The 288358-nt window shown below is 41.4% G+C and overlaps 2 protein-coding genes, 2 long non-coding RNA genes and 1 pseudogene across 16 annotated transcripts; 3 read left to right on the top strand and 2 right to left on the bottom strand.

The window, feature by feature from the left end:
- Window positions 1-46286: 46286 nt before the first annotated feature.
- Window positions 46287-151374, top strand: TMPRSS15 (transmembrane serine protease 15). 10 transcript variants are annotated; one of them, XM_061627897.1, is made up of 28 exons: window positions 46287-46530; window positions 52233-52421; window positions 53348-53410; window positions 54214-54335; window positions 59100-59167; window positions 66420-66571; window positions 69476-69517; window positions 69713-69754; window positions 73094-73213; window positions 79411-79519; window positions 87320-87429; window positions 88962-89099; window positions 92765-92914; window positions 95680-95785; window positions 96693-96843; window positions 99469-99610; window positions 113905-113994; window positions 116471-116596; window positions 117487-117627; window positions 119048-119158; window positions 121182-121314; window positions 124458-124553; window positions 128601-128650; window positions 129164-129338; window positions 131619-131800; window positions 132045-132140; window positions 149543-149682; window positions 150280-151374. In XM_061627897.1, the coding sequence occupies exons 1-28, from the start codon at window positions 46374-46376 to the stop codon at window positions 150433-150435; spliced, it is 3357 nt and encodes a 1118-aa protein (XP_061483881.1). In that variant the 5' UTR covers window positions 46287-46373; the 3' UTR covers window positions 150436-151374. The 10 variants fall into 10 exon arrangements, with proteins under 10 accessions (XP_061483881.1, XP_061483882.1, XP_061483883.1 ...); XM_061627898.1 differs by having other exon boundaries at window positions 53348-53386; XM_061627904.1 differs by having other exon boundaries at window positions 46504-46526.
- A 2803-nt stretch (window positions 151375-154177) lies between these two features.
- Window positions 154178-154367, top strand: LOC133386380 (U1 spliceosomal RNA; annotated as a pseudogene).
- Window positions 154368-156260: 1893 nt separating this feature from the next.
- On the bottom strand, window positions 156261-200455 carry CHODL (chondrolectin). 4 transcript variants are annotated; one of them, XM_061629489.1, is made up of 8 exons: window positions 199981-200455; window positions 169101-169413; window positions 168260-168417; window positions 164481-164528; window positions 164017-164100; window positions 159923-160025; window positions 157978-158056; window positions 156643-156728 (listed from the first exon to the last, which is right to left on the bottom strand). In XM_061629489.1, exons 1-8 carry the CDS (start codon window positions 200069-200071, stop codon window positions 156726-156728), a joined length of 879 nt encoding a protein of 292 aa, XP_061485473.1. In that variant the 5' UTR covers window positions 200072-200455; the 3' UTR covers window positions 156643-156725. The 4 variants fall into 4 exon arrangements, with proteins under 4 accessions (XP_061485470.1, XP_061485472.1, XP_061485473.1 ...); XM_061629487.1 differs by having other exon boundaries at window positions 156645-156728; window positions 157943-158056; XM_061629488.1 differs by lacking the exon at window positions 157978-158056 and having other exon boundaries at window positions 156559-156728.
- Window positions 200456-278159: 77704 nt separating this feature from the next.
- LOC133385901 (uncharacterized) lies at window positions 278160-278694 on the bottom strand. Its single transcript, XR_009762998.1, has 2 exons — window positions 278625-278694; window positions 278160-278244 (listed from the first exon to the last, which is right to left on the bottom strand). It is a non-coding gene; the product is annotated as an uncharacterized LOC133385901 (long non-coding RNA).
- Window positions 278695-279171: 477 nt separating this feature from the next.
- LOC133385902 (uncharacterized) lies at window positions 279172-280680 on the top strand. The gene is made up of 3 exons (XR_009762999.1): window positions 279172-279365; window positions 279711-279794; window positions 280629-280680. It is a non-coding gene; the product is annotated as an uncharacterized LOC133385902 (long non-coding RNA).
- Window positions 280681-288358: the final 7678 nt, after the last annotated feature.

The raw sequence follows: 288358 nt of genomic DNA on the forward strand, positions 1-288358 counted from the left end.
TTAGATTCCTAAAAAAGGCTATTTGTTTGAGAATAGCTTGCTTCAAAATGAAGTGCCTAACTGTATCTCCTATTTTAGGAAGCATTGATTTTAATCAAAGCTCTTAATCCTCAGCCGTGCTGAAGCTCAGGCACAATTTTTCTCAACCTGAACATTTGGAAATAATGAGCTCATCTGAAAATTTGACAGTATAGTCCTTTATACAATTCTTGCTAACAATATTTCTCTATGTACAGTGAGAACATAAGAACATAAGAACATAAGAAGAGCCTGCTGGATCAGGCCAGTGGCCCATCTAGTCCAGCATCCTGTTCTCACAGTGGCCAACCACGTGCCTGGGGGAAGCCTGCAAGCAGGACCCGAGTGCAAGAACACTCTCCCCTCCTGAGGCTTCCGGCAACTGGTTTTCAGAAGCATGCTGCCTCTGACTAGGGTGGCAGAGCACAGCCATCACGGCTAGTAGCCATTGATAGCCCTGTCCTCCAGGAATTTGTCTAATCTTCTTTTAAAGCCATCCAAGCTGGTGGCCATTACTGCATCTTGTGGGAGCAAATTCCATAGTTTAACTATGCGCTGAGTAAAGAAGTACTTCCTTTTGTCTGTCCTGAATCTTCCAACATTCAGCTTCTTTGAATGTCCACAAGTTCTAGTATTATGAGAGAGGGAGAAGAACTTTTCTCTATCCACTTTCTCAATGCCATGCATAATTTTATACACTTCTATCATGTCTCCTCTGACCCGCCTTTTCTCTAAACTAAAAAGCCCCAAATGCTGCAACCTTTCCTCATAAGGGAGTCGCTCCATCCCCTTGATCATTCTGGTTGCCCTCTTCTGAACCTTTTCCAACTCTATAATATCCTTTCTGAGATGAGGCGACCAGAACTGTACACAGTATTCCAAATGCGGTCGCACCATAGATTTATACAACGGCATTATGATATCAGCTGTTTTATTTTCAATACCTTTCCTAATTATCGCTAGCATGGAATTTGCCTTTTTCACAGCTGCCGCACACTGGGTCGACATTTTCATCGTGCTGTCCACCACAACCCCGAGGTCTCTCTCCTGGTCGGTCACCGCCAGTTCAGACCCCATGAGCGTATATGTGAAATTCAGATTTTTTGCTCCAATATGCATAATTTTACACTTGTTTATATGGAATTGCATTTGCCATTTTTCCGCCCATTCACTCAGTTTGGAGAGGTCTTTTTGGAGCTCTTCACAATCCCTTTTTGTTTTAACAACCCTGAACAATTTAGTGTCGTCAGCAAACTTGGCCACTTCACTGCTCACTCCTAATTCTAGGTCATTAATGAACAAGTTGAAAAGTACAGGTCCCAATACCGATCCTTGAGGAACTCCACTTTCTACAGCCCTCCATTGGGAGAACTGTCCATTTATTCCTACTCTCTGCTTTCTGCTTCTTAACCAATTCCTTATCCACAAGAGGACCTCTCCTCTTATTCCATGACTGCTAAGCTTCCTCAGAAGCCTTTAGTGAGGTACCTTGTCAAACGCTTTTTGAAAGTCTAAGTACACTATGTCCACTGGATCACCTCTATCTATATGCTTGTTGACACTCTCAAAGAATTCTAATAGGTTACTGAGACAGGACTTTCCCTTGCAGAAGCCATGCTGGCTCTGCTTCAGCAAGGCTTGTTCTTCTATGTGCTTAGTTAATCTAGCTTTAATCATACTTTCTACCAGTTTTCCAGGGACAGAAGTTAAGCTAACTGGCCTGTAATTTCCGGGATCCCCCCTGTATCCCTTTTTGAAGATTGGCGTTACATTTGCCACTTTCCAGTCCTCAGGCACGGAGGAGGACCCGAGGGACAAGTTACATATTTTAGTTAGCAGATCAGCAATTTCACCTTTGAGTTCTTTGAGAACTCTCGGGTGGATGCCATCCGGGCCCGGTGATTTGTCAGTTTTTATATTATCCATTAACCTTAGAACTTCCTCTCTCGTTACCACTATTTGTCTTAGTTCCTCAGAATCCCTTCCTGCAAATGTTAGTTCAGGTTCAGGGATCTGCCCTATATCTTCCACTGTGAAGACAGATGCAAAGAATTCATTTAGCTTCTCTGCAATCTCCTTATCGTTCTTTAGTACACCTTTGACTCCCTTATCATCCAAGGGTCCAATTGTCTCCCTAGATGGTCTCCTGCTTTGAATGTATTTATAGAATTTTTTGTTGTTGGTTTTTATGTTCTTAGCAATGTGCTCCTCAAATTCTTTTTTAGCATCCCTTATTGTCTTCTTGCATTTCTTTTGCCAGAGTTTGTGTTCTTTTTTATTTTCTTCATTTGGACAAGACTTCCATTTTCTGAAGGAAGACTTTTTGCCTCTAAGAGCTTCCTTGACTTTGCTCGTTAACCATGCTGGTATCTTCTTGGCCCTGGCGGTACCTTTTCTGATCTGCGGTATGCACTCCAGTTGAGCTTCTAATATAGTGTTTTTAAACAACTTCCAAGCATTTTCGAGTGATGTGACCCTCTGGACTTTGTTTTTCAGCTTTCTTTTTACCAATCCCCTCATTTTTGTGAAGTTTCCTCTTTTGAAGTCAAATGTGACCGTGTTGGATTTTCTTGGCAATTGGCCAGTTACATGTATGTTTAATTTAATAGCACTGTGGTCACTGCTCCCAATCGGTTCAACAACACTTACATCTCGCACCAGGTTCCGGTCCCCACTGAGGATTAAGTCCAGGGTTGCCGTCCCTCTGGTCGGTTCCATGACCAACTGATCTAGGGAATAGTCATTTAGAATATCTAGAAACTTTGCTTCTTTGTAATGACTGGAACACATATGCAGCCAGTCTATGTCTGGGTAGTTGAAATCACCCATTACTACCACATTTCCTAGTTTGGATGCTTCCTCAATTTCATATCTCATCTCAAGGTCTCCCTGAGCATTTTGATCAGGGGGACGATAGATCGTTCCCAGTATTGAGTCCCTCCTGGGGCACGGTATCACCACCCACAACGATTCTGTGGAGGAGTCTGCCTCTTTTGGGGTTTCGAGCTTGCTGGATTCAATGCCTTCTTTCACATATAGAGCGACTCCGCCACCAATACGTCCTTCCCTGTCCTTCCGATATAGTTTATATCCAGGGATAACTGTATCCCACTGGTTTTCTCCATTCCACCAGGTCTCCGTTATGCTCACTATATCAATGCTCTTCTCTAAGACCAAGCACTCCAGTTCTCCCATCTTGGTTCGGAGGCTCCTAGCATTAGCGTACAGGCACTTGTAAGCAGTGTCTCTCTTCAAGTGTCTTTGGCACTTGTGGTTAGGCCTGTGGTAATTTTGCTCTTCTGAATTTATATCCTGTGCCCCTGCACTCACAATGCCTACTTCTAGGCCTACCCCTTTTAAAATGTCATCATTTCTTTGGTTTTTATCCCAGGGGGGAGGTTTATTCCGAACCGGACCTTTCTCAGCTCCTGTCGGGTTTCCCCCCTCAGTCAGTTTAAAAGCTGCTCTGCTACCTTTTTAATTTTAAGTGCCAGCAGTCTGGTTCCATTCTGGTTCAAGTGGAGCCCGTCCCTTTTGTACAGGCCCGGCTTGTCCCAAAATGTTCCCCAGTGCCTAACAAATCCGAACCCTTCCACCCGACACCATCGTCTCATCCACGCATTGAGACTGCGAAGCTGGGCCTGTCTGGCTGGTCCTGCGCGTGGAACCGGTAGCATTTCAGAGAAAGCCACCTTGGAGGTCCTGGCTTTCAGCATCCTACCTAGCAACCTAAATTTTGCTTCCAGGACCTCACGGCTGCATTTCCCCATGTCGTTGGTGCCAACGTGCCCCACGACCACTGACTCCTTCCCAGCACTGTCTACCAAACTATCTAAACGATGGGCGATATCCGCAACCTTCGCACCAGGCAGGCAAAACACCTTGCGGTCTACATGCCCATCACACACCCCACTGTCTATGTTCCTAATGATCGAATCACCCACTACAAGGATCCCTCCACCCCCTGGAGATATATCCTCGGCACGAGAGGATAGCTGCTCATCCCCCAAGGAATGGGTCCCTTCTAAGGGATCGTTTCCCTCTTCCTCAGCTGGATGCTCTCCTTCCCCGAGACCATCGTTCTCCATGATAGCAGGAGAGCTATCATTGTTGGAGTGGGACACAGCTATAACGTTCCTGAAGGCCTCCTCCACACACCTCTCTGCCTCTCTCAGCTTTTCCAGGTCCGCCACCTTGGCCTCAAGGAAATGAAGTCGTTCTCGGAGAGCCAGGAGCTCATTGCACCGAGAGCACACCCACGACTTCTGTCCAACAGGCAGATAGTCGTACATGCTGCAGGCGGTGCAAAACACTGGAAAGCCCCCACACCCCTGCTGGCTTCTTACCTGCATAGTTTTGTTTAAGGTTTATTACGTCAATGGGTTGGAGACTGCGGTTTAGTTGAGGTCAGGGAACAGACGGGCAGAGTGGGGGGCCCTGGCCTCCTCGCCCTGCTGCCGAACTCACTCTGCTGCTTAACTCGCCTTGATGCTTTGTCAGCTGGGGCCTTGACTCCTCATCAGCTGGGGCTCCCTCTAGCTCATGGAGCAGGCTCCCTCGCTAGGGTACTCTGACTTTATATGTGTGGCTGGTTCCTCCCAGCTACTGCTGCCAGCCAATGATGTGTTACTTGAGGCTGATGGCTATCAGCTGGGGCTTAACTCTTTAGTATTCTCTCAGGCTTCCTTCCTTCCTGAGCGAGGGGCGGGGCTGTTTAAGCTTTTGGCTGCTTTTAATCTAATCAAGGGGCTGCACCTTCCAGGCAAGTCTTTTGTGTTTGTTGTTTTCCCACCTAGAACAGCCTGACCTTTCTTTAACCTAGGGAAACAGAGCTTGTGGTTGTGTTTCAGGAAGGCTGAAGCTGCTCTTTTTAGCAAGGACTGAGCTGACCCTCTCCCTGTATGTGTCGGTGGAGTTTCCTTTCCCCCCTTCTCTCCAACTGGAATTTAGCCTTGTTTACAGTGTCCCCTGAAGCTTTCCTGCTAGGGTGGTGTTGAAAACTAGCTTTCTATAGGCTTCCTTCTCCTAGGATCTGTCTCCTAAGATATAGGTTCTTTCAGGATTTGGCTCCTAGCTCAGGGTGACCTTGGGCTGCCCTTATTACTTATTGCTCTGAGCTGTTTTACTTCAATTAAATAATGGAATAAATGGGAGCTACTTACCCTCTTTTCGCTCTGCTGCTTCACTCGCCTTGACGCTTTGTCAGCTGGGGCCTTGACGCTTCGTCAGCTGGGGCTCCCTCTAGCTCGTGGAGCACACACAAATCAGTTGGCATGAGGTGAAATATGAGTGGGTGGGCAGAAATTACCTTTTTATAATATTGCAGGATAAGCACTTTTGGTAAATAATTTTGTTTTCTTTTAAATTAGTATGTTTTTTACAAGTGTAAGTCACTTTGAGACACATGTGTAAATGATGAATAACTAATATATAATAATAAAATAATAATTTTGTATTGGTGTGTGTGTGTGCATGTGTGTGTGTGTGAGAGAGAGAGAGAGAAGTACAACAATCAGTTGAAAAGGAAGTGTGCTGATCTTGCATATGATGGTTCTCTCCACCATGATATGTCATGGTCTAGTACAGCCTTTGCCAGCCTGGTGTCCTCCAGATGTTTTGGACTACAAGTCCCATTAGACCCAGCTAGCACAACTGCAAGTTACAGTTGTAGTTAAAAACATCTGGAGAGCACCAAGCTGGCAAAGGCTAGTCTAGTGTCTTTCTCTTGACATTTGCTAAAATATACAGGATGGTTCTTTCAGGATTTGGCTCCTAGCTCAGGGTGACCTTGGGCTGCCCTTATTACTTATTGCTCTGAGCTGTTTTACTTCAATTAAATAATGGAATAAATGGGAGCTACTTACCCTCTTTTCACTCTGCTGCTTAACTCGCCTTGACGCTTGTCAGCTCGGGCCTTGATGCTTCGTCAGCTGGGGCTCCCTCTAGCTCGTGGAGCAGGCTCTGGAGCAGTGCAGCATTTGCTAGTTGTTAAGTGTAAGTGCTGGTCTCAGCTTTTCTAAATTGTGAATTGTCTAAGAAATAATATTACTAGCAATGTATATTATCTTTCTTCAGAAAGAAACAGAAACCTAAAATCCAAGCACAGAGAATTTGAAGTTTCTTCTTGGTAGGAAGACAGCTAGCGAGAAGGTGCTGAGAAAGAGCACCAGTGTCCCCTAGTGGTGATATGCATTTTTTATGGTAGGAATTTTGCATTTCCTTTCATTTATTTATTTTAATGGCTGTTTTTTTTAAAAAAAAAACATACATAACCTAATCATTCAACGTATAGGACAATGATCTGTAGCTTTTCTTCTACAAAGGTACAAGATATTTCCATACCAATGGCAAATGATAATAATCTTTCTGATAATGTATCAATGTCATAATGAAACTTTATATCAAAATTGACACTTACATCAAAAAGAGTCCTTCTGGCACCCGTAAGTGCTTTTGTATATATACCATGGGGTTTTTGTGTGTGTTTCTTTTAGTACCAACTGCTCTCAATGAATTGGAGGCCACCCAACTTTTCCCCAAGAATCATACAATTTCCTCCTATGAAAATGGAAATAGTCTGCCTTCAAGTTGATTCTGACTTATGGCGACCCTATTAATAGGGTCTTCATGGTAAGCAGTATTCAGAGGTGGTTTACCATTGCCTTTCTCTGAGGCTGAGAAGCAGTGATTGGCCCAAGGTCACCCAGTGAGCTTCATAACTATGTGGAGATTCGAACTCTGGTCTCTCAGGTCGTAGTCCAACACTCCACAATGAAGCTATACATGTAGACATGTATAGTTCCACTTCCTATACATGTATACATCCTATACAGAAGTAACTCCCATAGTGTTCAGTGGAACGTAGCAGGCATGAAGACTGTAGTCTCAAGGGATCACTTATTTCAACCTCTTAAACTAGACATTCTTTCTCTAACATATCCCCAACATATACCTGCTCAAACTTTATATTAAACATATCCAAGAAAATATGAATGAATGAATGAATGAATGAATATTTATTACGGTGCATAGACCAGCAGAGATCCAAGAAAATACATTTACAAGTATTATGAAAGCTGCTATTTGTATTGATACAGGAATCATTTACAGGGAACACCAAGAAGCTGTTTTTTGCAGATTCAGTCCATCTAGCTCAGTATTGCCTACACTGCTGGGAACTAAACCTGGGACCTTTTGCATGCAAAACACATGCTTGACCACTAACCTACAGCCCTTCCCTTTTGCAAGTCTAGATATGTGTGTATTGTATTGGCTTCCTACAAGCTTCTGGGGGAAAAAATCAGTGATCTCTCTCTCTCTCTCTCTCTGTCTCTCTCTCTGTCTCTCTGTCTCTCTCTCTCTCTCTCTCTCTGTCTCTCTCTCTCTCTCTGTCTCTCTCTGTCTCTCTCTCTCTCTCTCTGTCTCTCTCTCTCTCTCTCTCTCTCTGTCTCTCTCTGTCTCTCTCTGTCTCTCTCTCTGTCTCTCTCTCTCTCTGTCTCTCTCTCTGGATCCTACTGGATCCTACTGGATCCTACTGGATCCGGCCACTGGCCCATCTAGACCAGCATCCTGTTCTCACAGTGGCCAACCAAGTGCCTTCCATCTTCCAACATTCTGTCTCCTACTGCTGGGCTTAATGTACAACAGAATGAGGTTTAAAGGAGGTGTCAGAATGTTGGTTTGTATCACTTCAATCGGGACACAACTGGGGCATACCATTTTTGATTGTTCCCCTATGTTAAAACAACAACCACCAAGAAATAGAAAATTAGCACACCAATTGGAGAGGTTATAGCCCAGTGCTTAAGATAACTAGTGATCTTGGTCTTTTTGTTTTGCTCTGTTTTTTTTATGGCTGTTGAAGGCTGTTAATGTGGGGCTTCACCTCTTTTCACTTAAAAAAATGGAAATGGACTGCCTTCAAGTCGATTCCAACTTATGGCAACCCTATGAATAGGGTTTTCATGGTAAGCAGTATTCAGAGGTGGTCTTACCATTGCCTTCCTCTGAGGCTGAGAGGCAGTGACTGGCCCAAGATCCACCCAGTGAGCTTCATGGCTGTGTGGGGATTCGAACCCTGGTCTCCCAGGCCATAGTCCAACACTCTAACCACTACACCACACTGTCTTATTAAATCAAAGATGTCTTATTAAATCAAATTACAACAAAGTCCCACATCCATAGCTCCTTCTAAACCACCAGGCAGACCTAAGAAACTAGATATTGTGGGGTAATAGAGTAGCCCAATTAAATCACCAAGTCCACAGCAGGAATAATGCAAAAGAGCCTTTTTTTAAAAGAATATGAATCCTATTACAGAAGACCAAAAAGCTATAGCATAGAAATACACAATATCAACTGACTGCCATTTCAAAGTGGGAATTCTTATCAGGGTTGGCACCTAAAGAGAAGACACCAGTTCAAATCCAACCCTTTTATTTTATTCTATTTTCAGTCCCATAAGCCACCTCCATGCTAGCATGCCCACTATATATGGTAATACCAAGCATTCTGTTATTACGATAGGTCAATACCTGCCCCTGTTGATGTGTTTGCCTATATCTGCCAAGGCATCAAAACTATTACATTTCCTAACTCTTTCTTTCTTTCTTTCTTTCTTTCTTTCTTTCTTTCTTTCTTTCTTTCTTTCTTTCTTTCTTTCTTTCTTTCTTTCTTTCTTTCTTTCTTTCTTTCTTTCTTTCTTTCTTTCTTTCTTTCTTTCTTTCTTTCTTTCTTTCTTTCTTTCTTTCTTTCTTTCTTTCTTTCATATCCTACCTTTCCTCCAAAGGTACCCAGGGGGGCAAACATAAATAAAACCACTTAACAAAAAGAAAAAAATACATTATTAAAAACATTTAAAACATTCCAAAGCACAATTAAAATAGTCACAAGTGATGTACACTGAAACCACATGTTGTGTCATGCTGGCTTCATACTTCCCCTTTTCTTCTTACTCGTACTTCTTGTACCCACTAAATATAATAGCTGATTTGGTCATTCATAATTCAGAGCTCTTTACACTGTCAGACGTTTCAGACCAAACATGCTCATATGTGAAAATAAGCCCCACTTGTTGCAATAGGACCAGTAGGGTAGTGGCATATTCACAAGTGCAAGGTCCCTTCATGACAGTCACACCCCCTCGCTTGCTTGCTCACTCTCCGTCGTCATCTCTACACTTCTCAGTCCTTCTCATGCATGCCTTCTCCCACAACAACAGACATCCATAGGAGCCAATCAGCACAAAGGCAAGTGTGTTAGCTACTGTGAAGAGCTTTCTCAGTAGCTAACTCACCTCCTTTCATTCTCGTTGGCTCCAATCAGCAGGAAAGAACAAGGAAGCACATTAGAAGACTCCTCTCAGTGGCTAACACACTTCTCTTTCATGCTGATTGGCTTGTAGGATGCTGGAGACATAGGGACCCTGCTGGGACCATGCTTCCCCCAAAAGTAAGGGGTCTAAGATTCCCCGAGACCCCAAATGACTACACCCTTGAATAGGACTGTTACATAATGTGTGTAGGATTGGAATTTATTTATTTATTTATTTAATTAAGCTTATATACCGCCCGACTAGCAACAGCTCTCTGGGCGGTGTTATTGCCAGGGGCATCACTACCGGGGTGTGGAGGGTGCAGCCCGCACCCGGAGTCACCATGAGGGTGGTGACACCCACAACCACCCCGCCCCACGCCGTTGCCCAGCAAGGCTACTCCAACTCCTCGGAGGCAGTGGGTGGGCTGGCGGGTGAGTGCGGGAGCAGCGTCGGCGGGGCGAGGGAGGCGTGCTGGCATTCCCAGGCCTTCTCCAGCTGGTTGCCCTTCTGGTGCGTGCCTTCCCAGGGGCATGGATGGGGTGGCTGGCCCCAAGTGTGCACGTTCATGTGCGTGCATGCAAGCCCAGCCACCTCATCCATGCCCCTGGGAGGGCACGCACCGGAGGTCCACACCCCCCTGCACTCCCGCTAGTGATGCCGCTGGTTATTGCCAGTGTTGAGAAGAGAAAAATTATGAAGCTGTCACCAGTACCAGTTTGAATAGGGCCTCCTTTCCAAAATGACAGGAGGCCCTAATCAAACTGGGAAATAGACTTGCTGTATATTCCCTTATAACTCCATTTCAAAGCAAAACGCTTTCCATCTCCATTAGTATCTGTGTTCATTGCTCCCAAGCTAATTTTACTTCAGGGACCAGAGTAGCAGTTCTCTGCTTTTAAGGATTGTTTCTGGAAAAGGTAGCAGCTTTTAAATCCTTCCCCACCCACTACCATTTAAAGGGTATGTGGGAATGAGCAAATAGATAAAATGAACACATCAATATTTTTGGCTCTTGGGAATGAGGATGTAGACTGTAAAATTTGATACATTAGCCTGGTAAAGGACTGACATTAGAAACTGACAATCAGAAAAATCTACACATCTGTGAAATGAAGTATCTAAGACACAGTTGCCCTGATACAACACCCTTTATTGACTGGGATGTAGGCCATTGGGATTCATTTCAGTAGAGCAGACAATTGTGTAGAGGAAAATAATCTCTAAGAGTTGTATCCGGTGTTGTCTGTACGCAAGCAGAGTGGACTTCAGATGGGGGGGAGCTGCAGGGAGGGGAGAGGAAGGTGAAGTCCCATGCATGAGCTGAAGCCCATTCACACAAAGTTGGAATCCTCCCAAAGAAACACATATTAATTTTTTATCATTATTAATCCTTTATATAATGCTTTAAGGTAAAAACAGTCATAACATTTCCATTTTAAGTATGGTAGAAGTGTTTTCAACAGACATTTGCTGCATTCCACACCATTTATCATCAGCAGTAAAGATGTGTGTTCAAGCCAATTTTAGCACACTTAGAATGTCTAGCTCCTGTTGATCACCCCACGGCCCAAGGAACTGTAGAGTAGAACATAAACTGGTTTGAAAACCCATAACTACTTATTCTACATTTCTGTAGGAAAAATGTGCAAGTATGGGAAATATTTGTCATTGGCAACAGCAACTCTGATTACCCATCAATTAAGGGTGCGCAGCAGATTCAGATGAATCCATTCTGCCATTTGCCAATCTGAAATTGTACTGGGAACTGTGAGAAATAGAGTATGTTTGTAATCCTTAATGCTTGTCAATAAAATTGCATATTACAATGTAGTAAGATAGATAAGAGTCCCATTTTCATGTAGGAGGAAATCAATTCTGCACAAAGTCCACAAACATATTCCTTAAAAAGCAAACAGTTAGTAGGAAGAATAATTGTTTTTATTTAAGTTTATGATATGTGGATTTTATCTGATTAATCTGTTAGTTTACCGAAAATAAATGAGACATGGTCATTAAGCCTGTAATTCAAAACAGAAATTATGTGCACTGAATACAGCAAGATACAAAATGAGGTACCTAACAGTCACACAGACTGTACGAATTTCCTCCTGAACCTGTATGGTTAAATGAGCCCTGCTATGTAATGTGTATCAATTAGCTAACACCGCTAAAGCATGGTTTCTTTCAAGGGTCTTATCAACATCAATCTGCAGTCCCACTTAATTTAAAATCAGTTTGAATTCCCTCAAATTTCTTTGCACAAATTCAGATGCAGATTCTCTTACATTTTTTCAACATTCTCAATTATGGTTTATGATTAAAGTGAAGAAAAATTGACATGAAAGTACTGAATTTGACAAGTCAAGCCTCAAGCCTTGGCATAGGGCACTACCTGTGGTGTGGAGTGCGCCCCAGGCAGCGATGGGAGAGAGGAGTTAGTATCCTCCCATCCGTGCCCCAGCTCTTGCAAGTTCACCCACAATCCTGAGCAGTCTCACAAAAGCAGCCAAAGGGTGGAGCCAGACCCGGGCCTTTAAATTCCCCAGTCTGCTGAGAGTCAGTCTCTTTCTTTGTGTGCCGGCATTCCCACCCACCGTCCCTCAGTCTTAGGGGTCACTGAGTGATGTTTAACTGGGTGGCTGGTTGACAGGGACGGATAGGAATTTTTCAACGAATGTGGCCCCATTGTTGAGCAAGGTTTTTCACCTATCCCTCAGTGGTTTGCTGTGCAGTTGTTAGGCGTTCATTCCCGTCACAACTTTACGCAGAAATGGCATTGGGCAAGATCAATCATAAGGGTGACTTCCATAAGGAGTCCTGGTTGGGAGGAACATTGCCTCATCCAGCTCACAACCCCTCCCACTGGTTGGTCAGTGGGACCACAGGTGCCTTGGGTTCATACCCCACTTGGGTCTAAAGTGGGCCAACTCCCAAGAGTAGTTCTGAACAGCTTGTTGGTTGACTCAGCATTCCTCCAGCATAGGCTGCCAGAATAAAGCGGATCCTGGCCCTACTGCTATGCCAACCCCGCTTTACTTGTTCTAATCAATAAAGTTGAGCCCTACTTCACCCAAAAACCTGTATCTGGCTGTGTTATTCCCTTTGCTAAAGGTGGTGCAACATGCTCCTAGCACAGATGTTACTACCTAGCATTATTGACTTTATGAACAAGTTATAAGGTTTAGGTTTCCAAAAAAATCTCTCAAACTCAAATTCAAAAAGATAATTTTGGAATTTGGCTTTTATTGAAGTAGAAAATATGTTCTTTTTACATTCAAAATTAAGCAAAATGGTTGGACTTAAACTGATTTACAGTGTCATCTTATGCATGTTTTCTTGGAAGTAAGGGTGCAATCCAACTGCTGTTTATGCCAGGCTGAGGGGAGTTGGATATGGTTAACCTCTAGCTGAGCTGGCTGGGTTCCAGTTCAGCCAGGCTATGCTGGGCTACACCGTCATAAGTCCCTCATCCCAGCTCATCCCAGCTCAGCCAGAGGTCCTCCAGAGAAGCTCAGCCTGGAGTAAAGGGTGGGGGGCGATGAAAGCCAGCAGAAGGCCTGCAAAAGGGGTGTTGGAGGAGGGGTAAGAGGGAGACTTATGCAATATCCAGGTCCCATTCAGCTCCCTTCTATGGCCCTCCATCCTGACAGGCAGTACGCTGGGGAAAGGGGCGGTAGACGGAAACATGTATTTTGTTTCCTTCCACCTCGCCTTGCCGACACAGCCAGCATTCTCCTCTCCATGAAGCCTCTGAGCAGCAGCTGGATGTGGCAGCCCCTTCTGCCAGCTCTGCCTCCACCGGCTTTGTTCCCGCCAGCCTCCAGAAAGTTGGATTGCTCTGTAAGTCCCATTGTGTTCAGTGGGGCTTACTCCCAGGCAAATGTGCATAGGATTGCAGCCTAATTGACTTCATTGGTTGATATATAAATCAAGGAGTCAGTCCAAGAAAGGTTGGAGTATAGATTCTCCATGAATGATAAAAAATGATAGCTGGAACAGTAGGCAGACATTAAGATGCCAGAAGGACTAGATATTGTATAGGATTGTCTGTTGTAAACCTGGCTTGTCTGTATTTTTCCCCCTTGGAGCCAATTGCCATAGTGTGAGTTTTTCTCCTTTTTTAGGCTCATAGCTTGGGTAAATTGTCAACTTGATTACCTTGGCTCCACTTTGGAACCATCAAAGCCTGCTGGAATCTCCCCACATAAACATCAAAAATGAGTGAGCTCCAGCCCTGGCTCCATCTTTGCACCTCTTTTGGGCTCTGTACAGGAATACCTTCATTTCAAGGATTTGCACTTTATATGCTTGGAGATCAAGAGAGTAGGCAAGCAGGCAAGCAGGCAGGCAGGTAGGTAGGTAGGTATAGAGAAAGGCTAGAGAGTCATAGCAATAAGACTAGTGTGGCCCAAGACATGATCCAGAAACATTTACAGCCAAGCAAAGCCATTGAGGAACAGTGACTTTCTGGGGGAATGGAATCACACTGGAACTCTGGGGAAAGGAACATTTTCATTTTCCTTTCTGAATGCTGGAGTGGCACCACCAGAGGTTACATGTTAGCATATAATTTCAGCTGATTCTGACATAAAGGAACCCTGAGATGCTTTTTAAGTAGAAGGATTGGCCTATATAGGAAAAAAATAATCCTTTTATTTCTTGCAGCAAGAATACTGGGATTTTGATTGTTTTAGACACAATGATATGACTCCACATTATTTAGAAGTAAAAATTGGTGCCAGACCCAAGCCTCAATAAGCCAGAATGCCTCAATAAGGTCATAGTAATAAGCATGTCTTATTAATCTTATGAACAATTCCAATCCCTATGAGTCCATATTCAATTTCTTGCAAATTGGAAACTATGTAAGGCTCATATATCATATTCGACTTGGACCACATATCTTCTAATTTTGCTGTTCAAACTCTACATTCATAATGTGATAAGCATTAGTAGCTATAAGACCACAATATGAAGACTGATACAGGCACATTGCAACAGAAAATATACGGAATTCCTATTGCATCAGAAAATCCATGCAATTTTTTATTATTATTATGTCCTCACTGCCATTTGTCCTATTTTTTGTGCATGATCACAAGGTTTTAGTGACCTTGTGGAAGACACTCATGGGAACTGCTTAATGTTAAATTATTCTGCATTCAGACCTAGAGATATCCCATATGAATTGATCAAGCCCAGGACTATTTCAAATAATTGTTTTGAGACTATGGAATCTATGGATTTTAGTCAGAATGAAAATTATTTGTCTCATCTTACCATGAGCTAAGATCATTTTTGTGAAACTGAGAACCACCAACCAGGAGCTAAGTGGAAATAATCTTTCACTGCATGCCATCACACCTGTAGTTTTCAGAGTGCATGGCAACAACAAAAATCTGAGCTTAGCACATACCAAGTGATAGCCAATGACTTTCATAAAACCAACTTAGTCGTGGGGCAATAAGGGGTAAAACTAAGCATAAGACAAACTAAATGTTGGTTTTGCCAATTCCTTATAAAGTAATGTGAATGAGCTTGGGTTTTGCTTTTTGCTTGTTAGACTTCAGTTATGTGCATTGTATCTTCAGGAGAGATGACTGCAGAAAACCAGTGTATTGGAAGAGTTAGCCAGGTGAAACCATAGCTCATCATGAACAGAGGTGAGTCTGGAAAATACAGAGATGTGTACTGCAGAAAACCTCACATCAGGGCCACACTGGGAAAAAATGCTGTGATTGTGATAAAAGGATACACATTCATTAAAAAATATAAATTATTAAAGGGAAAATAAATGACATGGAACTTTGACCTTTCAACAAATTAGCTTCTCTGCTTACAGAAACAAATCAAGATGGTCTGAGCAGTGTTCCTACCCTAGACAAATCAAAGGAAAATGGACAGAAAAAGTTTTGTGCAGTCCAAAACATCGACATGTTTCTTCTCTAAATAAATTGAAATGATTGTTCTCATTTCCCCAAAGGACACTGCAGTGGAATACAGCATATTCATTTGTATGCAACTGAGCTTCGCCACCCAGGAATTCCAGCAAAAGAGTAGGCCACAAGAGCAAAGACTTTCAAACAGAACAGCTGCAATTGCTTTTATCTTCTGCTTTTTCATTAAATGAGCTTAGGGATGTGATTCTTCCCTAGGTGCATGCACATAATTCTCATTAGAACTAATGGGAATTTTGCATTCAAAGGAGAATATAACTCTAAATTGAGAGTTTATAATGCAACTGCTTTTTCCCCATTATATTTGAAAATGAGCCATAAAACTAGGGCAGCCACAATGAAACAATGCTGGAAATCAAAACTGAAAATGAAAACTTTCTCTCTAAAGGGGAAGTTCATTGTTCTACTGCTATTGCTGCTACTACATGCTTGTTTATAGCCCGCAGTGTGCTAAGTGCCATTCCATTTGCTGTTCTGCTTCATTTTTATCTGGTCAAATTACCTATGGCTGTGATTTTCGAACTCTATTCTGTGGTACGTTAGGGTTTCTCAGAAGCTTATTATTGAATCACCAGCACACATGATGGCAGACAAATTTCCCTAAAAGACAGCTTGCTCAACATTGTTGGTCTTCTGGAATATACAGCCACAGATGAGTGTTGGGCATGTTCCCAGTTAGAAATTTGCCAATAATATTAGTTATGTCAAATAAATGTGTTGTATTGGTTCCAGCACAAACCTTAGACTTTTTCAAAATTTTAATTGGGGGAAAAAAAGTCAAACTTTCGCAAGTATCCAAAAGACAAGTACTTACAGACTGCAAAGGATTGTTTGATCTGAGACTTTGAAGGTGCCCAGGGGTATAGAAGTGAAATGGCCAGTAAAATATTTATAGAACTCTGTGGATTGTAGGTTTTTATTTTCTAGGATATTTCCCAGTGCAGCAGCAGCAATTTTCTGTGTGCTAAAATGAAACAAGAGCAGTTGACTTATATCTTCTACTGAACAAATAATCAAGCATAGTGTATATGCAGAATTATTGACCATAATTTATTATAATAAAAAGTATCAATATCATTTCAAAACAAATCAGTTACATACATAACACATGACTTCAGTGTTGTTGCTTAAAAATATCCTCATTTTATTAAAGGAAGCTGTGGCTAAGTGAGAACTTAAGCTCGTACCCTTTTTATATTGTGATTGTATAGGCTTGTGACTAATATGTGCAGATAAAACTATTATTAACTGTTTAAGAAGTCATGTTGGACCGGTTGGACTTCTATTCTCTTAGAAGGAAAGAATCTGGATTCCTTTAATGGTTTAGCATTGCATGTATGAGTTACAGCAAGTCTTGGACTTGTATCCTCTCCACCCCTCTCCTATGGTCCACACTAGAGGAGGAGATTAGAAGCATCTGCTTTTGGTTTTAATAAAGAGTTATCTGTTGCATCCAAACTAACTTAGGAAACTCTCTCATTAGTTTAAACTCTAGGAGATCAGAAGCAACCACTTCTGGTTTAAAACCAGAGCTTGGAAAAGTTGCTTTTTTGAACTACAACTCCCATCAGCCCAATCCAGTGGCTATGCTAGCTGGGGCTGATGGGAGTTGTAGTTCAAAAAAGTAACTTTTCCAAGCTCTGTTTAAAACTAACCAGAGTTCTCAATTACATCTAAACATAGAGAACTCTGGTTAGTTTAAACTCTAATTAGTGAACGAGTCATGATAAAAAAGCACAGTTTGATCCTGGCTTGTTTGGATTAATTACAGCATAAGCTAACCATAGTTCTCAAAGTTTAGCCATAACAGAGAACTCTTGTTAGTTTAAAATTGAAGACCAAAGTTTTCAATGTCTTCCTCTTGCACACAAAAAAGAAAGAGGGGAGGAGGTGCCCAAGAGCCTAAGGCTCACTATGGCTCATGCACCTAACACTAAACTGTGGCCCAAACTGGCCCATAGTGCTGAAGAGACTTCTACTATAAGAACCGGGATTCCTTTTACAGGACATAAATCAGTCTAATATGGGAAGAACTATGGGCCAGTTTTATGCACGAGAACTCTGATAAATCAGGTAACCTCAACTGGATTTTCACGGGAGTTTTCAGGGAAGCACATATCCATCTATTCACTTACCCAATACTAAGTGAAGGGCAACAATAGCAGCACATTATTATTATATTGTTGTCAGAGTTGATGGGCCAGGAGAAAAGCAACTTAGCAAAGAAGAGAGTCTTTAGTGTAATGTGAGAATGGGCTCCATGCACATACAATTGTATGTATGTAGGATCTATTCTTGTGATGTGGACCCCACTGCTGAACCTCCCAGCAGTGTTTAATACCATTGATCATGGTGTCCTTTTGGATCATCTCCCTGGGTTAGGCACTGGAGACACCGTTTTGTGGTGCTGACTTTTGTTGAACCCCATGGCCTTTGACCTGTGGAGTTCTGTCTGACCCCTGTCGCATCTACATGAAACCATAGGTCTTATGGAGTGTTGCTGTTACAGTGTCATCAATATGCTGATAATACTCAGCTGTATCTCTCCCTATCTAGTGAATCTAAGGGGGCAGATGTTCTAGACCTTGATGATGGACTGAATGAGGGCTAACGTACTGCAACTAAATCTGGATAAGACAGAGTATATTTCAATCAGTAGGAAGCATTTCACTTTGGATGTTAAAACAGTGTTAGAAGGGGATGTACCCCCTCTGAAAACTCAGGACCACAGTTTGGTGGTGCTCTTGAACCTGGCCTTAGATCTGGATTGTCAAGCCTCAGTTACAGCCAGGAGCACCTTTGCACAAAAAATTGGTGCACTTACTGCATTCCTTTCTGGAACTTTCTAATCAAGTTACAGTGATCTATATCTTCATCCTGATTATGTTAACACACTCTACATGGGACTGCCTTTGAAGACTGTTCAGAAACTTCAGTTGGTTCAGAGAATTGTAGCCAGGCTTCTTTCACAGGTGGGATATCGGGCTCATGTTACCACCACCCCTTTAGTAGCAACTTTATTGGCTGCCTATTTGCTTGACCTATAAAGCCCTAACAGCTTGGGACCAGAATAGCTGAAGGACCACCTTCCTCCATATAGGGATGAGGGAGAAACTTGGTTCAGTTCACATTTTAATGTGAACTTAACTAATTCACACTTCCCAAAACATTATGTGAACTTAAATGCAGCTATACTTCAAAATTTGCAATTTTTGTCATGCAGTTCTCCAGCCAAAAAAAATATGTATATTGGGGGATATATATTGAGGGAAATATATATATAGGGGGAAATACATTATTTTAGGGGAAATTGCTTTTTAAAAGTGTATATTAGGAGAAATGTGCACCAAAATTCTGATTAATTTTCACAAAGACGTTGCAATCTGATACAGAAAAATGGCAAGCTGAATTTAGGCTTGCAGAAATGAGAAACTGAGAGAAACTGGAATTGATAGTATTGTTTTAAATAAATAAACAATGCCAGTTCCAGTCCTGTCACCATCGCACCCACCAGATCCATGTTCTACATGTGTGAGAAGGGTCCTAGGAATGTACTAACTTATGTGCTTAGCACTCTTCCATGCAAGAGGGTATGTTGTCTCTGTGTACATATGTCAGTATATGGGTAGAGCCCTTTCTCTTATATGCAGAACCCACAGGTAGTGATGTAGGGGTATGACCAGCAGGCATGGCAGGAGGTGAGGCCATCACGTGTGTCCCAACACACCGGAAAAGAGTTAATGAAAGCTGAAATCCCTAGTGAACCTCTCCTGAATCCCGGCCTGCAGCCTCAGGAAAGATGGCCACACAGCCAGGTCGGTGCATAAGGCAGCCCTAACCCCGAACCTGTAGTAAGGCTGTGAAAGCCCTGCCACGGCATCATAACCCACTGTAAAAGATCCCTAACACCTGGACTGCAGAAAGGAAAACACTTTCATGGCCCCTGAAAACTCCAGGATCCAATTAATAATTGAAACACTTTGGAGACAGACCATCTGGCTTTTTCAAAGACAGTTTTGAGCTCCAGATAAGCACAAATTGCTGCAAATCAAATGTAGTAAATTGAATTTAATGATAAAAAAATGAGAAATTGGGAAAAATAGAAATAGAACTAAACTTTACAAGAAACATGGGTTCTTGGGTTCTGAACTTGGCCTCTTCATAACAGCTAGTACAACTTATTCAACAGCCTAGCATGGTGTTTTCCTATCCTAGCTCAGCATCATTGGCTGCTGCTGGCAAAATCAGGGAAACACAGAGGTTAATATCAGTTTTACTAGACATTACTGAGAGAGAACAGGGAACTTGTGATTTTCAGTGCCAGCCTTGGGTTTCCTGCATGATTACTGTTCCATCATATCATCTTCAAAAGAGATAAAATATCTGGGTCTAATAAAAAGCTTTATAAAACCTTTGACAAATATATAATAAGAGAAATAATGCCTGTACATTTCCACATAATCTGACCAAAAGATAATAAAAAATCCCACCACGTAAATTCTGCCATCATTTTATTTCTCAAGCATCTTGTCAAGCATCCACTGCAACGTACTAATTAGGAGCAAGGAGTTAATTGGATTACCACAGAGGTCTAACCTGAATGTCTTTCCTCATGAGATGCTTAAAAGTGCATAAATTGTCTCTCATTCAGCATTCGGTTCCCCTGTTGACAGTGGATCCTGCAAGAAACAGAAAGTGATTGAGCAGCTTGATGATTCAGAAATTTACCTCTGTAATCTTATTCCCACAATTATCAGGGGATGGTTTAAAGATCCCTCAAGCTTCCCTGTCCTTGTCCATCTTTTAGGGATAAAATGAAGATATATGAAGATGACACACAACAGACACATTAACAAAATATTCAAGAACATAGTATGATGGTTTGATTTGAGCTTTTTTCTTTCTTGTTGCTTGTCAAAACATGGAATTGTTATTTTTCATTATTGACTCAAGTGATAATGCTGTTTTATGACTTACAAATTCTAATGCTGTTAGTTAGCATACTTCCAGTATTAAATCATGTGAACATTATGTATCTCAGGAAGCATCAGAACAGATTTTGATTTCAATAATAACTGTTCATGTGCACGATAAAGTTTCATAAACAAAGGTTCATATGTCTATGCAAAAGAAATTGTGAGATAAATTCTTTTCCTGGACATATTGTGCTGGATCGAGACTAAATTTTAATCCCACTAAACTCAATGGGACAAGTTAGTCATTACTTAACTTAAATCCCATTGATTTCAAATACAAATTAGGTGCAACTGACATAGTCTACATCCAATCCATTATTTATTACTTTATTAAAAGCAGTTTTATCTTACCTGTTTATCACAAAATTTGACACCTTCCCTCCACTCAAGTAGCTAACAAATTGTATAACTTTCATGTGAGGCTCATCATCATCATCATCATTTTTATTTCCTGCCCTTCCTCCCAAAGGAACCCAGGGTGGAAATCACATTTACAACAAAATATTTTAGCAACAGCAAGCATACTAAAAACAAAACAGTCTAAGAATAGTTACAGTTAAAACATTCTAAAAACAGTTGCAGATAAAACCATTCTTCCATCTAGTGATCTCCAGGTTGCCAGGAACAGTCTTTATCAAATGCCTGGGTAAACAGGAATGTTCAGTGATTGGCAACTAAAGAGATCCAGTAGAAAGCAAGAGTCAGGTTCAGGAGAAGTGACATGCATTGTTCCAGCAACCAGCAAGCTCCAACTGAAGCCTGATATTGTCTGGCCTCCCAGACCAGCTGCAGATGTTTCAGTCCTAAGAGCCTAAGAACCTATTCTCTTGAGGAATGTCGTTACTCTCAAGGAGCCCTTCAGTCTAGATTTGTGCAGTGACGTGAGGCTCTCAGGCATGCACTCCTTCATTGATGAGCTGCCAGGGTTTGGATCTTCAGGTGGCAATGCTGAAGGGCTGGAGGATGACTTGGCCTTCCCCTCTAACTTGGCTAAGAACTCCTCTGCGAGACATGTGTCAGGAACCCACCCCAAGGGTCCCTCCAAGGTGTCCTATAGAGATAGGCCTGAGGAGATCCTCCTGGTATACCAGGGTCTTCAGTGCTGGTGTCAAGAGGCAGTGTTTGCTGACCCCAGTTTTTGATCATCAGGAGGTCTGGGTCTTTACTGGAGGATTTGTCATCTACAATCAGAAGGTGAGGTCTTGGTGGTGCTGCCACCCATGGCGGCCTGGTTGGTGATGACCCATGACAGGCCTTTTCAGTGGTGACTTCCCATTTCTGGAATGCCTTTCTTAGTGAGGTGTGTCTGTCTCCATCATTTTTAACATTTAGGAGGACTTTGAAAACATTTATGTTTACCCAGGAATCCCAGCTGGTTTGGGAGGCCAGACAATATCAGGCTTCAATTGGAGCCTGCCAGATGCTGGTACAATGCATGCCACTTCTCCTGAACCTGACTCTTGTTTTTTACGGATCTCTTTATTTGCTGACCCCTGAACTGTTGCTTATTAACACTGATCCTGAATTACTTGGATCCCTTCTGCCTGACCTTGACTTTGCTTTCTGCACTTCTCTTGCTAAGGTTTAGTGGTATTGTGTGTGGGCCTAAGTCTGCAGTGGGTTCTGTTGCTCTTGCCTAGTTTGCTGACCTGGCCAGAGCAGAACTATAGCACAACAAAATATCGTACTATCCTCTTGGATAGGCTGCCTTGTTTGCTTGTATTTCAGTGTATCTGCTCCTAGCTGAATGGGCCCTACCTGAATGGGTCCTTCTACCCTATGGCATTTATCTTTTGGCATCTCACACGGTTTTAACATCTACATCTTCACTGTTCAGTAAAGTCATCAGCATGATGATGACATCTACCTCAACTTCTTTTCAGGTGAAACTGTGGAGGCCCTGAACCAATGTTTGAAATTAGTGTTGCATGGGATGAGGGCCAAAAAAACCCTGAAGTTCAATCTAGGCCATACAGAGATTCAGATGATAGGAGGTTTATCTGAACAGGAATCACATTTTTGCCAACTACACTGGCTGCTATTTCTGGTTCTGGGCACAATTCAAAGTGCTGCTGGTAAACTATAAAGCCTGAAATGGCTTGGAATCTAGGTATCTGAAGGACTACCTTCTGCCACATGTTGCTTCCTGAATTCTGTGAACACCATCTGATGTTTTCTTCTGTATGTCCCTACAATGCTACAGCCAATTTGCTGATGGGAGTGGGACCCTGTTGGCATATAACACCTCTGCTCACAGATGTACACTGGTTGCCAATTTGTTACCGGGCCAAGTTCAAGGTGTTATTACTGGTATATAAAGCCTTTAACAGCTCAGGACCGGTTTATTTGCAAGACCACCTTATTCCATATGTGCCCACTCGAGCACTTAACTCTGCAGAACAGGCACTGTTACAGGTGCTGCATAACATTCATTCTGCACTTGTAAGAAATTCTTTAAGTGCGGCTATTCATTGGAACTCCCTGCCTTTTGACACCAGGCAGGAGCCTTCACTGATTCCTTTCAGTGCATGCTTAAAACTTTTTTGTTTAGGCAAGCTGCCGTACCTCCACCAGATGAGTCCTCAGAGGAGGATGAAGAGCAATGGATTGTCACAGCAGACCCAGGAGAGGGAACAAGCAGAATCTCCTAAGATGCAGCTCCAGACCTCCCACCACTGGAAAATGTTCAGGATATAGCTGGAACCCCTCAGACTTAGGGAGTGAACAGGAGGCCCCTCACAGGTGCAACGCAGGTGTTCTGGCCATTTACGGTTGCAAGCTCCCAGTAGTCAGAGGGCAGATTGCTACCACCTGAACCCGGGAGGAGCGTTGAAAACACAATGAGAGGCCTTTTGCCATACGCTGGAAATAATATCAGATGCCAGCATCAGACTCTTTCCAGCTGTGCCCAAACCCTTTTGAGTCTTGATACCTGGATTGCTTTACCGAAATACTGAAGCCTTCATTTGCTACTGACCTTGTTTTTGGAAACTAAACTGGTATGCGGTGCTCGAACGAATCCCTAAGACCCTTCTTTGCTTATCCTCATTACCCTCAAGGCTTGGTGGATTTACGACCCAGCCACTGTCTGGCCAGCTGCCAGCTAATTGTTTTACAGAGCCATTAATCACCCTGGTGCAGCCAGCAAAGACTGACAGAAGCCTATCCAGACACATAGATGTTGATCTGTTTTAATGTTGTTTAGTTAGCAGCTGTTTAAATTGTTTTAATGTTTTAATTACTTGATTTTAACTGTTTTATTGGTAATTATAATGCTTTTTTGTAAACCGCTTAGAGGTCTTGACATACAAGTGGTATATAAATTTTATTACATAAAAAAAAAAATAAACTTAGAGGCAAGATTAGGTGGGTGGTGACCAAGGACAAGACCATTTTGGCTGTCATGCCCTGTCTATGGAATACCCTCCTCAGAGACCCTTACTGGCCATTTCAGATGTCAGCAGCAAGTGGCACTTTTGTATGGCATGCAATTTGCTATGGTTATGTCTTTGTGACTGGTGCTTCTGCTCTTTTATTCTTCTAGCACTTTTCTTGTGTTTTATTATTGTTGTTGTTGTATGCCATCCTGAGACTTTTTAGGCAGCATAGAAATCTTCAAAATAAATAAATAAAAGCAGCAAAAAAAGAGGGAAAGAGGGATGTGTCTGGTAGTTCAAATCCATGCCAAAGGCCTGACATAGCATAGTTTTATTACTGGCACATTTTGGCACTATTTCTACTAGTATGCTACACTATTTCTATTATAAGTTACCATCTTAGTCAGGTCCACAAATGAAAAGAGAGTGAATGGTCTGGAATGAAAGTAGGGTTTGTTGAGACTGGGAGGGGAGCAAAATCCTTGGGCACTGCATATTGCAATCAGTAAGTATTCACATACACTAAATAGCTTTGGGATATAACAAGTTACTTACTGATATGTGTTTTAAGTGTGTTTTATGGGCATGTAATTGTGTTAAAAGATTTTCCAAGTTGCAATATTTATTTAAGGGATTGATTAGCCACTGTTGAAAATAAAATCTCCCTACAGCAGGTTACAATCCTTAAAAACAATTTAAAACTATAAAATATAATGCAATATCATCATAATAGCAACTAAAAAATGACAAATGTGTCTCTGCAATCACACCCCGATGTTCCAAAATATGACTACCAAACAGAGGTTACAGCTAATTAAACCTATCTCACCTAATGCAGTCCTAAACAGAAATGTTTTAGAGCCCACCTAAAAATACCCAAGAAGAGAGATGATCATATATGTCTGGTGAGAGAAAGCCCTGCTTCTCATATCATCTAGCCTCACTTCCCTTCCTGTTAGTCATACAGGCAAGGCCTCTGTAGTTGATTTCAAATCTCTGGCAGGTTCACATGTGTATAGGTGATCCTTTAAATAACTTGGTCCCCAAACTATTAACTTCTAATATACTGCAAGTGGATGAGGATTGCCTTCCGAAGCACCAAACCTTTATATATTCAGGTTCCCAGGTTTTAGCAATGGGCTTCCACCAACTTTGAATAGAACCTGACCTTCGTTGCTGCCTCAGATATTGACAAAAAGGTAATATATGTTAAAATATGCTTTTCTTCATGTTATCTCCTGTTGATAGCTGAACTAGAACTTTGCCCGTCACCAAGTTGTTATTAACTTATTGTTCTTCCCACCATAATAAAATCATTTTGGCACCAATGCTGCTATAGCTCCTTTTTGACCTTCCTGCTGTGCCTGTCTCTTCTGCTATTAGCATTATCAGTGGAGATAAAAAAACTGGTTCTCTCCTATTTATGTCACACTGACTGCTGCCCTTACCTTTGGCAGAGAGGACTTTGGTTCATCTGAATGTATATTCACATACCTTTTAAACACATTTCTTGTACAATTTTTTTCTGCATCTTTTCAGTGCTTTATTTTTCAGGAAGGTGCTAGCACTCAAATGAGAAATCTGTGACCTGGATGATTATGCTTAGTGTGTGATTGACCACATATGCTGCTAGTAATGTATTGCTTTGCATAATTGTTGAGTCCTAGTGAACCTAAATCTTTCTTCTGCTTTGTGTAATTCTTTCACTATAAAATAATTATTTTTCCATAAGGCATGAGAAAACAAATCAGCCTTATAGTGGCCTGGTTCACATAACACAGTAAACCAAAATATGGCTTACTTGGACAGCACGAACATGAGAGCTCCCAGAAAAAAGCTTGCTGATCCTCACTGATCCTTTTTACTGCTGTGCTATGCTGAGCTAAGCCAAGGTTTCATCTGAACCGAGATCATGGTGAAGCTCTCTCCTCTCTAGCTATGAGCTACAGCTAAGATTTTCCCCAGGGGAGAAGAAAGTAGCTGTGCAATCCTTTCCAGGACCTCCTGCAGTCCTGGTAAGCCATAGTTGGCTTACCATGCTGAGCAAACCAGCCCAATGTCACGTAAATGTGATATCTTGTAACACCTTTTGGGCCAGAGGGGTAGGGCCATAGCTGGTATTGTAGACAATGCTGAACTAGATAGACCAGTAATCTGACTTGGTATAAACCAGCTTCCTATGTTAAAAGTGGGAATTGTCAAACCCTCATTTTTATTTAAATTCTTCAACGAGATTGAACTCTTAGCACTGCTGCTAAGGAATATTTATTATTTATTTATTTAAAATATTTCTATCCCGCCCTTCTACCCTATAATAGGGCACTCAAGGTGACTTACAAAAATAAAATCAAACACATACATAATAAAATTGTAAACAATAAAATCACAAAAACATTAAAATAAATTAAAATACAATTAAAATACAATACAATACTGTCAGCTCTGCACTGAGACAGCAGTGCAGGCGGGGCTGGAAATTCCTGGGTATTTACAAGGGCAGGAAAGTCCTTAGCTGGCAGTCTGGTCGTAAATCTGCCAGGCTAACAAGGATGAAGTGTGATAAGGGCAAGGCCCATCCTAAGCTTACGTGCCAAGCCAGAAGTCCAGAAGCGAGGTCAGTAGAGGTCCAGGTTCAATTACCAAGGGATCAGTCCGAGATAAGGTTCAGGAAATCTGGAAACACACGAAGCCACACCTGACATTGTAGTCAGCAACAAGCTGAAGCCAAGGTTTGACTTTTAAGGAGCAGGTTTGTCAGCAGGTGTGAGCCCTCAGCGTTTTGGCCTGCCCCTCTTCTGCCTGACCTTCTGCTGTCTACGTTCTGCAGGTGAGGGGGGAGTATCCTGTTCACTGTCTGCGTCTGGCTGAAGGGCTTCAGCTGTGTCTGGGGTGCTCTGCAGCTGAGGGGGAGAAGGAGCTGGGTTCTCAGGAGTTTCCTCCGTTTCTCCTTCTGGGTCTGCTGCTGTTACTCCTGAGTTATCCTCGTCTGATGAGTCCTCCGAAGGGGCCATGACATATACACACACACATATATATACAGATATATAAAGAGTGGTACTAAAGGGGACTACAAGGGTAAAATTTAACGTAGAAGGCATAAAATCAGTGTCAGGCTCTACCTTCAGTCCCTCCCAAAGGCTCTCCGGAACAAGATCATTTTTAGAAGTCTCCGGAAAACCATCAGGGAGGGAGCAAAGCAGACTTCTTGGAGTAGGGTGTTCCAAAGCTTGGGGGCCACAGCTGAAAAATCTCTCTCCCATGTGCCTGTCAGTCTAATGTCTTTAACTCCAGGCACGCAGAGGAGACCAGAGGCAGATGATCTTAAATCCCAGGCAGGTACATATGGGCGTAAGCAGTCCCTCCATGAGAACACCAAGTGTGTAAAATTACACCAGAGTCCAATCATTTTATTTTATTTATTGGGTGTCTGCTGCTGCTATTGTTATTTGTAATTGAATTCTGCATTTTGTTTTATACTGTTTCAGTTTTATTGTTTCATTTTTGGCTTGGACTGTGTATGCTTTTGCCTTGGGACTTTCAAATGAAGGGCAAATTATAGCTACTTTTAATAAATAAATAAATGTTCCAAAAAAACAAAATCTCCACAAATGACCCATTCCTTCTGCCATTTCATACTTCACAAACCAGTAAGGTATTGTGATGTTCCTGTGTCTCTGGGCTTACCATCTTCTGATTCCCAAATGCCTGGATCAGGAAATCCCCAGGAACTCTGCCCCAGCCTGGGTCAGATATGCCCTTTGAACCACCAGCTTCAGCCCCCCACCATTTCCCAAAAGGTTACCACTGGTGCAGAGCTTGGAAAAGTTACTTTTTTTGAACTACAACTCCCATCAGCCCCAGCCAGCATGGCCACTGGATTGGGCTGATGGGAGTTGTAGTTCAAAAAAGTAACTTTTCCAAGTTCTGCACTGGTGTAATCTGTCTGTAAAACCGGTATAGTTATAGGTACAGAATAGGACCTTAGTACACTTGACCAAGCTGACATGTGGAATTTTGAATCAAACAAATAGACCTTGTTATATACAAGATGTTAAATGTGATAGTAAATGAATAAGTTGTCATTGTCCCTTTCCTACGTCCCTATCCTACCTCACTAATTCCAATGAAATCCTCCTCCAAACCCACAGCGCTTCTAACTAGATGCTCTCTTCTTGATCCTATCCTATCTAACTCTGTCAGACCCCACTCACAAACATGTTCCCACCTGTCAGTTATACCTCATCTACACCAGCTAACACCCTATTAACACTTTCTTACTGGAACACAATTTCAAAACAGTTTTAAACATATAAATAAATTCTGATTTTGTTACAGTCAAAACAGTCTCATGAACATCACATTGTAACAATTAATTTCCATTTTAGCTATCTTCACAGATGCTGTTTCGAAACCTTCTTATACTTTATATTGTCTACAGGGTTCTAAAATTTTACTTTTCTTCCTGACTTATTGAATTTTAATGACTGTCCAAAATATCTCAGAAATGGGCCTATTTGCCGTTTGACCTGTTGAAGCTATTGTTCCAAAGCAGGGTTTGAAACAATCCTAAATTTGGAAGCTATTGTTCCAAAGCAGAGTTTGGAACAGGTTTTGGAACCAGTTCTAAAACTTGGACCCACAAATTAGGGAAGTTGCCATATGCATGTGAATGGATCACCTATCTCCACAGTTGCCTCTTCTATGGCATTCATCATTCTTAACATTCATTACCTATGTCTTATGATCCAACCACAAGATTCTTACAATGATTGACTCAGCATATTGCAATATGTGATGAGCTTCTATGTACACAATTTCTCATATAATGTTCAACATAATCTTTTCCCCTTCTCTCAGTGCATACTTCCTGTTAATTTACATGTATGGTTAAGCCCACAATTCTCATGTACCTGCCACTCTGAATTAGGATAAAAGTTGGAAACACTTTCTGAAGCAATAAGTCATGTTTCATTGAAAATATTATCTCAGTCTAATAATCAGACTGCCCCAGAGAAAAGAGAAGGGAGAATGGAGAAACTGGTGTGCTTATATTTAGCACAACACATCTTGTTGTGCCTCAAAGATGCAGACATTATTTTATATTATTTATTTATTATTCAGACCTTTTATATTCTACTCTTTGTCACAGGTGACCTCAAAGCAGTTTATATACTGCAATAAAACAATGTACAAACATAAAATACAAATAGAACAGCAACCAAAGGGAGAACAAAGGCTAAAATGATCTGTGTATGGCATTGTACCTCAATCCCTACTTTATAAGTTAAACAATTTTGAAAATCGAACTGGCAGTAACAGTTTTGTGGATCACCCCATGAAACTATTCATGAAGGGGAGAGGCTTACCATGTAGACAATTGTTGGATGCCCATGAGCTGTCTACGCTAATATATATTTTCCCCAGAGGAACTTTTTTTCAAAAAGTGTATCATGTCACTACCCATTTTCTAATTCTTCTGTTGTAGCATTTTATGTTATGCAAATAGTGATGAATATAGTCAGGTAAAATCCCACTGGTCTCATCTTACTTGCTACTCTGTTGCCATCTGGAAGTCCCAGCTAGGGATGGGATCTGTTGGCCAGTGCCACTTTGAACTAACAGGTGGTCATTTCGAGTTCATCCTTTGTCTACTATCCATTGCTTTTACCAGTTTGATTTCTTTCCCTCCCCATAATATCAATATTAATATCCATGTTTTGCAAGGAAATATCAATAAATGAAATGAAATATCAATATTTTGAAAGGAAAGTGACTTTGCTGCCTCCTCCTCCTTTGTCATTGATGCTGGTCAGTTTTCACATTAGCAAGCAGAGTTTGTCTGTTTTTCTTTGGGAAAAGAAAGGAGGTAAGCAGCTTTTAGTGCCCCCATCCCCCCCATCCTGTCTGGCCATTGGTCTATCCATCCAACCATAGCATTCCTCTTCTCTCCTCTCCCCACCCATTCTGCTTCTCCATCCCCTTTCCTCCATTGCTGGTCCCGGCTGGTCAGTATGCTGCCTAGGGTGTGTGCCTTGACTACATGCAATGCAGCTACTCACTGCTGCCAGCAGTTTGCCCTGCCTCTTCCCTGCCAAATGCAGTTCACACACATACTCTCAGACACACAGAGCACTGGGAGGGAGGGAATAAGTAAAAAAAGAAAGGCTTATCAGTTTCAGGCATGTTCTCCCTCCCTTCTGCTAGTCAATTTCAGTTAGCAAGCAAAGCAAGCTGATCAATTTAACTTGCATTTGATGCGGTAAAAATCTTGTGTTGGGAAAAGCAGTGGAAGTTTGCAGGTTTCAGGATTGATCCACAAAGATAGTGGGCCTGCAAATTATCAGGGAGTCTGATGCCAATTCTGATTTCATGGAAATCCTCGCCCATCCCTGTCAAAGACTTGTCCCCCTGGGGTCCCTTGTCCTTAGTTCTCCAAGGGGGGGGTCTTTGCTTCTGAGAACAGCCCCACCCCTCTGAGCCACTGCTTCCCAGGTAAACTCTCCCTCTTTCAGGAGTAATAACTCACAATAGTACTGCCACCACCCTTCCTCCCGGTTCCTTTCTCTGAGGGAAGGACTAGATTTAGAATTCTCAGTTCCAAGCCAACACACAACACTTATAAAAGAGAATTTATTTAAACATAAATGAGTTGGTATTTACAAAAGACAGCAGCGGTTTGTTTCCTTAAAGATAATCACCCACAGGTTTGGTTACACGAGGCACATTGGCATGACAAAGGGGGAGAGGCTCAATACAGACAAAAGGGTAAAATAAAGAACTTACTAGCTAGGTCCTATACTTACATAGATCAGCCCGGTTCCTGCAAAAGGCTTTTTCTGTCGTGTTTCAGGCAGGTCGAGTAGATGGAAAATAAGGAACTCACTTTGGAAGTTTATCCTTCCTTTTTTATGGAGTTTAACAACCACCAAAGAGGGGGGAAAGCAAACAGTGATCTCCTGCCTCTGCAGGGGTCTACTCCTTTGAAGCCTTTGAAGATAAGGGAACTAGCCGGCCTCACCCAGGGGTTCTGATCTACACACCCCTTCTTCCTGACTTCTAATCCCAGGAAGCTGATAAGGAATAATAGCTAGGGATCAGTTACATCCCCTTGCCCAGGTTGCAAATTGCCTGCCTGACACTGAGCTGCGGATCTCCCCCAGTCCTAGGTAATCATGGGCTCCCAGAATCCTCTTTGGTGCCCATTTCAGCTTGACCAAAGTTAGCTATTCTTGACAATCCCTAGTCCCATCCCATTGTTTATATCATATCCCTAATTTCTCCCTAAATTATATCCTGTACATCTTCTACAGATGGCAATGTTCCCATCTGTGTTTTCTGCAAGGTTTGACACATTGTGGGTTAAATATGCAGCTGTACCACTGAACTCCTACCAATAGTATCTGCAAGAGGAGTTACACCATGTCAGTTAGACAGTGCAATGCAAGACAGAGATTGGTTACTCAAGACCTTGGGTGGCAAGTTTATGCAGTAAGAAAGGCATCTTAGGCACCAGCTAATTTTTGTAATAACAATAGTGGTAGCATGAGCTTTTGTAAGGAGGAGGCTAGTTCAGATGCACAAATGCATATTTTGTTGTAACACAGCCACTCCAGGAGTTACATAAGGAAACCAGATATGTCTAAATGTTTAGCAGAAGTCATAAAAATCACATTGTTGTAGAACTGTCATGTGTTAATACTCTTCTATAACACGACAGTTTAACAAGCCATTGTGCTAATTTGGATTTGTGTCAAATGCCAAGCCTGCTTATATTTTAAAATTGTTCCATTTCCCCAGCAGGCAAGGATATCCACCTAAGTGTTCTTTTAATATGGATAGTCTCTAAGTGTCAGCAAAAATAAGCAGTCTTTTCCTTGATTTTCATCACAGATCCCTTGATGCAGTTTATCCAAATTTTTTTACAGCAACCAGCACTGCAAAATGGATCAAATCATTTAACACACCTGCCACAAGAAAGCTGAGTCTGACTTCATCTTGCTAATGGAGGACAATCCTGTGCATGTAACCAAATCATTTTCCCATAGATGGATTAACAAAATGTCAGGCACTGGCTTCTTTTCTCATAGATCGGGAATTATAGGTATTGTTTTTTAACATGATGCTTTCTCATTCTGTGTCAGCAACCTCTGTTGCTTGTGTAGTTGTGATTAAAAGGAGAGAAGAAAAACACCACAATGAGACTGTAAATCTCACAGGAGCTGCAGATACTGCTGACCTAACATAAACTTCATTGCAATATGAATCTGCAGGGATTCCAATATGTAGAACATTTCTTAGAAAAGAGATAAACAAGACTTCTTGCCAGGTTGACATTGACAAGGTTTATGAAAGGCACTTAACTAAACAGTGGTTAAGGTGTGCATAGCCCTTCTGTCTGTGACGCCATTTTATAGAAGCTGGTACAGATGCTAGTTGTTTCCTATGAAGCTCAACCATTGTTTTTAACAAAAAGCACATATTGCAATATTGCAGATCAGAAATTATTGGAGTATATGCCAGTGGTTTTCAAACTCTGTCTTCCAGGGACCCCTGGGATTCCCTGGAACCTTATCAGGAAAGGTAAGGATAGACAAACTTCTCTGAAAGAAAGTGCCATCCATTCCTGAACCTCCTGTGTGGTCTGAGACTGTTGGGTGGGTTTAAAGGTACACTTTAAAATCTATTCATAAAGGAGAAGGAAGAAGCTTAACACATCTGACCTGTTACTAGCATAAACTGATGCCCCAGGACTTTCTGTAAAATGTTGGATCTCCATATCCAAATGTGCAAGGGTTTCCATGATATGAAAAGAATTACCTGAAGGCAAGAAGTTTAAAAGTCCCAAATAACCTTTTTCAAAGAAAAATGGCATCATTTAATTATTCTGACTTTTTTCTGGTGAACAATAGTCACTTTTAGAGCACTCTGTGTTGGCCAGCTATGTGGATTATTGAATTTAAGGGCATTAGGGAGGATTCCCTTTCAAAGCTATGAAGCAAAGGGGGAAAATATACTATGCTGTATGAATATACATCATTTATTTGCATTGCTAGGTGGAGTTCACATGAATGAATGCAAAAATTAAGATGTACAGTAAAGGTAATGCATCATTCCCAGTACTTGGTCTCTATGTGTGGAGATCCTGCAGGCTTAATGGGAAAACAGTGGGGTGGGAGAGAATATTTTTTCATGATACAGACCCCTTCTTTTCTTTGGACAAAAATAGTAGCTCACCCCAAAAAATCTCTCAAAATGGCAGGGCAAAGCTTGTGCACACAATAAGACACCCACTTATCCACTGCCAAAAGAAGTGCCAGTTGAAGTTTAACATAAGAACATAAGAAGAACCTGCTGGATCAGGCCAGTGGCCCATCTAGTCCAGCATCCTGTTCTCACAGTGGCCAACCACGTGCCTGGGGGAAGCCCGCAAGCAGGACCCGAGTGCAAGAACACACTCCCCTCCTGAGGCTTCCGGCAACTGGTTTTCAGAAGCATGCTGCCTCTGACTAGGGTGGCAGAGCACAGCCATCATGGCTAGTAGCCATTGATAGCCCTGTCCTCCATGAATTTGTCTAATCTTCTTTTAAAGCCATCCAAGCTGGTGGCCATTACTGCATCTTGTGGGAGCAAATTCCATAGTTTAACTATGCGCTGAGTAAAGAAGTACTTCCTTTTGTCTGTCCTGAATCTTTCAACATTCAGCTTCTTTGAATGTCCACGAGTTCTAGTATTATGAGAGAGGGAGAAGAACTTTTCTCTATCCACTTTCTCAATGCCATGCATAATTTTATACACTTCTATCATGTCTCCTCTGACCCGCCTTTTCTCTAAACTAAAAAGCCCCAAATGCTGCAACCTTTCCTCGTAAGGGAGTCGCTCCATCCCCTTGATCATTCTGGTTGCCCTCTTCTGAACCTTTTCCAACTCTATAATATCCTTTTTGAGATGAGGCGACCAGAACTGTACACAGTATTCCAAATGCGGCCGCACCATAGATTTATACAACGGCATTATGATATCGGCTGTTTTATTTTCAATACCTTTCCTAATTATCGCTAGCATGGAATTTGCCTTTTTCACAGCTGCCACACACTGGGTCGACATTTTCATTGTGCTGTCCACTACAACCCCGAGGTCTCTCTCCTGGTCGGTCACCGCCAGTTCAGACCCCATGAGCGTATATGTGAAATTCAGATTTTTTGCTCCAATATGCATAATTTTACACTTGTTTATATTGAATTGCATTTGCCATTTTTCTGCCCATTCACTCAGTTTGGAGAGGTCTTTTTGGAGCTCTTCGCAATCCCTTTTTGTTTTAACAACCCTGAACAATTTAGTGTCGTCAGCAAACTTGGCCACTTCACTGCTCACTCCTAATTCTAGGTCATTAATGAACAAGTTGAAAAGTACAGGTCCCAATACCGATCCTTGAGGGACTCCACTTTCTACAGCCCTCCATTGGGAGAACTGTCCGTTTATTCCTACTCTCTGCTTTCTGCTTCTTAACCAATTTCTTATCCACAAGAGGACCTCTCCTCTTATTCCATGACTGCTAAGCTTCCTCAGAAGTCTTTGGTGAGGTACCTTGTCAAACGCTTTTTGAAAGTCTAAGTACACTATGTCCACTGGATCACCTCTATCTATATGCTTGTTGACACTCTCAAAGAATTCTAATAGGTTACTGAGACAGGACTTTCCCTTGCAGAAGCCATGCTGGCTCTGCTTCAACAAGGCTTGTTCTTCTATGTGCTTAGTTAATCTAGCTTTAATCATACTTTCTACCAGTTTTCCAGGGACAGAAGTTAAGCTAACTGGCCTGTAATTTCCAGGATCCCCTCTGGATCCCTTTTTGAAGATTGGCGTTACATTTGCCACTTTCCAGTCCTCAGGCACGGAGGAGGACCCAAGGGACAAGTTACATATTTTAGTTAGCAGATCAGCAATTTCACCTTTGAGTTCTTTGAGAACTCTCGGGTGGATGCCATCCGGGCCCAGTGATTTGTCAGTTTTTATATTGTCCATTCAGCTTAGAACTTCCTCTCTCGTTACCACTATTTGTCTCAGTTCCTCAGTTTGCTGGGGCTAAGTTTTACATTTGGGTCACAGATCTTAGGTCCTAGTGACCCCAGGTTATTATATCCCTGCATGTATTTTACTTATAATGTGTGTGGTATTATCAATTATATCTGCATGTCCAGACAAAAAGTCTACCTGTTCTCCAGTATCTCAGTAAACACCAAAGAAAATAGCAGAGCTTGGAAAAGTTACTTTTTTGAACTACAACTCCCATCAGCCCCAGCCAGCATGGCCACTAGATTGGGCTGATGACAGTTGTAGTTCAAAAAAGTAACTTTTCCAAGCTCTGGAAAATAGCGATCATCAACCTATTTCAGTATACTTAACTCTAGGATCTAGGGTTGCCTGGTTCCTGGCCTGAGACTGATCCTGTATCTTTAGGAGAAGAGAAAGTCAGCCAAGTGCAGGTGTTCTTGTGGTTTTTCTCATGACAGTGTTGCAAGAACACCTGCACTTGGCTGACTTTCTCTTCTCCTAAAGATACGGGATCAGTCTCAGGCCAGGAACCTGGCAACCCTACCAGGATCTGATCTAATACCAGTGACACAGGTTTATAAGCAGGCGATACAGAGTTTGGACATAGTGCAAGAGAAAAGATTAAGATGGCAGCACGTAGATATGATGCATCGTTTTTGAAAAATAATTCAAATGGGCCAGACACCAGAGACCGTGTTCCTGGTTGCTAGTCTCTTTCCACCTGGCCTGGAAGGGTGGGGCCCTGATTGACTGTAGCTATGAAAGCTGCTGTTTAAAAATTAAAGAGACCATCTTGATTGTGGAATGTTGTTTAGGGTCTTTAGGGGCCAAAATTCTAGAGATAGTTATTTTTGCTGCCATTACAATTTGTATTTTATTGTTGGACCTCTTTATGAATTGTAAGTGTATTGTTTCAATTTATTGTATATATCTTAAAGAGAAGTTTCTTTAACTTACTGGCTGACTATTTTGAATTTGTTTTGTAACAGTGAATTATGTCACTTTTTCATGTTGTGAGCCACCTTGAGCATAGATTACTATGGAAAATAAACCACCACCATCATCATGTGGGAAGATCTTTGGGGAGTATTGTTTGTTCTTCAGCGGAGAATATTGTTTCCGTCCTGTATGTATATTAGGCCGTTTGTTCTCAAATTAGACCTTGGTTACTAACTCAGATTACATCAAATAGATCAAGGAGCATAAAATCTCCATAGTTTGATGTAAAACGCAAAGCACTGCAGAAGTGCTTGAGAAAACAATTGAGAAAAGATAGCTCGTATTGTAGATTTGCAGAAAAATTGCCTATGTTGATTTATGTGTATAGGTTCAATTTTAGAAATTCTTACTATAGAAATACAACACACCCTATCATAGTGGGGAAGACATGAACAGGTGACCTCTGAGTCTGCTGTACATGTGATACCTGTTGGGGGGCATGTTCAAGACCTTTGCTGTCCCTTTTTATGGTTCTTTATCATTAGAACTGGACTTGGACTGGACAGCACTTCAAATAGAGGACTGTCCTCTTTGTACACATGGCCACCCTTGCATGCACAGTGCCTTTGTATTGCCAGGAAATCCCTTTAGCAGCAGAGAGCAGTGCACAGGCCCAAGGCCTCTTGATGCCCAAGGTGTGGGTAGAATCGTGGTATAGAATAGTAGAGTTGGAAGGGGCTTATAAGGCCATCAGGTCCAAGTCCCTGCTCACTGTAGGAATCTAAGTTAAAGCATATGGTATGGGTGACTGAAGAAAGAAAGCTTGTATCCCCATTTATTTTTTCCAAGAATGAGGAGGTTCTTCCTTTGTCTTTTAAAATAATGTGGATGATAGAAGTTGAGTGTGGAAGGTGTGTTTCTCTCCACCACTTAAAGGCTTTCAGTTGAGAATTTGGTGCAGAGGGCATATTTGCCCAAGGCCCAAATCCACCCCCTTTCACGTGGCTCACCACCTCCTGTGAATTCTCTGTAGGCCCTAACTTGTATATCTTTTCATCGTGTAATGGTTCTGACAGCCTTATTAGCTGCTTAGTGCTGAATTTTCCTAATAAAAAATAACAGCAACTCTTGCCAATATAATTCTGCAGAGGGCAGCATCCTTTTGCATACAAAATCTTGCCATTTGAGCAGTTTTCTAAAGCAAGAGAATTTTGGCCTCCCAGCTTCCCTTAAAAGATTAATTTATGTACCTGGCAAAGCTCCCTCTGATTTCTAACTTGGCTGTTTGTTTGATTGCAAGAGCTCAAGAGTTTCAGAAAGAAAAAATGCTGATGCAGTAGCTACTACTCTTTCTTTCGTGGGGGAAAGACCATGCACTGGGCTTTGGTTATGAAAGATAACAGTATAGAATATTCACTAACAGGCAAAAACAAGGCTTGCGGTTTATGAATGTACCTATAGCCAACAGATACATCTATCAAACTTTAAAAATCAGGGAAATTGGGCAGCTATAGTGAATGCACCAGGGGAGCAGGAGACCTGACCTCCTCTCTGAGATATTGTACTGCCCTACAAATTTGTAAAAATGCAAACACAATTTGGGTTGATCTTTCACAGTCCAATCCACTTCCTGTGCAGCTTGGAAGAATTTGGTAACATGTGGGTGTGACCCCTGATTAGCCTAGCCCAGCCTTTCCCAACCAGTGTGCCTCCAGATGTTGTTGGACCACAATTCCCATCTTTCCTGACCATTGGCAATGCTAGCTGAGGCTGATGGGAGTTGTGGTCCAACAACATCTGGAGGCACACTGATTGGGAAAGGCTGGCCTAGCCAAGCAGCTATTAGTTTGGCTTTTAGAACTCTGGCAGTTTGCTCTTACTGAGCATGCCCTGGCTTATCATTGCCTTTAATCTTCAATTTCTTAAATTAATTAAAAATCAGCTAGGCATTTTTTTAACTTTTAAACTGCAGAAGATGAAGGTCAGAGTATGGGGCAAGGTCAGTAACAGGATTACAGGTACTCTGTGAACATGGCTGATCTTTAATTAATTTCAACAAATTAGCAGAAGACTGACAGAAAAAAGTCCAACATGGTCTGTTTTTTTCTCTTTCTTTTTACACTTTGAATTCTTGATTCTCTGACTGTGTATCACCATGAAAATTTAGAGGGTTGTTAAGCAAGCATTTCTGAGTTCTGGATTATAAATTTTGTAAGGTTTTGTTTTGAAATGAGGTTATGAAAGCATCAGAATGGCATGGGGGGTATTTTCAATTTAACATTGAGGAATGCGGAAAATCCATGTTGACTATAGCATACAGCCACTCTCGCGGCTGTTTTATGAGCTTTCCCTTTTAAAAGTTATCTCTCTATAGCAGCCTTCTCCAGTCTCTAGTGTTTTGGAGACTGATATGGCTGATGGGAGTTGTAGTCCAAAACATCTGGTTGGCACCAGGTTGGCAAAGGCTGCTCCACAGGATGAGCATATAACTTAGGCCTGGTTCACACAGAGGAGAGGCTCTCATTTTCTTTTCAAACTAGATATGCTTTATTGTGAGCTGGCTACAGAAACAGAGGCATCCACCACCATCCATCCACTATTTATTTATTGGAAATTTTGGATCTGGCCACAGTGACACATGCTTTAGTTATCTCATTTGAATTTGGGTTTTAAAAGAGAATTAGACAAATTCCTGGAGGATAAGGGCATAAGAGGCTACAAGCCATGACGTCTAGGCTCTGCCTCCACTGTTGGAGGCAATACTCTGGAAACCGTAGGAGGGGAGAGTGCTCTTGTGCTGAGGTCCTGCTTGTGGGTTTCACACAGGCATCTGGTTGGCCACTATGAGAACAGAATGTTGGACTAGATGGGCCATTGGCCTGATCCAGCAGGTGCTTATTTTATTTTATTTATTTATTTATTTATTTATTTCTTAGATTTTTATACCGCCCGACTAGCATAGCTCTCTGGGCGGTGTACAACAGAAAATACAAATACATCTCATAAAATCCCATATTAAATACAACAAAAACATGTAAAAAGGAAAACAATCTAAAATCAATTACTTCTTATGAGCTACTGCAATGCTCGTCACACTGGGCTACCTTTGAAGAGTGTTCAGAAACTTTAGCTGGTTCAGAAGCCAAACAATGAACCTGAGCTGGTTATAGGGAGCATGTGACTGCTATATTATAACAGCTTCCCTGGCTACCGGTCTATTTCCTGGTACAATGCAAACTTCTGGTTATGACTTACCAACTCTACGTGACTTGGGACCAGGTTATCTAAAAGAACCAGAGCTTGGAAAAGTTACTTTTTTGAACTACAACTCCCATCAGCCCAATCCAGTGGCCATGCTGGCTGGGGCTGATGGGGGTTGTAGTTCAAAAAAGTAACTTTTCCAAGCTCTGAAAAGAACACATTCTCCCATAGCAAGACATTAGGATGATTGGGAGAGGCCCTTCTGTCTACCCTGCTAACATCTGAAGAACATTTGGTAGAAACTCATGAGAGAGCCTTCTTGGCGGCTTCTCCTAAGGCTCTGGAACTCCATACCAAGTAAGGCTCAGTTAGGCCCAGCAGGCAGAGACAATTTTATTTAAACAGGGCTTCAGCTCATAAGCTGACTCGCAAATATGTTTTAATTGGTTTTAACTGCTTGTTTTACTGGTTTTATTGATATTTTTGTCTGCCTTGTTTTTCCATTTTTTATTTCATATTTTTGCTGTTTTTATTTTATTGTATTTTTACTGTATTTGTGTTATTTCTATTAGCCACTGAGTACTGTTTAGTGGAAAGATGTGGTACAGATTTATAAAATAAATGGGTAGTATTCAACTAAGTCCTACTCAGACTCATTGAGATTAATGAACCTAAATTAGTCATATGTATTAACTTCAATGGATCTATTCTGAGTAAGACTAGCACTGAATACCACTAAATGAATTTATGCACTTTATAAATTTAGATCCCCTCCTTTCAATGCAAGTGTTTCCAAGGTAGCTTTCAAAGTAATAGGCACTGAAATCTAAAATAAGACAATGATAGGTCAGTCCATAATAAGTCAATCCTCATCCACAACTTGACGAGAAGATAGATAGAGCTGGCCAAATACTTCATACTAACACTTCAGAGAGTTAGTTCACCCAATCAGTATTCCTTACAGACAAGCAGTTATGAAAGCTCTCTTCAGCCACACACGTCTCCAGCCTTCCAGGGAAATGTTAGCTTGAATGAGGCTATAATAGGACTGCCTCCAAACCTTACTAAGACTAGCACTCATTAGTAGTTTCCTGGTTCCATCTTGACAGACTCCTGGGTCAACTGGAAAAATGTGCTTACCAGCATGTAGTGTGACATTTCCTTACATGACAGCCTGGCTTTCTAGTGGTCACATTTCCTTGCCTGACAGTTTACTGTGTGAACCAGCTCACTAACAAGATCCACAGGATGTGTGGCTTAAGGGAAGGTAGTTTCCAGCCAAGCCAGAGTGTACCTCTCTGATTGTCTCCAATTACCAATAAACTCTTGCTGCCACTAGGTGAAAGAATTTATTTTACCCTAGCTACCCTCCACCATATAGCCTACCTCGTGTCTCCTTAAGAATATCTCAAAGTAGCGTGGAACCTGGCTTAGGTGTAAGGTGGTTCATTAACACAAACATTTTATGAAACAAAATTAAAAGTTTACTAGAAAGGATTTAAAAAATAGTTCTTAAGAAAAGGTTTAACATGGGAACAGTTACAAGCCTATGAACAGTTACAAGGAACAAAGGTACAGTCAAATAAACATGGGTTTTAAATGCAATCCAGCTCTCCCTGACTCTAGACACTGTCCCTAAATTTAGCACAGTCTTGCACTTTTATTTAGAATGTTAGCATAGCACTTCTCGACACCGTTCTCCTTGGCATGTGTTTCCTTTCTGTGAGACCCCCCCCTTAATCTGAACACCAAAACAAGTCACTGGGTAAGATAGAGCTTGGAGTTATGTGACTCCCCCTCCTTGTTTTGCAATCAACAAGCTCAAGAAAGTTAGAGGATCTTAATTACCAACTATTGTAACTATGGACTATGCCCACATGCCATCCATCCCATTTTCAGTGAATTTACCACTTTCCATTTTGAGTCCTAGTCAGGTCAAAGTTAACAAATTAACCCCCAAATGAACCTACATCCCAGATTTAATATTTTTATATGACAGAACATTTCCTTTACACACCCCAAATTTGTCAATCATTTACCATTTATACCCAAAATCTCAAGGGCCCACTGTGTGAGCTTAAAGGGCTTCCATGCACACATGGCTATTTTGCCAACACACCAAGGAAGACTCGTGACACATGTATGGTTGAAATGTTATATTTATTAAAATATAACACATAATCAATCAAATTCCAATCCGCCAATTAATAATCTCAAATCCTTCGGGCAGGTGAGGCTCAACCTATCTATGAGGGTCTAGACCCTCCAAACCAGGAGGCAAATCAGTCACATCGTACTGCAACTCCCCAGACAAGGATGTGGGAAAACTTCTCCCTCTTTGCAATCGGAGTCAGGTTTGTGGTTCCAATCTCCGCATCCTGGCCCCACCGTACAGGCGTTCACCATGATGCGCAAGCCGGTCCCACGTGGACACCCCCCGGATCCACACCAGGCATTACGCCTTGATGTTTCACCAGGGAGTGCCCTTTACCCAAATGCCTCATCCACCTCCAATTTTAACCCCAATTACCTCACCTGCCCGAATCCAACGCCACAAGAGGGGATCAGCTGAAGCTTGGTCCCCTCAACCCAAAGAAAACAAAGCCCCCAAACCTAACCTAAAATCCTCCAATAGCAAATCACACCCAATATCCGAAAGATGGACACCATCATCTCGAAACAGATGCGGTGCATGAAAACGGATTCTGTCATGAGGAATATATGCCCCACCCAATGACAAAACTAAACTCCTAACTTTCCTATTCACCCACTTTCTGGATCTGTCGATCCTGTTGGGGTGCATTGCACCCCTCCAAACACGTCGCACCAGCATGTCGGACCACACTATAACAAGGTCCGGGTATGACTGGATGAGAGCATTAAAATCCCGGGTGATCCTAAGCAGCAGATCCATACCTGGCTGCTGCACCAAGTCGTTTTCCCCTAAATGAACCACCAACACATGTGGCTGGTTAAACGATGCCATAAGGCGACACACCAAAGGCATCCCAAAGCATGCCCCTCTGAGCCTCCCAGCCAACCGTTGCTCTAGCAGAAAGCTGCAGCTGTGTCCCGGCAAGCGTAGAGAAGGCTCTCCGATGTGCCCAAAATAAAATAGAGTGGCCACACATGATGACCCTCGCAGGCACAGGAAGGCTCAGCACACCTAAGAAAAGAAAAAACAATACATCAGAATCAATACCTGACATAAGACTTGAAAGCGGAAGAACGCCACCTTCCAATCGCCTGAATGTCCTGAACGCTCATGCCCACGAGGGCGGCGGCCGTAGCCGCCCCAATCCGAAAGGAATGCAGCCCATAGACTCCAGCATCGTGACCACTGGCCAACAAGGCCCGCCGAACAACGGCCCAAAATTGAAATTGAGTCAGGGCAGAACCATCCGCATGTATAAAGAGGTAACGCTGGCCCGCTGGCCTCATTGACAGAAATAAACGCACTGCAGCCACTGGGCACAATTCAGGGACCTGGCAAACTCTCAATGAAATAATACTGCCACGGCCCTTTTGATCAGTCTTAGAGACTCGAAGGGAAAGCCTAACTATCTCTGCACCTAGCGTGCGATTGCCAAAGCAAAAGGCTCGGTAGGACACATCGCGCTTTGAGGAAGCCAATACTTCGCTAGGGCGAAAAGCACCATAGAACATCGTCAGTGTTACTGCGGCGAACAGGTGCGACTCATACTGAGATGAGCACAGAGACCTAAATAAAGGCAGGATCTGAAGGAGTACATCGGGCGTGATTGGCCTCCTTCGGTCAGCGGGCCTGTGAGCGGAACGCGACCAACCCTGAAGGACCTTTCTGACCCTAAAATCTACAGAATGATCCTGCAATCCTCTTGCCTTGGAAATAAAGGCCAGCGCAGAGAGGTGTCCGGCGATGGTAGAAACAGAATGAGATTGCCCTTTCAGATGTAACTAAAACTGCAGCAAATGTGAAACAGGGATAGGCCATACAGGAGGCAAAGCACTACTGGCATGGAATGCCTGAACGTTCCCAAGGCACGCTGGTATGCCCTCTGAGAGCTGGGAGCAAGGGCAGAAGTTATAGCTGAAGAACGCCACCTGCCAATCGTCTGGACGTCCTCAATGCTCGTGCCCACGAGGGCAGCGGCCGTAGCTACTCCAATGTGAAAGGAATGCAGCCCAAAGACTCCAGCATCGCAACCACTGGCCAACAAGGCCCGCCGAACAACGGCCCAAAATTGAAACTGAGTCAGGGCAGAACTATCTGCATGTATAAGAGATAACGCTGGCCCGCTGGCCTGAAACACACACACACACACACAAAATTGCCGCATAGCGGAAACTGGGCATAATTCAGGTACCTGGCAACTAAATAAAGATATAGAACTGCCACGGCCCCATTGATCAGTCTTAAAGACATTTAAGGAAAACCTCATTAAATCTGCACCTAACGTGCAATAGCCAGCATAAAGCACTACAGGACACATCGCGCTTTGAGGAAACCAATACTTCACTAGGGCGAAAAGCACCATAGAACATCGTCAGAGTTACTGCGGCGAACAGGTGCGACTCATACAGAGATGAGCACATTGACCTAAATAAAGGCAGGATCTGAAGGAGGACATCGGGTGTGATTAGCCTCCTCTGGTCAGTGGCCTTGGGAGCGGAACACAACCAACCCTCAAGGACCTTTCTGACCCTAAATCTACAGAATGATCCTGCATTCCTCTTGCCTTGGATTAAAGGCCAGCGCAGAGAGTGTCAAGCGATAATTATGACAGAATTAATTTTGCCCTTTTGAATATAGCATAAATATCAGAATACTTCCAGAACGCATGCCCGCTAGGGCAGTTGTCGCAGCCACTCCTGTATGAAAGAAATGCAACCTCTAAACATAATGGCCATACGAACAACATAGCAATAATCAAAATTAAATCAATACGTAGCCATTAATGAATATGAAAAGATAGTACTGGCCCACTGGCCTAACAGAGAAAAAGCTCTATCCGAGGGAAACCAGAGACTGAGTGACCACTCAGTCACTAGCCCACTGGTCCATATTAAGCGTATGCGCTAAAAAAAAAAAACAGCACAGCAATATAAGCGCAGGGCTCAAATTTTACAATGACTTGCCCAGAAAGCTAATTTTTCCAGGGCAAAAGGCTCACTGAAAATATTATTAAGGCCACTGCCCAGGACAACTGTCCTGTAAGGGGGGGGAAACTAAGAATCATCGAAGGCAGGAGTATCGATAGCACATCCGGGGCAAATGGCCACATAGGACCAGGCGGTCTCAGGGTGGAATGCAACTAACACCCTTTGGTTTTCATGAAATGGGTTCCCTAATACACTTGGCCAGAAAATTAATGACAAAGGCAGAAAGGAGGCAAGATATATTCCCAATGGTAACGTCCTGCCCTCTTTAGTAGATAATAAACTGCAACAAGGTGTACATCATTCGTTCATTGGGGTGGGGGAATGGCCTCATAAGATCAGGTGGCATTAGAGTGAAATGTAACCAACCCCTTTATGATATTCATAAAATGGGTTCCTGACTGCACGTAAACCCAGACATACCAAGTGATGAATAGATATTGTATTATACTTTGCAGAATAAACGCATGCACAAAGCGCATAGCTCAAATAGCGTTGAGGGTCTGGGGATTTACCCCATAACCATAGCCAAGTGCTGCACTGAACGTATCATGCAGATCTGAAGGGCAGAAGGCCACATATGTACCGCTGGCACTGTAGGAAGATAATCCAAGAAAATAAATTCTATAGTGAGCCCCCAGGCACCTAAAGGCAGCCAGCCATTATTTGGCACGCCCAAGCTCCTGAATTGACACCAAATTATCAACTACAGCCTGTATCAAAACTTACCTGCAGTTCAGGCTACAGGAGGAAGTCCTCTGTTCTTTGAAGAAAGAACGGCCGCTGAAGAAAATTGGTAGCAGCGCCCAGTGTACACGAGACTGCCATGAAATAGATGCGATTGAAGAGGGTACCTGCATCTTGTGAAACAAGCAGTATACAATTCATATTTGTGGAATAAAGTTAAATTGATTTAAAAATTCCGTGGAAAAGCATCATAATAAAGATTTACCTAATGCTAGAGGAGCACTTTAATCAAGGACCAATAAACTGTCAATCTCAAATTAAGCATAATGCTTCATTTTAGATATTTCAGGGATAAAACAGAGCATTTAAAACTACAGGAAAGATATATATTAACCTTAAATATATTGGCTCCCAGAAAGCCACAACTATGAGTTTACCTGGCTGTAGGGCATTTCCTTTCTGCTTGGCTCAGAACGCCACAACAATGAGTTCACCTGGCTGCAGAGCATTTCCTATAAGCTTACATAGCATAGATTACCTTTCTCGGAATCACACCTATTCACATATTTTAAAAACCGTAAAAGAAATATGAGATGTGGGATTTTTCTATACTCACCTTAAAATAAACTATTGCCCTTTAGAGACGCTATTGTAGAAGCATCTATACTTTTCCTCCATGCATAAGAAATGCAACAAATTATGAAGCTACATGATCGAGAACATCATTTTAAAATACAAAACATGCATGCAGGAATACAAACAGAACTAAGTATATAAAATAAATGATATGGGGATAAGCAACAACGAAGATCAATCTAAAACCTACATCCGCAATGCTACCCGCCAGAATAAGCTTCATATATCTATATATGATTATCCATATATCTATAAAGATTTTAAAATTAATTTATATATTATCAAAGTATTTATTCATATAATAATGATAAAATCATTCCATATATAATAAAGAATTTAAGAAATTAAAACAAGCAGACACCCCCCCTTCCAAGCTACTCACCCCTCCTACGCGAAAAGAGCAAAAGGAATGGGGGGAATCTAAATACATATCTATAAATATTAAAATGGATTCATGTATTTATTTATTTAATAATAATAAAATCATATTATATATCTAGAAATATCTGAAAATTAATTCATGTACGTATCTATTTATTTATATATTTAATAATAAAATAATATTATATTAATTAATTAATTAATAAGACAAAACAAGCAGACACCCCCCCACCCTTGTGAGCAACTCACACCTCCCCCATGAAAGAGGCAAAAGGAACAAGGGAGGGGGCTAAGGGGAGGGGTAAACAACCCAACTCCTCACAATCCAAAAAGGGGTGGAAGAATTATGTAGCAGGCTAAATGGAGGTGGGGGGTTAATGAAGGTTACCATCCACAAAGGGGGATTGCTTGTGCAAAGCACTTGCTTAAAACCCACTCTAGCAAGGCCCCAATAGGGTGCAAGGAAGGCCCCTGAAATAAATGGGGTGGGATTGTTGCTGGAACGCACCTGCAAACAGCCAGCTCCAGGAAGAGCTGACAAATGGAAAGGGGCCAACAACAGAAGGCAAAGTGTGAGAAGTCCTATAGAAAGCCACGTGCAGGCTCAGCGCAGCAGCAGTAGAGCTAGCAAGCAACACTGCAACCGCTGCATAGCTGACGCGCGGGAAAAGGGGGATCCAACAAAAGGAAAGCGATGAGGGAGAACTCCAGGAAGCAGCCACGTGCAGGCTCGGCGCTGCAGCGCCAGAGCCAGCCGGCAAGCCGAGGCAGCCGGTCAAACACCGCTGCCCAGCTGACGCGCGGGAAAAAGAGGAACGCTGCAACGAACAGGAAGAACGCCCGGGAAGTAGGTAAGACGAGGCACTAACGCCAATAGGCAAGCCCCACACCCACCTCTCAGCTGATGAGAAAGCACCCCCCCAATAGCCCTCCCCTGCACCTGGCCAAAGTTAAAGAAGGCGCGAGGGTACCGGCGGTAGAAAGCAGGAAACCTCTACAAGGAAAATTCACCAAAGACGGTCAGCAGCAGGACACCCAAGGAGCCTTTTCTTAACTTGCCACAAGGCAAAAAAGGCGCGCTCTTAAAGCGGAGCAGGCTATATATAGCCGCTCAAAACCCTTACCCCATTGGTCAAGATACCCCACCTGACCTCTTACACAATTTCTGGAACCTTCCCGAGCCTTCCTAGAAATAGGGTGTAGGCAAACCCGCCCCTACCAAATGGGCAGGACCGTCATTCTTTTATGTCCATAGCTTTTCACGTGATATTAAATACTGGATCCTTCAGGGATAGCTGGGTGGGGAGAGTGAATGTCTGTGGCACAAAGGATGTCTGAAAAGCCTTTGTGCATGTATGGAAGCATGTGGGATTTACCTAGGGATACTCGAACAATTCGGTTTTTGTAAACCCCAAAATGAACAGCCCTGGTCTCTACCTCCTAGAATAATGAGCAGATCAAAGTTTAGTTCTCAGATTTTTTAAAAAATGTCAAGATACATTTTAACAGTATTTTGAGAGAAAATGCATTTTAACATTTATATTCAAATATGTACTTAATCCATATATCATATATCACTCTTTGACAGTGGAGAGGGAAATGACCTGGCAAGTCTTCTCCATGAAGCTATGGAAAGGTCTATAGCCGATGCTTCTCTGATGTCAGAGAAAGAACAGGAAGCATGGCAGAAGAGGCTGTGAATCTGTAGGATCCAAAGCCATTCCTCCAAGATGGCACAAAACAGGGAACAAACTTCACCAATTCTGGAAATGGAATAGATTATTTCCCTCCGATTGGAATAAATGGGAGGGAAACTGTTGTTAAACTCAGAGAATGGAAGGGGGATTTTCATCACCACATACTCAGTAGGGTTTGGCTATGGTGCCTCTTCTGCTTTCATTTCTCCCTCCACACCTCTCTTTGGATTTTTCTGTCCCATGACGTTTCACACTAATCTTATTTTTTGGGTGGGAGGAGGACTAGATGTTGTATGAGTGAACACAGGTAAAAGAAATACAGACAAGAAAAACAGATGGATTGACCCATCCCGATCTTTATCCAGGAGTGGGGGGACATTTAAAATGGCTGTCTTAGGTGAGTGAGAGTATCTCTTCATCTCAGCCTGAGCAACTATAGAAAAGTTTATTTATTTACTTATTTAATTTGTATCCCGCCCTTCCTCCCAGCAGGAGCCCAGGGTGGCAAACAAAGCACTAAAACACTATAAAACATCATAAAAACAGATCTTAAAATACATTAAAACAAAACAGCATTAAAAACATTTTAAAAAAAACAACTTTAAAAAAGGGTTAAAAATATTATTAAAAACATATTAAACAATTCTGACACAGATGCAGACTGGGATAGGTCTCAACTTAAAAGGCTTGTTGAAAGAGGAAAGTCTTCAAAAGGCGCTGAAAAGATAGCATAGGGAAGGAATTCCACAGGGTAGGCGCTGCCACACTAAAGGTCCGTTTTCTATATTGTCCAGAATGAACCTCCTGATAAGATGGTATCTGCAGGAGGCCCTCACCTGCAGAGCACAGTCATCAACTGGGTATATAAGGGGTAAGACAGTATTTCAGGTATCCTGGTCCCAAGCTGTATAGGGCTTTGTACACCAAAACTAGAACCATGAACTTGGCCTGGTAGCAAATGGGCAGCCAGTGCAATTCTTTCAGCAGCGGGGTGAAATGTTGGTGATACCCTGCTCCAGTGGGCAGTCTCACCACCACATTTTGCACCAGCTGCAGCTTCCGAACCAACCTCAAGGGCAGCCCCACATAGAGCGCATTACAGTAATCCAACCTAGAGGTTACCAGTGCGTGGACAACAGTGGTCAGGCTATCCCGGTCCAGAATGCCCGCAGCTGTCTCACCAGCCAAAGCTGGTAAAAGGCACTCCTAGACACAGAGGTCACCTGAGCCTCTAGAGACAAAGATGGATCGGACTTCCGGGAAGGGTGACTTCGCTTGTGCCTGCTTTTGAGACGGGCTCCCGCCTCAAAAGAAGCTTATTCAGATATAAATCAGTCAGAACATTTTTTTTTGACTGATGAAATTTCTCCCGGGCAGGGAGAAACATAGAGATCAACCTCAAAAGCCTGTTTTTGTTGGGAGGACTGGATTTCATTAATTTATGAGAAAAGGTCCAGCCAGCAATGCCAGACGGACTTCCGAACAAGCTCTATCTGATTAATGCGATACGTTTATCTTTTCTTCAAAGAGAAAATGGACTAACAGGCAAGCACCCTTCTTTCTATTATTTTTTTTACTTGGTTTAAATTGTTGCAGCAAAAAGAGATTTGTCAAATGAATCCGCTTTAAAGAACTTCTGGGTGAGCTATAACTCTTCTCTGTTATTCACGAAATTAACAGCTTATCTCTGTTTCTATTGCAAAAAGCTGTCCTGGAAGTGCATTCTAAAGATATAAACAGAAGAGGGATTTCTATTCCGAGGAACATTATATTGTCTGGGACTATTCTCTTTTTGGTCTATTTTATTTTGACGAATCTGCTTCTTCACGACGCCACTAACTGTTTTGATGCTGGGAACTAAATTTGTTTTGTATTCTTGAACATAGAGAGAGAAGGCAGGCTGCTCTGTTTATACTGTGATGTCATCAAGCCTGGAATATTAACCCAATTGTTGCTGAAATAAGAAGTGGTTCTTCTTTATTTTTGTTTTGTTTTGTTTTTGTGGTTTTAAAAATGGCAATCAAGAAAGTGGCTGAGAATCTGGAAGTAATTATGTTTCAGAAAATAATGGATGAGATTGAGATAACGAAACAAACCCTGCGACAGGGCAGTAAGGAGCTGAAAATTGAACTGAGCAAAATGACGCAGGAGCTTAAAGAAATAGGGGATCCTGTGAGAGAGGAGAATGAGATCAGAGATGAGAAAAGAAAAAATAAAGGGAAGATACAAGCCCTGGAGATTGGAACAAATGTGGAATTGGAAAAAGATCTGGAGTTTATGGATATTAGAAATAAAATCTACTGTTTGGAATTTAACGTTATCTCTGAAGAAATTAATGAAGATATTAGAGATAAAGTTATCAATGGCTTGGATAATCTTGTGGACTGGAATGACGTGATGGAGCTTGATATAGAGAAAATCTATGGAATTAACTGCAGCCATGTGACAATGGAAAAACTCTCAAGAGATGAGCCAGTGCATTTTGTAAAAAAGAAGAACAGAGATATGACTTTACAACAATATTTCAGCAACTTATTCAGAATTGATGGCAAGAAAATATTTGGGATAGAGGAAATTCCCATCAGACTCTTATTATATGACTATGGCTATGACAGCAAGATTATTATGGAATACTGATAATGGAAGATTGGACACTGAAATTACTGGACTTAACAGGACTATTGAAGATGGAAGATGGAATTAATATGGATAATGGAATAATGGCTATTGAAATTATTGGACCTAACAGATTTTGATGAGATGGATTAATCGATATGTTTATTTGGACTATGGTTATGACAATAAGATTATTCTTATTATTAACGAGATGGATTAATCGACATGTTTATTTGGAGAAAAATTAATAGATATATTTCTTAAAGAATTGAAACCTCTCTTTGACTTTTTGTGGAAAGAATAAAGTAATGTTTATGAGATTTGATGATTAATTAAGATAACTACTGGAGGAAAGTGATTTTATAATATAATTTAAGAGACAGGATTGTTATATATTGTAGACCTATAACTGATTTGATCTGCGACAAATGGGAAGTCAACATTTTATTTTTTTGTTTAATCATTTTTGTTTTGTTTTGTTTTTTGTCTTTGAATGTTTTATGATTTTGTTTTGTATGTTTTATGAAAATTTGAATAAAAATTAATGTTAAAAAAATAAAATAGAGACAAAGATGGATCCAGGAGCACCACTAGGCTACGGACCTGCTCTTTCAGAGAGAGTACGACTCCATCCAAAGCAGGCAATTGACCAATTATCCAAATGCAGGAACCACCAACCCACAGCACCTCCATCTTGCTAGGATTCCGACTCAGTTTATTGGCCCTCATCCAGCCCACCACCGAGTCCAGGCAGCGGTCCAGGGCTTGCACGGCCTCTCCCAATTCAGATGTTACGGAGAAATAGAGCTGGGTATCATCAGCATACTGCTGACACCTCGCTCCAAAGCTCCTGATGACTGCTCCCAGTGGCTTCATATAGATGTTAGGATCAGAGACATAAGTCTAAACTTCACCAGGAAGTTATCTGACCATAACAATGGGGTGACATCCACCCCCGCTATCTCCAGACCACCCGTCCCTCCATCTGGAGCAAAAACAAGTCTAGGGTGCTCTGCCCTATGTGTTGGGCCAGTAACAACTTGAGACAGTCCCATGGTTGTCATGGAGGCCATGAAGTCCCAAGCCGGAACACTAGAGGCAGCCTCAGCATGGACATTGAAATTACCCAGCACTATCATTCTGGGTTCCTCCAACACCACAGCCAAGATGACCTCCACCAGCTCGGTCAGAGAAGCTGCCGGGCAGCAGGGTGGATGGTACACCAGCAGCATCCCTAGTTTACTGTCTGCTCAACACCAGGTGCAGACCCTCACAGCCAGCTCCAAGACAGAGTGGTTTTCTGGTGACAGAGATGGAAGTTCTGTAGACCACAGCAACTCCTCCCCCTGTCCCTGCAGCCTGTGCTGGTGCTGCAGCAAGTATCCAGGTGGGTAAAGCTGGGTCAGATCAACCCGTCCAAGCTCACCCACCCAGGTCTCGGTAATACACACCAAAAAGGCACCTTCATCCACAATCAAGTCATGGATGAGAGTGGTCTTATTATGTACCAATCTGGCATTAGAACAACAACACACACAGGCCAGTGGGCACAGCAGATGAGCAACGAGGAACCAATCCATGAGAGGAGTGGCAGCAAGGAACAAAAGGTACAGGCAGCAAGGAACAAGGCGCAGATAGCCTTGCCTTTGTCTTTTCAGGTAATTCACCACCTCCCCATGGCTATATGTCCCTCTGCCCGTAATCACTGAAATTGGGGTGGCATCACCCATGTTCCTCCGTACTAAGACTCCTCCAAAACACCTAATATGGGCCCAACACAAGCCCACCAACAAAGCCTGCCGGAGCAAATTATCCCAGTAGGCCCAAAACTGTGGAAACTGACTGCCACTATTTCCAGCAGTTTGGAACTTTGATTTCATATCTTGTTCATGCAAAGGCAAATTGACACAAGGCTACCTCCAGGAGACTGTAAGTAGCAATGTGGTCAGTTTAATTTCACTGGTGGCAGATAAATGGAATAATGATGATGGTGATGCAAAGTTGACAATTAACTTTACAACCTTGGGTGTTTTGTGTACATATGTTATCTTGAAAGCTATTATCTTTTTATATTTTCATACTATGAACAGTCTGTCAGACATATCATTATACCAGATGGCAGAGAAACTGCAGCTGAAATGATTAAGTGTAAATGAAGATTAAAGTTGTAATTAGTTTCTAATCATCATCAGTATATATATATCTGCCCAAGCAGATCATTGTTCTTGTCATTCTTACAGGCACCTGGTGGCAATTCTTAATTAGTTACAGTTTTCCAGCTGAAATGAACCCGAGGAAAACATCAAAGAAGAAATACATCACTCTTACCAACTATGAAATTTTGTTTGCTGCTCTCTTTACAGTATCAATATGTGTCTGCATTGGATTATTAACACTTTTGTGGCTCGTAAACAAGCCAGCTAAACAAGGTAAGGAGATAGGACTCAACCTTGCACCTGTGCTCTGCAGTGAATCTCTGAAGTCAGCTGCTCATGTTACTTTAATTATTTGTCATGTTTAGTGCTAAGCTGAGACACTGCTGCTTTGAAAAAGAATCACTACACAAAAAAGTACTGAACCCCTGGAGCATAATTTAAATAGTGAAGCATATGTTCACTGAGTTAATGACAGAATAGAACAGGGTAACTTTAAAGTTGATATGAAAGCTGCTTTTGTACTTGCCCTTTTGTGTGAATTCCTTTAATTTACAAGTTTGAGAACTGATTGTATGAGCTATAGGGCACTCGATTAAATCAGTGAAATGTTATAGTTGCACAGTACGAAAAGACAGAGATGAAAGAAACATAACTCCCGTTGTTGAAGCATATTTAACACTGCATCCTGCAAAGTGATAAGTGTTTCTAGTGTTGTGGTATCCCGGTGGATTGAAAGGTCTTACATTCTAATAGGAAGCAATTCAAGCCCTGGACATCAGAATACAACTGGGTCCTAACCACATGATACATTTGGAGCACATGTTATATCTGCCATAGGTCACTCACAAAAAATAATATTTTCATGGTGCTGGATCCCTGTCGTCGTCATCATAATCATTTATTTGTATGCTGCCTTTCCATAGTAAACCATGCGTAAGGCAGCTCACAACATCAAAATGTTTACATAATTCACTAATGGTGTCCTGATCACTCTCTCTATACCTTTGTCAGTGACCACCAGGAAAATATTAACCTGCATTTAGAGGGACAACACAAGGTACAAGTGCTTGATTTGGAAGATTGCTTTTCGAATTTGCTGTTTTTCAGAAGTGAAAAAAATAATTTTATACTGGATTAAGTAATTTGAGTATTTGATGCTATTTTTAGATCAGAAATGACTGAAACAAACTTTATTTTAGAAGATCACCAAACTGACAAATCAAAATGGCTGTCAGAAGGTATTCTCTACAATCACCAAAGTGGTAAATGAGTTCAGACAGAAAAGGTCAGACATATCTGTGTCAAATCAAAGCAGTCTGTTTCAAAGCTGTACATCAGAGAATTGTATCTATTTCATGCTCAGAGGAAATAGCATTAATCCTTAGTTCTTATAAGTATTCAATTTCCTAGCATGTTTGCTTGTGTTGGATAAAACTGGCAGCCTCACTATTATCCCTTTCTGGTCAATCCTTAGGCAGAAGTGACACAACAAGTAACTTCTGTGGCTGAGGCCAATTACCTCTGCCCAGTTTCCCATATATATTGCTTGCTACAAGAAATTGTCAGCATTTGGTTCCTGTGAGACAAACATGCCTATCAGCTATTGTGCAAGGAAGCATGAAAAATTCTCCTGTGTTACTTAGAAACATGCCAAAAGAAGCACATTGTCCAGGTCAAGGGTGTGTATTAACACCAGATCAATTGTCAGTTATATACTGACAATAAGACTTTCCTCTTTTCCCAGGCATTTTAGCATGTGTTTTTAAATTGCTTTTAAAAATGTGTTTTTAAAATTTGTATATTTGTTTTTAGTGTTTTTAATTGCTGTAAACTGCCCAGAGAGCTTCAGCTATGGGGCGGTTAATAATAATAATAATAATAATAATATACCTGAAAATTGTGATGAGAGATAAATAATTATAAGTAAAATGTATAAGATTTATCTCTCATTCTTCTTGTGGATCCATTTTCAAAGCCAGTTAAAATGGAAAGGACAGCTTTAAATAAACAGTAAAATGAGAAAAAAAGCATCCTTGCTAGCATATATCCCCTTTAATTATATCAGGTGCAAACAGTCATACAGCCCAGGGCACATTCACAGTGCTGTCAGGAGCATCTTTCAGCCCAGCTTTGCAAGAGAAATCATCAACAGTCTTCAAAGCTCTTGCCTTTGATGTTCAACAAATGGTAAGAATCAACCAATATATGTTTACCATATTTAACAGCATTCAGGGTTTTCTCTATATTGACTTTTAATTTTAAGTTCATCCAAGTTCTCTATCATTTCAAGACAGATATAGTGTTGGGGAGGGCGGGGACATCCAATTGTAGAAATGGAATGTACCTTCCTTCCCTCCTCCTGCAGATCCCCATGCACCACCACAATCTGCTCCACAGATTTGGAAACCTTCCACATTTGGGATTGGGGGGCTGCAGGAAGGGAGGAAGAAAATCTAAGATGTCATCAATATATGAGAAAGTGTGTAGATTGTTCATTATAATTCAAAAAATGATATATATGAGAATAGTGTTGTATGATTGTTCATTATAATTCAAGTAGCAGCTATGGACAAGGGGCAATTAGGATCAGAACTATGGCATGCAGGGAGGGAGTTAATGCTTTCCTCCTGAGATAGTCCTGACAAAAACCACTCCATGCACTCCGAAATCCACTATTGAGCACAGAAAGAAACCTGCCATCAGCACAATGTCAGCTTCCTTCCCATGCCAAATAGCAGTTTCAGGAGTGATTCTTATCAAAAACACGCTTTCTTTGCAAATAGTTGGCGCTCCTTGGGGCTGGCTGTACTTCAAGGTAATCACTCAAAGTTTTGGAGTTTGGTTCAAGGTGGTCTTACACAGAATTTCTCCATCCAAGTTCCCCCCGTTTTACTGGAATCTTGGGTCTCGCATTTTCGTTCTATTTTTGAGACCTCAAGTTCCACACCCCCATTCATTAGTGATTCTCCCTCTTCCCTCCCTCCTTGGCCACCAGTTAATAGTTCAGACATAGGGGAATTAATATCCACTCTCCGCCCCGGTAAAGCTCCTGGGAAAGATATGTTGCCCCCTGAATTGTTTCTTTCTGATCTTTCCTGGTGGTGTCCAATTCTAGCAATACTCTTTTCCAATATAAATGCCACTGGTAAAATTCCCCCGGGCTGGCGCACAAGTATAGTGGTGCCCATTTATAAGAAAGGCGATCCTTCTGATCCATCCAACTACAGGCCTATTAGCCTGTTAGATGTAGCATCTAAACTCTATGGACGCTTTCTCCTAAACAAATTGTTAGACTGGGACCTTAAACATTCCCTTATTCATGTGGAGCAAGCAGGATTTAGAAAAGGCAGAAGCACTCTAGACCATGCCTTTGTCTTATACCATCTCATAAAGAAGACTAAATCCGGGGTGTATAAATCCCTTTATTTAGCATTCATTTTGACTTCTCCTCAGCTTTCGATCTAATTGATAGGGACTTACTGTGGCACAAATTACACCAGGCAGGAATTGACAAGAGACTGTTGTGGCTGATCCAGTCTCTCCACCAAGACAACCGGCTAAGGGTCTGCCTTGGTTTGAATGGAGCTCTCTCCTGTGAAATCCCAGTTAGAAGAGGTGTGAAACAAGGATGCCTATTGATTGGCTCCTTTCTTGTTTAATTTTTTTATTAATGACTTTATCCCCTCAATGGCCTCCCCTAATTTCTTTCCCCCTTCAGTGGGTACCAGGAAGATAGCCTCCCTACTTTATGCAGATGACCTGGTTCTGCTGTCCTTAAACTATATCGGGTTGAAAAGAATGTTGGTACGGTTAGAAGAATATTGTGAGGCCCAACATCTACATGTCAATTATTCAAAAACTAAAATAATGATATGCGGGAAATATAGTAGATCAAAATCTACTTGGTCCTTAAATGGTCAACCAATTGCACAGGTCAACACCTTTAAGTATCTGGGTATATGTTTTAACAATCAGCTTCGTTGGAGTCCACATTTGGAGATGACTAAGCTGATGGCCGCAAGATCCAGTGGCCAATTAAGGAAATTTTTTTATTCCCGTGGAGGCCAACTCATTAATCCAATGTTAAAAATCTATGTGGCCAAACTTCTTCCCAAAATTTTATATGGTTCAGCGCTTTGGGGACTTTCAGAAAAAGTCAGAATTGAAGTCCTCCAAAATTTATTTATGAAACGGATAACTGGTCTCCCCAAAGGTACTCCTTCAGCCCATCTAAGAGCGGAACTTGGTTTACCCTCCCTGGCAGCCAGGATTGATTTAGCCTTCCTGCATTATTGGAAAAGGGTATCTCTTACAGAGGGACCCTCCCTCGTAAAATGTTGCTGGCAAGACCATCTGAGGGCGGATGATTGGGCCTCAAAATGTACAGAGCTAGTAACAACCTATGATCTCTCCCTAAGCAAACTACTGAATCTTAATCCCTCTGATTTACGAAAATGGATTTTCAATCATGATGCATACCAAGACAGAGCATCAATTGTTGCGGCCTCCTTTTTCCCATGGTTCCCAAAATTTAAACTTAACCATGCCCTGGCTGCATATTTTACTAGTTTGACCTGTGCCCCGTTGCGCAGAGCTTTTACAGAATTGCGGTTTCAATCCATGCCCACAGCCAATTTAGAGGGCAGATACAAGGGCATCCCGTTTGCAGAACGTCTCTGCATTTTTGGTTGTAAAATGCCTGAAGACCTAGTACATTATATGTTTCTATGTCCCTTATACCAACATCCCAGAGAAAAGTTTCTAGCCCCTTTTCTGCGTTCTACCAGGGAACTCTCCCACAAAAAACTAGCAATCGAGTTATTAATGGATAATAACATACAGACTACAACCGCTGTGGCTAACTTCGCCCTTGCCGCTAAAAAGCTTAGAGCAATCTATGTAAATTCTCTATGTCTCCAAACTGGAAATGTTTCTTAATTTTAAGTTTCCTGGTTTTAAAAATTATTCCCTGTATTATTATAGAACTAAATCATGTTTGTCAGTTTTTAAAATGGTTATATGTATATTTTATGGTGCAACGGCCTATGGCCACATGCAAATAAACATTGATTGATTGTGTGATTCTTATCAGTAGCACACCACAATCCTGATCCTGATCCAAGCAGGGGTAGTGAACCTCAGGCCCAGACAAATGCAGCCCTCCATGCCTTCCTATCTGGCCCTCAGGAGTTTTCCCAGGCCACACCACTCACTGGCCCTGCTTCACACCCTCCTTGACTGTTTTCACCTGGCTGGAAAGTGCCCTTGAACTCTGATAATGCTTCTTGTTTACATGGATGGAGGATAGAGATGTGTGTATGTGTGTAGTGCATAGAAACTAGCCTACAAAGTCAAAATGTATATTTATTGCTCCACCCACTTTTCCCTCTGGCCCCATCCACCATTGCCACGTGGCCCCCATAAGGTTATGTGGCCCTCTGGCTACAAAAGTTCCCCACCCGTGTTACAACACGTGTCCTTGGGAACCTGAGTGTGTGAACCTGCCACCTACGTGTCCCATAAAACACACCTCCTTGAGAGGAGGGGGATCTTTTGCTATGGATAAAACAATCGCTTTGCCCTGAAATGTGCCTAAATGATGCATGTATAACCCAAGAAATGCAGGTCCAAACCACACTAAAGCAAAGCTTTCTTTTATTGAGAGAAAAGAGAAGAATAGCATTACAAAATTACTGGGTGCGTGGCAGCATTAGTCAGTAACACTTGGTTTAAAGGTAAAGACAATCATGGTATCCCAAATTCTTTAACATGTAGTTTGGCCAAACAGTTTTTCACAGCACAACATTGTTAAGATGAAGTATTTGGATTCAAGAAGGTGTCATATCCACTGGATTTCTGTGAGATTAACTCCGCTTATGATGGTAGTTGAGATGGGAAAAGAAATAAATAGATGCAGCTTCACAATTAGCACAGTTCGACTGCATGGCTTTCTTTTCAATTGCTTTCAATCTGTTGTGAAAGTCAGGATGTCAAAGCAGTTGTTCCATTAACCACAGAGTTACCATTTAGATGTTTTATAATCTGCTAGGATTTACTCTGCAACATTCCCAACAGGTACAGAAATATGGTAAAATATCTTAATAAGGAAATTCAAAGGAAAAACTCGGCTGATTTTTGATACTCATTGGTTACCAGACCTGAGGTTATTTCTACTATTATAGGGCATTCAAACACAAGCATAATTTTAAAGTGTTTATAGTGTGAGAACTGCAGGAAGGGGGAAATATTAGTTACATAGGGTGATTCCATATGAGCATTTTATTGTGGGATTGATGCTCCTCACGTGATGTTATTGCCATCAAAATGCCAGTCTGTACTCCCCCCCATTAATTTAGATTTACCTTTTCCATGGAAAATCTAATGCTAAATGCTAAAACAATGCTAAATAATGCTAAAACAACTGTTGCCAATGACCCATGTGCAACATTAGAACAATCCAGTTGCAATATTAAGTCCCTGTCTAGAAGCACCCATGCATACACACATGCAATTGTCTTATTTATTTATTATTTGATTTATATCCCGCCCTTCCTCCCAGCAGGAGTCTTGCAACACAACCTTTGAAAACTGAGAGGTCTGATGTCTAATCAAGAACAATATTCTTTCCTGGTCCTGTACAGTCTTGCTGTAGTTTGATTGTTTGTGTTATTGTCTTATAATGGTTTGTGGTTTGTAATGGTTTGTGTTATTGTCTTATTCTCAATCTACTTTTTTCTCTCTGTGACCTCTCTTTTCTCTCATTGACCTTTCCAGAACTATTTTTATAGAGCTATTTAGGGCCAATACCTTTCTGGAAAGTTCATATTTGTGCATACAGGCACTGACTGACAGTCACAGGAAATGTTTTGTCATACATATCTCTGTCATTTCCCCCTCCCACCCCCGGACCTAGAACCTAGGTAGATAATACCTTTTCTGTCTTCCATCTAGGTAGATGATATATTTCAGTCAAGTGAACTTCAAAATGAGTACAAGAACTGTAAAGTATTGCAATTCAGGTGAGGTAGTTTTTTTTTAAAAAAAATTGGGGTTACAGTTATGTACAGGTGCGACTGAAATCATAGGAATTGAAACATATTCAAATGTGTGCAGGAATGGAGGCTCAATTACTGTGATAACAGTATCATAATATATTATGTTACCATTCATGTCTATCTTTGTCTCTGTTTAGGTACTGGGATCCAGTGTTAAACAAACATGTGAGATGAGGGAACGCAGCAGACACAAGTGTGCAAGCTCCACCCCATCTCTGTGTAGTTTCCATCACTCTCAACTTGTGGAGATTGCTTCTGTGAAGCTAGAAGTTTCCTATACCCATAGAGGCCCCTCATGTGGTTTAGAACCCTGATTTTCAAAGGATTCTATAATGTGCATGGAACCTCCATGGATACAGGAGACTGCCTACTTCACACAAGCACCCTCTACAAGGTGAGGGTGATGGAAATTTTGGAAGATGGTAGAGCTAGTATGCTCTTACCCATGATTCCTCCTAAGTGTAATAGCCGGAAGAAGTGTTACTTTATTTTTTCATCTACAACTTGTGTAACAAATGGCAGGATAACACTTCCAGTAAGGCATAGACAACTCTGCTGCCATAGAATGTCTGTTGCCTATTTCTTTCGATAATTTGATTTTCCCAAGTTTTTTGCAGGTCTGAATGCATTTCCCGTATAACATATCTGATTGTTATTCTAATCAGTTCTCAAATGGATCCGTCAAGACATAAAATGCATTTTCTCATTGCTAACTACAACAGCTGGTTGATGCCTTTGATAATGTTAATGAAGCACAGGATCATCATTCCTAATTTTAATAACATTTGCTGTCAAGTTATACTGAATGTACTGTAAATGAAATAAAACCAGACCCCTTTAGCTTGAATTCTGAGAAATAAAATGAAACAAAACACAACATAAATGCTTTAAGTAAGCATATCAATATCAGTTAAGATCTTCTGAGAATCTAGTCCACTGTAATTCAGACTCACTGTAGCTTTAGGCAGGATGAACACCTCCACATATCTATTACATTTGATAAAATGCAAACCTGTGAACCCGTATTCTTGCCTTAGATAGGCAATGGTTGCCCAAACCCACACTGGAAAATGATCCCTAAGCAGCACTTCCTGAATGCTGATGAACTCCTCTCTACTTGGCCTGAAAGCCTTAGTTTTCACTGAGGAACTGGGGTTCAGTTTATCTGCCCCCCTCTTTGTTTGTGTGCCCTTCTTCCAAGAGTCCCAGGGCAACTTACATAAAAAGATAAAATAGTATACCTTAAAATCACAGTAAATATACAATAAAAGCAGCAAGCAGCACATCAACACAGCAGAAAGAGGAATCAGCTAAAAGCATCACCTCAGCCCACCCCTCCAAAAGCCTAGGCCAAAAGGTGCCCCTTGATCTGCTCATGAAAGCTGTACAAAATGGTGGAAGATGCACTTTGAGGATGCCATTCCACAACCTGGAGGCTACCACTGAGGGCTTATCCAAACGGAGCGGGATAATCCACCGTTTCCATATCCGGTTTGTCAGCTGATAGTCCTCACTTTTCGCCTTTTTGTTCACTGTTTCCCAATGAAAAAAAATGTCCCAATGAAATTCCCAATTTCAAACAGCAAATCGCATTTTTGCCGGTATTGGAAGGAGCAGATTTAACCTGCGAAAATGCGTGACACTGCACAATGTCATTTGGACGACCGAAAAATAATAAGCACACATAGCACGCGTGTCACACATTTTGCAGTCGTCTGGATGAGCCCTGAGATGGCCTTTCTGCATGCTATTACCCTTTGGATTTTATTTGGCAGTGAGAGCCTCTCTCACTTTCCTTAACAATTGGACAGGTCAATATGGGAGGAGGCGATCCTTCAGAAACTTGGGACACAAGTTGTTTTAACTTTTTTTCCCTATAAGGCTAGGATGCTTCCAGCATTGTTTGCATGTAGACTGAATTATATTACTGGTTGGTTCAAACAACATATTCTTGTGCTGCTTTCATCAGAAAAGTGTTTGAACTTTTTTTTTTTTTAACAGTCCTTCAGGGCAATCTGATTTCTTATTTCGTTCTTGGAACTCAGCTGAGTCACAAAGATAGCATTGAAAGCTTTTGTGACTTCAGCATGGCCTAGAAGTTATCAGAATCATTTAAGAAATTAAAGGGAAGACACTCTCAATATATTCCAGTAGCCTGTGCTTTGAGTATTGATCGGATTAATCACCTCTTATCCAAGAGCACAGCTGTATCAGTGACAGTTTGCCGGCAGGAATTCTTTGAAATAAGAAAAGTCACTGCTGATTTTAACCAGGAGGAAATGTTCTTAACTTCAGAAAGCATTATTACAGAGTCACAGACCATCGTCATTCCAGATCTTGCTAGAAGGGGAGAAATCAATACTGAGAGTAACTAAAATTGAGGAAACCAAGCAGATATTCCCACAGGGTTAAAAAAATATTGAAAATCCCCATACTCAGATTGAAAGACAAAGGATGGAAGATCTTAGGTCATGTTCACATTTGCTACTAAATTCTAAACTATACCATTAGTTGCTTTTTAGTTTATTTAGACTGCTTATTCACCACCTTCATTAGGAGACCTCTTTTCATCTTTCTTGTCCCTTTTTGCTTTCAGAGCTCACACCCATCTATTTTGCAGTCTTTTACAAAATATATATTTTTCCAAGATTTCTTCAGATCTTACATCTTATTTCAATTATAACAGTATCAACAATGCACATCCAAGGCTATGTGCAAAATTGATGTCATTTTTTTTTTAAAAATGGGGGAAGCCATTCAAAAGCTTTCCTAGCATAGGTACAGAGAGAGAACTTCAGAAAGTATATGAGATTGATTAATGATTGATTGATAGTTTTATTACGGTCAGGGACCTGCAGATATCACCGTAAAAATATAAACATGATAAAAAAGAGTTAACAATGCAATACTTGTGAGCCAATAAGCATATACACGCAGTTTAAACACATTCTGCAGAATGCAGCGGTCCTTGGCTTATCAGCACTTATGCAGAGATTAATCACTGCAGCAAAGAAACTTGCTACCTTAGATGTTATTTGGGGGTCTTTATCTGCAAAAAAGTATTGCGCATAAAAAGCAGCGTCCCTGCCCGGGAGCTTCTGGAGAATAGGGATAATAAACCAACTACGGAGGTCGTTATAAAAGGCACATTCTAGTAAAACATGACTTACAGTCTCAATAGCACCAGTATCACATGGGCAATAGCGTTCAGCAAGAGGGATTTTTTGAAACCTGCCCTCTAAAAGAGCAGATGGCAGAATGTTATATTTGGCCAGTGTAAATGCTTTTCTGAGCCTAGGAATGTGGAGAAAGGCTTGATAATGTGCCGGGGTAAAAACCTTAGGGTAAGGATTAAAATCAAAGTTAAAACCAGTAAGGGACAGGAGGTTTTGGAAATCCACATCAAGGATTCTCTGTGTGATAGCCGCCTGTGCCTTAGAAAGGCCTAACGCTAAAATATTGGGGGGAGAGAAGCCTAAATTAGCGAGTTTAATGGATAAGGATTTCTTCCATTTAGATTGATAATTATCTGATAACACAAGGGGAGCCAGACCAACTGGGACAAAGATCAAATTTGAGCACCCATATGCGGGTCTCAATAGTAGGCAGGCCGGCTTCAAGGCGAAGTTTTGCGTTCAAAACACAGGAGGGGGTGCCTAGGATGTTTCTTAGGAACTTAGATTGAAGTGTTTCAAAAGGAGTGTGGCTACCATAGACACTTATCTGGGCACCATATAACAATTGCGAGATGACTTTGGCAGAAAATACCTGTATATGAGAATTTTGCATACATGGATTGCAGCCAAAATGTCTCTTATCTTAATTTTGTTAACTAAGTCTGCAGTCCTAAGTATGCTTTCATGAGAGTTAGTCCGATTGAACTCCGTGGGAATTACTTCTGAGTACACTTACATAGGATTAGGGATGACCAGATCAAGCTTGTTCCAATCCATGTTTGCATATCAGTAGACTGGTAAGTCTTTTCTGTCCCAAGTCCATGCACTAAAACATACTTTCAACAGATTTAAATTGTTTTGAAGAACTTATAAGGTGGACAGAAGGTTTCCTTGGTTCATTCTTTCTTTGAAACAATCACTTCTAGCTACTTGTTGCAACTAGAATATATGGTGCTTGCCATGCTAATTGAAAATGTGATTAATGACCTGTTGCCCTTTCCTGGGTAATTGTGCCAAGAAAAGAAAGGATGAACCAGGGAAGCCGTTGGACTGCCAATAGAAGTTGCAATGAACTGTGCTCTGAAAAGGTTCATAAACATGTGATCTAATCTGCATGTCTGCACTCCAATTTGAGCATGATCTGAGAAGTGCAGAATGAGGAGGTTTGCTCCAAAATACATAGTGAACCAAAATCTTTCTCTGTCTCCACACAGGATTAATCTGAATGGCTGTAATCCTATACACACTTACCACTGGTCCCTGCAGAAAGTAGTTTTGCCAGCTTTGTAATCCCTTCAGACAACAGCTGGCAGTTGAGCACTTGGGAAGGACTACACAACAGACTTTGACAGGTGTGCAGGACAACCCACCTGTCAATTGTTTGATACCATAATGGCATTAGGTGTCTGACAGGTGGGTTGTGTTGCTCACCTGTCAAAGTTGGCCTGCAGGAGTGGGGACAGACAGTGATCTGGTCCACAAAGTCAGAAATGTTCCCCACCCCTGCAGTAATGTAAATGGTGAACCAAATAGAATAGGGAAAAGAAACTCTCAGTAAGAGCCACCACCTGAGAATTAAGGGATAATCCAGGAACATACCCATGCTATAAATCTGCCTCATAAGGGAAACTGTGATCCCAGCAACGATAAGCATTTCTCCAACTAGCCGGTTCACTGAATGTCCCACCAGCATCAGTTCCATCATCTTATCTGAACTGAGCTTTGTTCACCTTCATCCAGTCCGTCACTGATCTCAGAGCAGGCAGTGATATTTGACCAACAGCCACAGAAAGAGCTGTAGCTATATATGGACCTGTTATTAAAATATTTTGTTGCAAATGTGTTTGCTGCCCTGGGCTCCTTCAAGGGGAAGGGTGGGATATAAATTTAAAATAACAGCAACACCAAAAGCAACAATACTATACTGCACATGGGTCGAAGTGTAATGATGTCATGTTAACAATGCCAGACCTCTTAAACTTTCAGACATACATTAATATATGCTTTCATGAACAGCAATGGGGTAGTGATTGAAGCAAACAAACAAAGACACAAACAAACCCATTAACAACAGCCTATTTGGTAGTTTGATGATATAACCATTACAATTCTAATTTGTGGATTTTGCCAATGAAAAGAAGATTGCAGTACTAGTGAATTAGTAACACCTAGGTGAGGACATCCCATATTAAAAGGATGCCCCTCAAAACTGGTAATTATGGCAGTCTTTGTCCAGCTAAGTGAAACAGTATTTAATTTGATGTTCAAATTTTTAATTGGAATGCTCTTTCTTGTTAAATTAGTTTCATCCACTACACTCCCACTCTGATTGCTCTTATAGTCTTTGTAGTCTTGTATCTTTTCCTTATTTTGGTTTTTAAGCTTATTTCCTCATTTTGAATTAACATAGTCATTTTCTGTATTCATCTAGGTTTGGTTACCTTCTGTAAGTTGAATCATATTGCAACCTTTTCCTATTAGAAATTATCCTATCATTCATTAACATCATAGACTTGTTACCGGTAAACTTGGCAACATCAGTAAATTCTAAATTAAAACAAGTCTGTGTGGTTTTTTTTAAAAAAAACCCAACAACATTAAGCACATAGGAAGCAGAGCACTATCCAACTTGCCTTTAAGCTGAGCTGAGAGGAGTTGGATGTGATGGATCTTCAGCTCAGCTGGGCTATGCTGGCGAGATCCATTCGGCTCAGCTGAGACCGGCACAAATGGAACTGGCATAAAGCAGCATAAGACCTGAAAAAGGGGCATGTCTCAGGGGAGGAGCTGAGGTGAGGGGACTTAGGCAGCATCCAACTCATATTCAGAGCACTCCTGCAGGTTCCAATTCAGGCAAATGTTACACTAGGAAAAAGGTCAATCTAAAAAGTTAATTAATTAAAATAATAATGCCGGCTTTTCTTGCTCCAGCACAACTTATGCTGGCTTCCCCTGCGTTGGATTGCTCTGTTATATAGTCAGACCATTGTACCATCTAGATTGGCCAATCTACCTCAATATTGTTTGCACTTACCATCAGCAACACACTGTGGTTTCAGTTTCAGACAAGGGGTCTGTCTGAAGAGGCTGGGGATTAAACCTGGATATTTTCCATGAAAAACATGTGTTCTACCACTGAGCTATGGCCAAGAGCCAAACACTCAGTGAAACTGGGCCACCTTATTTTTGGGAGACACTTTAATTTGAGAAACAGAGCTCCTAAGCACCCACTCAACACCCTCTATTGTCACCCTGAGCTCCTTCTGGAGGAAGGGTGGGATATAAATAAATAAATAATATTCATCCCTCCCCTTCAGACTTGATGGTCCTTTAGAGAGTTCCCAGAGAGGTAGCCATGTGAGTTTGTTGCAGCAAAACCAACAACGAGTTGTGGCAACTTAGAGACTAACACACTTATTTTAGCATAGGTTTTCATAGACTAGAGGCTACAGGAACATGAACTGTTATCTTATGTTGGCAGGTATATATACATAAGAGGTAATGTTGTTAACGTGCATAATAATGACCATGGTACACATTCTCCAGGCCTCATGGAGAATGTGCCCATAATCTGTCCATGAAGTGGGACTTGTGCACATTTCCCAGTCTATATACATAATCTCTTACAAAACTTTGAGGAATTTGCATATCTTGACTGCATTTTGGTCAATATACATCGCCTCCAAGAAACACGCCCTTGTTTTCTATCTCTTGTTCAGAAGTATACAATCTGCACCCCCAATCAGGTTGCTTCTGGCCCACTTCCTAATCTTACATCGTCCCACAAAACACCCTTCCAGTGATCATTCAATCAGCAGGAAGGGGTGGGACTCCACATAAAGATTAACTGCAGTCCATCCTTCTTTTCACCACTCTCAGCTGTTCCCTAGTGAAAAGAGTAGACAATAAAATTATCAACATAGAGATTAAATCAATCATTTTTGAAAGAAATGTACTCATTACAATTACATGTCTGGGTAGGTCTACCTAAGAAAAAATGTGTTTAGCAGACATTTTAAATGTTTCTTGCTCTTTGGCAGAAATGGCAGCATCATTGTACTATTCAATCTTTTCTTTGTACAATGGGTGCCTGTTGGAAAAATAAAGAATGAACTGGCTTTTGGCATTGAAGGAAATAAAAGTGATCTTCTGCAGACTTTGAGCATTGATGTGAACAGCATAGAAATAACAGGTAATCATTATTTCCCTTTAAAACATTGTCTTGTGCTGTTCTTTTAACTACTGTCCACTGGTTCTTGATTCAACAATGGTGTTTTCTCTGAAGTGCCTGTACTCCTGCCAACAAGTCTTTCTATAGCTGTCAAAACCAGCAGCACTTCTCATCCTGAAGTATTGACCTACAGCCACAACAAAACTGACTTAAAATAAGGCAGTGGATAAATTTGTGATATGTGGAAGAGTCAAATGTGAAATTTGGGCACTGTGTAAATTGAAAATGGCACAGAGGATAGGAAAGGTTTCAAGCAGGGATGAACATCAACAGTATACTATAGGAACATTTGGTTTCCAAATTTTTTGCCTCCCCATCCCAGAGTAATCGCCCCAAAATCCACCTCTGCAGCACCAGAGCTAGATAACTGTTTAATATTCAATATATTTAATCATAGAATAGTAGAGTTGGAAGGGGCCTATAAGGCCATTGAGTCCAACCCCTTGCTCAATGCAGGAATCCAACTTAAAGCATACCCGACAGATGGCTGTCCAGCTGCCTCACCACCTCCCTAGGTCATTAGTTCTTCATTGGCGATCACTCGTGGCCGAGTAAGATTGTCTTCCAAGATAAGGTCTTTGTTTGGAAGATGCCTGTGCGTGAATTTGTTTTATGTGGGGAGATCGGCGCGCGATGATCAACACACAGTCTTGACAGAAAAAGGCTTTGATCCAATGGCATGGCACTCTAACAGTTAGGAATTTTTTCCTGATGTTCACTTGAAATCTGGGTTCCTGTAACTTGAGCCCATTATTCCGTGCCCTGCACTCTGGGATGATCATGAAGAGATCCTGGCCTTCCTTTGTGTGGCAACCTTTCAAGTACTTGAAGAGTGTTCTCATATTTCCCCTCAATCTTCTCTTCTCAAGGCTAAACATGCCCAGTTCTTTCAGTCATTTGTTATTTTCAGTGGCATTTGTTATTTTATACTCAGCATTTGATATTCTTTCAACATTTAATAATCTGCATCTAATAGTGAAAAAATTATTTATATAATGCTTAACTACAGTCACCTGTAGGTGGTGTACAATACAAAGGAAGTTAAAATCGGTTAAAACTATAAAATCAGTACATAGTACATTATATATATACACAATATGGTCAAATACTTTTTACTGTGAATTTGATACTTAGTAAAACTATAGTTTAAAAACAGCTTGCATTTGAGTTGTTATATTCTGTATGGCAATTTCATAACTATTATTTATTTATTAAATTTATATCCCACTCTTCCCCCCAGAAGGAGCCTAGGGCAGCAAACAAAAAACACTAAAATCACTTTAAAACATCATAAAAACAAAAGACTTTAACACATATTAAAACAAAACATCTTAAAAAATATTTAAAAGCAATTCCAGGCCCAGCACAGACACAGACTGGGATACAGTCTCTACTTAAAAGCCTTGTTGAAAGAGGAAGGTCTTCAGTAGGTGCTGAAAAGATAACAAAGATGGTGACTGTTTAATATTTAAGGGAAGGAAATTCCAAAGTGTTGGTGCTACAACACTAAAGGTCTGCTTTTATGTGGTGCGGAACAGACTTCCTGATAAGATAGTATCTGCGGGAGGCCCTCACCTGCAGAGCGCAGTGATCGACTGGGTAAGTAAGGTATAAGATGATCTTTCAGGTATCCTGATCCCAAGCTGCACAGGGCTTTGTACACCAAAACTAGAACCTTGAACTTGGCCTTAGTGAAATTGAAGTCCAAACTGGAATTGGTTGTTATGGAAACCACTAGTTGAAAATGCAGATGTTTGTAGTACAGTCATCTAATTAGCATCAGCCTTATTGCTTAGACTTTGTTTAATTGGTAGGGGTGTGCATCAGCTCTGTGCATATCCTGAATAATGAGGCGAATTGAGGTAATTCAGGGAAACCTCTCACAAGTCTGACTACACAATTAACAAGGGATGTCAAAGAGGATCCAGGAAGAGTGGGATATAAATTTAATAAATAAATAATAGTTATGAAATTGCCATACAGAATATAACAACTCAAATGCAAGCTGTTTTTAAACTATAGTTTTACTAAGTATTAAATTCACAGTAAAAAGTGTATGACCATATTGTGTATATATATAATGTACTATGTACTGATTTTATAGTTTTAACCGATTTTAACTTCCTTTGTATTTTCCTTGGTTTTTCCAAAAAGTTAAATTCATATTCTTATTCTTTTTCCTTTTCTTTTGTGAGAAATTAAACCACTCTAACTGGAGAAACAGCCAGATCCTGAGAGGGGACAGAGAGGAGAGGGGAAGGGTGGAGAGGTGAGGGTATCTTTATTTTAATGGTCAGGCCTAGTGTTTAATCATAATGAATTATTTTCCAAGGTCACTCCAACCAGTGATTTGGGGTAGGGATGTTGACATAGGGCTTTTGGATTTAACAGAACAGATCCAGACATGAATAATGCATTGAATCAGAATGGCACAGAGATGATCTGAAACAAATTGGGCTACTTACAAATGCTCTAGATACAAGGCAAGATTTGTAGTTATTGATTTGTGCTCGTCACAGCTTTTACAGGAGACCTAAACATCTGACCATCATGAATGTACCACTAAATCTATCTAATCTCAAGCATCATGCATTTCCCCTCTTGCTTAGTTTCCATAATGTCAGACAAGAGGACTACCAATGAAAAACATGAACATAATTCCAATTCCAATTAATTTGGTTAATACATTTTAAAGATTACACCCGCTAATTATAAAGAAAACCTGGGCAAAATAATTGATGATCTCCAACAGTCAAACACTATACTCACAAACTTTCCCATATCATTGCATTAGGCTTCAAATAGGAATAGAAGGAGCTTTGCTTTGGAAATAATTTTCAGTTTTGTTTTGTTTTTGGTTTGCAGATTTAGGAGCATTTAGCACAAGCAGTCCTTTGACAACATCAGGTTGGTAAATACAAATCATATAAGGAAAATTTAGAGAAAACCAATTAATGATCCCTGACAGCCAATACAATATACTGCTCATATCATTTGCAATTGCACTGACATACCTAGAAAACAAATAGAAGAAACCCTTGCTTAAGAAATAAGTTTCAGGGTTTTTTTCCTTGTTGTTGATTTTTTTGTTTTGTTTTGCAGGCTTTGAAACATTTAGTACAAGCAGTCCTTTGACATCATCAGGTTAGTAAGCAGAATTTGGCATGATAAAGTGCATTTTTGTATCAAAGATTCTAGGTATATTGGCAATCAAGTAAATTACATGCTGGGTTCAAGTTGTGAACAGTCCTTTCCGAAACAACATTACACAAAGATCCATCTATCTCAGTGACCAGTGTCTGTACCAGTTGGTGAATGTTAAGAGACACAAACAAGTTTTTTAAACATTTATGCTTCAAAAAGGTTGATGATTAGGTATATTTCTCTTATTCTGTCTTTGAAAGAGAAGCAGTAAGGAAAGGAAGCATTTTAAGATGGACTCATTTTCTTTCTCCAGTAGATGGCATTGTGGTTTAGCTTTCTGAAATATGGTTTTAAAAATGACTGTTTTTCATATCAATAAAACTATTGCTCCTTGAGTTTTTGGTAGTCCACTAATGGATTTTATCAGTGGATTTAATATACCCTTACTTAATGTGTTTCAGAATGTGTGATCACTCTCCAGCTGTGTACACACTATACATTTAAGGCACACACACACACCCAAATCCTGGGAAGTGTAGTTTGTTAAGGGCACTGGGAATTGTAGCTCTGTGAGGGGTAAACTACAGTTCCCAGGATTTTTTGGGATGGAAATGTGCTTTAAATACATGGTGTGTATGCAGTTTAAATTGCTGTTGGCAACACTGTGCTCACAGAGTAGCAAGAGGATGCATGGTTCTGTTAAGTTGGTGGGCTGTAGCTCAGGGACAGAACATATATAGTCCTTGGTTCAATCCCCTATAGCTAAATAATTTAGTCTGTTAGTTGCTGCACCCCAAACTGCTGTTAAAGGGCCAATTAACAACCCCAATGAAAGACTGGACTAGCACACCAGGAAATGAATCTATGCCTGTCTCCTACTTCCAATTTGTGCTTTGTACAGTTTGTACTGGAAGTATGGATGAAGAACACAGCATCAGTACTGTACTTTGGATTGTTTGGATAGGGCATCTCTCTCCAGTCTGCAGCCAGGTGATCATAGAGTTTTTGAGTTGAGAGGAATCTTGGAGATCATCTAGTCAAGTCCCTTGCTCCATGGTGTATCTATAATGCAAGGTACAGCTATAACATTCCTGACAGAGAGCCTCTGCTTAATTTTTTCCAGTGAAGGAGAATCCACAAACTCCGAGGCAAACTGTTCCATTGTCAAACAGCTCTTGCCTTTAGAAAGCTTTCTTTTTCCTTATGTAGGCAAAATCTATTTTCCTACAACTTCCGCCCATTTGTTCTAACTTCTGGAGAAAGAAGGAATTCCTGCTTCATCTTCTGCATGATAGCCTTTTAGATATTTGAAGACAGTAGTCATGTCTCTCCTTAATCTCCTCTTCTCAAAGAGTGATGAGCTAGCACTGGATAAACTTTTGGTATTTATGACAGTTGTGAATAGCTGCCCAACACATGAATGGCACACTGAAATGTAAGTTACTCCTGCTCCTTCTCTCTAAATTGTAATTGCAAGCTCTTTGAGGCAAAAGTCTAACTTTCACTCATGTTACTCTGTAAAGCAGGAATGGGGAATCTCAGACGTGAGGAGCGAAATGTGGCTCTCCAGATGTCTCTGTCTAGTTCTAGGGATTCTCCCTAGACCATACCCCTCAGAGACCTTGCTTTGCACACTCCTTGAACTGTGATAATTATCTCTTGTTTGGCTGAATGGAGATGTGTGTGTAGATACCTTTGACTTTTGTATGGCTGGAATGTAGCCTGCTTACACACATCCATTGCTCCATCCACCATAGCCTCTGTCAAGAATTCTCACCAGGGGGGTTAACTCCCAAGCCCAGAGCAATTGATTCCAGCCAGGCACAACCTGTGCCATACAACGGCTGAGTTTAACCAACACCAACCCTGCAAGGTAGGTAGACTGCCACCACCCCTTAAACCTGGTCATCCACTCTGGGCCAAGGGGAAACCCAAAGTGCCAGTAATAGACCTACCCAGGATTCCAAAAGGCAAGAGCCAAGGATGAGCTCGTTTTGGAGACTTAAGGCAAAATACCCAACTATATGGTAATCTGTGGCTAATTCTCCAAGGTGCTAGATTCAAAGCCAAATTTCCCCTGAAACAAACACACACTGGTAAATAAGAGGTAGCTTTATTAGAATAAAATATAAGTGCAAAAATGTAGCAGCAAAATAATTCCTTAAACCAAACACCCCTAGGATTAGGTAAAATACAAAATGTACAGAGTTCAAATCACAAGCAAAAATAACATATCTGCCTACCCTATTCTATACTCACACATTATAGGAAGATGGGCAGAGTAATTTCATGGTTCCACTTGTCCCCAGAGTATAGCCTAGATAACAGATGGAACCCCAACATCAGGTAGTACCAAGGAACACTGGGGAACAAAGATCCAAAGTCCTAGTTCTACTTTTAAGAGATCTTCCAGAGCTTTCGCACCTAAAGGTCATGCGTTTCTCTACCCTTCCCAGGCCTATGCCCTTGAGGTACCAGTCTCAGGCTGATAAGCAGGTGTTCTTACTCACTGCCTAATTAACTGAGTTTAGCTGTGAGAACAGACAGTGTCATGGCCTTCTAGAGGCCCTAACTCAGGAAAGATGTTTTCCCCATAATTTCTTACCAGACAATCATTTTATTTGTTTGTTTGTTTACTTTTGATTTATATTCCACCCTCCTCCCAGCAGGAGCCCAGGGCAGCATTTTAGTTAACAACCTTAACAAACCAGGCATTCTTGACAGCCTCTGACCCCACCCATCTCTGGCATGTGGGCCCCATAACATTGTTCAAGAGACAATGAGGCCATTGGGCTGAAAAAGGTTCCCCACCTCCACTGTGAAGTGTCATAAAGAGTAGAGACACACTCACCATTCTGCTGGTTCCAGTGCGTCTCCACCTCTCTCTTCTGAAAACAGGGACACACAATGCTAATCAAACCTTGCCCCCTTTTACTGTAAAACCTGGTGGGAGCAGCTTGTGTGTGTGCATGTTTTAAAAAAATCAGCTTCAAAGAGATTTCACAACTGATTGGCAAACCAACCCATTCCCCCTCCAGGTGTGGCTAATGGAAACGCTTTGATCTGGCAACTAGTGTGTTTACAGCTATACACTGATGAAGCTTTATAAATACTGCAACTTCAAATTTTATCCATTCTCTGACATAAGAAAACTTAAAAACAAACAGGTGCAAACTGAGATGCCTCCAGACCTTGCAAAGTGTGGAATCTGGCTTGTACTCTGTAGGAACAGTTATGTCATCTTTCATAGTGTGCAGGGTCACTACTCTGAAGTTTTAGAAAGGACAAATAACCAACTTTCTATATAATGCCATTTTCTTTTTTAAATATGTTTTTCAGTGAAATGTTTATCTCCTGATGGACCTTGTGCTGATGGTGTAAGCTGCATAAGAAAGGAATTATTTTGTGATGGAATATCAAACTGCCCAGATGGTTCTGATGAATATGAAAAAACATGCAGTAAGAGTTGAAGTTTCTGAAATTAACCTTTGAACCTTTCTGAATTTCTCAACATCATATAGTATTAAAAACATTCTTGCAACATGAGTTACCAATACTTCTCCTTATAAATATAATGATAAATAAATTATAGATTATGTACTATGGAAAAAGTAATATTCTGTCTATACATCTTTATCAATTAATCACAAATATCCTTTTAATGTTATTTAAAAGGCTCAGATGTAGTGATGCTTTGACATAGAGAACCAGCTTCTATTTCTCTAAATTAATTAATTATGTATATTTGCCACCTGCCAATTAATGATATGCTGGGGTAGTTCCTCTATGTAAAGCAAGTGAATTTAGAGCTGGTGTCCTCAGTGTAGCAGGTGCAGGTGCAAATGGCAACCATGAAGGTCTCCCCAGCACATGTGGGTCCTCTATATTTGTCCCACTGCCCATTTACCAGGAGGTAACCCTCCTTTTTTCTGGCAGTGGGAGAGATGTTGCTCCTTCCCCTTCCTCTTTCAGTTTTGAGGTGGACATTGACACCTGAGCAGAAAGTAAAGAAATTGAGAGGGCAGGTAGGAAAATGTTTAAAAAGCAAGTGAAAAAGAAAGAAAAGGTAACTTGTGAAATAGGAACCTGACAAGGGGATAAGGGAATGGAAAGGAGGAGAGGGCTTGTTTTTCCTCTTCCCTGGGAGGCCTCTGTTTGATTTGTGAGGGTTTTTTTTCCTCCTTGGGGTCTGAATTGTTTTTTTCCTTCTTCTCTGGGGCACCGTCTGTGTTTGTTTTTTCTCTTCTGTGTTTTGTGGGTATGTTTTATCTTTGTTTTTGTGCCCCTCCTCTCTGCATGTGCCTGTTTTCTTGTTTTCCTGTGTTGGTTTTTTCCCCATCTCCTTCTGTAGGCAAAGTATTTTGAGGTGTGTTGCCTTCCTCCACTCTGGAGGTTTGTCTGTGTGTTTCACCCCACTTCTTCCTTTTTCTCTCTTAAGGGTTTCCCCTTCTGTTCTTGTGTTCTCTTTGTTTGTATCCTCCCATCTTGGGAGAGGTGAGATTTTGTTTTTCTCTTCTTCCAAGCCTACCACCCTGTCTGTCTTTGCCCAGGACACAGGAACAGTGTGGGCACATCCAGTCATTAGTGACTGGGTGTGCCTGCCATGGCACCCAGCAGATGTTTTCTGACAAATCCTCCCACCCCCTCATCAAATGTCACTTTGGGGCACACTTTTCCATGGGTCCAGAAAAGGTGGTGAGTCCTGATTTAGAGCTTGGTTTGGGGCTCCAGCCTCGTAGCCTTGCTGCAGAGATACATTTGGGAGCTGCAAAAACCTAGACTTGCTAGCCCAGTAATTTCAGAGCTTCAGAGACTATGAACTCTAAAGGCCAAATGATGTATTACATTCAATGTGTAATTTGATGGTCCACTTTATTTTACCTACTTCTAATAGTTGTGTCAATGTTAGTTTTTCTCCCAGTGCAAATGAAATTTTGGGGAGAAAGCATTTTTCTTAGGACTGTGGGTTGCTGTTGTTTTTAAAAAACACTCCATCTTGGTCCTGATCTGGTTGCCTTTATACAGCTGCTAAAAATAAAAATAAATAGAAATGAAAGGCCGCCCTATACATTTAAGATGCAATCCTATGGTCTGGCACTAAGGGGGTATTTGGGGAGGCAGATCAGAGGTGGTTTGGGATCTGCCAGATCCAAATCTCTCCTGTACCCTTGACACCTCTCCAAAACAGAGGGGAAAGTACTCCGGCCTTGGAGTTGGTGTATTTATTTTCCCTCCCACTAGACCAAAAATCAAACGCATCAGGGTGAACGGTTCTAGGGTTCTGAAACTGTTCTCACCCAGTTCACCCACTCCTGTGTTAATTTTCTATTTTCAGGGAGATTTTTATAGGAAACTGTAAAAAATGTGATTCTTCAACGTATAGTCTGATACAGTCTGTTCTGCTATATGACAGTGCTATCTTCAAGTGTAGAACAGGCCTAAAATGGATGACTGGGTGGGTTTTTAAAACTGTATGATGGGTACTGCTGGTGAGTTAATAAGATTAGGAGACGAACATACAGCATCGGAATGAGTTAGGAAAGTAAATCACATGCCAAACTAAATAAGACATAGGAGACATAGGAACAGTCTTAAAGTGGTGGTGTTAGTTGTTACTGAAATATTTATTTGCTGAAATGAAGCAAGGAAATTTAGAAATTTAAACAGGACAGTAGTAGAAAAGTGCCTCACTTTTTTGCTGTAACCCATTTCCCCAGTCAAAATCCTTCATCCAATAGTTGCTTTCCTCTTCCAAAGGAAATGACAGAGGATCTCTTTTCCCCTGGAAAAAGAAAAGCAGCTGAGTGAGATGACTTAATCAGAAGATGGTCCAGTGGGAAAGAGAATTATCATCATCATCATCAGTAGTAGTAGTAATAGTAGTGACAGTACCTTTACAACTACTAGTAGTAGTATTTCTGTCTCATTCTTCCGTATTTGTACCTAAAGCAGCTGGTTAAGCACACTTTCACTTTCTACCATGATCTCTATTCTGATCAAATTCACAAGCCTCAAAGTTGCATTTCACTTTTTTAAAGAGGGTTATAAATTTGTTCACTTACATCCCACAACTCATTTGATGTCTCTGAGGGGAAAGCCTTTCAGGAAGCCCTGCAGGAAATATTCTAGTTACACATTATCAACTATTCAGATATCAAATAATATTTCCCAAGTTCTTCTGCGAATGGTTCTCATCAATATTTATATTTGTTTTGCTCTTTCAAATGTCAGAATTCTTAAGCTGATGTAAGTACAGCAAAAGCACTGTTATGTTTGTTAAGATTAAATCTGATCATGTCCACAAATTATATTCATGTAACCCCTTTCTTCTCCTGACATTCAAAACCATTCCATTAAAAATAAAAATAAAAACTTCACAAACCATCAAGGGAGCACCTATGCATACAGTCCCTTTGCCTTATGTCAAGAATGGAGATGCAAGAGTCACAGCCTCAAGCACAGAAACACTGAAAAAGACTAAACCAATATGCAACAGTATAACTTTTCAAGTCCTAGCTATAAAATGCTTTTCAATTTAATGGGACTCTCTAAAAATCCCACATGCATAAAATTGAAAAAGTAAGCTTAGCTTCATATCCCCATGGTATGCTTAGCATGTATGAGGTTCAGTGATAAATCTCTGACTTTTCTAGTTGAAATAACCCAATAGCCCTGAGCCAGAGGGCCACTGCCAGTTGCTAGGAGTGGACTATTGGTATTACTCGGTGTACAAAAGCTTTTTATGTCCTCCTTTTATTTCTTGAGGTTACACAGCATTACATATATAGACAATTTCATTACTTCCCCAAAAGAGCCAGTGTGCTGTTGTGGTTAGAATATTCAGCTAGGACCTGGGAGAACAGGGTTCAAATTCTCACTCGCCCATGAAGCCCCCTGGGTTGCTGTGAGGTTAAAATGGAGAGGGAGAGAAGCATGTACATGACCTTTAGCTTCCTGGAGGAAAGGTGAGATATAAATGTAGTGCTGCTAATAATATAAGTAAATAGAACCTGCTCTCTACAAACTTTAGGAGAGTAGCGGGATAACAATGTAACAATTTGGACCATTATTCCTAAGTACTTATAGGTGGAGGGAGGGAGAGTTCTGCCAGACCTAGTTCTTTTAGCAGAGTTAACAGAAACAACATCAAGAAACTCTTTCACTGTTAGAATGTATGTCAAGTTTTCCCAGCCGGTGATTTTTTCACTCATTTCCTGTTGCAAAAGTGACAATTCCTCTTGCTTTGGTGCCTTTGAAGTTCAGATTTTACAACAGTCATTTTATAACCACTCTTGCCCACAAAAGAATATTTCCTTTAAAAAAAATCTATGCCCAGCATAGTTGTTTTATCTGGTCCCCATTATGATTCCATCTAGTGCTACCGAGTTCAGCATATGCTAGAGGTATAATGCTGCAGCAAAGGAAGGGTGTAATTCTAACAGTTTTTTCCTGACACTGTCAGAGTTCAGTGAAATCAATTAACTTCTCAGCTGAAATGCAGATAACAGGTGATATAGCAAACCTCCATTTCCTAGTTTTAATGATGAAATCCCCATGAAATGAAGTGAGTCCATCACTGCCCCATTCCTTAAATCAGCTTTAAAAAACATGGCCTGTACTGAAATTCAATTAGCAGCAGCAGCAGCAATAGTAGTAAAAGAGTTTTTTTTTAAGAAAGAGCACGGAGGAATGGGGAAAAGTTGAACTGTTTTTATTAAGCTGTACTTTATTTAAAAGACAAGGTGGAGTCTATAACTGTGAGAGAGATGTTAGCTCTGCCTAAACAGAGCAAATTATAACAACTCTATACTGTTTATAACAATGGCTGTCTTCGGGCGTTACTAAACAGCAACAGTAGACACGTGTGCATTTTCAAATCCTACCTGATAAGGGTTCTAAAATGCAGAGGAAGTCTCCATGGATACAAAAGGTTCTGCACTTCAGACTGTCCCCTTCCATGAAGGCACCCTTCCTCATTCCATGTACAAAAGTCAACCAGACTGACAGTTGAGTCTTACTTCAACACTGGTGATGGAACAGCGTTCTTTACTGCATTTGAGAACAGAAAGGTAGAGCAGGGCAGGTCAAATCGAACACATTACTTTTTCTTCCAACATATCACCACTTCCCAGCATCTGCTGTCTGAGGGGACTGGTGTGAGGATCCCACCTCAGACCACCACCTGTCATGTCCCTCCAGTCAGGATCCTGGGTTTTATTTGTTCTCTCACTGGCTCTAGCACAGATCTCGCAAGATCCTACTGCTAGGCAGCAGCACCAGCCACTCCCTGTAAATACTGCTTTAGGACTTTGCCTTAGTCCCCTTCTGGCTTATTGTTACTTTGTGTCTGGGTGCACTTGCAGGCCACAACCCCTCTGTATCTTTGTGCCAATAAAGCATACAGCCCTGGGTTGCCCTGGATACTTGATGATACACTATCTCTTCACCGCTGCCACCATTTGATACTGTTTCTCCACCTTGGTAAATACCCTGCCCACCCTTCTGGTCTGTGCAAGCCCCAGCCAAGGATCAGGCTTTTGGTAAACCAAGAATAATATTTTTTTATAAACACCAGGAAATAACAAGATTACTTATAGTATATTTAACAAGCGTATGGTTTCATATATTGTGTAACTCTTTTATGTTTCTAGTCATACATAATCTGCCTCAATACCAGACCAATACAATCCAGCCCACACTCCACAACAAAAACCAGCCGACCAACTGTCTTCCTCTCATTTATACCTTCAGCCACTCAAACACTCAGCCAATCATCATACAGCATTCTCCAGCATTCTAGCCCATGTACTCCCCCTCTCACTCAATCCACTTAACTCATTTACTCTAATAAACCCGCACTTACCATATTTACAGTAATATCTATATACAGGGACATCACACTGGCTCACTGTGCCTAATGGTATGATTGGCCCTGCATAGGCCTGAGCTCCTTGTCTCTTGTATACAGAGTTCTATCCAGATTTCTACCTAAAGAGACCTTTTAAAGCACTTCAAGATATTATATTTATTTATTTGTTTGTTTATTTATTTATTCAATTTATATACCACCCCATAGCCGAAGCTCCCTGGGCGGTTCACAACAAGTAAAACATCTGCTATACAATTAAAACCACATATCAAGCAATTTAAACATACATTAATGATATCAAAAATTAAAGCATATGTATACACATACAAATGCATATTAAATATTAAAAGCTGAAATACTAAAATGCTAAAAAAATCTTATATCTAGCAGTAATGATAGAAGTGAGTTAAAGCACATCCAGAAAGAAGGTTCTAACTGTTGCTGTGGCTAGAATTACCACTGCTGTGTTAGGATATTGGTTGCAGTTGGTCTGCGAGACAATTTTCATGCTACAGAAATCAATTTAAAGTAAAAGAGGGACTCCTGGAAACAAGAAATTTGGCTCCCTCCCTCCAAACAGTAAAAATAAAATGAAGAATACTGAATCTGTTTCTGTCTCCTAATACAACAAAGCTTATCCCTAAACTGGAAACCCCCCCCCCATAATGTGTTACTGAGACAAAATAGTTTGAAACACAATAAAACTGTTACTGTTTTTAATCAGGGATTGGAATGATCTCTTTCTGAGCCTGAATTTGTTGAAAAAGTAATGATTATTTATTTACAGCTACATCCTGTGATGGAAAATTTATTCTAAGTGGCTCTTCAGGATCTTTCCACTCTATTAATTATCCAGAACCTTATATTTCAAACATTGCTTGCCGATGGATTATACAGTAAGTCACTTCACAACATTCTATGTTATCTAGACTGTATTTGCAGATAAAATGTAGGCACTTTTTCTATACTAAAATCTCGACATTTGTTTATGCACTCCTGTCAATGTCTGACATATTATGCATCATAAGTAATTTCCATGCTTTCCAAATAGTGTAGTGCCTTTTAGGACTTGGGACACACAGCACCACTATATGGACACTTTAAAACAGCTACCCTGGTAACTCTTTCCTTTCAGCAAGCCATTCACAAGTACCAGTTCACCATAAAACTGAGCTATTTTCTCCTTGTCATAAACTTCTGGAGTAGAGAAAAATCATTTGATCCACAAAATGGATTTATAGAGACTTTTGTTTTACATCTTTTACACTCAAGGGATTGTATAGCCAATAGTTGTGCAAGTGGAAGACAGCTTGCACACCAATTATTCCTTCCGCCTCCTCCTCCCTGCAACACCTGATTCCTCTGAAAATCTTCTCCAGAGGGTAAGGGGGTCTCCTGGGCTATGTCACACAGAACTGTAGTATTAGGGGGGGAAATGACCAAGATTGGGATCTCCTGCCAGCAGTGCTCTGCTCTGTGCCAAGCTCCTTCTTCTACTTTCAGGCAATTCCACCTCACACTGCAGTCCAATGTGACGCAGCATACAAGATGGCCCCCAAATTTTTGGAGAGGCTTTTTTTGGAGAGGGTTTATAGAGGAATGCAAGGGTAGAGAGGAAGGAAGGGACTGGATGTGTGCAAACTTCCTTCTGCTTGTGCAACCAATGGATACAAACCACATATGTAAACTTAATTGTGTAGAATGAATACAATTGGCTGTACCAAACCAGTTCCATTTCCAGAAACAGTGACAGTTTTGAAGGGGTGTGTGAGATATTTGTGGAAGCATTCAACAAATTACTCAGTCTGACACTTCCTGCCCTTGCATGCGGCTCTGCCTGGATGCTATTCTGTGGCCTTGTGTTGCCGTCGTTTGCTGTCTCCTGCCCGTTTGGGCGAGGGCATTGCCTGACGCGGCTGCCGTTGTGGATTGAGGACTATTCCCTGGCTTTGCATCGTCGACGTTGTTGCCTGCCCGCTTGTGTGTGAGTGTGACCATTGTTACTACCTGGTGCTGTCGTTGTGGCCTTGCTATCGTCATCGTGCAAGAGAGGAGGAAGCTGGTGTGCTGCTGTTTGCCTGTCTGTGCCCTGGTTCGGACGTTGTTGGGGCACCCAGTACGCCTGTTGCTGCTATTGCAGCACTTTGCTACGCTGCTTGCCCTGGCTGGAGAGGAACAATTTCATCGCTGACTGCTGTTTTTTGTGTGTATGGATTAGTGTGGTGTGAATGACTGTATGATTGTTGCTGTTATTGCGTCCTTTTAAGAACGGCCGGTGTTGTTAATATAGTTGCAGCTCTGAGATTGCAACATTTTAACTCATTGCTGCCACCTGGATGTAATAAATAGCTTTGAATGTGTTTATGTTTTGTGAATGATTGAATTGTTACTATATGTGAGTCTTTAGTTGGAATTGTGTTGTAGTTTAATATTGTTTGAGTGTATTGAGTGTATGTTTATTGTATTGTATTATTGATTAAGTGTGTGTGTACGTGTGTGAATTTTTGTGTATTTTGATATAAATTTTTGGTATTATTTGTTATTATTTGGTATGAATGTGATTAGGTGTGTGTGTATTGGTGCTTTTATCTGTTTTAATATGTGCCTGGGAGAGTGTATTATACATCAGCCAGGGAGACCTTCGGGGGCCCCAATTAGCGTAGTGACGGGTAATGGGAGGTATGGTGTTGTGAGGAGAACTTGCCAGGTAAGGGGAACTCGTCCCAGACAAGTAGTGTCTGTGACCTGTTCCGGTTCTCCTCACATCCCCAGGACTGCTGGTTGTCCTATCAGTCAGCCTTCGGATCTCCATATGCTGTTGTTAAACGCCAGGTCGGTACAACATAAGATCTCCCTTGTTTATGATTTAATTGTGGAGGAGGCGGCTGACCTGGTGTGTATAACCAAGACCTGGGTGGGTGATATGGGAGGAGTTGCTCTTTCCCAGCTTTGCCCACCTGGGTACATGGTTCAGCATTATGGTAGAGCCGAAGGTCGGGGAGGTGGGGTTGCCGTGGTCTATAGGAGTTCTTTCTCACTCTCCAAGCACCCTGTACAGGTGACGACTGGTCTGGAGTGTCTCCACCTTGCGCTGGGCCAGAGAGACAGGTTGGGAATTTTGTTGGTGTACCGCCCGCCCTGCTGCTCAACAAATTCCCTAACTGAGCTGACAGAGGTAGTGTCGGAGATATTGTTGCAGTCCCCTAGACTGTTGGTACTGGGGGACTTCAACGTTCATGCCGAGACTGCTTTATCTGGGGCGGCTCAGGACTTCATGGCGTCCATGAAAACCATGGGGCTGTCTCAGTTTGTTACTGGCCCGACGCATGTGTCGGGACATACCCTTGATTTGATCTTTGCCACTGGGCAGGGAGATGGTGATCTGGAGGTTGGGGATTTTTCATCTACCCCATTGTCATGGACAGATCACTGCTTGCTGAGGTTTAGGCTTACGGCGACCCTTTCCCTCTGCAAGGGTGGGGGACCTATTAAATTGGTCCGCCCCCGGAGACTAATGGATCCTGAGGGTTTCCAAAGGGCTCTAGGGGATTTTCCGACTGAGAAGACTGGCGCTCCTGTTGAAGCCCTGGTTGAACTGTGGAATACGGAGCTGACCCGGGCGGTTGACACGATCGCTCCCATGTGCCCCCTCCTATGTAGAGCTCATATAGCCCCATGGTATACCCTGGAGCTGAGAGCGATGAAGCAAGAGAGAAGGAGGCTTGAGTGCAGATGGAGGCGGACTCCTGACAAATGCAATTATGCCTTGGTAAGTGCCTGCTCTAAGCGATATACAGCAGCGGTGAGGGCAGCAAAAAAGAGTTATTTTGCTGTCAGTATTAAGGCATCACTCTCCCGCCCAGCGGAGCTTTTTAAAACTGTACGAGGGCTTTTACATCTTGGCCCTCGGGATACTATAGATTCATCTGTAGCCCGTTGTGATGAGTTCGCTGGACACTTCCAAACTAAGATTGCTTGCATTCGTCGGGACTTAGACTCCAATATTATAGCAGTTGGATTCAATGAAGCATCCAGACCACGGTCTTGTCCTCATTTATTGGATGAGTTTCAGTTGGTGCAGCTTGAGGATGTTGACAAGATCCTTGGACTGGTGCGGGCGACCACGTCTGTGCTGGATCCTTGCCCCTCTTGGCTGGTGAAAGCTGGCAGGACCGGAACCGCCGGCTGGGCCAAGGAGGTAATCAGTGCCTCTTTGCGAGAGGGTGTGGTCCCTGACTGCCTAAAAGCGGCGGTAGTGAGACCGCTCCTGAACAAACCCTCCTTGGACCCAGATAACTTGAATAACTATAGACCTGTGGCGAATGTTCCGTTCCTGGGCAAGGTTCTGGAACGGGTGGTGGCCGGCCAGCTCCAGGGACTCTTGGATGACACTGATTATCTTGATCCGTTTCAATCCGGTTTTAGGCCTGGGTTTGGTACCAAAACAGCCTTGGTCACCCTGTATGATGACCTTTGTTGGGAGAGGGACAGGGGGAGTGTGACCCTGTTGATTCTCCTTGATCTCTCAGCTGCTTTTGATACCATCGACCATGGTATCCTTCTGGGAAGGCTCACGGAGTTGGGAGTTGGGAGTATTGCTTGGCAGTGGCTCCGCTTCTACTTGGTGGGTCGTCAACAGAAGGTAGTGCTTGGGGAACACTGCTCGACACCCTGGACTCTCCATTGTGGAGTCCCACAGGGATCGGTACTGTCCCCCGTGCTTTTCAACATCTATATGAAGCCGCTGGGTGAGGTCATCAGGAGTTTTGGAGTGCGTTGTCACCAGTACGCTGATGACACACAACTCTATTTCTCCTTTGCATCTTCCTCAGGTGAGGCTGTTAACGTACTAAACCGTTGCCTGGCCGCGATAATGGATTGGATGGGAGCTAACAGACTGAAGCTTAATCCAGACAAGACCGAGACGCTGTTAGTGAGTGCCTTCTCTGCCCAGATGGTGGATGTTCACCCTGCTCTGGATGGGGTTACACTCCCCTTGAAAGAACAGGTTCATAGCTTGGGAGTTCTTTTCGACCCTTCCCTGTCTCTTGAGGCTCAGGTAGCCTCGGTGGCACGGAATGCTTTCTACCATCTCCGATTGGTAGCCCAGCTACGTCCCTATCTGGACAGTGACGACCTCGCCTCAGTCGTTCATGCTCTGGTAACTTCTAGATTGGACTACTGCAATGCGCTCTACGTTGGGCTGCCCTTGAAGATAGTTTGGAAACTACAGTTAGTCCAGAATGCAGCGGCCAGATTGTTGACGTGGACCAGAAGGTCCGCTCATATAACACCTGTTTTGGCCCGTCTGCACTGGCTTCCTATTTGTTTCTGGGCTAAATTCAAAGTGCTGGTTTTGACCTATAAAGCCTTACACGGCATGGGACCGCAATACCTGGTGGAGCGCCTCTCCCAATATGAAACTACCCGTACACTGCGCTCAACATCTAAGGCCCTCCTCCGAGTACCATCCCATCAAGAAGCTCGGAGGATGGTGACTAGAAATAGGGCCTTTTCGGTTGTGGCTCCCGAATTGTGGAATGGTGTTCTCGATGAGGTGCGCCTGGCGCCGACGCTGCTATCTTTTTGGCGCCAGGTGAAAACCTTTTTATACTCCCAGGCATTTTAAAGTGTATTTTTACAGTATTTTATTACTATGTTGTATTCTGGATGTTGTTTGGTTTTTGTATTGTTTGTGTGTTTTTGTTTCTTGAGTTATTGTATTTATTGTATTTATATATTGTGCTTGCTTTTACCTTTTATGTACACCGCCCAGAGAGCCTTCGGGCTTAGGGAGGTATATAAATTAAATTAAATAAATAAATAAATAAAAATGTTGAGCACCTGCACATGCTGTTGTCATTTTCTAGTTATGGAAGAATTTATCAGAGACAGATGAAGCATTTTAAAATTAAATCTGAAGCAGGATTAAGATTATCTGTTGGGGTTTTCTTCATTCCTCCAATTTATGCTTTTATGAAAAATTTTCCATTTCCTCATCCAATTTTGTGCTTGTTTCCTGAATACAAAGATATAACATCATTATTCTTTTTAACAAATGTAGAAAAATAACTGGGTTGTGGTCAAATTACCACATCATATTAAATTAGCCAAATGTGTCTTACTGAGTTACTTTTCCCAGCATTTTCCTTGAGTTCCTTTTATTATCAGATATAATTTTCCATGTTTTTTCTATATAAAGAATAAATAGAAAGGATTACAGGTTGCATTAAAAATGTACTCTATCACATGTTCCGAATTGAATCTGATAAGCATGTTGAAATGGTTGACGTCAAATATTTCAATTACTTTTGGGAACTTCATCCGGAAAGGAAAAGTAAGTTAGTGAATGCAAAAGAGTTTGCTGGTTTGAAGATCATATTCTCTTCCTGAGTATTCCAGATTTTCATCGAAGCAGGAGAAGGACATTACAATGAAAATGAGAACTGTTTCTGAGATTATGCTAATTAATTGAATAATTGCTCTGGATCCTATGCTGCTGGTCTGCTTGCACAATAGATTTTATTTATTTATTTATTATATTTATATCTTTCCCTTTCTTCCAAAGGAGGTCAGGGTGGCACAATGGACCTTACCTCCTCTTATCTCCCCTGCAGTCCCCCAAACACCCTCAAAATCTTCTTTAGGTGGTTTGGGGACCCTGTGGAGAAGAATTTGGGAGAGGGGGTTCAAACAGCAGAGGAAGGGCAAGTCCCACTGTGGGAGTGAACACCTGTCATGCTTCATTGGATTTATAACCCTATGCAGGCATCACTTCTAGATGTTTGATTTAGGTTGATTTTATTTATGCTTTACACCTGACACCCATGGTTATTATCTTCCATCATTTCCTGAATGTGCATGTCTCTAGACTAATCTATATATTTTTTTAAAATCCTGACATGAAGGGCTGTTTCATGTTACATAATCAATGTAGTTCAAGTTCCTAGTGTAACCATAAAATCTATCATCTTTTAAGAACTTTGTATACACTGCATTTACTCTGTGTGGGAACTTAGCAAAAATGAGCTCCATGCAGTGTATATATGTGCTACTCAAATAAAGTTGCAATCCCGTTTTACAGGATACACTCTTGACACATAATGATGATGATGATTTGCCTGCCTTTCACCAATAGGTCCCAGGGCAGGTTACAAAATCTAACATACAATATTAAAAATAACTAAAACACATTTCAGTTACAAGAATAGGGTGGGTTCTGAAAGCATACATCTCCGGAGCCAAAAGCCAAGCTAAAGAAGTGTGTCTTTAGCATTCACTGAAGACTGTATAGTGAAGGTGCCAGACCTTTGTAGGGAGGGAATTCCACAACTAGAGGTTGCCACAGAGAAAGCTCTCTCCTGGGCCACCATCCCCCAAACTTCTGAGGGTGGAGGAACTACCAAGAAGGCCCCTTTTGCTGGGGCCTAAGTCACTGTAGTCATGTATGTAGAACACTTGCTGACTTGATAATATGTGAAGTGGCCATGAAATTAACACTGATCTTAAATTCATAATCTTAAATTCCAAGTTGGCTAAATGTAATCTAAAAACATAGGCTTCAACAAATAAAAAAAATCCATTGAACTGCCAGGGCAGATTGTGCATAATTAATGCTTATGAGTATTTGTTATCATTAATTTTGCACTGATTCGAGAAAACCAGAAAGTTAAGCATAGTTAAACTGGATTCAGGCTGCAATCCTAAAATGGGAGTCTCGTGGAACACTCTTCCAGCAGAGACTTTCAGGCATCTCTTAAAGACTTGTTAATGCCTCCAGGCCCATGCAGTTGTTTAACATTTTCATGAGTAGCTGGGCATTTTAATGGTTATTTTGTACTGCTTATAATCTTTTCTTTACCTTTTTATATTGCTGTATACTGCCCTGATATTTTATGAGATGGGTATATAAATATTTTTCTAAGTATAAATAAATAAATAAATAAACTGTATAATTTATGAAAGATAACTATCTTTGGATTTTTCCCTTTTGGACACGATTCAGTGAACACTCTGATGGGCTCCTTTGGGAGGAAGGGTGGAACAGAAATAAATTCACTAATAGGCAAAAATCCTTGCGGTTTAAGAATGTACCTATAGCCCACAGATATTTCTACCAAACTTTAAAAAGCAGGGAAATTGGGCAGCTATAGTGAATGCACCAGGGGACCAGGAGACCTGACCTCCTCTCTGATATATTGTACTGCCCTACAAATTTGTCAAAATGCAAACACCATTCGGGCTGGTCTTTCACAGTCCAATCCACTTGCTGTGTAGCTTGGAAGAATTTGGTAACATGTGCCTCTGAGCATATGGTGAGTGGTGGCAACACCTGCCATCTCCAAAGATGGAGAATTATATTTTTGTATGTTTGTTGGTGTTCTTCTTACTTTGCTTCTTTCCTGTGTTACTAATGTTTCTACAGAGAATCTAAACCAGAAAATTTCCCCTCTCGTGGCTGTATAATAAAATAAATACATAGAAATATGCAAACAACCATATGAACACATGGAGGGAGCTCCAATATCCTTTATATGAGTAACATCTCCCCTACATTTGGTTGTTAACCAGAAGCAAAAGAGCTTCTGGCTGGGTAGGGGGGACTTGTCCCAAGATCTGTCTTCATGCTTCTTTGTATCATGCCTATATCATACAGCTATCGCATAGCTATTAATAGAGCATTTCATCCTTTGTAGAGTAAATCAAGGACTGTCTATTAAACTGAACTTCAGTGCTTTTAATACACAGCAGTATGCAGACACTCTAAGCATTTACAAAGGTGTGGGCCCAGAAAAGATTTTAAGAGGTAAGACATCTTTTTAATATTGTTTTAAATCAGTAACAGCAACTAGGCATCCCTTTTTTACAAGACAATGTTGTATACTGCCATTTGGTGAGCATGATGTTCTTCATCCAGAGTTTTGTATGTGTTCCAAGGTACACATGGAGTTCCTACATGAACCAGCTTTCCCGTTCAGCTTATTGGAGAAGATAGCACCTTTTGTGCATTCCTTTCAATATTTTCATGTTTTATTGCACCATGTGGCAATTGAAAGTGTACTAGTCAGTTCCATAGGCTCTTACTTGATCACACCTTTATTAATTGGTCTATCTGCATTTTCCAAACATTCCTAGAGAAATAAGAATTATTATTATAATTAATGAAATGTATAGCTAGGGACATGAGAAGACATTGTTTTCTGTTCCACCCCATATTTGACACATGCAGCACCATTTCCATTTTGCTGCAGTTCATCTTCCACTGAAAACTGTTATTTTTCTTGCTGTCTGCTATGGCAGTATTACATCTTATGTAATTTATGTAATTAATTACATAGATTACATTGTTATTATTATTATCTTTATTTATACCCCTTCCTATTTCCAAAACTGGAACTCAGGGCGGCTTACAACTAAAAATGGGTACATATAATTTGGACATTGTTATCACATTATTCCACCCCATTCATTTCAATACAAAGGAAACACATGCAAAAGAGGCAAAAAATGTCATCAATTACATACCACTTGTGGACTGAAAGCAACAACACTGAGTACGATTATATTCACTGGATTGATTTGTGGACCAGAGATTGGACAATAAGTAATCATTGGCAATTTCTGCTCCCATTTCTGTTCTCGTCAGAATTCTCTGACATTCCTATATACAGCTTTTTTCTTTTTTCTATATCTTTTTTCTGTGGATGAAAACACACAACCACTTGTTGCAGGATCTCTTCTTAAAAGCATCAGATTGTACTTCTAGCCACATGGAAAGCTAGAGACGTAAGAAGTCATTGTTTTTAGTTCCACCCTGTATTTGTCACATGCAGGATTGTCTCCATTCCACTGCAGTTCTGTCTGTTGGGGTTCTGATTATGCACAAACCAACCACTACTATATTCCCAGAGCCATTGGAAACCAGTGGCCATAATAATGCTGGGATCTTCATGTATCAGTGTCATATAAATTATTGTTTTTTCCCATGAAGTTAGAGTCAACAATATGGTGTTTTTTAAGCAGAAACCTAATTAGAAGTTCCTGTGTATTTTCATCATGAGATTCTAAACAATAATCCAACGCATTCTAGGATATCATTTGGAACTCTTCTGACAGAGGAAACAATTTCAGTGGCAAATTGTTGTGGCTATAATTTTGCTCACAGCTTGCTTAAATATCAGCAACTTCAACTGGTTTTAAGCATACAAATGGATGAAAATAGTAGAATAACTAGGAGTTTTGACTGATTTTCCCACAAAGTAAAGCCTGTTGATTTTGATTATTTGAATGTATGTTGCATTATCCCCTCTGATATCTTTTATGTCTCTTTATTTGTAGCTTTCCTCTGGGGTTCTAATCCTGGTACGATTCACATTTTTTCTAACAAAGCCACTGTAGAATTTGTTACAGACTATACTGAAAACCATAATGGCTTTAACGCAACATACAGTGCATTTAACACAAGTGAACTAACAAGTAAGTATTTTTTCTAGCTTCTGTTTAAATATTGTATTATTATTAACTTTATTTATACCCCGCCATTTTTCCAAATTGGAACTCACGGCGGCTTCCAGATAAAAAACAGATACAATTAAAACCTACCAAAGTTAAAAGCATATAATACATAAATAAATAAATATAGACAGATATAATTAAAAAATGAACTCTAATTTAAAATAGCATTAAACTGTTTCTGATAATTAAAAACTATACTCATAAAATCAGAATAATTAAAAAATAAAAAGCAAGAACAATATAACCTCCTTTTGGGCCTATCCTTAGCCGCCTTCGGAATCAAAGTCTTGTTGAAATAAGAAAGTTTTTACCTGTTGACGAAAGGACTGCAGGGAAGAGGCCATTCTTATCTCCTTAGGGAGGGAATTCCAAAGCCTAGGGGCAGCCACCAAGAAGGCCCTATCTCGTATCCTCACTAGTTGTACTTGTGCTGATGAAGGTATTGAAAGAAGGGCCTCTCCTGAGGATCTCAGGGCCCGGGCAGGCACATAGAGGGCGATGCGGTCTGACAAATAGCCTGGACCCAAGCCGTGTAGGGCTTTATAGGTCAGCACCAGCACTTTGAATTGTGTCTGGAAACAAACTGGCAGCCAGTGGAGCTTTTTTAACAGGAGAGTTGTATGGACCCTGTAATCAGACCCAGTTAACATTCTAACATTGTATTAGTGCTAGTGGTGTGATCCATTGGCTGGTGCTGCTTCAAAAGCACTCCAAATTGGACTGATTAGTACACATTGTGGGCGGAGGTCTAGCCACTGCTACTATAGCAAAACTGTGACATTGCTGTGATACAGAGACAAATACAGATTTCAGTGGAATCTGCCTTTTCATAAAATGTGTTTTGCCTCTGGGTGGTTTTGCTCCTGGCCTAAAGACATTTACTTTGAATATTGGACCATTCTTTTCAGTGGAATTTACTTCAAAGTGCTTTTAAAAGTGGGGAAGGGCTGTACAGTGGTGTAATTACTAGAAAGCAGAGCATGAATTGATAAATCACTCCGATTAACCTCAGTTCAACAGATGATTGTTTTTGAAATCTGTAATTTTAATTGAAACAAATTAGAGCTGACATATTTAAAAGATCAGTGCTGGTGGAACTGCAGAATATGCATACATACTTTGATTGATCCTCAAAACATGCTTTCATGTATTGCTTACTGTAACTGGTTAAAAAAACAACCATGACAAATTAGGTTGATGTGGTAATGCAAATGTTTAGAATATTGTAACTCTATAAACTATTACAATGGATGTGTTCTATCAACTCCAGTAGATGCTCATCTTACATTGTGTCTGTAGCTTTATGGCTTCAGTCTACTGTATTATTTTATCAAATCTATTCTGCAGTGCTGATGCAGCTATGTGTTGTTATGCACTTATCTTGTCCAAACACCTCATGATTAATTATCCCTTTCTGTGTAGGTCAGGCCTGATGTCATCACCCTTCCTGCTTATAGCTACCAGAAATGCTCAAGTCTACTTGCTTGCATTTCAGCAAGTCCATATTTAGGGTTATTACCCAGCAAGATTCACAAGTAACAGGATTTAAAATATTTTTCTTCATCAGCTAATTCCCATCTAACAATAATCCATATCATCATAATTACTATATCGCCTTGCACCTCTTTTAATCAGTAATGTAGTGGCAAATTCAGAAGTGCAGGATCCTTTCATGTTAGTCACAGCCAAGCCCCCCCTTTATTGCTGCTGGATTAAGAATGAGATTCTTTTTAAACTTTCTCTCACAACAACAGATATCCCCTAGGAGCCAATAAGCATGAAACGGGAGGTTGCTAGCTGCTGAGAAGAGTCTTCTCAGTGGCTGACTCACCACCTTTCACTCTGTTTAACTTAAAATCAGCAGGAAAGAACAAGGAAGCCTGTTAGAAGACTCTTCTCAGTGGCTAACACACTCCCCTTTCATGCTGATTGTCTCATAGGATGCTGGAAACTTAGGGATCCTGCTGGGACCCTGCTCTGAAAAAAGTAAGGGGTCTCAGACCCCCCAAGACCCTGGATGACTTCACTCCTGCTTTTAATGCTTTTTTTTCTTTACAGAAAGTTCTCCATAGTCTCCAATGCCCCCTAACTTCAAAACATATTTTAATGGATTAAAATGTTTGCCTGATGGCATGCAGGGCTTTATTTACTTATTTAAGAAACTTTTATACTACTTTTTAGACCATCACCCCACAAAGTGGTTTACAATCAGTTAAAAACATCAAAATACCAAAACAACTCCGCCCATTATATTTCAACAATAACAATTGACTAAGAATAGCACTAGATAAATGACCCAGTTAATTCAAACCAATGTCCACCATCAAACTTTATTCTCCAAATGCTATAGGAATGAGAAGAGCAGGGGATGCTCTTTTTCTTGTGCCCACCAGCCAAATAGATTTTAACAGCAGACATTATAACAGAGCCTCTGACACAGATCTTAGGGAATGGGTAGACTGATATTCATGCAAGTCATCCCTAAAGTCAAGTAGCAGCCAGTGGGGTGGGGTGGGCTGGGGTGGGCTGTGTTGCTCTTCCAGCTTCCCAACACTGTGGGTCACTGCCCCTTAGTGGGAGGGGGGAGGGTTGGGGAGCTTGGCACAGTAGGGTGTGCAGAATCAGCAGCATCTGATTGGGTCCACTGCACCCACCTCCCTCCTCCTCATCCCTCTTGGTAAGTGGCAGTGACCAGCAGTGTTGGGAAGCCAAAAGAGCAAACCAGTCCCACCCATGCTACACCACCAACTGCTACTGCCTAAGGTTATTAATTGTTTAGGGCTTTAAAGTCAACACCAGGACTCTGAATTGAGGATGGGACAGAGGAGATCTCTTTTAATTATTTATTGTGCGGATATTCACAAACTTTGCAGTCAAAGAAGAGACATGTTGGTGTGCAAGTCTAGAAGAGAGGAAGAGTTGCCCAATTGTCTAGATAATCCTATCTTCCTTTGCTGTACTGTGGTGGCTGACAGGCTGCATCACAGCACTAAAGAGAGCATGAGTTGCCCAGTTACCCATTGCATAGTGCTATCTATTCTACTGCTGCTGTGCTGCAACTTGCAGCACAATGCAAGAAGGGAGAAGGCCAGGGATGGGCTCCTTCTCCCCAACATAATGGGCAAATTTCAACCATCTTCAAAATCTCCGCTGTAAGTAGAAGGTGGCATCTTTAGGATCTAGGCATTTTATTTTGCTCAGCCCTAACGATGATCCCACATGGGAATTGAGATCAAGACACATTTAATCAGTCAGCATCGGCATTGGCATTATAGGCTGCTTGTATATTCAGAATGTTCTTGCTGGTTCAAGGCAATAGTGTTTAGCTTCATGCTTTGAGAATGGGAGAAACTACTACAGAGAATAAGTCTGTGTGGATTATGTGTGACATAATGTGACACAATGTGACATAATATATCCAGAGAGTCATGTCTCTTCTGAGACTCATAGAAGCTAACTTCTGAATAGTGTCTTTTGGGTTTGGGTAGGAAGCACTTTACTTTCACTTTGCTTATGATACAAAAAGGATTATAATAAATCAGTACATTGTAGTGTTTCATTGTTTATAGACTTTGACGTTAATTTATTACATTAATTTTGTTTCATTAATTTATTCAAATTTCAAGACAGTCAAAAAATTAACTGCACTTTTGAAGATGGTTTTTGTTACTGGATTCAAGATCTAGATGATGATGATGAATGGGCAAGAGTTAGTGGCCCCAGCTTCCCTATTACATCTGGCCCTGACTTTGATCATACATTTGGAAATTTATCAGGTAAGATTGAAGATATGAGCAAAATGAACATTCCCGGTTGATCTGGAAGGAAATAGAAATTTCCAAGTCAGGACTGATGGATTATTTTTATTGTTAATGTAAACTGACAAAGTTTCCTTTTCCCCCTTTTTGTTATTATATATTCATCCCTTCCCACAGCTAAAGAAAGAAACTATGTGCTGATCTTAAAACCAAGAGTTTTAGCTTTAGCTTGTTGGGCCTGCAGCTACAGAACATGAGCTCCTAGGATCTCCCCTCTCAGCCCAATGATCTCTCATGTGTAGCCATTTGTATGAGATCCTGTTCTGTATTATATGTCAAGGTCTGCTGTGGGTACTCATGTTCCTTGGGTTTTTCATCTGTTTGTTTTTGTTCAAGAAGTGAGACTACTGTCTCAATAATGAAAAAGAACGCTGCTGCAATATGTTCATATACAGCTTTTCCATTACTTTATTTGCTTTGACAGAATTTAATTAATTATTTAAAAGATTTATTAGCTGCCTTTTAGGGTCACTTCCAAGGCAGCTTCCATACAATATTAAAAAACAACATGTGTCTGTATATGTGTGTGTGTGTGTGCGCATGCACGCACACATACACAAAATATATGTGCAAAACCAGCCTTAGCAGGGAACCTTATCAGAACAACAACAATTTAAAACCAGCTAAAATCTTAAAAACCCTCTACCCAGCTAAAATCCTGCAGGTCCATGGTAGCTTTGCTCCAAGTTCATCTGAAACAAATGAATTTTCAGTGCCCATTTAAAGGTCTGCAACAAGGAACTATCTGCACACACCTGAAAAGGCTATCTCTCTCATGTCTACAAACATGTACAGAAGCAGCTGCCTTGGAGCTCTTGGCCATTGCCTACAGCAGGGGTCACCACCCTGTCTCCTATGGGGGCCTTCAGTGGCATCCCTAACAGTACAGAAAGCAAAGCTCCAGGGGCTACCAGATAAGTTCAATACATCCTGAAGGTACAAAATGTGAAGAGCACAACTGTTGCTGTTCAGGGGGACCACCCATGCTGAGAACAAGACTTCCTTTTTAAGATGAGCTGCCTGGACTTGGGCTTGATTGTGGAAGTGTGAAATAAAGGGCTGATCTGGGACACCATGGTTGGGACAGCATGGATTGAGTTGAAGGCCATCAGGCAGTCAGATGAGGAAGGCCCTGGGAGTGGGCTACACTGGAAGGAGAGGTCTTGATGAACAGCCATGAGGTCTGTGGCACCAAAAATCCAACACCTCATAAGATTTTGCTGGATACAGGATTTGAGTTACCTTTTGGTGAGTGTAACCAGCCAGTTGCAGCGCCCCTGAATCCTCTGTGAAGGTCAAAGACTCATCTTTTTTCTTTATTCTCCAATGCTAGTGTCCACTGTATGGGTCCATTTTTAGTAGTGGTTCCTTTCAATAGTTAATTCCCATTAAAACAGGCTTAAGATATTGCATACATGCTTTTATTGTAATGTTCATGTGAATTTTTAGATATATTTTATAACTGTTACTTAATGTTACTTAAAATGTTACTTAAAATGTGAATTATTCTTTTTCTTATTATTAGCAACTGTATTGAATGCAGGATTTATATTGATTTTTGTTGAAATGTAAACCACTTTGAGATTTTTTAAAATATAAAGTGGTATACAAGTGAAATAAATAAATAAAATAAATAAAAACATCTGTCATTGCAGGCTAGGCCAGTGTTCTTCAACCTTATGCCCCCATATTTTATTGGATTACAACTCCCATCATTCCTGACCATTGGGAAAACTGCTGAGGATTATGAGAGTTGCAGTCCAAAAACATCTGAGGACCCAAACTTGGAGAACACTGGAACAGGTAAACATACTTACAATGAAATCCTATGCATGTCTGTACAGACATAATCCCTTTACATTCAGTGGGACTTATTCCCAGGTAAGTGTGCATGTGACTTCAGATTAACTGACCTTGCCAGAGTAACTCATAACTCCTTTTGGTGGAATTTCAGTCTAGCCAATTTTAAAACATACCTGACTAGATTCTGTCCACCCCGCTCAAACTTTTAAACTGAGCCAATATTTTTTTAGGTTCAGTCTGTACTAAACTAGATCCACTCTAATTCATGCCCATTCAAAATATTTGTGATCAGCTCTCTATGAGAGTTAGCAAGGGTGCTTTCCATCAGCATATTGCTGAGATGTAAAAACAAACATCCTAACAAACATTATATTGCAGGTATATTTGTACATCCTGCTATGAATCCATCTTTCCTGCCTGCTATCTGTGTCAGTGGGCAGTGGGGGGGGGGAGAGAGAGAGATTTGTTTACACAACTACAGAAATAAAGGCTGTGAGCACACTAGTTGCCTATAGCAAAATGTTTCCATTGGCCACACCTGGAGGGGAACTGGTTGATCTGCCAATCAGTTGCAAAATCTGTTTGAAGCTGATTTTTTAAAAAAACCCACTCAAGCTGATCTCACCAGGTTTACAGAACAAGGGATGGGGTTTGCCTAGCGTCATGTGCCCCCATTTTCAGAAGAGAGAGATGGAGACACACTGGAACTGGCAGAACAGTGAGTGTGTCTCTACCCAAAATGTCCCATTGAAGCCTGTGATATAAATTATTTTATTATTATTGATTCTACTTATATCCCACCCTTCCTCCCAAAGGAGCCCGGGGTAGAAAACTGGCAAGTGGGTCTCCTTAAGTAGTGTTAATACTTAACACTTTACTACTAACAAATATATATCTATTGTTGATTGTTTGTTTTGCAGGCTATTATATTTCCACACCAATGAGGTCTGGAGGCAGACCTGTGAGAGTTCGACTTTTAAGCTTATCCTTAGTCCCCACTTCAGATGTCTTCTGCCTAAGTTTCTGGTAGTGTGAACATACCATATATGCTAACAGCAAAGTCAGTTCTCTGAGTGTGTCAATCCTTATGCATTCAAAATTACTCCAACCACAGATGTTTAGCAGGCTTGGGGGAACTCAAAATGTTGTATCCAACACTGTGGGTGTAGAGTTATGCTCGTGTACCTGGACTTTCCCTTTCTCTCCTGTCTTTGTGCACCCTCAAAATCTGCTCCAGAGGGTCCTCCAACCTGGGTCCTCCAACCCTTTGGAGCAGATTTTGAGGGTATTTGGGGTGCTGCAAAGGAGAGGAGGAGAACTTTCCATTTCACAAGCAGAAGTCTGCTGTGCTGTCAGAACCAGCAATGTTAAATATAATCCCAAAGTTTTCAGAAATACGAAAAAAGAGGGGAGCCAAATGAGGAGAACCCAAAACAGCCTAATGAGGACTGAGCATGTTCAGTGGCCACAGACTGCTGAGTGACTGTTGGACAGGAGGGAATAGAAAACTATGGAGAAGGGGGACTGAAATAGAATATTCTGGAAGAAAACATGCTGGGTTGCTGAAACCTAGAACAGGAGCACTTCACACTCAGCATTTCATTGAAGGCCCCATGTGCTCTCTGAAAACATATCCCTAAATTTATTACATGAACTTCATTTTTTGTCATGGAATTTAGATCGATGTAGTGACCACAGTCCAAATCTCTGAGGGGCTTGGAAGTGCACATGAAGATTTATAGCATAGGGTCAGCCCTACTGGGAATGCTGTAGAGAAATGTTGGGTTGCCTAAGAGACTGTATGTGACACTGCAGCTGTGTGTAATAAAAGACCCAACAGCCACCTTAGAAGTAAAATGTACAGGATAATGTGATAAGTCAGGTGAATTTCAATTTGATATGATTTAATAATTGCTTCTCGTTTTCCATTCAGGTATCACATGTATGGCATTAATGTGTATTGCTTGAGCATTAAAATCACATATGATCATAACACTGAAAAAACAGTTTTCCAAAAAGAAGGAAATTATGGAAACAACTGGAACTATGGACAAATAACACTAAATGAAACATTTTATTTTAAAGTACGTCAAGCTATTTATCATCAGTAGAGATTCTAGTCAAGTCACTTAGTTCAGTGGGTCTTTCTGACTATTTCTGGTCTTCTATCCCAATATTCACATCTTCAGAAATAATACTTTTTATCATTACAGTCTATCAAAAGTGATGAGAGCACACAAGACTAGTTTCTATGAGCAACTATATGATTTTGGCAGCTGAAATTATTATGATTACATTGAAACACTGAAACTTCTCTTTGTCTGGGGCTAGCCAGCTTGTCACCAGTTAAAGCCCTTGGCTAGAGTGATGAAATATATCTATAACTAAAATTAATTAGAAGCGCTTCAGATAGAAATGCAATAGGAAGCCTCTTCCCCCCTCCTGCCACCACCACCACCACTTTGGGACTCACACCAGGGACCGTTCAATTCCAAAGCAGCAATTCTAGCACTTGGTCATGCACTTACACTGTTGAACTTGGCTTCCAAAGGGAACATGCTTAGATCTGGTTTATAAATTTACTGGGCAAGCCTGTCTGATAAATCAACAGAAACTTCCTATTGGAGAATTGTTCTTTCAGCTTTTTCCTGTAGTGAAAAACTGATTTGGTCCGTAAGTTTTACAGAACCCATATATCATCTTCCCATCTACAAACAATGTCTAGAGCAAAAAAACACTAAAGATGTATTGAGAATCTGAGTATGTAGTAATTATACAGCCATGAGAGTGGCTGTGTATTATAGTCAGTATGGATATTTCACATTCCACCATGTTAAATTGAAAATACTCCCATGCCATTCTGCTGCTTCCCATAAGCTCATCTCAAAATAAAATCTTACAAAATCTATACTCTTGAACTCAGAAACGCTTGCTTAACAACTCCCTAAATTTTCATGGTGATACACAAAACACTCAGAGAATTGAGAGTTCAAAGTCTTATACAAGAGGAAAAAAATCCAGATCCTTGTTGGACTTTTTTCTGTCAGTGGTCTCATAATTTGTTGAAATTCATTAAAAAATCAGCCATGTTCACAGAGTACCTGTAATCCTATTACTGACCTGGCCTCATACTCTGACCTTCATCTTCTGCAATTTAAAAGTTAAAAAAAATACAGGGCTGATTTTTAATTAATTTAAGTAATTTAACATTGAAGTCTATGATAGTGCAGGGCATGCTCAGTAAAAACAAACTGTCAGGGTTCTAAAAGCCAGACTAACGGCTGTTTGGTTTGGCTAATCAGGAGGCCACACCCACGCCAGATATTGATTCCACTTTAAACAGTCATGGCTTCCCTCAAAGAATCCTGAGAAGTGTAGTTTGTGAAGGGTGCTGAGAGTTGTTGGGAGACTCCTATGGCCCTGACAGAGTCCAGTGGTCAGAGTAGTTGAACAGTCAGCCCCTCTGTTTGAAGCTCTGTGAGGGGAATATTTCCTAGCAACTGTCAACACCCTTCACAAACTACACTTCCTAGGATTGTTTGAGGGAAGCCATGACTGTTTAAAGTGGAATCAATGTCTGCTATGGATTGGCTAGGGGCAGCTTTGGTTTAAATTTGGGAGTCATGACTATGAAGTCAAAACAATGACAGCATATGTTTTGGCACATTGGCAAGCTAAAGTGTGTGAAAGGACACTTGTCTGGAAATCACTAAAGAAGCAAGGGTCCACTTACTCATTATTTTCCCCTCTCAGGAAGATTATAGTAATTCATAGACTATGTATGATTTCACATTATGGGGGTCCATCCTCACTCAATAAAATTCATGTAGAATTTATTGGAAAATGCCAAACTCCTGGTCCAGATTGCTGATCAATATTAGAGGTGTATTCAATCTTTTGGCTAGTTAGATCTGCTTGGGAGGGGAGGGCGGACTTGTCTTCTGGATTACTTTTCCTTCTTTCTTGCAGGACTCCACCTGCCTTGCTTCCTGCTTCGCCGAAGCTGAAGGCCACAAGGCTTGAGCATCTGCCTTGGATAGATTAACTATGATTTTTCTTGATTCAATATGCTAGGGAATTTAAAGCTAAAGTACACAACTAGTGGGATTAGAGGAAATCAAGTGGAAAATATAATCATTTTTCTAGAATGCCTTGTCAAAGCTATCTTTAATCATAATCATAATTATAACTATAAACATGTCAATGTTATCATTTCATCTTTTTATCCTGTTATTATTGGTTCATCTCATCATTAACCATTGGCTGACTCAAGCATATATATCTGATCTAATGATATATTTTACTAAGCCATCACACCATCGTGTAGCATCATGTGGGGGTGGGGCGCAGCACAGCAGCAGTGCAGCATGCAAGGCAAGGGTGTGAGGGAAGAAAGGGTGGTGAGGGGACAGGTGTGGAATGAGCAGGCAACACTGGTTTAGCAATGTTCACTGCTTAGAAAATATTTACTGATAGAAAATAAAACAAAGACAATTTAAAACTATAGCAATTTAAATCAACTTTGAAAATATCTTAAAGCAATGTAATATATATTTGCATAAGCTTAATGGTGTTATAGGAATGATATTATGAAACAATGGAAAATATGTTCCTTTCCCCCCCCCTCCATCCTCCCTAAGTGGCATGACTGTCTCTACCAGTAAATCCAAAATGAAAGGGTGCATGTAACATTTCCCGTGATATTCCAGGTTGCTTTTGATGCTTTTAAAAGACCCGGATGGGATGGCATTGCCATTGATGATATTGGACTGACAAATGGGGGCTGCACTGAAAGTATTTATCCAGAACCTACTTTGGTGCCCACAGTCGCTACAACCCCTCAGCTACCCAGTAAGTATGACCAGTTTCTATGGTCACAAAAGTATTTTGCTTCCTGTTGGAATACCGCTGAAGTATTCTTGGAGGGGACTATGTGTAGCAAATAGGACAGCCAATGGCAGAAAAACAAAGAAAAGCTAGAAGCATCATTTCAGAAGGAGGAATGGCATTCCATTACTTGTCATTCCTATATTGTACCAGTTTTTCCCACTGACTGTTTTGGTTGCTGCAGCCAACCATGATGGAGAATCTGAAGATTAAACACCATCAGGGCAGGACTCTGCTGTCCTATAGCTCTCCCCTCATCTCTGTCCTGATCTGTACAGTTATACTGTGCAAAAGGTTAAAATGCTATAACCTTTTTAAAGTTTAAATGGCACGTCTGCCAAAGACCTAGGTTAGGAACTGGTTCTCTTTTTGGTACCCAAAGCACTCACTTTTTCTCCATAGACCCCTTGAAAATTGCAAGGGTCTTGGCACACCACTTAATTATTTTCTTTTGCCAGTTGTAGCAGTTGTAATGTGGTGTGCTAGATCATCTATGATTGTTAATTGTATTTTATTGCTTTGTATTTCTTACATTGTATTTTATTGTATTACAATTTGTATTCCTTACAATTCTACAAAATGCATATTGTAAGTATTGTCTACAGACATGCCATGGACCACCTGAATGGAGCTCATAGTCCATGGATCAGTTTGGGAACCCCTGGTCTACACAGCTTTCACCAACCTTCAGATGTTTTGGATTATAACTCACATCAGCTTCAGCCATCAAAGCCCATGATGTCTGGGGCTGATGAGTATTGTAGTCTAAAACATCTGGAAGGCACCAGGTTGGTGAAGCCTGGTGTACACTGACTAGCTCTCCAGAGTTTCAGAATGGAGTCTTTTCCAGTCCTGCATGAAGACACCAGGGATTAAACCTAGGACTTTCTGTATGCAAAGCATATGCTGTACCACTGAACTACCATGCTTCCCCACGTCATAAAAAGCCATTGATATAACTGCTCCTGTTGTAAGTGGACATGAAATCCACAGGGTAATCAGTAGCAAAAGGCACCATGAGTATATATATTGCTAATTGCCCTTACCATAGTAGTTCAAGTAAAGACCTCACCTTCTCAAATAGGCAAATGCTAATTTTAGTCCAATTCAGCCCAGACATGGTCCTAGCCATACTATTTTCATGTGCTCAAGTGTTTGCATGAATTAGTGATAATGAGGGGGGGGAAATCTAGAGATACCATATCAAATGCTATCAAAAACATTTTTCCTTTGATGTATTTTCTACACACACACACACACACACACACACACCCATTTAGGGTGTCCTTCATGTAAGCACTTCATCCTGGGAAAATGACATAATAAAAATCACCATGCGACTTAATCAGTCTCTTCACATAAATGTTTGGCTGCCAAACAGAAGGTACTGAGCAATATTACTAAAGAATGTAGATATTCATGGCAGTTTGGCAATGTGGCTACTGCATGAGATGCACAAAACATGAGAGGGTTGCTCCACATGACAAGTTGTTATGATATGAACCAGCTCTTTTTGTAGTTTTACTATGCCAATGAAATATCTCTGCTGACATGGTTAACATAGTCTTCATTGCGAAAAGAACTGCTTCATATAACAGTTGTCTGTGCTTTTTGGATTTTAGGTGGCAACCACTCCATTTTATGCTTGTGTGAGTCAGATCTGTTTATTCCTAGAGAGTGCACCCCCCCCCCAGTATTTTATTTGAAATGAGTGTGTGATCCATTGTTGCATAGACACACATTTAACCATATTTGATATATTTAAAACAATGGATCAGACACTCATTTCACTCATATGCAACAAAACACTGACAGACCACTTTTTGTGGTAATTCAACTGATTAATTATGGATATTGTGAGGAAGTGCTTTCTTTTGTCTATCTTGAATTAATCACAAGTCCATTTCAATGAGTGACACTGAACTCTAATCATATGAGGGTGAGATGTAAAAAAGGCAGTGACTCACCAAAAGCTTCCAGTCTCCCCAGCAGCTTCTGTTCCCCCCGCTTAATCCCAGAGCTTGAGCCTTTTCCCCCTGTTATAATATCTCAGGGCCCATTCACATGGGAGCTGAAAGACATAGTAAAGATGCAGCTTTTGCCATTGTGATAGATTTGCAAGGATCACATTCTACATTCAGATCCGCTGTTTTCTGTTCACACTAGTCGGTGTTCCTCTGGGAAGGATTCATGTCGCTGTTTCGTGTCCCCACCCCCTATTTTGCATGTTTACTGCATCCGTCTGGAGTATTGATATTGCTAATAGAGAAGGGGATGCTTTTGGGGGGCAGTTTCATTGTTTCTTGTCAATTGCACGTCTCTCCCAGCTGAACATCTTCCCCACCTCCCGCTTTAGTTATTACAGAGTAAATGAGTTCTGTCCCCTTCGCTTTCTTGGGCATTGAGGGGGCACCCCTTCCCCTTCAAAGTCCTTATCTTCTTCATGTGTGTGTATGTGAGGGACAAAGAGGGAGGACTGGCACTCCCCGGCTCTCTTTTGCCCCGGAGTAGTGCATTGACTTAAGGAGCCAAATTCCTCTATTGCAGCCTCCTTTTTTTCATCCTTGCTCTTGTGTTCCCCAGACTGGTTACTCGCCCAGTATCCACCCACTCAATCCCCCCTTCACCACCTCCTCTTCCTGAATCATATTGGATCCCCCACCCAAGCTGTGGGAGAAAGTGAGACATCACCTGCCTGGTCAGTTTCATGTTAGCAAAGCAAATACTTCTCCTTGTCTGATGCATCCTGTGCCCATCACAATGAAGCCCTGACCCTTCTGTTAAACTTATAGTGGAATAACAACAAAGGAAGGAAGATGAGTGTTTCTTCTCTGCCCTGCCCTGTTGTCCTTCCTTGCTGGGATAAATCTGCACCCACATAGGGAAGTGTGTGAAACTTGAACCGCTTCGTCCACTCCTCCTTGTGGGTTCTTGTGTTTGACAATCAGCAAGAGCAGTTAGATTCCTGGGCCTCAGATTGAAACCCCACCCCACACCTTCTGCGGCTGACCAAACTTTTGCAGAAAGGGCAGAAAAACAATGGTCCATTTTCTTACAAAAACATTGTTTCCTGATTTCCTTTGGTCTACAACTATCCCCCCCCAGCTGTTTTAGAACAATCAGAATTTTGTTGACTTTTGTCTCTCCCTTTCTCTGTCCTTTCCTTCTACCCCTTTTCCAGCATCCTTTCCTTAGAGATTGCTGTCCTCTCCCTTTCTCCTAAATGAATTCTGTTTAGGATGCTTTCAGCCAATCCCATTGCTGCTGCTGCTGCAGTTCTTTTCTGAGAAAGAGAAATTTAGGCAACACACTATGGAAACTGGGGAGGAAGCAGCAGAAGGAGCAAGCAGGTTGTGTTGCTTTGGATTAAAGCATGCCCGTGGTACCATGTCAAGATCATCTGGCTTCAGAGCTGTACTGGGAGAAAAAAATACTTCCTTCCATGCAACACAACACAGAAAAGTTCCCTCTTCATCCCTGAACCTTTTTACCTCCCCCCACCCAACCTTGCTCTTTCTTCCCCCTCCCATCTATTAGGGCTTATCCAAATGGAGCGGGATAATCCACAGTTTCCATATTCGGTTTGTCATCTGATAGTCCTCACTTTGCCTTTTAGTTCACTCTTTCCCAATTAAAAAAAAACACTTTTTTGCACCCGCACACGCAGCGGTAAGACCCCTACATTCTTTTTACTTCTTCCAAGCTCCGCCTCTAAAACCTCCCCCTATCAACCAATTGGTCAGCAAAAAAATTACATATGCTCCTCTCCCCCTTTGCAAGGAAGCACAATATGGCTGTAAAGGAGGCCTGGGAAGGAAAGGCTGCTGGTCGGTTTCATGCCTGCCTTCCCATGGAGAATGAAATTGACACCCTTTTCTTGTTTGCATTTGCGATATTACACTTAAACAAATGTATGCTTTTCTGCCTTTATTGATATTTAAGGAGATACACATGCTGGCAATGCACTTATTTCTCCAAAAAAGCAAGAAACGTGTCACCCCCCCTCCTTCTCCCTTTCCTTCCCACAGAGAATGAAATTGACAAAGCTTTCCAGAGCAGGCTTGAAACCAACCAGAAGCTCTTTTCTTGTTTGCATTTGCAATATTACACTTAAACTAATGTATGCTTTTCTGATTTGAAGAAAAAGCCCCAGCAAGTAGAATGAAATTGACAAGGCTTTCGGAGGCAAGCTGAAACTGACTACCCCCCCTTTCTTGCTTGCTGTGCATTGCAGATCTCACCCAGAGCGGCCGCCCAGTTTGCAGGCTGGCAAAAAATAAAATGCATCTGCGCAGTAGTTGCAGACCCCCCCCAACACCCCACCATTGCGATGATTGGTTCAATTTTCCCGGGCTTATTCTCGCACATGCGCAAAAGTGCAGATAAGTGATTGGCTGGAATGAGGAGAAGGGGCAAGTGGAACCGCCCAAGAACCGCCCATCAGCTGTAAAGTCTGCGGTATTGCATCCTAACTCCTGAAGGCACAGCGGATGATTCCCGATTTTAAACAGCAAATCACATTTTTGCCGGTATTGCAAGGAGCGGATTTAACCCGCGAAAATGTGTAACAGCGCCAGACGTCATTTGGACGACCGAAAAATAATGAACACACATAGCGGGCGTGTCACACATTTTGCAGTCGTCTGGATGAGCCCTTAGTCTTGTTATTTCTCTTCTGTCCCATCCCTTTTCTTTGCTCTTTCTTTCTCCTCCCACAATTTAAACTCTCTGTGTGTGCCTGTGTGTGTGTGTGTGTGTGTGTCAAGTGTGCTCTCCCTGTTGTCACCTGTGGCTCTGCCTACCTTTGGTCCACCTAGTCTTAGATGCCTTGTCATTGTCCTGTCCTTTACCCTGCCAGCCCCAGTGAGCAGCAGCTGTCACTGATCTCTGCATTCACTCCTCACTTTCCATAATTCTATAAACCTCTGTCATGTCCCTTCTTCATCTTTTTCTCCAGACTAAACATCCTTAAGTGTGTTAGCCTTTCCTTGTAAAGAAGCTGTTGCAGCTCCTTGATCATTCTAATTGCCCTTTCCCATGTATTTTCCAACTCGATGAAACCCATTTTAAGATAGGCCAAACAGAATTGTACATGGTGTTCCAAACGGGAGTGTATGGTATCGTTATCCTTGCAGTTCTCTTTTCAGTATCTTTCATAATAACTCTTAACACTGAAGTGAGTTGACATATTCAGTGAGGTTTTGTCTATAAATCCAAGATGTCTTTTCTGGGTGGTCACAGACAATGAAGACCCGTGCAGCTTGCATCTGGTTAGGAATTTATTACTGGCCCAATGTACATTACTGTGCACGTACAAACTTACCTGCCATTTTCTTACCCCTTTGTTTAGTTTTGGATCCCTCCCTTGACTGCTTTCAATTTCAATATAAACATATAAAAACGATGTGTCTTGCAGTCTGATGGCTTGGAAGAAACTGTGAGCCAACTTGAAAGTATATTTCAAGATACAAGCAAAATAGCTTTTCTACATTATTTTTTGCCAATGGAACTATTAATGGTCCATGAATAGGAAATCTTGTGTATAGGAATCATACACAATCAAATCTTGGCTGAATGCCTCAGGTTTTCACTTTATTTCTATGATTCTGTTTAAATCATCAGATCACACACAGCGAGGCACTTTTTTTTCCTATCTAGTCCCCCAGTCTTAAAAAGTTGCTCCAAAACAAAATGCCACTAATTTATTATACAGCCACAAGACTGGCTGTATACTATAGCCAGGATGGATTTTTCACATTCTGCAATGTTAAATTGAAATACCCCCATGCCATTCTGATGCTTCCCATAAGCTCATGTCAAAGCAAAACCTTACAAAACTTATAGTCCTGAACTCAGAAACGCTTGCTTAACAATCCTCTAAATCTTCATGGCGATACACAAAACAGTCAGAGAGAATTGAGAGTTCAAAGTGTAAAAAGAGAGAGAGAAAAACCAGATTCCTTTTGGACTTTTTCTGTCACAGTTCTCATAATTTGTTGAAATTAATTAAAAATCAGCCATGGTCACAGAGTACCTATAATCCTATTACTGACCTTTCCCCATACTCTGACCTTCATCTTCTGCAGTTTAAAGGTTTTTTTAAAAAAAGCCTGGCTGATTTTTAATTAATTTAAGAAATTTTGCATTGAACTGAATGATAGTATCAGGCATGCTCAGTTAGAACCAACTGTCAGTGTGTTCTAAAAGCCAGACTCACAGCTGCTTCACTTGGCTAATCAGGAGGCCACACCCGCACCAGACCTTTATTTCACTTTAGACAGTCGGGCTTCCCCCAAAGAATCCTGGGAAGTGTAGTTTGTGAAGGGTGCTGAGAGGAAACTCCTGTTCCACTGAGAGAGCTCTAGTAGCCAGAATAGTTTAACAGTCAGCCGCTCTGACTGAAGCTCTGTGAGTGGAACAGGGCGTCTCCTAGCAACTCTCAACACCCTTCACTAACTGCACTTCCCAGGATTCTTTGAGAGAAGCCATGACTGTCTAAAATGAAATAAAGGTCTGGTGTGGATGTGGCCAGGGACAGCTTTGGTTTAAATGTGGGTGGGAGGCTATGTGTGCCTGCTGTAGAATAAAAAGGTGGGGGAAACTCTGAAAGGCAATGATACTGTTCACAATGTTTTCCTTTTGGAAAGGAAAGGGGCTTCCCTCTGCCCAGTGCCCTCCCACCCAATCTCCTCCCTTCCTCCTCCCCTCCCTGCCCCTCCCCCAGGTCAGTTTCACCTATCCTAAACATGATTGCACAGAAATAAATCCTATTGAATTCAAAAAGTATGAAAATGATCAAACCCTCCCTCTCCTCCCTCATATCCCCTCCCTCTTGCCCCTTTCCTCCCCTCCCTTTGCCCCTCCCTCCCCTCCCCTTCGAATCCCCTCCTTCCACCTCCCCTGCCCCTTCTGCCCCTCCTCCCCATGGTCAGTTTTACCTATCTTAAGCATGATTGCATGGGAGTAAATCCCTTTGAACTCAATAAGCAAGCAAATAATCAAACCTGCCCTCTCCTCCTGCTCCCTCCTATCCCCTCCTCTTGCCCCTTTCCCACCCCTTCCTTTGCCCTTCCCTCCCCCTCCCACATCCCCTTCCAATCCCCTCCTTCCCCTTCCTTGTCCTTCCCCTCCTCTCTCTCCCCTCCCCATCCTCCTCCAAGATAGTTTTACCTATCTTAAGCATGATTGCATGGGAGTAAACCCCATTGAACTTAATAAGCATGCAAATGATCAAACCTGCCCTCCCCTTCTCCTGCCTCCCATCACCTCCCCTTCCAAAACCCTCTTTCCCCCTCCCCCTCCACTCTCCCCTCCCTTCCTCCTTTCCTCTCCTTTTCCCTCCCCCATGGTCAGTTTTACCTATCCTAACCATGACTGCACAAGAAGAAATCCCATTGAACTGAATAAGCATGCAAATGATCAGACCTGCCTTTCCTTTCTTTCGCCTCTCCTCTTCCTTCTTCCTCCTCTCCTGCCCACTCCAGCCCTCCCTCCCTTCCCCCCCCACTGGTCAGTTTTACCTATCCTAAGCATGATTGCACGGGAGTAAATCCCACTGAACTCAATAAACATGCAAATGATCAATCCATTCTCTGCAAACTTGCACAGGATCCCATTTCTTACATCCCAGATTAAAAAGCAGAGAAATTCACTAATAGGCAAAAAACCTTGCCTATTATAGACAAAATCCTATACCAAATTCTTCCAAGCTACAAAGCAAGTAGATTGGACTGTGAAAGACCAACCCTAATTGTGTTTGCATTTTGACAAATTTGTAGGGCTGTACAATATCTCAGACAGGAAGTCAGGTCTACTGCTCCCCTGGTGCATTCACTATAGCTGCCCAATTTCCCTGCTTTTTAAAGTTTGATAGAAATATCTGTGGCCTATAGGTATGTTCGTAAACCTCAAGGCTTTTTTGCCTATTAGTGAATATTTACCAAAAATGAACTTCACTGTAGGTTTTCCCTTGACTCTAACTCTATCAATGTCTTTACTAAGTTTATGTAACTTGATGTGGAGGGTTTTTTTTCTATTGCACGTTTTTTGATATCTCTGGAAATGACAATTCAGTCAACTAGAAAACTGTGCAGAATGTGAAAATCGATCCATTCTCTATTGCAGCACCTAGCAGTTCATAGTAGAAAAGAACTGACAATTGAGGCATAGTCATCCACTGGTCCATGCTCCAAATTTCTCTAAAAGTTCAGTAAATGCAGGAAAGCATTCTGTTTGTGGCTGTTTACATGACTATAGTTAACACCATTTTGTCTCCATACAGGGAGAGCAATCCTTATGTAAACAGTTCCATTAACTTTGGTCTCTATAGTCCTAGCCATGGTGGACTCTGACCAAGAGCTCTTTAAATTATGCTTGATGACAGGTTTCTTGAAGATTTCTCCTGTAGTCTACATTTCCAGTGATTGCACCAAACTAACATGCGTGCAAATAGAATTTACATTCACAGCAAATCAAAGATAGATTCCATGGGGCTGATGGAGTCTGATACTGATAAGTGAATGGTGAGCATCATGGGTAAATGATTGAATATGCCACTATGGAGTTGTAGTTATTCTGTTTAATGTAGTGGACAAGGGTATGATCTTCTGCTTATGGCATTAGACGTGCATGTTGCTCTTCTCCCAGTCTTTCACACACTGAGCATGAAGGTCTGCAGAGAGAGTCTGTGTTCAGCTGAACATGGTGAGAGCCCTCTCAATGAATGAAGAGAGTTGTAGTGAAAGAGGTATGTGTAGTTCAATGTTCTACTTTGCTTTCCTAGGCTATGCAAAGCAGAGTATTGCTTTGTAAAGTGAAAGGAGTTCTTTTGTCAATAGCAGTGACTGCCTAATATCTTCCTCAAATGTAGAAGTATTCCAAAGGTCTAAGTATAAATTTTTATACCTTCAATTAGCATTTTTCTCCTAAAGAACACAGCAGTTAAAAATAGTCAATGGGAAAATTTAAACAAAGCAAATGCAAAGGAAGTAATATATCTGCAACTCTGAAAAATATATTCAAAAACTTTAAAAAAATAAAGCTTCAGACTGAGAGTACATGGGAATTACAACTGTTAGAAAGAGAGTACTCTATCAATGAAAAAACGTGCATGAAATATCTTGGAATGGACATTCTTGGCTGACCTATACATGTTTTTTTCCTGTATCGAGTAATGAAAAAAACAATCTTTTTAAAAAAGTAGGTTCAAGCCAAACATTACACTCTTTTGCTTTAGTTTAGGTTATTTTGTTTATTTATTTATTTATTTATTTATTTATTAAATTTATATACCGCCCGACTAGCGATAGCTCTCTGGGCGGTGAACATAAAATAGTATAAAAATACAATGAATAACAAAATAATATTAAAATACAATCAACAATACAATAAACATTTTTAAAATTAGATCAATGTAACTTAAAATGCTTCAGAGAATAGGAAGGTTTTGACCTGGCGCCGGAAGGAGAGCAGAGTCGGGGCCAGGCGTACTTCCTCAGGGAGACTGTTCCATAGTTCGGGGGCCACCACTGAGAAGGCCCTAGATCTTGTCATCACCCTCCGGGCCTCCCTGTGAGTTGGAACCCGGAGGAGGGCCTTCGTAGCAGAACTGTTAACAGTAATATATTTTATTAAACATGATCTGCTATTGGTTATTTCAAAAAGGTCAAAATATATAAAATAAATATAGTATAGGGGGGCGGGAAGCTAGAACATATATCCTGCTCTGTCCTGGAAAATGCAGGGGGGAAACTCAGTACACTCTGAGAGCAATCTTCTGCTCTCTGAGAAGTTGGCTGATGGTGCTGCTGGCCTCTCTCCAGTGGCACAGAGGGGGTTCCATCACCAGAGGTCCCCCAGTGTGGCAGTAGAAAGCTCTACCACTCTCACTGACCCGCTGGTCATCTTCCATGGTAAGTGGGAAGCCCAAACAGGGCATTCCAGGGTGGGGGGGTGAAGTGGATCTGCTGGATCTTAAGCCCCCCTCATCCCTCCCCCATTATGCCCTCAGAGAGGCCTCATACTATAACAGCCTTGGAGCAGGCATAGTTAATTCCCTTCTGTTGTGAAGAATTCGGGGTGGTGAAACCAGAGAAGGGAAAAGAATGTTTCCTCTTATCCCAGCTGCAGCAAGCCAGCAGGGCGTAGAAAGTAATGACAACTCTGCTACTCACAGATTGTCCTGCTCTGGCCATACATATCCATAGTACTGCACTGTGTGTGTGGCAGAAGGTTTCCTAAGAACCAAGGTGATTGGATGTTCTTTGATACCCCTTAAAGTTCACTAATTAGTAACATAAAATATTGAACCAAGTTTCTTTCTCTCTTTATTTTTCCTGCCAAAGCCAAAACTTAAAGGTCTATTATTTGTGTGCTTGGCAATTTTGGAATATCTGTACATATAAATTCATCTGTACTATGAATTCAGCTTCTCTTAAAGCACATTATTTTGAAACACAGAGGTACACAAGCTGTCTGTTGTGCAGCTGAGCATGCTGGTCTTCAGCAGCAACCCCTGAACAGGGGTGTAGTCATCCTGGGTCTCAGCGGTCTTACACTATATTTTTTTGGGATCAGAGTCCCAGCAGGGTCCCTATGTCTTCAGCATCCTATCAGACAATCGGCATGAAAGGGGAGCGTGTTAGCCACTGAGAAGAATCTTCTAACATGCTTCCTTGACTTTCCTGCTGCTTAGAGCCAATCAGAGTGAAAAGAAGTGAATTGGTTACTGAGAAGACTCTTCTCAACAGCTAACTCTCCCTTTTCATTGTTATTGACTCCTAGGAATATCTGTTGTTGTGGGAGAAGGCATTAACAAAGATCTCATTCTCAACCCAGCAGCAAAATAAGGGTGTGTGTGGCTGTGACTAACCTGAAGGGACCCTACACTTCTGAATTTGCCACTATATTGCCTCTGAAGCACTGAAAAGTGCGGCTTGCCCCCCCACCTTGTGGCTTGACCCTTTATACTTGCTATTGGGGCAGACACTCCAGACAGAGTTAGGGTTTTTTTCTGTAAATGAGTAAGTAGCTCTCAGACTTTCTCCATTGTATGCATGTTCTGCAGCTGTGCCTAGTATATCTAACAACAGAGCATAAGCGGATGTATGAAGCAATATTATAGTGGAAGATCGTTTCCACCAGTGAAATCAAATTATCATTAGATTTAATGGTATCATTATCATCATAATGACAAATCCTGTAAACTATCTGTACCTAGACAGCTGCTAATATATCTTGTTAGACAAACAATAAAAGATATTTTGCCTCATAAGCTGTTCAGAGTAAAATTATATTTTAAATTATTCTAAAACTTAGGTCTTCATTATTTAAGAATAGGTCTTCTAATTAGCATTCATTACAGATGTTAGGGGGGCTTAGTAGTTTTACCAGGTTCATTAATGTCCACGATACTGGTTTCCTTCTCCACATTTTTTCTTTAGGACCATAGAAACCCTCTTAAAATAGACTACTTTTTGAGCTTCCTAAATTCTGTTTGTTTTTTTAAGTATTTTTAAATGTCTCCTTTTTGCAGACTAGGAAAAAGTATTCATATTGAAAATATTCATGCTGAGGTTCCCTTGACTGAACCGACTTAGCTCCATGGTTGTCATGGAAGCTGAGGTCTATCTCAATACATCATTGGCCCTCCACATGTTTCAGGGCACGTCCTACTTCTATTTTTTGTGACAGAACATGCTGGGAATGGTTCCAAGGTTGGGTGTGTGTGTTAAACTTACCCTTTTGACCATTTTCTGGTGACATTTGATTTGCTGGTGGCTATTCCTCCCAAATGTGGAATTCCTTCCCCTTGGAAACATGGATGGTCATGTCACTAATGGCCTTCTACCACTTAAAAAAATGCATCTAGGCTTTTTGAGGGCTTAGTTGAGTTTGCGTTTCTAGTTTTACTATAATTCAATGCATATTGTTACACTTCTGCTGGCTTCAGTGTTGAACTGTTCTTTTGTTTCATTGTTTTGTTATTTATTTTTGTTATAAACTGCTTTGGGACCAGTGGTAAAAAGTGGTCTATAAATTTCATAAGTAAATACAATGAAAGAGATACTAGAAATGCTAATCATCAGTTTTAAGCTTTTATAAATAGTAGCAGTTATATCATTAGTTGATTCAGTCTCTTCTGTTCTTTAAACATCACTGAAGTTATATCTATGTTCCACAAGCCTTCTCTTGTTTGCTAAGATCTTAACTTAGTGTCTCTCTTTTTCTGTTGTCTTCCTTTACCCCCTCTTCTTTCCTGTTCTCATGGGGCAGCATTCACCCTTGGCCCCAACCCTCAGGGCCACATGGCATCAGTGGGTGTATCCACCTTATACTCTTACACACATGCACACGCACATGACACACAATGGCACATAACTCCCCCTCCTAAATTGATCCACGCATGATGATGACATATGAGAGGACAAATTTCATCCCAATCAGGCCCCTGCCCATTCCAGCTTTGTGTGTGCTTTCAATTTTCTTTTTGCCACTGCCACTACCAAAATCAGTGGGTTCTTGTGAGGCCAGGACAATTTGTATGAAGGTCTAAAGCAGTTTCCAGGCAAGAAGGGAACCACCCCTCATTTAGATTATAAACCTTCAGGCAGGATTTTGGCATTGTTAATTTTATTATAAATATAATGTCTTGTTTCTTAGTCCTGTAAGAATTTATGGGTGGTATTCAATGCTTGCCCTACTCAGAGTAGACCCATTAAAGTTAATAGACATGGCCAACTTAGGTTCATTAATTTTAATAGGTCTACTCTGAGTATGACTTAGTTGAATAAAATCCTATTATTTTTATTTACTAGTATTGTCTTATTTTGCCAAATGGGCTTCTTGAGAACAAAAAATCTCTTACTTCCTCAGGCACACATCTCTAGACAAATCTGAAACTACTTTTTGTGTTCAGAAATAAGCTCTTCTGAAACACAAGTTCTAGTGCTAGGTAGACCTCTTTCTACCATAACCCTGGTTCTGTTCGGCTGTGGCTCCTATCTGTCAGGCACAGCTGGGTTCAGAAACTAGTGCATTTGCCAAAACATACAGTGTGTGTAAATTTAGGAATGTCTAGATACTAGAATGCCCTTGTAAGTTACTTGGGTACCTTTGTAAGGTTCTTGAGTGTGTAAACTGTATATTTGCCCAAACATACAGTGTGTGTAAATTTAGGAATTAGTCTAGATTCTAGAGTGCCCTTGTAAGGTACTTGGGTGGGCATAACAGGAGATCAGGGCTTTTCTGGAAAATCAGCTTTTATTGAGGAAGGAAAACTAAAAGACAGTCTGTGGGTTACTTATTGACCACTGTCTCAGAAAAGGAAAGGTAGAGGATGGATGAGGATTGAGATGGCTGCAAGCCTAAGCAAAGTGTGATGCTTCAAAGTTCAAGGGAAAGGAGGCGAACAGAAGTAGAAAGCTTGACAAGAAAGAAAGAAGGAGGGAGAGAATTATATTGACTGAGAACCATGTCAAAGGGAGGAGAGCAAGGTTCCTGAGTATCAAGGAGAATTCAAAAGAAAAGTAGAAAGAGCTGGCTTTCCTCAGACAAGACTTTACCAGACAAGGATCAATAGACGAGGGAGAGCAAAGAGAGGCAAACAAAGTGGCAGTTCCCAAGTCAGTAAGGCTATATTTATTCCAGCATGATGTGTCATGGAATGTCCCATTGGGATTTTGTGGACACTTAGAAGGCAGCCAGGGCAGCACTTTCCAAAATTGCTTTGAGTCAATGGTTCAGAAGTGCAAAAATAGCCAGCAAACCAGGAGTTCCGAACTCCAAAACTCTAAAAGCCAGTTAGGCAGAGTCTCCGTCAGCATCACTGCTCTTGAAATCTCATGGGCTTTGAGTATTTTTTGAAACTACAAAAGAATGGGGCTTCTGACATTTGAATGAGCACATACATCTAAGCATGTGTGAGTACACACAGATAGATATAGTCTGAGCTTGGAAAAGTTACTTTTTTGAACTACAACCCCCATCAGCCCCAGCCAGCATGGCCACTGGATTGGGCTGATGGGAGTTGTAGTTCAAAAAAGTAACTTTTCCAAGCTCTGGATATGGTATACAATGATATAAGGTACATATGCTCCTTCTATGGGAGAGATAAGGATATTTCCAAAAGGCTTTACGATGAGGGAGGGGTAGGGTTGAAAAACTGCTTCTAAATTTTCAACCCAAATAAGCAACTGTGCTGATGTACATTTTCAACGAATAAGTGGATTGTCATTTATTTATAATTGTTCTACTTTCAGCTGACTGTGGAGGGCCATTTGATCTTTGGGAACCAAATACTACATTTAGTTCAATGAACTATCCCAACAATTACCCCAATCAAGCCACTTGTAAGTAATAAGTCTTAAGTTTTGAAGAAAACTTTATTTTTTTCTTTGTTTGACAAGGTTTGCAGCTTCATCAACAAAAAAAAGCTAATCACTTTACATAAAATATCTAAGCGCCTTATGTAATAAGCTATTATTGGACTGGAAATATTGCATATGTACTCATGACCAGTGCTAATAAATGAGGACCATGCTGTGAATCTACCAGGAGCCTATAAAGCTATACAATGCTTAAATACTGCACAAAAAATATCGCATTCCCTCTTTTATTTGGCATTACCATGGTTTTTTATTTATAGATCACTATCCCCACATACAGCTAGCAATAAAACTAGTAATTTCTACTGCTAATATTAATACTAATATTAGTAGTAGTAGTAGTAGTTCTTGTTGTTGTAATTTATATCTTGCCCTTCCTCCCAGTAGGAGCTCACGGTGGCAAACAAAAATGCTAAAAACACTATAAAACATCATAAAAGCAAATGTTAAAATATATTAAAACAAAACATCTTTAAAAAATATTAAAACAAAACATATCTTAAAACATCTTTTTAAAACTACATGATTAATTTCCTCCGGGCCTTGAAGACCTGGCTCTTCAGGCAGGCCTTTGGGGTGGGCTAGATTTTATCTTCATTGTTTTTAGATTTTTAATGTCTAGGTATTGTATGCCTATTTTGTATGTTGCCCAGAGTGGCTGGACAGCCAGCCAGATGGGCGACTAATAAATTCAATAAATAAATAAATAAATAAATCTTTTGTTTGGCCTTCCTCTTTTTCTACTCCCTTCTGTTTTTCCCAGCATTATTATATTTTCTAATGAATCATGTCTTCTCATTATGTGTCCAAAGTATGAGCTTTTGGACCAACCTCAACAGTCCACATAGAGCACATTATAGTAATCTGCATGGACAACAATGGTCAGGATATCCAGGTCCAGAAATGTCCACAGCTATCTTACCAGCCGAAGTTGGTAAAAGGCACTCCTAGCCACGGAGGTCACCTGGGCCTCTAGTGACAAAGATGGATCCAGCAGCAACCCCAGACTACGGACTTGCTCTTTCAGAGGGAGTATGATGCCATCCAAAGCAGGCAACTGACCAGTTATGCGAACTCGGGAACCACCAATCCACAGTGTGTCCTCTTGCTAGGATTCAGACTCAGTGTATTGGTCCTCATCCAGCCCACCACAGAGTCCAGACACTAGTCCAAGGCTTGCACAGCCTCTCCCAATTCAGATATTACAGAGAAATAGAGCTGGGTATCAGCGTACTGCTGATGCCCCCAAATCTCCTGATGACTGCTCCCAAGATGTTAAACAGCATGGGGGACAAGATGGTTCTCTGTGGCACCTCAGAGCACAACTGCCAAGGGGTCAAAAGACAATCACCCAATGCTATTCTTTGAAAACAACCCTGAAGGTAGTATCAGAACCACTGTAAAACAGTACTTCTGGTACCCATCTCACCAAGTTGGCTCAGAAGAATACCATGGTCAATAGTATCAAAAGCCAAGAGATCAAGTAAGAATAACAGGGTCACACTCCCCTTGTCCTTCTCCCAATAAAGGTCATCCATCAGGGCAACCAAGGCCGATTCAGTCCCATAACCAGGCCTGAACCCAGATTGGAATGGGTCAAGATAATCTGTTTCATTCAAAAGTACTTGCAATTGCTGCACGACAACCCTCTCAATCACTATCCCTCAGAAGGGGGTATTTGCAACTGGTTGGTAGTAGTCACAAACCAATGAGTCCAGGGTGAGGTTTTTTAGGAGCAGTCAGATCACTGCCTCTTTCAGGGCGGCTGGAACCACTTTCTCCTCAACAACACATTGACCACTCCCTGGTTCCACACAGTCAAACCCCCTTGGCAAGCTGTAATAAGCCAAGGAGGGCAAGGGTCGAGAGGACACGTTGTTGGCAGCATTGTTGCAAGCACCTTGTCCATGTCATCAGGCCACATCACCTGAATTCAATCCCAAGAAGTTGCAACAGACATTGCACTGGACAGCTCACGTGGGGACTACACTAGATGTGGGTGGGGCATCAGGATTGCTACAGAGGTGAGAAACTTTACCCCCAAAGTGCCTTACAAACAATTCACAGTGGGCCTCTGAAGGGTCTAAAACTCCATTTCCTGGAGTTTTGATTTGAATACAGTTTTGATTGTGTCTCTGCGCATTACATATAACACTGTCAAATCTCCAAGGAAATGACTGTAGGATGTATTGATGTTGAAAGAGCCCCACACTGAAAAGTAGATCATAAGTGGGAGAACTGACATGCAAGAGAGACTTCACTTGAGACAGGAAAAATACAATTGAATGTATTTATTCATTCTTAGACTAGAAGAAAATGTTGTTATGGCTGCCTCTTTGTGTAAGCTGCTACTCCCATCTCTTTATGTGTTCTTTATGAGAACTCTAGTATATCTACAAAAGGAATGAGCTGTTTGTCTTTTTTGAATCTTGTTTTCTAGGTGTGTGGTATTTAAATGCAGAGAAAGGGGAAAATATTCAACTTCATTTCCAGTACTTTGACCTGGAAAACATTAATGATGTTGTAGAAATCAGAGATGGTAGAGGAGCTGGGTCTTTATTTTTGGGCAAGTATAACCTACTGATTTTATGTGATGAATCATGTAGAATTGAATGTTGTGTGTTGTTGAGCAATGTTCCATCTTCTCTAGAAAGCACAAGCCTTCATTTAAAAAAACCCCACACATTGAAAGATGCCCACAGTACATTTGTGATCATGCCAGTGAAATCTCAGTGAGCTGAGCATAAGAGTATACTTTGGGGATTTATCTTTGCCAGACTAAATAATACAATATCAGCATAATATAATATCAGTAACACTAGCTTCAACAAAACAGGTGAAACTAGAGATGGGAGATGGGCAGTTTCCACTCTAGAAACATTATAGTGGACTTTTCACACAGATTTTACTAAGACTTCCAAATTGATTGGTGTAATTTAAAGGGATTTCAGAGAGGCCATTATGGACTCTGAAATGTCATTTATCCCACAATGCTCCAAAGGAGTCTGTGTATGTGTAGTAAGGCCTTTGGTGTGTCAGCCATTGTTGTAGTATCATTGTGCCACATTGCTGTGTGATGTGGCAGAGATGTCCACATCTATGTGGCAAATCCTAGTAGTGAACCCACAACTTGCTGTTGATAGATTATAAATCTTGGCTCTGTTCAGGCAAATTTTATCACAAATTCTAGTTTGTGTAGCATTCAACAATATTGGTATATGAAACATATTTGAAGTCATATCAGAATATTTCAAGAATTCAGAATTGTGTTTCAAGACTAATCTTGAAAAAACATGTTCACTAGGTGTGGATGAAGCACAGTAGGTCTTTTTTTTAGTCATAAAGACTTTTTTTCATATTTATTTTGATATGTAGCAATACTTTACCCATTTTCTAAGCAGAAAACATTTGTCCTATATCTAAAATGTGGTATCCTTCTGTTTTTCCTATGAGTAGCTGTATATACAGGAAAATCCCCAATACCAGATATATTCTCTACGACTCATCAGATGACTGTGCTCTTCATTACTGACAAATCTGTAACTAAAAAAGGATTTGTAGCCAATTTCACTACAGGCTACCATTTGGGCATACCAGGTGAGTTTCACACTTGCAATTTTTTTTTTATTAAGTAAAACAAAGACATATGCAACTGTGAAGAAATATTTCTTTCTGTGCAATCCTATGCATGTCTACTCAGAAGTAAGCCCCATTGGGTTTAATGTACCTTACTCACAGGCAAGCATGTGTAGAGGTACAGCCTTTAAATGTAATTCACAATTCTCAGGATCTCTTTGGAGTTAATCTACATTTTACACTCTAGCTTTCAATTATTCTGTGTAGCATTAGCTCAATGGTTAGTTCTCTGCTCCAAAGCAGCCTTGGGAGAGACACAGTGGAGATACTTCCCCTCCTGTTGTATTGCCCCTGACCCTCCAGCCAACTCCATATTCTTCTACTCCCTGGGGGATGCCAGGCTGTGTTTTCCTTTAAAACATAGGGTCTCAAATCCCAAAGGTGAAAAGCACCTGGAAGCAGCTTTCATAGAGGAAATAACATGAGGAAAAGTGTTAAGCATTATTTATTTATTTATTTATTACATTCATATCGCACCCTTTCTCCTAGAAGGAGCAAACAAAAATACTAAAAACACTCTAAAACATCTTAAAAACAAAAGACTTTAAAACATATTAAAACAAAGCGTCTTTAAAAACCACTAAAAATGTAATTCCAGCACAGAAGCAGACTGGGATAAGGTCTCTACTTAAAAGGCTTGTTGAAAGAGGAAGGTCTTTGGTAGGAGAAAAGATAACAAGATGGTGCCTATCTAATATTTAAGGAGAGGGAATTCCAAAGGGTGGGTACTACAACATAAAGGTCCGCTTCCTATGTTGTGCCGAATAGACCTCCTGATAAAATGGTATCTGATCGAGGCCCTCACCAGCAGTATGCAGTGATTGACTGGGTATATCTTTCAGGAATCCTGGTCCCAAGCTGCATAGGGCCTTGTATACCAAAATCAGAAACTTGAACTTGGCCTGATAGCTAATGGGCAGTCAGTGCAATTCTTTCAGCAGTGGGGTGACATGTTGGCAATGTCCTGCCCCCGTGAGAAGTCAAGCTGCTGCATTTTGCACTAGCTGCAGCTTCTGGACCAAGCTCAAGGGCAGCATCACATAAGCATCCTCCCTGCTCTTTCTTCACTGCAAATTGCCTCCTCCTGAGGACAGGCAGAGGAACAAAGAAGTGGCTGTTGGGCTAATATTGGTCCTCAGGATAACCTAGTGCCTGTTCACAAGAATGCACCATTCATTGTATCCAATTTTTAATTTTTTAAGTCCTTATCAGATGAGATTACACAAATGCCCTTACACATTAGACAGCAGTAAATTGAAACCAGTTACTAAACAAATTTGATTCAGATTGTGTTTATTAATAATATGTAAAATTTGAGTCCAGTACAATAATTAAAATGCTACATCTTTTATAGCCAATGATATATATTTTCATTTTACAGATCCCTGTGGATCCAATTATTATCAGTGTGCAAGTGGAGAATGCATACCACTGGCTTACCTTTGTGACCAATCACAGAACTGTAAAGATAATTCTGATGAATCAGACTGTGGTAAATATTTTCTTCATAAACCAAAAACAAGCCACCTACTTTTAATACCTGTGACATTTTTGAATAACCAAAAAAATAATTAAGAAATGGCGACATATAGAATATATCAGGGAGGAACATGGGAAGAACTAAGAAACCTGTTTATACAGATCACCATTTAGAAAACCAAGTCTCATCATATTCCTTTATTGAAGTTCAGATTTGTCTGGCCGAATGCTATAACTCCTGAGCCCGTAGAGCATGATATACGATTAGACAAAGACATTATACAAACATCCAAGCTTGATGACACATGTAGGCAAGGATGCATTTTCAGGATGCATTGTTCCACAGTGGCTCTGCCCAGCTTTTCAGTTATAGGCCTCATTTCATTAACAGAACGGAAACTTTTACACAACCTGAAAGGCTAGACCAAAACACATGCAATGTTAAATATCTGGATATATTTAAAGCAGACTGGAGCCAAGGAGTGAAGATCAAAATGTACTGCATGATCAGTATATATGCACATATGCTGACTGGAATTTTATACCCTTGATCCAAAGAGCGCACATGATCTTTTGTGCAGAGCCTGCTCTATTCATTCCAATGGTAAGGGAGATCTGCACTTGTTTTCTCTTAGAATGCTTGTGAAGCTCTGTTTCCATTGAAATGAAAGAAGAAACTACTGAGGACTGAGACTTGCAGCCTAAACTCCTGACCCTGAACGTATTCATTCCTCTCTGGGGCCTTCTCATGCACATGGGAGTGATGGAATTACTGTCTCTGCAAAGTCCTATTTATTAACTTCAATGTATGTTCAAAAAGCATGCTTAGGACTACATTCTTAAGCTTACTTTCAGTGAAATGAGTTTAGGATCAAGTGTAAGCCTGATAAAAGTGTTTGACAGAAGCATAAAACAGCTTTGGGGGAGCAGCATTTCAACTCTTTCATAATACATATGTGGGTTACTTTGACACAATGACAGCTGTTGCCACAGTACCATCTGTGGATGTTGTTATTTCCAAAACTAAATGTTCCACACATTGTGCTGTTTCACACGAAACAGAAATGATGGTCTCTGTCCACCAATTTATATGCAGAACCGATGTTAAAATGATGTTGGGGTCTGTTTAAAAAATGAAATTGCTCTCACAGACAAAGAAGTGCCTGACACAATTGTTTCTGTGGGTGGATGTTTAGATTTGAGACTCGTATTTCCTTGGCTTACGTTAGATAAATCATAACTGTTAGTACTGAAACTCTTAGACATCTGTTGGCAACTATCTTGAACTACATCATTAGTGGTATATGTGTCCAGAGGCAAAATACAGCTCCTAATACATCTTATCCTGCTATCTTTAATGGAGGAAAATATTTTCTTTCTGTACTGATTTTTGTAGCAAAGCTAAATCACAACCAACCCCCTCCCCAAAAGCATACACTTTATTATCTTAAAAAATAAGAACCTGTAAATGTTTCACAATAATTTTCATGGAATGTTTAAAATCTGAATCAGAGAGGTATTTTATTTGCTAATGTTGTGATTGGTGCCAGTCACTGTAACACCTAGACCTAAACTGCAGAAAGAGAGATGTCCTTTACATGTCCTTTGGCTGGTATAGTGGTCTTTCTTGTTGCTCCTTTATTGGTCAAGACTTGTGTTACGCTTCTGTCCATACGGTTTCTCTAACAGTGTACTTATCCTACTGTGCATGTGTGGACTTTCTACGAGATGCTAAACAACATACTGTTACAGGAACCTCATAGACAGAAGCAGCCATGAAGCAGTGGCAGCCACTCTCTTGGAGGTACAGATAAGGGTTCATAACGGCAATGGTGCTGATGTCAGAACCCAAACTTCTATATATAAAAAAAGAGTCTGGCTTCAGAGATTAGGGAGAAGCATGGGTCCTACATTCCCTTTTCCCATTCTTGGTAATTTTACCTGAATCTGAGCCCATGCATCTTCATGAGTAGAAATAACCCAAAGTCTATATTGTAATTCGCTTTTTTCTTCTGAATCTATTACTTTGCCAACAGTTCGCTTGGTCAATGGTTCTCTCAGCTTCAAGGGATTGGTCCAGTTCAAGATTGAAAATGAGTGGTACACAGCTTGTGCAGATGAGTGGACTGAACAATTGTCAAGCAATATCTGCCACTGGTTGGGACTAGGGTAAGCAAGGCTGTTTAATTAGTTTTGTTTCAGACCTAAACTGTATATTGTTGTATACACTGCAGCTATATATAGCTGAAGATTGGCCAGCTTTGCAAAGGGTAGTATGCTCACGTGTGTGGTTATAAAATGTGCACATTTGAAAGTATAGATCAAGGAAAGGCACCTTTGGCCCTCCAGACGTTGTTCAGCTCCAGTTCCCATCATCCCCTAGCTAGCACGGTCAGTGCTCAGGGATAATGACTGTTGTAGTCCAGTAATATCTGGAGGACCACAGATTCTGCATCCCTGATATAGAGCATCATTTTTAGTGGATAAGTATCATGAGGTTATATTTTTATTTTTTTCACTAAGGCACTGGTTTAAGAGAAAGAGCAGGAATGCAGAAGGGACACTAAGACTGGCACTGTCATGCTGGTGTGTTGTGGTGCAGAGGAGATCAAGTTCCCAAAAGTTTATTACAAATAAATGAAACTCGCATAACAAATGCCGAATATTTCAGAAAATCTGTCTTGGCAAATGCACTCTTGTTTTCTTCCTTCTTCCTAATAAGTTCCTAAAAGGAATATTACCAGACTCTACTGGTAATACTTTTGTTAAAGAACACTACAGAATGATACTGCAGAGAAATAATAATAATAATAATAAATAAATAAATAAATAATAATAAAAAATAAAACAAGAACAACACTCTTAATGTTCCCAGGATTACATGAGCATGAGCAAAGGGAGTTGTCTTTTCATGTTGGTGATGTTCTAGACATTACACAGTAGATTTAGGCACATGCTAACTCTCTTATTGAAACCAATGAGACTGGGAAGTGTTGCAAAGTGTTGCATTTTGGCTTTATTCCATCCTATGTCAGTAGCACTGAACTGGAGATAGCACTGAATTGAGCAGCAGTGGCTTTGGGAGCAGGCAGTTCTTTTAAAGGAGTTCACTTTTTCAGCTGAGATTGATGGAGGAATTTGCTTTTTATTTAGTCTTTTTCCTCAGGAAAAGGCTAACCGCTGATCAAATTGGAAATGACTGGTCTTTCCATGGTGACATGGAGACATAAATCAGTGAGGCTGTGTATGCACTCAGCATCATCCTTCTTGATAATGACTTGAAGAACAGTTTGTAAAACTGACCAGCTTAAAAGAAAGGCCATCTTTAGCACAGTGTGTGGGCTTCTGCTGTTTACAGGATCCCCGTTGCGTGAAATGTTGGGGGAAGATGACTACATTGTATTCTTATATTAATGGTTTGTTGTGTTCTGCCAGACCCTCAAATCTCAGTGCAGATCCTGCTGCTTCCAAGCACTTTGATAAAGTGGCAGGAGCAAAGTCAATCATAAAATCAAAGAAACTGCAGATAGAAAAGATCTGTTAGGTCATTTAGTCCATCTTCCTGCCAAGTGTTGGATTGTTCTCCAACAGTATTTCCACACTTGCTTTACCTAGACTAGTTTTTAGCCTCCAGGATATTCTGCCAATTGCTCAATGAGTCCTGTATTTTTTATTACTACTTGGAGTCTGGAGTTCTGTTGATATTTGGCTTATATTTTCATTTCCTCAATATTTTATCATAATGGGTGTGAAGTGTCCTGCTGCATAATGCCACCACAATATGCAAGAGCAGATCATGTCTGAACCTTCATACAGAACTTCTAAAAAATTAAATTTAATATAAATGTAATAAATATAAAATATAATATAAATATAAATTTTACTTAAGTTAATAGTCAGTCCTAAAGGATAGATGTTTCCATTCCCCCAAATTAAAATATGTAGGATTTATAAACTGGAATGAAATTAGGAGATAATTCCTGGTTTCATGGGGAACTACACACTATATGTTTTTGCCTTGGTCCAAAAAGCCTTATCTATGTATAGAAGCATAGGATTTAAATAACAATGTCATATGTAGCCCTTACATGCACAGTTCATGTGATTGAAGCAGCTGGCTTCAGTTTTAAAAAAAATCATGTCACATTGTAGGATTGAAGTCAGTGAATGCATTGGTCTATATTTTCCGTAGAGCACTGTCTCCTACTTAATATTTCAAAAAACATAACAAATGTCACCCCCTTTACTGATTGCTAATGAAAACAGTATAATTTAGTACTATCAGTATTGGCGCCACTAATCACTCATTTGGGAGAGGGAGAGGAAAAAGGTAACTGGATTTATTCCCTTTCTCCTGGCTCACCATCCCAAAGCATCACGACAAAGGCTCTTACTTCCAAGTAACAAAGAGCTTTATTCAAGAGGGCTCAATGCAGGTTCAGTGGTAGTCTCGGGTTACAGGGGATCACAATGTAAGAGTCTAAGAGCAAGGCCCGGAGTTCAAGACTGGGTGGTAGCAACGAAGATGTCCCAACAAGTCACTATGCCCTTTCTGCCTAGCTTTAAAGAGCAAGACATGGCAAGCTCACTTATGGATCAGGGTGGAGGCTACAACTGTTCACACCAACAAAGGCAGTGCCGAGTCCTTGGCAAGGGAACAGTGACATGCCCCTCTGTCTTCTCCTGCTGCTCTGGTGCCCCCTCCTGAATGGTCAACAACTTCCCCAGTTGCTCTGGGGGCAGGGCAGGGACAAGGTCCGGAGACTCTGCTGCTCCTTCCCTAACATTCAGAGTCAGGGGCTGGATTCTCATCCTCCCTCCCGGTTTGTCCCAGCTCAGTTGCACCCTCTGCTTTCTCCTTCTCCTTGTCTGTCAAACTCTGCCACCCCAGCCTAGACGCTGTCAGAAACATGGGGTTCATGACACCCACCCCTCCAAACCGATTATGTCTGGCAAGTTCATTTGTGGCCCATTCCAGAAATGGTACCCCACCGTGGTAGATAGAGCATTTTTCTCCTTTTCTGTCTAGGCAAAGTGACATTGTGATATCAGGAATTGTTGGCAACCATATGCTGATTGCTCAGCATACAGGCCACATTCCTCCATACATCACAGATGTTGTGTGGCATGTATTTATACAGAGAGGATTCTTTGATGAAGAGGTAGCAAGAAACCCATCAGTGCATCTGGAAAAAAAGACAAGTTCTTAAAGCTACAGTTATATTACAGTTTGATAATTTATATCTTTGGCATAATTGATTCTAGAAGCTTTTATTATTATTTTATATTCCATGCATTCTTTTCCCTTGTAGAAGTGCAAATAGATCATCTCCTATGTTGTTTGATCAGGCTGGTCCTTTTGTAGAAGTTACAAAAGCAGTCAACAGCAGCTTAATACTAACACCAAAGTAAGTAATCCAAAATTATGATGATGAACAACTGAAGTAATGCTTATTATATATTTACATTTTTCTTTAAATTCAGTTTACCATCTGATCCTTTCATCTTTTATACAAAGGGATCATGCTGGTGGCATTAGGAGAGGGTTTCCAATTGTTTGTTCTTATTTTTTGCATCTCTTATTGTCGGCTTGCATTTATTTTGCCAAAGTGTGTGTTCCTTTATGTTCTTATTTGGACAAGATGTCCATTTTCTGAAGGAAGCCTTCTTGTCTGTAATAACTTTTTTTACTCTGCTTGTTAACCATGCTGGTATCCCTTGGCCCTGGTGGTACTTTTTCTGATCTGTGGTATACATTCCAGCTGAGTTCCAATACTGTGGGTTTGAACAACTCCCAACCATTCTGGAGAGATTTGACCTTCTTGACGTCACCTTTCAGCTTCCTTTTTTAACCAGTCTCCTCATGTGTGTGTGTGGGGATTTCTCTTTATCTTATATGCTACCCTTTTTTACCTGAAAGAATTTAACCCATTTAACCAAAAAAAACAAACCTGAAGTTGACACTGAGCTTGATCTGAAATCTAATCCTACCTTTTTTTTTATTCTAAGCTGATTCTACCACTAACTATATCTGGTTTCTAGTTTCTAGCTTACTGAAAATAGTTTACTAGGTTTCTAGTTTACAGTGGTACTTAAAAACTTCTGCTTGGGTAGAGGTGAAAACTGGTTTCTACAGGCTAATCACCCTTAGGATTTAACTCCTGAGCTCTATGTTTTTACAATTTAGTTCCTAGTACAATGTGCCATTATTACAGTTTAAGTAAATGCTTTAAATAAGTTAGTGGTACTTATCCTCTAGTTTCCCTGCTGCTTAACTCACTTGCTTTCTTGATGCTTTGTCACTCGAGCTGAGACACTTTTTCAGCTGACACTCCCCTCTTCCTTGTGTAGCTTAAACATCATGGAGAAGAATTAATCAGTGGGATCTTCTCTCCACTATTAGATACTTATGTGAGTGACTGATATGAGATGCTTACCTATTCCCAGTAGCAATCGGCAGGACAGGGAACTTACCTGACTCCCTTCATCAGCATCACTGTAGCTTGGGGGGGGGGAGCAAGGCAGTGCACAGTGAAAACACACTGGCAGAGCTAATCTGGAGCTACCACTTGTGCATTTGCCTCAACCCTCCCAGTAAGATGCAGCAACACTGGTGACGGGAGATCAGGTAAGGGCCCCTGCGCTGTCATCTGCTACTACCTATTCTACTGCTCATAAGATGGGGAAAAAAATCTTTATGGCATGCCCATGGTGCTTCATTGTTTTGAAAGTTGCTTAGACACTTTTTTCTTTTGTTTTAAGTCACTAACAAGTTAAATAAATAAATAAATATTCCATGGTGTGGATGCAATAGAATGTTCAGTTAGGCCTTCAATCAGCCTCAACCAGAGGGATGCCAAGTCAAACAAACTCCGAGGAGCTCATAATATTCAACTTTCTAACAGCCACTGGTGAAGCATCTGAAGTAGATATGAGGATAAGGTCATAAAATTCTGATACCATTATGAATTTCCGGAAAATAAAAATGTATGCTATCAATTAATAAAAAAGTAACAAATTGTTTTTGTGTGACATATATATTCACTTGTGGCTTAAGAATGAACTTATAGCCATCAGATATTTCTATCAAACTTTAAAAAGCGGGGAAATTGGGCAGCTATAGTGAATGCACCAGGGGAACAGAAGACCTAACTTCCTCTCTGAGGTATTGTACTGCTCTACAAATTTGTCAAAATGCAAACACAATTTGGGTTGGTCTTTCACAGTCCAATCCACTTGCTGTGTAGCTTGAAAGAATTTGGTAACATGTGCCTCTGAGCATATGGTGAGTGGTGGCAACACCTGCCATCAGGACAACATGTCCAAAGATGGAAAATTACATTTTTGTATGTTTGTTGGTGTTCTTCTTTCTTTGCTTCTTTCCTGTTACTAGTGTTATACAGAGTATCTAACCTAGAAAATTATATTTCTCTCATGATTCATCCTAGAAATCTCAATTTTATTTTTATTCATATCAAAGCCTTTTTATTGGTCAATGTCATATGATGGTGAAGGCAGCCTTTTGTGTTTCAAACTGGAGATTATATTCTGTTTCTATTCTGGGTGCATTAACAGTTGAATCTGAAACTGCAGTTGATGTAAAATCAAACTGATTACAATATGTTGCTACTTAAGCAGTGACTCTAGCTGTTGGGGAAAAAATGTGGCCTGCCAAACATGCATGCGTTCAGCCTGCTATGCTTAAACCCAGGGCCGATGGGGGGGGGGGGAAGCCGGTACAAATTACCAGGGCCTGGTGGTCTGGAAGGGGTCCAGGGCCCAACTATGTTGAATAAACTGAAAGGGGGTTTTGCCTATTAGTGAATTTCTCTGCTTTTTAATCTGGGAGGTAAGAAATGGGATCCTGTGCAAGTTTGCTGAAAATGGATTATTTGCATACTTATTGAGTTCAATGGGATTTACTACCCTGCAATCATGCTTAGGATAGGTGAAACTGGCCATGGGGGAGAAGGAGAAGAAGGGGAGGGAGAGCAGGGGGTGGGGAGGAGGAGAGCTGGTTTGATCATTGCATGCTTATTAAGTTAAGTGGGATTTACTCTCGTGCAATCTTGCTTAGGATAGTTGAAACTGATCACTAGGGAGGAAGGGAGGGAGGGCTGTAGTAGGCAGGTGAGAAGGAAGAGGGGAAGGAGAGGAAGAAGGGAGAAGGAGAGAAGAGTGGGAGGGGAAGGAGAGAGGCGGAAGGGGGAGACAAGGGGACAGGAGAGAGGAGGGGAGGAGAGAGGGGAGGGGAGGGGAGGGGAGGGGAGAGGCAGGGGAGAGGCAGGTCTGATCATTTGCATGTTTATTGAGTTCAATGGGATTTAGTTCGATGGGATTTACTCCCATGCGATCATGCTTAGGATAGGTGAAACTGACCATGGGGGAAGAGGAAAAGGGGAGGGAGGAGGAGGGATAGGAGAGGGGATGAGGAAGGGAGGAGAGAGGGGAAGTAGGGATGGGATAGGAGAGAGGGGAGAGAAGGGTAGGTTTAATCATTTGCATGCTTATTGAGTTTAATGGGATTTACCTCTATGCAATCATGTTTAGGATAGGTGAAACTGACCTGGGAAAGGGGCAGGGAGGGGTGAGGAGGGAGAAGGGGAGGAAGGGGAGGAAGGGGAGGGATAGGGAGGAAGATGGAGGGAACAAGGGGAGGGGAAGTGGAGGGGGAGGAAGGGGAGGAGATTGGGTGGGTGAGCACTGGGCAGGGGGAAAGCCCCTTTCCTTTCCAAAAGGAAAACATTGTTAACAGTATCATTATTTTTCAGTGTTTCCCCCACCTTTTAATTCTGCAGCTGACATTTCTAGTCTCCCACTTTTAAACCAAAGCTGTCCTTGGCCAAATCCATACCAGACATTTATTCCACTCTAAACAGTCATGACTTACCCCAAAGAATCCTGGAAAGTGCAGTTTGTGAAGAGTGCTTGAAGAGTTGTTATTCTTCAAACCACTGGATCACAGAAATACTAGAGTCATTTTGATCTGTGGTCTTTTACTGTTCTGGAATCTACCTTCTTTTTTCTTGGCAAAATATTTCTGAGAGCAGCTAATAATATTTCTGAGAGCAGAGTTATATTTATGTAAGTATTACTTTCTATCAAGCTAACATTTTTAAAACTTTGGTCACACTAATCTCTAGTGGCAAATCACTGTGTAAACATATAAGAAAGCAATACTGTTGTCTTACTAGAGTATAGAGAAACTACAGACTATTCTAAAATGTGCATACTCCCTAATGATTAAGGAAGTATGGGGTTTGAAGTGGCATTTTTGGAGATTATCCAGCAATGTAGAAGTTAGATAATCATTAAAGATATATGCATATTTTAAATAAAATATTAAGTGCATCTAGTGGGAAACACTGTATTACTAATGGTATACTGTTCCAACAGGTAAGGATGATCTGTTTTCAATAAACACCTTAAATACAATAACTGTGCTCTCATTCTAGGGTAAGGTGTCTCAATAATTTGGTGATTCACCTGCAATGCAACAATAAACGTAAGTGTGTAAAAATGCGAAGGTTCTGCACAAAAAGCCTGCCCACATATGGTTTGTCTGACTGCAGTATGTAACAGTGTTTTTTATATTAAACAAGAATAAAATTGATTTAACAGAAGTTCAATGTCTTGTCCATTTGTCTTAAATTAAGGCATCAAAAGTAAGCCAAAACAAAATAATCTTTCAATTTTTCCAGAAAGTCTCCAAGAGAAAGGACTTCCACTATGTGCAGTTACCCAAAATATCTGTCTCTGACATCTGTACATATAGTAAACTCAAAGAACCTTGCTCTTTGTGATCCTAGAGATCATAATTAACCATAGAGATGGTAATCTTATACACTGAGCCTTAGTCAGTAAAACAATTCCTATGTAAAATAAAATCATAAAAATTCAATGAGTAGAACTCAAATGAAATTCCAATATTGAGGCAGGTCATCATACCTCATTCTAGATATGGCGCTTCTAAATGGCATGTTTTTAATTTTAACAATTTCTTTTCTTTTAACTGTAGCATGTGGGAAAAGATTGATTACTCAGGACCATGGAACAAAAATTATAGGTGGTTCTGATGCTCAAGAAGGTGCTTGGCCTTGGGTGGTCTCATTACATTTCAATTCCAGACCAGTTTGTGGAGCTTCTCTTGTCAACAATGAATGGCTGGTCTCAGCTGCACATTGTGTATATGGGTAACTTTCAGTCTTTCCTTCATCCTGTATATGTGTCTTGTTCTTTGTTATCATAATTTTTATTTCCATTATTTAGACATTTAGTGAGATATAAATGCAGTAGTGCAGGTAGTTTTATTTCCTTAAATAGAAGCTTGGCAGGATGTTGGGTGGGACTGTGGGAGGTAGGTTGATAGCAAAATTAGAAGGTTGCGCAGAAGGTCAATTGGAATTTACTGGCAGATCACAGGATACTTTGAAATAGATCATAGAGGATTTCCAGCTCCCGCTTGCTTAATCCTTAAATTAGATTGTTAAAATCTGTGTTCTGTCAGAATTCAGGTGCAGATCTCTCAAGCCAGTATCTTCTCGATCATCATAGAGTGCAGGACATAGAATAATGGGCTCAAGTTAGAGGAAGCCAGATTTGATCTGAACATTAGGAAAAAATTTAAGAGCAGTATGACAATGGAACCAATTACCTACGGACGTGATGGGTTTTCCGACACTGGAGGCATTCAAGAGGCAGGACAGCCACCTGCTGGGTGTGTTTTAAGTTGGATTCCTGCAATGAACAGAGGGTTGGACTCGATGGCCTTATAGGCTTCTTCCAACTCTACTGTTCTATGATTCTTTGATTCTGTTTGTATATGCAGGAGGTCCTAGTGGATCGCTCATGGGGTTCATAGGCAACTGGTTCCACCTTCAAGCCACCATTTTAAATCTGATTTAACACCTTGAGCCAAGCCACCGTTTTGCGCCTGGCTGTAGTTTCTGAATCTTGCAAGATCCTGCAAGTCTGAATATGCCCAGGCCTGTTTTAGTAGATAAAAACTTGCTCTGTTCAGTCATTTTTCCCATCCAAAAGATATCTAGATTAGACAAGTTTGGCGTTATTCCCTAGGTGCATCCGCATTTGAGGCTGCCCATCTCCAGTTTCTGCTTTTAAGGCACAACCAAATGTGTGAAAAGCGGTGTTGCTAGGAAAAGATCATGCAGAGTCTATTTGTAGCCAACATTGCCCTGTAGCTGCCTCATGGACAGGAGAGTGACATGTAGACGGATGCAGAGTTGTCTATGGGTCTTACTGAGTGTGCTTGATCAAGATTCATTAATCTTCCATACAGAATTATACAATCACCTGAATTTTATATATGCACATATATATAAATTATTAAAATATATCTGAACTATTGCTATAAAACTGTTAGTTGGGGGGTTGCATCAGCGTTGATCAGATTATGTATTGCTAAAGCCTTCTATAGAATATGAAAATGTGAACTTACTTCTCGTAATGTATATAATATATTCAGATTAATTCACTACTAAAAGTGGAATCCAACTTGATGATTCTTCAATTTACTTGAAGCTTTATATCTCATAACTTACAATAAGGGATGTAAGCAAGTAATGAGTGATTAATGTAAAGTTATCTGTATTAAATATGCTATACCAGACTAAGTGTTCCCACTTTATCTAGAATCCATTGAGTATCTACATTATTCATCCACTATATTGCCAGTGGTGTCATTAAGGAATGACCTCATAAAGGTAGATTCAGTTTAACAGCCCAGTCCACAACCCAACCACTTAAATAAAAATGAGCCAAGGTATTCCTGTCTGATCACTTTAGCTATGTCTTGCACTCTGTAGTTAAAGTGATGTCCTGCTGTTGGCAAGGACTTCATTTGTTCTTGACCAACTTTGATTTCCCTTTTTTCATAAAAATACAATAATATGTTCCTGCCCCCTCTTCCTGTGACTGGTTTGGAAAGGTCCCTCTCTCCTCAGAGCTACATAATGGCTACTGCAGTGCTGGAGCAGGATCATGTATCTGCAGGCGTGAGTGCATCACTTATATTCTTACCCCACTGCTGATATCCTGCTGCATAGTTCTGTGAGTCAAAATGTCCTGACAATGTCCTGAAATTCAAGTACTTTGGCTAAACAGGATTGTTGAGAAGTCTGTAACCTTTCAATGTGTCTTTTTTATCCATGAAAATGTAAGTTCACTTGAAAAATATAAAACCATTGCATAAACATTTGGTGTATTCCATAACTGTGTAGCTAGACGCCATAGTATTCTTTGGGGCAAACAAGTATGATGTCAAAAATTAAGCTGCCATATTAGATCATCCATCATTCTGTGGCTACACTGAAATGAATGAGCTGTGCATTAGTACATTGTGCCAATGTCATTTAGAAAGTAAAAAGTACTAGAAATCACATATCACAAATTGTTCAGATCTGTTATTTAATCACAGGTGATTCTGACATAAAATATTCCTTGTAATTCCCCAGGAGGAATTTAAAACCAGCTCAGTGGAAAGCAGTACTTGGTTTGCACACCAATCTGAATCTGTCATATCCTCAAACAGTCATCCAAGAAATCAATCAAATCATCATAAATCCCCATTACAATAAGCGAACAAAAGATAGTGACATTGCTTTGATGCATCTTCAATTCCAAGTGAATTACACAGGTAGGATCATTTTCTTCTACAAGCTTTCTTGCAGATGATGAGCTGATTTAGATTCAAATCTGGAAGAACTTTATAAAATTAAGGTACTGCATGTTTCCAATAAAAGGATAATAAACTAGTCCTTGATAAGTGACATGTTCTGGGCTCACTACTACAGAGGGACTTTGGAGGAACTGCTGGAGTAATGACATCATAAAAGACTGGACAATGGAACTCAACCTGATTGATCATTTCTTTTTCACAGATTACATTCAGCCCATTTGCTTCCCAGAAAAAAATAAACAATTTTTGCCAGGAACTAATTGCTCCATTGCTGGCTGGGGAACAACCACAAATCAAGGTATGTCATCACACTGTTAAAAAGCTGTACTGAAATCAAGTAGAACTTTCTATTTTGGTATTTTCCTGATGCAATCTATACAAGAAACTTTGAGTAAATGCATGTTTTTATTTAGAAAAAATTTTTTTTTCTTACAGCTATTATAGCATGAGCTACATTGGAACAACTTACATTTTATTTAGGGGAGCTGTTAGAGTGGGTGGGGGGCAGGCATAAGAATATAAGAAGGGCACTTCTTGATCAAACCTTTGGATCAACTTAGTCCAGCATTCTTTTCCTGCTTTGCCAATGCAGGTATTTATGGGAAGCCCACATCCGTGGTGTTAAATCTGTTTTTCTCCGTGGGGCAAACAACAGATGAGCTGCAGAGATACTTCATCTGGAAAATGGTGGAAGAGGAATTGGGAATTTAGGCACCTGCTCCAATCAGATTGGCAGCTCAGTGACTGTTTTTCAATAATGCTTGGCATATACTTTGAACCTGAATATGATAGTGAGGTTTACGACCAACATGCAGAGATTTGCACAACTTGAGAAAGGACAGAAAGCAGACAAAGCCAGGATTAAAGAGATCAGGAAACAAGAAATGGTGCAAATACTTAACACGTCACTTCTCATTGGTTCCTACCAATTCCATCAAGTTGATCCATTGAACAAAAAGCTCTTTTTCCATTATGACACTTTATATTTTGTACGCTAACCTCCACTTCTAGACCAGGGGTCACCAGCACAGTGCTGCCAGGTGAATGTGGGCCCAGAGAGGCCTTCTGGCACATCCTTAAGGCCCCCTTTCTATCTCCCCACTGATGTTTGGCTTGAAATAAACATTCTTGCTGCTTTCACACATGGGGCTTGTTGCATTAGTTTAACAGATTAAAATGGTAGCACTTTTGTCTCGATTTCTAAAATTCCTTTCACACTGCAGTACCTGTTGCGTTAAGGAACAGCAGCTTTTTCAGCTGATATACTGGAATTTTGTGCAACTGTCTTTCACATGTCTTGTTTTCGTACCTCATCCATGCACACTGTTCCTCACTGTGTAGGAGGTCTAAGATCTCATCCCATCATCATGGAAGCCCTCTCCCTTTAGGATCTGACTTTTTAAATTGTTTTAGTTGTATCAACACAGGGGTGTGTGGGGAAAATGCTGCTATCTGTACCGATGCCAGAATACCAGTACAACACTCATCAGGCAAAAAAAACCAAAACCCATGCAACTAAAGGGCGGGAACACACTGCATGCTGGGATGCCTGTCACATGAGTGGCTGCAGCTAGCAATAAACTCCTGCAATCTTCCGGGTTCCCAGCCTTGCTAACGGATTGTTTCTGGTATCATTTATCACGGAAATTAGCGTTAAACTTCTACTACATTCCACTAGAATTCTGGAGCTAGCTTGTGCATTGTGTGAAAGATAAAATATAATGCACAAATTACCAGGTAAGAAATTGTCAGAATAACAGAACAAAGTGCAGTGTGAAAGCAGCCTTTGTTGTATGAACATGTGGTGTGTGTTTGGTTGCCCAAAACAGTTTCTTTGGTTTGCAAATGTGCCCACAGGCCCAACATGTTTGGTGACCTTTCTTCTATATCAACCTGTCCCAACCTTTCATCCCCAGATGTTGTTGGACTACATCTCCCATCAGCCCCAGCCAGCATGGCCAATGGTCAGAAATGATGGGAATTGTAGTCCAGCAACATCTGGGGACCCAAAGGTTGGAAAGTCTGTTCTAGACTATACTTTTTTTTTTTAACTAGGAACAATGTTTAAAGATACCAATAAATAAAAAAACCACAAAGAATTTTCTGGCACTTTATAAAGACTGACAGACTTAATGTTGCATTAGCTTTCATGGACCAGAGCCTATTTCATCAGATGCAAGAAGCATTATCCTCAGTTGGCAGACACATGCACGTGTACAAATAAAAATTGTAAATAGAGAGCAGCTCTAGTCCATAAAACCTAATGCCACAATAAATCTGTTTTGAAGGTGCCACAGCACACTTAAGTGTTTGCACCTCAAACAGAAACTCAGTTACCCTTCTGAAATTTGTTATTAGCTTCCAAGAAGTTAAAGATGTTCTTCATTATCCTACAGATAAATATTTTCTCTGAATTTCTGTGCAGGATTATATGGAATGATTTTTGACAAACTATGTTTTCTCCTATGCATCCATGATAAATGTGTCACTTTAAAGACAGTCTTGTTTCCAGTAACAGCATAGAAACAAATGTGATTTTTCCCCTTCAGAATTTTATCAATTTTCATGGAGAAGATTCAATTAGGTTTAGTGTTAGCATTTTATTCTTATGGTTTGATACCTTTTAAGATCTTATTTATTACTTATTTATATAGTACATTTGTCTTCCATTTGCCTTCATGGAACTCAAGAAATAGGGATGGAAGGATCTCTCAATTTTGGTTCTCTCAATTTCTCATTTTCCCACTCTTAAATTCAATTGAATTACACAGGTAGGATAATTTTTTTTAAAATCCTCATGAAAATTCTTTAGCATTTTAGTTCATATTCCTCCAAATAAACACATTTTGTATGCAGTTTTGACTAATATACACATTTTTTCAATTTCTCATTATAATGCATTTTGTATATTATTTTCACATATATATTCATTTTTATGAATATATATATATATGCATTTTTGTAATATATGCATTTTTGTAAACATTGTTTGGTTGGATGACAGCATCACAACTAGGGTTGCCAGATGTCCAGTTTTCACCCAGAGACTCCAGACTTTGGGGGTCTATTCTGGGTCTCTGGGTGAGTCACCTTAATCTTCGGACTCTCACCTTTCATTTTTAAAAAATATTAAGTTTCTAGGTGATCTGGTTCATGAGATATATACCAAAACATCAGCTGCCGCCCCCCACAACTTCTGTTAAATCAGCTTGTATCAGGCAGCTCTAACCCTGCCCTTTCAGGTTTGTAGCCAATAAGTGAAGTCAGGGTTGTGATTTGTTGACCTCCAGGCAGTGCCTAGATCCCACTGCAATGCAAGAAAATGGTTGTTTTTTTCCTGTTTATCAAAAAATCTAATAAATTGAGTAAGTATATAGCTTTCCGTTTTTCTCTCTCTTGTGTGCAGGAGACAAACAAGTTTAAATTTTCCTGGGCTGTTGAAGAGAGGCAGTGTTTTGAAATCCTTCCCAATATAATCCAGTACTTACTTTTGTTACAATAAAGCTGCAATACTAATCCCACATACCTAGAGTAAACCCCATTGAATAAAATAGGACTTACTTTTAAATGTTAGGAGTAACATGGTTAGAAGTGTGCTGTAAATTAATGGGACTTTTGAGTGAACATAGCAAAGAATTGTGTTTATGTTGTAAACCTTTCTCACCCCCTCCAAACCTATTTTTAAAGCAATTAGGCAGGGCTTACTTAGGTATCACAGTTTTATTTATTATGTAGGAAACTACATAAAGACTTCTGCAAAGACCAAGTGGTTTGACAATAAAGATATGGGGTGTATCTATTTTTATATCTCCAGTGTGTGTGTGTATGGAGTCTTTCCAACAACCCTGTGAGGTAGGGTTGCTGACTGGAAACCAAGGCATAGGATTGCACTATAAATAACTTTACAGGTTGTCTAAATAATAAACATCTTTGATAGTCATGCTTATATAAATATTTCTTCATACTGTGTCCCAATAAGTATTTGATTTCACACTATGGTTGTAGATTATTATTTCCTCTACATTTTAAGTGTGCCCTTCTTCCTTGGGGTGGTCATGGTTCCCCTCTGTTGTTTTCATCCTGAGGGGCAGATAGGCTGAGAGATAGTGAGTAGCCCATTGTCACCCAGTACACTTTATAGCTCATTTCCATTTTGAAAAATTAATTAAAACAATTTACATGTAGGCAAAGATTATTAAGTAGATCCGCAAAACACTTTTAAACCAAATCCAACTTATTTAAAGCTCATAACTTCTCCAAGAATCCTGGGAAGTGTAATGTCCCCCTCACAGTTATTATTTATTTATTTATTGCATTTGTATACCGCCCCATAACAGAAGCAATCTGGGCGGTTTACAACAATTAAAAACATATAAAAACAAATATACAAATTTAAAAATACATTTTTTAAAAAGCAATTTAAAAATGCTAAAATGCCTGGAAGAAGAGGAAAGTCTTGACCTGGTGCTGAAAATATAACAGTGTTGGCGCCAGGTGCACCTCATCAAAAAGATCATTCCATAATTTGGGGGCCACCACTGAGAAGGCCCTCTCCCTTGTTGCCACACTCCCAGCTTCCTGCGGAGTAGACACCCAGAGGAGGCCTTTGATGTTGAGCATAGTATTCGGGTGGGTTCATGTTGGGAGAGGCGTTCCATCAGGTATTGTGGTCCCAAGCCATGTAAGGCTTTATAGGTTAAAACCAGCACCTTGAATCGATCTCGGAAACATACAGGCAGCCAATGCAAGCAGGCCAGAATCGGTTTTATATGTTTGGACCGTCTGGTCCCTGTTACCAATCTGGCCACTGCATTTTGCACAAGCTGCAGTTTCCAAACTGTCTTCAAAGGCAGCCCCACGTAGAGTGCATTGCAGTAATCTAATCTGGAGGTTGCCAGAGCTTGGACAACTGAAGCCAGGTTATCCCTGTCCAGATAGGGGCGTAGCTGGGCCACCAACCGAAGTTGGTAGAAGGTACTCTGTGCCACCGAGGCTACCTGAGCCTCAAATGACAGAGATGGTTCTAGGAGAACCCCCAAGCTATGAACCTGCTCCTTCAGGGGGAGTGCAACCCCATCTAGGACAGGTTGGACATCCACCATCTGGTCAGAAGAACCACCCACTAGCAGCATCTCAGTCTTGTCTGGATTGAGCCTCAGTTTATTAGCCCTCATTCAGTCCATGGTCACAGCCAGGCACCAGTTCAGCACATTGACAACCTCGCCTGAAGAAGATGAAAAGGAAAAATAGAGGTGCGTGTCATCAGCATACTGATGTCAATGCACTCCAAAGCTCCGGATGACCCCACCCAATGGTTTCATGTAGATGTTGAACAGCATGGGGGACAGAACTGACCCCTGTGGAACCCCATACTGGAGAGTCCAGGGTGCCGAGCAATGTTCCCCAAGCACCACCTTCTGGAGCCGACCTGTCAAGTAGGAGCAGAACCACTGCCATGCAGTCCCTCCCACTCCCAATTCAGCCAGTCTTCCCAGAAGGATATCATGGTTGATGGTATCGAAAGCTGCTGAGAGATCAAGGAGAATCAACAGAGTCACACTTCCCCTGTCTCTCTCCCAACAGAGGACATCATACAGGGCGACCAAGGCTGTTTCCATGCCAAAACCAGGCCTGAAACCCGACTGAAATGGATCCAGATAATCGGTCTCATCCAAGAGTGTCTGGAGCTGGCCTGCCATCACTCGTTCAAGGACCTTGCCCAGGAATGGATTTTCTGGGTCCAAGGAGGGTCTCTTCAGGAGTGGTCTCACTACTGCCTCTTTTAGGCAGCCAGGGACCACCCCCTTTCACAGACAGGCATTAATCACTTCCCTGGTCCAGCCGGTTGTTCTATCCCTGATAGTATTTATGAGCCAAGAAGGGCAAGGATCCAGCACAGAAGTGGTTGCACAAATCTGTTCAAGCACCTTGTCGATGTCCTCAAGCTGTACCAACTGAAACTCATCCAAGAAATTGGGACAAGGCTGTGCTCTGAATACCCCTCTTGATTCACCTGCTATAACACTGGAGTCTAAGTCCTAGCGGATGCTAAAGATTTTATCCTGGAAGTGCCTAGCAAAGTCATTACAGTGGGCCTCAGATGGTTCTACCATGTCCTTGGGGCCAGCATGTAATAGCCCCCGGACAATTCTGAAGAGCTCCGCTGGGCGGCAGATTGATGATTTGATAGTGGCAGCAAAATATTGTTATTTTGCTGCTCTTACTGCCCCTAAATACATCTTACCATAGGCACTTACCAGTATGTAATTGCATCCACTAGGAGTTCGTCTCCATCTGCACTCAAGTCATCACCTATATTGTTTCATCGCTCTCAGCTCTGGGGTATACCATGGAGCCGTCCGAGCTCTACAAAGGAGGGGGCACTCAGGAGCAATCATGTCAACTGCCCGGGTCATTTCTGTATTCCACAGTTCAACCAGGGTTTCAACAGGAACGCTAGCCCTATCATCCAGAAAACTCCCCAGAGCCCTTTGGAAACCTTCCGGATCCGTTCGTCTCTGAGGGCAGAGCAACTTAATAGGTCCCCCACCCTTGCAGAGGAGAAAGGCCGCTGTAAGTCTAAATTTCAGCAAGCAGTGATCTGTCCATGAAAGAGGGACTGATGTAAGGCCCCCCACATTCAGATCACCATCTCCATGTCCAGTTGCAAAAGTCAAGTCTAGGGTATGCCCTGCTACATGTGTTGGGCCAATGGCATATTGGGACAGTTCCATGGTTGTCATAGAAATCATGAAATCCTGAGCCGCCCCGGATAAGGTGGCCTCGGCATGAATGATGACGTCCCCCAGAATCAACCGTCTGGGGGATCTCAACAGTACACCTGAAAGCACCTCCATCAGCTCAGCTAGGGAGTCCGTTGGGCAGTGGGGTGGGCAGTACACCAACAGAATCCCCAGTCTTTCCTGCGGACCCAACACTCCAGACCAGTAGTTACACGGACAGGGTGCTTGCAGAGGGAGATAGAGCTCCTATAGACCACAGTTATAGTTCTCACCACCCATAACAAACTACAGTTCCCATGATTCTGTGGTGGGATTCATGTGCTTCAAATGTGTGTTGAATGTGCTTTAAATGAATGGTGTGGATCTGCCTTAGGTATGATGTGTTTTCACTTTGTTGTTGTTGTTGCATGCCTTCAAGTCGATTATGAGTTATGGCGACCCTATGAATCAGCAACTTCTAAGAGCATCTGTTATAAACCACCCTGCTCAGATCTTGTAAGTTTAGGTCTTTGGCTTCCTTTATGGAATCAATCCATGTCTTGTCTGGTCTTCCACTTTTTCTACTCCTTTCTGTTTTTCCCAGTGTTGTCTTTTCTAGTGAATCATGTTTTCTCATTATGTGTCCAAAGCATGATAACCTCAGTTTCATTATTTTAGCTTTTAGTAATAGTTCTGGTTTAATTTGTTCTAAAACCCAATTATTTGTCTTTTTCACAGTCCATGGTATCCACAAAGCTCTCCTCCAATACCACATTTCAAATGAGTTTATTTTTATCTTATCTGCTTTTTCACTGCCCAACTTTCACATCCGTACATAGAGATCAGGAATGCTATGGCCTGAATGATCCTGACTTTAGTGTTCAGTGATACATCTTTGCATTTGAGGATCTTTTCTAGTTCTCTCATAGCTGCCCTTCCCAATCTTAGCCTTCTTCTGATTTCTCCATTTTGGTTAATGAGTGTACCAAGGTATTAGTCAATTGAAAAGAACAATTTTAAAATATACTTTTTTAAAACTGGAAGGGTGGTGGCGCAGTGACAGGGCATATGCTTTGCATGCAAAGGTCCAAAATTCAATTTCTGGAAAAGGCTATTGCCTGGAATCCTGGAGAGCCAATGCTAGTAGTCCATGTCATCAGTACTGAGCTACATGGTACCAGATGGCCTGAGTCAGTATAAGGGAGTTTCCTTTGTTCCTAAAAGTGGGAAGAGACTCAAGGGCCACAGTGTCTCTAAAATTTATTTATGTATTTTATTTACAACATTTATATACTGCTTTATTGTAAAAAATCTCAAAGCTGATTACAGAAAGAATTAAAACAATAAAATTATTAGCATAATAATAGTTAAAGACAGGTATTTTAAAACATTCAAAATAATAAAACCAATAATGAGTTAAAAACATATTTAAAAACACAATAGCTTCTACATGCCTGGATAGGCTTGCCTTAAAAAAATGATTGTTGTGCTGCATGGGGATTTCTGCGAGCTTGGCTGACCAGCTGCCAGGATTTTTTTAGTTTTGGTTTTTGGTTAGGAATCCTGACTGGTTGTGGGTGCTGAGTTTTCTGCCTTACTCATAGGAATCTTCTGGTTGGTACGGTATTACATTTAGGAAAACATCACTGTCTTTTGTCTTTCTTTTCTATTTGCATTTTATTTACCTTTAACTTCACTCCCTTACATCCATAAAAGTAACAACAGTGGTTCCATGCGCTCAGCTCAACCCCCTTAAACCCACTGATGATGCACCTTGTTGGTTGCATGATGGTTTGTTTCTTGCCCAATAGTGGTCAAAGAGAATTCATGTACTGGGAAGTGTGGCTGCAGTTGTTGTTCCCAAGCTTCTGCCTGTGAAGGTAGACCAAACCATGTATGTTTTCTCTCTGTCAGTTATTACTCGCTGGAACTGGGTTGGCTGTCAAAGTGAGTTTATAGCAGCCACAGAGTAGGCAGGAAAGAGTAGAGAATCTTCTTAATCTTGCTCATTTCTCAGACCTCTTTCTGAAGTTAAGGGTCAAATCTGTAAAGAAAGTTGGAGCAGCCATATAAAAAGGTAGGGGCAGGGCATTCCAGGCAGGGAGTTGCCAACCCTGCTTGGATATGGATAACTTTGCAGAGGATCCTAGTCAACCTTTACCAACAGCACAATCCTAACTAAATCCACTCAGAAGTAAGTCCTGTTGAGTTCTATGGGGCTTAGTTCCTTAGTAAGTATGTTTAGAATTGCAGCCTTCAGGGGCATCCATCTTTACTCCCAAGTGGTCCTATCTAACATCTCCACAACACTAGGCTCCTTTCTTCCTGCAATGGCCTTCTGGAGACTGGCCTGGTTACTGAGAGCACTTAAACCCTTCTTGCCAGAAGCAAGTAGGCTAGATTAAATGTTCCCTACCATGGCTCCGTCTTTTAGCTAAGACTTCTATCTTAATTTCCAACAAGAGAAATGTTTTTGTTTGAATTGTATGCTACAAGCAATTGTGGTTGATCCTTAATGTATCATGCTTAATGACATCACTAGGGCCGCCCCTGTGACATCACTCAGGCCCGCCCCTGTGACATCACTAGGACCCACTCCTGAAATCACAGGGTTTGAGATGCTTCTGACTTGGCAACCCTACATTTGGATAAGTGCACATTCTGAAGGATGGCTATGTTTTGGTTCTCATACTGTTTCAGAAAGTGTGAATGTGATATATTCGGTTTTAAATGAGCACTGAATTGAGTTTGCCCCCCATCCCTATCGAGGAGGCATAGATGGGGTTCTCAGGCACTCTCTCATCCAGATACTGATTGGACCCAAACCTGCTTAGCTTGAGCAAGTGGCTGCATCATATAAGGACCCAAGCACTGGGGAGGGGGGGTACCAGGGCCCAGAGATCCATAGGGCCGCAGCCTGACCCAGTCTTCAATCCCATTGCCATGAGAGGAAAAATGAGGCTCAGTTGCAAATCAAAGCAATGAAGAACTTTTGTTTTACACTCCATTCAGTCCTAGTCCATATGTGATACTAGAGCCTGAGGAATCAGAAGAAGCTTCTAAACTTCTAATTCACAGGTATCCTACAGATCTTTCAGAGAAATTCATTTGTGAAACGTTGGAACTTAAAAAATATTTTGAAGTCTAGTTATGGGAAAGAGCGTGATCTTACCCTATTAAATAACATTGAGGAAAAAGCAGCTGTTACTAATTTTCAGTAAAGTGTACATTGCCCTATAGATTTTTTTGCCAGTGACTCTGGTATAAGTTGGACAAAGTTTCAATAAATTATTGTTGTTATGTGCCTTCAAGTCGACTACGCCTTATGGCGACCTTATAAATCAGCGACCTCCAATAGCATCTGTCATGAACCACCCTGTTCAGATCTTGTAAATTCATGTCCTTTATGGCTTCCTTTATGGAATCAATCCATCTCTTGTTTGGCCTTCCTCTTTCTCTACTCCCTTCTGTTTTTCTCAGAATTATGGTCTTTTCTAGTGAATCATGTTTTCTCATGATGTGTCCAAAGTATGATAACCTCAGTTTCATCATTTTAGCTTCTAATGATAGTTCTGGTTTAATTTGTTCTAAAACCCAATTATTTGTCTTTTTCGCAGCCCATGGTATGCACAAAGCTCTCCTCCAACACCACATTTCAAACGAGTTGATTTTTCTCCTATCTGCTTTTTTCACTGTCCAGCTTTCACATCCATACATAGAGATGGGGAATACCATGGTCTGAATGATCCTGACTTTAGTGTTCAAGTGATACATCTTTGCATTTGAGGACCTTTTCTAATTCTCTCATAGCTGCCCTCCCCAGTCCTAGCCTTCCTCTGATTTCTTGACTGTTGTCTCCATTTTAGTTAATGACTGTGCCGAGGTATTGATAATCCTTGACAAGTGCAGTGTCCTCATATGTCAACTTTAAAGTTACATAAATCTTCTGTTGTCATTACTTTAGTCTTTTTGATGTTCCGCTGTAGTCCTGCTTTTGTGCTTTCCTCTTTAACTTTCATCAGCATTTGTTTTAAATCGTTACTGGTAGTATGGTATAATCTGTATATCTTAAATTATTGATATTTCTCCCTCCAATTTTCACACCTCCTTCATCTTGGTCCAATCCTGCTTTCCGTATGATATGTTCTGCGTATAGATTAAATAAATAGGGTAATAAAATACACCCCTGTCTCACACCCTTTCCAATGGGGAACCAGTCGGTTTCTCCATATTCTGTCTTTACAGTTGCCTCTTGTCCAGAGTATAGGTTGCACATCAGGACAATCAGATGCTGTGGCACCCCCATTCCTTTTAAAGCATTCCATAGTTGTCACTAGGTTAGCACTCATCAAAAACATTTTGTGTTATGTAACATGGGCAAGAACTGTTAAGCCTCCTACCTATTTTGTTTATCTGAATGTTGCTGTGCCAAATAAATTGATTTTGGGGGGAAATAACTTATGATTTTGTAAAGGTAAAGGCCAGAAAATCATGCTTTAAAGTAATGTGGTTAATTTATACAGTGTTTGCAGCCACATTGGTACTCTAGAATAAAATAATTGAAATATCAATACCTTTATTTAAAAAGTTACAAAATAGTCAGCAAGAATGGCTGGATGTTATATTAAACACAAATAGAAGAAAGGAAAAACAGGAGTATTTGGGGGCATGCTAGAAAAAACACACTGTAGGCCATGGTGTAATTTCAGAAGTATAATTTCAGAATAACAACAAACTTTTCTTTCATAACTCATGATATTTTATGGGCTCCTCCAGACAACCTGTTTATTCAGCATTCATCCTGATTCGCTTACGCTAAGCTTATGCACTGGTTAGACTATTTCCAGTCCTTGTTGAGCATTTGTTCTGACTTATTTACAGGGTGGATGTATGACAATAAGCATTCATCCTGCATTCATCCTGTTTGACTTATGGGGTGTTTACACATCTTTCCAGACTGGATTATTGCAATGTGCTTTACATGGGGCTGCCCTTGAAGACAACTTGGAAACTTTAACTGGTCCAAAATGCAGCAGCCAGATTAGTGGAAGGGGTTTCTTTTAGAACTCATATAAGCTTACCAGTTCATTTCTGGGCTCCGTTCGTGGTGCTCACATTAGTGTTTAAAGCCCTGAATGTGATAATCTCCAAATATCTGAAAGACTGCCTCCTTTCCTACACACCCTGTTGGGTGTTGAGATCAGCAGAGGAGAAGCCCTTTTGGTAGTTCTGCCACCCTTGGAAGCAGGAAGGGTGGTGGCCTGTGAGAGGGCTTTCTCTGTGGCAGCCCCTAAGCTGTGGAACTCCCTCCCCATCAAGGTGCATCTGGCAACTTCATTGTACAACTTTTGGTGAATGCTGAAGATGTACCTCTTTACCCCGCCTTCAACACCTGAGATGTATATGTTTAGGACCCACCCTGCTTTCTATGATGTTGTTGAGGTTGTTTTAACTGTTTTTAATTATGTGTTTTAAATTTGTTGTAACCTGCCCTGGGACCTCTGACTGAAGGGTGGGCAATTATTATATTGTTATTATTAACAATTTTATTTATTTATTTATTTATTCTATTTCTATGCCGCCCCTTGGCCAAAAGGCCCTCAAGGCGGCTCACAAAAAAATAAACACAAATACAAAATACACATCAGGAAAAAAAATACAGTGCAGAAAAATTTAAATAACAAAATATTAACATTGTTAAGAAAACAAGGTTCTTTACAGACCTGGATATAATCTGTCCTTAAAATGTAGTACTGCCACTTCAGGAATTTTAGTCCTCAAACATTAAGCAGCTGTTGCAAAGGATTCTCTCACCAACATCATCGGATTCTTCCCATGATAGAGAAGACTAAGGCCAGGGTGTTAAGGGGCCAAATGGGGCAAAAGCATGAGAAGATGGCAAGCGGCAGGTAGTCCCGCGAGCGGCCTGGCTTGTGCCATGGAGGAGACGTGCCCCAAGCTAAGCCTCAATGGTGAGAGCAATGCGCCCTCCAGCTTCCCCTCCGAGCCAGATCGGTAAGGCAGGCTGTGGTGGCCATTCCTCTCTGTCTCGCCCGGTGCTCCGTTGTCCCTGCTGCTGGCTGAGAAGGCCTTGGGGCTTGCCCGATGGCGGCCAGCGGCTTCTCCATCTCATGGGAGTCTGCAGGCAGAGGGGAGCCCTCCAGCACCTTCACCAGCGACGCCTCCGTGTTGATGGCCATGGCTGCCCCTCACCTAGATGCCCATCATCCCAGAGAAGGCGCGCGGGAGCCACGAAGGGAAGGAGGGAGCCACGAAGGGAAGGAGGGAGCCACAGTGACTCTTCAAGTCATACCTGCTCGCTCGTTCATGCTCCTCCTTCCACTGCCGACTTCACCGCCACCTTCTGGCTCCCTTGCAGGAACCCGCTCATGCCGCCATCCCTACAGCTACAGCTCCCATCAGTCCTAGCAAGCCTGGCCAACAATAATAATAATAATAAATCATTCATTCATCTCACACACTTCAGTGCATTTTCCCATCACTTGGAACTCTCCCACAAACTATTGAGCCTGGAGTAGGTGTGCCATATTCTAGTTCCACAAATCTGGGCAGGCTAATTTGCATACTATGCAAATTATTTGCTAATTATGCAAATTTAGCATATTAATGGTTGCATTGTCTAGTTGTTTTGTTTTTGTGCCTAATAATTACCACTAAAAACTGGGGGAGGTTGTGAGGAATCTTGTTTTTAACTTATATTTTCAGCCTTAAATGCCTAGACTCTAGTTTCCGACACTTTGGAATATTTATTTATTTAGAGGTTTATATCCTGCCCTCAGGGCATCTTAGAAAAACAGTAACAATACACAATCAGTTAATTAAAAGCAATATTGTGACCAAGAGGTTGTCTTTGGAACAATTAAAAATGTAAATGGACTGCCTTCAAGTCGATCCTGACTTATGGCGACCCTATGAATTGGGTTTTCATGGTAAACGGTATTCAGAGGGAGTTTGCCATTGCCTTCCTCTGAGGCTGAGAGGCAGTGACTGGCCCAAGGTCACCCAGTACTGTGTGACTTATTTATTGAAGGACAAGAGTCAAACACATGAGATGCTGAAGAAATACATCTCCATGGTGAGCACAAAATTTGAAAGGGAGCCGAAAGCTCTACAAAGTGACAACGGTGGTGAGTTTATATCGCACCAAACACAAAGTTTCCTGGAGGAACAAGGCATTTTGAACAGGAGGACTGTCAGTCATACTCCAGAGCAGAATGGGATTTCTGAAAGGAGACTTAGATCTCTTCTGGAAATGACAAAATGCATGCTTGCTGACACTGATCTACCCAAAAGGCTGTGGGGTGACGCAATCGTGGCTGCAATGTATATCCAGAACAGATTGCCAACCAAGGGCACCACACACACCCCATTCTAGTTGTGGCATGGCAGAATTCCAAACCAGGCACATAGAGTGTTTGGAAGCATTGCTTTTGCCTGCATAGCAAAACAAAAGAGGGAGAAGCTAGATGCTAGAACAGAACAGACTATTTTCATAGGATATGCTCCTAGTAGCAAAGGCTACAGAGTTATGAACCTAAATACAGGTGAAGTCAGCACAAGACATGTTGTCTACTTCGATGAACGAAACAGAGCTGACAAAAGAGGGATTGTGCTAGATTTCTCAGAAAAGCAAGGACACACGTCCAATCTCTTATAGATATGCCAGTACCCACATACGAAATACCAGTGACATCACAGATATCTGCACAATCTGATCCAAGCCTTGAACAAGAGGAAGAGGCAGAGATTGCAGAAAGTGATGATGAGGCTGAGAAAGGTACAGACGCAGTTGAGAATGATGAGATGACTGGACTGGAAGATGCTGCAGAGCTAGACCAGATCCCAGAACAAGCTCCCAGATCCTCACTGAGAACCAACAAAGGTGTACCACCTCTACGCCTGTCCTACCTTGCAAAGTCGGTGCTACCCAGAGAACCATCGACTTGGGAGATCAAGCAGATGCCAGCATCCGAGGGCGCTCAGTGGAGAAAAGCCACTCAGGAGGAGATGGATGCACTGCACAAGAATAAGACTTGGACCCTGACAGAACTTCCACCAGGCAAGAAAGCCATAGGATGCAGATGGGTGTTCAAGGTGAAGCAAGATGCAGGAGGAGAAATTGAACGTTACAAGGCAAGACTAGTTGCCAAAGGTTTCCTGCAGAAATATGGAGAGGATTATGATGCTACTTTTGCTCCTGTTGTCCGACACAGCACAATAAGAATGTTACTGAGTGTGGCAGCCTCCAAACAGATGCATGTCAGACACTTCGATGTCAAGACTGCCTTTCTGCATGGAGAAATAACAGAGGAGTTGTACATGCAACAACCTCCAGGTTTCGTGAACCAGAAGCAAGCACATCTTGCATGCAAGCTTAAAAAGGGCCTGTATGGACTCAAGCAAGCTGCAAGGGCCTGGAATGAGAAACTGGATAAAATGCTCAAGGAGCTAGGCTTCAAGCAAGGTGAGGTAGACCAATGCCTGTACACCAGAAGCAAAGATGGACATTTGACATATATTCTGATTTATGTTGATGACTTGATCGTGGCGACGCAAAGAGATCAAGACTACAGAGAAGTTGTACATCATTTGAACAAAAGTTGAAATCAAAGAGCTAGGCAATGCAACATACTACCTAGGCATCCAGATTGAAAGGGAAGCAGATGGCTCCTACCTACTCAACCAAAATCAAAAGATTGTTGATCTTTTAGAGACGCTAGAATTCAAGGATGCCTATCCTGTAGCAACGCCTATGGCAATAGACTTTCTTAAAGACAATGATGTAGGTGAACCTTTACCAAATAATAACAAGTACAGAACAGCAATAGGGAAGCTGTACTTGACAACCAACACCAGACCTGACATAGCAAGTGCAGTAAGGATCCTATGTAGGAAAACTAGCACACCCACACAAAAGGACTGGATTGCTGTCAAAAGGGTGGCTAGATACTTGAAAGGGACTATGGACTTTAAATGCTAATAGTGATCCAAAGCTTATGTGTTACACTGATGCTGACTGGGCTGGAGATAGCTCAGGCTCCAAATCAACTAGTGGCTTTCTGTTTATGTATGGAGATGGACCTATCTCCTGGGCTAGTCACAAGCAAGACATAATAGCATTTTCTTCCACAGAATCTGACTATATAGCTGCTGCAGAAGCCTGCAAAGAAGCCATTTGGCTCAACAGACTACTAAAGGACCTTGGAATAAGGGTGCAGAGACCTATAGAGGTGATGGAAGACAACCAAAGTTGTATTAGACTTTCTCAGACTAAGAGAATCACTCCACGGACTAAACATATAGGTATAAAATACCATATTGTACATGAATTGACAGAGAAAGGATTCATCAAGATGAACTACTGTCCAACTGCAGAGATGACAGCTGACATCTTGACAAAGCCATTACCAAGAGACTGTTTCCAGAGACTTCGTGTCAAAATGGGCTTGTTAGATTAATGCATGCAAATTTGAGGAGGAGTGTTGGAATAGGCAAATGTTGCATGGTCACTTTAAGGGATATTTGGGGAATATCCCATGTACCTGTTTTACCATGATGTAACTTCCTAATGGGTGGGGGTTACTTACCTGACTTCCTCCTCCTTTGTCCTGGGGGATTTTTGAATATTCTCCATTGCTGATCTATCCACCATTGAGACAGGCCGCATGGCACAGATGCTCTCTCTGAGAGCATCAGTACTAAACCACTAAAATGAACTGAGACGCCTATTTTCTTTCTTCTAAGCTAGAGCCTATGTTTCTGAACATATGAAGAATTCGTGAGTAAATGTTTTATCTTTTACCTAAGAAGATTGTGTCTGTTGTTGTTTATACAGAGAAAGGTGGGCCTGGTTTACATTCTCATTCTGCTGCTTGTATTTTTATATCTCTGCTAAGCAATAGGACCAACCAAATTAGTTCCTATTTCTGTGTGTATTTCTATAATACCGAACAAAAACGATGATCCACAGACTAGAAGCATTCAATATACATCCCCGTTCCAAAGAAAGGGGATCCCAGGGAATGCAGTAATTATCGAACTATTGCCTTAATATCCCATGCAAGTAAAGTAATGCTCAAGATTCTACAACAAAGGCTCGTGCCATATATAGAGCAAAAAATGCCAGATGTCCAAGCTAGATTTATTTATTTTATGTATTTATTTATTATTTGATTTATATCCCGCCCTTCCTCCCAGCAGGAGCCCATTTAGAAAGGGAAGAGATTTAGAAAGGGAAGAGGTACCAGAGGTGTTCTGATGAGCAACCTATACTCTGGACAAGATGCTTCTGTAAGGACAGAAGATGGAGAAACCAATTGGTTCCCAGTCAGGAAGGATGTGAGACAGGGATGTATTTTATCACTCTATTTGTTTACTCTATACGCAGAACATATACAGAAAGCGGGTTTGGATCAAGATGAAGGAGGTGTGAAAATTGGAGGAAGAAATATCAATAATTAAAGATATACAGATTATACCATACTACCAGTAACGATCTGAACAGGGTGGTTTACAACATATGCTATTGGAGGTCGCTACTTCATAGGGTCGCCATAAATTGTAATCGACTTGAAGGCACATAACACACACACACCCATATTTTTCTTTCACACTTCCTGTGTTAGCTGCAGAAATACCTGATGTAACACTCTTTCCTGCAGCATTTGTAAGGATCCCTCCTCACTAAGGGAAGCAATTGGTCTAATTTTCCCCATCCAGAATACATGAAAAACTATTAGATGTTCATAGGCTGTGATGATCAGGCTTTTACATATGCCTAGATAGACTTCACTGAATTAATGAACCTGGTAACACAGGCAGATTAAGGCACCTATAATGCTGTCTGATAGAAATGAACAATGTTACAAGGTATGAAAATATTGTTTGAAGAACTCGTTATGCATTTTGCATTATGCATCAGGCTCATTCAGTGCCTACGTTTCTGGATTTTAAACAGGTTCTGTGGCAAGCATATTACAAGAAGCAGAAGTCCCTCTTATAACACATGAGAAATGCCAGCACTTGATGCCAGAATATAATATTACTGAAAATATGATATGTGCAGGATATGATGAAGGAGGAATTGATTCCTGTCAGGTAAATGGAAACATTATGTCTTCTTGGCTGATCAAGAGTGGCACTTTTCTTTGTTTTTCTCTGATCGTCACTTGTGATGCTAAATGTTTTAAATAGAAGTTTGATAGCCAATATGTGAAAAAGCATTACTTAGTTTGGCAGCAGTTGAATCCTCTTCTTTGGCAGTGGCTTCATCATCATCACTGTTATCTTATTGCTTTCATTTCTTGCTTTTTCTGACCTTTATATCCTTGAATATATTTGGAGGAGGAACAAAATCTAAACCCTGTCACCCACAAGAGAACATAAAACAACTACTCATATAACTGCAGGCCAGGGCTGCTGTCATAACCAGAGTGTTTCTAAAGATGTTCTGCAATCTAAGAAAGGAAGTATCTATTTCTCCGGTGCGTACAAAAGTCCTTGCAACACAACTTTCATGCTGGCTCAAAGATTTTAGCTTAAAGCAAATACTCATACAGATTAATACTGCACATAACTGACAGACATCTCACTCAGTGCTTAAGGCCATAACAAATCTCGTTTTTGCTTTACATATTGTTGTCTCCAACAACAAAAAATATGTGTCAAAATGTTTGATTTCTATTTGTCATTCAGGGAGATTCTGGTGGGCCACTGATGTGTCAAGAAAATGGAAAGTGGTTACTGGCTGGTGTGATATCCTTTGGCCGTCAATGTGCACTGCCAAATCGTCCTGGCGTTTATGTGGAAGTTTCAAAATTTGTCGACTGGATAAAAAGGACCATACATTAGCACCATTTTTAAAACAATGACTGGACAAATATAGATTTATATCCAACAAAGTTGTTCCATTGGTACAAGGACCTAGCAGAACCTCTTCTCTCCCTCTCCCAATACATTATGGGTAAAGCTAATAGGACATTGGATATACCCCATAGGAATTATATATAAGAATCACCCATGCTATCTGACAGACTGGCAAATGCAGATAATTCAAAAAGTGTGAGAGTGTATTTGTTAAGGATAATCCAAGCAACTGATTGGAGTCCCACTGGCTGACAAGGAGGGGCACCTCACCCCTTTAGCTGCTGCCCCAAGGCCTGAATGGGAAAGACGGAAAGGACATCTAAAAATGCCGAATGGCTGTACCACACTGTTGGTCTGACTAAGACAACTTTTTTAAGCTTACAAATATAGAACAATCACTCATATGAGCTCTTGTTCTAAGAGGCACCATGATTTTAAGTCCTTGTGGCTTTCACATGTTAATTGTAATTTTGCAGGAGATCCTTACATGGCTGCTTCATATCTGTTCAGATAGTAATAATGTGATACAAACATAGAATATACATGTTCACATGTTAGTAGTAATGCTCGAATCACAGAACTCAAAATCATAGACCACTCTCATTATTACTAAGACAGTTTCTAGGATAGAAGTTCAGCTGCAAAATGAATGCAACGTTTATGCCAAGCATGGGGATTGTTAATTAGTAATGCACATCTAACTGCATGTCAGGTCACAGTAACTAAATATTTCAATCAATTTGAAAGGCAAATTTCTATATGCAATCACATAAACAATAACAAAAAAAAGTTCTTCATGCATTTCATGCTGGAGAAGCAGGTTAATCCTTGTATGGTAAGGACATGCACAATTTACCACATGAATTGCAGTACTACAGTGAAATGAAGCCATGGAAAAGCAGGTCACATCACTGCTATGTGTAAAGAGCACTTTTCTAAAGAAATTAATAAAATGTGCTGTTGTAGTGCTATTTTTTCCAACATGAAAATTTACATATTTGTTTTCCTCGATGTATTGTTTATTTAAAAAAACACCAGCAAGCAGAAATTCTTCTGGCCTACCCAATCTGCAAATATAGTTGATCCAAAATTAATAATTCATCAATAAATCTGAGAAATTATGCAAGTTATATTTTGAGCAGAAATATATATTCCATTCTAAACTTCATGTACCAATAGAGTATTTAGAAGACTATGACCCACTCTCATTCACAAAAGCCTCTTCAAATATAACCTATTAAAAGGTGTTCTGAGTATGCTGTCAAAGAAATCCATAATGCAGAATATTTTAATATATGGTTTGCATTATCTGAAAGGCCATCTCCATCCCTATTATCTTTCTAGGGTGTTAAGATCTGCTGAGGGGGCTCTCTTGGTAGTTCCACCACCCAAAGAAATGTGGGGAATAGTAGCCCAGAGAAGGTTTTCTCTGTGGCAGCCCCTAAATTGTGGAACTCCCTCCCTAGAGAAATGTTTCCCATTTTCACCTTTCAACATATGTTGTAGACACACCTTTTTACCCTGAAGCATCAGATGTAACATGTATCCCTTAGTCTTTAAAAAGTATTTTTGCAGTATTGAATATTTTGTACGCCTGCTCCCTCTGCTTGGTTCTTTGGTGGGCCTTTCTTTTCACAAATAAAGCATGGAAGATGCTGCAAGTAAGCCTTCCTTCTCTGTTGGTTACCTCTGTAGCCAGTTAGCCAAGTACAGCCATAATGGCATCAGGCGATTGACAGGTGGGTTGTGCCCCAGGCCTGTCAAAGTTGGCCCATGGGGTTGGGAACAAATAACATTCTGGCCCTCTGGGCCAAAAAGGTTCCTTATCCCTGTCTCGGGGCAACCAGGATAAGATGTATCCATAGATAATTTAATCCAGACACCTTCCCAAAGCCCAACAAAATTGTACCATGCACAATTTTCATATGCCAGAACACATGTACATGTGAAGCCACCTGATACTGAATCAAAGCACTAGGGCTAGTGACTGGGCCATCTATTTCAGTGCAGTCAAATCTGGCTAGCAGTGGCTGTCTGATATCTCAGGCAAAGTTCTTTGCTAGCTGGACAACCTGGAAATGATGGGGATTCAACTGAGGATTTTCTACATGCAAAGCAAGAGCTCTGAGCTGTAGAGCTTCAAAAATCATGACTGCTTTTTTTCAAGATGTACCATGAAGGAAGCAAGTTGAAGAAATTATAACCTGGTAAAGATAGCCTATCCTGTAAGGAAATCTAGAACACAACAAGAAGATATTTGATGCTAGTACCAACATGACATTGATGCTATTGCTTTGGGCTAACTTCCAGAAGTCATGTGCAATAATGTTGCTAAGCTATTGTGACCCTTTTAAAATGTATGTAACTCTTAAGATTGTTTTTAGATCTTTGGCTCAAAATTGAAACAAATACCTATTGTCTTTAAATTCTGACTCTAAATAAAATATCACAGATCATGATTTAGTGGGTAACCTTCCTTGTTAATTTCAATGAGTTGTATTCATGAAACCCATGTAAGTAACACTGAAATAAAGGCTGAGGAGCAATATTGGTTGATGTAGTGTGTGTTTATCACAGGAGTAAGCACATTAATACTTTAGAAATGTAACTTCTTTTCTGACTAGTTCTAAAGTGGGCTCCTGATTTATTTTTAAGCAGTAAAATCAGTAAGCATGGAGCAAAAAGGTGTTCAGCGGTGGGCAAGACTATGCTGAAGATGTTACACTGAAACTACTACACATCTGCATGTGTGTTAAGAGGTGCATGCCAGGGATGAGCCAGAATTCCACCAAATTTGGACTTTTAAATCTACAGTATTCTGTACTCTTGAGGAGTGAATTGCTTTGCTCTGAACTTCAGCGGCTTTCCCTAATACCAGATTAGTTCTGACCAGGGAGGAAGCAAACTAAGCCTACAGAGTTTCCAGCATTCAGAGGGTTAAAACTATAGAGATTAAAAGGTAAACCAAGAAAATCTCCTTAATGTGGGTGAGACTCTCTATTAACTTTTTAAACCCCTCCCCACACATCTTATTTCCTGATCTGGTGATTTCTCTCTATCTCTTTCACACACAAACAGTTAAATTGAAGTGCAGATAAAGTTAATGTGAAACTGACAAGGCACAGGCAGGCAGGTGATCTCTTGTTTTCTCCCATGGCTGGAGAATACAATTCAGAGAGGAGGAGGAGGAGGTGGAATTGGGTTGGCAACACTGGCCACTACTGAGAGATGTTTTTCTTTTTCAGAAGTAATGACTGCAATATCAGTATTTCTTCAAAAAGGGAAAAAATCAGAATGGAAAAAGTGGAATAGAGCAGGGGTGGGCAGAAATTAAAACAGAAAGGAACTGCCTATCAGTCAGATGGAATGCAGTTGAACTGGCTACAGCACGCGGTGCCCGTCTCTAGTGCATACACACACAGAGAAACATATATACCTTCATTTTAGGTCAACTATATCATGAGAGTATTTTTAAAGATAAATAAAATAAAATATACATGAATTCAGATGAATATTCCAAACCGTCACAAAATACAGTTGCTAAAGCTATTAGCACAACCAGGTAATTCTAAACCACCATACTAATATATTACTAATATTTACTGTATAAAGGTTTTTACCATTCTTAAGTCATTAATATTCACAATACATTTGTGAAGTAGGCATTTGAAATTCCCTCCCCTTAAATATTAGACAGGTACCATCTCTGTTATCTTTTTGGCACCTGCTGAAGACCTGGCAGGGGAGGTTTTATTTATTTATATCCTATCCTTCCTCCCAGTAGGAGCCCAGGTTTTCTCAGGGTGAGGCTTATCCATTGCACTCTGGGTGTGCTGATTCCTGTGATTTTCCCAAATGTGGGAAACTCGACTGCATAATTGTTTTTAAGATGTTTTATTTTTTTTAAAAAAAATTGAGATGTTAAGATGTTTTTAGTGTTTTGACCTTTGTTTACCACCCTGGGCTCCTTCTGGGAGGACAGGCAGGATACAAGTTTACTAAATAAATAAATAAAATTATTCTCACTCTGTAAATCATTAATGGAGACTGAAACAAATTATTTATCCAAGGCCAACTATCTACTTTGCAAGTATGCTAACACTGAGTCTAAAAATATATATTTTCCAGGGTTTATTTTGTCCTTATTTCATGCATTTTAATTCATTTCTTGATGGCTGCAACATGATGAAGCAGCCATCACAGATCAAACCCCACAAACAGTGCATGTGTGAGAATGTACCCAAGACAGGAGAATCATTTTGGTTATTAGAAATCTCAATCTTGAAGTATTGTTTAAGGTGCTGAGATAGATGCAGAGGTTTTTGCTGCAAAAGTGTGTTCCTGGATCAGGGGAGCTGGGCAGAACCATCTATTTCTGAAGGTAAAACAAGAGCAAAAAAAAACACCTCTTTGTTTCCTTACAGCAAGGATATATCCATACAATCTCTATTGGTGCTGGATTATTAGAATTAGTGGTTGTGGTTTTTTGGATACTACAGTATAAGAAGCTGTTAGTAGCCTCTTCTCAGTTGCCACATATATCTTTCCCCCAACTACCACAATCTTTGAATGGCACAACTGCCATTCAAAGGGCTTATCTACACAGGAGCCTAACTTCACACTAAAGAAGCTGCTTTTACCATTGCAATAGCTTTTCAAGGTCTACACCTCTTGCTCAGTGGCAGCTTCCAAACCAGTTTTCCTTTCACACCAGTGGGAGTTCCTCTGGAAAGGTTTAGTGTTGCTGTTTCCTTGTGGCCCTGCCCCCAATTTTACATGTTTACTCCCTCCGAAGTATTGATATTGCTGATGGAGAAGGGGAGGTTTTTTTTGACAGTTTCATTATTTCTTGTCAATTGCATGCCTTTCCAGCTGAGCTGGGAGACCATTGGGGTGCAATTGACATGAAACTGATTAGAGGGGGGAGTGAGTGAAAGGCAAAGTAGGCAGCAGCTGCAGCAGCTTTTATGGATAATGCAGACAGAGGGAGTGGGTGATGGGTCATAAGAGAGCCCACCCACTAAAAAAAATCAAAGCAAAGTGCCTACACGGAGGAGCACAGCAAAGCTGAGATGGTTTTTCCTTTCCTTTTCACTTTATAATTGGATTGGGTTGATACTGATTTAAAGGGGGAAACTATAGCTTCTGCTTGCCTGCAACGTCATGTGAACCATGTGAATTGCAAAGGGATGCAAGTAGCACCAGACACACACTAAATCACCATGTGGATGAGCCCCAAGTCTCAGAGTCTTGGAAGGATCAATGCATATCTTCGCTCTTCCAGTGCAGGAAAAAGAGCAAAGCATCAGAACAAGGAGACAAAATGTCCCCCCATGCCAGTAGCTAACCTTGTTATACTAGATTTCTGTCTCCTTTGTCATAGCAGAAAACAGTAACAATTTGTCTATACAGTCAAAATTTTCTTAAACTCTGCTTACTCAACACAGCAATAACTAGCCACCCCCAGTTTGTTTTCAGTGAATTGAAAGAAAATTACATTAATTAATTTGCCATAGGCAGAATGACTCATGTTACCTCTGGACAAGCATATCATCAAAATATCGTCAGTTGCTACCAAAGTGTACTAATAACAGTACATCAGTTGCTTCTGAAGTGTAGCCTTGCAGATGAATAACACAGGATTCCCAAATGTCTTCAGTTATGTGGATCAAAGTTAGGACAGTAGTAAAATTGCTCCCTATTTCAAATAAATAATCCTACAGTCAATGTTTTTATCAATTTTTTATGCAAAGATAAATTATTTTGTTACACTGTAAATTTATATTAATTGAATTTACAGTACATCCATTAATAAGGGACAATACAATGTATGAGAAACTAACGAGGGGGGAAAAGTTAAAATTTAAACTAGAAATGATTGTTCTAGAACTGACATATACAGTACACATTTCCCCACATGTGTTCCAAATATTCTGTCCATCTCATTACTATCTGTAACAGAGTCATTTTCCTTAGCAAAATAAATGCATTCTTTTTCTTTTAGAGTGCTACTGAATTCAAAATCAAACATTGCATATAAAAATGATCTGAACAATTGCCTCAAGGGGGAGCTTCCAGTTCATTCTGCTGATCCATTGCAATTCCAAGCCATTCCAAGCTAATATCTGACATGACATTATAATAGATCCTGAATGGAAAAAATGTTATTCCTGCTTTCTTTTCAGTCATATGTCTATACCTCCATGCTACTGTCTTTCCGTGGGTTCTTAGAAATCCATAGTGTAGACTGGTCCGGACTAGTTTTTGTTCTACCTTTACTGGAAAATTAAAAAAAAGACACAACTGTATTTATATATATATATGTATGTTCTTGTCATACATTCATGTAAAGATGCAGTAAAAGACAAATGATGGTGGTACACAACAAGCAATTGTAAAGGTAGAATTGTCTCTTCTACTGATGTTGCTTAATTTGGCTTTTTGTAAAAAGATTAGGCTCTTAACAGTGAAAACTGACCTCAAACATGCCAGGATGTATTTTGCAGAACACTGACAGGAAGCATATATAGTGAGACTATCAAAACTGTCCAGTCCCACAGGCCGTTTTGGTCTATCACCTATGTAATCCCCAAAGTCTTGTACAACCCTAATAGTGAGTCTAAGGTTTAGATTCAGTATGCCATCATGCTAAGATGTTATCTTATATGATCCAAGATATTAGACTTTACTCCTCTGAACTGGATTCTACTAATATGTAAGCCTGTGGGAAGGATTGTGCTGTCTTTACACAAATGTATTTATCTTACCTGTGAATCTTCATGATTTTTTCTTCATCTATGTTTATTTATTCACTACCTGATCTAAAGCTTATTTGTGCTGATGAAGATCCCCAATGATAGCTAATAGGCATAGTTTTTTGACTGGCCCACAGTAAGAGAAAAAGTGGCTTCCATTCTTCAGTCCACCATTAACAGTGTTATACCCAGAAACCAACCTTGCAGTGCAAATGTATTTCTCAGGTAGCCTAAGGGCTCTATATTTGTAATGTGAAAGCTTCTTTTCCATAGCTTCATTCAAAAGCACTGCATTTAAAAGCCTAGCATCACAAGGCCTGACATTTGTGTGGGTCCTTCCCATACTGTTGGTAGCCATCTAGAACATGTGGAATATGCTGGTAACAATCTGGTCATTAAAGATGAGCACAATTGACCCCATCCACATTCTGCCAAACTTTTAAATGTTGCAGTAGTGCCATGGAATTAAGCCAAAGAAATGTTACTCCCATTCATTACTGTTGTTCTTAAAGAACATTTTGGGTGAGGTGTCATCTGAACAAAGAGAGCAAAATGTGTGCTGAACAAAACCATGGAAGTGCATAGTTTGAACTACATCCTTAGCTGATATAGATCATCATAATTTCAGGGCCATCAAGCTTAATGAAACCAACTGAGCCTAGCTGAGCCGATTCTATCCCACTTTCTTGGGAGAGTGTTGGGTAGACTGTGGAAGTAAGCAGGAATTCTAGCTCTACCTTCAAAATACAATCGTAGAAACTGAGAAATATACCAAGTTAGAATCTAAACTTTCTGCAAGGCACTCAGATGACAATGGAGATGAGTCATTGAAGCAGTTTCTCCTTGCTTCCCTAGAAGAAAGGAAAGGGAAAGCTGCTAAGCATAAATGAGTTGCTGGTTTGCCATAAAGCACAGGAGAAACGCTTGGTTTTGTTGCTACTCTGATGGTTTGTCAACATGGATGCTTCTCATGTCATACTTTGGCTTTTAGTACTACCAGTGGTATCAACAGAACCTTTTCTTTCTAAAACAGCTAGAATAATATGGCATAGTAGCTCCCACATTGGAGTAGAGCTAAGTGTTGCTACTGAATTGTCTGCCGAATTCTTCCTCTCCTTGTAACTTTTAGTCAGGCATAACCTTATTGTCTCTCCATTTTTCCCCACCCTACTTCAGCTCCACATCACTGGCTACATCGGATCAGATTAAGGAAATGTGGACATGACATATGCAAGTCCTATTAAACATTATGGGAATAGGAGTGGGGAAGAAATAACATGGGATGACGTCTACTTCTGCCCTGATGTTGCTCCTACTTCTGTGCAGGTGGCAGGAGCAGCAGGAGCCACATAATCATCCTCATTTGCATTGCAAAGGGAGCAATGACCACAATATCCCAAGAGTGAAGATGAGTCAAGCGATCCAGCTCTGGGGAAAAGCCTGTGCCAGCGCTCCTTTTGATAACTGAAACTAATCAGATCTTTGAAGCTGGGAACCTCACTGTGCTTGATGGATCTTGATGCCTTATTAAACAGACTTTGAAAGGAAAGGCTATGCAAATGAAAGCAGGGTAGAGAAAAAGTAATAAATTCAGATTTACACTGTAGAGCCTTCAGCATAAAATAGCTAAATTATGTAACAGGGGCCTTCTCTTCTTCCTAAGTGCCTTCTGCATATGCATTAGGGTAAAATGCTAGTTTTCTAGTTCTTTTAATGTACAACAGCGGTGGGGAACCTGCGGCCCTCCAGACGTTGTTAGACTCTATCAGCCCCAGCCAGCATGGCTAACAGTCAACAAAAGTTGTAATCCAGTAACACTGGGAGAACCACAGGTTCTCCATCCCTGATCTATAGAAGCTACAAGCTCTTTACACCAGAGTTAAAGTCAGGGCTGGTGCCAGGCATGACTAAGCCCTTGGGCACCAGCCTGCCCCAGGCCTGCGGGGCTGTAGCCCAACCCCCCCCATACAGTCTTCTCAGGGCTAACCGTGCTGTGGATTGTTGAGAGGGTGGTCCCAGGCACACTCCCAATACAGACACTGTGGGCTTCAATAAGCCTGCATGCATGCCCCACTTATTTTTTGTATTGTATGAATGCTATGTGTGTATAGCACACATGCCTGACATCAACAAAGATGGCTGCAGGGGCATTAGCCCCTTAAGAAAGTCCCCCCCATCTTGGATGATGGCAGGCATTGTTACATAGCACACATAGCATTCACACTGACAGAAGAGGTAGGTGGGGCATGCAGGTGGGCTTACTGAAGCCCGCCATCCACAATCCAGGATGGAGGACCTGACACTGTTGTGGATTGCGGAATGGGAGTGCCACCCTCCCACCCTAAGGAGAGCCCTTCAGGGGCCCCTCTGGACTGCAGGGACCCTCGGACAGGGCCGAACCTGGCCACCCTCTGGTGCCACCCTGGTTTAAGGAGCATTAACTTAGAACACAGGGTTTTGCTAACTCAATAAACATGTTAATACTGCTGAACACATCGTATAATTGAGTTGGTGTGTGTGTTATTAAATGTAATTTTCTGCTATTTTAGTCATGGCACAACACTGGGATAATTTTCATTTTGCAGTAAAAATGTGAATAGCCTTGCATTGCATGTGGAATGGCCTTGAGTATGAGTAAATGGTTAATGGAAGCACAACTTCTACAGCATATGAACCTAAGTTTCAAGACTTCCTTCCTGTCCAATCATAATATTTACCTTTTGTGCAGCATCTGGAAACAGCAAGTCCCAAAAGCCACTAATATCAACAACAGCAGTGGTATAGTTGGTATAACAACATAAATTAGATTGGGAATTAAACCTACAAGAAAAAGGCTTTTATTAATGTATTTTACTCCATAGACTTGATTTCCACAAATTATCTTGTGCTGCACTCATTAAACACAACAATCAGAGCTCTCTTAAACCAGTGGTTCACACTTTTGAACTTGTGTGCTCTAGTCCATGAAATCTTATGATCCAAGAGATGCCTAACCTTAAGGACTCTGCTGCTCTGATTTTCAAACTATTGGTGGCGGAGTCGCTCTATACGAGAAAGAAGGCATTGAATCCAGCAAGCTCGAAACCCCAAAAGAGGCAGACTCCTCCACAGAATCGTTGTGGGTGGTGATACCGTGCCCCAGGAGGGACTCAATACTGGGAACGATCTATCGTCCCCCTGATCAAAATGCTCAGGGAGACCTTGAGATGAGATATGAAATTGAGGAAGCATCCAAACTAGGAAATGTGGTAGTAATGGGTGACTTCAACTACCCGGACATAGACTGGCTGCATATGTGTTCCAGTCATGACAAAGAAGCAAAGTTTCTAGATATTCTAAATGACTATTCCCTAGATCAGTTGGTCATGGAACCGACCAGAGGGACGGCAACCCTGGACTTAATCCTCAGTGGGGACCGGGACCTGGTGCAAGATGTAAGTGTTGTTGAACCGATTGGGAGCAGTGACCACAGTGCTATTAAATTAAACATACATGTAACTGGCCAATTGCCAAGAAAATCCAACACGGTCACATTTGACTTCAAAAGAGGAAACTTCACAAAAATGAGGGGATTGGTAAAAAGAAAGCTGAAAAACAAAGTCCAGAGGGTCACATCACTCGAAAATGCTTGGAAGTTGTTTAAAAACACTATATTAGAAGCTCAACTGGAGTGCATACCGCAGATCAGAAAAGGTACCGCCAGGGCCAAGAAGATGCCAGCATGGTTAACGAGCAAAGTCAAGGAAGCTCTTAGAGGCAAAAAGTCTTCCTTCAGAAAATGGAAGTCTTGTCCAAATGAAGAAAATAAAAAAGAACACAAACTCTGGCAAAAGAAATGCAAGAAGACAATAAGGGATGCTAAAAAAGAATTTGAGGAGCACATTGCTAAGAACATAAAAACCAACAACAAAATATTCTATAAATACATTCAAAGCAGGAGACCATCTAGGGAGACAATTGGACCCTTGGATGATAAGGGAGCCAAAGGTGTACTAAAGAACGATAAGGAGATTGCAGAGAAGCTAAATGAATTCTTTGCATCTGTCTTCACAGTGGAAGATATAGGGCAGATCCCTGAACCTGAACTAACATTTGCAGGAAGGGATTCTGAGGAACTAAGACAAATAGTGGTAACGAGAGAGGAAGTTCTAAGCTTAATGGACAATATAAAAACTGACAAATCACCGGGCCCGGATGGCATCCACCCGAGAGTTCTCAAAGAACTCAAAGGTGAAATTGCTGATCTGCTAACTAAAATATGTAACTTGTCCCCCGGGTCCTCCTCCGTGCCTGAGGACTGGAAAGTGGCAAATGTAACGCCAATCTTCAAAAAGGGATCCAGAGGGGATCCCGGAAATTACAGGCCAGTTAGCTTAACTTCTGTCCCTGGAAAACTGGTAGAAAGTATGATTAAAGCTAGATTAACTAAGCACATAGAAGAACAAGCCTTGCTGAAGCAGAGCCAGCATGGCTTCTGCAAGGGAAAGTCCTGTCTCAGTAACCTATTAGAATTCTTTGAGAGTGTCAACAAGCATATAGATAGAGGTGATCCAGTGGACATAGTGTACTTAGACTTTCAAAAAGCGTTTGACAAGGTACCTCACCAAAGGCTTCTGAGGAAGCTTAGCAGTCATGGAATAAGAGGAGAGGTCCTCTTGTGGATAAGGAATTGGTTAAGAAGCAGAAAGCAGAGAGTAGGAATAAACGGACAGTTCTCCCAATGGAGGGCTGTAGAAAGTGGAGTCCCTCAAGGATCGGTATTGGGACCTGTACTTTTCAACTTGTTCATTAATGACCTAGAATTAGGAGTGAGCAGTGAAGTGGCCAAGTTTGCTGATGACACTAAATTGTTCAGGGTTGTTAAAACAAAAAGGGATTGCGAAGAGCTCCAAATTAGACAAATTCATGGAGGACAGGGCTATCAATGGCTACTAGCCATGATGGCTGTGCTCTACCACCCTAGTCAGAGGCAGCATGCTTCTGAAAACCAGTTGCCGGAAGCCTCAGGAGGGGAGAGTGTTCTTGCACTCGGGTCCTGCTTGCGGGCTTCCCCCAGGCACCTGGTTGGCCACTGTGAGAACAGGATGCTGGACTAGATGGGCCACTGGCCTGATCCAGCAGGCTCTTCTTATGTTCTTATGTTCTTAAACTGTAGACTGTAGAATGTTGACTTGAAACTCCGTCAAAGCCCCATTGAAAAGATTGGTTATGACAACAAAGCTTTCCTGAAAGACAACTTGCTGACCTCTAGTGATCTTCCCACATGATGTACAGCTGCAGGAAAGTTTTGGGAGTTCCAGGGCAATGCTGATGAACTGAGTATGTGCCTTACAACATGCCCATGGACCTTCTACAATGAGCTGCCATTCCAATGAGCAGATATCCTAAAGGTAAAGCATTTGAAAATTGTTCTCCTATGCATTGTGATTTAAGTACTTCACTGTGTGCTTGAGCCTGGTTCATTTCAACAGGATATTTCAAAAGGACTTTTTTAATTCTGTACATTATTTCTAGCCAGTATGTACACATTTTACAGAGTAGCATAATGGAAGCAGTTCTATGTTTTGCAACATTATGCACAAGCAATGAGCTACAGCTTGGACTCACTCAAACTTCACTAGATTGGCACATCCTGAGATATTCCATACTTCTCAAGTCCAAACAGACCTATAGGAAACTATTTCTCATTCATGAACTCACTACACAAGTGAAACTGCTACAAAATGTACTGTGTTCCTACTATGCCCCACCCAAACCCTTCTTTTTAAACTTCCCTTGCCCCACCTGTTGTGGTTTCTGGCTCCTTCTTCCTCGTGGAATCATGCCCAATGGTCAGGAATAATGGGAACAGTAGTCCAGCAACATCTGGGGACCCAAAGTTTGGGAAAGGCTACCCTAAATAATATTTACTGTAACAAGAAAGAGAGTGAAGTACAACTCCCTCTTACCTCTCTCACTCATCAATCATTTGGATAAAGAATAATGGCAGCCACTGAGGCAGTTCACTAGGCAAAATCCACCAGTGCCAGCATCTACAGTGTGGCAACAGAGGGGAGAGAAGCCTATCTGCTGTTTTCTTTCTGTGCTGGGCAGTGGCAATGGAGGCAAGAGGTGCTGAAGCCAGCACTGTGCACAATTGGCAAGTGGATAGTTATCCCAGCATGAGCACAGGTTGGTGGTGCTTCCGCCGTACCCCACCTCCACCACTACCTCCCAATGTAGAAAGGGAACAGCAGTTCCTGCCATACCCCACTACCTACACACTCCATCACCGTAGCTATAGGCAGTTGTGCCCAGCAAACTATCTCTCCACCAGCCACCACGTGTAAAAGCAGAACAAACAAAACATAAACCTGATTAGAAGGTGCTGTCCTTTAGCAAAAAGCTAAAATTCCAAAACTTGTTCATTAACTGTTTTGTTAGATATTTTTTCAATCAGTTATCTCAGTCTGTTAAGCTTAATGGAGAAGATTAAGGCTTGAACATGCAGAGCCACCTGCAGCTCACTCACTCTATGTGGCTCTGGAATAAGAAAGAGAGAAAACTGTGGAAGAAAATACTTGGCATATTGAATGGGGTCATCTGTGCTGTGATGTCTAGCCCTGACGAAAAGCATTTTCCCTTTAAAATTAAGTATGGCTAGTTGCCCTGCAGCAACATCTTGACATTTTATTCCAGACTGTAGGTTCATTTTCATTTCTGGGAGTTCAGCCAGTTTACTCATGTGAGAATAAATGGTGATGCATGTCTACACAGACTATGTTTTATGTTTAAATATTTCTCAGCTATTAGAATCATATGCATCAATTACCAGTTTCAGTAACAACCACTGGAAAATGATCTTCCGGCATGCTTGAATCGTGAGGCTTCCCTTCTGGCACTGTTGTTCTGACTTCTGAGAAAGTAATTACATATTTTAACAAAATAAAATCTAATTCCTGTATTGTCGCATCTGCAAATTTTATTGCATTTTGAAAAAACAACAAACACAACAGAACTAATCAGTTTTCAAAGTGAATAAATATGGGTGATAAACTTGTCTATGGACTTTAACATTGGGATCACATCTGGAAAAGGAGTTACAAATTGCAATATTCTGAAATGTAGCCATATGCTTATAAAAACATACATCGCAAATATTGTTCTCTACAGGATTCATTATTTAGCTATTCCACTGCTAGTCTGCTTTTCTAATCTATAGATTGTTTTGCTTTTGGAAATGATTAATGAGATTCTATTGCTGCACCACTGCAATGCAATCCAAATGTTTCTTACCATAATCCGGATCTGCTCTGTCTCCTAATTCTTTTTCTAGGATGTCATCTGTTAAATCAATAGGTCAACAATTGGAAAAATAGTTTGTTTACATTGTTCAGACAATGCTCAGTTTTAATAAGCATCTTTTAAACCATACATTAACCATTGTGTTCTATGGGATAGAGTGCTATACTTAAGAACACAAAAAATCCTGTAGCATCTTAAAAATTGCTTACTTAGATGTGCAGTCCTATACCTACTTACCTTAGTTTATTCTATGTAAAATAACCCCTAGTTTATTTTACATTTCATCTTGCTTCTATAGATTAATTAAAATGCGGATTTATTTTGCCTTAATGAGATACATGGCCTGCGCCCAGAAGTGTAAAGTCACTAGGACTTCAAGAATCTCTCCTGATCTTGGACCCAAGTTGGTCAAGTGCTTTTCCACATCCCATTAGACTATAAAAAAAAATGTCTCATTCATACACTCAACTAATCACTGCACTCTTATCAGGAGATCTGTTACATTCAATATAGGAATTGGACCATTAGTGCTATACCATCTATCCTTTCAAATTCCCTCCCATTAAATATTAAACAGGCATCATGTCTAATGTCTCTTCGGCACCTATTGAAGACCTTCCTCTTTAAACAATCCTTTTAATTAGAGAATTTTCCCAGTCTGCATCTGTTTTGGAATAGTTTTTAGATGTTTTGCCACTTGTATTTTTTCCATCTTGGGCTCCTTTGGGAGGAAGGGTAGAATATAAATTAATTAATGGATTGGCAGAAATGGGCTTGTATAGCCTTTTTGGAGAATGATTCAGGAGGACTTGCTTCCTCTTTCTTATTCTCTGCTATTCATGTGATGTGCAGAAAGCAACACTGGGTTTCTGCCCATGCTATTCAGGTGCTTGGCAGGCTCTGACTCAGCTTACTAACTCTTAGACTTGGACAATAGACCCTGAAGTTTGCTAAAAACATAAAAACCAACAACAAAATATTATTTAAATACATTCAAAGCAGGAGACGATCCAGGGATGCAGTTGGACTGTTGGATGACAAAGAAGTCCAAGGTGTGCTAAAGCAGGATAAGGAGATTGCAGAGAAGCTGGATGAATTATTTGTATCTGTCTTCACAGCAGAGGATATAGGGCAGATCCCTGTGAACTAACTTTTGCGGGAAGGGAGTCTTAGGAACTGAGGCAGATAGTAGTGACAAGAGATGAAATCCTAGGTTTAATAGACAAAACAAAATCTGACAAATTGCCAGATCTATATGGCATCCACCCAAGAGTTCTCAAAGAACTCAAATGTGAGATAGCTGATCTTCTAACAAAAATATATCACTTGTCCAGCACTGTCTCCATACCTGAGCACTGGAAAGTGGCCAATGTAACACCAATCTTTAAAAAGGGGTCCAGGGGGGATCCCAGAAATTACAAGCCAGTTAGCTTAATGTGTCCCAGAAAAACTGGTAGAAAGTATTTTAAAGATAAAATAACCAAACATATAGAAGAATAAGCCTTGCTGAGGCAGAGCCATCATCTGCAAGGGTAAGTCTAGTCTCACTTTCGATAAGTACCTCACCAAAGACTCCTGAGTAAGCTTAGCAGTCATGGAATAAGAGGAAAGGTCCTCCTGTGGATCAGGAACTAGTTAAGCAGCAGGAAACAGACAGTAGGAATAAATGATCAGTTCTCCAATGAAGGGATGTAGAGTCCCCCAAAGATCAACTTTGGGACCTTTGGTTTTTAACTTGTTCATAAACGATCTAGAGTTAGGGGTGAGCAATGAGGTGCTGAAGTTTGTTGATGGTACTAAATAGTTCAGGGTGGTTAAAACAAAAAGAGATTGTGAAGAGCTCCAAAAAATCCTCTCTCCAAACTGAGTGAATGGGCGGTAAAACGGCAAATGCAATTTAATGTGAGCAAGTGTAAAATGATACATGTTGGGGCAAAAAAACCCAAACTTAATTTCATATATATGCTTATGGGGTCTGAACTGTCAGTGACTGACTAGGAGTGAGACCTTGGGGCCGTAATGGATAGCTTGATGAAGATGTTGACCCAGTGTGTGGTTGCTATGAAAAAGACAAATTCCATGCTATGGATCATTAGGAAAGGTACTGAAAAAATAAAAATAAAATGTTAATACAAATCTACTGTATGGTGTGACGACATTTGGAAAACTATGTACAGTTCTGGTCACCTCACCTCAGAAATGATACTGTAGAGTTGGAAAAGATTCAAAAAAGGGCAACCAAGATGATCAAGGGGATGGAGCGACTCCCTTATGCGGAAAGGTTGCAGCATTTGAGGCATTTTAGTTTAGAGAAAAAGGTAAGAGGTGACATGATAGAAGTGTATAAAATTATGTATGGCATGGAGAGAGTGGATAGAGAGAAGTTTTTCTCCCTCTCTCATAACTTTAGAACTCATGGACATCCAAAGAAGCTGAAGTCTGAAAGATTCAGGACAGATAAAAAAAAGTGCTTCTTCATACAGTGCGTAGTCAAGCTATGGAACTCCTCCCAGAGGAAGCAGTGATGGCCACCAAATTGGACGGCTTTAAAAGAGGATTAGACACATTCATAGAGGACAATGGTGTCAAAAGGCTTCTAGACACAGTGGCTATGCTCTGCCTGAATACCAGTTGCTGGAAAAAGCAGAGGGGGAAGTGCTCTTGTGCTCAGGTCCTGCTTGCATGCTTCCCCTGGGCATCTGGTTGACCACTATGAGAACAGGATGCTGGACTAGACGGGACACTGGCCCGATCCAGCAGCTTCTTCTTATGTTCTTATGAAGTTCAAGGAATAAATAATGAAACTTTGGGCATCTTGTTTTCTTAGCACAACGCTTCAGAGACCACAGGGTTATCAAGTATTTCTGCTCTGTAACTGAACTACTTATTGGGAAGAAAATTCAGGAGGAACTACTCTCGCCATGCTTTAATCTGCAGTGGAGGAATACATCTGACATGGTCTAGCAGAAAAGACACCATGGACAAGACCGTCCCAAGACTGGCTGTACCAGCCAATTGTTCCATGTTTTTTTTTCCCTTAAGGGTCATTTATGTGCAGAAAGACTTCCATATCCTGATCTTCATATGCAGGTCCCACTGGTGGATGATGCTCATTTTGCCCTGAAACACAACCAGCTGGATTTTCCTGTTATATTTTGATTCCACCCTCTTTCCAAGCATCATAGAATTATAGAATTGTAGAATCATAGAGCTGAAAGGGGTCTATAAGGCCATTGAGTCCAACCCCATGCTCAATGCAGGAATCCAAATTAAAGCATTAAAAATAAAGGAGATCAAGGAGAGTAAGTCCTGTTCTCACGGTGTATATAGAGCGAGTCAACACAGAATGCTATGTCATCAGTACAGGGTTGTTTTTCATTGTCATTTTACTTATTCATGTAAAACAACCTACTTTCACACACAAATACTGTGAAACATATTTATGCATACGATATTTCATCTCATTTTGTCATCATTGTAGTGAATGAGTGCATGGAAGTGTGCCTAGGGCTCCAGAAATCTGGGCTCCTAGATTATTTTGCAATTAGACTAATATTTATAATTAAAGTCTTGCAGTATATAGATAGATACAATGACAGCATTCAAAAGCAAGAAATGATTACTAGATGGTTGCGGAGAAATTCTCCATTAGGTTTGAATCCAGGATCCCAAGAATGGTTAAGATGCCACTGTCTGATGTTCCAGGTTTCTTTGAAAAGTGAAAAAGAAATCATATATCACATGTGAAGGGTAACTTCTGCATTTCCTACCTGGATCATACTTGCAGATAAAATTGTGCTTCATGTTGCATCTGTCGTCATTCCATTGGTAAAGATAAGGCCCTCCCAAACCAGGATTTGCAGTTGGTTGATGATACATCACAACACAAGCTTCACTCCCACAGGAAGGCTCATCTGTATACCAATTTCTATTACCATGTACAAATATAATAAAATTAACATTAGAGAACTAGAGTTTTATTTGTGAGTCCTTTCTGTTCTGCTGAATCTGAAAAATGAAGGGAGCACAGCTCAATGGTGAAGTGCATTCTTAGCATGCAAAAGGTCCCAGGTTCAATTCCATTGATGACTGGGAAACACTTTGTTCTGAAACCCTGGAAGCCGCCGACTGTCATTGTAGACCGGGGTAGCCAATGTGGTACCCTCCAGATGTTATTGGACTGCAACTCCCATCAGACCCAGGCAGCATGGCCAATGATCAAGACAGATGAGAGTTGTAGTCCAACAACCTCTGGAGGACACCACTTTGGCTATCCTTGATGTAGACAATACTGAAGTAGATGGATCTGGATAAAACCAGCAAGGAGGAAAAGTGGAGATTTACACTTATCTAACCATTTAGATGCATTTCCATATATGTTGCAACCATTTGGTGACTATATCACTAGTATGAATTTATTTGTTTTTTTTAATTCATTTATGTTATATTAATGGAATGTATTGTTTTGTTTGTTTTTGCACAAGGTCAATTTTCTCTTTAGGGATTATTGGGCCCTAGACCACTACCTAGTCTGCCTTGTGGCCCTGGATCCCTTTTTTGTCCCTTTTTTTTCAGCAGCAGCTTTTGAGTAAAACCTCACAAAATATTTACCTGAAAAGTGAACTGCTTCCATCTGTCCACTTGTAAAGATCAGGGCAGGCACTTGCTGTGGTTTGTCCCTCACCACTTCTCCACAGCCCAATCCAAAAGTCCCCATCAGAAATTCTGGGGCCTGATTTTGTGAGGTTCTGCAACATATTTTCTATTAGCTTCTGTTCTGTTTCACTTTGAAGGCTTAGAAGTACTCCACCATCTATTTGACAGGCTAGGTGAGCCTCCTGGAAACCCAGACGTCTGGACAAGTCTTGGAAATAGGCTATTTTGTAGCAGGGATGTGTTGAATCCCCATAACATATCTTTTGTCCTAAAAACAACAACCACATACCATATATAGACATACAGTTTCAGTATAATAGAGATTTATTTCATAACAAGCAGCATATGAATAATATCAGACTTACCTTCCCCTTCGCCCACCTCTTTTTTATTTAATTTGCTCTAGAATCCCATGCTAACAATTACAAATCAAACCTTTCCTAGAATTCCATGCTAATAATTATGACATGCTCCTAATTACAATGACAAAGTTAATAAACAACTCAAAAGAGTTATGTGGGGCTGTTTGATCTGCCTTTAAAATAAAGAATTTTAACATCTGCCCTAGAATAGTTGTTGTGGAGCATTGGATATCGTATCAGTGAAGTCTATAATAGTAGATTCAAAGAAATCAATGTATCATGTATAGCAGCCCTACATTTTCATTACAGTTTATATTTTAGTGAGACCCATTAAACAATTTTGTGAGAAAGAAAGAAGAGGGATGGGGTGAAATGAAGAACATCTTTCCTCCATTGATCCTCCACACTCCAGCTTCTCTCTCCCATCCAACTAAGAAGATTGATGAGAAGAAACAGTCTACTTAGCAAATATCACACAATAGAACCAGAGCCACAAATAATAGTTGCCCAAGTATTTACTTATTAAATATATTTCTAACCTACCTTTCAGGTTTCAGTGCCCTCACAAGGTGATTTACAGATTTTTTGTAACCATAAAAGCATAACAACATCAAAAATACAACAAATTACAATTTCAAAAAACATTAACTTAAAAACTAGCAGCAGCTAACCAACATTAACATCAATAACTTAGACTGGAATAAAAACATCTTCATAGATAGTTCTATTAAAAACCAGCAGTGCAGTGGCCACACATATTTCCCTAAGGAGAGAGTTCAGTGGTATGGAGCCACCACTTGGAATGCCCATCCTGCTACTCATCCGGGGCATGGTCTGAAGATACATGAGGCCACTACCTTGCTAAGCAGATATGGGTCTGGTCAGTGCATGGATGGGAAACTGCCTGGGAGCTAGATGCCTTGAGTTCCATGATGGAAGGCAGGTAGGCCATAAATGTAACAACATAAAAATATAAATATCTAACAACTCTTATTGGTTGGCCAAAGAACAGAGTTGGTCAGATGCTGAACTGGGCACTCAGGAAGGCTCATATGGATGCAGGTGGTCCTTCAGGTATTTTTGGCCCAAACTGTTCAGAGCTTTAAAGGCTAAAACCGCACCTGTAATCAGAAACAGAAATTGAGGTTTCCAGTCTTCTCCTGAGAGCTGTGAAAGAGAAGGAGAGCAAAGGGCATGAGCCCAAGGCTTACACAGGTTCACTCACATTGTGGGAAGCCATGATTTCCCAAGAACTCTGAAAAGGGTCACTATCTGTCTCTCCAATGGGACATACATCTCAATGTTCATCTGAATGCATGCACTGCAGAAAGATAGATTTCGCATGCACTCTTATGCATACTTGCTCATCTGAGTTACCCCTCCCTCCTCCTGGTCTCTGGTCTAGCAAGTGGTACTGAAACAGAGGTCTATGTAGGGTCTCCTATGGGTGGGCAAAGAAAATTAAGGACTCCTGAGAACCATCTTTTTAAATATTGCAAGTCATACATATGGAAACAAGGTGGGCTGGAAAGGCATGTGCTGATGTATTATCCAAGTCTAAGGCTTCTCTTCTTTAGGCCACAATTAAAAGGGAAGCAACCAGCAAGCTGCTGGCTTCCTTTCACCCTAACTTTCAGTCCATTCCAACTGAGGACTGGTGGCACCTGCACACTGGAACTCCCTACTAACATTCAGAAGTAAAAGGAGATCAACATGCATGGGCAACTTTCGGGCCAAGTGATGGGGGAGTTGAGGTCCTTTTGAGGGGGGAAACCAAGTTTTTCCTGCATGTCCCTTTTATGCTGGAATAATCTTCAGTCTTCTCTTGGATCCTGTTGTGGTGCCCAGTCTGACTCTGTGTGTAGGACACCCATTTTATTAGCAGGGAAAGCGATGGGTCATGTCTATAAACATGTGATTTTTTTTTTTGCAGGCAGTACAGAAGGGGTAGTGATGCCCCCCAGATGTGGTTGGACTGCAACTCCCATCATCCCTGACCATAGTCCAAGCTGGCTGGGGTTGATGGGAGTTGAATCCAAATAAAACATTGCATGAGACAGATGTTGTCTTCCTGTCCTCCCTTGTGCCCTCATGACATGAACTAAAGTATATTTGCTGTATATTTTCCTATTCCTATGTGTATCAACACTTAAGTAATTCAATGCACCCATGTAGCCACACCATTATTACTGATATTACTATTAAATACTTTTACACTGCTATGCATTTACCACAAGTATTACTCTACCATTGTATTTACATATATAAATGAATATTTTAAAAGTACATTTGAGAAATGCTACCAGAATTGAAAACCAGGCAGGAAGTTAGCAGATGTATAGTTTTAACCCCATAGCCATATATCTTAGAATCGAATAGTATGTAGGGTAGTCTCTTGTTGTTTAGAAGCATTTATTAGTAGCTGATATTTATCTAACATACATAAAGAGTATAACATATAAATGCTAGGTTTAATGTTATACATAACAGAAGATAGAGTTAAAAAGGTAAAGATGTCCCCGCACTTGTAGTGCGAGTCGTTTCCGACTCTTAGGGTGACGTCTTGCGACATTTACTAGGCAGACCATATATATGGGGTGGGATTGCCAGTTCCGTCCCCGCCCTTTCTTTACCCCCCAGCTCATTTTACCGACTACGGATGGATGGAAGGCTGAGTGGACCTCGACCCCTTTTACCAGAGATTCGACTTCCTCCTTTCGTTGGAATCGAACTCCGGCCGTGAGCAGAGCTTTGGCTGCGTTACCGCCGCTTACCACTCTGCGCCACAGAGGATCTTCCGAATATAGAGTTAAGGGCATAGAAACAAGGTGATCCAAACAGGTTACTTTATGAAAAACAAGAAATGAATGGCAAACTCAGATGTAAACTTAGTCTATTGCAGTAATCCTCATCATAATCCTCTAGTTTAATATATTTTCTGTTTTCCCATGAAAACATAATTTAGACCAGGACGTTTAATACCTACCACATCATCTATGAAATGTCAACAAGTACCATACCAGAAGCATGAAATATTGAATGAAGGTAGGCACACATTTATTCCTTGCTAGTTTTCATGAATGAACTGGATAAAAATACTTTCACTCTGCAAACAGAATGCATATCTGGTACCATACAAGACCAACTTAAAAGTCATAGGATAAGAGAAGAGGTCCTCTTATGGATCAGTAACTGGCTAAAGAACAGGAATAGAGTAAGAATAAATACACAGATGTTGTCAAGGAGATATATAAATAGTAGGCTCCCCCAAGGATCTGTATTGGGACCACTGCTTTTCAACTTGTTCATAAATTATCTGTAGTTATGGGGGAGCAGAAAGGTGGCCAAGTTTGTTCATTACATCATATTGTTCAGGGTGGTCAAAACAAAAAAGGGATTGCGAGGAGCTACAAAAGGATCTCTGCATGAATGGGCATAAAGTATAAAGTGATTCATGTTGGGACACACACACAAAAATCCTGACTTCACATAGATGCTGATGGGATCTGAGATGGTAGCAAATAACCAGGAAAGGGATCTTGAGGTTATGGCAGATAGTTTGATGACAGTATCAGATCATTGTGTAGCTGTTGTGAAAAAGGCAAATACCATGTTGGAACATTAGAATAGAAACTGAAAATAAAACTGCCATTATCATAATGCCTTTATACAAATCTATGATGTGGCCACATTTGGAATATTGTCTATAGTTCTGGACATCGCAACTCAAAAAGGATGTTGTAGAGCTGGAAAGTGCAATTAAAATATACAAGGGGCTGGAACAATTTCCCTATGAGGAAAGGCTACACTGTTTGAGACTTTTTTTACTTTTTTTACAAAAAAAGGAAGCAAAGGGGTGGTACATGATAGAAGTATATAAAATTATGCAGGGTGTGGAGAAGTGTATAGAGAGATTACTCTCTCAAAATACTAGAACCCATTCATCTTCACTGGAAGATTCAGCACAGATACAAGGAGGTACTTCTTCACCCAGCACATAGTTAAACTATCGCAAGATGTGACTGCCATCAACTTGGACAGCTTTAAAAAAAATGGACAAATCATAGAGGATAAGAAACCAATTTTGCTGGAGAGGTAAAGGGTGATATTGACAAATGTCCATGAGTTTGGATGAATGGGTTGTCATGGGAATCCCCTGGGGGATCAGGAAATCAAGAGAGCAAAAGGAAAAATAAGAAGAGAAGGATAAGAATATAAGAGTGTAAGAACGTAAGGATAGGACTTAAGAGGGACTTCATTTTTAAAATTCACAGATGTACTCAAAATGCTAAATAATAGGTGCTTGGTGATCTCAGCTGCTGAAAATAATAACAACTTGATTGATATCTTTGATATGTATCAAATCAAGACTTTTTTTATCCCAGAAGGGATCCTGACTAAATGTCATATACAATTTCAGCTTCAGAGCTAATGTGCAACAGAAAATGGAACAGTGAGCTGATAAATAGAAAGAACAGATTTCTACAGTCACACTTTGACCCATCCATGATGTATCACATGATTAACAATCATCCTATTATGTTGTCAGAACTTTGATCCAATTCAGAAACTGGTCTGGTGATGAATTGCGTTAAGTAATATTAATGTTTCTCTGCAACGTACCCTTTTTTGTTCAGTCATTGGACCTAATCTGCATTTTAGAATAAATCACATTACATTATATCTCTTCAAAAACTACTGCCACAGCATAATTTCATAATTGTACTCATACTTATTAGTAACAGAATTTCTTCTCCGCACTCCCGGCAAGGCCTGGAACAGTGGGGTGTGTTTGCGGCCCGGAATTGAAGTCCCGGCCACCATTTGAGGAGGGCAGCTGATGCGGCCATGGCCGGCATTTATGTTCCATGCGTGGTCGCAGGGGAGGTGGGGCGATGGAACTGATTTAAGCCCGCACTGGCCGCAATCCCCCCTCTTTGGCTTGCGACAGCTGAGAGGGAGGATCGTCAGCCCACTTAGCTGCTACAGGCCTCCATCGTTAGCTCACCGCTTCCTCCCCCCTCAGACGATCAGCTGTTCAGCAGACCACTGATCAGCTGTATTTTGGCCTGATTTGCTGGGAAGGGGGCTGAGAAGTGGAACAATATCCCTCCCCCGCCTTGATCAGCTGGGGGGCAGGTCCCCCCCCCGTCAATCAGCTGTTCGGCGGCCCGTCAATCAGCTATTTTTTCAGCAGTTACTGGGAAGGGGGCTGAGTGGCACAGAGGTGTCCTGCCCCCGCTTTGATCAGTTAGGCGGTGGTCCACCCCCCCATGGGTGAAGCTGAGTGGCTGTTTGGCGGCCAGTTCTGTGGTTGCCATGGCTGTTGGTGGCATGATTTGCCATTTGAGAGCTATGCCTGCCACACGGTTGTGGCTCACGCATGTCACCAGCAGGCCTTAGGTAGTAGGCCTTTTTGGCGTAGCAGCCATTTTGAGTTTCAGGCATCATTTTGTTTGGCTTTTGGTGCCATTCAGTTCAACAGTGGAGCTGGCTTGGGTGGGGGCTTTCTCCTTGGGGGCTTCTGTGCTGGGCCACGAGCCATGCTTGGCCTTTTTTACTCCTGGTAGCAAGTGAGGTGGGGTGTCCTCAGAGGGGGTCATGCAGGGAGCTGAGGGTGTGGCACACTCCCAACAGCCACTTATGGCTGCTTGCAAGCAAGTGTGGCAGCCATAAGCAGTGGGTCAGTCCACTCCTGTGAGTGAAGCTCCTTCCACTGTTCTTGACCAGCCCCCTGCTTCAGCCAGTTCTATGGCTCTGGAGGACCCATTGGGAGCAGTTGCTGAGAGCACCATTCCCTTTGGGGAGACTTCAGCGCCTCTGGGTTTTCATCTTCTCCCTACAACAAAGGAAAAAATTTGGCGGGGCGAATATGTTGGTTTGTTTTCCCTTCTCTATCAGAAGCCTCCCGAAAAGGAAAAGGAAAAGGGAGAGGATAGGGAGTACAATTGGCCCAAATGTAAAAAGGTGGACAGGACTTGGGCCAATTGGTTGCCTGCCTGCCTGACATATGTGTGAGTTATTTTGCAGAAGCAGCCCCGGAGGGGGCCATTGCTGCTGAAATACCTAGACATCATATATAGGGATTACACTGAGTTTACAGGATCCGTGTGGCTGTCATATGATGAGGACTTTCATATGAGGGCAGCCTTTGATACGGCATTACCCTGGGATGAAAAGAAGGCGGACTTGTGGCTCTAGTTTATAGCATCTGCTCGGCCACTGACAGGGGACAAGTCAGCAACAGTGGACACCTTTTGCTGTGACAACCAGTAGTACATCTGCCCCGCTCTGTTGTGGGGCATGAGGTTCAACATTGCCTGCTGTGCTGGGAGTTCAGCTCCAGGGGTTTCTGTGCATGGAATCCATGCCATTTTAAGCATGAGCATTCCATCTGCAGCGGATCTCACTCTTGCACCAGCTGCCCTCGTGGGTGGCCCTTTAAGAGTGGTTTTAGGGAACTACAGTCTCCTACAGCAGCAGCTTCAGGAAAAGGGGCCCTCCCCAATTAAACTGCATGCTCTCAAAGTGCTGCTGGCGGGGTATCCGTCCAGTCAGGATGCTCAGTTTCTGTTACAAGGTTTTTCCTTTGGTTTCTGGATCCCATACTTAAGCCCGTGGATAGCCTTCATGTCCCACAATCTCAAGTTAGTTGTGGGGCTTGAAGGCATGGTTAAGGAAAAGATTAGTAAGGAGGTTCAAGCTGGTCAGGTTCTTGGTCCCTTCCCCCTCACCTCATCTCTGTGGGTCTCACCTCTGGGTATAGTTCCTAAGAAGGCAGCCTGTGAATTTTTCCTTATTGATTACCTTTCTTATCCCTGGGGTAGGTTGATTAATGATTTCATTCCAGGGGATTTATGCACGGTTCGCTACACCTTCTTTGATTCTGCAGTACACATGGTGCTCTCTTGCGATATAGGGGCTCTTATGGGGAAATGCAACATTAAGTCGACCTTTCATCTCCTGCTGGTCCATCCAGAGGATTTTGAGTTGCTAGGCTTTGCCTTCATGGGTCAATTTTATGTTGACCATGCACTGCCAATGGGCTGATCAATTTCTTGCTCAGTGTTTGAGCGTTTCAGTTCCTTTTTTGAATGGGCCATCAGGAGGTGAACCTGGCTGGATTCTGTAGTGCATTATTTGGAAGATTTTTTATTTGAGGGCTGTGGGGATTCAGGTGAGCACCGTTATTTGATGTCCCAATTTTACAAGCTTTCTGAGGAGCTGGGTGTCCCATCGGCAACCGAGAAAACCAAGAGGCCCTCACCCATACTTACCTTTCTGAGCATTGAGATTGACTTGGGGGCTCAGTGTTGGCGGCTCCCTGGGGCCAAGCTCGATGCGCTCAAGAGACGATTGGGGCTGTGACTCAGGCCAGGAAAGTTTCCCTTGCCACCCTCCAGGAGCTGGCCAGGTATTTAAATTTTGCATGCAGGGTCATTGCACCTGGGAGGGCATTCTTGTGGCTTGTGTATGAGGCCATAGCAGGGCTTTCACAGCCTTACCATAGAATTCAAGTTATGGTGGCCTTGAGCACCAATCTGGCAGTTTGGACATGCTTCCTTCAGGGATTAAATGGAGTGTGTATTTGGCAGGAAGATCACCTCCTGGAAGCTGAGCTGCAGCTCCATTCGGACGCATCTGGGTCTTTTGGCTTTGGGGTGATTTTTGGTGATTCTTGGTGTAAGGGTAGCTTGCCAGAGGCATGCGTTCGGGGGGGGTTAACCAGGGACTTAACCTTCCTTGAATTTTTTCCTATTGTGGTGATGGTGCACTTGTGGGCCGTTAGGCTACAGAGTTCCACTGTCCATTTCTGGTGTGATAATATGGCCACTGTTCAAGGTATCAACTCCCTTACATCCAAGAACTCCAACGTCATGTGCTTGGTGAGGGTGTTCATCCTTCAATGTCTCTGTTTCAATATTCTCTTCCAGGCACGGCATGTCCCTGGCATTGATAATAGTACTGCTGATGCTCTGTTGTGGCACCAGATGGAGAGAATTTGCCAACTGGCACCATTTGCCAGGGCTTAGCCAGATGTCATCCCGCCCTCAATTTGGGAGATTGGAGAGTGGAGTCAGAGAGGGCAATAGGTCTATCACTTGCTTCCAGCACGCTTGCCAGTTATAACAGAGCAGGTAGGGAACTTCATGACTTTAGAACCATCAGGGGCTATTCGCAGTCATGGCCCATTCCAGTTGATCATTTACTGGAATTCTTCATGGAAGACAGGCAATGGGATCTTTCAGTCAGAACCCTAAGGGGTAAGTTGGCTGGTCTTTCCTTTCTCAGCAAAGCTTGGGGTGCCATAGATTCCTCGGAAGATTTCTGAATGCAGCGTATGCTGGATGGCTGGGCCAGGGAGCACCCCTCATCCCCTTATACTAGACTGCCTTTTTCACCGCAACTGCTCTTGGGGTTGTTAGGTCAATGGAAGACCTTATGTTCTTCCCTCTTTGAGGCATGTTCGTTTCATGCTGCTGCCCTTACATTGTTTTGGGGGGCATTCCGGGTGGGAGAGGTGGTTGCCAGATCTAAGACGGATGGCTCCTTTCATGCCTTGCTAATTTCAGATGTTCATTTTGTTGAAGGGCAGGCTAATATTAGGCTACGGTGGTCAAAGACCGACCAGAGGCATAGAGACCAGACAGTGGTTTTGTCACCTTCCTCACAACTTGACATTTGCCCAATTAGGGCACTGAGGCATTTTGTGTTGGCTCGGGGATCGGGGCCGGGTTATCTGTTCATTCACAAAGAGAGTTCCCCTCTTACAAAGTTTCAATTTTGGGTCCTAAGAAAGTCTGCCCTTCAGGGCCTGGGGGTGGACACCGCTAGATTCCATTGCATCTTGCCTTGGCCTCTCGCAGGACCAGCTGCAAGTTAACAGTAGATGGCGATCTAAGGCTTACAAGTTGTATGTTCGACCATGGGGGTAAGCCACGGGATCCAGGCGTTTGAATTGTTGTAATTTGTCTTTTTATGTTGGCAGGTTGCTGGACAGGATCAGAGCGAGTGCACATACTACTCTGTGGCCATAGCATGATCTTCTGGGCTGGCCGTAGGGCAGCAAAGTCAAGTGTTGGTTCACAGCTTGGGCTCAGCCAGTGGGCCACAATGCAATGGCTTGGCCGCCAAAGGATGCACTGGGATGGGGTCCTACCCTGGCCGCCATTTGAGGAGGGTGGCTGATGTGGCCATGGCCAGCACTTATGTGCCATGCATGGTCATGGGGAAGGTGGAGCAACAGAGCTGATTTAAGCCCACACAGCCCATGATCCTCCATCTTTGGCTTGCGACACAAGTCCCCCCTCCCCTTGCTATGGTGTGATCAGCTGGTCGCTTCAGGGCCAAGTAGGAACTTTTGCCCTGCTCATCCATGTTGGCAAGCAGGTTTTTGGCCTACTCCACACTGTGGTAGCGGGATTGACTTGGAGTTAGAGGGTGTCCTTGTTTAATAGGTTGTTTTGGCTAATTTGGCGTACCTAAAGTCTAATTGGATTGTTTGTATTCTGGTTGTAGTTGGTCACTTTGGCAGGAAGGTGCAGAAATGTAAGCTGGTAAGGACAGCTAGGTGGCACCCTTAGGCACCTTTGGGGGTGATTGGTGGATCTGGAGGCCTACCGTTCAGAGCTGTACGGCTTGGGGGCAGGATATGGGCTGCTTTGGGGGCAACTTACCTCATCCACCCGAAGTTGTAGGGCCCCAAGGGGTGGTGATGTGGGAAGGCCCCCCTACTCACCCTCTTGGTGGGGCAGGGGTAGGGGGTAAGCAGAATGGCTTGCCCTTGTCCTGGCAAGGGTGTTCGCCCCATTAATTGTAGCTAGCTGTAATTAGGCAATTCAGTTATAACCTAGCTCCCGCACCTATGTTTTACCTCTGCAGGTTACTCTAAGGGTTTAGTTTAAAGTTTCATAAAGTGGCCGTTAGTTCAACCCAGCCTTTGTGTCTGTGTGTTTATTTCAACCCTCGGCTGCAAATAGAAACTAATAGCTTCCGCTCTGCCAAAGCACTTCTTCCTCCTTGGACATTTAGACTCGTCTTTCATCCCCTTTTTTTGCTTATCTTTTACAGCTGGTATAGCACAGTGGGGAGGAGAACCTGGCTGGGAGTCCAGAGTCTGTGAGTGCAAATCCCCACTCGTGTCTCCTGGCCAGCTAAAGATCACCCCCACAGTGAGTGGCTCAGGGGTTACGCGCCCTGCCACTTGTGCAGCCGTGGGCAAGCTGCATAGTCCCAAGGAGCCCAGATGCCCCCCAGCTGTCAATTGCAGACAAGGAAGGGGCTGGCTTGTGCAGCTGTGGCAAGCTGAGCAGGCCCTAGCCAGCTGGGGAGGACTAGCCTCAAAGGGAGGCAATGGTAAACCCCCTCTGAATACCGCTTACCATGAAATCCCTATTCATAGGGTAGCCATAAGTCGGGATCGACTTGAAGGCAGTCCATTTCCATTTGCCAGGCCTCCACAACACATCACCCATAAAGATGAACTCAGAAGACTAACCAGGTATAGTGCCTTACCTGGTCCTGGACAGCACTCAATTTTTGTGGTCTCAGATAGGCAGCAAAACCAGGACATTCAGTGGGCTATCTGGCTGGCAATCTGCTTTTGGCTTGGTGAGTCAGGAAAGACTATTTAAACCAGTTTAAAATCTTCTGGGGATCTTGCCAATATATTTTTTCTAACCACACAAATGTTCTGCTCATATATTCAGAGAATTCAGAATTTAAGAACATGAATGTCCTTCCCAAACATTCAGAATTTAAGTTTCATTTAAGCACAATCTTATAGCTGGAGTTCTGCCACTGGCTGCTTTTCCAGCCAACATACTAAGTAAATCTGGGTTCATAATTATGCCCCAGGGGATAAAGGTGAGCTAGTAATAAAAGACCATAAACTCAAAATTGTAACTGAAATGAAACATGATGCTTAAAACATGATGCTTAGGGGCAGTAGAGAAATAATTATGAAACTACTTAAGAAAATAAAGAGAAATACTGTAAATGCAAAGAACACAGATTAATAAATGGTAAAGCAATAAAAATAATAAAGCATTGGATAGAAATAAAAAATATAGCCATGTAGAATTAAAGATATCAAGCAAATGAAGTCAATGGGTCCTCCTGCACATTATCCAAAACTCCCTCAAGCCCATCTTCTTAAAGGTTAAATAAGTATAACCCAGAGTTTCAAAGCACTTCATAGCAACTAGTCTAATGGGTATGGTAGCTCCTTTTTATTGACTACTTCCCCAAGAAGAGAGGGAGGACGTTCTCCTGATCTCTCAACCCGAGCCTCCCATTTTAGTTACTGTCTTGTGTTAATCGGCTTGTTTTATTGCACATTTTAATTATGGATGTTTATATTTTAATGCTTGTATAACTGCTTTTTGTAAACTGCTTAGATCCTTGACATTAACCAGTAAATTAATTAATTAATTAATAATATTGATCAGAAATGGGACTAGGCCTTTCTATGTTGCTTAGGTATAAATTTGGGTGGGTGGGTACTATTCCACTCTCCTGGTTTGCAAAAAAAAAAAAAAAAATCAGGAGAAAATTTAAGCAGGGTCCCTGTCAATTGTTTTGTAAATACATATTCTCAAAATAAATGTTATCTCCACCAAATTTCTTATGGCTTCACCTGATGATGATCTTCTCAGCCTCATATCAAATAGCAAGCCCTTTCCTTTCCTTGTTATCAGCCCAGGCCCCAAGGTCTCATAAATGCAGTTCTCTTGCAGGGCCAGTTCTAAAGGGCAGCCAGGTGGGGCACTGGCCCAAGGACCCCTGGAGGTACAGGGGCCCCTGAGGGGCTCTCCGCTCACCTTCTGCATTCCACAGCAGTAGCCGCAGATCACAGGGCAGGATCTTCCGCCTGCCCACCATTCCCTTACCAACCAAGATGGCGGTGGAGACTTCATCCCCTTAGGGAAACCGTGGCTGCCATCTTGGTTAATGGTACGGTAAAAGACAGGCGACAGGTAGATGGGGGACTGTGGGGGGCTGCGCATGTATGCACACGCATGCGCATGCACACCAGGGCCCAGGGGAAGTTGATGCCCAAGGGCCCCAGCATGGCTGGGGCCGGCCCTGTTCCCTTGCCTTAGCAAAAGTCGCATTGATGCACAAGCAGTTCTTATATTGAGGAGCATTAACACAGCCAACCCAAGGCATTTGGCTGTCTGATACAAAACAAAATGAACAACAACAATAACAGTCAAGCTCTATCATGACAAGCACCTGAGGCAGAAAGTCCCACAAACACCTTTCTCTCTCTCTCTCTGAATAATACATTAAGTAACTTACAATCAGATAACAATCAAATGATGCACATGCATGTGTAAACCAACCCTGGGCATTGTGCATCCACCACCTATAATCTAAAGAGTCACAATAGAATCATAAAAATAAGTCAGCTCTGAAAGAATCCATACAGAAAGGAGGTCTTCTGACCTAAGCACACATTAGAATCAGAGTTCATTTGCAGATCTGACTAAAAACAGGCTCATCAGCATTTTAGCATTCACAGATTTCCAGAAGAAATGCACAAGTCTAATTATCTGGATCAATACACGGTAAACTTTTTCAACCAGCAAATGGATATTATGCTGAAGAAGCAAAGGAAACACTATTTTATCTTGGTTTAAGTGGTATGCCTTTATAAAGGGGGGGGGAATCCTACAAATTGCAGCATTTCCTGATGGCAATTGTGTGCCATACTATTAAAATTCTGACAGCTTTACTTTTCCATCTAAATAGAAAATGTCTATTTTTTGGCATTCGTTCTACTCCATATATTTAAGATGCTATAAAATGTAAGGCTGAGACCCATTTAGTTGTTTCTGTAATAGATGCCTCCCTCTCCTTCTTTGATCACATGGACCTTGCAACTGTAAATTATGGGATCAGTATTGGCAGACAGCCAGAGCTCTGTCTAAGGAGAAGTCTCTTGAGGATGCTCCAAGAGTCTCTGTGTCTCAAACTGGTGATATCTGTGATTCCACAAAGACCTGGAGGCAACATGGGGTGGACTGAACTCTCCCTAAGCCTGGAATTAAAGGTGAACCAATGGCCTTCCCACGATCATTTTCTCTCCCATACAGGCCTCTGTTGATCCAGGCAAAACTGACACCACAAGCCATTTTTAGCCTTGGGAATTTCTACTTAACACAGACACCCTAGTTGTGCCCTTGTTCCACAAAACAGAGTGTCAGGATGAATGCCTGCAGAAGTGGTGCAATAGTGTTGTTTCACATGGACCAGGAAAGTCTTACCTCAGCCATGAAGCTCATAGGATCACCTTGAGCAAATATCTTAGCTTAAACTACTTCACAGGATTGTTGTGAAGAGAAAATAGATAGCCCACTGATTGCTAACCTGAGCTCACTGGAAGAAGCTTGGGATATATACATGGCAAACAATAAATGTAATAAACCATTTTTGAAAAATAAGATAAGCTGTATTTTACCACACAAGGGGGAGGATGAGCTAGCAAAGGATTTTGTGAGAGAGCAACTAACCTTTTGGTGGGGTTTGTTTCTTTGTTTGCAGAATTCTACATCCATATGGATTGAGACCTTTCTGGATCAGACCTCATCTAGTCCATCATGCTGTTTCACACATTGGCCAACCAGGTGTCTATGGGGAGTTCACAAGCAGGACTTGGGAACAATAGTCCTCTCCCAGTGTTGTGTAATGCGACTGTGGAGTCTTGGGACTACATTTACGAACAGTCCCTGCTATGAACTGTATCTCTGACCTAATTACCTAGATCAATACATAGTAAACGGTCTTTCAATCATCAAATGGATATTATGGGGACTCAGAGATGGAGAAGAAGAGCCATGCTAGCTGTTTGGAAAGAAAGGCAGACCTGGGAGTGCTGCTAGACAAAGTGACTTTGTGGGGAAAGCCCTGAGGGGGGAAAAGGGAAGGCCTAACATAGTGTTGAGGCTGTGCAGGCCTCCTGTTGAACTGGCAAATACAAAAGTCTAGGTTGTTGCACTTTTAGCTCCGTTCTTTGGTGTCACCCTAGGTTTCCATTCACCTATCCCATTAAATCAACTGTTCTAGGTAGGCATCAGTGTGAGTGCGGAAACCCACAGGGGTTAGCATAGAGATGGCTAACACTGAAGTGCCATCATCAGTGGCCTCCAAGCCTGATTATACCCACATGCTATTGATTTGTAAATTCATTACTGATGTTTCCAAGAAACTAATATTCAGAGTCATGCTGCCACTGATCTTGGAGGTAGTATATAGCCATCTTGACTAGTGGCCACTGATAGCCTTATCCTCCCCGTTTGAAGCCATCTCAGTTAGTAACTATCACCTCATCTTGCACTAGTTAATTCCATATTTAAGCTATGTACTACAATTTGGTTGCTTTGTGCTGTACCCTAGTATGTTTGTAAAGATGGCTTTGAAAAGTCACTTAGCCTAACGGTAATATCAGCTGAAATATAAAGCAATCCTAATAACTTTAAGGCATGTGTGTATAAACATACACTCATTCATTTCTTCTGTATATTCACTCAGGTGTAACTGATGATAATTGTATTAAATTATTAAAGTGTCCATATCTGAATAATATTGTATGAATACATACACATTGAATTACTTCTCATTCTGATTTGATCTTTCTAACACCATACAACAGATTTTTAAGGAGTGGGGGATGGCTCTGGACCCAGTTCATCTGTTCTGCCCATCTGCATTTGTCAGTCTTTGCCACCATATCCTTCCTCTTTACCTCCATGCTGTAGGTGTGTTTATACTAGGGACAATCTGGAGATGGATGAGGCTAAGTGTACCCTGCAGTTACATAGTGGGACATGCTCATTTCACTTCAAGTAGTGGAATCAACAGAGTATCTACAGCAGCCAAACTCATTTTCTGTGGCCATAGTAGTCAAATGAAGGAAACGCAAGTACCCAATTTGACTCAAATGTGGATGGGAAACATATGTGCAACACCCCTGCAGGATTAACACCAATAACAATTAGTCCTCTTGCCTACTGGGCTGGTTGTCATATTTCATAGATCACAAGATACTCTGTCCTACACTGCTACAATTTACTTCTCTCAAACGAACCAGTACAGCTTAGCCTATGAGAGGGTTTTGGCTGAAACAGCAGTATCTTAGGCTGGATTCAGACCTTTCCATCATGTAGTGACTTTGCAATCATCATATGTCAACCTAGCATGTCATGGATAATTTTTCTAAACTGAAAACATTGAGATGTGTCACACTGCCATGGTGGACAGTAGTCCTAAGTCTCATTTTGCTTTCTTTTTTGCTTGTAGAAGCAATAACACCTAGCATTTTCCAAAGCTTTTGATGAGCATGCAAAGGAGCTGAAATCCTGCAAAGAGCTTTGTTTTCTTTTGCAAAACTTGTTTTGTGATTTGATTTGTTAAAGCATGCTCAGCTTCCTTCAAGATCTTTATTAAGAATTTGTAAACATATATTTATCTATCAATCTGTTCCATCTTTGGAAGCAAGTGACTAGATCAAAAACACATTCAAAAGTCGCAGATCACACCTAGAGTGAGTCAGGGTGATATAATGATAGGAACATAGGAACACAAGAAGATGCCTTATACTTGATTCAGACCATTGGTCCATAAAGCTTAGTATTGTCTACACTGACTGGCAGCAACTCTCCAGGTTTTCAGGCAGGACTTTCTCCCCACTACCTGGAGTTGCCAGGAATTGAACTTGAGAACTTCTGCATGCAACACAGATGCTCTGCATTGAACTACAGCCCTTCCCCTAAGGTCACTTCTGTACAACCTGTTTGAGCATTCATTCTGACTTGTTTGCCGGGAGGTTAGACGTCATCCTCTATTTATTGAGCATTCATTCTGATTTGTTTGGAGGGAGGATAAATAGTGTTGCTTCAAACAAATGTTATTCCACACTTCCTAGTGCGTTTTCTCATAACTTTCTTTTTTACTTATTTATTAGATTTATATCCTGCCCTTCCTCCCAGTATGAGCCCAGGGCATCTAAAAGTCAAATTTGGGGGGGGGGAGCAGGTTTGCTGTGCAAGAGCTCCAAATCAACTTTAATTGTACAACCTAAATTTGCTGGTATGTGATTCAATCCCATTTGAAAACAGTAGGGTCATCTTCACAGTTGCATAAAATTGTTAAAAATCCACATTTTCCTTACTCAAATTGCCCCTGGTAGTCCAAACCTGATTCCTTTGCACTTTCTTCATACTTGGATTAAACTATTTCTCCATCCATACTTGTAGATGTGCCCTTTTTTTTGCTCACCTTGCTCTTTTGCTGTTTGCCTGCCTTTAGCTTGCCTCTACACCCACTACCCTTCCTTCTGTGATCAAGTGAGTATGCACATTATTTATTTATTTATTTATCTATTTATTGTATTTGTATACCATCCCATAGCTGAAGCTCTCTGGGCGGTTTACAGTAACTAAAAACATTAAAACAAATATACACATTTAAAAACACATCTTTTAAAAACAATTTAAACACGATTTAAAAATTTAAAACAATTTTAAAACACATGCTAAAATGCCTGGGAGAAGAGGAAAGTCTTGACCTGGAGCTGAAAAGATAAGTGTTGGTGCCAGGCGCACCTCGTCAAGGAGATCATTCCATAATTTGGGGGCCACCACTGAGAAGGCCCTCTCCCTTTTTGCCAGACTCCGACCTTCCCTTGGAGTAGGCACCCGGAGGAGGGCCTTTGATCTTGAACGTAGTATACGGGTGGATTCGTATCGGGAGAGGCGTTCCATCAGGTAATGTGGTCCCAAGCCGTGTAAGGCTTTATAGGTTAAAACCAGCGCCTTGAATCGAGCTCAGAAACATACAGGCAGTCAATGCAAGCGGGCCAGAATCGGTTTTATATGTTCATAGAATCATAGAGTTGGAAGGGACCTTGTAGGCCATCGAGTCCAACCCCCTGCTCACAGCAGGAAACCCACAGCTAGAGCATCTCCCGCAGATAGCTGTCCAGCCTCTGCTTGAAGACATCCAGCGAAGGGGATCCCACCACCTCCCTAGGCAGTTGGTTCCATTGCCGAACTGCCCTTACTGTCAAGAAGTTCCTTCTAATGTCCAATCTGAATCTACGCTCCTGCAACTTAAAACCATTAGACCTAATCCTACCCTCTGGGGCAGCAGAGAACAAATCTGTACCCTCCTCTATGTGACAGCCCTTTAGGTACTTAAAGAGTGCAATCATGTCACCCCTCAGCCTTCTCTTCACCAGACTGAACATGCCAAGTTCCTTCAACCTTTCCTCATAAGACTTGTTCTCCATACCGGCTATCATCCTCGTCGCCCTCTTCTGAAGCCGCTCCAACCTGTCTATATCTTTCTTAAAATGAGGCGCCCAGAACTGAACGCAGTATTCCAGATGAGGCCTGACTAATGCAGAATATAGTGGGACTATTACTTCCCTCGACCTGGAAACTATAGCTCTGTTTATGCAGCCCAAAACCGCGTTTGCCTTTTTTGCCGCAGCATCACACTGCTGGGTCATGTTCAACTTCTGATCCACTACAATTCCAAGGTCCTTCTCACACGCACTACTGCTAAGCTGGGTATTTCCCATCCTGTACCCGTCTGGTCCCTGTTACCAATCTGGCCGGTGCATTTTGCACAAGCTGCAGTTTCCAAACCGTCTTCAAAGGCAGTCCCACGTAGAGTGCATTGCAGTAATCTAATTTGGAGGTTACCAGAGCATGGACAACTGAAGCCAGGTTATCCCTGTCCCAATAGGGACGTAGCTCTACACAGGAGAGGGCGCTCAGGAGCAATCATGTCAACCACCCGGGTCATTTCTGTATTCTACAGTTCAACCAGGGTTTCAACAGGAGCGCCAGCCCTATCAGCCGGAAAACTCCCCAGAACCCTTTGGAAACCATCCATATCCATTCTTCTCTGGGGGCGGACCAACTTAATAGGTCCCCCACCCTTGCAGAAGGGAAAAGCCACTGTAAGTCTAAATTTCAGCAAGCAGTGATCTGTCTATGACACAGGGACTGATGTAAGGCCCCCCACATTCAGATCACCAACTCCATGCCCAGTTGCAAAAACCAAACCTACAGTATGCCATGCTACATGTGTTGGGCCAATGGCATATTGGGACAGTCCCATGGTTGTCATGGACACCATGAAATCCTGAGCCACCCGGATAAGGTTGCCTCAGCATGGATGTTGACATCCCCCAGAACCAACAGTCTGGGGGATCTCAACAGTACACCCAAGACCACCTCTGTCAGCTCAGCTAGGGAGTCTGTTGGGCAGCGGGGTGGGCGGTACACCAACAGAATCCTCAGTCTGTCCCACTGACCCAACGTAAGGTGCAAACACTCCAGACCAGTAGTCACATGGACAGGGTGCTTGCAGAGGGAGATGGAGCTCCTATACACCACAGCAACCCCCCTTCCCCAGCCCTCAGGTCTACCCTGATGCTGGACCAGGTACCCTGGTAGACATAACTGGGAGAGACTGACTCTTCCCTGCTCACCCACCCAGGTCTTGGTTATACATGCCAGATTGGCTGCCTCATCCACAATTAAATTGTGAATGAGGGAGATCTTATTATGCACCGATCTGGCGTTTAGGAGCAGCATCCAGAGGTCTGAGAACTGGCTGATAGGGCAACCAACAAACCTGCAGGTGTGGGGAGGACCGGAACAAGACACAGCCATTAACTGCCTGGGCCGCGTTTCCCTTACCTGGCAAGTCCATTTGTTTACAGACTCCCCCTCCCTCCTTCCTCCCCTCCCAGCACAGTACTGACCACTATCACACGTTGGCCAAAGTGGGGAGGGGGAGATATGGAGAAATGCAATAGGGCAGGAGAAAAGGAGTTCCATTCCCCTCCCCATTGGCTGCCTGTGAGGGCTCCTGGAAATATTACAGGTATTCAGGCTGGAGGCTCAAAGCACAATGGCAGATCCACAGCATACATTTAAAGCTTCTGGAAAGTTTTACGCTCAATTTGGTTGACTTCATTCACTGAGAACATGCCTCTTCTGATGTTCCCCCCTATCTTTTTATTATTTTTCAGCATCTGTTCTCTGAGCTGCTCAGCTGAGCATTGTGCTGGCTCAGATGAGAGGGAGAAGGGGTGGGGGCAAGGCAAGAATATGGGAACCCAACAGAAGCGGGAGGTGTGGAAGAAGATGGAGTTATAACATCCACCTAGGAAAGGGCAGGGCAAAGCAACCATGCACCCGTCCTTAGCAATAGCTTGTAATCTCTCTCTCTCCCTCTCCCCTTTTCTGAGTATCCTTGGTATGAGAAAATCTGTATTAATGGAGGGGAAAGTATGGGAAGGCAATGATTAGTGAACATCATAAGGACAATGGAGAATTAATGGGTGTACAGCAAGCTTACTGTTCACATTATAGCACAGTATGGATGAGCCCAGTGCCAGTCTGGAACTGCTCCTGGATTCAAGTCAAAGCTTATTGGGCGGCCTTTGGCAAATACAGCCTAATAGTCCTCATAGCTAAGTTCTGAAACTGATTGGGATAGGCCCTTGTCTTTTGCTCTGAACACCTTGAATGAAGGTGTGATACAAGTTCCACAAAGGGAAATCAGCCTTAAAATAGGTAGTCTAGGTTTATCAGTGTTGCCCTAATAAGGAGTATGCCACCTGAAGACTCCCTAGCTGCTCATTACAACTTTTTAAATGCCTTCACTCCTCAGCCATTTGTAATTGTCCCCAGAAAAACATGTGGCTATGTGAATTGAAATGTCTTGGATAAATATTGGAAAGCCTTTAGCTGGTGATTAATGGGAATCAGGGTTAGCCTAAAAACAGTGCAACTTCCGGAGCTCTCATCTGGAGTGTGTCAAGTAATAATAAAAGCAAGAGGACAGCTTAGCATGTTCAGACATACAGGCAACTATGTGCCTCTCTAGTGTGGGAGCTACTATTCCATGAGATGCCGGTTCCATGGCAAAAAACTCATGTGATCAGCTGCACAGTAGCCACTCAAGGAAAGGTCAAATAAAAGAATCTGCACAGATCAGATGCCTGTGCCACACAGGGCAGATGGCAATCTACCATTCCATATGCTTTGTGAAATGGATTGACATATGCATTCCCCATTCACTATTTGTCTATTGTACAGTTATTATATGCACATTGTTAGCACAACAGCTGTCTCTGGAATTGTGCCACACTTCCGTTTCTGAATATCAGTCATTTTCCTTTCAGTAAAGGGATGCGTGTTTGTTTGTATGTGCGTGTACGTGTATACACACATTGTCTGAATTATTTTCAGTCTTCAGTGATATTACTTTGGATACTGTTGCATAAATATTTGAATGTGCATTTGACACTTTGAAGAAAAATGTCACCAATAAAAAGGCAAAAATAAACTGACAGTAAACAGCAGACATTAAGTTATAATGGCTTTGATTAATACATTGGTTGTTAAGTGGCTACTAATAACATTAGCTTGCTTCTTTCCTGCCCAAGAAATACTTAAAGTAATTGCATTTTTGCAAACTGCGTTATCATCACTTTATATGCTTTATGATGTCATAGGCATAGCAATGCAGGTTATGTGACATTCAGCAGTTTTTCCTAACCCTACCTTCCCATATTTTTTCCTGCCAGCTCAAGCTGTTCTGACCTATTGCACTGTAAACACCAATCATAGACAATTCATTAGGCTTGCATAAAACTACGACCATTCCATGCATGCCTATATCCAAATAATTGCTTAGACCACCCCACAATAAGATAAAAGATTATAGATCAGATAAGAAGAAGAAAGATATGACAGGGCAGAATGTAAAAATACTGTAAGCTACCCTGAACCATCATGAGATGGCAGAGATATAGAATAATCTTACTTTACCGAGGGATAATAAACGTGCCATTGCCAAGACTCATCTATGAAGCCCAGAGATCTGATCCATTTCATCTCCACTATTTTAGGATTTTTTTCAATTGTTACCAGGATTCTGAAAACTTTTTTTCCCCTGAAAACCTTTTTGAACAACAGTTGCTGCCCTTTTGGTTACAGAGATAGGATTGTATCTAATGCAGTGCAAGTGGCATTCTACTCACAAAACAGGTTTTTCCCTTCCTCCTTTTCCCACATATCCCCTAAATTTGCTCCAAAGGATCCCCCAAACCTCTGGAGCAGATTTTGAGGGTGTAAGTAGATGTCAGTCGCATGAGCAGAATAGCAGCACTGGACACAGTCCCTGATTTGAATAAATGATGGGGAAATGTACATGATATTTACTGGTGCTGAACAAGTTCCCTGTCCTTTTTTGATCCTATTGACAAACTGTGAATCAGGAAAGCTAATACATACTGAGAAGAGAAAGTAATGGCATACTATTACACATCTGAAGTACACTAAAAGCTAGAATCAGAAGCAAGTACAAATGCAATTGACTAAATTATGCCTTTAATATAATCCTCACTTTACTTGAGTAGAAGGCATTTGATTGCATTTAGCATTAGAGTAACACCTGTTGAACTCAATAGACATCTTTGAGGTGATTTTAAGGAACACTCCTTGAGACAACTAATGAAGATTATGTTCCCTGTGATTAGGGATGGGCAAATCTGGCAATTTCAGTTTCTCATTTTTCTAGTCTCAAATTCTGTTCTCCCTATTTGTACATCAGTTAGCGGTTTGTTTGTTTTAAAAAAGGCCTCATGAAAATTAATCAGCATGTTAGTGCAAATTTCTCTTAATATACACATGTATATTTCACATGCAATATTGCCAGTTATATACTTTTTTCCAAAGCTGTTTCCCCTAACATAATGCATTTTTGTATGTTATTTATACAAATATATGCATTTTATGCACACTTTATCCTATTATATGCATTTTTGTACACATTTCTTAACTGGAGAACTGCACTCAAAATTCAGAGAAGTGCTAATTTCAAAGGATGGCTGTTTTGTTTTGGCAAGTGCAGAAGAGGTAAGTTCGCCTTGAAATGCAAATTGAATTTGTTGCAGGGGCCCAAGAGGGTGAACACCTGCTAGGATTCAATGCCGGGAGGCCCTAACGAATCTCTCAAGACAAAGAATTGATACTTTGATTAGAAGTCTTTATTGTAATACAAGCAATTGCTTGGGAGGTCACACAGAGATAGAGTCTCAATGTAAGCCCCCCCCCGAAATGTCCCACACAGTGAGTTTATATACCCTTTTCAAAGACAAACAGATTACAACATTATCACATGATTATACATTAAGCAGTACAATAACTTGGCATCAATATACTCATTTGGCATCAACACATCTATATCTCCTAAAATATGCATGTCAGGATAACTTGTTTCTTCCTTTCCCATGAAATAACTATTTCATCCCCCCTCCCCATTTCCTTAATTCCTCCCTTGGCAAGCATTGTGGTTTGGGTTCCACTCTTTTCACAGCCTTGTAATTGCAGTTTCAGTAGTTCCAATAATAGTACTGAGGCCTAGTCACTTTGGAGAGCTCATAGAAGCCTGAACCAGACTTTTCTCCAACAAACTGAATTTTTCGCTCATCTCTAACTGTGACCTACAGTTTAACACTGACTACGATATAAAGATCTATGGAATTAGTTTCCTAAGCCCAAAGGTGCTTTATATTTGGCTTTCTGAAACAGCTGTCACCCCTCCCATTATGTTTCATAATATACTGTTTTTGAAACTAAGAGGAGTTTCAAAAATAGTCTGTGATGCAACAATGAGGAGAGAGTCAACTGTTCAAAACAAATTAAAAAAAATCAATTGACTACACATGAACTGCTGTATGAACCTCAAGTAGCTCTTTGGATCCCAGCCATTGTTTTCAGTGTTGTTGGGAAATCCCCAGTCCTAAACACACTTAGGAGAGGAGCAAATCGCATTCAACACTTTCTTTGAAGTAAACAACTTAAGATTGTACTTATAAGAATAATTGTGCACACATGGAACATCTTGTAACTTGTTGAGAATGGTTATTCAAGAGTGCCCCTGAAGGATTGATTGAAGGACACATTGGACCTTATCTACCTTTTCATGTGCACCTGGAGGTCTCCTTCCCTTTTTTACTTCTGCGATTGGTGCCTTCTCATTTGGTTTTTCTGCACACCTACAAATGAGTCCATTAAACAGGTGGATTTAAGCCCATTAAGATGGGCTTATGGCACCAAATTTTGTATGGAACTGAGTTGCCTTCTATTACTCTGAGAATATGGCTCTGTTGTCCACATTATTGTTATATGCCACAGCTTTGTAAATTGTGTTGCTGTTATGTTTATCCCAGAGAGGGGCCTTAGAAGTAGAATGTAATTTTGTCTAATATTTAAGAAGGTCTGGGGAAAATAAAAAAAAGATCTTTGTCTACTGCTGAAAAGACATAAGAGTTGGTGTAACCCCCACAATCTTGTTTTAGTTGGTTCAGTCTGGTGGGTGGGGTTTCATAGCCGAAAAACCCTGGTTGAAGAAGAAAGCAAGTGTGGAGCAGAAAAGTTGGTCCTGGGTGTGACTGCTGGGGAATCTATTATTTAGTTGGTCTTTAACCCCTTGATTAAGGTACATATGTATATCTGTATTGTACAGAAGTAGGGCTGATCTCGGTTAGTAGTCTAGCATCAGTATTCAGAAATTTCCAGGAAGTTTTCAAAGACAGCCCCAGATACAACAAATTGCAATAATCTAATCTGGCTATTACCAAGGCATGGATGATGGTGAGTTACCTGTTTGGAAGTAACCACAGTTGGTATACCAGCATTAGCTGATGGAAAGTGCTTTGTGCTACTTAGGCCTCCAGTGACAAAGCTGAGTCAATCAGCACCCACCAAACCTGATCCTTTAAAAGGTATAACTCCATCCAGAATAGGCTGAACCCAGGCCAGAAAAACCACCTACCAACAGCAGCTCCATCATGCCTGGATTGAGATTCAGTTTCTTGGCCCTCATTCAGTCCATCACTGATCCCAGACATCAGTTTTGCAGTTCTAAAGCTTCACTTGAATGAGATAGAAACGAGAAGTAGAATTCCATCTCATCAAAAGACTATTCTAAATCTCTTGATGACTTCACTCCATGAGATAATCTCGTTCTGTATTCCACCTGGCTTGTTATGGGCAAAGGACACTTCCAGATTGTCAGTATTTTGCAGGAGGAATTCAAGCACATACCAGAAATTTAGGTTTATGTAAATAAAGTGTATTAAAGTGTTCTGTTGCCCTGGAACAACAAATCTCCTTTTTTAAAAAAAAATGGTTGGGAAAGTTACAGGGAAATGCACTGGAAAGTGTGGGGTGGATGAATGATGAAAAGGAAGACATATAAACATCACACAAGAAGTCAGAATGAATTCTGGATGAATGCTCATTGTTGTATAATCTCTCCACAAATAAATCAGAACAAATGCTCAGTAAAGACCTGACATAGTCTAACCTCCACATAAGCTTTGGGCAAACAAGTCAGGATGAGTGTTCAATAAACAGGTTCAGCTGGAAGAGTGAACAGTCAGCTTCCAAAAGCACTGCCTCATCTTCACCCAAAGGTTGTCCTTTGTTTCTGAAATGTTCTACCCCAACAGTGCAGTTGTTGCAGCTCCTCTACAACTATAGTCCATCCCTTCTTCCTTTCACTTGTACTGTGGCAGAACAAAAGCAAAAAAAAAAGAAGAAAGCAAGAGGGGTGGGTGGACAAATGGACCAATGAAGTACTGCATAGAGGGTGCCCACTTTTTCAGTACTTCATAACTTTTAAAGAGATGGTCATCATCTCCATGTAAAAGCATCACAACCTGCAAGTCCTGCATAACATGGTCCACAGCACTTTAAACATTCTGCCTGGAATGTTAATGGACCGTGCCATGTCCTATTATTAATGTTCCACTCATACAGTGATTTCCTAGCAGAAAGCTCAGAAGGGATGACATCAGTTTATCTCCTGTCTCCTGCATGCAACTCCCTCCCCAATGGTTATCAGTGTCCCGATTTTAAGGGGCCATTAGAAAAGATGCTGTCAGTGATTCCCCTATCCTGAATGGGCTTGCTTCTTTGTGACGGCTGTCAGTCTCCATTCACTTGCTTTCCCTCCCCAGGCCAATCAATACCATTGCCCAGAACTGTTGGTTCTTGCGGTTGCCAGTGGCTGCATAGTTGGAGAGGACAGGTGAATTGGCAGCAACAGCAAGAGGAGCAGAGATGGGGGTGGGGAATCAGCAGTGGGCCCCCTGCTGTGGTGTGGGCATCAATAGGTGCCCAACAATGACAACTCCTGGTGCTGGCCTGGCTGGTATAGAAATATTGATAGCTGAAAAGGGCCAGAATTGGTTCTAGGTTTCTTGAACTAATTATACAATTCCTAAGAGGCTCCCTGCAAGGATATTCCATTTTAAAAGTGGTGCATCCTGTAACTAAGGGACCAAAGGTTTGTGGTTCTTGTGCTCTTGTTTCAGGAATTCATGCTAAGTATGGGAAATGGCAACATAACTATGATGTTATCCAATTTCCTGTCCCTTGCTTCCTTTCTGATCTCCGGAACCCGTTGGAATTGAACTAAAATGTACTGTTAAGAACACACTCAGCTACATGTGCAGGTATTCTCAGTGCAGGAAAATAGGCATACACAGTATATACACCTGAGAAAGTGAGTTCTTCCCCAGGGGTTCCCAAACTGTGGTATGTGGATCATCAGTGGTCTGCATACCACCACTGGTCCACAAGCTTCATTCAGGTGGTCTGCGGCGTCTCTGTGAAGAATTCTGTGGAATTCTATGGAATTCATATTCCAATATAAGAAATAAAATAATCAATAAAAATACAATTAAGTCATACAGCATTTAGCACAGCCCATTACAACTGCAACAACATGCAGAAAAATCATTAAGCGGTCCACCAAGAGCGTCAGCAATTTTCAAGTGGTCTGTGGGAAAAAAGTTTAGGAACCACTGCTCAATTTATTTATTTATTTATTTATTTCTTAAACTAATATACCGCCCGACTAGCAATAGCTCTCTGGGCGGTTAACATAAAATACAATAAAATTACAGAATCTGATACAACAAGCATATAAAAACTACACAATCTAAAACCAAGTTGCAAACATTTAACTAAGATTAAAATGCCTCAGAGAAGAGAAAGGTTTTAACTTGGCGCCGAAAAGATGATAGTGTCGGCGCCAAGCGTACCTCCTCGGGGAGACTGTTCCACAATTCAGGGGCCGCCACTGTGAAGGCCCTAGATCTCATCACCAACCTCTGGGCCTCCCTATGCATCGGGACCCGGAGGAGGGCCTTCGTAGTAGACCATAGTGTACGAGCTGGTTCATATCGGGAGAGGCGTTCCGACAGATATCGTGGTCCCGCGCCGTATAAGGCTTTATAGGTTAACACCAACACTTTGAATCTGGCTCGGAAGCGTACTGGAAGCCAGTGCAGGCGAGCCAGCACAGGTGTTATATGCTCAGACCGCTTAGTTCTTGTTAGCAGTCTGGCCGTCGCATTTTGCACTAGCTGTAGCTTCCGAACCGTCTTCAAAGGTAGCCCTACATAAAGCGCATTGCAGTAATCCAAACGCAAGGTTACCAGAGCATGTACTACTGATGTAAGGTCCTCCTTACTCAGGTAGGGACGTAGCTGGGCTACCAACCGAAGTTGGTAGAACGCATTCCGTGCCACCGAGGCTATATGAGCCTCAAGTGAGATGGAAGAGTCTAAAACGACTCCCAGACTATGAACCTGTTCCTTTAGGGGGAGTGTAACCCCGTCCAGGACAGGGTATATATCCACCATCTGATCGGAGAAACCATCCACCAACAGCATCTCAGTCTTATCAGGATTGAGTCTCAGCTTGTTAGTTCTCATCCAGTCCATTGTCGCGGCCAGGCAACGGTTCAGCACATCGATCGCCTCACCTGAAGAAGATGAAAAGGAGAAGTAGAGCTGCGTGTCATCAGCGTACTGATGACAACGCACTCCAAAACTCCTGATGACCGCACCCAACGGCTTCATATAGATGTTAAAGAGCATGGGAGACAAAACCGAACCCTGCGGGACCCCACATTGGAGAACCCACGGTGTCGAGCAATGTTCCCCAAGCACTATCTTCTGGAGACGGCCCGCCAAGTAGGAGCGGAACCACTGCAAAGCAGTTCCTCCAACTCCCAACTCTGCAAGCCTCTCCAGAAGGATACCATGGTCGATGGTATCAAAAGCCGCTGAGAGATCAAGGAGAATCAACAGAGTTACGCTCCCTCTGTCTCTCTCCCGACATAGGTCATCAAACAGGGCGACCAAGGCTGTCTCAGTGCCAAAAACAGGCCTGAAGCCCGATTGAAATGGATCTAGATAATCGGTTTCATCCAAAAGCGTCTGGAGCTGGTCGGCAACCACTCGTTCCAAGATCTTGCCCAGGAATGGAACGTTCGCTACTGGTCTGTAGCTGCTGAAATCTTCTGGGTCCAAGGAAGGTTTTTTCAGAAGTGGTCTCACAGCTGCCTCTTTCAGACAGCCGGGGACCACTCCCTCTCGCAAGGAGGCATTTATCACTTCCTTGGCCCAGCCAACTGTTCCCTCCTTGCTAGTTTTTATTAGCCAAGAGGGGCAAGGATCTAGTACCGAAGTGGTTGCACGTACCTGTCCAAGCACCTTGTCCACGTCCTCGAACTGAACCGACTGAAACTCATCCAACAAAACATGACAAGACTGTGCTCCAGACACCTCGCTAGGGTTAACTGCTATAAAATGGGAGTCTAGGTCCCGGCGAATGCATAAGATCTTATGCTGGAAGTGCTCAGCGAACTCATTACAGCGGGCCACCGATGTATCTACCGTGTCCTGTAGGCCTAGATAAATAAAGCTAGCCTAATAAAGCTCATTCCAGAGTACATTCGTTAGCCTTTAAGATGCTGCTGGACTCTTTGTTGTTTGTACATTGCAGCATGATGTGCAGTGCACCTAATGCGGAGTTTCTTCACCTTCCATACAATGAATGGATAGACAGTACATGCACCAGTTGCCCAATAGGCATGTTCATGGCAAATATATAAACAACATAGAAAGAAACCAACTTTGCATTGCATTTCAGAAGAGTGTACATGTTAACCAAGATTTTTTTCCTTAAAAAAATTTAATATATGAAGCAGTCCTGAGTATTAATCACTCCAGTCCTTCTATTGAGAGCCAAACATTGCTTTCACTACCAGAATTGGCATCCCTGTGTTGAATTGTTGTCTTTCCCCAGGGACTGTCATAGGGTATGTTTTTTTGCACCTGTGAGGTTACAGCTTTGAAGCCAAAGTCTGAACTCCAGCATAGATGAAGGTACATATGGATTGTGGGGGACAGGGCCTAGTGCAGCCTTCACCAGCTGGGTGCCCTTCAGATGTTTTGGACTATAACTGTGCTGTTTGGGGCTGATGGTAATTGTAGTCTGAAACATCTGGAGGGTACCAGGTCAGGAAAGGCAGTTTCCTAACTATAAGGAATTAAGCAGTTCATCATCTTCCTCAGGACGTACTTTCCTTGGAAACAAATATTCAAAGCAAGACTTGATTGGAATCACCTGAAGAAGCTGTAGTAACGGACATTCTGAAGATTTAGATTACTTTCTAACTCTATGACTTTATAATGTTGCACTCCAAAACTATTACCTGACATAAAAAGTAAATACTGCTGAAAATATATGCTGGAAGAGAAGAATCCTTTCTGAGGTTTTTTATACTACTTTTATCCATATTGCAATGAGATGCTGTGGGTTTTTAAATTTTTATTTATTTATTTATTATTTTATTTATATCCCACCCTTCCTCCCAGCAGGATCCCATTTATTTAAACTACTAAAATTTATTTAAACTAAAATTTTATTTAAATTACTTTATACCAGTTACTTACTATTTAAAATATCCCTTTTTGTTTATAACCCAGAGATAATGTGCCCTTGATATATGATGAGACACTAGGGAAAAAAATATTCCTTTGTCTGATTGTTACTGTATTTCACATTTAAAATTCAGTGTACAATAAGGCATGTTCTACTTATGCAAACCAAGACTCTATTTAGCCCACCACAGTGACCTTTGATTCACAGCTTGTTTCAGAACCTGATCTTCAGCAGCAGAGCCTTCTCAGCTTTGCCACCATTAGTTAAGCAGATAATAAGATGGAAAATCATATTTGGGGACTCACATTCAAAGATGTATGTTTGCTTCTTAGCTACCATTCATACCGTTTCCATTCCATTGGGGGAGAAATTCTGTGTGTGTGATATCTTTTAAAAATGAATAACTTTCCAATACTAATTCAAGCAAAAGTTCAATAGAAGTACAAGCTCAGAAGTTTAGGATGGGTTCATTGCTGCCTGAATAATTGAATTCACTGCCAATGGAATGTAACTATGGTTTTGCACAATTCCTTACCCTTGTTTTCTGCAACAACCCCAAACTCCAAAAAGGGGGCAAGAAATGTATTATGGCATGCATAGAACCATTCCCTCACTGCTATGGATTTGCTTATTTCTGTGTCCCCTATTCAGAGGTGGCTGTTCAGTTGCTTAGGTTATCGATGGGGAAGAGGCACTCTTCACTGGGACAACTTGTATCCCCATCTCCAACACAAGTAGCTGAACACACTAATATATATGCCACACATATATGCTACCTAGCCTCTGAACATTAAAAATGAGGGTCTGAAGCTTTCTAAATGGGGACAAGTCAAAGCAAAACCCTTTGACATAAGAAACACAATATGAGGGGCACAAAACTTTCCATTAAAATATATACATAACATGAAATGAACCAATATTTAAAAGGGCGTATGGAGGGGTGATGAGCTGGGAATCATCTTTGGTGTTTCCAAGATTGAAGCTGTGTTCTTTTGCACACTTTCTGGAAAGTCAAATCGACTGGGGACTAAAATTGACTCACCAGAACAGTGGCTCGGAAACCTGTTTCGATTGCCACAGCTCATCCCTGGTGCCAGTTAAATAAGGGCAAGGAACAGAGAGTACTCTTCTATATACCCTTGGGGCACTTTGCCTCACCACTGAAAATAAACACAACAGCCCACTCTGCCCACCTGGAATTCTGAGGGGGGCCCTCAGAAAGAGCCACCTTTCTCTTGGGAAACGATGGACCACTGTCCAATGATCACTCACAACCATTACACGACTGTGTGAAAAGCAGGGACACAGCTAGGCAGACATAAGGAATAGCTTTTAAAATATATATATATGAGGATGCACCCGAAAATCCGGAATTCTTGGGAGGTACTTGTAGTACAGGGATGGGGAGCCTGTGGCCCTCCGGTTGTTGTTGGGAGGGTCTCCATCTCCCATCAGCCCCAGCCAGCATGTCCAGTGGTCGGGGGTAATAGAAGTCATCCAGCAACATCTGGAGAGGGCACAGGTTCCCCATCCCAGTGATGGGGACACGACTTCTTCTTCCTCCTCCTCCTCCTCCTCCTCCTCCTCCCCCTTCCCAAACCCGAAACAAAGTTCCTCATCGCTCCCTTGACTCACCACTCAGGACTCGCAGCGAGAGGCAGCTCTGAACCCACAGCAACCAAGCGCCCAGCAGCAGAGGGGACCCTCCGCACGGCAAAGGGAGCATCGCGGCGAGGAGAGAGGAGAAGAAGAGAGGCCCCTCTCACCAAGTCCCAAAAGCAGCGACAGAAGAAGAAGAAGAAGAAGAAGAAGAAGAAGAAGAAGAAGAAAGCGGGAGGCAGCGACCCGGTGCGACGCCCAGTCCTCCCCTGGGAAGATGCTCCAAGCGCGTCCTCTCAAAGCGCTAAGCAGCCGCCGCCGCCGCGGGATCCCGGAGAGGCCGCCTTTGCTCTGCCCGCAGCCGCTAAGCGCATCTCCTCAGAGCGAGGGGCCAGGAAGGGCAGACACGCTCGCCTCCGCAGGTCTGGTCCAAGGGAGGAGGGGGAGGAGACGGCGCTGCCGAGCTCGCTCTTCTCCTCGGCTTGGCCTGCCTGCGCCCGAGGGTGGTGCTGGAAAGACCAGGACAGAGAGAACGCCCGAGCTGCGGGCTCCTGGTTATATAGGCTCCGCTCAGCCCACCGCCTCGGCTTGGGCAGAGCCGCCCACCACCACCACCCCGCTATTGATTTCTGGCGCGAAACGCGGCGCTGCAGCTTTTGACGGGGCAGAGCGGGGGTTGGGGGTGGGCCGGCCTTGAGGTCTTGAAAGCTGCGGACTCAGCAGCCCCCTCCTCAAGGAAAAGGGGCTTCCAGAGCTGCAGAGACCATTAACAGAGGGCAACGCTGCCAAACCGCATCTGGCAGCAGGAGGAGGACGCTGAGGGATCTCTTTCTGCCACCCACCCCGAAGATTAACGCGTGTGTGCCTCCCCCCCCACACCACCAACCCCGCTCTGGGAAAGCCTATCGCTTTATGCTTTTATTCAGCTGGCTTGTTCGACTCCCGTCGCTTTAGCTGGAACCAAAGCTCATCTGAACATCGAGGCTGCAGCACTGCAACAGTTGGTGGTGGTGGTGATGATGATGATGTAAAGCATCCCTGAGCATGTACAGAATGCCTTCCCCCCGATTACAGAGTGTGTGTAAGGCGTAAGCACATGCAGCAGACCCCAACTCTGTAACATTACGGAGAAGAGCAGGCAAGCTCTGGCCGCTCCTTGCCTTTAGACAGAGGATTTCCCGTTTTGGCCATTTGTTGATTACATAACAAAGTCCCTTTGCTGGTAGTGAAACCTTAGTTAACGCGCACACTCTTTTGACATGCAGTGCAAGGTTCTTTTCTTTATATATCGATATATAGGCACATTCAAGGATTCTTGGAGGGAAATAGTTCTCTGGGGCTTCTTACCCAAAGTAATAATAATAATAATATTAAATTTTATTTCTTAGTCGCCTATCTGGCCTGGTCAACGGCCGCTCTAGGTGATGTACATGAATAGTAAAAAATACAACATATAAACCAAAACCTCAATCAATAAATAATCTAAAACCATCCATCTATAAAAGATAAAACTAGTCTACCCCCGAAATCCTGTAGGCCTGCCTGAATAACCAGGTCTTTAAGGCTCAGCGAAAGCCTACCAGGGAGGGGGCATGGCGAAGATAATAAGGCAGGGAGTTCCAGAGGGTGGGGGCCACAATCGAAAATGCCCTTTCTCTGGTCCGCACCAGCCTAGCTGTTTTAACTGGTGGGACCAAGAGAAGGTCTTGCATGGCTGATCTTGTCAGGCGGCATATTTGGTGATGTTGGAGGCGCTCCTTCAGATAAACTGGTCCGAAACCGTATAGGGCTTTAAAGGTTAACACCAACACCTTGAATTGGGCCCGGTAAACAACTGGTAGCCAGTGTAGGTCTTCTAACACCGGAGTAATATGATCACGGCGACGGCTGTTCTTAATCAAACGTGCCGCCGCATTCTGTACCAGCTGTAATTTCCGGACCGTTTTCAAGGGTAACCCAACGTAGAGCACATTACAGTAGTCTAAGTGAGAGGAGACCAGGGCATGTACCACCCATGGGAGCAGATGGACAGGAAGGTAGGGTCACAGCCTCTGTATTAGATGTAATTGATACCAAGATGCTAGGGATTGAATGTGGGGCCTTCTGCATGCATAGCAGATGCTCTAGCACTCAGCCATGGTACTACTGATGGGCTTCCTACCATATAACAGCCTTCCAAGCAGGTACCTTTCTGCTGTTTTGGACTGTCTCCCCATCAACCCCAGCCAATGTGGGCAATGGTGTGGTATAATGTGAGTTGGTCACAAACATAAAAGAGCATGAGAAGAGCCCTGCTGGATCAGACCAAAGGCCCACCCTGTTCTCACATCAGCCAGACAGTGAAAGTCCTCAAGCAGGACTCTAATTTAAAAAGCCCCAACTGTTGTAATATTTCTTTGATGGGTTTATCATTTTGGTTGCTCTTTTGCAAATCTTTTCCAGCTCTACAATATTGTTTTTGTGGTGAGGCAACCAGAACTGTACAGAGTATTCCAAATGTGGTTGCAGCATAGAGTTGTATGATGGCACTATGATATCAGCAGATTTATTTTCAGTTCCTTTCCTAATGATCCCACCACGGAATTTGCCTTTTTCACAGCTGCCACACACTGGGTCAACATCTTCACTGATCTGTCTGCTAAGACACTAAGGTCTCATTCCCAGTTAGTCATCAATTCAGAACCCATGAGTGTACATGTGAAATCAGGATTTTTTGCCCCAGCGTGCATCACTTTTACATTTGCTTACATTGAATTGCATTTCCCAATTGATTGCCTGCTCACCTAGTTTGAAGAGATCCTTTTGGATTTCCTCACAATCTTTTTTTGTTTGTTGTAACCACTTTGAACAATTTGGTACCATCAGCAAACTTGGTTGCCTCACTGCTCACCTCAACTCGACATCATTAACAAACAAATTAAAAAGGAAAGGTCCCCGATACTGAACCTTAGAAGACTCAACTTTCTACATTGGGAGAACTGTCTATTTATTCCTACTCTCAGCTTCCTTACTAGTTATTGATCCATAAGATGACCAGAATGATCAAGGGGATGGAGCGACTCCCTTATAAGGAAAGGTTGCAGCATTTGGGGCTTTTTAGTTTAGAGAAAAGGCGGGTCAGAGGAGACATGATAGAAGTGTATAAAATTATGCATGGCATTGAGAAAGTGGATAGAGAAAAGTTTTTCTCCCCCTCTCATAATACTAGAACTCGTGGACATTAAAGGCAGCCACCGGCAAGATCACATCACTCCAGTGCTGAAGGAGTTGCACTGGCTACCGGTTGTTTACCGGGCCCAATTCAAGGTGTTGGTTTTGACCTTTAAAACCCTATACGGTTTTAGTCCAGTCTATCTGAAGGAACGCCTCCAGCATCGTCAGGGATGCCGCTCAACAAGATCAGCCTCAGAAGACCTTCTCTCGATCCCACCAGTTAAAACAGCTAGACTGGTGAGGACTAGAGAGAGGGCTTTTTCAATAGTGGCCCCCACCCTGTGGAACTCTCTCCCAAATGATCTCCGCCATGCCCCTTCTATGATGAGCTTCCGCCGGGCCTTGAAGACCTGGCTCTTCAGGCAGGCTTTTGGGGTGGGTTAGGTTTTTATTGTTATGGTTTTAAATGCTAATGTTTTAATGTATTGTTTTTATCTTGTACGTCGCCCAGAGTGGCTGGACATCCAGCCAGATGGGCGACTAATAAATTTATTATTATTATTATTATTATTATTATTATTCAAAGAAGCTGAATGTTGGAAGATTCAGGACAGACAAAAGGAAGTACTTCTTTACTCAGCGCATAGTTAAACTATGGAATTTGCTCCCACAAGACGCAGTAATGGCCACCAGCTTGGATGGCTTTAAAAGAAGATTAGACAAATTCATGGAGGACAGGGCTATCAATGGCTACTAGCCATGATGTCTGTGCTCTGCCACCCTAGTCAGAGGCAGCATGCTTCTGAAAACCAGTTGCCGGAAGCCTCAGGAGGGGAGAGTGTTCTTGCACTCGGGTCCTGCTTGCGGGCTTCCCCCAGGCACCTGGTTGGCCACTGTGAGAACAGGATGCTGGACTAGATGGGCCACTGGCCTGATCCAGCAGGTTCTTCTTATGTTCTTATGTTCTTAACCCATGGCTGCTAAGCTCTGGAGGAAGCCAGGTTAGGGAAGGCTGACTTATAATCATAAGATCACCTAGCTTTTCATTTTCATAAACTGTTGTGGTACCTCAGTTTGGTTCTTCAGCTGAATCCCTTTTTAAACAGTATTGTCACACATTGTATCACACTGATTCACCATTCTGTGTAGTGAGGGCCCAAAACTTTTTGCTGCCTAAAGACAAGCCCAAATGGCACTCCCTCCTTCCCTCCACATACATACATTACAGCCAACACTGATATCCCACCCTTCCGTTGCATTTTCAGTTCTCAGGGAAGTGAACATCAGGAATTAAAATAATTATATATATCCCACAGGAATTAAATGATTGACAACAAAAATAAGCAGCTGTTTTTTAAATAAAAACAAAAACACTCAACTAAATTGTACTGAATGGTTTTGATGTTCAAACAAAAAATCAACCACCTGAATTTCCCACTATCCAGGGATCTGCAGTTCTGACTCATTTAAACTTCAGATGCATTTTCCATCTCCACTGCATATTAACATATCCTCCTGCTAGGATACTTTGAAAAACATGGATTAAATGCTAGCTTGCTCTTTATAGTTCCATGGGTAGATCGAGATAATGAAGCAGCTGCCTTTTTATGAACAGCCACAGAGAATCAACAGGACTAATCAAGTAGTTTGGGGACCAAAATCTTTATTAACCTCATTGCCATGCTAGAAATTCTCACTGATGCACAGGATGGTGCTTTCAAGATAAACCAAGAAGCCAACCAAGTAATTAAAAAGAAGCTGGTAAAGGTCCCTGGCTGGCACTCATTGCATGATTAACAATCAAACAACAAAGCACTAGTTTAGATCTTATTTTACCGAGTGCAATGGGTGAAAAAGACCTCTTGATGGCAACTGGGAAGAATAGCATAAGCAGGCTGATCCTTTGTATGCTACTTAGAAGTAATTCTCACTGTATTCAGTGGGCCTTATTTATTCTCTAGTTAAGTGTGCTTAGGAATGCAACCATAAATCTTCCTTACACCACCTGCAAAACATAAGAGTACTGCTAGATCAGACCAAAGTCAATCTCTAGTCACATCTTGTTCCCCACAGAAGCCCACAAGCAGGAGATAAAGGCAGTAACCTTCTACCATGACAAACATTCAACCAAACATGTTGAAACAACCCACGAGGGAGGGTTTCCAGGCTGCTTGAGCTAGCTCTGCTGTCCCTGCTGATGCACATGGTGACCATATGCGGAGCAGAAAATGGCTCCCCACTGTCCATGCCCTGGAATGGTAGAAAGCACATAGGTAGACCTGCTCCATGTGAGGACAAAACTGGCCCAGTCATATATCATCCCAGATAGAGCTCTACCTGCACAAGTGGAGATCCTTTTCCCATGCCATCCACGTATACAGATGACAGAGAAGCATTTCCACCACATTTGGCAGAGAATGGCATTATTACGGCATGTATCAGTAGCAAGGTTAGCCTGTGCAGCTCAGTGGTCCACCTCACACATTGTTTCAGTCTTCAAAAATGGCAAATAATGTGTCTAAGCCAAGGCCTCTGCATTTTGACACATAACAATAAATTCAAATTTCCCTTGCTTGGAAACTAAATGAAGTGACACACTGAACAGAATGTCTATTTTAAATCTTAAAATGCCTATCTTGCACTGCAGATTAGCAGGCATTAAACCATCACTTGCAAAAGCCTGGAAAGTTTCCTAATTCCAGATATTTAAAATACTACATTCCTAATGGTAATCTAAAGTAATGATTATAATAGATCTCATGAGTTATTTATTCTTAAATAATCAAATTCCAGAAGTTATAGAGCCTGTCATATATCTATTCAAGACAAAGATAAATTGTGGTTTTCAACATCCAGCACTGAGTGGTATAAGGACAGATTTGTATGCATATTTCTATAGATGGATTCTCAAACACATTGCACAGCCTTCTTCACCTATTCACGGTGTATACAACATTCTGAAAAGTCCCAGTTGTTTGTATGCAGTTATTGCATATCACATCATACATTTATAGAGGGATTAACTCTATATATGTTGGTGTCAGATGTATTCTGAAAATGTGACTTTTTGCTATAATAATCTACATTTGGCATCCCTGTTGTGACATTTAATAATATTGATATTTCATGAGACTTGGTAGCTAACATTTTGACATCTGATATGCAATGTATTTAGTATTTCACTGTGACATGCAGTAGCAGCTTTTTTTGGACAGTATATGACACATGACATTCAAGAGCCTTTAAGGGAAAGTGGCTTTTTAGTACTCATGTTATAGCACAATCCTAACCATGTCTGCTCAAAAGTAAGCCCAGTTCAATGGGGCTTACTCCCAGGTAAGTGCAATTATCATTGCAGCCTTACAGTGGAATCCTAACCTTGTCTACTCAGAAGTAAAACCTACTTAATTCAATGTGGCTTACTCCAGGGTAAGTGGGACCTTTCATTTAACTATTTCAGAAACATTCCTTTACAGCACAGTCTTATGCATGTCTAATCAGAAGTCTTGTTGAGTTTGTGTATAGGGTTGTAGCCTCAAACTTTTTTTAAAAAAAATGAGATCAAAATCGGAATGTTGTCAAATTGGGGATTTTAATTAAATTTCATTTTTGCTCTAGCTTGTAGTCCTATGAATCCTAATCCTGATTGAAATTTCATTTTAACAGTATTGAAAGTCAAGACGGGAGAAGAGCTTCTGGAACACAAATGAAATAGTGCAGTCAGCCCAGAACATCTCCTTTCTTTTCATTGCATCTCAGGCAATTTACAGCCAATATGAGGAAGGATGCAAAGGAGCAGTGACATTCTACTTTATTTTATGCTGGCAAAGATAAGCCTAAAAACTTGGTCTGATCTAATGCTCAAAAGATCCTAAGTGTGATAGTACACTGGTATGTTATAGCTGCTAATGCTAACCAGACATCTTGCTAGGCAAACTATTTGTAAATAGTTCAGAATATTTATAAAAGCTAATTGTTTAAAAGGGAGGATTTAGATGAACCCTATCATATGTATGTTAAAATCACATATGAGGGAAGCTGTGGAGCCATGCAGGTTAACTTTGTCCCTCGCTGTTCCTGACTCACCCACCAGTTCTTGCTTACACTGTCTGTGTGGTCAGCCAACATGAGCAGGATCCCTACGGGTACACTGACATCTGTGTGAGTGCAGACCATCTTTACACAAGAGAGGAAATTAGGGATGGAAGAATCTGTCAGTTTTGGTTATCTCCCAATCTTAAATTCAGTTTTCCTGGTTTCTTCAGCAATTTGCAAATTTTTTAAAAAATTAATCCTCATGAAAATTCTTCAGCATTTTAGTGCAAATTTATCCTAATAAACACATTTTGCATCCAGTATTAACTAATGCACTATACACATTTTTACAAGCAATTTCTCCTAATACAATGCATTTTTGTATGTTGTATGTGAATTTTCCCTTAATATATGCATTTTGTAAACATGGGTCGGAGAACTGTATCGCAACATTCAGATGTGTGAATTTTGAAGGATGCCTGTGTGTTCCTAGTGGAAATCTGGATTGTCCCAGGATTGATGGCTGGTGCCCATTTCGACTGGTAGCATGGAAAGCAGGGGGACCAACAATAAGTGAAGTCAGAGCCAATAACAGGCAGAGCCAACACCACATCCACACTGTAGGGTTTTGAATCCGGCCCATGTTTTATGTGTCTTCTGACTCACTGGGGCCAGGAGCAGTTCCACTCCAGGTCTTACACAGAAAAGAGAGAGAGAGAGAGAGAGAGAGAGAGAGAGAGAGAGAAACCAGGCCCTGAGGCAGTTGAGGACTGAGGGCTCATCCAGACGACTGCAAAATGTGTGACATGACCACTTTGTGTTCTCATTATTTTTTGGTCGTCCTGATGACGCCGAGTGCAAAAGCACGTTTTCGCGCTGTTAAATCCGCTTTCGCACAACCGCGGAAAATGCGATACACTTTTTAAAAGCGTGAATCATCCGCGGTTCCTTCGGCCGCTTGGACGCAATACCGTGGATTTAAGAGATGACGCTGTTGCATGGGCGGTCCTGGGGCGGTTCCCCAGTCCCCCATCTCTTTTCCAGCCAATCCCGTCCTTTGCACGTTTGCGCTTGTGTGGAAACATCGCCCGGGAAAACATGGCCAATCAGTGCTGTTGGATGCGCAGGTGCAGAAATGCAGGTTTGCGCAGAAGCAGGAAGTCATGGTGGAAAAGCTGTTTAACCGTTTTGGATTAACGTGATTGCAGAAATGCAAGAAAGCATATTTGTGAAAGCAGCAGAAGGAAGGGGAAACTGTAAGGGGAAACACAAATCACCTTTGCGCCCAAATTATGATTTACTTGCAGGGGCTTATAAATGGCTGCAATAGGGAGTGTTTGGCAAGCCAAAAAGGGAAATATCCAAGAAGCTGCATGCTAAATGGAGTAACTTTTCTGCTTTACCACGAATGCGCATTTCTGCGAGACTTGCCAAGCAGATATGCTACTATAGGTGCTCTGTCACAGAGCTATAGCCTTTCGCCCATAGCAACGGAATTAGCTGCTATCCTGACTTATGGCTAACTGTAACCAGAGGGAGTGTTTGGCAAGCTGAAACGGGAAATATCCAAGAACTCGCTTGCCAAATGGAATAACTATTCTGGTTTACCACGAATGCACAGTTCTGCAAGACTTGCCAAGCAGACATGGTGTAAAGTGGGGGACACCGTAACCATAGGTGTTGTTTGTGTGCGATGAGAAGCTGGGTGGGCTGTGGCGTGTTTTTCTCCTTTGTAGCCGTGCAGCCTCGTAAGCCGCTTCCCGCTCTTGGGGCACCCCCCCATCCCCAGATGAGTGGCTGGACAGCTTCCCCCCTCTCTGCTCATCAGCTGTGAATCGGGTTTGTGTGAGGTACTTTGGTGGGAGGTTTGAATCCCCTGAGTGAATTCCTTGTGCTGCCCGATCCGGCTCATCAGCTGTGAAGCAGGCGTGCTCACGGCTTTTAGGGGGGAGGTGCGAATCCCCTGCCTGAGTGGGTTCTTTGTGCTGCCCGGCGCCCTTTCATCAGCCACCTATGATTTTGCCCAGGGCCCCACAGGCTACGGGAGGACTCATGGCCCCCTTCTCCAAATTCGGTTTGGGCCATGACCTCCATTGCGCCCACAGGAAATTCAAACTTTTGAGCTTCCGTGTTCAAGCACGCATGTGCAGAACTGATAGCAGTGGAAGGGGAGAGGGGAGCAGACGTTATATTTTCCCAACGAATCGGAACATAGTGGGATGTGTCGGGGGCATGGACAGGAAAAAAGCGAGAAGATGCTGCATGTTCGGGCTGCGTGTGCGGCCAGTAAAAAAGCGTGTTTTTAATATCAGCAAAAAGCGGGAAAGGAGCGGGAAAAGGGGCAAGTGAGGACTCTCAGCTGACAGAGCGGGTATGGAAAACCTGGATTATCCCGCTCCGTCTGGATGAGCCCTAAGTTTTCTGTTGAGCTCTTTTCTTGTCTTATACACACTATACATTTAAAGCACTATTATGCCACTTTACCCTCATGCAGACCCGGCAAAAAAATCACACTGGCTGACTTTGGGGTATATTTGGATCGCAATGGAAGGATGGGGTCACTTTGCAGCCCAGAGATCTTTTTGCAGGGGAGGTCACCACAAATGTGCTTGACACTACTAAAGCACCTTGAGCCAAAAAAATCACTTGTTCAGAGGAGGTAGATTTTTCTGAGCAGTATGCATTGGCCTCTTCTCCATATATATTGAGTGAACTGGGGCATTTTTGGACCCCAATGGTTTGTTATTTGCAGAAGAAAAATGGTAAGTGGTAACTGACTGAAATTTGGAGATGTTGTATGGGTGACAGTTTATGGCAATGTCCTAGAAGGACAACCATGTAGGTCTACTCATGTGTAAATTACAAAATAAAAGGCAGAAATTTGCCCCTGGTTTTTTTGCTGGGATATTTTTGTTCCTCTGTTTTGTTTCCAGAAGGAAAACAGTAAGCGGTAACTGGCTGAAATTTGGGGCTGATGTACAGATTAAAATTTGTGACAATGTCCTAAACAGCCCTGTAGGTCTACTTCTGTGTAAATTACACAGTGAAAAGTGCACCTGGGGCCAAAAGATACCCCACAAGTCTGCATGAATCAGCTATGTAGTTTGTTCAGAGCGCTTAGAGATATTGGGAGACTTCCATTCCCCTCACAGAGCTACAGTTCTCAGAGTGGTTTAACAATCAATTCCTCTTCCCAGGGAACTCTAAGAATTATAGCTTTGTGAAGGGAATAGGGGACTCCTAACAATTCTCAGCATCCTTTACAAATGACAGTTCCCAGGATTCTTTGGGCGAAGCCATGACTGTTTAAAGTGGTATAATGGTGCTTTAAATGTATAGTACAAAAGTAACTCTATTTTTGTCCCCATCCTCTTCCCTGCTGACAGGCAGTGCCACCCTTTGGGCTGGCTGGAAGTAAGAAGGCAGGCAGATTGGGCTGACTAAAGTTGGTTGGGCAGTGCCCCATTCACCCTAATGGATCCCTCCAACATGGAGGTATGCATATATAGCCCTTTCACACACAGCTGTTGAATGTGTGGTAGGTAGGGGTATGGCAGGGCTGGAGCTGGTGGGCACAACCCCATCCCACTTCAATGCATGGTGTGGGTCTGTATGTTAGTTTTGAACACTCGTGGTTCAGAGATCTCTAGTACAGAGATCTCTGGGATGTTTGGAATGTGAAAATCATTAGAGCTGGGGCACATAACAGCTGGAAACACTTAACTTAAATGGTGCTACCACCATGTATAAGTATTTGTAAGATGAATAGCCAGCAGTTTTTTTCATGCAAAAGGAAATAATCAGTTGTTACTTCACACACCTTGTGGAACAGCTACTAACCAATAGGAAGGGTCAACTCTCAATAAAGGTATTAGCCTGCTTTTGGGAGGCTTCGGATATTTGTATCTAGAAGTTTGCGTGATTGGAGTTTTTATTTTTTTGCCTCTAAAAGGCAATGGTCCAGGTTTAAAAAAATGGTGGGGTGTTTCATAGATACTGTTACATTTCTTTGACTGCTTCTTGTGCTACCTGTTCTTGCTATTTCAGTTCTGGTCTTCTCCTCTACCTCCTCCTACCCTTCCTTATCATGAAGTTTTGTGAAACCCAAGTTCCTATTAGGACACTTATACAGAATGGTTGAGGGCTGAATTTAATTGTTATGCATTGAGTTTTGAGTTATAACATCTCCCTTCTACTCCCACTCACTATACTTTGTTCTTCTTTCACAGAATTTGCCTTGTACTAGGACAGAAATGCAGGATACTCACTATATTTCATCAGATGAAGAGGTAAGAATTTATTTTTCATTGAACCAATTATTGGTGGGTCTCTTAAGATTTAGGATGGAAGGGGTGTCTGTCTGGCTAGTGGATAGGAATGGAGAAACTGCTAAGCTTGAGCTGGGACATATTCTGAAAGGTGAAAAACAGAAATTCAGCAGTTTCAGTAGTTTAACCTATTTTATTTCTACCTGCCATGTATAGGATTCTATAGAGAAAGAAGATCCAACTTTAGTAATAGTAAAGGGAACTATAATCTTACACTTTGGATACAATTAAGTTCTAGACTTCTTATTAGTGAGTTAGGGCCAACTACGTACAAGATGCTTCTTATGTGATGGCGGGCTTCAAGAATTGGGATGCTTCTCCTCCACCATGCAGATAACATTATTTGTGAACTGGAAGTTTCACATGAATACCTGATAATATTTTGGCCGGATTTTAGAACTGAAACTGTCCTCTTGGTTGATGATCTGTGCAAGGAATTGGATGGGGAATTACCAGCCCTGTTTCATCTGAACATCAAAGTAGTTTTTGATCACCATCATTTTCTGAAATATCTTGTAGGAGTGGGGTAGGGGATTAGGGACTATTTCTCAATGACTCTAGTAATTCTGGAAAGTTGATACCAGACGTTGGTGTAGGACAGAGTCCCTTGAAGTTCATCTTATCTCTTGTGATTTTTAGCTTTCATGTGAAATTGCTGAATAGGGTTATCTGGAGGTTTAGGTTTGAGTGCATCATTAGAATGATGACATGTAGCTCTACCACTCCTCCATCCTCATGGAGGCTGTTGGGGTCATAATTTGGTGGCTCACAAGTGACTGAGAGGATGTGAATAAATCAGCACTTAATCCGGACAAGACAGAGGCACTGTTGGTGAAGGGTTCCAGTGATTAGTGAGAAGATGTATAATTTGTTTTAAATTGGGGCTCCCCTGAAAAAGTAGGTATGCATGTTGAAAGTACACCTGAACCGGGTGCATTCCTGGATTTATAGGTGGCAGCCATGACCAAGAATGCTTTTTCACTTGCTTTTGTTGATCCTCCAGCTATATCTCTTGGAGAAGATCAACCTAGTATCAGTAATACTTGTTGTAGTTATGTCCAGGCTGGACTTTGTGGTTCAGGAAATACAGCTGATCCAACATACAATCCCCAGACTGTTATCTGGGATATAACAGTTGGATGATTTTACTCCAATCTCATTCCAGCTGCATTGGTTGTATCTGTTTCACAACTCATTGTAAGGTGGTATTCTTTTCCTTTAAAGCCACTAGTGCTAAAAGAGCAGGTTGCCTCAAGGCCCACCTTCTATATAAATCTGCCCAAGTTTGGAGATCAAGTATTGTGTACCCTGCTCTTCATTCTGAGTTTCCATGAGATCAGGCAAGCAGGTTCAAGAGATAGGGCCTTTTCAGTGGTAGCACCAGATCACAGGAATGGCATTTCAGAGAAGATAGACTGGTCTCCCTCTCTGCTTACTTTATTTAAAATAGTCTTTTAATTTTAATAATCTTTTAAAATTTAATCTGCTTCTTCAACAGAAAAGCAGGATAATGATATGAACATGGGTACTCTATAGTCAGGAGTTTTTATGGTCTGATCCTATGTGATGTCACCTGCTCCCTTGCAGGGCTGAACTTACCATCTCAGACAGCTGTTTGATGATAACAAAGACAACCACCTCCAATGTCTGGTTTATGGAGCCATGAAAGGGCAGCAAGTTGTTGTTTAGTTTATTACTGTGATTTTACTCCCAGGGAGATATTGTTGTATGATTTTCTGTCTCTAGTGTCAAAATAACTTGCACTTTGACGGGGGGCGCTATTTACAGTTCTGTGTTGAACTGACTCTGCTGCTTGAGAGGAAAGGAATGTCCCTGCTACTCTCCACCTCTCTGGAAGCTTGTCCTGGTGTATATAAACTAGCTCTTGCACCTGGAGGAAATTTAACTGCCTGACTTCTTGTTTGTTTTCAGGTTTCCACAAACAAAGAGAGGCATTCTCGTCTTGGGGAGGATAACCTGGATGATACACTAGAATATGATTTTTCTGGCCCTGCTTTGAGACCGGAAAAGTTTAAGGAACTGCAAACAAAGGATAGTGGTTTACTGGCCAATCAGGATACTTGCCATGATGTTGAAGCCAAAGCTGAAGAGGCACCAGACTCCATGCTAAGGGCAGAGTCTGTCCCTTTGACTCCTGTCCCAGTGATTCAGGGATGTGTTTTATATTGTAGCTCCCCTAGTCCCACAGTTATTAAACTGAATGCTACGAAGATTCCAGGAATGAAGGACAGTGTTGACAGTTTAGACGATAAAGCATAAAGAGAACTCCCATATCATGGGGGGGGGCTTTTAGGTACATCCTTCTATCTCCATATTTTTATTTCTTCTTTCTCTCACACACTTCTTCATATTTTCACCCATTTTCTGTTCTTCTCTTGTTTCTAGAAGAGTTGCAGAATTTGGGTTTAAGGGCACTGTTTAAAAGGAGTTGACTATATTAATGAGTCATCTATAGCTACTGAAGTGTTCTGTGAAGCGTTCTGTGAAGCTTTCTGGGATGTAAGAACAGGATCTCAGAATGGCTAAGGAAACTGAAACAGCAATGCTCTTAAGTAAAGCAAATAAAGCACTTTTCCTTGTTAAGTCTATAAGCTTTTAAACTAGCAAAACTATGATAATGACTTTTACATTCAATGTATCTGCTTTAGCTAGAGACGTAGGATATGTTTTGGAAACGATCTAGATCCTTACTTGCCTATTTTACTTCCATGTAAATAACAGCACTATAGTTCAAACTTATTAGAATTGGACTGTACCTAGTTGCACTAAGGTGGGGGTAAGTCCTGTTCTGAACTCGGTGGTACTCACTTATGTCTAAAGGTGCATAGAATTAGGCCCCAACTCTAACAGTTACATTAAAAATTCTTATTCTGACAAGAGTCCAATATATTGATAGATGAACCTGAGCTTTCTAATGAGTTGATAAATATTAAGAGGAATGTTATTGCTACCTTGTTCCCATTTAGTGGGTTTTTTTGCTACCTACAGTGATGCATTTATTTCTCTGCATATAAAGCCATAGTGGTTTTTAATAAGACCTGAGCTTCTCACTTCTCAAACCTTTACATTTTTATGTGCTTTATGCTCTGCATATTGCCTACCCCAGGATAATCCTCTACATGAGACTTCTATGGTACAATTTCCTTAAAACAAGAGAGGTCCAAGCAAGATGGAATTCTTTTGTATCCATTAGTTCAGAGGCCTTTCTAGTTTCCATGAGGTCACTTCAGAGTGTCTGTTCCGCCCTACTTAATAAACGCAGCCAGCTCTTGACAATAACTTCTTGGAAAACTGGAGCTTCTGGCACTTCAATTCCTCAAAGAAAAAAAAGTCTGATCAAGCTGCTATTGTCACTCAGTCCATGAATAATCAGTAGCTGTGGGTCACTGTGTAAATAGTGTGATTTTTCTTTCAATCTTCCTGAACTGGGCAGTGCTACTTTCTGCATATAGTAATGGTAGCCCAGAGATCTCCATAATGGCTGCAGCTTCCTTTCCTTCACACAATTGCATGAATGTTCCCCCCTCCAAGTAAATAGCAGGCATGTAGGTCCCCAATCCAGATGGACACTGTGAGGGGAGGAAGCTGTAACTCTTTGCCTCATGTTGTTTGCATAGTAATAAAAGTTTCCACTGCACGAACAAGAAATATTTCTCTCCCTGACTATGAGGTTGGTGGTGATCATAACTAAATAGCATTTTTTGAAACATTGCCTTCCCAGATCTAAATTCAGCACTAGATGTAAGAACATAAGAACATAAGAAGAGCCTGCTGGATCAGGCCAGTGGCCCATCTAGTCCAGCATCCTGTTCTCACAGTGGCCAACCAGGTGCCTGGGGGAAGCCCGCAAGCAGGACCTGAGTGCAAGAACACTCTCCCCTCCTGAGGCTTCCGGCAACTGGTTTTCAGAAGCATGCTGCCTCTGACTAGGGTGGCACAGCACAGCCATCATGGCTAGTAGCCATTGATAGCCCTGTCCTCCATGAATTTGTCTAATCTTCTTTTAAAGCCGTCCAAGCTGGTGGCCATTACTGCATCTTGTGGGAGCAAATTCCATAGTTTAACTATGCGCTGAGTAAAGAAGTACTTCCTTTTGTCTGTCCTGAATCTTCCAACATTCAGCTTCTTTGAATGTCCACAAGTTCTAGTGTTATGAGAGAGGGAGAAGAACTTTTCTCTATCCACTTTCTCAATGCCATGCATAATTTTATACACTTCTATCATGTCTCCTCTGACCTGCCTTTTCTCTAAACTAAAAAGCCCCAAATGCTGCAACCTTTCCTCGTAAGAGAGTCGCTCCATCCCCTTGATCATTCTGGTTGCCCTCTTCTGAACCTTTTCCAACTCTATAATATCCTTTTTGAGATGAGGCGACCAGAACTGTACACAGTATTCCAAATGCGGCCGCACCATAGATTTATACAACAGCATTATGATATCGGCTGTTTTATTTTCAATACCTTTCCTAATTATCGCTAGCATGGAATTTGCCTTTTTCACAGCTGCCGCACACTGGGTCGACATTTTCATCGTGCTGTCCACTACAACCCCGAGGTCTCTCTCCTGGTCGGTCACCGCCAGTTCAGACCCCATGAGCGTATATGTGAAATTCCTCAGAATCCCTTCCTGCAAATGTTAGTTCAGGTTCAGGGATCTGCCCTATATCTTCCACTGTGAAGACAGATGCAAAGAATTCATTTAGCTTCTCTGCAATCTCCTTATCGTTCTTTAGTACACCTTTGACTCCCTTATCATCCAAGGGTCCAATTGTCTCCCTAGATGGTCTCCTGCTTTGAATGTATTTATAGAATTTTTTGCTGTTGGTTTTTATGTTCTTAGCAATGTGCTCCTCAAATTCTTTTTTAGCATCCCTTATTGTCTTCTTGCATTTCTTTTGCCAGAGTTTGTGTTCTTTTTTATTTTCTTCATTCGGACAAGACTTCCGTTTTCTGAAGGAAGACTTTTTGCCTCTAAGAGCTTCCTTGACTTTGCTCGTTAACCATGCTGGCATCTTCTTGGCCCTGGCGGTACCTTTTCTGATCTGCGGTATGCACTCCAATTGAGCTTCTAGTATAGTGTTTTTAAACAACTTCCAAGCATTTTCGAGTGATGTGACCCTCTGGACTTTGTTTTTCAGCTTTCTTTTTACCAATCCCCTCATTTTTGTGAAGTTTCCTCTTTTGAAGTCAAATGTGACCGTGTTGGATTTTCTTGGCAATTGGCCAGTTACATGTATGTTTAATTTAATAGCACTGTGGTCACTGCTCCCAATCGGTTCAACAACACTTACATCTCGCACCAGGTCCCGGTCCCCACTGAGGATTAAGTCCAGGGTTGCCGTCCCTCTGGTCAGTTCCATGACCAACTGGTCTAGGGAATAGTCATTTAGAATATCTAGAAACTTTGCTTCTTTGTCATGACTGGAACACATATGCGGCCAGTCTATGTCTGGGTAGTTGAAGTCACCCATTACTACCACATTTCCTAGTTTGGATGCTTCCTCAATTTCATATCTCATCTCAAGGTCTCCCTGAGCATTTTGATCAGGGGGACGATAGATCGTTCCCAGTATTAAGTCCCTCCTGGGGCATGGTATCACCACCCACAACGATTCTGTGGAGGAGTCTGCCTCTTTAGGGGTTTCGAGCTTGCTGGATTCAATGCCTTCTTTCAAGTATATGTAGTATGCTGTCATGGCTTGGAAACTACATTAGCCTACCTAAATTCTCATACCTTCCAAATGTTTTGGATTACAACTCCTGTCATCTCTGACCATTGACCATGTTGGCTGGGGCTCATGGGAGTAATATTTGGAGGGTAGGAGGTGCAGGAAGATTGCCATAAGTAATATTGCTGTCTCCATTTAAGTGCCCTTCTTGCTTTTAACTAGGTTTTCCATCTTTTTTTTATTTAAGCAAGAAAGCATGGAGTCTGTATTTCTGGTTCTTGCTATGTTGGGGTTGCATCTTTGGGCCAGGGGGATTTCTGAAGTGTCAAATGAACAGGAACTATATAAGTAGTGGCAAGGCACACACTTTGCTGCCTGTAGCATTATGAAATGAGCTGTACACTCGCTTTTCCGCAAGTGCAGTTTATTTTATAACCAACACAGTTGCCAATATATTGTTGTTCTGTGCCTTCAAATCGATTATGACTTATGGCAACCCTATGAATCAGTGACCTCCAAGAGCATCTGTCATGAACTTGTAATGATCATGATCTTGTAAGTTCAGGTCTGTGGCTTCCTTTATGGAATCAATCCATCTCTTGTTTGGTCTTCCTCTTTTTCTACTCCGTTCTGTTTTTCCCAGAATTATTGTCTTTTCTAGTGAATCGTGTCTTCTCATTATGTGTCCAAAGTATGATAACCTCAGTTTCATCATTATAGCTTCTAGTGACAGTTCTGGTTTAATTTATTCTAAAACCCAATTATTTGTCTTTTTCGCAGTCCATAGTATGCGCAAAGCTCTCCTCCAACACCACATTTCAAATGAGTTGATTTTTCTCTTATCCGCTTTTTTCACTGTCCAACTTTCACATCCATACATAGAGATCGGAAATACCATGGCCTGAATGATCCTGACTTTAGTGTTCAGTGATATATCTTTGCATTTGAGGACCTTTTCTAGTTCTCTCATAGCTGCCCTCCCCAGTTCTAGCCTTCTTCTGATTTCTTGACTATTGTCTCCATTTTGGTTAATGACTGTGCCAAGATATTGATAATCCTTGAGAAGTTCAATGTCCTCATTGTCAATTTTAAAGTTACATTAATCTTCTGTTGTCATTACTTTAGTCTTTTTGATGTTCAGCTGTAGTCATGCTTTTGTGTTTTCCTCTTTAATTTTCATCAGCATTCGTTTCAAATCATTAGTGGTTTCTGCTAATAGTATGGTATCGTCTGCCTATCTTAAAGTATTGATATTTCTCCCTCCAATTTTCACACCTTCATCTTGGTCTAATTCTGCTTTCTGTATGATATGTTCTGCATATAGCAGATAGGGTGATAAAATACACCCCTGTCTCGCACCCTTTCCCATTGGGAACCAATCGGTTTCTCCATATTCTTTCCTTACAGTAGCCTCTTGTCCAGAGTATAGGTTGCGCATCAGGACAATCAAATGCTGTGGCATCCCCATTTCTTTTAAAGCATTCCATAGTTTTTCATGATCTACACAGTGAAAGCCTTTGCTGTAATCTATAAAGCACAGGGTGATTTTCTTCTGAAATTCCTTGGTCTGTTCCATTATCCAACGTATGTTTGTGATACTTGGCAAGAGTGGCTATCCATGAAGCAATGCACAGAATCATCATGTGTACCAATAAACTGAGGAAAGGTTAAACCAGCCTTTCCCAACTAGTGTGGTCCAACAACATCTGGAGGCACAACTCTCATCAGCCTGAGCCAACATTGCCAATGGGTGAGCTGATGGGAGTTGTGGTCCAACAACAGCTGGAGACACACCGGTTGGGAAAGGCTGTGTTAAACAAATGAAATTATGTTGTTCTAGATACATGGTATGTTTGGTGGGAGGTTGCTGTATTTTACTGATCAGGTGGTGGGAGCCACTATGCCTAAAACAAGAAAACTTTGGTTCTGTAACTGTTTCTACACCATACATTTATAGTACATGCTGTCTACCCGAGAATCCTGTGAAGTGTAGTTTTTAAGGGTACTGGGAATTGTAGCTCTGAAGAGAAAACTACAGTTCCCTAGATTCTTGGGATGTGATTTAAATGTATGGTGTGTGTTCACAGTTTCTGTACAGCTGTCATAACTAGTGAGGCACCAGAGTTGGGGTTTTGTGCATTCTCCTGAGCACTGAAGACTCTCAATCAGCATGGCCTACTTGGTCTAGCCCTTGAACTCTTCCTAGAAAAGAACCATAAAAAGCTCTTGTTTGGGCTGAGATACTGCCTGGGTGACACCTCCCCCGACAGCTGCTTATGGCTTAGCCCTGAAATTTGGGGCAGGGAAAATAACTAGAATAGAATTTATAGGCTTCACCTACCTGTAGCTGTTAGCTGCAATACTTGTTCAACGGTGCTAAGAGCAGCGGCTTAACTTGCCTTTAGCAGATGGTGGGAAAGTGAGGAATTATTTGAATTATATTTATTAGTTATTAAATTTACATCCTGCTGATCCTCCCAAAAGAAGCCCAGGGAAATCAGATGAGCCCCTTACTGAAAGGTCCCTTCCTATTATCATTCTGTGTGGATGTCATTGGTTGTCAATTGGGTAACTGTAACATGAAATGGTAGCTCCAGTGGCATAGACTTCATGTGTGAATAGAAAAACATGGGACTTAAGTCTACCACCTCCAGTGTAGTGGTGAAGCTGGTACTAAACCCAGGATAGGGTGCCATGCTGTTTCCATATTGCCTAAATAGTGCATGCCTATGAAAATGAAAATATCTAACTCATCACCAGTGATTGCTTCTTTTCACACCTAACTTCTAATCTGTTCCACTATCAGATCTATTCAAAATTGAGGTCTGGGCTGTTAGTACTTTCATATATTCCCCCACCCCAAAACATCCCCCTGTGTCCTTCTCACAGCTGCACTCTGTCATCTTGAAATGGACCCTCTCTGCCTATCACTCGTTCCACCCAACATTCCATATTCACACACAAACCCCACTTAATCTTCTTTCACAACAGTTTTGTACTTTGTGTGGAATGCCCTTATGAAATCCCATTAACTAACACTGGCCACAAAAATGCATTTTTAATAAGAATCATGGTTACACAAATCATGGGTAATGAATGGCACATTTAGATGCTCCTCCTTACCTTAAACAAACAATTTCCCAAAATATGCACTACAAATGGTGAAATCTTTTCCCCAAAATCACAACAGCAATGTCGATAGAAGAAAAATGCACACCACCTGTCAGTTTGCCAAAGTCATTTGTCAAATATTTAACTCATTCAAAACAAGCCATTTCTTACCCTTCGTTCCCCAAATGTGGCATGGACCATCCTGAAAGTGACCTCTCCTACACTGCCAAGTTTCAGATCAGTCCACTGAATCATTTTCCAAGTATATGCCATAGAACGTAATCCCTTTAGTTTCTTACATAGGTGGGATGTGATTTAGCCAACTTTTTATGCAGCTATGAGAGTGGCTTTATACTATAGACAGCATGGATTTTTCACATTCCACCATGTTGAATTGAAAATATCCTCCTTGCCATTCTGCTGCTTCCCATAAGCTCATTTCAAAATAAAGTCATACAAAACATATAGTCCTGAACTCAAAAAATGCTTGCTTAACATCCCTCTAAGTTCTCATAGTGATACACAAAACATTCAGAGAGAATCAAGAGTTCGAAGTGTAAAATGAGAAAAAAAATATTCCACTTTAAATACTCATGGCTTTCCCCAAAGAATCCTGAAGGGTGCTGGGAGTTTTTTAGGAGACTCCTAACAGAGACTCTCTGTCAGAGACTCCTTGACAGAGCTCCAGTGGCCAGAGTTGTTTGTTAATTTGTTTATTACATTTATATTCCACCTTTTCTCCAAGGAGCTCAAGGTAGCATACAAGGTAGCCTCATTTTATCCTCACAACAACCCTATGAGGTAAGTTAGGCTAAAAGACAGTGACTGGCCCGAGGTGACTCAGCAAGCTTCTTGGCTGAGTGGGGATTTGAACCCTGATCTCCCAGGCCCTAGCCTGATACTCTAACCACTATGCCACTGGCTGTCAGCATTTAACATCAGCCCCTCTTCCCAAAGTTTTCTGGGAATTGTAGCTCTGTGAGGAGAATAGGATTCTCATAATAACTCTCAGCCCCCTTCACAAACTACACTTCCCAGGATTCTTTGGGGGAAACCATGACTGCTTAAAGTGGAATAAATGTCTGGCGTGGATGTGGCCAGGGACAGCTTTGGTTTAAATCTGGATGGGAGACTACTTGTGTCTGCTGTAGAACAAAAAGGAAAGGGGCTTTCCCTCTGCCCAGTGCCCACCCACCCAAATTCTTTCAAGCTACACAGGAAGTGGATTGGACTGTGAAAGACCAACCCAAATTGTGTTTGCATTTTTACAAATCTGTAGTGCAGTACAATATATCAGAGAGGAGGTCAGGTCTCCTGTTCACTGGTGCATTTAATGGAGAATGTTTATATATCCACATATATAAACATAGATATTATAAGGTATAGGTTTAAGAAACGATAAGAACCTTGTGGTTGTTATGTGCCTTCAAGTCAATTACAACTTATGGCAACCCTATGAATCAGTGACCTCCAAGAGCATCTGTCATGAACCACCCTGTTCATGTCTTGTAAGTTCAGGTCTGGGGCTTCCTTTATGGAATCAATCCATCTCTTGTTTGGCCTTCCTCTTTTTCTACTCTCTTCTGTTTTTCTTAGCATTATTGTCTTTTCTAGTGAATCATGTCTTCTCATGATGTGTCCAAAGTAGGATAACCTCAGTTTCATCATTTTAGCTTCTAGTGACAGTTGTGGTTTAATTTGTTCTGAAACCCAATTATTTGTCTTTTTCGCAGTCCATGGTATGCGCAAAGCTCTCCTCCAACACCACATTTCAAATGAGTTGATTTTTCTCTTATCCCCCTTTTTCACTCTCCAACTTTCATATCCATACATAGAGATTGAGAATACCATGGTCTGAATAATCCTGACTTTAGTGTTCAGTGATACATCTTTGCATTTGAGGACCTTTTCTAGTTCTCTCATAGCTGCCCTCCCCAGTCCTAGCCTTCTTCTGATTTCTTGACTATTGTCTCCATTTTGGTTAATGACTGTGCTGAGGTATTGATAATCCCTGACAAGTTCAATGTCCTCATTGTCAATTTTAAAGTTACATTAATCTTCTGTTATCATTACTTTAGTCTTTTTGATGTTCAGCTGTAGTCCTGCTTTTGTGCTTTCCTGTTTAACTTTCATCAGCATTCGTTTCAAATCATTAGTGGTTTCTGCTAATAGTATGGTATCGTCTGCATATCTTAAAGTATTGATATTTCTCCCTCCAATTTTCACACTTCCATCTTGGTCCAGTCCCGCTTTCTGTATGATATGTTCTGCTTACAGATTAAACAAATAGGGTGATAAAATACACCCCTGTCTCACACCCTTTTCTATTGGGAAACAATCCAGGATGAAAGGCGCCATAAAATACCATTAAGGTGACTGCCCCGAACAGCCTGGTCCCATACGATGAGGAGCACAAAGTGGCAAATGAGGGTATTATTTGCATCAGTACATCTGGCGTAATTGGCCTCCTTCTATCAGGTACCCTTGGGGTGGAATGCGACCAGCCATCTAGGACCTTCTGGACCCTGAAATCAGACCTATATTCCTGTATGACTTGTGCCTTAGAGATAAAGGCAAGGGCCGAAAGGGTACCTGATATTGTACTCACAGAAATGCCCTATCCTTTAAGGAAAATCATGAATTGTAAAAGGTGAGACACAGCTATGGGCCACATCATAGGCAGGGCATGCAAGACCCGAAACTCCTGGAATTTTATAAAACCACATTGATATGCTCTCCGTGTACTAGGGGCCAGAGCCAAAGCAATGGCAACCCCTACTTCTAACTCCCAAGGCTCCACAGAAAGGGTGGCATCGGGACTGGATTGTGTGCAGCTCCAGGTGCCAACTCCCGAAATTGCTCCATCTGTGATCGTGAAAGAGCATCAGCCACATTGTTTTGCAAACTTGGGACATGCCGAGCAACAAACAAAATATTGAAATGTAAACATTGCAGAACAAACAAACGCACAAGACGCATCACCATGGGGGATTTGGATGTCTGTGAGTTCACTAGGCACACTGTGGCCAGATTGTCACACCAGAAATGCACTGTATGATTCTGAAATGCACAGGGCCATATATGCACTGCCACAACTATAGGGAAAAATTCCAAAAAGGTTAAGTCAGTAGTAAGGCCTGCATCCCTCCAGGCTTCAGGCCATCGCTCAGCACACCACTGATTCCTAAATATGACTCCAAAGCCAGAGCCACCAGCTGCATCAGAATGAACCTGTAGTTCCACTTCTATGAGCAGATCCTTCCTCCAGAATGAGCGTCCATTGAAGCCCTCCAGAAAAGTGAGCCACACAGACAAATCCTCCCTCATTCCAACAGAGACTCGAATGAAGTGGAAGGGAGAGCACACCCCTTTCATTGTGTCCAAAAGACGCCAAAGGAAGAAACTGGAGAAACTACTTTGGAAGCGAAAACGAGGTAACCCATGAACTGCTGCAATTGCAGGAGTGTAAGCTTTTTAAGAGCCACCGCTTCATGAAGTTGCTCCCTCAGAGCAAGCAACTTATCTGGCGGCAACCTGGAACACTGCTCGACAGTGTCTAGCTGTATCCTAAAAAAAGTAAGGCAAGAGGAAGGGCCTTCTGACTTTTCAGGAGCCAGTGGAACACCTAACTCATCCATCAGTGCTGTGAAGGTCTCAACCAGACACATACAATGTGAATTGTCCACTGGCCCTACAAACAGGAAATCATCCAAATAGTGAGCCGTGAGGGAAGATCGAGTACACTCCCTCAGAGCCCACTCAAGGAAAGAACTAAATGTTTCAAAGGCTGCGCATGATATGAAGCAGCCCATTGGCATTGCACTATCAACATAATACTGACAGTGAAACTTAAAATCTAGCAACTCCACATCGGAAGGATGAGCAGGGAGCAGACAAAATGCAGACTTTATGTCACACTTCGCCAATAAAGCTCCCCTGCTTCATCAAATGAAGTATACTTAACTGACGCCCTATCTTGAGGAATGTCGTAGTTGACAGAATCCCCTCTAGGAAAGGACAAATTGTGAATAAGGCAATATTCACTGGGCTGTTTTTTGGGAACAATCCCCAGAGGGGAAATCCTCATATTTGGAAATGAAGGGGAGAGGAAAGGGCCTGAAATCCTGTCAGCATCTATTTCTTTATGGAGCTTAGCCAAAACTACTGCTGCCAAGTGACAAATGGAAGCCTGGTTAGGCAAACAAGTGAGAGTTCTCAGGCCCATGTACGGGATACGAAAGCCTTCAGAAAACCCATGCAACAAATAATCAGCCGCCTGCCTATTGGGATAATGTTGCAGTCAATTAGCAAGCGGGGCCAACTTGATAAAGCTACTGGCCTTGCGATGGGCTGCCGCCCAACCCTCGTTTAGACTGCTGCTGGTCCCCAGCTCCCTGCTTGGACTGTCGAGCCCTCGTACAGGAGAAATTGGGGTGATTCCCACCACATATTCCACAAGCATGTTTAAACCTACAAGGGTGCCTAGAGCATCGTCCTGAACTATTAAAGCTCCAGCAGACTTGGTGGGATTGAACCCACTGCGGCCCCTGACTGGAGCCAGAGGCCTGGGACTGGGCACACACCAATAAATGACCGCTATCCCCCCTATCGCCTAACATCGGCCTTGCCGGGGTCATGGAGTGCAGCCACAGACCCGGATGTTCAATATCCGAGCGCAGCGGTGGATCCAAGGCTGCACACTGCCTAAAATTTTTGTCATACCGCAACCAAGTGGTACCAGAAAATTCTCGAAAGGCTCTATGAATGATGTCCTGATATTTTATCATGGACAATGCATGAGATGGATAGGCCTGAGTCATCACACCCACTGTTTATGCATTGAGCCAATTAGGCCAAATACTATCTACCTGCTTCTTCTTAGCTGCCTCCTCGTCCTTGAACTCATGAGCTTCCTTATTTTGTGTCTCAGATTCCCGAAAGTGGAGAGTAAATATGTCTAAATCATAGAATCACAGAATAGTAGAGTTGGAAGGGGCCTATAAGGCCATCAAGTCCACCCCCCTCTGGGGAACAGCATTAGTCAAGGGGGACAGCAGAACAATGGTGATGTTAGTAAGACAGACAGAATATTGGAATAAGAAGTATATTAAGACAATGACAAATTACCTGTACACGTGTTCATGTAACTGGAGAGTAGAATTACCCAATGTTTTCTGATCGGTTGGGAAAGATTGCAGAGTGGAGGAACTGTTGTGTTATGTGGGAAGGAACTTATGGGATTGGTGAACTAATGTCACATGCTACACTTAGTACTGTATAAAAGAACCATGGAGACAGTGCCTCAGTGCAGTCCTCACCAGACTCTCTGGGAGGCTGACTCTGCATACGCTTGTAAAGAATAAAGGCCTTGTTTTTTGCTTCAAGCCTGTATCTTCAAATTTCTTCAAGGACCCCCAATCCAAGATCCCCAAAATTCCCCAACACATTCACTATAGTTGCCCAATTTCCCTGCTTTTTAAAGTTTGATAAATATCTGTTGGCTATAGGTACGTACTTAAGGGTTTTTTGCCTATTAGTGAATCCTTAACACAGGGCTACTGCTTTGGCCCTATAATTCCCCTTTGAATCAACTTCCAACATGTGGAAATGTAGGTTAACACAGAACTGTAGCTGTGTATCTTATGAAAGGTGCTTAGAATATTTTACACTCAAGTTATTCTCAAAATGTAGTTACTGTACATTGTAAAAATCTGTTTTCTTTTTCTTTTCTACTGTTGTCAATATACCAGCTTTAGGAGGACATCATTGTCATCATACTGTACAGTTTGCACTGACATGACAGTACAACATGCATCCATATCTTTCAACGGCCTTTCATCATTCATATACATTAATCATTCTGGGCCATTTGGGTGAGAAGAGTCTGAACATTCTGATTTGCTTTCTTGAGGAAGGTGTACTCAGAGAAATGCTAATAACCGAAGAACAGCTCATCAAAATATTCTGAGATAATAGCAGACTAAGTGAGGCTGCTATTACTATAATAAAAGGCACAGTGGAGCCTAGCCCATGAGAGCAACCTGGGTTCTGCCCCACTAACATCACTTTGTTCTCAGCAACCCCCCCCGCCTGCCTTCTTACTTACAAGCAGTCCAAGGGGTGCTACCTTCCAGTTTCTTCCTCTTCGATCTCAAGTTGCCCTTCCAGAATTCAGCATTGAAAAACATGGGGACAAAATTAGAATTATTTGGCTGTGCCTCATTGGTCCTGGCTCTGCCTGTCATTGGCTCTGGCTCCACCTACTGTGGGCTGGACCCTGCATTCTGCCCCACCAGCCTCAATGGGTACCAGCCACTACTGAAAAGGTATAGAATGTGACATCCAAAACAGGCTTAGGTTTTTAACATCTTAAAACTATTGAAGTTGATTTTGCTTTATCTTATTGTGATGTGCTTGGAGTTAGGATGGACTCGGAGGGTGTGACCATAGCTGTAATAGTGGTACAGGGCAGAGGGTGCAGTTACAGTGATATTGGGAGAGTAGGTGAGCAAGATATTTATGTGCTTGTTCTCCATCCAGCCTCCCCCACCAGCTCTAGTTACCTGCAATCCCTTCAAACAAGTGGGTGCTGTTGTTAAATGCCAGGTTGGTCAGGGTGGGGAGCCAGACCTGGCATGTCTCAGCAAAAGCTGACTGAAAGGTGGAGTTCTCTCTCACGCAAAGCATACGTACGCACACATATGTCTTCAAAGTTTCACAGAACAACAATCTGGTAAGACTTCTAGATTTCTAGGAATTTAATCCCTCTGGACAGGAGCCCTATCCAGCAAATAGCCAGCTTAGAGTTTCTGTACTTTTTGTGGCAGCCAGAGACAGTACTAGGATTTTGTTGGTGTACCATTGACCATGCTGCCCAACCATCTCCTTCCCTGAGGTCTCTCAGGTGGTCATGAGCTGGTGTTCAGGACTCCAGGACTGGTTGCTTTGAGACACTTCAGCATACATTCTGGGCCTACCTTGGTAGGAGTAAACTCAAGATTTCATCACTTTCCTTGCAATCATGGTCCTGTCTCAAACTATAGTTGGGCCAGCATGTGGCAGGACACACACTGGACCTGCTCTTCTGTACAAGACCCTCAACCTCCAGAGTAGATTTGGAGAGGATCCACTGGGAGAAGAGAGAGGGGGAAGTTCAATTGTGCAAACAGACCTACTGTATTGGATACTACCCATAATGTGTCAAGAGGCTTGAGAACATAAAAGCATCCATGCAGTTATTGCATGCCATATGTATTAGTCTATAAACTTCCCTAGTCTTCACTTTTGTTTTGAAATACATTTTATCTAGAAGAAAAATTCACCCCCTAAATCTAGCTATACAAACATTTTTGCATTGAGCTCAGGACTATTAGAATCTGAAGTGAACTTAAGGAGAAATATCCATTAGAGCTCCAAAGACTTTTTTTTTTGTTAGCAAACTTTATTTTATTTTTTTGCTTGGATGTTGAGATACAGCACTCTTCTATTACCATCTTTGAAATTCAGTACTCTTCAATGTCCTCAAGTGGCACTCATACTTGAGTGATTCTTAAGACAGGCTGGAGCATGTGCAGTGTTTGCTTGCTCTTTTCATTCAGAACAGCAATGGTGACTATTGAAACATGTATTAATATGTATGACTAATACTTAATGACACTAAAACAGGTGCCATTTCCCTGTTCCAAGCCTATAGAAGTCTTTTCCTCCTTGAGTATTTGGTGCAGCAACCCAAAACACACAAACAGTCCTGCCCAGCCCAAACACTCCTGCCGGGAGGAAGGGCAGGATATGAATCAAATAATAAATTAATAAATATATTTTGGATGCAAGAGTGAAGAAGAGATTCCATGTTCTAATTGAGACAAGAGCTCTCTTTAGGAATTCATTATTGGTGTGAAGCCCACACATACAATGAGGAACAGAGATTATTATGATAGATCCTCTCATCACTGTTCTAAGCAGCCTCCATGAGTCGGACAATCTTCTGAACCAGGGAGCCTCCTATACATGTGGAGGTTCCCTGTGTGTTTTAGTATCTAATTTTCCAAGGGTCTAAAACTGTTGTGAAGCCTCCACCAGTACTGAAGGATCCATACCTCAAACAATCACCTTCCAACTCATAGAGGGTGATCAGAATGACGAGAGGCGCTAGCATGCTCATTCCCACAGGCCCCTTACATGTTTACTAATATAGAACTCCTGTGGAGGATTAATGACCACAATCCAACACAGCAGTGGTGGCTGGTGCCCACTGGTAGGGCAGAAGGCAGGGACATCAACAGAAGGTAGATCCAGAGCTACTGGCAAGCAGAGCAAACTAATTCTAGTTTTGTCTCTGTCCTCTTCCCTGCTGAGTTCTGCAAGAAGAACATTGAGACCAAGGAGGAAGCTGAGAGGCAGTGCCACCTTCTTGACTGGCTGTAAATAGGAAGACAGACACTAGCTGAGGGCAGACTGAGGTTGGTGAGTGCCCCATATGCCCTATTAGACCAGTTTCCACTGCAACACAGAACAAAGCTACACTTGCATTAAGTGTGTGGTTGCATTTAATGTGTCAGGGTGGCTTTGTTGTTGTTGTTGTTGTTGTTAAACAGCAGCCATGGGATGGTGTTTGATCAGGCTTGGTACAATACCACAGTGTGGGGAGGGGGATTAACCCTTTCCTCCTGTGCTGTGATTCTGACAACAAAAAGTCCTCTGAAGCTGCTGTTTGCTGGGAGGGAAACTATTTTTGGCACCAGAGAGCAACTATACATCACTTTCTTGCATGTTTTCCAGCTCTACCACACCTTTTTTTGACATGGCACAACCAGAACTATACAGAGTATTCCAAGTGTAGCCATACTGTATACTGGCATTGCAATGTTTGCAGTTTTATTATCGATCTCTTTCTTAATCATCCCACACATATAAAACACCTTTTTCACAGCCTCCACATGCACACTGAGTTGACATTTTTGTTGAGTTTCCACTTTTAACTTCAACTTTAAGATATCTTTCCTGATTATTCACTGTCAGATCAGGCCCCATCTGTGTGCATACACAGCTTTAGATATGCACTGATGGCTTATCCAAAATGATTCAAGAAAAATATCCATTACTTTAAAAAATATATGTTTTTTTCAAAATGCTCAAGGCAGAGGACAATCATAATGTAACTAATAAATAAGTTATCCTTCTCTAATTGGTACTGATAGAAAACATGCCATCAAAAAATAATGATTTCAAAAAGTGAAAGGTTTGCTACTTAATATTATCCACTAACAGTCAAAGATGAGATATTACTATAGAATAACTTTTTCTCCAGCTCTCAGTAGTAGTTTCACTGAAGCTTGAGGGTACCTTTGATGTTTGGAGTTATGACATTCAAGAGTGTTCTAAGATCAGGCCCTAAAGTCAATCTTCACTTAAGCTCTCTTTTATATTTTCCACTTAGAATTAGACAGGTTTTTATTTAGTTATTTTGTCATCTCAATTTTTTGTTACTTTGGAAAGGGCAGATGTTGGCCCTGTTTTGTAATGGCATTCTTCTTTCATCAAGGTAGTTTATTTAGTGAAGAACATAACCCATTTTCAGGTGTTATGTGAAGAGGTAAAGCATTGTGAAAAGGTCAGTGTGGCTCTATGTTTAGCGCAACCAGAGCAGCTTTAGGGGCACAGAGGCAGATTGGCCCCAGTAGCTGGACGGGGTTGTGGGAGTAATTGGCTAGGGTGGAGGTTTCGGGAGATTGTCCTGTGGGGAGAGCCACTTGGAGGCTAGTGTCAGCAACAGTGTCTCTGGAGTCTTTAGAACCATCAGCAAGCACCCTGAAGTGACAGCTCATACATTTACTGCTCCTAGATCTGACACATACAAGTTCTGTATTGCCTTGCATACTGACTGGCCTACATCAACATTTTCTCTATAATGGAAGAGATAATGGCAGATTGCAGTTTTGCAGGAAATAATTTGTATCCAATATCAAAAGGAAGGAACTCCTTGATCATGTTAATCCTTTACAATATCATTTGTGAAATGAGGCATTCAGAACTGAACACAGTATCCCAAATTCTGGCTACATTTTAGATTTATCATAAAGAACACTTGTATTAATTTCAGTCTTTCCCCTCCCCCTCCCCCTAACTCCTTTAAGACAGCACTTACGTCTATACTTAACTGGGCGTACGTCCCATTGAATGTTTTTTTTTTTTGCGATTACTTCTATATATACATAGGATTTTGCTGCATGTTTGCATTTTCTCACTGCCACTGAACACTGCATACTTCCAGTGAACTTTCCTGACTTACTTATCTCTTTCCTCTGAAGTCCAGCAAATTCAGATATGATCAGACCATGTGAGGCTTTTTGGTTGTTTTCCCTTTAGCATGCAATACTTTGTACTTAGTTTGCATAAATCTTTTCTGTCTTCTTTCTGTCCTTCCATCCTTTTTGGCAAAGGTCCCTTTAACATGAATGGAGGTTATGCCACAGATAAGTTTCTGATAGATTATCCCCAAACCAAAGCCATATTCACATGCTCTTCTCATGGGTAACACCAATATGAGTGGGAAATGAAGCCATTCTGAGTAGCCCCTCCCACTGGTATCTGTGCATAGAACACAAACATCTGATGGGGGAGAGCCTTAATGCATAATGGGTTTCTACATGGTCTGGAACTGTGAGCAATTGACCCCACAAAAAATAAACTTTAAAGGCACCTAGACTTATTCATTTGCAAATTGGCAGATGCCTTACTCAGGGGCAACTCTCTCATTTCTGCAATTTTCAGACAAATTTCCCACAAAACGCGGGGGAAGATTAAGTGATTTCTTTTTTACCCACCCTAAAACTGTAACAGCTGCCTTTGCAGGAAAGCTGCTATACCTATCCTTCTAAAATTTGGCAGAATTCATGCCTCCAGGAGCATCGACCTTATCTGAAAATTTCATCCAATTTCATGCAAAAAAGTTTTGTTTAAAGTTATAGACATTTTCTTTTTAAAAAGCTAAAACATGAAAAAACTTAAAAGATACCTAGCACAAAAGCCACTAGGACTATTTGTCAGTAATGTGGCAAGCTTTATCCACTCTGGAGGGGCTACATACCTGCAAATGTAAGATATCAAAAGGGGGAAAATAGGCTGTATGTTGTTGTTTTTTAAAAATCCCCAATAATGAAGGTGGGGAACAAAGCTGACTCAGATGGACACAAACTTGGTTGTGCAGCATACACAGAATCATGGACCTCATGCTGACCTAGGTATGAGAGTCTTTAAAGCAACCCCCCCCAAAAAAACAATCATTTTACAATCCAAGTTTTACAACCAAAAAAACCCAGTACAAAATGTCTGAAACTTCTACTCTCTCATAGTTACACACCCTGTCATCCATCTAGCCCTGCCACACAGACTTTGAACATCAGGAAAGAAACTGGTGACAAGAACTTTATCTTCTCCATGGAGGTTAACATAATAGTTACCATGTCAGTTTCTACAGTTAGAATGCCCAAAGTCCTTATGTGATGGACTTGAGTCAAAAGTGAAACAATTTATTGTGTTTGATTGTATGTTGTACACCGCCCAGGGAGCCATTGGCTATGGGCGGTTTATAAATGAAATTAAATGAATAAATAAATAAATGTGACAGAACCTCATCAGAACATCCGGACTCTGAATCACATCTAATGGTGAACTATTAATGTTGCATCATTCCCTGTTAAGCTAAATCAGTATGGCATAGACTTTCTTCAGCATTTTACCAGCAGCCAATTGTATGTTGCTACAGTATCAATAAGGAACTGAAAGCATCTAGAATCATTGACAAAGTATCAAGCACTTACAAGCAATAAAGTTGGTGTGTATTGTTGAAATCACTATGATCTATTTTTCATAGTCAGGAAATATCTTAACAACTGACAAATTGGCAAATAGTTTCACTCACTCAAGGTCAGTCCACTTGGAATGTCTCCTGTCCTATCCTGAACCTATGCTGTCCTGTACAAGAACCAATGAAATGAACAGAGGTTTCTCAAGAACAATGCCTTGCCATTGTTTTGGTTAGAAATAGGCAAACTCTTCAAACTTGCCCCAGAATAATTTAGAAATTATGAGTTCAGTTCTGGGCCCAAGTTTGGAGAATTTTGCTGGCATCTCCAATTTTGATCTGTATGGGTGACGATTTTGCTCTCTTCCTCTTGAACTTGCTGCTTATATATCACACTTCAGGAATTCTTGGATGTTTCCTGGAAGAACTAATCAGACTTTTCTCAGTTAATAGGTTGGAGGTGGGAATTATTTATTTGTATTTTGTTTTTGTTTTTTTATTTTAACCACTATGTTTTAAATGGCTTTAATTTTATAGTTAGCTTAATTACATTGTAATTATAACTTCTGTATGTTTTATTTATATGTTTTTAACTGTATTTGTTTTAATTTTTGTAAGTCACTGTGAGTCCCAGTTCTGGTAAAAAGGCAGAATATAACAACAACAACAACAACAATCTCCTGCTGGGAGGAAGGGTGGGATATAAATCAAATAATAAATAAATAAATAAGCAGAAACATTGAACTGTGAGGAATGCTGGAACAGGTACTTGACTTTCCATTGATGGTTGCCATCCAATTTGAGTTAAGAAGCTGGGACTGCGATGCAAGTTGAGCACAGTACTCCCACCAATAAAGATGAATAGAAACTTGAGCTATTGGCAAAGAAAGAGGTATAGTTTTTCCCTTCTGATCCTGGCTTGGGCAGAACTGAATATAACTGGGTTGGCCCTTGGCTCTATTAGTAAGTGAGAGAGAGGTAAGACGTGTAGAAAGGCCTGATGGAACCTGACACTGTTCTTTAATCAAAAAACCAAGTTATTCTCAGGCTTACTGAGAGACAGAGAGGGTAGAAATTGTGGAAGCCTCATGAACCCTGCCATTCCTGACAGTTCCTTGCACAGTCACCGTATGGAAGGTATATCCTGTCTTCAGAGTGAGCATAGACAAGATATTAGGGTTCTTGACTCTGCAGTAGGTTACTGAGACTTCTAAAATAAGTTGGAGACTTTCTGGGGATTCTGTATTGCCTAATTAATATGATTCCTCATTCCTTTTCTATACCTTAAGCAGTATCAATTCCACATTTCATGATAAATCTGTCATTAAAATTCCTCACTTCATTGCTTTGTGTTTCTTTCTTTTCATTCCCTATAGCTATATAGCTAACTCCCCAATGGTTTTTCCCCCCAGATCAGAGCACAAAAAGAAGAAATGTGCAAGTGATGCTTTAGGAAGATTGCCAAGATGCATCCAGTGCGGTCACTCATTTGGCAAGCTGCATGTGTTATTCAGTCCCTGCAGCATAGGGAAACAATAGCAGTCATAATGGTTTGCTTCACCCTGGCCAGAGTTGGCTATTCTGAGGTTAGTCATTTAGGACAGAATGACTGACTGATCATTACAGCTCATCCCAGAGCATCAATGCTTGGATGTGATTTTGTCCTTGGTGCAGTCTCTGCCTGCAAAGAAGTTCCACTGCACTCATCTGGCAACAGTTTAGGTCCCTTGCCTTTATTCTACAGAAGCAGGCAAAGTTTTAGGCCAGCTACAGACATAGTTAGCAAGTATAGGGTTATTCTGAAGAAGTGAGATAGAGCCACTTTCACATTTTTAAGTTTGTTCCATCCTGCTTGTGTAGATGTTTTTTTAAGATATCCACACAAGATTCTGTTCCCCCCACCCTCACCCAAAAATCCCAAAAGGAATTATTCATTTTTGTGGGTTGGTCTGAGGGTAGTGTAGTAGACCCATTTAAATAATGTATGCATTATATAAGTTTATAAAGTTAGAAGTTTTGAACTACTTCAGAGCTGGAGAAAAAGCATTTTAAATAAGACATGCGTTTCTGTACCCATTCTCCTCCTCCAAGAAGTCTGGGCATACAGCCAAGATAGTAGCTTCTAAAATCAACTAGTCTGAGTAGCAGTGAAGAGAACAGGAAATACCTTCTTAGGATTTTCTGAATGGCCATCAGTAACCTGGCTAATTCACCTATGAATTGATATAAATATCTGGGAACATCTATGTTTATGAAACAGAAATCTATGAGAATGGAAAGGTGTGTGTTTGTAAGACTGTTCCATGAGAATATTTATGACAAATCTGCAGGAATTAATTCATGAGAAAAGATTTTGGGAACAGCAGATGATGTAGTTGTAGATCAGATGATCTAGAGATGGGAGACTATAAAAAGATATCACAAATGTAGTTATTTACCAGTAATGGACTGGTCGTGCTGCTGTCAGTTTGCTTAATTGCTGAGTTTTATTTTGAGTCTTATCTGAACCCCCGTGGGTGAGATTTAAACTGTCATTCTTTTATATATGTATGGATGATGCTATCTAGATTGCATAAGAATGTATTGTGTTACTTAATCTTGGGTTTTGTGTTGTATGATTAATTCTGATTTATTCATTTACTGGTTTAGACCAGACTAAGTATGCTCATATATTCATGTGTAGAAATGTGTAGTCAATAAAAAGCATAAACTCCTTCCGCTGTGGAACTCCGCTGTTTTTAATCCTGATTTCTCCCTAGTCCTGAGAGATTTCTGGTGGGAGTTTCCTCTTAAAGTCTGTCTGTATGGGGAAATGCAGCCGTGAGGTCCTGGAAGCAAAATTTAGGTTGCTAGGTAGGATGCTGAAAGCCAGGACCTCCAAGGTGGCTTTCTCTGAAATGCTACCAGTTCCACGCGCAGGACCAGCCAGACAGGCCCAGCTTCGCAGTCTCAATGCGTGGATGAGACGATGGTGTCGGGTGGAAGGGTTCGGATTTGTTAGGCACTGGGGAACATTTTGGCACAAGCCGGGCCTGTACAAAAGGGACGGGCTCCACTTGAACCAGAATGGAACCAGACTGCTGGCACTTAAAATTAAAAAGGTAGCAGAGCAGCTTTTAAACTGACTGAGGGGGGAAACCTGACAGGAGCTGAGAAAGGTCCGGTTCGGAATAAACCTCCCCCCTGGGATAAAAACCAAAGAAATGATGAAATTTTAAAAGGGGTAGGCCTAGAAGTAGGCATTGTGAGAGCAGGGGCACAGGATATAAATTCAGAAGAGCAAAATTACCACAGGCCTAACCACAAGTGCCAAAGACACTTGAAGAGAGACACTGCTTACAAGTGCCTGTACGCTAATGCTAGGAGCCTCCGAACCAAGATGGGAGAACTGGAGTGCTTGGTCTTAGAGGAGAGCATTGATATAGTGAGCATAACGGAGACCTGGTGGAATGGAGAAAACCAGTGGGATACGGTTATCCCTGGATATAAACTATATTGGAAGGACAGGGAAGGACGTATTGGTGGCGGAGTCGCTCTATACGTGAAAGAAGGCATTGAATCCAGCAAGCTCGAAACCCCAAAAGAGGCAGACTCCTCCACAGAATCGTTGTGGGTGGTGATACCGTGCCCCAGGAGGGACTTAATACTGGGAACGATCTATCGTCCCCCTGATCAAAATGCTCAGGGAGACCTTGAGATGAGATATGAAATTGAGGAAGCATCCAAACTAGGAAATGTGGTAGTAATGGGTGACTTCAACTACCCGGACATAGACTGGCTGCATATGTGTTCCAGTCATGACAAAGAAGCAAAGTTTCTAGATATTCTAAATGACTATTCCCTAGATCAGTTGGTCATGGAACCGACCAGAGGGACGGCAACCCTGGACTTAATCCTCAGTGGGGACCGGAACCTGGTGCGAGATGTAAGTGTTGTTGAACCGATTGGGAGCAGTGACCACAGTGCTATTAAATTAAACATACATGTAACTGGCCAATTGCCAAGAAAATCCAACACGGTCACATTTGACTTCAAAAGAGGAAACTTCACAAAAATGAGGGGATTGGTAAAAAGAAAGCTGAAAAACAAAGTCCAGAGGGTCACATCACTCGAAAATGCTTGGAAGTTGTTTAAAAACACTATATTAGAAGCTCAACTGGAGTTCATACCGCAGATCAGAAAAGGTACCGCCAGGGCCAAGAAGATGCCAGCATGGTTAACGAGCAAAGTCAAGGAAGCTCTTAGAGGCAAAAAGTCTTCCTTCAGAAAATGGAAGTCTTGTCCGAATGAAGAAAATAAAAAAGAACACAAACTCGGCAAAAGAAATGTAAGAAGACAATAAGGGATGCTAAAAAAGAATTTGGGGAGCACATTGCTACGAACATAAAAACCAACAACAAAAAATTCTATAAATACATTCAAAGCAGGAGACCATCTAGGGAGACAATTGGACCCTTGGATGATAAGGGAGTCAAAGGTGTACTAAAGAACGATAAGGAGATTGCAGAGAAGCTAAATAAATTCTTTGCATCTGTCTTCACAGTGGAAGATATAGGGCAGATCCCTGAACCTGAACTAACATTTGCAGGAAGGGATTCTGAGGAACTAAGACAAATAGTGGTAACGAGAGAGGAAGTTCTAAGCTTAATGGACAATATAAAAACTGACAAATCACCGGGCCCGGATGGCATCCACCCGAGAGTTCTCAAAGAACTCAAAGGTGAAATTGCTGATCTGCTAACTAAAATATGTAACTTGTCCCTCGGGTCCTCCTCCGTGCCTGAGGACTGGAAAGTGGCAAATGTAACGCCAATCTTCAAAAAGGGATCCAGAGGGGATCCCGGAAATTACAGGCCAGTTAGCTTAACTTCTGTCCCTGGAAAACTGGTAGAAAGTATGATTAAAGATTAACTAAGCACATAGATTAACTATGTTAAGCTAGATTAACTAAGCACATAGAAGAACAAGCCTTGCTGAAGCAGAGCCAGCATGGCTTCTGCAAGGAAAGTCCTGTCTCAGTAACCTATTAGAATTCTTTGAGAGTGTCAACAAGCATATAGATAGAGGTGATCCAGTGGACATAGTGTACTTAGACTTTGAAAAAGCGTTTGACAAGGTACCTCACCAAAGGCTTCTGAGGAAGCTTAGCAGTCATGGAATAAGAGGAGAGGTCCTCTTGTGGATAAGGAATTGGTTAAGAAGCAGAAAGCAGAGAGTAGGAATAAACGCACAGTTCTCCCAATGGAGGGCTGTAGAAAGTGGAGTCCCTCAAGGATCGGTATTGGGACCTATACTTTTCAACTTGTTCATTAATGACCTAGAATTAGGAGTGAGCAGTGAAGTGGCCAACTTTGCTGATGACACTAAATTGTTCAGGGTTGTTAAAACAAAAAGGGATTGCGAAGAGCTCCAAAAAGACCTCTCCAAACTGAGTGAATGGGTGGAAAAATGGCAAATGCAATTCAATATAAACAAGTGTAAAATTATGCATATTGGAGCAAAAAATCTTAATTTCACATATACGCTCATGGGGTCTGAACTGGCGGTGACCGACCAGGAGAGAGACCTCGGGTTGTAGTGGACAGCACGATGAAAATGTCGACCCAGTGTGCGGCAGCTGTGAAAAAGGCAAATTCCATGCTAGCAATAATTAGGAAAGGTATTGAAAATAAAACAGCCGATATCATAATGCCGTTGTATAAATCTATGGTGCGGCCGCATTTGGAATACTGTGTACAGTTCTGGTCACCTCATCTCAAAAAGGATATTATAGAGTTGGAAAAGGTTCAGAAGAGGGCAACCAGAATGATCAAGGGGATGGAGCGACTCCCTTATGAGGAAAGGTTGCAGCATTTGGGGCTTTTTAGTTTAGAGAAAAGGCGGGTCAGAGGAGACATGATAGAAGTGTATAAAATTATGCATGGCATTGAGAAAGTGGATAGAGAAAAGTTCTTCTCCCTCTCTCATAATACTAGAACTCGTGGACATTCAAAGAAGCTGAATGTTGGAAGATTCAGGACAGACAAAAGGAAGTACTTCTTTACTCAGCGCATAGTTAAACTATGGAATTTGCTCCCACAAGATGCAGTAATGGCCATCAGCTTGGATGGCTTTAAAAGAAGATTAGACAAATTCATGGAGGACAGGGCTATCAATGGCTACTAGCCATGATGGCTGTGCTGTGCTACCCTAGTCAGAGGCAGCATGCTTCTGAAAACCAGTTGCCGGAAGCCTCAGGAGGGGAGAGTGTTCTTGCACTCGGGTCCTGCTTGCGGGCTTCCCCCAGGCACCTGGTTGGCCACTGTGAGAACAGGATGCTGGACTAGATGGGTCACTGGCCTGATCCAGCAGGCTCTTCTTATGTTCTTATGTTCTTAAGTTTAGGCGAGTGTGGTTGCTTCATTCAAGGACTCTATACAGCCTTAGGCTTAAGGGGCAAGTGAAGAACCCTTGAATCCGTGCGTAGGCGAAAAGAGGTAGTTCAAACTATTTCAGCAATTAACAGCTACTTGGAAGAACTAGAAAGCACAGTTCCTGCTATACGCTGAAAATTGGGACCGCACATGCCCCTGATTCACAATGGGAGGATATGATGTGCTGTAGCACTCTATAGGGAAAGACAATGGCTACCGCAATAGACTCCATGCTAGCAGCTCCATGCAACTATTAACTGATTAACTGATTTCAGAAAAAAGGAACAAAGATTTGAAAGGTAGTTGTTAGACCACCGCAAACTATTTGTTGCAGTGCAGATTCCTCAGGTGAACTGCATTCTAATAAGCATATGAGTTTGGGAGATGTGGATCAGGAGAGTTCACCTAGCATGTCAGAACCAATTAATTCTTCACCCATCCCTAAGAGCCAGCCAACTCCACCCTGCTTCTTTGGCAAAGGGTTGACTCAAGGCTCTGATGGGCCCTCTCTAATGTCAGTGTCCCCCATAAGCATTGGCAGGTTTACCTGGCAATGGGTGGAGCAATACTACATTGAGGGGCATTCCTTGGCATTGCAGGATGTTTAAATTATAGCTCCAAACCGTCCCAGCACTCATCGAGACACTGCAAAAAGGAAGCTCAGACAAGCAGTGGTAGGTTGTCCAGGTGCAGGAGCCCCAACCACTGCCTGAGGATGCCAGGTGCTGATGCCAACCTGCTTGGCCATAAGAACACAGTTCATCCATAGGAACACATCTCACAGCTTATAGTGCTGTGGTTTAAGTTGATCCAAGGGATTGCGATTACAGGTGGCAGTTAATTTCTGTCAAGATCACTTACCTTTTGCTTGACAGAAGTAATTCATTGAGCCCCAAATTTTACGGTGAAGGAAAATCAAATCCCCATAGGAAATTTTAAAGCTAACAAATAGCTTACGCAGAGTCGATTGTATTGATGGTTTCATATGTTCCTGCAATAGCAAATATACTCACATAATGATCTTCCTACTCCAAACACAACAAGGACAAATCATTGTGGATTGCCTTGTAGAAAGGCTGTCCTCAGCCATTCATCTTCTTCTCATGAATCATCTTAGCTTTCTTATGTGTTTGCTCATGGGCTTTATTATACAAAGTAACATTTTAGGGCTAGTTTGTACATATTAGCAGATGTAGAAATCATTCCCCTGTCTACATATATAGGTAAAAAAGAAAGGAAAAGACCATAAAAGATGCTAAAAAAAAAAGTTTGTTGAATGAGTTGCAGAGACCTAAAGTGTGTTAGATGCAAAATATTTAGGGCAACTGTGTTACAATCCATATTAGTTTTAAAAAATGTATTTATTTTTTATTTTTTATTTAATTAATTTTTAATAGCAAATTTAACAAAGAAGAAAAAAGTGAAGAAAAACAAACAAAAACATCAGCTCACATTAGGACACAATAACCATCAGAACTTCCATCTTAAATTAGACATATAAATCAATATAAGCTATCCATATCTCCAAATAGGTATCTACATGAGATTGATGTTTATAGGAAATACGTAGCAAGGGTATGAGCTCCTCAGACCATTGCATAATAGATGCTGGGTGTTTATTCTTCCAGGCTCAAAGCAGAAGTCTCTTTGCAACCATAAGGGCTTGCAAAATTGAGTTTTGTTAAGCCCCATGTTACAATAATATAGTTTAAATGAATATAACATCTACAAATATCAAGAATTTTGCCAGTACAAAATTGATATGGCAATAACCTCAGACCAAAAAGAATATATTACAGGATATGCCCACATAATATGCCTCAACAAGGCATTTTCATCATTATACCTCCAGCATCTATCAATGTTAGTCAGTGGCTTCCTGAAAAGACCTTGTGGAGTCCAATAGGCCTGAAACATTAATTTTTGCTGGATCCATCTCAATTTCAAATCTGAAGAAACATTCCATATAGATTCTAAAGCCATTCTCTATTGTTTAAGTTTTATAGAACATTCTGATTCCTTATCTGAAAACCAGTTGCCGGAAGCCTCAGGAGGGGAGAGTGTTCTTGCACTCAGGTCCTGCTTGCGGGGTTCCCCCAGGCACCTGGTTGGCCACTGTGAGAACAGGATGCTGGACTAGATGGGCCACTGACCTGATCCAGCAGGCTCTTCTTATGTTCTTATTTCACTCTTTTCTACATCTCTGGACTTCTACTTTACAAAGATCTAATAAGAATTTATAAACAGCGGTTGTGGGTTTAGATTTCTGTGAAGATCCCATGATTCCCTCCAACAATGTAGGAGATGCCAAAGCACTCAAAGCAGATGGTCAATAAAGAGACACCAACTGAAAATATTGCTATTCAGCACTCACTGGTAAATGGTATTTAAATCGCAGCATAGGAAATGTCAAAAATTCTTCATCTGAACCAATCAGCTTATCTGATGTATAAATCCCACGATCAACCCATTTCTTCCACAAAAAGGGCTGCCTCTCTATCTTCAAATCTGGATTACCCCATAAAGTGAATTTAGCATGAGCATATGGGTCAAATTGTAACTGATGAGATAATATACTAAACGTATTTTTTATTAAAGATGTATGTCAATAAGTACAGTTAACACAAGGAGAAAAAACAACAGATTAAATAAACCAAAAACAAAAGACAAGTAACTCAAGTGGATAACCCAATCTATAGATATGTAGCTGCAAAAAAAATAGAGATAGATGTCAGTGGAGAAACCTCTCCAATTAGCAAGACAGAAAGTAGAAAGTAGAACAGATTAATCTTCTTCAGTCAACACACAGTGTTCTCTGTCTTATCCCATCCTTTGCTAGTAATAAGTCTAGTCTATTTCTGCAGCTTCTAATTTTTATTTGTTTATTTCATTTATGAATCCATCTGCCTCCTAGAAGTCAGCTTAAAGTTAAATGTTAACACTGAAGGGGGGAGGTTCTCTAGCCTGGAGTTTTTTCCTGTTGGTCCAGCACTCCACTTATCCCCAATACAGTAGCAGTGAAGAAAAGCTTCCCAAATAAGTATTGCTTCCATGGTTCAGGTATGCAAAATCTGATAGGATGTACCTCTTCTCAGATGATGCCTGCTATGACTCATCTGTGTCTCTTCTAAAAATAAAGTATACACCTGGCTTCAGAACTAATGTTTTCATCTACATGAAAATGTATCCAAATTTAATTGATAGATTTAACAGTTCCAGTACAATTCTGTGCATGTCTATGAAGAAGTAAGCCCCATTATGTTCCAATAAGGTTTACTCCTGGATAAGTGAAGATTGAACCTTTCATCAGCTAAAACTCAACTAAGATTTCATTAGTTGAGTGACAGCTCTAGAAAAAAGCTTTTCATAGGAGCCATCTACTCACATGAGTAGTGTAAGAAGGAGAAAATGAAATCATGTGGTATCATGACAATCTCCAAGCTGCCATGTTTTTCATGGCAAGGAAGTCATGGTTTTGGATGAGCTTGTGCCTCCCACATTACACTGTTCCTATGAACAGCCCGCTGTCATGAACAGAGTTACACACACACACACACCCCTTGGCATTTCAGCAGAATCTACTCTTGGTAACTAGGAATGGGTGAGAATTCTGTTCCTGCCTTGCGCAGGGGTATCTTTACCTCCACTGCCCCACACCATTTAAAAGAAGGCTTGGGAATGGTTCCCGAAGAGCAGGGAGGAAGTCACGTATAGGCTGAGTGGCCTATCCCGTGGTGGAACAAGCATTAAAAGCCATCTCCTTCCTCAAGCTTGCCTGTCTTTTGCCTTGCGGTGCTCTCCCTCCCTTGTCAATATAGGCATAGCTAGTCGCCTGTTGGGGCTGAGTAGGAAATTTTTTGGGGGGGGATTCTGATTTCAGACTCCCTTTTGTTTTGCCTACTCCACACTGCTTGGGTCAATTCAATTGGCTTTCAGAAGGGTGTGGTTAGTTTGTCTGGGCAGGCATGGAATTCGGGCAGGTGAGGAAGGTGAGGGTAAATAGCTGGATACTGAGGCATTCTTGGGTTGAGGGCACCCTCTGGGGAACTGCCAGTGCTTCTTGCCTGGTGGGGATCTGGGGGGTGTCCTCATGGGCCTAATTTGCGCATCAGGGTGAATGCCAGTAGGGCGGAGCCAGGTTGCGCTGGTTGGGCCCACATCCTTGGTTCTACTATGAAGGAGGGACAAGTTCTTCCCCATCCTTTGCTGGGGAGCCACAGCCAGCGGCTGACTGACATGCCCAGGGGACTGTAAGCAAATCTCACCTGCCCAAATAAGGTTCAATTTGGTTAATTTGGTTTAAAGTTGAAAGAATTGTTATATGATAATAAATATAACGCTATTCCAACTTCTTTTTTTTACAATAATTTTTATTCAAATTTTCATAAAAGATACAAAACAAAATCATAAAACATTCAAAGACAAAAAACAAAACAAAACAAAAATGATTAAACAAAAAAATAAAATGTTGACTTCCCATTTGTCGCAGATCAGTTATAGATCTACAATATATAACAATCCTGTCTCTTAAATTATATTATAAAATCACTTTCCTCCAGTAGTTATCTTAATTAATCATCAAATCTCATAGACATTACTTTATTCTTTCCACAAAAAGTCAAAGAGAGGTTTCAATTCTTTAAGAAATATATCTATCAATTTTTCTCCAAATAAACATGTCGATTAATCCATCTCGTTAATAATAATAATAATCTTATTGTCATAACCATAGTCCAAATAAACATATCGATTAATCCATCTCATCAAATCTGTTAAGTCCAATAATTTCAATAGCCATTATTCCATTATCCATATTAATTCCATCTTCCATCTTCAATAGTCCTGTTAAGTCCAGTAATTTCAGTGTCCAATCTTCCATTATCAGTATTCCATAATAATCTTGCTGTCATAGCCATAGTCATATAATAAGAGTCTGATGGGGATTTCCTCTATCCCAAATATTTTCTTGCCATCAATTCTGAATAAGTTGCTGAAATATTGTTGTAAAGTCATATCTCTGTTCTTCTTTTTTACAAAATGCACTGGCTCATCTCTTGAGAGTTTTTCCATTGTCACATGGCTGCAGTTAATTCCATAGATTTTCTCTATATCAAGCTCCATCACGTCATTCCAGTCCAGAAAATTATCCAAGCCATTGATAACTTTATCTCTAATATCTTCATTAATTTCTTCAGAGATAACGTTAAATTCCAAACAGTAGATTTTATTTCTAATATCCATAAACTCCAGATCTTTTCCAATTCCACATTTGTTCCAATCTCCAGGGCTTGTATCTTCCCTTTATTTTTTCTTTTCTCATCTCTGATCTCATTCTCCTCTCTCACAGGATCCCCTATTTCTTTAAGCTCCTGCGTCATTTTGCTCAGTTCAATTTTCAGCTCCTTACTGCCCTGTCGCAGGGTTTGTTTCGTTATCTCAATCTCATCCATTATTTTCTGAAACATAATTACTTCCAGATTCTCAGCCACTTTCTTGATTGCCATTTTTAAAACCACAAAAACAAAACAAAACAAAAATAAAGAAGAACCACTTCTTATTTCAGCAACAATTGGGTTAATATTCCAGGCTTGATGACATCACAGTATAAACAGAGCAGCCTGCCTTATCTCTCTATGTTCAAAAATACAAAACAAATTTAGTTCCCAGCATCAAAACAGTTAGTGGCGTCGTGAAGAAGCAGATTCGTCAAAATAAAATAGACCAAAAAGAGAATAGTCCCAGACAATATAATGTTCCTCAGAATAGAAATCCCTCTTCTGTTTATATCTTTAGAATGCACTTCCAGGACAGCTTTTTGCAATAGAAACAGAGATAAGCTGTTAATTTCGTGAATAACAGAGAAGAGTTATAGCTCATCCAGAAGTTCTTTAAAGCTGATTAATTTGACAAATCTCTTTTTGCTGCAACAATTTAAACCAAGTAAAAAAAATAATAGAAAGAAGGGTGCTTGCCTGTTAGTCTGTTTTCTCTTTGAAGAAAAGATAAACGTATCGCATTAAACAGATAGAGCTTGTTCGGAAGTCCGTCCGGCATTGCTGGCTGGACCTTTTCTCATAAATTAATGAAATCCAGTCCTCCCAACAAAAACAGGCTTTTGAGGTTGATCTCTACGTTTCTCCCTGCCCGGGAGAAATTTCATCAGTCAAAAAAAAAAATGTTCTGACTGATTTATATCTGAATAAGCTTCTTTTGAGGCGGGAGCCTGTCTCAAAAGCAGGCACAAGCGAAGTCACCCTTCCCGGAAGTCAACGCTATTCCAACTTCTGTGTCACAAGTCTTCTTTTGGGTGCGGGGGCAATTTCAATAAAGTTTGCATTTCAAGCAGAATTTATCAAATTTGCAATTTCTGAAACAATATGAGAACCGAAACACAGCCATCCTTTGAAATTCGCATTTATTAGCATTTTGGGATACAAAAATGCATATACTAGAGCATAAAAATGAATACGTGAGTGAAAATAACATGCAAAAAGGCATGAAATGATGAGAAATGGCTTGAAAAATGTGTACCTTTGTCAAAACTGCCTACAAAAATGTGTTTATTTGGAGAAATTCGCACTAAAATGGTGGAGAATTTTCATGAGAATTTTTTTAAAAAAAATCACAGATCGCTGTAGAATGTAGAGAACTGAATTTAACATTGGAAAAATGAGAAACGGAGAGAACCAAAACAGACAGATCTTTCTGTCCCTATCGGTAACATAATCCTGAAGGAGGAGAAAAAAATCCCAATGTCTTGAGTTTTGTTTTGAAATCTAATATTGACCCTAGGGGAGAGTATTTGGAATCCAGATAACTCTGAAAACATCTGTAGATAGCCTTCATTCCATTTCTTACAGGTTATGTTGAAAGATCCCCCATTGTGTGTGCAAACACCTCAAGTGTGCTGAGAAGTACGTTCCTATTCCACATGCACCAGCGCAAACATTTAGCCTTACAAGCGTATTATCCATGGGACCTCTTTGCACCAATTTAGGCAACTGGATGAGGAAAGTGCAATTTACTTCACCACAGCCTGGCATAAATCACCAAACAGAAAAAACAGAAATGTATATTTATTGAAATCAGTATTAAGCTGCATGAGTACCAGATTTCTAGAAGCTCACAGACACTGGCCACCAGCCATAGACACTGAATTTCTGCTGAATACTGTCTTATATGAACACTGCTGTAGAAGCAAACTTGCCCATAGTTACAGTATATCATCCTTTAGACTGTCAGATCTGCTTCTTTGCATACTCTTCACAAAAGCATCCATTTCTCCCACAAAATACCTCTTTCTTTTAAACTAGCTGATGACTGATTAAGCCATCATGTCTGGTTCATTTTTTTTAAAGGGGGCACCAAAGATCACTTCTTTGCATGTCAGCAATGAGACACTGTGGCAAAGTTTGAGGCACCTGTAGATAAATGAATGAAGGGTATCTAAATATGAATGGCTTATTATCATAGCAAGAGAAATACATCTTTCCTTTCTTTCATTACATTTGTACACTACACTTCATCCCCTTTTGGAGTAATCTGTTGAGAAAATAATTTCCATAAAGAGAAGGAGGCTTGATAAGCATGTCTGATGTTCATAATTACAGTGATTTTTCAGGATAATTCATGTCTTCTCTCACTTGCACTCATGTTTATTTTGCTGTATTCTCCTTCAGCTGTAGAAGCAGATTGTAAGGCTGGAGGCAATCTTTTCGTAACCTAAGTACGTGTTGTACGACAGTAGACATAATGCACATTTGCTGCTTGAATGGTCTCTTCCTTCCATGTTGCCCAGTGTGATTCCCATGGCATAATACAGGGCTAGCCAATGTGATGCTTTCCAGATGTTCTCAGACTCCATCTCCCATCAGCCCCAGTCAGCATGGCTGATGGTCAAGAATGATGGGAGCTGTAGTCAAACAATATATCTGGAGGGCACCACGTTGGCTACCCCTGGTGTAAAAAAATGAATAATGTGCTTATATTGTCGGAAGCTGTATGTCTCTGAATCCCAGTTGCTGGGAATCAGAAGTGCAGAGAGTGCTGTTGCACTTTGTGATGTTCCTGTAAGTTAGCATCTGTAAATATGGTAAGTGCGGGTCTATTAGGTGATGTATGGTAATTGACTGAGAGAGAAAGGGGGAGTACATGGGTGAGAAGCTGAAGTGTGCTGGATGATGATTGGCTGAGTGGCTGGCTGGCTGAAGGTATAAATGGAGGTTGGTGAGTGATGAGGGAGAGTTGGAGAGTCGGTTAGAGAGTCGGTTGGAGAGAGGTTGATGAGTTGGTTGGCAGAGTTCTGAGGGATGTTTGGATTGGATTTGGCTGATATTTAAAGAGGATATATATGAACAGAAACATAAAGAGTAACCATATATGAAACCATATGCTTGTGAAACATTCCTAGAGTAATCTTGTTATTTCCTGTTATTAGTAAATAAATACTTATTTGGTTTACCAAAGGCCTGATCCTTGGCTCGGGTATATACAGACCAGAAGGGAGGGCAAGGTAATTACCAAGGCTGAACAGAAACAGTATCTAATGGTGACAGTGGTGAAGGGAGAAATTGTAACAAGTCAGGTATCCAGAGCAACCCAGAGTTGTATGCTGTATATATAAAGATACAAGGGGGTTGGGAACAGCATAAGCACTCAGTCACAAAAGTAACCAGCTAGAGAGAGACTCAGGCAAAGTCTCTGGGAGTATTGGTTACAGGACGTGACTGGTGGTGTTGCCTAGCAGTGGGATCTAGTGAGATCTGTGCTAGAGCGCAGTGAGAAACCATATAAAGGACGGTCTGGACTGGTGGTGTCCCTGGTGGTGCCTAGTGAAAGGCAGTAGCCACAAGCAGGTGGGAACCTGACAGGGAGAACCAGGGAAGGGCACCACACACTCATCCTCTGCTTTTGGGCCTTCCATAAACATCTGGTTGGGCACTATGAGAACATGATGCAGGACTAGATGAGCCACTGGCCCAGTCCAGCAGGCTCTTCTTCTGTTCTTATGTAAGATGTCCAGTTGCCTAACATTCTGATATTCTGCATGTTTGCTCAGAGGTAAGTCATACTGCTTCAAGGGGACTTTCTGCCAAGGAAATATTCATAAGATTGTAGCTTTAAACTATTAACATCTCACAAGAATGTTATTTATTGGCAAAACTTGCATATCACTTTATTACAATTGTCCACAACACTACAACATAACCTGCTAATTTTTAAAAAGGCCTTTAAAACCTACCTTTTTACCTTGACTTACAGAAAATAACAGTTGGTCAGGATTTGGTTGTGTGGTCTGATATTGGTGGCTATATTAAGCTGGACTGCTGGTTTTAATATATGACAATCCAATGTGGTATCCTCCAACTGTTATTGGACTCCAGCTCCCATCAGCCCCTGACAACATGGTCAATGGTCAAGGATTATGGGAGTTTTAGTCGAACAGCATCTGGAGGGCAGCCCATTGGCTACCCCTATATAGATAATATGGAATTGTTTTATTGAGGTGCATTTACGTGTTTATTGTATTTTATTGTTGTAATTTATGAAAACCTTGAAGAATTTTATTCTTGAAAGGCAGTTTAGAAATAATACATAAATAAGAATACTGGCCCAGTTCAGAAGGTCATTTGAAGGCTCATGAACCATTGTTAAAATGAGCCAGGATTACATCTCATTTTATTTACATTAAGCCAGAGTTTCCTAGTTTGGATGTCACAGGGATCTCTGGCTTAATACAGTCCAGGATCATTGCACTGAAGGTAGCACACAACAAGGACCCCAATCTGAAATGTGCTTCTGATAGGAATTGAGGCCCTTCACCAGTTTTCTTGTGAAAAAAAACCTTGCGGCTCTTTGCTCCCCTAAGGGTGTGTTTGCTGCAGACCCCCTTTTGTGAGTAAATGCCAGTTGGGGAAGAGGCAGTCCAACAGGAAACTAGTCCCAATGCAGATTAAAAGCATGTTCTGATCTGGGGTCCCAATTCTGATTTTTCTTGAAAATAAAAGGGACCAGTTTAAGCACACTTTCTAAAAAAAAAAAAAGTGAATAATGTAACATGAACCTTAAGAACATAAAAAGAGCATGATGGATCATTTTTCTGCAGCTATTTTTCTGTGGAAGAAAAATGTTCATCAGGATTGGACCTCAATGAGATAAGCAAGTGAGCATGGGGACTACTGCATTTGGATGATTACCAGCCAGTGGTAAAATGCTGGGTGATCGTCTTGTCTAAAATACATATATGGACAACACCCATGAAGGTTTTTCTTTTTTAAATCGGCTAGGATTTATGCCAGAGAAACCTCATTTACAATGTTTTAAAAGACCTGGGAGCCTTCTTTTCCCAATACTATCATAATCAAAGCACTACTGGTTAACAACTTGCATATGGATTGATGCCAGAAAAGTACCTAGAGATGAATCAAGGCAGCTTTTCATAAATATATTTTTTCCTCTTTTTGGAAATACCATTCCAGCTTAAAAATCAATGTCAATTTACTTGAGCACTTAAAGCATTAATTAATTAAGATCTCAATAAATAGTGAAACATGCATAAGAGTAAGATTATAGCAACTTTAAAATGTGGTCATTTAACAAATTATCATCATCAGTTGTTAACTGCTGCTGAGATACAGTGATAGAGATCTTTCATGTCTTTCAGATCCATCATGTTTTGAAGCCTGTCCATTAAGTTTTGTAAAATGTAGCTGAATTTGAATGTAATGATCTTTTAAAGCATCCTTTTAAAAATGATGTGCCTTAAATATTTTAAGGGCTTCATAAAGATTTTCATTTAGCTTGGTGATAATGTCCACTCACTTACGTTAAATAACTTCTCCACTCCTCATCATGTTGTGGTTCCTACTGTCCTTTCAAGAATATCATAGGGTGGCCATGTGTCCTACTTTACCGAGGACAGTCCTCTATTTGAAGGGCTATCTGGTCCAAGGCCTGTTTACACATAAAGAGACATAATATTCTGCCTGAACCCACTGAAGTCAGACATGGAGGTGTGCTTTTCTTTAGTAGACTTAATCACAAGTTTCAGTTCAGAGCGCTTCATGAATCAGCTTACAGGTTACACAGAATTCAGCATCTTTACTAGTAGTAACTAGACAAAACTATACTGTGCTAAGACATTGTCACAGCAACTAGTCATGTCCCCTCACCATGCTTAAGTAAGGACGGGTGGGCAACCTAATTGCGTGAACTGAGTATCACTGTTGAGAATGTGCACACACAATGTGCTTCTCCTCAGAGGGGCCATGGGGTGCATTGAATTTGTCAGTGCAACCACCTCCATGTACAAGGCAAGGGCAGCTGCTCTGCCTCAGCAAGATCCTCCCCATCAGAGGGAGGGAGGCTGCACTGTGGTGACAGTGAAGCAGGCGCTGGAAGGCGCTGGAAGGTGAAGAGTCAACTGCCTGACTGGGTTGAGCCTCCTCACAGGTAAGTGGAGCTATAGGGGCAGAGCTGTCACTATCTATGGCGTGAGAGTTATCAGAATCCAGTGCACCTGTAGGCCCATCAATGGAACCATCAACCCATTCAAAGTCCTCCTCCTTGTTCTCAATGCTCCACCCCCTATCTATGGGGCTCACGACACATAAGAAGGGAGCAGAGGCCTTGAAGTTGCCCATCAATAGTTAGCACACAGACAGTAGATTGAGCAGGCACACAATCACCTGGTCAACCTTCCCCATTTTGGAGAGACACATATTTCCAGTTAAATAATAGTTATTATTTTTAAATTTGCATCTATACATATAAATTAGCTTATGCACATTTTATAAGAACATAAGAAGGGGTGTGCTATATCAGACCAGAGGCCCATCAAGTCCAGCATCTTGTTCTCAGTAGCCAATCAGATGCTAATGAGAAGCCCACAAATAGGACATGAGGGCAACAGCATTCTTCCCAGTTGAGTACCCGAGCAACTAGTGATCAGAGGCATACTGCCTCCAATACTGGAAGTTGTACACAGCTATCTGACTAGGAGCCATTTATAGCTTATTGTCCATGAATTTTCTAACCCGTTTTAAAACTGTCCAAGATGTTGGTCATCACTACATCTCGTGGCAGTTCAACTATGTGCTATGTGAAGAAGTACTTCCTTTTTTCATCCCGAATCTTCCAATATTCAGCTTCACTGGATGACCCTGGATTCTAGTATTGTGAGAGAGGAAAAAAAATATCTCTATCCATTTTCTCCACATCATGCATAATTTTATATACCTCTTTCATGTTCCATCTTACCTTTTTTCTAACCTAGAAAGGCCCAGATGTTGTAATGTTTCCTCAATGAAGAGTTGTTCCAGCCCCTTGATCATTTTCAATGCCCTTTTCTGTCTCTTTTCCAGGTCTACAATATTCTTTTTGAAGGTCAGCAACTAGAACTGTACAGGGTATTCCAAGTGTGTTCACACAGCAGATTTGCATAGAAGCATTATGATATTGGCAGTTTAAAGAGATCCTTGTTGGAGCCCTTCACTATCCCTTTTTTGTTTTGACCACCCTGAACAATGTAATTCCATCACCAACAGTGGTCACTTCACTGTTCAGCCCTAATTCCAGATCATCTATGAACAAATTAAAAAGCAGCAGCCTCAAAGCACTGATTTCAGGTGCTGATAGCTATTCCTGGATGCTTAGTTAATGAGACATAATCTAGTTACTGAGAAATAATCTACATGTCATTAGTACACTGCATTATGTACCCTGAAACTGCACTGTCTCCTTCATACTTTCCTGCCTGCATCCATATTATTCTTATCATCATCATCATGAAATTTATTACCTACCCTTCACCAGCAGGTCCCAGAGCAGGTTACACAATAGTTTAAAATTTAATATTAAATACAATTAAAACATGTTGGTATAGCTGAATTTCCTCTGTGCTATCATCTTATTGGGTTCTTAATTTATTAAATTTGTGATTCCTTTGGCTAACAATAATAAGGTAAATAATATAATAGCAATAAAATACAAAGTTAAAAACACAAGCAAGTACAACATAAATGAAATCAATCAAAGCAACCTGTTAAAACCAGTTGCAACATATGTACAAGGCAGCTTGTGGTAGGGATGTAGTAGAATTCTGCCCAATTTAGATTTGGTACTGAATTTTCCATTAATTCACTTATTCTCCATCACTGAAGATCAGATTTTAATGTAGCAAATTTCCACGGCTATTTTGAAAACAGACTTTAAAAAAAAAAAATCCACCACTAAAACATTGATTGTAAGAAATTTTATCAATATTTCCTTCAAAATATTGATATTTGCAGTTGAGGGGCGAAATAAGACACTGACACATCAGCTTGGGTTAAACAAGGGCCACTTTATTAAATTACAGCAGACAAACCCAATTTTAAAGTGACCTGCAGAGGGAAAATCTAGGTGCGGGACTATCTATAAGCAAGTACCTTGCCATACAGCTCTTGGGCGACCAGCCCCTACCGGGGCAAGGGCAAGCCAATCTGCTTACCCCTTACCCCGGCCACACCTTGTAGGTGAGTAGGGGGGCCTTCCCACGTCATCCCCACCAGGGACCGTATAACCCCTGGGTAGATGAGGATAAGTTGGCCCCAGAAGCAGCCCATATCCTGCTCTAGAGCCGTAAAGCCCTGAGAGACAGACCCTCCGGAACCGCCAATCACCTCCAAAGGTGCCTAAGGGGGCCACCTAGCTGTCCTTAACTATTTCCCTTCCCGCACCTTCCCACCACAAAAAGGGGACAAATCTCTATTTAGTCCCCTTTTACCCCACTGCCGAGAAGCACCTCTCGCAGACACCTCTGCAGGTCCCAAAGAAATAAGGCGTTACCTGTGTCAGACAGGTGAACGTCGTCTGCCCCGTAAAGTGCACCCTGCCAGTGCCAAATGCGTGGAGTGGGATGGTTAACTCACCATGTGGAAGAAGGGCCAACCGAATCCGTCGGTTGACCGTCTTCCGTGCCCAATCTATAGCCCCTGGATCCCATACCCCATGCCACTCCCTCCGTGGGAGCATGTCTGACCATCAGATGTACGCCAGGCCACCGTTGCCTGATAAGTTGCATGTCCACACATGCTTAAACGATGAGGGCCATACCCTGCATCAAGCCAAGGTCATTCCCACCGAGGTGGATGACCAGTACCTGCGGAGTAATCCGCGTCGCATGCTGCTGGAATAGTGCGGGTAGAAGCCCCTCCCAACGCATTCCTTGCCGGCCAAGCCACTGTATCGCCGCCCATCTGCTCAGGCCCAACTGTGAGCCGGTGCTCGAGTTCGCTGCCCTTCAAGCTGCCCAGAACACCATGCTGTGGCCGCAAATAAGGATGCGTGTCTGCTCCGTCCATCAGATGTGGAAGCGTGTCTGATCACATCAGACATGGAATCGTGTCTGATTACATCAGACGTATCGAAGTCCACTGCTGCCTTGACAGCTGCATGTCCATACATGCCTGAACGATGAGGGCCTTGCCCTGCATCACGCCAAGGTCATTACCATCGAGGTAAATGACCACCACGTGCAGAGTTGTCCACACAGCACCTTGCTGGAACTAAAGTGGGTAGGCGCCCATCTCAACGCATTCCTCTCTGGCCAAGCTACTGTACTGCAGCCCATCTACTGAGGCCCAGCTGTGAGCCCATACTCGATTTCGCGGCCCTCCGGGCTGCCCCGAAAACCATGCTGTGGCCACATATTAGGATGCGTGTCTGCTCTGTCCCAGTCCAGCAACCTGTTGAAATAATTTTAACATGTTAGGCTTCAGAATGCCCAAGCCCTCCAAAAAAGGGGAACTATAGCCCTTATAAGCCAGAGGACCGGCATGCAACTGCCTGCACCTTCGCCTGGGAAAAAACCCCAAGACCTGCTGCTGTAGAAGCAGCTACAATTCCAAAAGAGTGAATTCCAAACTCTGAGGGGTCATGCCCTAGCCCCTGTAAGGCCCACTTTGTGAGAGCTCAAACTGGTATTTTGTGAGGGTATCCTCACTTGCAAGCGCAAATAAATGCATATAACTCTTATCAGCACCCGTGGACAAAAGTCCAACTGCCTGCACCTCTGCCTGGGAAAACCCTAGACCTGCTGCCGTAGAAACAGCTCCAGTTCCAAGGAGTGGATTCCAAAACTAAGGCCCGCCTTGTGAGAGCTCAAACTGGTATTTTGTGATGGGATCCTCGCTTGCAAGGGCGAATAAATGCATATAACTCTTATAAGCACCAGAGGACCAGTGTCTAACGGCCTGCACCTTTGCCTGGGAAAAAAACCCAAGACCTGCTGCCGTAAAAGCAGCTCCAATTCCAAAAGAGTGGATTCGAAATCTAAGGCGTCATGCCCTAGCTCCTGTAAAAGCCCACTTTGCGAGCACCCAAAACTGGTATTTCGTGAGGGGATCCACCTTTGCATGGGTGAATAAATATCCTTCTCCAGACCCCATGGTCAAATGTACGGTCCACCCCATACATATCTGGTCTGTCTTAAACCTGTTCAATTAGATACAGGCGCAACCTCCCTCCAAGAAGACATCTGATAGCTGGAGGGTATGCGAGACAGGACTCGCTTGGATCCAGCCACCACCTCACCTATCCCAAAAGCTCCAAAAACAGCATAAGGGCTACTGCCTAGCATGGTCTGGCTTCATAACTGGAGGAGCTTACTGTATTCACACTGGCCCACCAGACCCAAATAATGTCCAATGAGAAAGGGCGATGTGGATAGGGAAAAAACCACAAGCCTAGTTAAGAAGGAAAGTCCTGCCAGCTTACCTTGAAGTGCTCGGACTGACAGGCCCCTTCTCCTGCCTTTCATTAGGAATTTCAGCAGGTGACCCCCTACCTGCTCTCTGGTAGCTGGCTAGCGTGCTAGGGGCCATGGAATCCATGGCCCTAATCCTAGTGTTCTTCAATATAAGGGGCTATGAAATCCGGCCCGTGGCCAATGAGCCCATCTGCCCATGTTGACTTCAAAAGAAGTAATGAAAGGTGACACCCATAGTTAACCCTTCCTTAATCCAGGCCTGCAGCTGCAGGAAAGAGGGCCACACAGCCAGGTCGGCGCATAAGGCATCCATGACCCTGAACCTGTAGTAAGGCTGTGCAAGCCCTACCATGGCATCATGACTCCCGTAAAAGACCCCTAACACCTGGAGGGCCAAAGGAAACCTTTCATGGCCTCTGAAAACTCCAGGATCCTGATCAGCAACAGTTAAAGCCTGTCCATTTGCAGCTTGCAGCCCCGTGCCCCGGAGTCAATCTTGATACCAAGAAAGGTGAACATTGGGGCAGAATATCAGGTATGAACCCATTACTGCCTGACCCCATAAATAAGACTGTTGGTGAATCAGGCATAATTTGCCCGTTGCCCATTAGGGGCATAGCTGACTGGGGCATCCAAAAAAAAGGGGGGGGGGCAGGAAGTCTACCCAACTGCACCTCTTTACAATCCGTCCCTGGCAATTACTGTCATAACTAAAACAGATTGAAGGTGGTAGGCCATGAAGGCCAGCCGGGAGTTGGAGGCCATGAAGGCCAGCTGGGAATTTAAGTATGGGATAGGGAAACCAAAAGGAAAACACCGTAACACAGACAAAACTCCCCTTAAACCGGGTAGCCTGCAAACAAAGTTCGTAGTACCTTGAGTCTAACTGGGGAGGGACACCTGTCCAGAAGCAGCTTATGCTAGGGGCTTCTTCTTACCCCTTTGAAGGCCTCTCACCTCCTATCTCGCTGTTGCACACATCCTTCTGCAAAATGGAAGGAAATCATTTATGAGTAAGCACACTTTACCAACTACTAGGTCTTTGCAGCAAACCCAGTTCCCTAAAGCAAAAAGACTAAGGATATGCTGCTGTAACCGATATTAGTCCCCACTGCAGCAGCTGTCACCTAGCAGGTTTCTAAACACCAATCAGAATATAAGGCCCATGTAAACGTTGCATGCATGTATGACCTCAGGTAATTATTATCAGAAATCCTAACAAAGAGAGGTTTTGGTATTGTTGTAAAATCATCAGAAAAGGGGTGAAGAGTCTTCCTGGAGCTTAAATGCAGCATGTGTCAAAAGAGAGTCTAAGATCCTGTCAAGGCAGCCACTGGTTCAGTAAATCTAAGATCCTGGAAATGAGAAGAGCCTGATAAGTTGCCTGTTTTTCCTCTTTATTCCTATCCACCCATCCAGCCACACTATCATCTGCTAGACCTTCAATTCCCTGCAGAAGTTTGCATGTTCTTCTTTAATATAACAAATGCCATGTGCTTTGTTTGATATAGGAATGTGTAACTGATACTTGGAAAATGATCACTGTCATCTAAGTCATGGTGATTTAGACATGTTCTAGCAAACCCTGTCATCTCTGCACAGCATTAGTATCCAAATATGAAGGCCGAAAGGCCACAAAGGCTCACCCGGCCCTACAAAGGCCACATGTAATATAATAATAATGGAATTAATTACCTCAACCTAATATATTCTGGGCCTAGCAAGAAGTCAGAAGCCTAACCAAAGAGCTCCACCCACCCCAAAGCAGCCACCATGTAATAAAATTAATAGAATAAAGTACCTTAAACCTAAGATAGGCCTGGGTCTAACAAAAGGCCATAAGCTTAACCAAAGAGCCCTGCACAATGGCCAATAGAGGCTGCTAGGGCCTTACCCACATCCCTCACTGTCTTGCGCCCCCTACCTAGGCTGAACTCACACCCAGCCTTGGCAACCAAAGAGGGGGAAATAGGGCCTGTGTGGACAGGCTTGAAAGGCCTGCACAGCCTCCACTCCCATAATTTGCTCTGAGCCTGCAGTGACTGGCCCAAGGTCACCCAGTGAGCCCCATGGCTGTTGGGAAGATTTGAACCCTGGTCTCCCGGGTCACAGCCCAACACATTAACCACTACACCAAAAACTTATCCTAGGTGTATGGGGGGTGGATTGAAAGGCTCACAATCTCCCACAATCTGCCCTGGGCTTATAATTCCTTTAATTCCCCTTCCTTTGTGTTCTTCTATTTTTATTTTATTTTATTGTATGTATGTAGGGAGACCTGACATAGTGCTGCTGAAGGACGCCTAGCTGCCACATCCAGCTGGCTAGGCCCCTTTAATGAGGCCCTTTATTCATTTGTGTGTGTCGTTCATTTAACAAGTAGCAGCACAGACGTGGTGCTGCTCAAAGAAAAGCCTCGCGCCACCCTACTGTAACTGCCTGGGGGGGGTGCTGGAGCCCCGCTGGCGAGGCCCCTTTTGAGGCCCGCCCCAGCAGCAGCCATGCTGCAGCGTCGCCTGCCGATAAAATTAAAAGGTCCTAATCAGCCCCACAACACGCAGCCTTGCAAAGGCCCAAGCCAGCAGCACTCCCACCCCAGGGATCAATCAAGTAGGCCTAATAGGCCCAACAAACGTAGCCTCCATGACTGTGAAGCATCGCAAAAAGGTGCCGTCCATGCAGCTTCGAAAAATGGCCGCTGCTCTCCAACACGATGCTCTGCTCTGTCGTCCTCCTTCGAGCTGTCACAATTCCAAAGAGGAATGTAGGAGGGGCAGCTGGGCTTAAATAAGTCCTCCAGCCTCGCTCGCCCCTCCCTTCAGCCAAGTCGCACTTGCGTCATAGGTGCGACGTGCGACTTTGCCCCATTTAAAGATGGAGGCAGCAGCTTTGCCCCCATCTGCAATTATGCCCCGCCCGTCAGCTGTGTGGCGAGTGGGGCGTCATTTCCTTTAAAAATATAAAAATATTAATATTGATATTTTTTCCAAGCAAAAAAGCCCATGGATCAGTAAAAGCAGCAGCTGGCAGCTACAGAACAAACTGGAATCGATGCCAGCCTGTTAGGTCAACAGAATTCTTTCAAACCAGCACCAGTCAACAGTTCCCATCCCTAGCTTGTGGAACAAAGTCCTGTTTAAATAAAACATGTCTTTAATTTCTACATTCCTACAACCGTCTTGAGATAGTCCTGCGTGAATTGGAAGTTCATGTGTATTCAGCTACATAGGATTACAAATGCAAAAGACTCGGATAAACTTGTAAGCCTAAATAGAAGCTAGAAGAGACAAGCAGTATCAGACATGCCTGTCCCAAAATATGGATCTTAGTTTTCTTTTTCTGGCATATGACTGGTAGGTGAACAAGCAAGGTTGACAGACAGAAAGGTTGTTGAATGAGACCTTCCTTGACACAAGATCACTTCTCAGTGTTTTTTTCAGTAGGTAAAACCTGAATAAGAACAAACTGGGTCAATCCAAACTTTAGATCCCAAGAAACAACATTAGTATTATTAATTTCATTTTATAGATGGGGCAACCAAGCAAGCCTGGGAAAAAAGAACTTAAGAAGCTAAGTTATATATGATACAACATAAGAACATAACTTAAGCCTACCTAGTAAGTTCATGACTGGAGAGTTTCAGTCTATGTTTCCCAATCTAGCAGCCTAAACTGCACTGCCACTGGCTTTCATAGGAATTTACACACACACACACGGCCCTACAATCAATCTATCTTATTTTTCTAAATTCCATGTTACCTGAATAAACAACCCTTTCTAAATGCATAATGTTTTCTCAACTGTTCTATTTGCGTCAGAAATGGAGTCTATTGATTTTTGTGGAAGCCAATTATTGTGGTAGCAAGACACTATGATTGCTATTAACTATGATATTGTATGAGCAGCAACATCGTTGATGCTATTAGTTAATGTGCAAGCTAATATCGACCATCTATTTTCAACAATAAATATAACTATGGTAGACACAGGTGTTTGTTCAGCATTTTCTTTTGACAACTGCATTATATGAATCAACCTAAGAGTTGAAGTCTGCTTAAACATAGATATTAGGATTTATAGTCATGACTTTAATCCAACTCTAGCTCAAACTTGTACTGAGATTGCATTTTTATAACTTCATTTTAGAGGGGGAAAGTATCACTCTCATGTAAATAATTACAAGCAGGAGAGAACCTGGTTTCTTATATCAAATTGAATCATTTTTCTCAATAACTAAGTAAATATTACCAACAAAGGAATCAGTATAACTGAAATGGAAATGATTTACTACCCATTCCTCTGAAAACCAGCCTAGTAGCCAGTCTTCCTTATTAGGTGGGGCAGTCACATTTTTAGGTGGGGCATGGGGGGGAGGCACATAGCACCAGCCAATCCCACCCTCACTGGTGGAGACAATATGAGGGCCAGGACAGGTAAAGGGAAAGACAGTGACCTTCCCCCTCACTCCACCTCCAGAGAGTGTGTCAATTTACATGAATTAAGTTTAATCTGTTGAATTGTCGCACCCTTTTCTGAGAAGTCCAGGAATTCCAGACTTGAACGCTTGACTTTCCCTAGAGCTCCAGCCCTCTTTCACCTGTGATCTGTCCCTGTGTTATGATTCTGCATGAACTGAACTTATTTTGGTAATGACAGTGAGCTCCTGAACTTGCCTTTGATGCTGCAATAAGAACATGAGAACATAAGAAAAGCCTGCTGGATCAGGCCAGTGGCCCATCTAGTCCAGCATCCTGTTCTCACAGTGGCCAACCAGCTGCCTGGGGGAAGCCCGCAAGCAGGACCTGAGTGCAAGAACACTCTCCCCTCCTGAGGCTTCCGGCAACTGGTTTTCAGAAGCATGCTGCCTCTGACTAGGGTGGCACAGCATAGCCATCATGGCTAGTAGCCATTGATAGCCCTGTCCTCCATGAATTTGTCTAATCTTCTTTTAAAGCCATCCAAGCTGGAGGCCATTACTGCATCTTGTGGGAGCAAATTCCATAGTTTAACTATGCGCTGAGTAAAGTACTTCCTTTTGTCTGTCCAAATTTTCCAACATTCAGCTTCTTTGAATGTCCACGAGTTCTAGTATTATGAGAAAGGGAGAAGAACTTTCCTCTATCCACTTTCTCAATGCCATGCATAATTTTATACACTTCTATCATGTCTCCTCTGACCCGCCTTTTCTCTAAACTAAAAAGCCCCAAATGCTGCAACCTTTCCTCGTAAGGGAGTCGCTCCATCCCCTTGATCATTCTGGTTGCCCTCTTCTGAACCTTTTCCAACTCTATAATATCCTTTTTGAGATGAGGCGACCAGAACTGTACACAGTATTCCAAATGCGGCCGCACCATAGATTTATACAATGGCATTATGATATCGGCTGTTTTATTTTCAATACCTTTCCTAATTATTGCTAGCATGGAATTTGCCTTTTTCACAGCTGCCGCACACTGGGTCGACATTTTCATCGTGCTGTCCACTACAACCCCGAGGTCTCTCTCCTGGTCGGTCACCGCCAGTTCAGACCCCATGAGCGTATATGTGAAATTAAGATTTTTTGCTCCAATATGCATAATTTTACACTTGTTTGTATTGAATTGAATTGAATATGTCTCAGTTTTCGATTCCATCCCAAAAAACAAACTTTTCCATACAACAAGTTTAGGGAAGGGCAGAGATAAAATAAATACTTTAGGGTGTGTTTGTTAATTTAAGAGTCTCTCCTTCTAGTCATTTTTCTGACCTTTAGATTTTTCTTCCTGTTAGACAATCAAGAGAAAACCTTTTAATTAGCTGCTGTATAAAGGACTAACTAAGGAATCGGAAACTAATTGTGGAATCATATAAAGAACTATCTAAGCAATTGTAGAGAAAGTACAAAATGCCTTCATTCGAAGGATTTTGGCACTACCACAAGGTACACCAATCCCCCATTTGAGGTTAGAAACTGGCCTTTATTCTTTAGAAGCTAGGGCCCACGTTGCCCTTGCCTCTTTTTGGTTGAGATTAGTGGCCATGGATGACTCAAGGTTGCCCAGGAAATGTTTCCTTGAGCAACTACAAAACCTCTGCAGAACAATTGGTTAAGCAGAACCAAATCAATTCTGGCTCATTATGGGATAAGTACTGAATCCCCCCCCCCATACGTATCTTCACGAGCAAAATAATTGCTGAGGGATAGAATATTTTTCTACACCAAAAGATGGGATCTCTATGCATCCATCCAGTCACCTTTTTCACAATGGTTTCCTATGTACAAAACTTCTTTTAACCTGGAGCCTTACTTCACCTTTCTAGAAGCACCTTGGCTGAGAACTGCATTTACGGCTGTTCACTTTCAAACAATGCCCTCTGCACTTCTTGAGGGGAGATACGGATATATTCCAATACATCTGCGTTGCTGTATATGTGGGTCAGGTGATGTTGAGGACATATATCATTATTTGTTGAGCTGCTCTCTTTATAATGACCCGTGGTCTAAGTTCCTAGCTCCTATTCGTCATCTTCTTGAGAATAGGTCTACCCTGGAACAAGTCTGCATGCTACTAGCAGGTAATGATATTTTCGTCACTCGGCAAGTGGCCAAGTTTGCCCTTGCTGCGGCGAAAATCAGATGTAAATTCCAAAAACAGCCCCAGACTACAGGTTTATCAGCCTCTTAAACTGACTTGGGCTATGGCCCTAAGAGGGCAAGCAATTTTTCCAATAGATCTGAATTACCCTCTACATATACTCTGAGCTGTCCCTTGTACTTGGTACCCAGGAAACGTGCAGGATGGTATGTTTATTTTCAGCAATTTTAAATTTCACAATTGTATTTTATAAAACTTTATGGTCTGTATTATGTATTGTTTATTGGTGTATGTTTTGTGATGGTACATCTTTGCAGTGGCCTTTGGCCTTAAGCAATAAAGTTTTACCTTACCTTACCATCTAAGCAATTGGAAACTAATTATGGAAAGCAATTGGAAAAAATTTTTACTTGTTGACAGGTTGATTTTTCTGTACAGAAATTTGAAAAGGTTCACACTGAGCAGCACATATTGGGAAAATCAGAAATTAGGCCTGAGTTACAGCCTAGGTAGCCAGCCAGACAGCTAGCTAACTGAGATGTATACAGCAATATTCCAATTCCCCTAGGACCGTTTTCATCCTTTGCCATCAAGTACTCAAGAAAAAGGAATAAAAAATAGCCACTATGATTGTGAGTATAGTGAGAGCTTGAAAAGAGTAAAGGGTAACTTAGGGTTAGGGTTGCCAGGTTCAATCCCTGAGACTGATCCTGTATCTTTAGGAGAAGAGAAAGTCGGCCAAGCGCAGGTGTTCTTGCTACACTGTAATGGGAAAAACCACAAGGTGGGATTCTCCCTCCCCCCTGCACAACTTTTAAAAATACAGAAGACCTCTTGGAGGCTGGGCCTGGCAACCAAGAGGTCTTTTGTATCTTTAAAAGTTGTGCAGGGCAAGGGAGAATTCCACCTTGTGGTTTTTCCTATTACAGGGTTGCAAGAACACCTGCGCTTGGCTAACTTTCTCTTCTCCTAAAGATACAGGATCAGTCTCAGGGATTGAACCTGGCAACCCTACTTAGGGTAGACATTCTTTCAGATCACTTTAAGTTATCTCTGTACTTCATCCTTTAGCAATAAGCACCCAACCCTGCTCTACTCATTATAGCTGCAGAATAAACAAGCTCTCACTTCTTACTGCAGACCAATAAACATGCTTATGGCTGGCAGGATAAAGAATAAAACTGAAACTGAAACTGAAAAGCAGAGAAAAGGAAAGTGTAAGGGGTGGACTCTAACTCTAGCCCATAATACAAAGTTCTAATATTTAACTTTTCAAGTGTCATGTCATTATACAGGCTGCTTTTTGCAGGATCACTTAAGTAATTATAGGGTGATTATGAAAAATCCAGTCATGGCAAATCTTGAGTGAGCAGACTTTTGGGGCTTCTTCCAGCTGAGGTCTTTGTTGTGTACTCATCCTGACTTATTCACTGAATCTTTCAGAAGGTCCTATTCTTAATTGCTCTTGTTCTTAAAACAAGCTATTATTTTTAAATGGAGGTTGTCATTGTCTGTCATGTCATAATTTAAAAAGACAATTTCTCCCCAAAATGCAGGAGGCAAAGCACAGTTCTAGTGGGGGTGCCCAGCTACAGGCCCACTGAACACACTAAAATATGGTCACATTCACACCATACATTTATTCCACTATTATTCCACTTTAAACAGTCACGGGCTGTAAACGCACTACTCACCAGAACAAAGCAAGAGATCTAGAGCAAGATCACAGCAGGATCTTGGTAGGCATGCACAGTAAACAATTTAAGGTATGATTATAATAAAATTGTACATGCAGCGTTTTTTACTACATCAAAAATAGCATCTTATACATTTTATCTTTCAGATAAGTTTTGAACAGAATTTTTTAAAAAGCATACATGCATCTTATGATGTGATACACTTTTCTAATTATATGGAGTCAAATAAGTTTTAATTTTCCTGAGCTGTTGAAGAGAACAGTTTATTTGTCTAATTCGGTGGTTCTCAAACTTTTTTGGTTCTTGGCGCACTGTAAAACATAAAAAATTTCTGGCGCACTTCATGTACAAAATTAAAAAAATAATATCTTTTAAACTATGAATAAAAATAACAAAATATAGAAAACTATTACTTACCCTATACAAATGGGTTTCTTCTCATTTTTAAAATATACTTTCATAATATTTGAGGCACACCTAGCCACCTCTTAGGGCACACCAGTGTGCCTGGGCGCACCGTTTGAGAATCACTGGTCTAATTCATAGCCTGTTTTGAAAACCTTTGCAAGATAAAACTTTAATCCTGTACTGACTTTTCTGGGAATAAAGCTGCAATACTAATTCCACATATCTGGGAGTAAGCCCCATCAAATTCAATAGGACTTACTTTTCAGTAGACATGGTTAGGATTGTGCTATAAATCAATGGGGCTTTTGAGTGAACATAGAAAAGGATTTAATTGTAAATCTTTCCCCCTCTAATCCTATTTTTAAGCAATTAGGCAGGGCTTTCTTAGCTGTCACTGCTTTCATTTGGTCAGAAACTAATACTGTTTTTTTTAAAAAAAAAAGTTCTGTAATGACCAACTGGTTTTGACAATAAATTATTATATGGGGTGTATGTATTTTTACATCTCCAGTGTGTGTATGTATGGAGTCTTTCTGACAACCCTGTGAGGTAGGGGTACAGATGAGAAACAAAGGCAGCTCACAACAAGAAATAAATCCATTTAAAATCAATAACCATAAAAACAAGTATAAAACAGTTGCAAAACCGCTTAAAGTGGCATGATTCTGAATTTTGGGTTGGGTGAGTGAAGATCCTTATCACTTGAGGTTGCAGTCCTATGCACGCATCCCTGTTTGAGTAAGCCCCGCTGAATACATTGGGACTTCTGAGTAAGCATGCATAGAGGATTGCACTACAAATATCTTTACAGGTTGTGTAAATAATAAGCATCTTTTATAGTCATGCTTATATATTTCTTCATATTGTGTCTCAATAAGTATCTGATTTTACACTATAGTTGTACTTTATTATTTCCTCTCCATTTTAAGTGTGCCCTTCTTCCTTGGGGTGGTCATGGTCCCCCTCTGTAGTTTTCACCCTGAGGGGCAGATTAGGCTGACAGATGGTGAATAGCCCATGGTCACCCAGTGAACTTTGTAGCTGATTTCCATTTTAAAATTTTAATTAAAACAATTTATATGCAGGCAAAGCTTATGAAGTAATGTAGATCTATACAATACATTTAAAACACACCCAACTCACACTTAAAGTGCATGGCTTCCCCAAAGAATCCTGGGAAGTGGAGTTTCCCCCTCACAGTTGTAGTTCCCACCACCCTTAACAAACTACAGTTCCCATGATTCTGTGGTGGGATTCATGTGCTTCAAACGTGTGTTGAATGTGCTTTAAATGAATGGTGTGGGTCTGCTGTGCATTCATGAGTGAATTGAAAAGAACAATTTTAAAAGATACTTTTTTAAACAAGGGAAGTGCTGTAGCTCAGTGATAGGGCACATGCTTTGCATGCAAAGGTCCAAAATTCAATCTCTGGAAAAGACTATTGCCTGGAATCTTGGAGAGCCAATGCTAGTCCATGTCATCAGTGCTGAGCTAGATGGTACCAAATGGCCTGAATCAGTATGATTCCTTTGTTACTAAAAGAAGAAAGAAACCTAAGGGCCACAGTGACTCCAAAATGTATGTATGTATTTTATTTACGACATTTATATACCACTTTATTGTAAAAAACCTCAAAGTGGTTTATAGAAGAAATTAAAACAATAAAATTATTGGCAAATACTGGTATTTAAAAATATTCAAAATAATTAAAACAACAATCAGTTAAAAACAATAATAGCTTCTAAATGCCTGGGTAGGCTTACCTAAATAAAAATGTTTTTAACAGATGCCAAAAAGAGTACTATGAAGGTGCCTGCCTAATGTCAATAGGCAGCAAATTCCAAAGCATTGGTGCTGCCATACTAAAGGACTGATTTCTTACAGGAGCAGAACAAGTACTATGTGGCATCTGTAACATGGAAAGTACACCTTAAACTTGGCCTGGTAGCAAATTGGCAACCAGTGCAGATTTCAGAGCAGAGGTATTATGTGCTGATAGGATCTCACTCATGTCAGCAATTGTACTGCAACATTCTGCACTCTCTGTAGCCCATGGGTCAGGTTGTGCTCCATGGGGATTTCTATGACCTTTGCTAACTGGCTGCCAGGATTCTTTTAGTTTTGGTTTTTGCTTAGGAACCCTGACTGGTTGTGGGATGCTGAATTTTCTGCGTTACTCATAGGAATCTTGTTGTGGTCGATATGGTATTGCATTTAGGAAATCATCATTGTCTTTTCTTTTTCTTTTTGCATTTAATTTACCTCTGACCTCGCTTCCTTACATCCATAGAAGCAACAACAGTGGTTCCATGTGCTCAGCTCAAACCCTCAATCTGATGACACATCTTGTTGTTTGCATGACAGTTTGTTTCTTGCCCAATAGTTGTAACAGAGAATTCCCATACTGGGAAGTGTGACTTTGATTGCTGTTGTTCCCAAGCTACTGTCTGTGAAAGTAAACCAAACCATGTGTGTTTTCTTTCTGTTAATTATTACTCACTGGAATTGGGTTGGCTGTCAAAGGGAGTTTAAAGCAGCCCACAGGGTAGGCAGGAAAAGGTAGAAAATCTTCTTACTCATTTCTCAAACCTTTCTGTGCAGTGAAGGGTCAAATCTGTAAAGAGGTTTGCCGCAGCCATCTTAAAAGGCAGCAGCAGGGCATTCCAGGCAGGGAGTTGCCAACCCTGCTTGGATATGGATATCTTTGCAGAGGATCTCTAGTCAAGCCTTACCAACAGCACAGTCCTAACCATATCTACTGAGAAGTAAGTCCTATTGAGTTCTGTGGGACTTAGTCCCTTTAATAAGTGTGTTTAGCCTTCAGGGGCATCCATCTGTACTCCTGGGTTCTCCCATTTTAACATTTCCATACTAGGCTCCTTTTCTCCTACAATGGCCTTCTGGTGACTGGTTTGGGCTGAGGGCACTTAAACCCTTCTTGCCAGAAACAAGTGGCCTGGATTAAATGTTCCCTATCCATGCTCTCTAAGCAGATGAGAAGGAATGATCCCATCATTTCAGCTGGATCTGGGAATATCTTCTTTTAGCTATGATTTCTATCTTAATTTCCAATCAGATTTTTTTTTGTTTGAGTGGTATGCCAGAAGCAACTGTGATTGATGCTTAATGTAGCATGTGTAATGACATCACTAGGGCCCACCCTGTGACATCACTCAGGCCCGCCCCTGAAATGTCAGGGTTTGGGATGCTTCTGACCTGGCAACCCTACCCTTCAGGCATTCTTTTTATTGTTCATTCATGATTATTTGTGCTCATTATGGTATTGGGCAATTATACGCAACCCTGTTCTCAATACTGTTTGCACCTGCAAAAGTTTTGGAGTGGGCATACTGCTTCATTTCCAATAGGTGCATGTCCTGTAGCTTCCTGCTGAAATCCTGTCACTTTTCAAACCACAATATATATATGCTCATCTATAAATTTTACTAGTGGCTTAAGGGAAGTAGCCTAACTGATCTCAAATGGCTGTTGTGAGATGAGATAGCAGAAAGATAAAAATGTGACAGATCAGAGACTAAATTAAGTTCAGATGCTGTTGTGCCATGACTCTCTTGAAGACAAGCCTAATGTGTGTTAAACTTGATGTTCCTACAGGCAGTGCTCTTTTCCATCAAAACAAATATTTCCTCCCTCCTTCCTCCACCATAATCAATCAGTGTTTTTTGTGGCCTCTAAGGTGTTGGAAGGGGAGATGAGAGGGATTTTTTAAAAATCCCTGTTCCAGCTATAAACTCCCACTTGAAACTTTATAGCGATCTGAGCAGACATCAAGAAAAATTGTTTAGGAGCCAAGTGGCTTGGGGGTGTTTCTTGCCACATTTCAAGGCCTAAAAAATGCTACAGGCTTGAAATGTTTGGGAACCATTGTAAACCACATATATAATTCTGCGCATAGGATAGTAATGAGTTTATTTCCTTGAAATACTTACAAGAAATATTACCCATATATTTGAGGGGAAGATATAAATTAATTCATCTACATATTGGCAGTAATCTTCTAATCAATGGCTTTTGCAACATTTAAATCCACCCAAATGCATTCCTGATTAATAGTGTGCTTATTCCATTTTGAAAGAAATAATTCTTATTGAGTGATGACTTGGTAATTCCTGCAGTGCTATAATTACCTAATGACCCACCCCCACCCCTTCATTTTAACTGTGGAGCTAGAAGTGTCAGACAGTGGCTGGCTAGGTCTCTCAAATAAAATAACATTATGAACCACATGAGAAGAGTGGAGGCCAGATCCACAGAAGTCTTGCACTAAAGTGGTGACCTTTCCACTTTCTACCTGCACTAGCAGAAACATATTTTGGATGTAACTTTTGGATGTAACAGACATTTGGAACCCTGCAGATAAATTGCTAAGAATGTGTTATTCGTTCCTGAATTCCAGTAAACTTCGTGCATATCAGCATGTCAGAAACTACAATCATGGGCCTATTTCTGGTGATTCCCCGTTATTAGCTAGAAGATTTTGAGAATGCGATTTCTTGGTCTGGCAGTTAAAATAACTCAGCAGTGGGCATAGAAAGACCCATCCATTTCGGTTCTCTCCGTTTCTCATTTTTCCAATCTTAGATCCAGTTCTCCACATTTCTGCAGCAATTTGCATTTTTTTAAAAAAAAAAATCCTCATGAAAATTCTCCAGCATTTTAATATGAATTTTTCCTAATAAACAGATTTTTGTAGGCAGTCTAGCTAATGTGCACATTTTTGCAAGCGATTTCTGATCATATAATTCATTTTGTATGTTATTTTCACTCATATATTCATTTTATGCACCCTTTCCCCTAACATGCATTTTTGTAAGCATTGTTTGATTGGTGAACCGCATTGCAAAATTTGGATAAGTGCTAATTTTGAAGGCTGGCTATGTTTCAGCTCTCATACTGTTTTGGAAAGTCCAAATTTGATAGATTTAACTTCAAATGTGAACTGAATTGAATTTGTCACCCATCCATACACAACACGTATCAAATGTGAAGAAAATAGAACCCCCCTCCACACATTACTTGTGTGAAGGGGGTCCATGCACAGAAGGGGACATAGTGCCCCTGCTGCAATGCTGTGTGACTTACCCTGCAGTCCTCATATTAGGCTTCAAGCATAGCTCTATTAGATTGAGTCTCTTGTGTGTAAAGGCTACATGTAAGGAGACTACATGGGGACAAGTGCTCTAAGCACTGCCCCTTTATTACTATGCCTGGTGCTCTCCACGAGTTGATGAGCAAAGTATGAAGCAGGGAACCTCCTGCAAAACTGGGGTTTTACATCACATGGGGCTGTATTCAACAGATTGATAAGGTGAATGTTCTAGCTGTGCAAGGATTTCTCCCCTCACGTGTCCCCTAAATCAGTTCTGGGTTTTCCCCCAACCCTCTGAGCAGATTTGGGGATGGTGCAGGGTGCTCATGGGGGAAGGAGGAAGAAAATCCCATTGCATTAATGCTCATATTTGAGCTGGTTCAAGTATTTTGTTGAATACTGCCCATGGGGAGCCCCCACGACTAGAGGAGCTCTCCAATTCAGACTTGTCTCCCCACTCATGGAGACCGATTGGTGTAGTGATGCAGAATTTAGAATTCTCTTCCCCACTCACGTCTCATAAACTCTTTACACATGAGCATTATGTGTTTACTAATCTTTTGTGGTTTGGAATAGTTTCCTAAACATTGGCCTCTGTCCACAATATAAAATATCGTACACTAAAAATTATTATCTAGGTTTTCACATTTGATTAATTGTTTAGCACAAAAAAATCTCAGTTCTGATGAAGTTAGATGAGAATGACGGAATACTTAGAATACTTACAGCCTGTTACATAGCCTCCAGAGGCTCTCAAGGCAGCTTTCAAAAGATTCTTAACATAAAATCACACTTAGATGTAGTACAGGTACAAAAATGACATGGTTTCCATATTGTCCCAGACAGCACTTCCAGACCTCATTCTTGCTCTTCCCAGAGAACAATTCCCACCAAACTCATACTAGGTAGCAACTCTGACCAAAAACCTTTAAGGCAAGGGAGTAGGGCTAAGCAGTTGGAAATCACTCATACCATGATGGACTCTTAACTTATGTACCTTTCAAGACTGATATTTGAAGTCCATACATTGACAGCGAGTGATTGGTCAGCTAAAGCTTATAGACAAAGAAGAAAAGTTACTATCTTCTTTCTTTTGGTCAGGATATTACCTCTTAGAGCAGAGGTAGCAGCACTAACCTCTCCTTATTAAAAACTAAATGATTTTCCATTGATATTAGCTTGTACCACTGGACTTCCCAGAAGGATTGCTCCGCCTGTGGCTGCCTCTGAGATGAGCTCTGTCTCAGAGGAAGCTTTTTTCAGTTTAAAATCAGTCAAAAGGGAACTTTGACTGGTGTAAATGTTCTCCCAGGCAAGGGTGAACCGAAGATTATCCACAGAAACTTCAGGCTGGAATCGATCAGGAATTCCCTGGGAAAGGAGGGCATACCTGGCAGCTGAGGACGGAGTTAGGACTTCCAGCAAGCTGGGCTGAAAAAAGCGAGATGTTTTTTCTTTTAAACAATCCACAACGGGCGAGCTTCCTTCTGTCTAATCTTATCATTTGGCTTAAATTACTACAGTAAAAGAGATTTGTTTAAGAATCAGAAATCAAGATACCTGGGTGAGTTACACTTCTCTCTTTTATACAAGGCATTAAGGAGGAGGAAAGAAAATTTAAAAAGCTTATCTTATTTTTTATGGCAAAAAGCTGGCCTGAATTTGGAAACTATAAAGATTAAAACGGATGAGGGGCAATTTACCCAAAGAGAAAATCTGATCTAGATGATTATTTGATTGATATATGTCTGGGACTACTTTCTTTAGACGAATCTGCTGTTTGTGTATGTTACTAATTGTTCGGCGTTGTGAACCAAATTTGTTTTGCATTCTTGGACGTGCGGGAGATAAGAACTGTGCTGTCCAGATGATGTCAACAGGCCTGGAATATTAACCCCCTTATTGCTGGAAAAAGAAGCAAATTACTCTTTGCTTGGGAATTGTGGCTATATTGGAAATTTGAAGGGTTTTTTCTTCGGCTTTAAGAATGACAATCAAAGAAGTGGCAGAGACCCTGGATGTATCCCTGGAAGGGTTTTCCCCTCTGAATATGTTTCAGAAGATAATGGATGAGATTAAGATAACGAAACAAGAACTGGGACAGAGTAGACAAGAGATGGCAACTGAATTTGGTAAAGTGAAACAGGAGTTGAAAGAAATAAAGGATTATATGAGAAAAGGAGCAGATGGACATGCAATAGAAGATGAAAAAGAAATTAAGGGGAAGGAGCAAATTCTGGAGATTGGATCAGATATATTAAATGTGGAATTGGAAAAAGATTTGGACTTTATGGCAAAAATTAAAGGGAGGATGCAAGTCCTGGAGATTGGAACAGATATATCAAGTGTGGAACTGGAAAAATATTTGGAGTTTGTGGATCCTGGAGATAAAGATTACTGTTTGGAATTCGGCGTTGTCCCTGGAGAAATTGATGAAGATATCAGAGATAAAGTTATCAATGCTTCGATGGAATTTCTGGACTGGAATGATTTGATGGTACTTGAAAAAGAGAAAATTTATAGAATTAATTCCAGATATGTGACAATGGAAAAACTCTCAAGAGATGTGCTAGTGCATTTCGTAAAAAAGAGGAACAGAGATATGACTTTACAACAATATTTCAGCAACATATTCAGAATTGACGGCAAGGAAATATTTGTGATGAGGGAAATTCCCATCAGACTCTTACTATATGACTATGACAGCAAGATTATTATGGGTGCAAGGATGGAAGTTGGAAGATGGAATTAACACTGATAATGGAAAAATGGCTATTGAAATTACTGGACCTAGCAGACTTGATGAGATGGATTAATTGACATGTTTATTTGGAGAAAAATCGATGGATATATTTCTCAAGGAGTGGAAACCTCTCTTTGACTTTTTGCGGAAAGAATAAAGTGATGTTAATGAGATCTGATGATTAATTAAGATAACTACTGGAGGAAAGTGATTTTGTAATATATTAAGAGACAGGTTTGTTACATATCATAGACCTATAACTGATCTGCGACAAATCGGAAGTCAACATTTTATTTTATTGTTTAATCTGTTTTTTTTTGTTTTGTTTTGTTTTGTGTTTGAAAATTTGAATAAAATTAATGATAAAAAAGATATTAGCTTGTACCACTAAAAGCCAGAAGATTTATTATCAAATTACTAGGAAACAGAAAGCATTCAATTAATACTTGACACCAATGGTCACATGCTTTCAATTCTTCCTTCACATACGGTTCACTTAACATTTAATTCATGGAATATATTATGAGAAAAATGCTTGACATTAAAATTTCTCCAAAAGGGGGAGGGGTGAAGGGAATCAATTTGCCCAGATTTGATTTTACTGAAAAATTATTTCCCATCAGAGGTTCATAATATTGCTTGCAAGAGAGGAAAAGTAGAGTTCCATTTCTTTACACCTTATATCTAAATACTTTCTCACTTCATATGACTGTATGAATGAGATTCTATGACAAATCTTTTTAAAAAAAAAATGAGTCGTGATGAAAATATACCAATCCTTCCATTTTCAGCATACATAACTTGAATGCACTTTGACTTCTCAGTCAGTACCGCAATGGGCAAATAGTACCAATGTATTTAACAGTGTTTGAGTGGCATTCAGCTTCAGAATCCAGATCTCAGTTTTGAGCACTTAACTTGTAAGTGTCCAAAAGAAAGAGCTACAATTTAGCCTGATGCATAGGTGAGGACTACATACAAATTGTGAATATACATTTTGAATTTGAAGTTATTAGCCAACTCATGCGCCACAGTTTTCAAACCACAACAGTTCTCTCCAAAGTATTTTAAAAGATCTATTCAATAGTACCAAAGGATTATCATGATTTATCACATAAAATAATATAATGAAAGAATAAAATGATCAAGCCCAATCATTTCAAAGCTGTTACACTGTCAACAAATTAGGAAATCATAGCCTGAAGACTTTACACTTTGTTTTAATTATGGCCATTGTCAAAGTAAAGGGTGCTACACTTCTTGTAATTTCAGGATACTTGTCACTCAGCAGATGCAGGTTTTAACTATGGCAGAGATTGATTTTCTCCAAAATAAGTATTATTTATTTACCTGATTTAAAACATTTATAAACATTAATGTTAAATATTTTAAAAAATCTCTGAGTGGCGTACAATATAAGAACAATAATGTTGCGTGGCATCCCAATCTCTGAGTGGTGTGAGACTTCCAGGGGTTCCTGCACTTTACCCAGGGTTTGGTTTCCTTGGAAAGAAGGTCAGCAAAGACTGTGGTGTCTTTTTGAGATATGGTTTATTTACACATATACACAACCTGAGCTTAAGATGGGGGGGGTTTCCACAGCATTAACAGTCCATCAGATCTTGCTCCCCAAAGCCCATAGCCTCTCTGTTTTCAGTTCCACACTTTTCCTCAGACTAGACTAAAAACACAAGCCTTTCTTTGGCTCCTGGATTGGAGGGGGCTCTCTCCAGAAAGAGCTCCAATAGCTGTATCCTATCTATGTTAATGGTGGCCACTTGACAAACCCTTTAGCTCAGAGACTAGCTTAACAAAAGAAACTAATCTGACCAGTGGAGCAGGTTTCTTCCTTTACAGATCCCAAATCAGAGGTTGGAAAGGGGATTCATAGATCATCCATCTCAACCCCCAAATCTTATAACACTATCATTAGAGAAAAAATATAACATAAACCCATTGAAATATTAGTATAAAAGCATATAAAAACAGGATACGATCTCTTGGGTCAAGGAAAGCCCGGACTAAAAGATATGTCTTTACATGATGATTGCTGCTTCACATATAGCTTCATGTATTAACCAATGGTATTGCCTTGTATCAAAGGACAAAGAACAATGCAATATGAGGTAACCTCTCCTGTGTCTTCCCTGAGCTACAGATACAAAGGCAATCCTCATAACCTTCCAATATTCACATACTCTCGGGGCATTTTTATGTCCATTGTACAACCTCCACATGTAGTGGAAAATCACCACTGGGTACATCGAGGAAAAAGTCCCCTGTGTAAATAGAGTTCTATGGGCTCATCAAAGCCCATCTATGAAGTTCCCCAGGTAGCTTTGGGGAACTTTTCTCTATTGTATCCCACTTGGGGATTGCTTGTTAGGGGGGGTTAAAATCTCTGGAATGACAGTATAATGTCAAAAAAAACCCTTATGTATTGTACCAGACACAGAGTGTGTACGCTAGGGCTATGCATCGGATTTGGCTGGACATGTTGAGGCCTCAGCTGAGTCAGGTTCTGACAGCCACAGATTGTTATGGCTCGGATTCAATGACCCAAAGCAACCTGGGACTGTCGGTGGGCAGGGCATCAGGCAGAAAGAAAAGGCAGCCACAGCTCTCCTTCCTGCCTGATTAGCAGAGGAAGCAATCCTTCAGGGGTGTAGGCGTTGTTTTGTAAGGGACTAGTGCAGGACAGCCCTTTGCAAAACAGCATTGCACAGGATAAATTGACCCACTCAGTCAGGATGGGAGAAGACACAATGCCTCCTTCTCCTGCCTCCTCCCCTCCATATGTTTAAGGGCAGCACTGTTAAGGGCAGCACTGTGCACACACAGCCACACAATATAGCCAAAAAAGTAAGTTCAGCAAGGGAATGGCGGGGGCTCCAAAGCTCCCGCCCTGTGATATGTGGCAGCGATCCTGCCGCGAATCACAGAAGGGGAGCACCGGGGCCCAGGGCAGGCTTGTGCCCAAGGGCCCCAGAATGGCTGTGGCCGGCCCTGATAGGATAGATATGACAGTGGCTACCACAATTGGTGATGTGAACTCTATGTACACCACATCCCAAACCAGCAGTGGGACTGCACCGAATGCAGAGTAAATGGGAGTGTGTACACAGCCATAGTAACCAGAACTACAGATTGAAATCTTTACAGCAGAACAGCTTAGCAATAACTTTTGGGCATTCTTAGAAAATTCATCGGATAATAAAATCTGCTGAAATGCGTGTGTTCATCAAATGTTTGCAATTAATTTTGTAATCTGTTGAATATAATGTGGCACTACTATATTTATTTATTTATTTATTTAATTCCATTTCTATACTGCCCATAGCAAGCTCTCTGGGCGGTGTACATCAAATAAAAACACAGCAAATACAATTTAAAACGATCTGGTCATCAAATTACAATATAACTGTCTGTTAGCACATTAAATACAAAATACAAAAATATTAAAAATGTTAAAAAATTAAAAAATAAACTGATATAGTAGAATAGCACATAGTGGTATTTATCAGAAGATATATTAATCTCCTACGGTCAAACAACCAGCTTTTTAAAAAAAACTTCTTCAATTAATCAAGCAAGAGGTATTTTCTTAGAGGAATTGCTGAAGGCTGGAAGTCAGCTAGAAACTATTCAAAAGTTACAAAGGTCATATTAAATGTACATTCTCATTCCCAGTGACATATATATCAAACAATAAACTTACTCTAGAATCAGAAGAGCTTAAATTGTTCATACTGAAAGAATTTAAAAAAGTGGCAATTTGAACAATTAATAATACCGTTCCTTTCTACTTTTTTCTTTTATTTTATAAGTAGAAGTGAATTAACAGGAGGCCAATTTAAAAGAGAATTTAGTTCCACTGAATGTAATGATCTGTGGCTAATACAATAGACTTCTATTGGTTGACTGGCTGGTTAGTGGGGAAATGACTCCTTTTTTGTTCCCCACTCTCCTCAACCCTTCCCTGCTTTTAAGTCCTTCTGTTTTCCATTGATTAGAAAGACACAGGAGGCAGGACATGAGTTTTTCTGCTGCTTGCTTTTTACTGAACATTCTATTTATTATTTATTTATTAAATTTATATCCTGTCCTTAAACCCAGAAGGAGCACAGGGTGGCAAACAAAAACACTAAAAACACTCTAAAACATCTTAAAAACAGACTTTAAAATATATTAAAACAAAACATCTTTAAAAACATTAAAACAGAACATCTATAAAAACATCTTTTTAAAAAAGATGTAAAAACATCTCAAAAATCAATTCCAATCCAGATGCAGACTGGTATAAGGTCTCTACTTAAAAGGCTTCTTGAAAGAGGAAGGTCTTCAGTAGGCACCAAAAAGATAACAGAGATGGCATTTGACTAATATTTAAGGGGAAGGAATTCCAAAAAGTTAGTGCCACAACCCTAAAGGTCTGTTTCCTATGCTGTGCAGAATGGACCTCCTGATAAAATGGTATCTGCAGGAGGCCTTCATCTGCAGAGCTCAGTGATCGATTGGGTATATAAGGGTTAAGACGATATTTCAGGTTTCCTGGTCTCAAGCTGTATAGGGCTTTGTACACCAAAACCAGAACCATAAACAAGCTTGGTAGCTAATGGGTAGCCAGTGCAATTATTTCAGCAGTGGGGTGACATTTTGGTGAAACGCTGCCCCAGTTAGCAGTCATGCCGCCTCATTTTGCACCAGCTGCAGCTTCCAGAGTCCAGACCAACCTCAAGGGCATCCCCACATAGACCACATACAGTAATCCATCTTGGAGGTTACCAGGATGTTGCATGGACAACAGTGGTCAGGCTATCCCGGTCCAGAAATGGCTGCAGCTGTCTTACCAGCTGCAACTGGTAAAAGGCCCTCCTAGCCACTGAGGTCACCTGGGCCTCTAGCTATAAAGATGGATCCAGGAGCACCCCCAGACTATGAACCTGTTCTTTCAGAGGAAGTACGACCCCATCCAAAGCAGGCAACTGATCAATTATCCAAACTAAGGAACCACCAACCCACAGTGCCTCCATCTTGCTAGGATTCAGACTCAGTTTATTGGCCCTCATCCAGCCCACCACTGAGTCCAGGTACTGGTCGAAGGCTTGCATGGCCTCTCCTGATTCAGATGTTACAGAGAAATAGAGCTGGATATAATCAGCATACTGCTGACACCACACCCCGAATCTGTGGATGACTGCTCCCAAGGGCTTCATATACATGTTAAACAGTATTGGGGACAAAATGGTAACGTGTGGCATTCCACAGCACAACTACCAGGGGACCAAAAGACAATCACTCAATGCTATTCTCTGAAAATCACCCTGAAGATAGGACTGGACACCACTGTAAAAAATCTTACCAAGTCAGCTCAGAAGGATACCATGGTCATTGGTATCAAAAGGTGTCAAGAGATCAAATAAGAATGACAGGATAGCACTGCCCCATCTTTCTCCTGATAAAGGTCGACCAAGGCTGATTCAGTCCCATAACCAGGCTTGAATCCAAATTGGAATGGGTCAAGATAAACTGGTTCATCCAAGAGTACTTGCAAATGCTGTGCCACAACCCTCTCAATCACCTTCCCTAAAAAGGGGGTATTTGTGACCAGGCAGGGTCCAGGGTGGACTTTTTCAGGAGCGATCGGATCACTGCCTCTTTCAGAGTGTCTGGAAACTTTCCCTCCCACAACAATGCATTGACCACACCCTGGATCCACTCGGTCAAACCCCCTCAGCAAGCTTTAAACCAAGAAGGGTAAGTGTGGAGAGGACATTTGCTGGTCACATTGTCACAAGCACCTTGTCCACATTATCAGGCCACATCAACTGAAACCGATCCCAAGAAGTTGCAGCAGATGTTAACTGAACGCCTCACTGTGGACTACAGTAGATGTGGATGGGGAATCAAGATTGCTAACAAGGCAAGCAACTTTACCCTCAAAGTGCCCTGCAAACAATTCACAGTGGATCTTCGAAGGGTGTAAAACTCCATTTCCCGGAGTTGATGCCAACAGACCCTTGACAATATGGAAAAGTTCCACAGGGTGGCTACTTGAGGATGTGATGGAGGCAGAGAAGTGGGCCTTCTTCACCACCTTCACCACCACATAGTAGGCAAGGTTATGATGTTTTACTCATGCCCGATAAGTGTCACAGCACGCCTTTCTCCACTTGCATTCTAGCCGTCATCCAGCCTGTTTCATTGCCCTTAGCTCACTGGTGTACCAAGGTGCAAACCGGGCTCCACAATACAGGAGAGAGTGAGAGTGCTCAGCGGCAACCGTGTTAAAGCCCAAAGTGTCTTTTTCCACAGTGTGACAAGGGCTTCAAAGGGGTCACCTGCTCTATCTATCAGAAACTCCCCCAGGGCATTCCCCCAGGAAACCAGTGGATTCCATTAGTCTCTGGGGACAGACCATCTTAATTAGTACAAAAGAACAGGAATCTGTCCAAAAGAACAGGAAAAGAAACAAACACAGGGGGCAGATAATCAACAGAAGAAGAATAGATTACAGGCACACTCAATCAACCACAGTCATAATAACACTGACCCAATACACTACACCTGCCTTACATCAGGAACTTGAAAGAGTGCTGCCTTAAAATGTGGGAGATGCTGCTTGTCAGGCCAGACTAGCAGTGGGGAACCTTCTCAGCCTGAGAGTTATATATTGTGTGGTAGCAGCATGTTGCGCCCCTGTTAGCAACGGGAATAACACAGCCAGCCACAGGTTTTGGGGTGAATTAAGGCCACAACTTTATTGATTAGAGCAAGTAAAGTGGGGTTGGCATGGCAATAGGGCAAGGATCTGCTTCATTCCAGCAGCCCTTGCTGCAGGAATGCTATGTCAACACAACAAGCATTTGGGAACTACCCTTGGGAGTTGGCCCACTGGGAGGGGTTGTGAGCTATATGAGATGATGTGCTTCTTGAACTAGGGGTGTGGCCATCATGTACCCCCCTGGACTCCTTATGGGCATCTCCCTTATGGTTGATCCTGCCCGATGCAAAAACCTGCTCAACAATGGGACCAGATTTGTTGAGAAGAAAAATTCCTATTCAGCCCTATCAACCAGTGACCCAGTTAAACACAGCTCAGTGACGCCTAAGACCAAGGGAGGATGGGTGGCAAAGCCAGTATGCAAAAAAAGAGGCTGACTCTCAGCAGACTGGGGTCTTTAAAGGCCCAGGCCTGGCTCTGCCCTTGGCTGCTCTTGTGAGACTGCCCAGGATTGTGGACAATCCTGCAAGAGCTGGGCACAGACAGGAATGATGTGCAGATGCTTCCTGCGCCATATTTAAAAACATTCTTACCTGGCATGACAAAAGTGTCCCACGTTTAAGCTACTCTAAGCAGGTTTACATTGTCAAAGTATGGAGAGACAGACAGACAAAGATGAAAAATTACTAAAAATATATATTTATTGTAAATCCTTATTAAGCTGCCCAACGCGTTTCAGCCAAACATAGGCTTTCATCAGGGGCTAAAATTAAACAGAAAAAACGTAATCAGACCAAATATATATATAGACAGACATATATAAGATAAATATCAATTATAAAACTCTTTAAACAATACAAAGGAAACATATACTGTTTTTCCCAAAACATATTCACTAGACCCACATGTACAAAAATCAACATATGTAAATGAATAAATATATGAATATATGAAAAACTTTCATATAATACAAACAATAAACTGCATTATATTAACTTAAAACTGAATGAACAACAAAAAGATAAACTTTCATTACTAAATCAATCAAACAAATATAACAGACTTTTACAAGCAAAAGAGGGAACACATATATAGCCATATCCTAGAAAACTTGCAAACATGAAACATGACAAAATTACTTACATTATAATAGCTCAAAACTCAATATGCGCCAAAGAGGTAAACTTACAGTCCTGCAACAGTCAAACAAATTTTACAATGATTTTTACAAGCAAAGGGGGAGCATATATATAGCCATATCCTGGAACACTTGCAACAGTGATTACAACTAGCAAAGTAATTATTCTGACCTTTAGAATGAAGTACACCTGGAACAAATCTTTTTGCAAAGATAGAAAAATCTTTTATTTTAATTTTTATAAAAGAATTCTCTAATGAGATCTACACAAAAAATTTTTTATATTATTACAAAAGAGGAAGGAAGGAAAAATCATCATTTAAACCATTAGGTATCACTGTTTTTAACCTCAAAATCCAACCTATTTCTTTTTTGTGAAGAAGAAAATTCAACCTAGATCCTTGTATCTTTTGTAAAACCCAAAATTTTAGTCCCACATTAGCATATTGGGAACATTGGAGATAATGGGACACAAGAGGTGCTCCTACTCTGTTGTTTTTAATATTACTCAAATGTTCTCCTATACGGACCTTTATTTTCCTGGATGTCTGACCTACATATAATTTCAGACACCCACACTGTACCACATAGATGACTTGCACTGTATTACAATTGGAAAAATGATACAGTGTATATTTTTTCTGATCAATTGGGTTGATGAAATTCTGGATCTTAAAGGTATATTTACAAAAAACACAATGTCCACAGGGATGATGTCCAACTGGTGGACATGTACCAGGCAAAAGGTGAGTGGAAGGAGATATATGTTCTCTAAAGTCACTGTTTACAAGAATATCCTTCAGATTCTTGGTTCTCTTATATGAAAAAAGTGGCAAATTTTGGCAACCTGGAATGTGTTGTACTACATGCCAGTTTCTCTTTATACTATTTTGTAGTTTACTAGATATATAATTGTAGGTTAAATTACAATGTATTCTGGGCGATGATGTTCTGGTGGTTTTTTGTAATAAATCTGACCGTTGTCTCAATAATGATTTTTCATAATTCTGTTCTATAACTTGCGAGGGATATCCTCTATGGATAAGTTGTTGCTTCAACACCTCTGATTGTGACACAAAATCCTTTTCCAGAGTGCAATCCCTTTTGATTCTCAGGAATTGTCCATGTGGTAAATTACGTCTAAGTTGTAAAGGATGGGAACTATCAAAACATAGGTAAGTATTCCTGTCAGTTGGTTTTTTATAAATGGTAGTATAAAGATGGTTATCTACTTTTTTTAACAACAGATCTAAGAAATTAATCTCTGTTTCACTATAATGATGATCTAACTCGATATTAATATCTTTACTATTTAACCATTCTACAAATGCTGTAAATAACTCAAAAGGACCCCTCCAAATGCAAAAAATATCATCAATATATCTCCACCAACAAAGCAAATATTGTGCAAATATTTGTACATCATAGTAACTATCCTCCCACCCATTTTTTATGTGAATTGGCTGACATATCTTTGCATAAGAACTATTTCAAATTCAATCATTCATATTATTGGCAGATAAAGGGGGTGGCCATGGGGTGCCCCATGGCTCCAGAGGTTGCCAACCTCTTTATGGAACAATTTGAAAAAGACATCTTTAGTTCCTCCAATAATTTTGCACAATATAATGTAAGTAATTTTGTCATGTTTCATGTTTGCAAGTTTTCTAGGATATGGCTATATATGTGTTCCCTCTTTTGCTTGTAAAGTCTGTTATATTTGTTTGATTGATTTAGTAATGAAAGTTTATCTTTTTGTTGTTCATTCAGTTTTAAGTTAATATAATGCAGTTTATTGTTTGTATTATATGAAAGTTTTTCATATATTCATATATTTATTCATTTACATATGTTGATGTTTGTACATGTGGGTCTAGTGAATATGTTTTGGGAAAAACAGTATATGTTTCCTTTGTATTGTTTAAAGAGTTTTATAATTGATATTTATCCTATATATGTCTGTCTATATATATATTTGGTCTGATTACATTTTTTCTGTTTAATTTTAGCCCCTGATGAAAGCCTATGTTTGGCTGAAACGCGTTGGGCAGCTTAATAAGGATTTACAATAAATATATATTTTTAGTAATTTTTCATCTTTGGCATACTTGGTTTGCAACCTTTTTCCTGTTTCTTTTTATTGGATGCCTTCCACTTTTTTTCCTCCCAGACAGACAGACAGACAGACTTCGCTATACCTCAGTTTTGTTTTTGTGTGATTATTTTTATGCACAGATTTTTTTTTAGAATTTCTGCAGAATTATCCTAAAAAAAATTCACACAGGAACAGGACAGGAAGATGGACTGGAATAAATTCATCCATCCCTAGGCTAGGTGGACAAATAATTTGACTTGGCATAAGCAGGGCTTTTTCTGCTACTTACTGGTATGGAGTACCAGCACCTGTTTTTTGGCTGCCCATGGCAACCGTTTTGTGCTGGCACCCACAGCACATTTATCAATGTATGAGTACTGGCACCTTATTTCCTCCCCCCCAAACGCAGTGGGTATAAGTATCTGTATACCTATAGTACTTAGGCTCAGCCCCAAACACAAGCATTTTATAGCTAAATAGTGGGATGGTTCTGGAGAAAAGTGTCCCCTTTCCCTCAGTTCCTCTTGAAACCTCCATGTATAGTGCAAGTAGGAGAATTATTTCAGTCTCACAGCACACATCACCTTCATCCTAATCCCCTGCACACTGCTGTGATACTTACTATAAATTACCTGGGGTTTCAGCAGGTTAATTCCTTCTTCTTTTTCCCTCTCACTTCAAGTCTCCCTTCCAACCATAAATCTCAACTTTTTAATTGTCCTAGAAACTCACTGTTTTCATCATATGGTTTATTTTTAACTCTTTTAATTTACAAATGCATATACTTCTGCATACTTCTGTTTTTTAGCAGGAAAATGATTTGAGTTTTAATGTTGTAAATGTTTTAGTTAATGTTTTATTGTTTTACAGTTATAACTGTGTATTGTTTGAAATTGATGTGAACTGTCCAGAGGACTTTGTTGACTGGGCAGGCAACAAATGTTAAAAATAGATATCTAGAGGAGCTGTGGGAAACTGGAGTCAGCCAGTGGGCAGGATCCAGAACTCCCCAACCCACGCCAGGTCAGTGAATGGTAAAACTAGTGCCATCCAGGAATTGATTCTGGATGAACACGCTGACCTGGCGTGTATTACAGAGACCTGGTTGGATGAGGCTGGGGGGGTTAATCTCTCCCAGCTCTGTCCTCCTGGGTTCTTTGTATATCAGCAGGCTAGACCCGGGGATCGGGGAGGTGGAGTCGCAGTGGTCTTTCGAGATACCATTCACCTGGCCAGGTATCCTCTCCCACAGTCCTCGGGATTCGAATGTGTTTATTTGAAGTTGGGTGCCCGGGACAGAATAGGGATTCTGTTGGTGTACCGCCCACCCTGCTGCCCAACTGTCTCCCTTCCTGAGCTAACTGGGATAATCTCGGAGTTGGTATTGGAGTCCCCTAGGCTTGTAGTATTGGGCAACTTCAATATCCATGCCGATGTTGCCCTTTCTGGAGTGGCTCAGGATTTCATGGCCTCCATGGCAACCATGGGTCTGTCCCAAGTAATATCAGGCCCCACTCATGCCGCTGGTCATACCTTGGACCTTGTCTTCTGTGTTGGACGGGATATTTGTGATCTGGGGGTGGAGGAACTCTCATTAGTTCCGTTGTCATGGACAGACCACTACCTGGTCAGGTTTAGACTTACTGGGACTCAGAACCTCTGCAGGGGTGGGGGACCGATTAAAATGGTCCGCCCCAGGAGACTGATGGATCCAGATGGTTTCCTGACGGCTCTTGGGGACTTTCCTGTTACCTTGGCAGGTGATTCTGTCAAAGCCTTGGCCGACCTCTGGAATGAGGAAATGACCAGGGCGGTAGACACAATCGCCCCTAAGCGTCTCCTTCCGCAGATCGGAGCTAAATCTGCCCCTTGGTATCCTGGAGAGCTGACGGCGATGAAACGCGAAAAAAGGAGACTAGAGCGACGTTGGCGGAAAACTCTGAGCAAATCTGACCGAAAACGGGCTAGAAGCTATTTAAAGACCTATTCCGCAGCAATGCGGGCTCAGAAGAAATCTTTCTTCTCCGCCACCATTGCATCTGCTAACTCTCGTCCTGCGGAACTGTTCCGAGTGGTCAAGAGTCTTTTAAGTTCTGACCCACATGAGTATGATGCTGACCACTCAACAGCCCGCTGTCACGAATTTGCTCGATATTTTGCAGATAAAGTCGCTCAGATTCGCTCTGACTTAGACGCCAAAATTAATACAGTCTCTGTGGATGTAACTTCGCCCTCTACTTGTATAATTAGAATGGATTCCTTTCAACTTGTTCAACCCGAGGATGTGGACAAAATCCTTGGAGAGTCACGTCCTACCACCTGTATGTTAGATCCTTGCCCATCCTGGCTTATAAAAAATGCCAGAAAGGGACTGGTCGAGTGGGTCAAGGAAGTGATCAACGCCTCTCTACAACAGGGCAGATTACCACCCTTTCTAAAGGAAGCTCTAATAAGACCTTTGCTGAAAAAAATCCTCCCTTGACCCCTCATTATTAGGTAACTATCGTCCAGTCTCCAATATTCCTTTTTTGGGCAAGATAATAGGATGAGTGGTAACCGCCCAGCTCCAGAGATTTTTGGATGAGACTGATTATCTAGATCCATTTCAATCTGGTTTCAGGCCCGGCTATGGGACTGAGACGGCTTTGGTTGCCTTGGTGGATGACCTACACAGGGAACTGGACAGGGGGAGTGTGTCCCTGTTGGTTCTACTGGACCTCTCAGCCGCTTTCGATACCATCGACCATGGTATCCTCCTGGGTTGCCTTGCTGGGATGGGACTTGGAGGCATGGTGCTACGGTGGCTCCGATCCTTCCTAGGGGGCGAACCCAGAAGGTGGTTATGGGGGATACCTGCTCGACCCCTTGGCCATTGACCTATGAGGTCCCCCAGGGTTCAGTCCTGTCCCCCATACTATTTAATATCTACATGAAACCGCTGGGAGAGGTTATCTGGAGTTTTGGGGTTCGGTGTCACCAATATGCGGATGACACCCAACTCTATTCCTCCTTTCCACCTAATGAAACCAAGGAAGCCATCCAGGTCCTAAACCGCTGCCTGGTATCAGTGATGGACTGGATGGGGACGAACAAGTTGAAACTAAATCCTGACAAGACAGAGGTGCTCCTTGTCAGTCGGAGGGCGGATCAGGGAATAGGGATTCAACTTGTGCTGGATGGGGTTACACTCCCCCTGAAATCTCAAGTTCGCAGCTTGGGAGTACTCCTGGACTCGACTTTGAGCTTGGAGGCGCAGGCGCTTTTATTTTAAAGATGTTTTTAAAGATGTTTTGTTTTAACGTTTTTAAAGGTGTTTTGTTTTAATATATTTTAATATCTGTTTTCATGATGTTTTAGTGTTTTAGTGTTTTTGTTTGCTACCCTGGGCTCCTACTGGGAGGAAGGGCGAGATGTCTGTCTGTCTGTCTAAATAAATAAATAAATAAATAAATAAATTCCTAAAAGGAAACATATAAAATTCAGCTGAGCATTCAAACACAGCACCCTGTGCCCAATGACAGTGAATTAGAAGCTAGGACAATGTAATATTATTTCTCTGCTCTTCTCTTTTGCATCTTACTGATCTTCTAAACAGATCTGTACAAATGCTGTTATATGAGATCAATAAACTATGCTCAGAACAGGTCACAAAATGTACTGACATTTTCATGTTGGCAATTGTACAAAAGCTGCTTAATAGGAATCAGGATGATTGACTTAAACAAAGAACTGAACACAATTGTTTGAGGTTTATCATCTCTATGAGGCTTACTGATACATTCCTGGTGGTACTTTCTTTTTGTTAGGAAGATTGTTGGCTAGTTGCTCATGATGGGCAGAAGAGACTATGGGAAGGTGATACGTCTTTCCCAAAATAGGATGATGTAACAGTAACCTATATCTCTGTGTGAAAAGAACAACAGAAAATTATTTTTGGAACAGAGACTGAGATACAGACATAGCTGAGCTGGGAGCTTTTCACAAAACACATCTGGAGATGCAGGATTGCCTCACTTTCAAAATCTAGTATGGGAACAGTGGGATTACAATTAATAGGGATGCTATACTATTTTTCTCCAATTATCCGTTTGTATATTTGCAAATCATACAAGATCTGACCAGGGTGGTTTATAACAGATGCTATTGGAGGTCACTGATTCATAGGTTCGCCATAAATCGTAATCGACTTGAAAGCTCACAACAACAAATATTTGCAAATAAGCCTAAACATTGCATGCAAGCAGGGAGGGGCACAGCAACAGACCTGGTCTTCCAGCAGCAGTGTGAGAGGGCCAGGGAGCAGCGAGGTTGGGACGGTGCAGATGCACTTGCAGGAGCACCAGATTGGCTCCGCCAGTGCTTGCCCTTATTGCTGCCCTGCTACAACTCCCCCACTGTCCTGGTAAGTGTCAGTGACACCTGTTCTGGGAAGTCAGGTCTGCAGATTTCCCTGCCCAATGGCTATTCCTGATGCTCACTGTAAAGTCTCCTCTCCAGTGATCTATCTTTCTAAAGGAAATCAAACCCAGAGAGGTGTTGCTCTTGAGACTTCTCTCTGCTTGGGGAAGCAGAGGAATGTGTAGCAATATCCAAACCACTATGAGATAGTGGAGGATGATGGATTTAAAATTAAGACTAGCCATTTGCAGATGTATATTTCCGCCATGATGTACCTGAACTTGGTATGATATTGTTTGGGAAGCAATATAACAGGAGTGGGGAATTTTTTCAGCCTGAGGGCTACATTTCTTTATGGGCCACATGTGAATGGTGGGCAGGGCCAGAGGCAAAGATGAGCAGAGCAACAGATATGATTCTTTTTTTTCCCTAAGTGACTCTTATCTTTGGATGGTAGACTGTATTCCAGCCATGCAAAACTCAGAGGTTTCTACTAGGGATGGGATCCGCATTTCAGTGCCGGTTCAATTTTTGCTCCATTGAACTTTCTTCTGGTACCGCTGCGTAAAGATCAATGTTTGCTGTTTCTGATAAACACTGATTCTGGGTTCCCCCCCCACAAAAATATTGATATTAATATTAATATTATTTTAAATATATATTGATATTAATATTTTAAAATATATTAATATCAATATTTTAAACATATTGTTCTTTCATAGATTTTTTTAAAATAACGGTATTTTCCTCAAAATATCAATATCAGCATTGATAACTTGAGGGAAAATCAATATTAATATTGATATTTTGAGGACAATTTTTGAGGTGATTTTGTTTTTTAAAAAATCTGCTTCAGCTGCGGAAAACTGCTAAGAAAAAAACTGATTTGTGAGCACAAATGAAGCGAGAATAAATAGGAAATCCGGTATCAAATTCAGATTTTGCTAAATTTGAGTATATCCCTGGTTTCTACACACCCACACACACCTGTCCAACTTCCGTTCAGGCAAACAAAAGACATAGTTCAAAGACACATTCCAGACTGGCAAGAGCACTTAAAAAGGCTGAAATGCAGAAAGGCGAAGGGGCATCGCCTGGGAAGATGGGGTATGGCCTGGGGGAGCCCCAAGGGCTCAATGAGTGGCTTGTAGGGCCACATTCAACCCCTGGCCCCACCCCTGCAATAAAGCCTGCATGTTTGGCCACATATAACAGACATGTGTGTTGCAGCAAAACACTTCATTTCTTTTCTCCAAGGGCACCCTAGACTCTCAGTATTTTGCAGGAGGGAGCCAAGTGCATACTGGAATAGTTAGGTTGGCACATTTAAAGTGGATTAAAAGCACTTTGTCATTGTACTGCAACAAATGCGCTTTTAAAAAAAGAAACAGACTTGATGTGATTTGGGAAGAGACGGGGAAATGCATTGAAAAGCGTGAGATGAACAAATGGGAACTAACGGGAAGACATATAAACACTTAAATAAGGATGAATGCTCAGTAAAGACCAGATATAATCACTGCACAAGTAAATCAGGATGAATACACAAAAGCCAGGAGGAGTCCTGATCCTGTTTTTCTGCACAGTAGCTCGTCCCATTTTTTTTTCCTAGCCAGGCCTCCCTAGGGAATGAAAGTGTTTGCTCTCTCTTTTGTCTCCCAACTGAGGATGAAACTAGATGTCAGGAGGTACACAGATGTCCCTTTCCACTTCTTCCTACAATATATAGTTTAACACAACATATGACATCATATCATCACATTGTGTGTCACTCCACTGACAGCCAGGCAACAGGGCAAGTGCTAATGAATACAAACTGAACACAATTACACACAGGTCAGCTCCATTGCCTCTTTTGTTGTTGAATAACTAGCAATTACAAAAACAATTGCAAAGTTACAGTTGCCTCTTATTTTGTGACAGCAATCTGAACAGCTGGGTGTCCCCATTTCTTTTTTATAATCCACACCACAACACATCTATAAGTGCATAATCTTTTATATGCCCACTGGGTAACTTTCATTCAGAAAATGAGAATTGGACATGTACATAATTAGCTTCTCTTTTTTGTACTTATGTGTTTAAATCTAGATTATTTCTTTGGTAATACTGAATTTATTTTATGTTTGTTAAATTGTATTTTGTCCTATTTAAATTCATTGTTCTGTAAAGTGGCTTCTCTCCACCCTAATGCTATGTATTTTGAATATTTGTGCTTTGGGCACAGCTTGCTATGGAAAATGAAAAATGGAAATGGACTGCTTTCAAGTCAATTCCGACTTATGGCAACCCTATGAATAGGATTTTCATGGTAAGTGGTACTCAGAGGTGGTTTACGATTGCCTTCCTCTGAGGCTGAGAGGCAGTGACTGGCCCAAGGTCAGCCAGTGAGCTTCATGGCTGTGTGGGGATTCGAACCCTGGTCTCCCAGGTTGTAGTCCATCACCTTAACCACTGCACTACATTGGCTCTCTTGCTATGGAAGGGTGACATATAAATAAATTCAATCAAATTAATTCAGTCAATCAATCAATCAATGATTATGACTAGGTTGAATCAGATTTTGGGGTTCTGGGGGGTATTATTTCAATATTCTGTTAAATATTCCTGGTAGGTCTCTATTGAGAGAAGACAGCTATGACTATCATATCCAAACAAAAGAAGCAAATATCCTAAATGTTTGTTGCCTCAATAGTAGTATTCTTAAGTAAACAGTGAAGGAAGAAGATCACTACTTAGACAATCAAAAGAATGTTTACTAACACAAGAAGTAAACAGCAGTAGAATGTTACAGCACTCTTTGCAGAGATACATTCTAGAAAGTTGCATCTGAATACAAGAGGGAATCGCTCACATACAGGAAGTGAGAACTAGCATAGAATGGGTGTTTGGAAGCTAGCCTAGGACAGATCACTGTGCAAGTTTGTTCAATAAAGTTATGTCAACGCTCATATTCAAATTGCCTCCATGCAACAATACGGTACCCATATCAAGACATAACATACCATCCAAAGCAGCATCCATATGCCTGCTTATTCACCTCGTGTTTTCTGCTTGCATATTTGAAGATGTCAGAGAAATGTCTAAAAATAGCACACAAGAAAATATACAAGGGGAGTGTTGATTGGTGCCCAGTGATCTCTCAACAAGCAGAGGAAAAGAGACCTCATCATTCTCTTTTTCCACATAAGCACCTCATTAGTAGAGGCTATTCTGTACAGGCAGTTTTACAGTCAAGGGAGGAGA

The sequence above is a fragment of the Rhineura floridana genome, chromosome 5, assembly GCF_030035675.1.
Source record: "Rhineura floridana isolate rRhiFlo1 chromosome 5, rRhiFlo1.hap2, whole genome shotgun sequence".
NCBI lineage: Eukaryota > Metazoa > Chordata > Lepidosauria > Squamata > Rhineuridae > Rhineura > Rhineura floridana.

Coding starts and splice junctions, on each gene's coding strand:
- TMPRSS15 (XM_061627897.1), top strand. CDS start 46,374: ATGAGGGAGAACTCCAGGAAGCAGCCACGTGCAGGCTCGGCGCTGCAG. Junction 89,100..92,764: donor TAACACAAGTGAACTAACAA/GTAAGTATTTTT, acceptor TCAAATTTCAAG/ACAGTCAAAAAATTAACTGC. Junction 129,339..131,618: donor GCTGCACATTGTGTATATGG/GTAACTTTCAGT, acceptor GTAATTCCCCAG/GAGGAATTTAAAACCAGCTC.
- CHODL (XM_061629486.1), bottom strand. CDS start 200,071: ATGCTCCCTTTGCCGTGCGGAGGGTCCCCTCTGCTGCTGGGCGCTTGG. Junction 168,418..169,100: donor GGAAGCAGTTCACTTTTCAG/GTAAATATTTTG, acceptor ACATGGTAATAG/AAATTGGTATACAGATGAGC. Junction 164,529..168,259: donor TATCTGCAAGTATGATCCAG/GTAGGAAATGCA, acceptor TTGATTTAACAG/ATGACATCCTAGAAAAAGAA.